Source organism: Larus michahellis, chromosome 8 (assembly GCF_964199755.1).
Source record: "Larus michahellis chromosome 8, bLarMic1.1, whole genome shotgun sequence".
In the NCBI taxonomy this organism is placed as follows: Eukaryota; Metazoa; Chordata; class Aves; order Charadriiformes; family Laridae; genus Larus; species Larus michahellis.
The window spans coordinates 177,587-458,539 of record NC_133903.1 but is presented as its reverse complement, the minus strand read 5'-3'; the positions used below and the strand labels follow the sequence as shown (position 1 = coordinate 458,539).

General features: G+C 42.3%; 11 protein-coding genes, 2 long non-coding RNA genes and 2 other non-coding genes across 40 annotated transcripts; 5 read left to right on the top strand and 10 right to left on the bottom strand.

The window, feature by feature from the left end:
• Window positions 1-5,424: 5,424 nt before the first annotated feature.
• LOC141747781 (otoancorin-like) lies at window positions 5,425-34,060 on the bottom strand. Of its 2 annotated transcripts, XM_074598527.1 has the most exons (19): window positions 32,663-34,060; window positions 32,061-32,276; window positions 31,347-31,514; window positions 30,891-31,031; window positions 30,224-30,279; window positions 29,748-29,865; window positions 28,834-28,907; window positions 27,728-27,863; window positions 26,285-26,475; window positions 24,106-24,199; window positions 22,833-22,962; window positions 19,119-19,306; window positions 13,914-14,069; window positions 12,362-12,504; window positions 11,835-11,971; window positions 10,789-10,886; window positions 8,693-8,885; window positions 7,077-7,166; window positions 5,425-6,503 (listed from the first exon to the last, which is right to left on the bottom strand). In XM_074598527.1, the coding sequence occupies exons 1-18, from the start codon at window positions 32,804-32,806 to the stop codon at window positions 7,099-7,101; spliced, it is 2,451 nt and encodes an 816-aa protein (XP_074454628.1). In that variant the 5' UTR covers window positions 32,807-34,060; the 3' UTR covers window positions 5,425-6,503; window positions 7,077-7,098. The 2 variants fall into 2 exon arrangements, 1 of the variants encoding a protein (XP_074454628.1); XR_012588805.1 differs by lacking the exon at window positions 8,693-8,885 and having other exon boundaries at window positions 6,463-6,503.
• Window positions 34,061-35,710: 1,650 nt separating this feature from the next.
• Window positions 35,711-42,937, bottom strand: LOC141747588 (otoancorin-like). The gene is made up of 7 exons (XM_074598073.1): window positions 42,860-42,937; window positions 41,267-41,398; window positions 39,633-39,868; window positions 39,299-39,418; window positions 37,513-37,529; window positions 36,454-36,560; window positions 35,711-35,902 (listed from the first exon to the last, which is right to left on the bottom strand). The coding sequence occupies exons 1-7, from the start codon at window positions 42,908-42,910 to the stop codon at window positions 35,711-35,713; spliced, it is 855 nt and encodes a 284-aa protein (XP_074454174.1). The 5' UTR covers window positions 42,911-42,937.
• A 6,390-nt stretch (window positions 42,938-49,327) lies between these two features.
• METTL9 (methyltransferase 9, His-X-His N1(pi)-histidine) lies at window positions 49,328-69,084 on the bottom strand. 2 transcript variants are annotated; one of them, XM_074597523.1, is made up of 5 exons: window positions 68,472-69,084; window positions 63,928-64,118; window positions 61,439-61,648; window positions 60,152-60,336; window positions 49,328-50,066 (listed from the first exon to the last, which is right to left on the bottom strand). In XM_074597523.1, exons 1-5 carry the CDS (start codon window positions 68,643-68,645, stop codon window positions 49,861-49,863), a joined length of 966 nt encoding a protein of 321 aa, XP_074453624.1. In that variant the 5' UTR covers window positions 68,646-69,084; the 3' UTR covers window positions 49,328-49,860. The 2 variants fall into 2 exon arrangements, with proteins under 2 accessions (XP_074453624.1, XP_074453623.1); XM_074597522.1 differs by having other exon boundaries at window positions 49,716-50,063; window positions 68,472-68,801.
• On the top strand, window positions 50,779-56,792 carry IGSF6 (immunoglobulin superfamily member 6). 3 transcript variants are annotated; one of them, XM_074597525.1, is made up of 6 exons: window positions 50,780-50,959; window positions 52,587-52,940; window positions 53,861-53,967; window positions 55,114-55,170; window positions 55,814-55,872; window positions 56,325-56,792. In XM_074597525.1, exons 1-6 carry the CDS (start codon window positions 50,893-50,895, stop codon window positions 56,392-56,394), a joined length of 714 nt encoding a protein of 237 aa, XP_074453626.1. In that variant the 5' UTR covers window positions 50,780-50,892; the 3' UTR covers window positions 56,395-56,792. The 3 variants fall into 3 exon arrangements, with proteins under 3 accessions (XP_074453625.1, XP_074453626.1, XP_074453627.1); XM_074597526.1 differs by having other exon boundaries at window positions 50,786-50,959; window positions 55,814-55,897; XM_074597524.1 differs by lacking the exon at window positions 56,325-56,792 and having other exon boundaries at window positions 50,779-50,959; window positions 55,814-56,128.
• LOC141747359 (uncharacterized) lies at window positions 68,831-71,686 on the top strand. Its single transcript, XR_012588684.1, has 4 exons — window positions 68,831-68,964; window positions 69,547-69,884; window positions 71,004-71,230; window positions 71,505-71,686. It is a non-coding gene; the product is annotated as an uncharacterized LOC141747359 (long non-coding RNA).
• Window positions 71,687-73,860: 2,174 nt separating this feature from the next.
• Window positions 73,861-91,563, bottom strand: LOC141747355 (transmembrane protein 180-like). Its single transcript, XM_074597521.1, has 7 exons — window positions 91,535-91,563; window positions 87,998-88,175; window positions 86,477-87,211; window positions 83,406-83,560; window positions 81,850-81,933; window positions 80,722-80,865; window positions 73,861-75,031 (listed from the first exon to the last, which is right to left on the bottom strand). The coding sequence occupies exons 2-7, from the start codon at window positions 88,148-88,150 to the stop codon at window positions 74,902-74,904; spliced, it is 1,401 nt and encodes a 466-aa protein (XP_074453622.1). The 5' UTR covers window positions 88,151-88,175; window positions 91,535-91,563; the 3' UTR covers window positions 73,861-74,901.
• A 205-nt stretch (window positions 91,564-91,768) lies between these two features.
• On the top strand, window positions 91,769-108,206 carry CDR2 (cerebellar degeneration related protein 2). Its single transcript, XM_074598172.1, has 5 exons — window positions 91,769-92,047; window positions 97,285-97,397; window positions 102,055-102,203; window positions 102,471-102,635; window positions 103,857-108,206. Exons 1-5 carry the CDS (start codon window positions 91,969-91,971, stop codon window positions 104,722-104,724), a joined length of 1,374 nt encoding a protein of 457 aa, XP_074454273.1. The 5' UTR covers window positions 91,769-91,968; the 3' UTR covers window positions 104,725-108,206.
• POLR3E (RNA polymerase III subunit E) lies at window positions 107,719-140,519 on the bottom strand. Of its 3 annotated transcripts, none has more exons than XM_074598169.1 (21): window positions 140,503-140,519; window positions 133,912-133,992; window positions 132,735-132,785; window positions 131,361-131,438; window positions 129,755-129,870; window positions 129,349-129,431; window positions 127,944-128,051; window positions 127,430-127,479; window positions 127,006-127,125; window positions 126,361-126,446; window positions 125,280-125,324; window positions 125,104-125,195; window positions 124,219-124,339; window positions 122,577-122,658; window positions 120,162-120,221; window positions 118,935-119,092; window positions 118,590-118,654; window positions 116,521-117,017; window positions 111,671-111,748; window positions 110,670-110,795; window positions 107,719-108,570 (listed from the first exon to the last, which is right to left on the bottom strand). In XM_074598169.1, exons 2-21 carry the CDS (start codon window positions 133,945-133,947, stop codon window positions 108,514-108,516), a joined length of 2,109 nt encoding a protein of 702 aa, XP_074454270.1. In that variant the 5' UTR covers window positions 133,948-133,992; window positions 140,503-140,519; the 3' UTR covers window positions 107,719-108,513. The 3 variants fall into 3 exon arrangements, with proteins under 3 accessions (XP_074454270.1, XP_074454271.1, XP_074454272.1); XM_074598170.1 differs by lacking the exon at window positions 140,503-140,519 and adding an exon at window positions 138,310-138,445; XM_074598171.1 differs by lacking the exons at window positions 120,162-120,221; window positions 140,503-140,519 and adding an exon at window positions 138,310-138,445.
• Window positions 138,514-138,595, bottom strand: TRNAL-AAG (transfer RNA leucine (anticodon AAG)). The gene has a single exon. It is a non-coding gene; the product is annotated as a tRNA-Leu (tRNA).
• Window positions 140,520-141,558: 1,039 nt separating the features above from the next.
• Window positions 141,559-172,586, bottom strand: EEF2K (eukaryotic elongation factor 2 kinase). Of its 15 annotated transcripts, none has more exons than XM_074598152.1 (20): window positions 169,552-169,614; window positions 166,103-166,264; window positions 165,044-165,368; window positions 163,184-163,234; window positions 161,307-161,407; window positions 159,712-159,772; window positions 158,832-158,869; window positions 157,893-158,064; window positions 155,911-156,060; window positions 154,253-154,385; window positions 153,426-153,553; window positions 152,646-152,847; window positions 152,293-152,360; window positions 150,990-151,067; window positions 150,127-150,189; window positions 148,709-148,843; window positions 147,310-147,498; window positions 146,719-146,843; window positions 145,126-145,304; window positions 141,559-144,468 (listed from the first exon to the last, which is right to left on the bottom strand). In XM_074598152.1, the coding sequence occupies exons 3-20, from the start codon at window positions 165,287-165,289 to the stop codon at window positions 144,359-144,361; spliced, it is 2,229 nt and encodes a 742-aa protein (XP_074454253.1). In that variant the 5' UTR covers window positions 165,290-165,368; window positions 166,103-166,264; window positions 169,552-169,614; the 3' UTR covers window positions 141,559-144,358. The 15 variants fall into 15 exon arrangements, with proteins under 15 accessions (XP_074454253.1, XP_074454256.1, XP_074454254.1 ...); XM_074598155.1 differs by lacking the exon at window positions 169,552-169,614 and adding an exon at window positions 167,191-168,540; XM_074598153.1 differs by lacking the exons at window positions 166,103-166,264; window positions 169,552-169,614 and adding an exon at window positions 171,817-172,586.
• A 116-nt stretch (window positions 172,587-172,702) lies between these two features.
• Window positions 172,703-172,784, top strand: TRNAL-UAG (transfer RNA leucine (anticodon UAG)). Its single transcript has one exon. It is a non-coding gene; the product is annotated as a tRNA-Leu (tRNA).
• A 1,525-nt stretch (window positions 172,785-174,309) lies between these two features.
• On the bottom strand, window positions 174,310-184,750 carry LOC141747616 (putative short-chain dehydrogenase/reductase family 42E member 2). The gene is made up of 11 exons (XM_074598168.1): window positions 183,682-184,750; window positions 183,075-183,170; window positions 182,050-182,107; window positions 181,284-181,402; window positions 180,286-180,361; window positions 179,101-179,183; window positions 177,712-177,849; window positions 176,670-176,735; window positions 175,917-175,980; window positions 175,141-175,214; window positions 174,310-174,581 (listed from the first exon to the last, which is right to left on the bottom strand). Exons 1-11 carry the CDS (start codon window positions 184,021-184,023, stop codon window positions 174,333-174,335), a joined length of 1,365 nt encoding a protein of 454 aa, XP_074454269.1. The 5' UTR covers window positions 184,024-184,750; the 3' UTR covers window positions 174,310-174,332.
• A 3,015-nt stretch (window positions 184,751-187,765) lies between these two features.
• On the bottom strand, window positions 187,766-204,626 carry LOC141747808 (putative short-chain dehydrogenase/reductase family 42E member 2). The gene is made up of 12 exons (XM_074598578.1): window positions 204,184-204,626; window positions 201,735-201,970; window positions 199,093-199,188; window positions 198,243-198,303; window positions 196,240-196,358; window positions 194,635-194,710; window positions 193,343-193,425; window positions 192,679-192,816; window positions 191,144-191,209; window positions 190,284-190,347; window positions 189,845-189,918; window positions 187,766-188,662 (listed from the first exon to the last, which is right to left on the bottom strand). The coding sequence occupies exons 2-12, from the start codon at window positions 201,963-201,965 to the stop codon at window positions 188,459-188,461; spliced, it is 1,212 nt and encodes a 403-aa protein (XP_074454679.1). The 5' UTR covers window positions 201,966-201,970; window positions 204,184-204,626; the 3' UTR covers window positions 187,766-188,458.
• Window positions 204,627-208,944: 4,318 nt separating this feature from the next.
• Window positions 208,945-249,528, bottom strand: VWA3A (von Willebrand factor A domain containing 3A). Of its 6 annotated transcripts, XM_074597916.1 has the most exons (34): window positions 249,396-249,528; window positions 243,565-243,683; window positions 242,815-242,939; window positions 242,662-242,736; window positions 241,328-241,382; window positions 240,502-240,600; window positions 239,338-239,444; window positions 238,924-239,049; window positions 237,509-237,617; window positions 236,283-236,348; window positions 235,689-235,814; window positions 234,401-234,539; window positions 234,212-234,315; window positions 233,889-233,969; window positions 228,833-228,927; window positions 228,106-228,225; window positions 227,156-227,230; window positions 226,313-226,457; window positions 225,101-225,299; window positions 224,581-224,651; window positions 223,428-223,586; window positions 221,878-221,968; window positions 220,657-220,767; window positions 219,930-220,027; window positions 219,626-219,778; window positions 218,835-218,943; window positions 217,945-218,089; window positions 217,315-217,459; window positions 216,145-216,296; window positions 214,960-215,086; window positions 214,327-214,424; window positions 213,352-213,378; window positions 212,710-212,773; window positions 208,945-211,477 (listed from the first exon to the last, which is right to left on the bottom strand). In XM_074597916.1, the coding sequence occupies exons 2-33, from the start codon at window positions 243,577-243,579 to the stop codon at window positions 212,722-212,724; spliced, it is 3,399 nt and encodes a 1,132-aa protein (XP_074454017.1). In that variant the 5' UTR covers window positions 243,580-243,683; window positions 249,396-249,528; the 3' UTR covers window positions 208,945-211,477; window positions 212,710-212,721. The 6 variants fall into 6 exon arrangements, with proteins under 6 accessions (XP_074454017.1, XP_074454018.1, XP_074454020.1 ...); XM_074597917.1 differs by lacking the exon at window positions 238,924-239,049; XM_074597919.1 differs by lacking the exons at window positions 238,924-239,049; window positions 242,815-242,939 and having other exon boundaries at window positions 242,662-242,754; window positions 249,396-249,509.
• Window positions 249,529-255,057: 5,529 nt separating this feature from the next.
• Window positions 255,058-258,918, top strand: LOC141747371 (uncharacterized). Its single transcript, XR_012588699.1, has 3 exons — window positions 255,058-255,236; window positions 255,345-257,128; window positions 257,215-258,918. It is a non-coding gene; the product is annotated as an uncharacterized LOC141747371 (long non-coding RNA).
• The last annotated feature ends 22,035 nt before the right edge of the window (window positions 258,919-280,953 follow it).

Below are 280,953 nucleotides of genomic sequence, written 5' to 3'. Positions count from 1 at the left end.
CACATCATAAGGTTACGTGTTGTTTGAAAATTTATTAAAAAGGTCCTAACTGCAAACCTTCATTTTCTTGTTTAAAATGTAACATAAATGTTGAAATTTTTAAAGGGCTTACCTAGTCCCTGAAAGAAAAGGCAACTGATTAGTACCTCCTATTGAGTTTATCTTTTTTTAGTAAGTACCCCCAGTGTGACAGATTTACTTATTTTCAGAGACTAGGAATCAAAGCCTGTCCTCTTAAGTCACTGGTTACAAGTACAGCAATACAACTCCTTGGCAAGCCCCGTAGTATCTCTTATCTTACTCTTATAACGCCCTAAGAGAAGAGGTTATATGTTACATTTGAAAAGTTTAATAGATTTGAGCGCCAACAGACTAATTATTCTAAACAGATATTGAATAACTTTAAGCATCAAATACTGTTTGATGTAGTCACCAGTAAGTTGCCTACTTGAGGACACGTGTTGGGAACCCCAGTCCGGTACCTGGAGAATTTGTACGGAGGGCGACGGCGTTTGACAGCACTCGCCAGGTCCGTGGTGTAGACTGCAACTGCGGGGGCAAAAGTGCAGCTTTGCAAGTACAACGTCTATGGTTGCGGTGCCGTGGCATTTCCATCACTGTGTATGAACGGAATAATAAGGTCTGAGAGTACAGTTTATATCTTAAAGCACTGTCTGAACTAGACGGATTAGCTGTTTGATTGAAATACGTGCATTTAATGTGTTAGAAGTAAACACTTCTAAAAGGATGAATACGGAAATAAAAGTAGCTAATAAAAACACTGACAGGCGCATAACTGGAATCTATTTTAATAGATACATTAAAGGCAGAGAGCTGACATCCCTCCTCTCTCAACCTCTTTCTCAGTTCATGCAGGATATATTCAACTTGTGATCCAAGTTGTTTTCTGACATCTGATTAAATATTGAAACACGTCAGGCTCCAGCTAAAGATGACCTAGGGCAGCTTTAGCTTCTGCATCAAACCAACACATGATTTTAACTATAGCAATGGCTATTCTTTGATAAATCAATGCAGTTCTTTTCTATACAGCAGTTATAAATTATTGGGAAAAGAGTACCAGCAAATATTATCCTGCATTTTCCACTATTTTCATAATTCTCCTCTATGAATTTACTCCTGGGCTCCCCTCTTTTCTCCTTGTCCCCCAAAGCGAAGATCGCAGATATTAAGTGAGATGCTGTTAAATATTTGTAAGGCTAATTAATACCAGCTGAAACGTTAGAAGATAAATGTTACGCTGTTGCCAGCAAAGCAGGAAGTCCATTGATCACAGTTCCTTCATTTAGTACTCCGATGTGTAGTCACTTGGGTTGTAAACTCTGAACGTGCCTTGTGTTCCTGCATCATGAGGGCAAGGAAATCCTCTCGTTAATCTGGCTCAGAAAAGCAGACTGATGCCGAACAGGAAAGGGCAGGAAGAGACAGATGGACAGTGGCTGCCCGCTACTCTCAGCAGAAAAAATGTAATACATTTCGAGACTACCTATTTCTGGGTACGATTAAAGAACCAGGCGTGAATTTTACCAAAGTATCCTATGGTGCAAAACTGCTACGAGGGCAGGTGGGGTGTATGAGCCAGTCGTGTCGTTTCTCTCTCTAGGGACTGAGTACGTAGAGATGGAAAGGTAGTCTCATAACGGACCAGACACTTTACTAAAATATGAAGTTCTGGCTACTTGGATGGCAGACAGATTTATTTTGTTCTCTGAAAAGTTTGTAATTTATCTGCACTTTTAAAAGCATGCTGTATGACAATGCACAAAATACCATTTCTGAGGAACAATTTCAGATGTTCTGAAATACTGATAAGAGAAATTTAACTTACATTGGAGTTTGTGTTTATTCTTCGCAGACCTGTCTTTTCTATCCAGTTTCCTTCCTGCCTTACTGGAAAGGGAAGGCAGATCCCTGACCTCAACGGCAGTGGAAGCAGTCCACAAGGCTGTCTCGCATCATATGACACAGGAGAAAATGTTTTGCTAGTCAGGACTACAAGGGAGTAAAATAAGGTTCCTAGCCCTCCTTAGGCCCATGTGTCTGCTGATCTTGCTTTAACAAAAAACCAAAACCCAAACAAAAAGAACCCCTATGCTTACAAAACCACTTTCACTGAGATAGATACCACAACGCATGAAGTCGTGAACCAGCCTAGAATATCAGCCTTTTTTGAGGGGAGGGGGACGGGGTGAAGAGGAAGAGATTATTTGAAATTTGACTTCTACTTCTCTCTAAGGAAGATAAGCCCGTCACAAGGGAAGAGGGTACCGCAGTTTAACGAGTTACTGCTCCTCGACTGATACGCTGTAATAGGCTTCGTGGACACTCATGCGGTATCTATAACCACAACACGGTAAGAGCCAGAATACCAGCAAGTGCCCTGCGGCTGTGGGATTACCTGGTCAAGTGACACATGCCGGGTGACTATTCTGTTGCGCATTTGTGAGTGCCAGTTGAGTTAGCTGGACCCCTCCCATAACCGCGGCGCCTTTGGCGGGCACACTTCGCAGGCGTCTCACATCTGCTTCAGTGTGGGCAGACAATGGGACTCTAACAAGGTCCCAGTCTAATATGACGGGTCGGCAATCTGTTTATGGGAAAATAAATCAGGTGGCGATGACGCTACGATGGGCACAGCCGTCAAGTGACAAGCTGAGTCTGCCATAATGCAGTACATAATTGCCTCTGGAGTATTTGAGCAGATTATACAGAGGCATAAAGGGCTTCTTAACTTTAAAATTAAAGAAGGATGCAATTTTTGTTTAAAGAGGTATCTTTAGAGCTTCACACTGATAGGAGTTGGTTAGCTCTGATGTGACAGATTGAGATCACCGGGAGTCAAACATTCCGTGTACTGTACAAAACCTGGCAGCAGCCATAATGCCAGCTTTACAGGGACGTATTTCAGACCCTGTGGAGGGGTAGTTGCTTTCATATCTTCAAGGATTTAAAGACAGCGGAAATGTGGCATTGCCTCAGTACCTGGTGGTCAGGATATTTCTCCATCGGTGATCCAGATCTAGTAGCCTCTTTCTCTTTTCTAAACACTATTCTGAATATAAAGGTGTCAGGCACTGAAATAATAGACCAACGAAGTATTTCTTCTCATCTGTTAACCCTTCAAGAATCCTCCGTCCAATCAAAGGAGTTAAATGAAACACCTGCTGGTAACACTGCTGGGCAGGAGCAGCTGTCCCCTGGGTCACAGCCTTGGAAGAGCCGGGCCTACGCCAGAGTCATGTCAGACTGTCAACAGTCGGGTGCACGTCCTGCAGTACGTACGGCAGTGCCTAGCAACCACCGGCGCAGTCACAGGCGGAGAGGAGAGCTGCAATTCTCACAATATGCAGATAAAAAAAATACCGTCATGACACATATTCAGTAGCGGATTCATGCATTAATCTGTTGGGGTTTTTTCACTCTCAAATATAAATGTTAGAACTAAAAGGATATAGAAAAAAATAAGCTTGGTTTAAACAAATGCTATATACATATATATGTATATATATGTGTATATATATGTTATATATATGTATATATGTGTGTGTATATATATGTGTATATATATACGTGTGTATATATGTGTGTGTGCGTATATATGTATATACATATGTATAGCCCATATACACACGTACAACAAACAGCAACATTTCCTTAAGGATCACAGTCTTTCTACAACACTTCTCTGTAGTATGTTCTTCCCTAAGACCCTGATGGTGTGCAGAGGGACCGTGAGACATTCTTCCCAAGAATGCGTTCCAGTGAAAGTGGCCACGTGCACTTTGTGTGTAACGTCGCTATGCGCAGGGGACAGATCCGTATGACGAGCAGCACCCTGTGGCAGGGACGCCGGCATTAAGGGTTTCTGCGGTTTGTTTCCCCGGAGTGAAAAGGAAAGCGTACATGTTTCAGTTTCCTCTTGGCGATGGCAGTGCGCCAGGTTGTGGATGGGTAGCAGATTACACACCCTGTGGACTCGCGCTCTCCGTCTCCTCCTCTCCTTTCCATCTATTCTTTCCACAGAAATCCAGTTCCAACAGTTTTGAGGGAGGTATCTCACGAACCACAGTTTTTGTAGAATGGTTTTTTCCATCAGTGACCTTTACAAGAGGTACATTGGCAAAAGTAAAATTGCTTTTCTACAATACTCGCCATCCAAGATGCTCAGACCATTTTATGAACCAAAGGGGATTTGTAATCTCACCGTGAAATAAGTATAACATCAAGTGGGTGCTCCACATTTACCCTCCCGACACTGCTCTTGTAAGAAATAGGTGTGTCTTTGACCAAATGTAAATGTGATGCCAAAGTTATTAACATAATTATTAATTTAATAAAATAAATAAATAATCGAGGAGTTCAGCTATTTAAAAGCACTTGTGCTTGAAAGAAATTACGGCACAGATGGCACAAAACAAAGAGCTCACTCCTGCTCCAATTAAAAGCTAAACTCTGACTCACATAATTGCAGACGGAATCACTCCCAGGTACATTGACAGAAGATCATTTTCAGCTCGTATAGATTTTTGAAGTGCTTGGTATAGCTAGGTCACGTATCTGACTTGAACAGCTGAACTGGAAATGCTGACTGTCTTCTCGACTACGAAAATACTCGCCTGCATCTCCACTGAAGCGCACACAGAATTCAAGTCAGGCAATTTCTAGAAATCAAACAACCTTTTAGTACTTTCACATCTAAATGAGGCAGAACTTTTTAATGGGGAAAAACCAGATAAATCTTTATAATGTATTTGATCTATTGAAGCGTTTTTTTGGTTTTAGTGGGCATTTGCATGTATTTGCTGGGATTGATAAAACAAATCCTTTTCTATTTAAATAAATGTCACAATCTACCGTTTACATGCAGAAAAGGAAGCCCAGCAGGAAAAGCTGGAATCTTATCGTTAGCACCGGAGAAGAAGGTGCAAGGCAGTTCGCAGCAATAGTATCTCTTAGCCCATAAAACGCGGAGCTGAAGGCTGTCGTGCTGTCTGTAAGGTCACCTCGCACTTGCCAGGGTTCGTTACAGCAAAGGCAGTTGCGAGAGCAGCAGATCGCTGAACGGGGAGCGGGAACCGGGGGGGTGAAAAGCGGCCGCGCTCGCACTGCCTGCTTTGCCAGTAACAAAGCCCTGAAAATCAGCCCGACTCCTGCCGCCGCAGGAGTTACGGAACGTGCGGGACTGGGCTGGGACCCTCACTCCCAGCAGCAGCGACGGCCGATGCTCACCTTCCCCAGCACAGGCCTCTGCCCTCCCTCCGGCTGCCCCTCGGCCGCACCTCTACCGCAGCTCTGTTCTGCTTTCAGCGCTGTGAAGCTAGATGTAATGTTTGCCATAAAGAAATACAAATAAAAGTTTGAGAGGCATTTATGTACCGCCCTCAATGAAAAAGCTAAACTTTTACGTCTATGCATTGCTTTTTTTAGTCTAGAAAAGATAGACTTGTGCAATGGCAAAATGGAAAACGGTACCATGCGTTCTCAGCATAAAATCATATTAATGACATCAAAATGTAAGTTCACATGCAGAGGATTTTTAATAAATCTGTTTTTTCCATTGTTTAAAATACTGAGGTGTGGCATGGAAAACAGTAGACACGTAAGCCGTGTGTTGATAAAACACATGAAAATATTTGTGGTTTACAATTATGAGAAATTAGTTATTACAAAGCTTGTGGAAAGTACTGTGCTGACAGTCCCAGTAGTACGTAGACCCAGAGAGCAGCTTCCCCTCACCACTCGCAGTCGAGTGCCTCGGCCCCGCCTGAAGTGAAGGGACCATCTCCTGGTGAACATAAGCAGGTTTCCATGGCACGTTTTGTCGCGTGAAATGCTAACAGTATTGCCAATCCCCTCCGTGTCAACAGTTCTGGGTTGATACATACAGCCATGGGGAACTACATTTTGTACAGGTGCTTACGCTGTAAGAACACGTCATCACTTCTTATCTGAGCAGGATTTAAACCAGCAGCCCGGAGATGAAGTTATTTTATTGCAAGAGCAGTAACTTTTAGTACGGTTTCTACTACGTCACGCAGAAGGATCGCCTCTGTCCGGAGGAACGTACACTCAGAAAACAAGAAGAAACCCCAACAGATGGATACCACAGGGAGAACAAATCGGCCAATGTAAAAAGCACTGGGTGTGTACAATGCATCAGCCTCCAAGTCACAGTCGCCTGCCACGTGTCCCTTGGGTCGTTCAGGCTCCTCCCTAGCACGTAAGTGTATCTTCCAGTGGTTTTCTTATGAGATAAATAAGCCATTTCCAGTTCTGAAGTTTGTCTGAAGTATTTGGAGGGATCCTGTGTAACTTGTTAATGGTAAAGGTAGGGAAAAGGGATACTTCACATCATGATGGCAGACGAAGGTGTTAAGAAATTAACCACTTTGCACTCAGGCATCTCGGAGCCTCTTGATTCTACTGCTCACGCTGAGCTGCGGCTCTTTATCTCTAGCGTCTCCTCTGTAAGCTACGGGACACTGAAAATCAGAAAGCGAAGAAAAATACTAAGTCTTTTGACATACGTTGATTTGCACTTAGTCTTAAACACTAAGAACACTTAAGCACTTAGTTTGCTTAATTGGAATTCATACCTTAAGCCCACCAATGCTCTCGTTAAATTTTAGCCTGTCAAAATGCTAAAATCCAGTTAAAGTTAATGGCAACATTCTTTTAACTGGAGATTATCAAAGCAGTTGTGGAATAAAATCTAATCAATAGACTGTAACAGGCAAAATACAGATTAATACTAACAACATGTTACAAATAACAATGCAGTAATGGATTGGTGTTACATGGAATTTTAAATATACTTTCGTTAAGGTTGGCTTTACGGTAAAGATAAGATAAAGTTGTTTCCCCTTGAGTAGATTCTAAGCTAGTCTAATAGAAGTACAAGACACCTTTGTAATACAGAAAAATTATTCAGCAATTATTCTCTCTGTATTCAAAGCAGGAAGGGGGTCCCGCAGTCCTTCCCCCTGTGGTGTTCGCTGTTACAGGTGAACTATGTTTCTGTTATAAAGCTACCTCTTATTGAAAATATAACTTACCTCAAGCCTAACAGTCGTGGGCTCAGAAAGGCAGGTGCAGCGTAAGTGCAGCACACAACCAGATGCTGAAGCCACTCAAACAAGGAGCACCTGAAAAGCAGAAATCATTAAGTCTTAGTGTCACAATACAGTTCAGGTCTAGTACAGTCTTATCTACACCAACCCAAAGAGGTGCAGCAACTCCCAGCATTTGACTCTTAATTACATTCAGCTGCAGAAAAGACGACACTGGTCAGAATGGTCCCTTCCAGGTTACACACACAGCTGCGAACAGAAGCATTTCGTAGGGGTGGTGCTCACTACAGAGAGGAATAATAAATGAGAAGCTCAAGAGCTCAGCTGATCTTTACCCAGGAAACTCCTCCCGTTGGCACATCTGCCGAGGGAACAGGTCCCCCGCGCCAGGCAGCCGGGCCGCGAGCACCGCTCAGCTGCTGCTGGGCAGCTCTGCTCTGATTACAGCACCGGCATCACAGCAATTTAGTCCTCCTTTCTCCTATTTTAGCACCTCGACATCCCTCTCTCTTCTTCAACAGCTTATGTCTCACTGGTGTCACTGGAAGCAACAATATTTGCTGTCCAACAGGGATAAGTTCTCAACGTTGGCTTGACTACATGCAAAATCTCACTCGTAGAACGGCCACTAACGCACCTGCCAGCATGACTTGCCCAGCATAGACTGCAATATGCAGAAGTAAGATGTTAAACCACTGACGCATAGGCACTAATAGGGTTTAATTCCAAACAGGGTGGGAACAGCAGGAAAAACAGTTCAAGGGGTTTCTACAGTCTGGATAAAGATGCTAACCCACTCCTTTCTCACTTGCAGCTCTGCAAACAAGGTTCTGCTGCAGGTAAAGGTTGTGATCTGAAGGTCCAGAGATGGAGAATCCTGCCTTAAATTTAGGCAATGAATATGGCAAAGAAGGAGAGGGAAAAGCTCACTGTTTCAGGCCACAGTTTACACAAGCTAGCGCTTAGCATGGTGTAATGCTACAGCAGCGTATAGCTGCTAATGCCATCTGACAATCTTCCTCTGTTACCTCTTGCTGTGGGTAAATCCAACAACACCCTTGCTGTTTGTCGTGGTCTGGCATGTGATTTGAGGCATGAGTTAAAAAGCTAGTTAGAAAACCAACTGCACCTCCCCCTTCAAAACCCAGGTCTGGTCCTGGTGGTGCTGCGGGTCTGCACTCGCCCAGGGGTGTGCGTGGGGCAGAGCTGCACTCACCGCCGGGGGACGGGGTCTGTCCCCGGGGGTGTGCGTGGGGCAGAGCTGCACTCACCGCCAGGGGACGGGGTCTGTCCCCGGGGGTGTGCGTGGGGCAGAGCTGCACTCACCGCTGGGGGACGGGGTCTGTCCCCGGGGGTGTGCGTGGGGCAGAGCTGCACTCACCGCTGGGGGACGGGGTCTGTCCCCGGGGGTGTGTGTGGGGCAGAGCTGCACTCACCGCTTGGGGCTGGGGTCTGTCCCCGGGGGTGTGCGTGGGGCAGAGCTGCACTCACCGCTGGGGGACGGGGTCTGTCCCCGGGGGTGTGCGTGGGGCAGAGCTGCACTCACCGCTGGGGGACGGGGTCTGTCCCCGGGGGTGTGCGTGGGGCAGAGCTGCACTCACCACCGGGGGCCGGGGTCTGCCCCACCTGGGGCATGCCGTCGTCCTTCTCTGTCTCCGGGGCGCTGCTCTGGGCTCCATCCAGCGCCAGCTGAAGGCTCTGGAGCTGCGGCCCATTCAGATGCTCACGCTGTGATCTGGTAACTGCAGCGGCGTTTTCAGGGCCCAGGTTTGCTATTTGCTCTGGGGACAGTGCCTGGGAGGAATAAAAGCCAGAAAAATTGGTTTCGGCTCTCAATTAAATAAGGCAGGTAAGGAATCAGAAGTCACACTATCTTGCGTTTGGAACGAGGGGAAGTAGCCTTCAACATTGTGTTGCTACACGAGAGTTCAATAGAGCGTAACAGAAATCCTCTGCATTCTTTTACTTCACTGACCACTCATCCATCCCTCTCCCGGCTCTTTGCTGCTGGGGTCTGACAGGAAGCTTGAGCAGCCTTCTGTGCCACCGCTGTGTTGGACGCTTCCTCAGTAAACTGCTGGAGTTTAATTCTCCAGCCACGTTTTTCTGATCTGTTCAAAGACTGATGACAGTGTGCATCCTCTTGTGTTTTCATTTATTTCCTCTTACATCTGCTCCCAAGCAACCTCACTTGAACCTATGTTTGACCTTTAATTAGAGTTAGCGGCAGAGCAAAGAGATGAAAAAAAACCCCATGCTTTAATCTCATTATTCAATTTTCTCTTTTAGATCAAAAATCTTCCAAGTTTGGTTACGTTAAAACTTGTGTTTAAAAATGAAACCTGGCAATCATAATCTTACAGTAATTATCTTACATCACATAGCAATTAACCAGTCTGTAGAGCCTGCACGTATTGGGCACGCTGGATTGCTTTGATTCTCGTGAACATTCTGCAGTCACAAGAACGCCAGCCCCCCTACACAACAAGCCTTCTTTGCTGCAACAATTCTCCGTCCAGATTCTACTTCACAACTAAATTCCCTGTAGGTCAGGCAGTGGAACAAACCCTTCCTGATTTTTCATTGTCTGCCAAACAGTGTTCTCTTTTAAACTGAGTAAACTCATGTAAATGCCTACAGGTCCAGAAATTTTTTAATCGAGTCTCTTCTTAACTCAACTAAAGTCCATAATACAATGTAATTTTTCATAAATAAAAATCTGAATAAGGTATACAGCTGCAAAATGAAGTTACACAGAACCTGGGTAACACCAAAACCTGCTCTGAATCTTTAAAATACAGAAAACTTTTTGAGAAGGTCCCCTGTTACTCGTTAAGCACATTTTGTAGTATCATTACTACTCTTACTAACAGAACGTATGCTATTTGAAAGAAATTCTACAAGATGCCATACATCTTCAGTTTTGCCTGTTTTTCAAAGAAATAGTTTCACTAAGGACGTTTCAAGCTTATATAAACTGTCAGCGGTACTGGGCAGAACAGTCGCGTTCAAGGAGTTTTTCTCTTTTATGGAAGCTGACACCGTTAACTATCCGTTTAGCTCATCCGTCCACAACTTCATTGCTTGCCGAGCATCCGAAAGCCACCAGCCTCGGCAGAACATTAATCTTGTCACCAAGTCACCTGAAGTCTGGGGCAATGATCTCAAGACCCATGTTCTAATTTCTGGTCCACGTTCAGAGAGGCTGTAAGTAGATGTAATTCCTTTGTGATCTGTATCTGCCTGTACAATCTGTTTTTCAGAGCCAGCTCAGGAGAATGTTGTCAGATTTTAGGATAATAAAAAAGCTCCTATATAGTCAGCAGAGAAATTTGTAGCTATGATAGCATCCTTGCAAATGTTAATAAACAGAGAAAAAAAACCCCTCAAATCTGAATACAGTGTCGGAAGAAAGAGGGAGTCCATCCCCTGATTTCTGACCCTAGATCTTTGCTTTTTCCTTGGGACGCATTCTGAAGCATAAATAAAGCTTGTCTAGCATATTTTACGGGCATCGAAATACAGATGGTACAGCTGAAAGTTAATGTTTCCAATCCTTGACTGCCTCTCACTTAACACACCGTAGAAAAATTCTTGTTGAAACCCAAACCCAAGCTATAAATCAGTGCTACGTTTTATTTATACTAGAGTAAAAATGATAGAAGTTTGGTTACTTCTTCAGTAATTGAGCTCTTACTTGGAAAATTTCAGGAGGTATACATCTTACTGCTATTGGCTGGAAATATGGCATCAAGTTTTTATCAAGAGCTTTCAGTTCATCCTCATTCAAACCACCTAAAAAAAGTGAAAAAAACCAATAGGAACAAAACTTCATTAATATTCTTTTTGTTAGATTTATTTTTAGGCTAATAAAATTAAGCATTTATACAAAATATCTAATAAATGGTTTACTCCAGGATGTTGTGGAGAAAGATACCGGTTCTTTTTTTGATTTGCTTCTTTCATTGTATTCCAACATTACAAATCATCTGACTTTAACCATTGGTATGGAATGTACTCTACTGGAGTCACTTTATCTCGGAAAAGAGAAAATTATAAAATCAGTGAAATCATAAGCGGTGTTTTCAGGGAATGCTTGTTCACAGCCTCTTCTGCGGCCAGACTAGGAAGCACGAGCGTGCAACGGGAGTTGTTCCTCACCCATTAGGGACTCACAGCCTGGAATCATCCCATTGCGTGGAAGCCCCAGGCATCGGGGATGCTAAAATTTATGAGCGCTCAACGTGCAGTTAATCAATCGAGGGGAAAATTCCCTGAACAAAGCCGTGTGACCTCTGTCCGAGGAAGCCTCGGTGGCTGTGGGAGTGCTCTGGAGAGGCACCGCTCCAGGCTGGCCGCCCTCGCGCTCCCTGGGCAGCCGCTCACGACGCTCCCTCAGCCGCCGGCTGCCCCGGCCCAGCAGCTCGCTCCTGTCGCGGCGGGGGCTGAAACACGGGGTGGTCGTGCCCTCCTTGATTTACCCTTCCCACCTTACAGGACCCGAATGACTGCAGGCTGCGCTCCCCGCGGTCGGCTTGAGCACGTTCAGAGATCCTTACAGAGAACACCACGACTTTTCCTTAGTGCTAACGAAAGTGCTGCGTGTCCATCCCTGCAGGTGACTCCTCTCTGTAAGACACGTCTTTTGCCAGTCTAGAAAAAGGCACTGCTATGCGAACCTGTCTTTAACGCTTAATAACAGTGCTTCAGAACCATCACCACCTGGAGTCTGAGTTTTGTTACCTGCTATAGTACCGATTTCCTGTAAAACAGAGCCGTTCCAGCCGGCAGCAGTTCCGAACACAGACTCTGCCATCTTCTTAAAATGCCGCAGAACAGGGCTGCTACAAAACAACAGGCCAACTCTTGCAACCGCAGCGCTGCGAAGGGCAACGAGGTTAACGTTACGTGCTGCAACTACCTGCAATACTAAATATGCCGGGAATACACCTAGTCTGCTGTAAACCCATTTTCAGTTTGAAATACATGTACACAAATTGCATACAAATGCTTAATGCTTTGAGCAAAAACCTGGGTTTCTCAGTGCAATGCTGAAATGGTGGGATATAAATGGCAGAGGAAACCCAAAATAGAATGTATTTTAAACAACTAGTGTACGTCTTTCGTAACAGTTATTGCCTTTCTAAAAGCATTTAAAATGTAAAATAATGTTCTTTAGGCTCTGGAAATCTTGAAGGAAAATAAATTGCACAATAAATTTTATCAATAGGGATACTAATGCATATTTCATTAAGTATTAAATGAAGTACCTGAATTCAGCAGTCCTCACGGACATGATTTCTGTGGAGTTCAAAGCACAAAGAATAGCTCCTAATCCAACCAAGTCAAAGCTTTTTAGCGTACTGATCGTCTGGCCAGAGTCTTCCAGAAAACCTTGCAAAATAGATCTTGCCTGCAAAAGCAGTAAGATATTATGCATGAACAGCGTGAATATAATTGAAGGTTTTGTTACTAGAAGCTCAAAATCTTATCAGAAGCCATGGACCATATATAATCCTGAGCCTCCCCAATGTAATTACTTGGAGTTTTGCTGTGGCCTTCAGGAGGAGCACTGTCACCACCTACATGTGACGCTCGGACAGGGCACTGCTGCACAAACACTTCCCAAGGGCAAGTGTTGAAAGCACTTTGTGCCCCTTCTGCCAGGTCAGGAGGAAACGCTTCACCAGAAGAAACGGGCGTGGGATCCCCTCGCAGAACTGCCCCAGTCAATTAATTGCTAGAAGAAAACATACGTTACTCAAGGGCATCAGTAAGAAATTTTTAGTTTTTCTAATACTCAGGTTATCTTGTCTTATTTAAGTGTCATACATAGGCGGTGACCTGTGCTTAGGATTAATTTCCGGATATAAATGGGATATTGGTGCCAAAACGCCTTTGCAAGCCTAAGTTGTTTAGGACAGTGCTCATCCTAAACTAAGCATTTTAAAACTGTGTCTAGCTTAAGCCTGTCACCAAGGCATCCTCCAAAGTCAGTGAAAGAAACAAGCATCTTCCAAGATTTCCTAATCTATCCACAATGCTGAGACTTAATGACTAGCTTAAACTAGCTGCCCAGCTTTTAGACCACTGAAGCTCAGCAGGATGAATCTCTTTTAACCATCTATTCTTACTGACAGCAGGGAACATCAAAAGCCAACTAGTATTGTACAAAACCCTCACGAGTGCTTCCTTCTGATGGTGCTCCTCAGAACAAGAATCTATTAAACAGATTTGTGACATCCCGCCAAGGCTGGCTGCCACCACGCCAGCACGTGTGCAGCTGAGGAGCCCTCACGGAATGGGCCACGGAGCCAGCAATATGCTGCCAGCTGCACGTACGCTTTTAGCTCTTATAATGAAAGTCCCATCGACATAACTAGACGTTAATCAAGGAAAGGAAGAGGAGCGGAGCATATTTGCTAACAACTTAGGCTTCTAGGGCAGTGGCTGCTGGTGCTGGGGGCACACGGCCTCTCCAGTGACTACTGGTCGTGAGGAAGGGCTAACGTCCCCTGGCAGCACGGTCTGTCCTGGGGCCGCCCTGAGAGGAGCTGCTGACCTTTCCGCTACTCGGTGGGCAAGCGCTAAAGAATACACTAGTCACCACCACAACTGACGGTAACTGATGTGCCCTTGGCCACCTCCCCGAGGAGCCAGCAGCCAGGCAGACGCCCGTGGCCACCAACCTGCCTGGGCTCTCAGCCCAGAGCAGCAGCACTGTGCGTTGCTGTAACCATTTCCTGGGCAGTCCGGGACCTCAGTCCCAAAGGGCCTGAATCCAGCGCCTTTCACCAGCAGTACCTTCAGTAACACACTTACCTGGGTAGGAGTCCATTCCCTCTGCTGACCCAGTGCAGAAATGGTGTCCACAGATCGCAAATCCAGCTCTTCGATTTCCTGCTCGGTGAGTGCCAGAGCGATGCGGCCCAGGGACACAATATGATAACTCTTCCAGCCTGGCAGCGATCCCCAAACCTTTGGAAGAAATTCATTAATGTCTGTGAGATCATTATGAATCTTCCTCTACGTAGACCGTTCTCAAACCCCCTGGTTTCAAAGTGGCAATGCCCGAAGCATGCCTCTGCGCACAAAAGGCAGGGCTTAGGTATTGTGAAAGATTTCGAGGTTCTACACTAATAATGGCCAGTTTATCTAAAAATGCTGCAATTTGCGCAGCTCGAGCTTGTTGATAAGTCAGAGCAGGGACTGCTAGAAGGGCTGCTGTAGGAGCGAGTACCACTAAAAGCAATAAAAATGTGAGTCTGTGCCGAGATCCACACTGTTCCAGCATGACCGCGAAAGCAGCCCCTGGACCAGCCAGGCTTCTGCGCCTCCCGCAGCCGCTCCATGGAGGGACTTCCAGTTGCTCTGGTGACCTGTCGTTCTGGCTCGGTCGTTGGCGAGGGAAGCAGAAATCAAAGTAGAGAATCGGGTAATACAGACAAATAGCCAATTCCTAAAGTTCTGATTTCTAGTTTGTGTGCATACAATATAAAAAAAAATAATAATTTGAATATGTTTGCAGAGATACAGTTAAATCTGTAAAGCTCTGTAAAAACAAAAAAATAAGCAGGGGCTTTTCTAAACCAGTACCAGTGTGTTTAAACTGACAAATCCACTGCTTTTAACTTTATCTGTGATATAAATACAGTCACTCAAAAGCTGTCACAGATCAGCCCTAAGAAAATTTTGATTTCAGGAAAAAGGAATTATGAAAGTACATCAAGAGCTGAATTTGCAGAGGCCAAAACTGTTAATTACATTCAGTTGTAAATGACAGAATACAGTAGTCAGTGGCCAGTATTTCTCAGAATGTGGCCAATTGTCGTTACAGAAAAAGAGACACTGGGTTTTGGCCGGAGGAAGTGACTTGAACGAGACAGGCACACATTTAAAAATGGAAAAAGAAAGAGCTCACTTTAAAGATCTCATGTGCTTCATCAACTTAGCTTTATGTCAGTCAATACATGACAGTTTTCTAGTACATGATTGTGCTCCTAACTCCACATGGGAAAATAAAACTAAAATCCCAGCCCTTGGCTAAGTTGATCTTTCATGCAGTCTGATTCATGGAAATATTTATTGCACCTTCAGCATAGCTACAACTTAGCTTTTGTTCAAAAAATTAGGAAGGTCAAAGCTAGTAAGGTCTTGTTGAAGGGATATCTCTGCTGTGGCCTCCTAAGTAGTGTTTGCACCTTCAGCTACACACGAAGCTGTACAACCTGCATAAAAGAAAGAAAGCCCCTTCTAGAGCCCCTACTACAAGAGGGATATGGACGTGCTGGAACGTGTCCAGAGAAGGGCCACGAGGATGATCAGAGGGCTGGAGCACCTCTCCTATGGGGACAGACTGAGAGAGCTGGGGTTGTCCAGTCTGGAGAAAAGAAGGCTCTGAGGAGACCTTACAGTGTTCTACCAGTATCTTAAGGGGGCCTCCAAGAAAGCTGGGGAGGGACTTTTTAGGATGTCGGGTAGTGGTAGGACTAGAGGGAATGGATTAAAACTAGAGATGGGACAATTCAGACTGGACGTTTGGAAGAAGTTCTTCACCATGAGGGTGGTAAGACACTGGCACAGGTTGCCCAGAGAGGTGGTGGGAGCCCCATCCCTGGAATTTTGTAAGGCCAGGCTCTGAGCTGGGGCCTTACGGGGCTCTGAGCAACCTGATCTGGCGGGAGGTGTTCCTGCCCAGGGCAGGGGGGTTGGAAGTAGATGAGCTTTAAGGTCCCTTCCAACCCTAACACGTCTATAATTCTAAAGGGGACAGGTCTGGAAGAAGCTACTCCTTACGCAGAGCTGGGGACGCTCTGCTGTTTGCACAGCAGGGCAGCCTCAGGAGCGACGAGGGACCTCGGGGCTAAGGATTTGGTGAAGAGATGCTTTGCTGGACCGGTACCTCCTGACTGAGTTTCCACCAGATCTTTTATGTTGCTTTTACGATGTCATAAAGAAATAGAAAACGGGTCTAAGCCTGGGAAATTTCAATCTTTTCCAAAGAAAATAAGTAGTAAAAAGCATTAACCCAATTTTAAAGCTCTTAATTCTCTAGCTTAAGAGATACATGAAACACATGCCGTTAAAAATGTCGTCTGTCTTTTTCCTGATCTAGGTCATAAACTACAGAATTTGAAGTACTTCATAAATAGTATTATCCAACAGTGTTGGATGAAACCTCAGCTGTAATGATATAAATAACACGACAGATGAAGCTGAAACACCCCTCTGTCCTCATTCACCTAGAGACCACAGATCCGTACAGCTGTCGCTATCGCAGAGCTTGGAGACCTTCCACTTACAAGTGAGCTCAGCTTCTTTCTTTCAGTAACACACAATCTGACAAACAGACTTTTTGAATTAGTTTGGGACCATGCAGTTCCTTTTATGGGAAATCAATTTATGAGAAATTAAAGCTGGCTTAATCAAACCTTTCATCAAAGATGCCCTTTAGTTAATAACATAACAGCATCTTACGCACATAATTTCAAAAAGCTTTGCCTGTGCTGATTTCTCGTGCTTCACGCCCAGTGTAACACCATGTTGCATTCTGCAGATTAACATATAGGAATCCTGCCTTTGTCTAGCAGCAACCCGTCTGACAAACACTCACACAGACAGAATATTCTTTCACTCAGTGCACTACAGACCTGTGGATCTGTGAGCTGAATGTAACTGGGATGTGAGTGCGTTGGCCTCGTTGGCAATTCCTCTGCAGCAGATACCCCCCTGTAGGCAGACCATTATGTTGCACTGCTGTAAAATATTGTAGTTCCCGCTACCTCAGATGAGCGCTGTTTTTATTTTCTTCTGGGATTATATTTTTTTCCCTTTTCCTACCCACGTGTCTCCGTGCTGAGCGAGGGACGCTGTCTCGGGAAGGATGTGTTTGCTGCACTGGGCTGTCGTCCTGCTGCAACAAGGCTGCAGAGACAGAGCTGCAGAGTCACCATCTGCTTTCGGAAATCTGGTTGGTCCCACTTTTCTTTGAGCAGCTCCAGCTCAGGAGTTTTGGAAGCTGAGCTTCACTGCTAAAAACCGCACTGATGGCCTTATCTCTTGCCCGTGGCAAGCTGTGGGACACACGCCGAGGTTAGAGGAACGGGGTGTCAGCGAGGGCCCACAGCTTGTGCTGGCTACACTGCAGCACACTCCAAGTCTTACAGAGATGAGCCAGGGGCTCCTGAGGTCACAGGAGCCAAGAGGGCAACACACTTGAGGTGAAGTACCTCAAAGGAATCGAGGGGTGTTCCTCTGAGAAGGTGACATGGCCGACAGCCCAGCTGAAGTGCCTCTACACCAATGCACACAGCATGAGCAACAAACAGGAGGAGCTGGAAGCCACCGTGCTGCTAGAAAGCTATGACCTGGTTTTACTGAAACCTGCCATTACTGAAAGCTGGTGGGAGGAATCCCACGGCTTGTGTGCGGCCGTTGATGGCTACAGGCCCTTCGGAAGGGACAGGCGAGGAAGGAGGGGCAGCGATTGCTCTCTACATCAAGAAATGGACAGAGCGTGAAGAGCTGTCTCTGAAGAACAGCCGCAAGCAGGCTGAAAGCCTGTGGGTAAGAATTAGACAGAGGTAACAGGGAACCTTGTGGCTGGTGTTGGCTACAGGCTGCCCGATCGAGGGGAGCCTATTGACGAAGCCTCCTTACTCCAGCTCCAGCGGCCATCGCGCCCGCAGGCTCTCGTCCTGCTGGGGGACTTCAGCCGACCCGACAGCTGCCGGAGAAGTAGCACGGCGAGCTGTCGGCAATCCAGGAGACTCCTGGAGTGCATCGGGGATAACTTCTTAAGCCAGGTAATAGACAGCCCGACCAGAGGGGTGCGATACTGGACCTGTTGGTCACCAACGCAAGCTAGCTGGTGACACCAAGGCTGGAGGCAGCCTGGGCTGCACTGATCATGCCCAGGTGGAATGTGCAGTCCTGAGGGATACGGCCCAGGGGAAGAGTAAAGTCAGGACCCCGAGTTTTATGAAAGTGAACTCACAGCTCCTCAAGAAGTTAGTCAATAGGAACCCCTGGGAAACTGCCCTCGGGACAAGGGTGCAGAACCGAGCTGGCAGATCTTTAAGGACACTTTCCATAGAGCGCGAGAGCTCTCAGTCCCCAGGTGTAAGAAATCAGCAAGGTCTGACTTCTCTCCCAGCCCACAGGTGGCCACGGCAGTGCTGCGGGGAGCCCAGACGCCTCGCTGATGGTCAGCCGCAGGCGCAGCACGCTGACCTGCAGCCAGCACAGGTCCTGCACTGCGCACACAGGAGAGGCTCCCGGCCTCCTGCGCCGCTGCTGCAGCGCCGACATCACCCGCGGGCTGAGCCCGGCAGGGCCCTCTCTGAGGAGCTCGGGAGGAGCTGCGTCCTGCCCTGAAAGAAAGAGGCGCCAGCGGTGACGAGAGCCGAGACCACATCCCTGTCCCGCTCCACGGAGCTACACCTTGGCAAAGATGGGCCTCTGCTTTCTGCCGTGTTTCCCTAACTTGCACTCACCAGTAACATCCGAGTAAAGACATGTGTGATTTTTTTTTTTTCCCCTCCCTAAAATTTCCCACTGATGGGCTTGTCCCTGCCTGTGACAAGAAGGTGGGAGAGTGAGCTTTATTCAGCTAGTAACAGTCTCTTTCAGTCAGTCTGGTTTTACACCACTGTAAACTATATTTAACATTGATGTAGACAATTTAACACTCTGAGCTTAATTCTCAGCAGGCCAAACAACAACCTATAGCACGCTGGCTGACTTCTCAGTTATGAAAGAAAAGTGAGAAGCAAGCAACTGAAAAGCAATTAAAAAGTAAAAGCACTTAAGTTTTTCAGCTGCCGATAGCTCAGAACGACTTGCCTGTTGACTCTAAAGCAAGGGCAATAGTCTTCTATCACCATCTCACATTATTTTTCCAATAAACAATAGATATTCTTGCAGCAGTGGTGACATTGACGTAGCACAGTTATTTTAGGACTGCATAGCTCAATAACAGCAAATCAAATTATGGATTTAATTTTCCTTCACAGCCAGGATAGTTACCTGCTTGGCTTTTTCCTTCAAGGCAATAAGCTGGGAGCTGTTAAAACCTGAGACGGTCCCAAGAAGTTCTACATTTTTGCCAAAGGTCCCTGCATCCATGCATTTCAGTTCCTGAACAGACCAAAAGACATTTGCTTCCACTAATTTAATAATTTCATCTGAAGAAGGTGCTCTGGTTCCCAGGCAATCTGGAAAAAAAAAAATTCAAACAGCAAGAGTTTTCTTCAAGGAGACTGAAAAAAAGAAATCAAAGCAATATAAAGATTCAAGATGGTGACAGACTATGAATTAACTGCAGCTGATGCGATATTGATAAATTAATTATTTAAAGAAATTATTTCATTGCAAGATATTTACATTGTTAACATCCTGGATATAAAAACTAGAATTCGCCTAACTTGCAAGAAATTTGTTATATTCTTTGTCCTCCAAAGGTAGCGCACGCTGGAAAATAGGAGCAGACATATATCTCAGAACATTTATAACATAGGATGCCACAATAAAACTACAATCTGGATGTGTGCAATAAGAGCATCCGATTTCTTGCAAGTTTCTTTCAAGTCTAATTCCCGAAAGGCATCAGAACCCAGGGCAAGGGCTTATTCTGAGGTAAAACCACCATCCTCTGGGAGCCCTGCCTGAGTAAGAATGAAATGCAGGTCTTTGGGATGACTCCATTTAGCTGTGTCATTGTTCACAAAAAACACTGCGGCTGCATCAACCGCTCCACATTCTGGCAGCACACACCTGAATCCCGCTCTACGGGGAAGTGACAGACATGAGAGGCCCTTTTACTCTGAAATACCCTGGCAAAGATGTATTTCTTGTAAGACTTGCCTGACATTTAAACAAGGTGAAGACAGAAGCAGGGAGTGTCGGCGAAGTGCGGTGCTTGCTCTTCACGTCAAGCACCTTGTTAAAATGTCAGGATCTGAGAGGGCTGTTCACTTACAACAGAACTGTTTGGACTGACAAACTCCATTTAAAAATCTTATTTACAGTCAGGTTCTAGCCCTACGCATGATCAAATGAGACAGTTTCCATTGTGTGTTTTAACAAATCCTGGTCTTTGTTGGCATAATCTAGCTCTAATATTGATGGAAAGCAGAAATTAGAGTCCTTAATGTGGTTGCTTACTGCTCTCTCTCCTGTCACTAATTTAGGAAAACCTTATTAAATAATTATGTAAACCAAATAATCCCTACATGTCTTCAGATACGGTCACTACTGTAAAAATGCAAGAATTTCACAGATGCTGTGCCTGAGCTAAGCTCCCCCAGAAAAATAAATTAAAGCGAGGATGCACAAAGTAGATTTGTACTTTGAAAGGCGTCAGAGGAGGGATTTATTTGCATCAAAGGAAGCTGCAGTAGTGGGTAGAATGCTGAAAAGACTGAATCTGTTGAGCAAACGAAAATGTTGTTCAGCTTCCACTGCACCAGCTGATGCTCCGCTCTCCCCCTCCCGCCCTCCGCCGAGGCTGCCTTGGGTCACCCCCCCTCTGCAAAAGGTCAGCTTTTATCCTGTAAATACAACCCTCCAGACACAATGCAGCTCCCTTCCCCAAGCCATGAAAACCTAGTATTTTGTGTTCTTGGAAAAAACATTAATTTTATTATTTGTAACACACCAAATGCATTGGCGTGTTACATTAAAGGGAAATGCTAATTAGACTCCTGGCTTTGCTTCCTGCATCTGATGCTACTTCACTCTTCCTTTTGCTATATAATCACATATAGTTTGATGAAGAACATATTTTATATATAGATATATATATATATATAACAACATCTCAGAGGTAAGCAACTTGAATTCTTTTTCTAGCACTGCCATGGCTTTCTGGTCGCATCTTGGACACACGAGTCCTGGGTTTTGCCTGGTGTGTTCCATCTCGCCTTAAGCACCACCTTTGTTTTTGTCTTGATGCAGGCATAGATGTAAGAACTCTGTCACTGGTAATTGTTATTTGTTATTGTTATTTGTTATTGTTAATTGTTGCTGTTATTAACATTAGCTCACAGCTGGACTGTGGCAAATGTAAAACAGCAGGTTGGTAGCATGAAGAGCACCAGTGTTATTCCAGAGCCATTTTCACAATACCCATTTGCCTAGCGATTTACAAATCATCCATAAACTTCATTCCTTATTGAAACCACCGTGCAAGTGGTGTGGAATTGATAAGATTATGTTTGGTAAGAGAAACTGAATACCACACTTGGACTGCAGAAGTATTTCTTAGACTAGCACAAATGATCCTTCAATTTTTCATCCCCCAGGCTCCCCCGAGCTGAGCTCGTGCACCCCAAGTGAAGAGTGAAAAGCCTCCATAGCCTTGGAGCCAAACTGCCCTTGCACAAAGATCATTAGCTTCACTGGCAGGTTGATAAGGGTCCTGCAACGCAGGTGAGACAGCTCTGCAACTGCGCTGGAGATGAGTTAGTCTGATTAGAGAAGTCTTTGGGATTCATGTTGTTGTGATCCAGAGGCCTAAAAAGGCACACGTAGACACAAGCGCCCTGAAATGCCTGGGGCTGAACCTTTAGTCCTGTGGCCCATGTCTAAAGAAATATGATTTACGATCTGATGGTTTACTTGTTCAAGGAAGAATGCATTTCACGCATACAGGTGGACTAGCGCCCTGCTATTCCACCAGCTCGATTCTGCTTTTTTAGAGTCTGATAATTGACTACTCTGATCAACGGAGGCCATGGGTTTCTTTCAGGCTATGCAAAAATACAAGTCTGTAGAACGCCCTCTGTCTCTCTCTGCGTGTGAGTTCAGCATTATCAGGAGCAAATCCATTCCCAGAGACACGCAGTCGGCGTGCAGAGCTGCTGCTCTGCGTGCCGTGGTGGCTCAGGGTGCCTGAGAGCTTGGACTGTGTTCTGTTAGGCTGAGAACCGACGGGAGGTTTTCAAAGACATGAAGGCAGACAGTAACAAACTCCTTGGAATTGTTGGGGTCTAAATTCCCATCAGTGCTTTGAAAAGCCTCTCCCCCCAGCAGGGCGGTTTTCCGTGGCACAGGATGGCATAGCTTAAAAATTCTGCCTGGGTGAATTTCAAGTAAGAGGAAGGATAGTTACTGTAATAATAGAATATAGTCAAAGTATGTACCTTATACAAAGAAAACGATCCATTTATCACCAGAGATTTTAACAGATTAGTTTGGCTGCTAATTAAAATACTGTTTCGATTACAACAAACTCTGTCCATTTGGACAGACAAAACACAGTGCCACCAGCGTCAGATTTAAGAACAGCCAACTCAACATCAGCTCACGTCTGGCAAAGGATTAACTACGTGCAGTCTTCTGGCACAACAGTAGCTTGTCCCTTCACGGCTTTTTAATTCAAGGCTTTTCACTTAGATTACAAAGGAAAGTAAAAATAAACAAAACCGTTTAATTCAAATCATTCATCTTTTTCCTCTGTGCACTCAGGAACATTCCAGGAGATGCTGAACGGTACCACCCTGTAACGACATCAAGTGTTTCAGCAATTGTCCAATGCATGCGACAACTGCAGGCAACAGGACGAAGACTCTCACTGGCCTTGCTAAAACACTGAACGTCTTTAAGATAGTCAGTGCTTTACTTTTTATTGCCCTGCTTCTCAGAACGCATTTGATGACAAGGTGAAAGAAAAAGTCTGTTTGAACTGCACCATCAGAGCCCCAAACGGCACTTTTCTGAGACACCAGGTGAAATACCGACCGGGTCCGGTGAGAGATGAGTCGATGCTGGATGTGCCATTGGAGACAGAGTCAAATACAGTTGAGAGAAGCTCTTCAGCTGAAGACAGCGGTCCAATCGTCTGTGCTATTTGTAAAATGATATCGGGGAACTTCAAAGGGAAAGAAAGAAGGAGAGAGAGAATAAACAAGGCTTCTTTCTCCATTTCAAAACAAATCAACTTGCAGAGGCAGCGTTGTGCAGACCTCAGCAAAGCAGGGGCTTGTAACGGCTCAGCCGCCTTCCTATTTGTGCAGGTGTTTCAGAAGAGGAGAGTAAATTGGCTGCTACTGAAAGGTCACAACAGCATAAGTTCGAAGGGGGAAAAATTAGAAACAAAGCAAATTCTGAGTGATTCTCCCTCTGGTTTCCCCTCTCGGCTTCTGGCAACACCTGAGCACTGACGGGAGTCCTGTCCAGACCCTCCTGCAGCAATGAGTTCCACCGGTTTAGTATGTGCAGTACAGAAAGTACTTCATTTTGTCTTAAATTTGCCAGCTAAGAATTGAGGATAGGGACCCAATTAAATTATGAGAAATAACTTTAACCTGGTCACCTTTTTTAGGCTTTTTTGACCTCTCTCTTCCACCCTGCTGGGCACCTTCCCTTCCATCGAAGAGTCCCGTTCTATTTGGTCAATTAAAAGCATTATCTCCTGAGGAAAAGTTGCTGACTGTGCTCACACATTTCTGCTAAAGAACGAATTCCCCGTTCCAGTACAGTTTACTTGTATACATAAAAATTAAAAGCTTATAAGAACTAAAGAGGGCAAAGAAACTCCGAAGCGCAATACTGAGGCTATCAGTTCTGTGTGCTACACTGGCCCTAGGGCAAAGGGCCGCGAGAGTAAATGCTAATTTGACCAGTATGATCCCATTATTAACAGGATAAGAAACATAACTTTTATGGTTGGAAGGCGGATGAATGGAGGAAACAACGCTGCAAGGTGTAAAGTACTAAAAATGTTTGAGTCTGCGTCACTATAAATGCACCATTTATTTTTCTACATGGCAATATACAATTATCATTGTACACGTGCAAATAATTGTTTATACTTCCATTACTTTCAATAAGAAATCTCAGAAATTTTGACGGAGTCAAGAACGTGTGAAATATTAACACATGGTTCTCTGCCAAGAGAATTATTTACCTAGTTTAGCATTCAGGTTACATAATTTAGACTGCATTATAACATTCACAAATACAAATTCCAATATTAACTTTTAGAAATTTAAAAATTCTAATAAAAACATACCTTTTCAGCAAGGACGTTTAATTCCCCTTTTGACAGCAGAGCTATGAGTGGTCCAATATCTGATGTTGTTTCAGCTGTCCAGTTGTTTGGGGAGCTGAAGAAATATTTTGGAAAATTATATTAATAAAGAATGTTTGCAATGAAAATTATACTAAAACTTCAGTATTTTTCTTATACTGTATCGCATAGGAAACACGGACACTTCTATGTCAATGTGATGATTCATGCTTATTAACATCAGATTGCATTTTCTCATCTCCCTGTCGTACATTGGGCATTAGTGGAATTCTCAGTATATTCAGCGAAGGCCTTCAAATACTGGGGTAATGGAGCGCTCTCTCCTGCAACGGTCACAGTATTCTTAGCATTACAGTGTTCAAGCACGGAGAAATAATTCCTTTTTTAAAAGAAAACTCACTTTTTCTACCAGGTTCATACTGCAATAGCAGTCTGCAAAATGGTATCAAAGGAGAAGCAGAAACCTCATAACCAAAACTGAAACCACCCTTTTCCCAAGAATCTCATCCTAAGGGCCAACGCGCCCAATACGTCAAGCAAGCAATACTTGCCAGTACTTGCTTATAAATGAAAAAAAACCCTCCTCTATTCCAACATTTAACTATTTTCAGGTGCACAGGGTCTGTTTTTCATTGGCGTTGGGCAACTGTAACTTTCCACAATGCCAGCAGGAGCTGAGGACGCTCGCGTTTCTGATGAGGAGATCCCTGCACACTGAGGAGAAATGGAGAGTTTCCCCCTCGCCCTGAAGAGCTGGAGTTCACTAAACACCCCCGGAACGTAACAGTGGCACCAGGCTGCTGCTAACGCTGCCTTTTAAAATGAAGGGACAGAAACATGGAGGACAGGATGGAACAGAAGATTTAAATCCGTTCCTTATTGGCTCCTTATTTTTACTGCCTGCTCTTTCGTTCCTCTGCAATGTCGAGAGTTATGGAAGGCAGATCTAACACCTCGGAGAGCCACATCTAATGACATTTCTGCAGGAGAGATCAGTTCTGCGGTAGGTACCGTATCTCCTGAAATAACATGCTAAATCATTTCTAGGAATTTCAGGTCTTAAAAATTGAGTTCAGGTTCAGTTCTGAGTGGTGCTGGGTTTTTCAAAATGTATGTGGCTTAGCACTATGCAGGTTTTGTTTGATATGAATCTGAAAAATATTAGCCAACCACATTGGTGGTTGACTTAAGAAAGCACTCGAATAAATAATTTTTAGCCTGAAAGAGCCTGAAGATGATGATAGTAACAAATCCCTTCGTGCGTGTTCTCACAGAAAACTTTATGTGGTTTGTTGCTCCGCTATGAGAATGTTTGATTAGACAAATATTTTCAAAATAAATAAAATAAAATATTACGTAGCACAGTGCGACATGATTCAGTAAAATGGATCTGTATTGAGATTAATGCAGGGATGGGATCTGGTGGAAAATACAGCTATTCCGTTACCAGAAAAATGATGACTGGGAGGAAGCTGAACGAGCAACCAAAACGATTAGGTGCAGTGACAGGCTTTGGGGCTGGAGGGATGCGTTAGAAACTACGCATTTAGTCTCGTTTTTCAAATGCAAGATACTCCTAAGGGACAGCGCAAGAGAACACCAGTATATTCTTGCCAGACAGAGGACAGCTTTGTTTTTTGCAGGACAGAGAGCAGCATGGCTCCATCAGCCCCCTGGCCCCAGTCACTCCTGACATCGCACTCGCCGCTGTGTTGTTCCTTCGGTTGGCCGAACCTTATATCCCTCCAGCTTCTCCCACTGCCAGGGAGCGTGCAGTCTGCTTGATTTCCCTCCTCGCGCCTGTACACCCAGTATCCCACTTCCATTTTCCCATTCTTTGCATTCCTGCGCCATCCTTTGCCTCTAACACCCATTCCCTTGCCACGCCAGGGAGGCTCCTTGCCGGCCGCTCCTCAAACACGACCCCTTCTCTGCTGTTCCCGTGGGACCGCGTGTCCCGGGGCTCGTACTGGGTTCCACAGCTACCGCGTTACACACAAGAACAGAAACCTCGCTCAAGGGCACAGAGACCCCAAGCTCGGATGGTGACAGGAGTCGCTCTGGGTTGTTTTCACTGCAGTTCTGTCTGTGCAAAGCGACCGGTTGGTATTTGCACGGCTTAACCCTCAGCACTCACACGGCGGTACATCTAATACCTCACCCATAGAACTCGAGGATCTTGTATTTAATTTCAGTCTTCTGCTGGTGGCTGAGCTGGCGGCAGAGTTTGAACTGAGGAAGGGCTGTTGCCATCGCCTTCAGGGACATTCTGCCATGCAGAAAGGCTGGAGGTAAGTGGCAGATTAGATTTCCAAGTAGGTCAACATCAAATTCATCAGCAATGGAGCCATTCTGAAACAAGAGCATTTACCTTGTTGGCAGAGCTGATCTTGGCTCTCACCTGTATCACTCAACGGCATCACAATGCATTTAAGCTCTGTGACCCTTTAACGAACAAAGACACAACAGTTTGCACCGGCAACTTAATCTACAATTTCTGCTGAGACTGCTTTATACTTTTTGCTTTCACCAATGCAGCTGGTGATACTTAATAAGCACTTGTCAGAGCTTTCAGTGTATTCTTTATTCCATACTGAAGCACACATAAAAAAATAATTAAAACTAAATCTCCTGCCCCCATCTCTACATCCAGGCGAGCACCCAAGACCTGCAGAGGTGCTGCCTTTCTGCCTGGCAGCAGAGCTCTCGCAAGGGAAAGGGCCACCAGCTCTTGCTGTCAGAAGGCTTCTCTCTGGGGGTTCCTCAAGCAGCTGCCAAAACACCGGAGATTATAGGGCTGGGTGGCATGTATAGGGACATGAATATTCACAGCTACATCAAAGAACTAGTTTCCCCTAAAAACTGGTGACTGCCGCAGCTCCCAGACAGCAGAAGTCACCAGACCCTCCTGGTCCCTCCACCTCTCCCGTGGGACGTGCTGGGCCACCCTCGGCTCGGAGCAGGGGGGAACAGGGTCAGCTCCGGGCTGTCCCGGACAGCAGCGGCATTTTGTGAGAACACCTCGCCACGTGCATGGAGTCAGCGAAAATCGTTAAGGAAGCTATAAAAAAGGTTTCCTTCGGCAGGGAAGAATAAAATCAAAACAGTACACAAAAAGCCCCCGTAAGAATACAGATACTTATGTAGATGGTGACTGACACAGCAGTGCAGCAATACGTGCACACAGAACCACAAGTTCGGATGCTCACATCAGGTCAGCTACAGCAGGTTGCTTGGGGCCTTGGCACCCAGAGCTTCTCCAAGCTGGGCGATAGCCTAAGCTGCTCTTGCCTGTGACAATGAAGAAATTATCATGCGGTGTTATTCGCTTTTGGGCTCTCAGAGCCCTCAGCTATGGTTTCACCACACACACACGGAGCAGGGGAGCCTGTGTCCCGGGTTGTCTACAGAGGAGACGGTGAGCGTGTGCATGTCGACCGGGGAGTACAAGTAGGCAGGATAACTTTGTGATGCACCACATGACAATAAAGGGGGAGAAAACTAATCAACCACTCTCACTGAGTTTGGAATTGTCAGTGTCCAATTACAGGTGACTTTTTCTGCAAGGCTCCCTCTGCTGCTGACCCCTCCTTGCCGTACCTACCAAGCACTCCTGCACTTTCTGCAGGACAGCGTTCTTTTTGCGAGGGCTTGGATTCAAAAGGTCCATCTCAGTCTTCCCCAGGCTTTCAATGAAAGGGATGCACAAAGGGCCCGAGACATACTCCAGGTACTCAGTCCTGCAGGGAGAATTCCAATGGTCTCAGAACGTAAACCTGACCTTGATACGCCCGTACCCACACCCATAAAATCTGTGATGGTGGAGAAATTTAAAGACAAGTCTGGACTTGAAAAATTATAAACTGTCCAGGCCAGAAAAGTTGCAATTAATCCACGTCTTTCTTTAACTTACATCATCTTCCAGTTCATCAGCACATGAACCTCACTCCAAAAAATGGCTAAGGGATATAAATAGCTGCAAGTGGACGAAAGTGCTCTGAGGTGCTTTAACGCCGTATGAAACGAGACTGTCTGCAGTTCAGAAACTTTTACCCTTTCTCCTTTTTATTAGGAATAATTCTCTGATGAATGAAGATGTGGTAGGTGAGTTAAGGACAACAGGCAGTTTTAGAGTAGGCTTCCTTTTTATCAAAGTCCAGGAAAGCCTGCCAAATTAAACAAAACATCCTCTTCTCCACCCAGAGTGGCAGGCAGCCTTTGCAAACAGAGCCATACCCAAAAGCCGCGCAAGCCCAGCCTTATTGGGGTGTGTAGCCAAAGCACCAGCAACTTCTGAGGGTCCTGAACAAGCAAGATGCAATTGTTGGCCAAATAACTTGGTGCTGCGGTTTGTAGAAAGCCTTGTATTTAAGTATTTCTGTTATTATTTTATTGTTTTTTAACTAGAGTAATGCTTTGTCAAATAGAATGCTTTTATTTTCGTACTTTTTTCCAATTAGAAATATTCCAGGAAAAGAATAGTGCCCATTCCCTTTTATCCCTTTAAGCATGTGGGAAGAAAGAAATAAAGAAAAAGGGGAATTAACAAGTACAATTCAGGACTACCATTTGGTTTAGATTCAAACTACCATTTGTTTGAATCATTAGTTTTCTTAAGACTGAAGAGATTATTTAAAAAGTGCTCTGAAGGCTACTCTGAATGTAGTGCTACGAATGCAGTAGCTTAAGATGTCATAAGATGTGACTTACGGAAGCACTGATAAGAGGAAGGGAGGAATAGATGCATTGGAAACTTTCCAAAACTTCCAAGCCAAACAATTAACCTAAAAGCAACAAAAAATTATGATCTTAAACATTTGGAAATTTTGAGGAAGAATTAAAATGTGGTTTGTTTATTACAGCTTATAAATTAGTATATATAAAACTGTATATTATTTTCAGAAAGCATTTTTCTTTGGCTTTTTTTCTTTTAAAGTAGTTCAGAGTTTTGTTTTTGTAGACATCAGAGACGAAGCATCCTGTATCTGAGTGCATGAGAGCATTTGTATGTTTCTGTCGTGGTTTAGCCTCAGATGGCAACAAAGAACCACGTGCCGCTCGCACGTGCCTTCCTAACACAGGAAGGATCGTAAGAAAAGGCAAGACTCTTGGGTTGGGACAAAAGCAGTTTAACAGAACAGCAAAGGGAACAGGCAAACAACAACAACAACACGGATAGGGGAATATACAAACGCGATTACGGGACCGCCGCTCCCCGCCGCTCGCCGACCGGCCGGACCCGGGACGCCCCAGCCCGCTTTTAAGCAGCAAGTGCCTGCCCCCTCCCCCGGCAGCTCAGGGTGGGCGTGGCTCACATGGCATGGAATACCAGGAAAAGTTAACCCTATCCCCACCGGAACCAGGACAGTTTCCAAAACAGATATATAGTTCCAAATAGATTACTCATGAAACATCAAGTTAAAAGGACTGTAGAAATTTCTTGCAATTTGCAAGTGACACGCGAAATTGGCAAAATGATAACACACATGAAGTACGTTTGCAGACAAGTTCATATACAGGGTTTTGAAATAAATGAAAAAAAGAATGGACCACATTCTAATTTACCTACAGTTTGGATGTTGGGTAGTGCGTTTATGTACACAAAGTCCTTTTTTTGGTTTTACCTGATATGGAGAAAGCAGATGAAGATTCTTTTCAAAGATTTTAAAACTGTTTAAAAAAAAGTCTGCGCCCATACTTTCAATGAGTTGACAAGTTACTCCTTTCACAAGGTGTCCTGTGCTGAAAGGAAAAGCAAAGTTCAATCTTTTGAATATTTAAGCAGGATCTAGTCCTTGCTCATCCTAAGATACAGTTTCTTGACCACCTTTTTTTCCCCCCTTTCTTGTAATCTAAAAGCCATTGAAAGTAAAAATGTAATCAAATTGACTGAGCCTTAAAATATCCAAACCTCTGCAATGCCTCGATCCTGATTTTGGATTTGGAGACTGTTTTTATTGAGGAAGGTGAATTATCCTGTGGTACCCAGGAATGAATACACACAAGATAATACAAAATAACCACATATGGTTTCCCTCCAAGTCGATCTCATCACAAAACTAGACTTTAACCCCATTTCAAAGGAGACTATCATCCATACCTTAGAAGGTCAACAGGAGAGTTTTTCTTAGACAGTAATTCATACAGATACAAAGCCTGAAATAAAACCCAACATATTTAAAGTTAAGCTTAGGTAATTCAGTTGTAAGACACAATAACTACCGCAAGGTTTTTAGGTTTTTCTATGTTTAACTCTCTTATGTCCTCTAAAGGCATTTCTACGGTCCAGTTTGGCCAACCTAAAGGATTGGCACCCAGTGCAGAATTTCTTATTCAGAAGACAAAACAAAACACCACTGAATGGTACTATGGGATGATGTTAAACATGTTCATGGCACACAACCACAGAATCATTTAGGTTTGAAGGGACTTCTGGAGATCCTCTGGTCCAACCTTTCATCTCTGCGGACCGAGCCAAAGGAGTAGTCGTTCCTGCAAACGTACAGGATACAGTACTGGAAGGAGAAAATTTATGTGGCAGAATATTGAAGACTTTTGAACTCATCATATTAACGCCTCCCTTTCCGTAGCGTTGTGTCAGGATGCTGCCTAGGCTCTAAGTGACCTCTGGTTGTTTATATCAAGATATATTTGGGGCAGGCAAACCTTCCTTTTACCAATATTGCTTAAACACATACATATTACACTTTTCCTATTTTCCGTCATACTAAATTGCAGTGAAATGGGAACTGCATAACAATTTTTACCTGGCTTCTTCTTAGTTCTTTTTCTTTCATCATTGGGGGATTATAACCAGTCTGTTTCCATAAATCAGAAAGAGATATGTCTTTAAAGAAAGCTCCTTGTATATATTTGACTGATGAAGAAAAATCTCCAAATGCAGCTATCTAAAAAGAGGATCAGATAAATACGTGGCATTTCAGAACTGATGCTTAGATTTACAGGATTTGCCCTTCTTTCTATTCTGTGTAATATTTCTCTTAAGAGGATAAAGGGAAAACATGTCGGTATTAAAAACGTCATGGAACCAAGCAAGAGAGAACCTTCAAAATATAGTTGGTGTTCAGAAGAAAACATTACAAACATTAACCACTGAGCTAAAACACATGTCCCAGTGACAACACTTCAAATCCTGCTCTGCATATCTGGTTATTGCACTCTCGTGCAGAGAGAACCCACTACACACTTGGGTTTATAATCACCTTCCTGAGGATCCCTTGTTGCTGTGCAGGTGATAAGTCAGATAGGTATTGGGAGGTTGTGCCTCGAATAACCCGAGAAAGCTCCTTTGGGTTCATGCTGTAGAATGTCTGGGTGCTAACACCAGTCACCAATGCGCCCATTTGACTAACGTTATAAAACGATAAAACCTGCAGAGATAACCACAAACAAACAGAAAGTTTTGTGCCTTGTGAACAGCAGATGCATTTAAAAGCAAAACTTCATACATAAATCAAAATGATTATTTTTGAATACTTCATACATTTCTTGCCTGGGGATGCACTCTCCTCAGATTCCTTTCAATTCAGACAAGATGGTCCAGGGAACAAATGTGGCAATTTTCCCTGAGGCTCCTTTTTTTGAAACTTCAGAGAGGACCACGATCCCTTCCATTAGAGTGTATTTGAATATATAGTCTGGGATCTCTGATCATGCAAATTCTGCCTAAGGCAGTGATACAGACAAAATAACATATACAACTGCCAAATGCAAACAGTCATTCTCTCTGTTACTAGAGAACTACTTTGGGAGGTACAGTCTTGGATGTTTTTATTTGATTTAAACAAAAATTTTCAGACCACTAACAATGCTAAAAAGAAGTCTTGTACTAAGTTTTCTAAAACGCACGGTCATTGTTGAGAAAAAGCCATTTCACTTTTACAAATAGAAAGTAAGAAAGCTGTTATCACAGGTACCTTTTCATAAGAGAGGTATTTACTGGACAGAATCATAGCTTGGCTTTTTGCCCACCCAGAGACTTGGTTTAACGTTGCGATTGCATTATGCACCGCTTCAGGTGATAAGGATTCCAGCTCACTTGAAGTTAGCCCAACCACGGCATCTGACAGAGATCCAAGGACATCGTTCAGCGTCTGGTTTTGCATGGCAATGTTCAGGAGTTGAGATTTGAGCTAAAGTAAACCAAAAAAAAGCAGATGGCAAATAAAAATCTGCCGAGAACCAATTTTCATTATCATCCAAAACTTTAACTGGAGGTTCTGGAATAGGCAGTGGCAACCACTTAGTGACCACACACTTCATAAAAACTCAAAAATAGAACCACAGCTGTCAAAGGAATATGGGATGGGGCAAAGCAGAACGAGAAAAGAATGAGCGCTGTAAAAAAAAAACAAACCAAAAATGGGCATTTATTCTTTGCATTACGTGATTGAGAACTATTTCTAGTGATTTCTTAGATCCCAGTGATTTTTCACTCTTTTCTTTCCAAGTTCAAGAAGAAAGTCTCTCCTCTGGTTTCAGGATTAAGGTAGGCAAGAAGAACGAGCGTTGTACCCACCTTCTGAACCTCAGCCTGGAAACCTCTCAACTGATTGCATTTAATCATTTGATGAAGTAAAGCCCGGGCCACAGCAGAATCCATCTGTTCCATGTCATCATAAAAGCAAACCAATAAACCTAGCCTATGTAGAAGAAAATACATTAGCCAACTTGTGACATACAAGGTGTCGTTCTCAGGAAACTGTCATTTAGTATGGTATACCCCACTTGTGCTCAAAAATTGAGTCATTTCTGTCTGTCACTAGTGCCTTAAACTGCGATCTTTAAAACCCCACACGGCCTGAAATTTGGGTACGAGACATATGCACTGTTCTCTGCATTCAGCTGAACTCTGCCCAGATCGCTTGTGCTGTCAAAAATTGAACTTTCCTGGTTCTATTTGTCTGTGCCTGGATTTTCCCGGCTAATGACGCCACACCCCTTGTCAGAATTTGCAGTATAACCTCTGCTTGGAAAAGGACGGAGGGCTAAATAAGTCTCTGGAAGTGGCTCGCTGAGTTCTTATCTGGATCGATTGGATGTTTTGAACTCTTAAGTCCTGCCTGGATTTCACATGCAGCATAACTCATTCCTGTGTCAGGGCGGCAGCTGGAGCGTTACACAGCCTCTTTGTTGCTTCGGGTTTAAACAACGCCTGCTCTATGCCACATCAGACCCAAGATGGGCCCATGGACGGAGACCCGTCCAGCTCAGCACCGGCCAGGAGAAGACGCGCTGAGGCTCCGTCTGGGTTGTGCCCGCGCCACAGTTTGCAAGGCTGTGAACCAGGTCATTTTCCTCCGCAGCACCCAGGATCTAACGTTAAGGTCGTCATTTCTATTAACCTCTGCAAAGCGCAACCACAGCCACGGTGGGTGGAGAAGAGCCCCACCACCACGGGCAAGCACCTTCTGACTTCAGCCTTGTGCTTGTTCACTGCCATCACCCGCGGCCCTGCAAAGCAGGTCTGAATTGTGCATGGCTCCCCCGGGCTTTAAACGTCGCAGCGATGGTGATGAACTCGTTTGCAGGAAGCCGGAATGAATCCCCTGTCTCCGTAAACGACTAGCCTTTGCTTTCATAATTTACACAGCACGAGAACGTACAAAGCCCAGCTTTCCTGCTATAGTCCCTGTTTTTAGCGATTCAGTGATGCGGGCATAGTCAGACTCTGGGCAATAACGCCCAGATGTGAACTAATCAACAGCAGACGATGCTGCCACACCATCACAAGCTCAGTAAAATTCTGCAGCACAGAAAGGCGTAGCTGTTAGTTCCTCTAGTCCCTCAGCAACAACCTGCTTAGCGATAGAACAAAACACTGCTTCAGCGGCCCCTCTGAATTCGTGGGACATCATCAAACCAACATACAAATCAAAGAAACATCTATAACTGCATTTTTATAACAAATAATTACCTTCTGATGCATTATTGCATAGCCACCAAGAGCTCTTCATCTCCTTTGGGATTAGCAGCAATGAATAATACTACTTCTTAAAAGTAAAAGTGCATTTAAATCATCGGTATGGTTAAAATGAGTAATATAAAATAAGTGTGTTGTAAAAATGGAATATATTAAGGATTATGGAGCATGACATTTCTCTCATCTGTGAGAATGTGGCACCTCTCGTGAGTGGTAAAATCACTTTTAAGATTCCTGACATTGAAATTTAGAGCGTGGGCATAATTCTTCTTTCGCTTACATCTCCGACAATCAGCAATACTTCATGGAAGTCGGTGAGTTACACTGCAGTAATGACAGGAGCTCTGAAGCCATAAAGCATATTCTCCATTAGTTTAAAACGCCAAGGTATCCCCCAAGGAGACTACAAATAACTTCAGACAGCAGTGTCTTGGGACTAAATATATCCATTTATACAACAGTGCAAAAGTAAATGTGGAGTACAGCACTTTCTCGCAGGTAGCTCTTGCTCACTGCGTATTTATGAGTAAGAGCAGTTTATTTTGTTCTTTTCATCGAATCCCAGAACAGTTTGGGTTGGAAGGGACCTTGAAGGCCACCCAGTGCCACCCCCTGCCCTGGGCAGGGACACCTCCCACCAGCCCAGGTTGCTCCAAGCCCCGTCCAACCTGGCCTTGAACCCCTCCAGGGATGGGGCAGCCACAGCTTCTCTGGGCACCCTGGGCCAGGGGCTCACCACCCTCACAGCAAACAGTTTCTTCCTCAGATCTCATTTGAATCTCCCCTCTGTCAGTGTAAAACCCTTCCCCCTCGTCCCATGGCTCCCCTCCCTGCTCCAGAGTCCCTCCCCAGCTTTCCCGGAGCCCCTTTAGGGACTGGCAGGGGCTGGAAGGTCTCCCCGGAGCCTTCTCTTCTCCAGGCTGAACCCCCCCAGCTCTCTCAGCCTGTCCCCACAGCAGAGGGGCTCCAGCCCTCCCAGCATCTCCGGGGCCTCCCCTGGCCCCACTCCAACAGCTCCGTGTCCTTCTGCTGTTGGAGGCCCTTCAGGTTCAGGTTTTTATTATTGTTAAAGCAAGTTCAGTGCTGATTTAACAGCCCTGGAAATGCAGTTTCCTGCTTACACGCGCACCAGCCACATGTGTTTAAACGTGGCTCACGTCTGCCCTGCAGGATGTAAAGAGGACACAGGAGGGGCTTCACACCCCTTCACTGTGTGACCTCTCTGGTGACAGCCATGCCAACTAAAAACCACTTGCAGTCCTGGCTGCCATGAGCTAAGATTTCCTCCTTAAATCCTATCTGTAACGTGATTTCCACAAAACACCCCCATCTTCTGTGATTCAAACAGCCAAGGCAACTCATGTCCCGCTGTCCCAACTTGCTCTATTGATGTAGTGTACGATGTGATGGAGCTTCCATTGGGTCCCCCAGATACCACCATAGTTCTCCTACAACTCCTCACTGTGGAGCACAAGACAAAGCATTAGCTAATTGGGCACACCTCCAAAAAGTCCTGAAGTAGAAATTCTTCACTGTTGCTAACCAGGGCTGGATTTCAGCCTAGATTTTCCTGCTGGAAGGAAAAAGCTATGCCATATCCACAATTTCACCAGCTGCTTATTGCCCCTCTCTTTTCCCCCTTACTTACTCATTCTCTCCATAAACAGCCATAAAAGAAAAAGAAAAGCAGCCTTGCCTGTAGACAGTTGAAGCATTTCTCATATCAAATCCTGATGAGTTTATTCTTTCCAGGAAAGCCTGTGCAAGCTCTGGTGTGATATCATACACGGTGTCCAACTGCTTTGTCGCATTGTCGTAGCTAATGAATAGTCTTATCTGACCAGTACAAACAAAATCATGCATCAGGATTACGAAATAGGTACATCCAATAAAATACGTTTGACACTCTAAAGTAATTGAATCAATTCATGCCATAGAGAAAGAAGGTAGATTTGGATAATACAGTATTTTTGAAGGCAAAACTGAATGAGCGTTTCCCTGTCAAACGCTCAAATAATTTGAGGGTCTTCTATCATTGGTCCCCATCTTTCAGTGAAAGTCAAAGAAGTCTGATACAGATAAATAATCACATATTAATGACAGGCACTTTCAAATTCCAAAAAGAGAAGAATATTTGGTTGACAATGGATTTGATTTCAATTTCTATTTAAGTAATTATAGAATCATAGGATGGTTCGGCTTAGAAGGGACCTTAAAGATCACCTAGTTCCAACTCCCCTGCCATTGGTAGGGACATCATATATATATATATTTATATATTAAAAAATGAAAACTTCTTTTTCATGTTTAAGTTTGCATTTGTGTTCATATTGTTTGTAGCTGACATCACTTGACAATGATACATTCAATCACATTTTGTTACTTACTTCATTGATACCAATTTTCAGAATGTCTTCTAATGGGAGATGGACCATGTATCTTCCCAAGATCCATAAATTTTCTGCACTGACCCAAGAAACTGATTCATTGAACTCTGTTTTGTACAAATAAACACTCACTAAAATGTTAAGAAAGTAATTATTTTTCAAATATATCGTACCCAGAAAATTGTTATTGGTAAATAATCAAAAAATACCTGCAAATCAGAAAAATCCTTAGCAGAGAGAATCAGGTTCCCTCCGTTAGCTAGATTTTAGCACCACATTTTTATGAGCCCATACATTCTTTAATGAAAATGAAATAGTGATTCAAATGTCTCAAATTTTCTCATATGAAAATGATGAATGTTTTATGTTGTTGAAACAGAAAATGGATCAAGTATGGGAAAGGAAAAATTAAACCAATAGTATTAAATATGGAGTAGCACTTTTTAAATTCAGCTTTCCTAATCAAATACATTATTTAAGAACACCTGGAAGGCACGATACTTTGTAACACTTTATATGTCTTATATATTATTATTGATGATACCACTAATTTCAGCAACATGCAATAGCAATAATGGAGAAAATGAAAAAACATTCATATACCTATATGGAAATAGGTTGACAAAAAAACTCCAAATACTGCATAATAGTATAAAAATGTCATTCATTCAGTAACATTCTCCCAAGCACTGAAAATGAAACCAAGATTCAAATATCCCTGAGAAAAAAGTATTTATGGACTAGGTGGGTACTTCGAGCCAAAAAGACAGTTTCTTTTCTCCAAAGTGTCATAATTTGGATGCCTCAATGTATGATGCCTCTGAACATATTCCTTAGCAATGTTGATACAACTCTGCTAAAATAAAATTATCAGTGCATTTTGCAGAGTTTTCATTATCTGAAAAAAAAGCCTATAAATACCAGAAGCTGAACCACCCCATTTAGTAAGTGATTTTTTTGAAAACACAGGTCTAAGCTCCTTAGCTGTGACAAGACGACGCTCCCAGCACACCTGTCTGTCAAGCCTGCGTTTTTTGCAGCGATATTACCTCCCATTACCAGGAATGTTAAGAGAGCTGAAAGATACGACAGAAGAGTTAAACAAAAACTATCCCGATTTAAGGATGTTGACGGTGGCAGAACAGACTTGCAGTTACCAGCCATGGTAGCCATGATCCAGAAAAGCTGTTTTGTATTTCTAATACAAAAGTTACAGTTTTTTGCTGTTTTTTGCAAGGCCTAACAGCAAGCATGCTTCATCTCTGAATTTCTCCACGTTTTTAATACGAAACATGCAAGAATTGGCTGAGTGGCAAAGAAGTTTCTTGAAAGGTCTTGTCTCTGTCTCTCGAGAGATAGAAGCCACACGTCACCTGCTGCCCACCCCGTGTCCCGGCTGCAGGGGCTGCCTGGCCCTGCGGGGAGGATGGAAGCCCCCCCGCGTTTCTGCAGGCACAACAGAGACACAGCAACCATCTCCCCGGCACCAAAACCAGCAGAAATGCCCCGTAAGCACCACAAATACGAGTCTTCTTTCAAGTTTCTTTTCTGCTGTGCTTCAGGGAGGAAGATGTGCCTGCACAAGGGCTGATCCCTTTCCCAGGTGGTCCCGGTGCTACCCACATATAAAGGAAAAGTGAATAAATCAGGTTGTTTCAGGCCTCTTCTGTTGTCCTGCACTCCGTGGTGTGCAGGTGTACCTGAGCGAGCTTTAGACTTGCCAGCCCTGGTGCTGGCAGCAGTCCCACCGTGCCAGCTCAGGGCTGGTGCGTTCACACCACCACAACTGGGTGCTGATTATTCCTCTCCCGATGCCTCCGGCGGTGTCCGACGTCTCGGCACCACTCCAGGCCTGAAGCAGCAGCCAGGAGGTGGGAGAGGCACTGCGACTGCCAGCCCCTCCTCAGCTGGGTGATCTTTTACAAACTGGGGGGTCACTAATGTTTCAGACACAACCCCAGGCGCCTGACACCGTGGGGTTTTCCCAGGACTGCTGCGTATCATCAGGCAGGTCCTGCATCCCACTGCCCCGGTAGCGCGCTGGCAGTAATACCACCTCTGCAGCGCCACGAACTGCTCCACCAATTAACGGGTTACTCTGATATTTTGAAACAGCACAAGTCTCGGGAGCCAGATTTAGCTCCAGTGAAGCAAGCGGGCATTTTGCCTTTGATTTCCAGGGAAATCAGGAAGAACAGACACATCTAGAAGTCTAAAGCACTCCCATGACAGCACTGCCGGCGTGTTCAGTGAAACCCAAGCACTGGCCCTGATGCCTCAGTGCCGCTGCCACTTCACAGCCCCTCGTGGAGCCTGTCCCGCACTGTCCCAGCTGTGGCACATCTGTTTAAGACACCTTAACAAGGCAAACAGATGTGGTAAAATGCATAAAATCAGAATTAATTAACTTTATCTTGTGCTGCTTCTGACTGAGTCAGTGCCATGTGCAGTAGAACCTTCACAACATCCTGCATTTCTTTCGTATTTTTAAACCATGCATTGGCTAATGTATTGTGAGACAGATCTACTTCTCTAGTCTGAACAGGAGCTCAGAAGTGAACACCTGTGCAGAGCGCCTGACCACTGGATCCTATTTAAGTCTTCGAAAAAGGGCTGGAGTACAGAGACTTTGTGTACAGCTCTGTGCAGAAGAGATGAAGAGCAAGCATCTTAGGAGAAATATTTGCTGCGAATAACAAATATGTGATGTTTGCTGTATTCTGGAGCAAAGGTATTTCAAGACAGTTACTCTTAAACAGACGTGTTAAATTTGGGAAACAATTCAATATAACGGTCATGCCTTTTGCTGACTGTTTTTCTCTTATGATAAGCAAGAAGAAAATACTTTGTGCATAACGTACCACTCATGTTATAGGATTTTTGTAGCATCTGCTTCATCCAGCCGTACAGAGCTCTCTGTGTATTTGCTGAGGTTTTGTCATAGAGGTCCTTGAATACTGTTGATCTAAGTGATACAAGGGCATGTTAGTTCACTAATGAGTTAACTATTTTCTTTTTAAATGACACACATGGACAAGTGTTTTTAGAAACAGCAACACATAAGCAGAAAGCTGCATCTGGAAAATAGATGGAGACCATATAGTAACCTCTTTTTAAAAGCATATATAGTCAGCAAATACTACATAGTATTAATTGTGTCTGGAAAATAAATGGCTTACAAGTTTCTGAAGGCATCCTCCTGCAGAACATTTGGGAGGCTCCCAATGACATCAGGTTGGAGATAGTTCACCACTGACACACGCAAAACCTGGCTTAGGATATCCACGCAGTCCAAAGCACTCAGAGCCAAAAAGCATTTATCCAGTGTTATAAGGAACAGGGTCCTGTTTACTCCTGGGCTTTGAAAAATTCTCTCTCTCGTCTTATCCCAGTCAAGAATAATATTTCCCATTTCCTGCAAGCAACAAAGGGTTAAAAGAATTTCTCTTTCAATACATTTATTTATTGAACAGCTCTTTCAAAATATAAATATTCAACATATTGTTCATTTTGAGGCCTGACAGAAAGCTTTCTACAAAAAATAAGATGCAAAATACTGTCTGTGGCATTATTTCAGATAATTCCTTTCTGACGTTGGCCAGAGACCAGCTTAAATGTTTTGATAAAATCAAAGCGCAAAACAGAAAAACAATCCAAATGGCTGAAGTTATAGTGTGTGCTCTCATGAAAGAATTAGCTACTTGGAAAATGAAAGGATATCGGGATTGAACAGGTATTATTTCATACATAATTCAGGATGCAGACATCTCTAGGACAGACCTTCCCCCATGCAGTATTTCTTGCAGCCGTTACCACAAACATCCCCTCCAGAAGACGGGGCAACATCAAAGAACCGAGCCCAGGGAACAACGTCACCCTGGCTGGGGATGGATTACGAGGGTCCTCCTCTCACAAGTCGCGTGTCCAGGACAGCCTCTTCGGAGCCTGGCGATGCGCTCACACATCACCAGGCCCAGGAGGACTGGGATGCCGTTTGAGAAGACAAAATCCGCAGTTACTGAAAGGGCTTGTGCTGTGCTGCACCGGCTCCTGCTGCACGCCCGCCCGTGAGCTCCGGCAGCAGGCGCCGCACAAGCACTGCGAGGGGTGGACACCGCGCTCGTTCTGGGTGGCTGCCCCACGTCAGGGGGACGCTCTCCCTTTCTCCCACATTCATCTCCCCGCTGTGATTCCCAGGCCGGAGGCCCTTCCTCCTGGCGGGGAAGATGCCAAGCTGCCAGACACTAGGCTCAGATCCCACCCCAACCGTGGACGTCGCCCCTGCGGCAGGGACCTCCCCGGTGCCCCTCGCTGACTTTCAGTGAGGCTTTTAAGATGGGTCACACAGGGAACGCACCAGAGGCAAGCAGATGTGTTATGCTGCCTCCCGTCCAAATTGCCTAACAAACAATCCGCTTGTACGCTCCATAACTAATTAACAAGCTAATTTCACCTTCTTTAGTCCTCTTGGCTCTCTTTCTAGCCACTGAAGAGAGGCAGATGCTCCCTGAGAACAACTGGTCCTACCTACGTCAGGCACTTGCGCAGGAAGGTAAATCGCTCCCTGGAGATGCGTTTCTCTCCACTCATTACGGAGAAAATCCAGACAATTGACTTGGACTTGGCACCAAACTCTTAGACAACAAGAATTAAATGAAGTAAGTCCAACCCACGGAGCGGGGCTCCTGGAATCTAATCCAAGCCAGCAAAGTAACTGGTTGAGGCGCACCGCAAGGCCCCCGGTCCAGCCCCTTCCTGTTTACCCAAACCATCGACGGCAGCTTTTATTTTTCACAAGTGCAAAGCGACTTACAAGACGGTCCTTTCTGCTGTTGAAAAGATACTTCATTGCAGTTTGGAACTGCTGCTGATCAAGCTGTTGAAATTCAGACAGTAGTTGCCTAGGCTGGTATAAAAGGTTCTTCAGGTAACTTTTTATGGACATCTGAAGTATAGAAAAATATGCGTGATATAGATAAAAATTGTACTATTGTAGTGGGGGTATTTTTTACTCCCTGAAAATCTCTGTTTAAGGAGAGATAAGTCCTTAGCTCCCATATTGCCTGTGTTGTCAATGACTAGAATAACTATGCTCAACACAAACTGTAAACCAAAATAATCTAAATGTAACACTGAAAGACAATAATTTTTGAATCCTGTTCTTGGCTTTATAAGCGAGTCCTCGCCAGTGAGCCATTTAACAAGGATGCCTCAGTTTCTGACTTCATGAAACAAGCGTAATAATGCTTTTCTGTTTCACACAGCAGAGCTGTGAAAATGAACCCTTTAATGAGCTCCAAAAAAATCAGATACTGTGTGCATATTATTATTACTTAAAAAAAGGAAGGAAATGTGCAATCAGATGGGAGGAAAAGCCTGTACCAGGTTGTAAGGCAAAAATATTGTCTCTCACATCAAACTGCATCACCAGCTAACAATCTCATGCCCGTTTTGAAAATCTAAGGGGAATTATAACGTCGGAACAGAACGCACTGCAAGGCTCATTAGCATCAGGCTGGAGTAAGATCCCTTCTAATTCCTGACAGAATTATTTCAGAATTGGTTTGGAATTTGAGTTGAAACGGTTCTTTGTTGCCTTTGCTTAGCGTGCATTGCCACCAAGGAATATGAAGATAGTTGGGTCCTTGTTGCCCAGGGGTCCAGGCCTGATCACAGCCCTAAACTGTTAACAAGCCTAATGGAACGGGACGCGGCAGCATCAGTCTCCTGTAGGGTTGGATGAGCTAGGGCAGCGAAATGGAGCTTGGGAGAAGGTCTGCGTGCCATGGAGCTGCACGGCCCTGGTCTCTTGGGATCGCCTGAGGCACAGAGATGGCACGTGTGACACCTCCCTTCCCCCGAGTGTGCGGGGCGGAGGGAGGGGGTCGAGCTGTGATGAGGGGCTACAGCTCCACTTAAACCAGCTGGTAACCTGTCACAGCGACCAGGGAGAAGGAACAACTTCTTCCTGTATCACCTCCACATCGACAATGTACAAAACCAGAGTTCAGCGGAGCCTTAAAAAGTGGATGTGTTCTGTAGGATGCTCTGGAGCCTCTCATTCCGTCACAAACTGCAAACTACAGCCACGGTCACAACCTGGGAGAAAGAGCATGTGTATACGCTCAATTCAGAAGCAATGGCTGAGCCTGAAAACTCCTAATTTCTGCTTTCCATCAGAGGAAAAGCAAAAAGATCTTCGTTCTTATTATTTCTGCCTTGCATACTCCTGCAATCTTAGGGGAAAAAACCAACCAAAAACCCTATTCCCATTTCCTATTTATCAGCTACGTTGTAGATCTGTTAGTTATCTCTATTATTGACAACCTGGTTTTGGTACAGAGATAGCTTCCTTTTTAAATTCTTTTTTAAACAAGAATTTTCATGCATTTTAAATGGCACAAACCTGCAGGCTGCTAAGAGTAAACATAACGTCCTGGGCATGAAAGTACGCCATGACTTTTGTAAGCGTATCTGTTGTCCAGACATTAGCACTGTAACAGAAAACAGGACCAACAATGCCAGTAAAATAATATAACATGTAAAATAGCAGATTACAAGACAAAACAAGAATGAGAAAAGCAAACACTGTTACTAACACCATAATGACAGGAGTATTCAGCTTTCTGGCCTAAGACAACTAACAGACGACCTATTTAACGCAATGAAAACTGTGGTTCAATGAGGAGCACAATGAATTACTTACCTTTTTTTTAACCTAACTCCACAACCACCCACAATAATCTCGATTTTCCAACATGCTGCTGTCAGTACCGTCTCCAGGCATGAGACGAGCTGTGCAGCGGCTGGCCCGGAGCTACAGGAGTGTGTCCTAGCACCCCATTATGCCTGTTCTGATCTGCTTGTAGGAAGAAAGCACAGTGACCAACGCCTGCCGCCCTTCCCTCCGCAGAGGCTTTAATTTCAACATATCTTCTTATACAGCCATTGATTTTCTCAAAACATAGGAGTAGGAGCGGAATTGCCTTTGAGGCTTATATTGCTCTTTCAAATTCAAACAAAATTAGCAAATAATTCAAAAGTTGCCAGGAGCTGGAGGAAGGGGGATGGAAGGGGGATGGAGCAAGACTGAAAGAGGAAGATGGACAGAAAGCTGGAACTGCACCTAATTTCCTTAAGACGCCATTCTGAAACATATGAACAAGTTAATTATGAAAACTTTTGAAAACTGTAGCACATATTTATTCTCAGCCTCGTTCTATGCATGTTTTTTGCTTTACTGTGAAAAACAGCTTTTTCCTTGTTAAGAGGAAATACTCCTCACAGGAGATCTAAATCAAAGCAATCATATGTGCCAATTTCATTCTATCCATAATGTTCCAGTTTCTGTGGAAATGAAACAGATCATATCTGAAGTGCAAGATAATACCGAAAATCAAGATGGTAAGAGTAATACATTACCTCTGAAAATGAAGAATATCAAGGAGGGCTACATATGAAAAATGGAACATAAAAAGTTATGGTGAGATATTGAGTTTTAATTCCTTTTAGAAGCATAAGTGGGAACAATTTTCTACATTACCATTCAGATATTTCCCAGTTATTACTTCCTCCTAAGGAAAAAATTACAAATATATGTAATAAATTATTATTTTTAGATTATAATATAAAATGTTAGTAGAGAGATCAAATAAAAATACTAACCACAGCTTTCTGTAATAACGGTGGCAAATCTGTAAAAGATCATCCCGTTACTAAAAGTGGATTTAATGTTTTACCATTCAACTGTGTTATACAAAAATATATGTATTGTATGCACTGAAATTATATGTACACATAGAATTTATTTATAAGCATTTAATGCAGTTTTGATTTAATGTATTTACAGAAAAACAGTGAAAATAAAAGGCTATTAAATAATAAGCAATCTTGGTTAAATTCTTTGCTGGCATAGCTCCATGAAGGCACGAGAGCAGAGAATACGGTCCTACTTACTAAACACTACTGCATCTATTTCACTACACATAGCTTTTTCCATCCACTCAAAACAGGAGTTCTGGTCTTACCTTCGGAGTTCTGACTGCGTGTAATCTCAGCACAAGTCACTGATATCAATAAGAAACATATCTTCAAAAGTCTGGACATTTCTTCTAGCGTTTATTAGAATCAGAAGATATTTGGATTGAAAAGGAAAATAAAAAGAACAGAGTCACAAGGCAATAGTCACCCAAAACTTTCATAGCTATAAACCAGAGAGTACACATATGGCATACAGATAGAGATCAGAATGATCTAAAAGTTCTTGCTCCCAATTTTTTTAATTTGGATGTTTTTCCAGGATAGATCTATCTTTTATGCAGCTACAACTCCACTGAGTGTGCCTGTGCAGCCAGATTTATTTACCTTTTACCAAGCAGCTGTTCTAATTTGTTCCTAGTAGCCCTGTTTGTTTACTAAGCCACTTTCCACCTAAATATTACTTAAATGCAGTTTGTTAAAGCAAAAAATCAAATCCTTTTAGACAGAGACAAAATAGAAAAGAAACAGAGGGTGTGAAAAAGCCAACAGTAAAGAAGCTCCGAACAAACCCTGATCTGTGTCCACCTCGCGAGGATGCCGGCGGGGTGACCACCGGCGGGTCCCTGCAAGCGGAGGGCGGCTGGTGCCAGCGTGGGGGCCGCGGGCAGGGGGTGAGGGAGTGTCCCCCCCACCGTCACTGCAAAGGGCGAGGACGCCCCTCTGAAGCGGAGGGAAAGCGACACATTTGGGAAGCGGAGTTCAAGGCCGTGCTGCTTCACTTGGACGGATCAAAGCTGTCATCTGTGCGCTCAGGAAAAGCATACCGTCAATTTTTCTCCACCAGCTAGGAAACAGATTCTATGGAAATATGTGTTTCAGTAGCTCTTGCTGTCCCTGCTGCCCTGTGCCATGTGACGTAAAGATCACCGAAGGATAAATTATCTGGACGGCACTAAAGGGATACCTGGAGCTTTTCACCAGGGTTTCACTGTCTCTCCTCAGAAAAGACTGACAATCTCACTGTTGTCCTGCATGACATGAATTTGTTGCTTTCCGTCTAGTTCCCAAAGGACAAGGACAGACATTGCAACGGTGCGACGGGGAAGCAGCGACCGAGCAGGTCCCGCTCACGGGGGTGTTTCTGCAGCCGCGTCCCCCGCGGGAGCTGCTCACCCCGCGCTGCACCGCACCGACCGCAGAGGGGATTTCCTGCCCCCGCACCCAGCCTGGCCCTGCCCGGCCCCCAGCGCCACCCCACCCCAGGTGAAACAGTTAATTAATCTGGGACACTAGAGGATGCCCTGCTCTACACATTGCAGCTTCGTACACTGGGATTAGCCCCCGATTTTAGCAAATGACACAGAGGGCCCCACTGGCCAACTTCACGCTGACCCTGAGATGACTTTGTTAGGTTTTCTCTCCCTTTCCTTCATTGCAAGGGTTCGTCTGCAGCTGCACTTATTTTCTGCACACCTTTTTCTTACCGAGTTTGAATTAATTCTTTTTTTTTTTTTTTTTTTTTAAAAGTTCTCTGCCACGGCTTGAGTTACAGATATGAACATTTGATAAATACGAACGCTTTTTTCAGACTGTTTAATCTCATGTATCAGCAAGGTACTCTTTTATGAAAACATCTTTCAACAGCCTCTTGCAATACTTCAGTCTGTCCCAATACTTAACTCCAGTCTTGTAACAGGAGCGACTCAAACTGATGGATGATGAAAAATTTAAACATCAGACTTTAAGAAGCTATCCCCTCTGTCCTGTTCTTGCACACGCTGAAACCCCTCTCAGCTATTCTTTTGGTAGTGCCACAGGACACGTCTCTCATTCAGAGGTATCCTGTTTCCTAGACAATGAACCTTCTTGTGTTTGTTTCTGCCTTTGCCCTATTAATTTTGCAGCAAGGTTTGATTACTCTGCATAGTTTAAATCATGCTACCAATGTCAATCCCAATTTGTTTATTACAACTCTCTCACTTTGATCAGGGAGTGTATTTTAATTAAAGCATACTAAATTAATATATAAGGAAATTAAATACTAAGGAAAGTGCTTTTTTATCCTAACTCCAGTGGACAATTAGCAGGTGCAGAAAAAGTCTGCTGTGAAATAGCCCTGCTTGACAAAACAATCTGCGGGATGAAATAGTTCCTTTTGTCAGTGAAACCAGTCTGTTTGCAGAAGTTCACTGCAGCTTTTAGACAGCCCCAAATCATCCTGTGGGGATCTCTTGCAGATCCCATCCAGCATTTCCCCAGAGATCGTTCCGTGCACCACGGCAGCATCTGCTGTGATCACATCTCTGGGATGTCACCCTCGCAGGACCCCCCAGTTACGAGGACCTCGCAGGTTTCATAGAATCACAGAATCTTCCCCTCTTACTTCCTAAACAGACGCTCTTCCTCATAAAGAAATCCTAGACATTTTAGCACTCGCTCCAATGCAGCTGCTGCTTTATCTGAAGCCTGATAGCCAGAAAGATCACCTCATAATCCGAAGTCTTGCTGGTAACTCCCCGCTCGCCCGGCAACTCTGCAGAAAAGCCCCGTGTGCAGCGAGGGACCCGGCGGGGTCCAGGCTGGAACGGGGGGAGCAAGGGGAGGGCAGGGGAGAGGAGAGGAGAGAGACGGCGGGTCTGGGGAGAGCCGGGACCCCACGGCATATTACCTGCCTCCGCAGCAAGCGGGGACCGGGACCGGCCAGAGCACCCCGGGGTGGTGGTGGTGGTGGTGGGGCGGCTCTGCGGGGGCTCAGAGGGCGAGGGGCTCCACAGAAGGCAGAAGAGGATGCTTCTCCCCCCGCGATGCAGAGCGCTCAGAGAGTGGGTGGGGGGACACCCAGGGCCAGGCTGGTGCCGCCCCGCACCCCCCAATCCCCCCCCCGGCTCCTCCGAGCAGAAGTCAGACTGTACCTGCGATCACACAGAAAAAGGGGTCTGCGGTTCCTCGGAGACAAAGCTGTTCCAGCTCTGTGATGAGCTTCCAACTAAATCACGCCCTTGCTCAGCACCTCCTTCCTGCGGTGCAACACATCCCGCGCAGAACACCTCGGCAGAACAGAGCGTGGTTACTCTGCGGGGAAGAACACCGCACACAGGGACAACACCCAGGAGCCACCTGCGCACCGTCGCCCAAGCAGGACAGGGACAGCAGAGGGACGAGGCAGGTCCCCCAAGCTCGGCAGTAATGAACTTGGACAGGGGACTTGCAATAAACACTTGTCCCCTTGGATGACACCTTACGGCATTTCAGGCAATTTAATCCGGTACAGGGCTCAGGAGTTCCGTTGCACGGGCTGTGTGAGCAGGCGTTAACTGTGCACAAATGCACCCTCAAGGTCTGGCAAGAGAGAGCAGTCCCTTCCCTCCCCAACACAGCGACCACCCTGCGTCCTCCCTTCGCGAGGAACTCTGACTGTACAAGTATGGGTGTAGGTACAGCCCCTCGGCACTACCCCATACGTTCAACGGGACCAAGCAGGGTTTTGACCCAGTTGAATTTAAGCTTACTCTGTTCATAGCCTTTCCCTGTTATTGCTCGTGTTTTATTAAGTTTTAATTCCCCATCTCAAGTGTAAGAATACTTGCTCAAATACAGAGAACAAACCACAAAACCATAAGAAAAAAAGCCCACTATTATTTACGTTGCACCCTCTGTCCATTACAAACCCAAGTCCTAAGTGACAGGACTAAAAGATGAGACGTGAAATGCATGGTCTCTTGTGTGATTTTTAACCTGTGGGATTAAAACGTTTAAGTACCTTTGAAGAAGTCTGTCTTAATACATATTTGCTACAGGAAGCTAAATTCATTACACATTAAGGAACATATTTTCTCACTACTAGATGAATACAAATGAAAGTAACAAAACAAAAATTAATGGATTCACTCCCAAGCTTACATTTTTCCAACATACTAATCTGATTGTACTCTGTGCCAAAATTCAACAGCACATGCTGAAACAAGAATAATACTGAGCCTGAATTACTGTTGAAAAAACCCACCAGTCAAACCCCTCGCCCCATACCACACAATACTTACGTTTCACAAGATGACTGAGAATAAAGCGTGATTAAATTAGCAAGAAAATCACTAACCATCAGGCAAAGGAAGTCCAAGGTAAACCTACAAAGGCATGCTGAAACATTCTACCTGGCAGAAGATCACCCATTGTTAAACAACAAAAAACACAACACAACTTTTTTAGACTTCAAAAGCAAAAGATAAGTCAGCTCTTACTTCACTTACCAGCTGATACACAAGCTGAGGTTTCTCTGCTCCCACAACACTTGTATCCCAACGTATGACACACGCCTGCCAGCACATGCTGCTTGTCGCTTTAAAGGAAGGTTATATTCCAACTGCCAGAAATTATCCATTTTAAGCAGAGGTTTTAGAACAAGACATGTTAAAATAAACAGCATTTACTTAGTATTCATAGAGAAAAGAAAACGTCCCAAGCTAGCAAAATCTTCAAAATCAGGTCCCGATAGCCTGATCCTCAGAGGCAGTTTGACTTGCAGAATTTGCAAGAAACTGCCTGCGTGTTTTTTAAGCTGAAAACTTTTGTGAACAACTTGCTTAGAAAGTTTGTTATTAAACCCCTCAGTTTAAAGTGCAGTTTTGGCAAGTTCTGCCATAACCCCTGTTACTGGAAAATGGCATATGCAAAAGCAATGAGGATTTATAAGCTTTGAGAGGAACATGAAAGAAATCCAACCAAAAGTGATACGTTTTTTGTGGACTGTTATCCCTTTAAGCAATACCTAAATGCTGTTCAAATAAATACGAGGTTGTGCTGCTACTGAGAGCTTGATTCTCAACACAAAGGAGCAGTTGCTGCAGACAAGCGTGGCTATGGTTACAAAAATGAACACAAAAATTAATGCAAAAAGTCATCTCAAAAAAAGTTTATTAGCATGATTAAAAACATGTGAAGAATGACAGTAAAAGAGAAGGTAACTTAGCATGGAAGAATATCCATTTCAACAGTTTATATTCAGCAAGGCTTGAACTGAATGGATAACTTTATTGCCAGATTTCACTTGATTTCTTTAACAACAGTTCATATTGTGTCAGTTTCATCATTATTAGGACTGTTGCTTCTGTTTGGATCTGAACCCTGTTGCAGGTAAGTATAAAAAAATATCTCCCCATTACTGCTGGATTGCAGAATGTGTGGTTGGTTTAAGAGCTGGTAAAAAAGAAATTCTCAACTGAAGAGTCTGTTTAGAAAACCACCTTCCCCCCCCCCCCCCCAATCGCACTACAAAGAAATACATTAGTATTTTGGCCTTTAAATTTCTTACATGGTATTTATTTAGCATGGCAGTCCCCGAATTCCCTCCCTTTAAGTAACCATAAATCAAACCCCCTCTTTCAGAGGCTGCTTTTTGGGTTAGATTCTGGAGATTTGCTTCATACACGCTTACACTGGCTTGAGGACGAAGACAGCATCATCTAGTACATAGTAGTCATTATACATATCACCTTCACATAGGTATGGCAGTCTGGTGAAAGCCTCTATGGCAAAACCAGCTTTACTGAAAACTTCTGGCAGGCTATTCACCTGTTCTTCCCAAGTGTGCCCTTTGATTTCCAAAACTTCTGAGGGCTTTTCCCACTTGCCACCTACTGAGAAAACAAAAGAGTTTTGTTTAAATTACAATGAAAACTTTGTTTTGTGTTGTATTTTCTTACAGAAAGCACACTACACAGATTATATTCCTCTCCACTCCAAATAGGAGCTTGACAACCCATTTGTAGAGCTGTTGGAAGATCAGTTCAAGGTTTTGCCTGTTGTTCAGAAGCCGCTCTCTTCCGCTATGTTTTTAACTAGCAGTCCCAAGACTGGCTGAAAAGTAACTTCCATTATCAAGGCTGGTGTTCAGCAGACGTGGACAGACAGGCAATTTAATGCAGATCTTTTCCAGCATTATAAAATTCTTTCTTTATGCTGTCTGGCCAAAGATGTCTTCAGGTAATTACAGCAAACAGAGCCAGCAAGTTCAAAAGTATGCTCTGCTGTGAAGCTTCCATTAGCAGACCACCACATTATAACGGTTGGCTACAGAACATTTGGGTCCTCTCCAGTGGCCACCTACTAGCTGATACAGTAAAGACTGCTTAGGGTCATAAAAAATTAAGAAGCTGAACACTTGCAGCATGCTGGAAACCTGTTGTCATTTGTTATATCCCATAAAAATAACCTGAAGGGTTATAGGCACAGCTCTCAGAAGTTCAACATTTAAAACTCTGCTCATTTTTTCAGTAATGTGATCGAGAAATAACAGCTGTTTTCTGGTTTGCTCTGTACCTTTAACCAGTTTGCTAAATGCAATAGTAAACACCCTTCTAAACAGGAAGTTCTAAATCTTGTGATTCAGAGGGTTCTGCAACTCCAAAGATTTCCTAAGTTCCTCTTCCTTCAAGCAGAACAATTTCCAGAGAGATACAAGAAATGGCACCTTTCAACAAATTAAAAAATGTGCTGATGCTGGCATTTGACTGGATTCTGTACGGTGCTGGTAAGACTTTTTTTAAGCTTCTTGTATTTTCCCATGTAATAGCAGCTAAACAAGATTGAAAATGTTGTGGTTATGATTTGTAACGTAGCTACGAAATAAGGGCAGTAAGAAGTTTCACTGAGAATCAAGCTACCTTCTGCTATCTGCATAGAACTTCCAAATTAGGCGACTGTTAGCAAATGCTTTTTCTTCCAAAAGTCAGAAATCACAGCTTACTGGAGCATTTCAGGGTCAAACTCTACTGCACTTCCCTGCAAAGAATGCTCCCGCAGCAGCAGTGTGGTTTCAGTGCAGCTGTGCTTGTTTGGGAGGAGGCTTTGGGAAGTTCAGCGGACAGTTTCTACACAAACTGAAGCCATGGAGTTCTGCTCTGCAAGGCCACCCTGAGCCCTGCAGCAGGGTGGAAAAGATAAGGGGATCCCCTGCAGAAGCACCAGCTACTGCCTTTCACCACGCAGGGTGTAAGGGCAGTGACAGCTTGTGTTACTATAATCCTCAGACTGCTGTAGCTGCTGTGGAACGGCTCTGATGTTGATCTGACACAGAAGTAGAGTTTCATTTTATTCCTGTAGAAGTCAGACACTGAATCTGCTTGGATCTGGTCCATAAAACACTCAGTGAGAAAAATGATGAAGGGACAATGCTGGTTGTCCACCATGGACAGGCTTATAAATTGTGTATCAGCAGCAGATTAAGAGACTTCAGTGCATTTTTCTTCTAATTTGTTATTTTCTAGGAAGCAGAAAAGGATGCTGTTAAGCTACTACCTTTGTTTTCACTGCAATGATCTCAATTCCATTGTTTAAATAACTAAGCAATTTATTTGAATAAAGTTAAATATACTAAAACAGTATTTAAATTACGGATTTCAGTAAGGATTTAAAAAAAAATAATCTCCCAGACCAGTCATATTAGACCTTACATTTCAGTTCCTTAATTAGAATTCTCTTCTCTGATTAACCTTCCTGTTTTCTCTACACACATTTTTAAATGTCAGAACTAACAAGCAGTATTATTATCCTTAGAAACCCAGAGCCGATATATGTGATGAAGTGGAAGAACATCTAGGAACTACTACGAATTCTAATCAATGTTATGAAATGGCTAAGTTATAAATGTCTCCGTTTACAACATCTCCACCGCCTGCCATCAGGCTGTCTCACCTGACTTGCAGGTCAGGAACAGCGGAGGAGAGAGAAGCCCTTGCACAGCTACTCCACTGAGCATCTGGAGTTATGTCCCACAGCATCCCCACCCCCAAGTCCCCCAAATACTCAGGACTAACCTGAGGCAGGAAACTACACAAAGCATTCTTTTGGTCTCCACGGCCAAAGGAGACATTCTTGTTATTTCAGATGTACGAATCGGCTCTGTACTTTTTCAGAAAAACAGAAAGTTAAGCACATTACCATACAGGCAAAACTCTTAAACGAAGACATGGACAAGCTGTAGGAAGTATTGAAAGTTTGCTGGGAAGAACCTTAAAAACGCCAAATTTGAAACACAGTCGGTTTTCCTCCTTTCCTCCTACCTTTTCTCCAATGAACCAGAAGGAGTTTGTTTTCTCTTTAGATTGTGCCTTGCTTTTTAACTGTCCCGCACGCTACCAACTGTTTATTCTCAACAGGTGCTGCAGATAGCTGCCAAGTCACTGTAACGCAACCCAGATTTCAGGAAGCTGACTACTCCACACGCACCGCGTTCCTACCATGTGCTTTCTCTGCTTCTGGATGCTCCTCGTCCCCACCTCAAGTTCTATGGTTTCGTTTTCTAACTAACAAACACGAAGATTTGTGTACTCCTGGATGCACAGATGATCAGAAGTACAAAGTACATTTATTACCAGGAAATAACATTTCACTTCAGATCAACGATCTGACTGTAGATGACAATGCTGTTTATATCTGTGGGATAGCATTTTCAGATTCAAGTTCACCCCGTTCTAAACAAGCAGGAGATGGAACAGTGCTAACGAAAACAGGTCAGTTGATTATTCCTTCTTAATGAAGCGTCTTAAAAGAAATAAATTATCTTTCCTAAATACTCTCTTCATTTACAGTTTCAAGAACGGCACTTAAGATGAAAATACCAACAAAACCGTTAGGAGGAATATGACTATATTAAAATATTAATAGTAAAACCATGGAGGGATTCTACAAATAAGCATGTTAATCTTGTTTGCTAATTAGAATGTTCTGGCAAATGACTCTAGAATTCTACAAAAGAAAGAAGTTTTGTACTCTGCGTTATCTAACAACACTCCACATCCTCTTACATAAAGACTTTAATGTCTGTCTATCAGAAAGGAAGTATCAACAGAAAAATGAGAAGTGGAGAAACTGACATTTAGTGGAAATACGCGCAACAGAGTACAGGGTCCCAGAACTGGGGATTCACTGGGCCAGCCTGAGCAACGAGTTTTAGTTCTGAACTTTTCTTTGTATCATTTCCCTCCTAGTTAAGAAAGTGATGAGAGTTCATTAACTGCACTTCAGTTTTACATGCCTAAAATAGAAAAAAACCCCAACCAACCAACCAGCTGGATTATTACTTTCCCTGTATTCCTTCCTTCCTCTATCTAATTGCATTTCTGAACAAAAGCCTGTAAGCTTTATTCAGATATTCCTTCACAAGAGCAGAAAACTGGATTCTATTCTCCATCTGCCCCTCAAGGAAGGGTTCATAATCAAAAATAACAAGTCTCCATTGCCCTTGCGAACATTCACAGCAACAAAAAAGTGATGTCACTAGCGAATTCAGACTGAAAATGAACCAGAAAAATATCGATGGGTATAAGGCTTTTTTAATTCCTCAGAGGAAGGGGGGTGAAATGCAGAATCCTAAGAAAATTATGTGAATCAGAAGTACTGTCCTTTATTCTAACACTCGCTTTTAATAAAGGAGCAGAGAAGCAGCACAGCAATGGAAAACTCATCTTCATGATCATCGCCTCATCCTTACTGTTTCTATACAGCACTACTGTATTCACACTCTTTGTAGTCTACAAGGTAGGCTCAAAGTAATTTTTCTGATTTTGTTCATTTTGTAAATCTAAGCAATTTTAACGCCTCCAGAAGGAGAGCAATAAGACATTCCTGGATTCCATAACTTTTATGATTAAGTTTTAAAGAGATAATTGGTTGAAGTTCATATGCTGCACACATCTGCAAACTCATGTTTAAAGTACCTGTACTCTCAAAAGCAAGCACATTTTCTTTTTTCATTTACATGTCTAAAAGAAAAGGTATTCCAAAGTTAACATTATCCTGGGAGTATTAATCAGCAACTTGGAGATTATCTATCAAGGCACACTCAAAAAGCAGAACTAGAAGTTACCATTGTAAGCCATCAACTCTCTGGATTAGTTTCCAGTAACATTAAAATAATTTAAATAAAAATAAATAAATAAATGTCAAAGTATTTGTGAGCTGCAGTGAAGTTGCTGCAGACTGACTTCTTTCTGTAATGAAATTCTATTCATACATCATACATACACAGAAGACAGACCTTGGTAAAATTTAAAAATATCATAGACTTGGAAGAAGTTTTGTGCTTACAGGAAACAAGCACATCAGAATGCACCTGGTTAAAAATTACGTAACTATTGGATTTTTTTTTTTTTTTAAATCTAGAACAAAATTTGTGCTTAGTTAAAAACAAACACCCAAAGCTGCAACTGGAATCTTTACATAATAACGAGACTTTGACATGAGAGTGAGGAGTTCACAATGTTCTTTGCTGTAGTGATCGCCGTCTAAGCATAAAGACAGGACAGTCTTTTTGGTTTTTGTTTTTCTTTAAACTAGGTGAAGTAGTATAGTGGGAAAAATGAATCAAGCCTTCCTCAAGGGGAAAACCGGGTATCTGTGATGCCACTGGTTTATTTTTGAGAATTGGGTAGTACTTCAGGCAGGTCCCGCTGTACTCAACGCAAAAATACGTGCAATATCTACTACTAGAAACTGAAAAAAAGGCCTTCGATGCTTGACAACTTCTCTGATTTTTTCAGTGGTGTAAGTTGATCTAATGAGACTTTTACCTACACTCTGTTTGACGCTGTAAAAGGGCAATGCTTTTCACTATTCTGTTACCTTAGCAGTTGGCTTCTCATCTTATGTTTTAATCGGTTTTTATTTTATTATCCCTCCCTCCAGTTAAAACCAAAGCTGCTAAAGAAAAGCGGGAAGGAAGACCAAAGAACAGAGAACTGTGTATGTTATCACTTTGCTTGCTTTGTCTGTGATTCAGAGCTTTGTTTTTTTCTGTCTTAAGTATATTGGGCATCAGTTTTGTGATTAATTGATGATTCAGCTAAAAAGACATTCAGAGCTGTTAAGGCTTTACTTGAGATTTGTACAAAAGAAGTTAATGATTTTGCATTTAACTAACTTTAACTAATTTGTTAATTAAGTTATTTTTACCTAATTGCATACAGGATAAAGTCAATCTATGTAAAGGCTACCTCTAACACACAGCTTCCTTTAGGTTTTAGGTAAATTTTGTTTGAACTTCTGAAAATAACAGGTTTTGTTATTAATTCTTTGTTCGTTTAAATGGTACATTCAGGTAAGCTCTCATGTATTTAAAACAACTCTAATAAGAACCTCTGTCACCATGTATCCTTGAATAAAAATCAGAAGTGATACATTTAAATATCCATTTAAGAAGGTATATATGTTAAGAGATGTAATATTAATGTAATTTAAAACTCTTCTGCCTGCCAAACCATATGCTATTTGGAACATTCCCACAGACATATACAAGGAAAAAAATCAGAACGATAAAAGGTAGAAAAAGATGTTTCCACCAACTTCAAATTTAGCACTGACCTAAAATATTTTAAATAATTTGCAGAAAATCAGTAGTGGACGAAAAGTTTTTCAAGCAATTGCCCAAGAACTTCAAAAGCAGAGGTACGCTGAACATTGCCGACAGCCTGTAAGTATCTATAAGCCAATACTGAAATTCACGTGGGGAAAACTGACTATTTTAAGAGTATACCATTTATATTTCCTCTGGAAATAGATGTTTCTTTTTTCATAGAATGGGCTGGGTTGGAAGGGACCTTTAAAGATCATCTAGTCCACCCCCTGCCCTGGGCAGGGACACCTCCCACCAGCCCAGGTTGCTCCAAGCCCCGTCCAACCTGGCCTTGAACCCCTCCAGGGACGAGGCAGCCACAGCTTCTCTGGGCAAGGGAAGGGGCTGGGCCAGGGGCTCGCTGCCCTCACAGCAGAGAATTTCTTCATGATATCCAATCTAAATCTTCCTCTTTCCCTTTAAAACTGAGTTTGCCTCAAAAATGAAGTTCTGCCTTTATTTAAAAAAAAAGTTCCCATCAGTAACTTCTCTATTTTTCTGCTAGGATGATTTGGAAGATGACACTGTTTATCAGAACCGATGAGCATGTGCAGCAGTTCAGATTTGTTCTATAGTTCTGATGGAAGCAAAGACACAGATGAAGAAGTTAAGCTTCTTCACAGACTTCCTTTGCTCTAAAAAGAGAGGAGAGAACCTTCCAGGGGCAGCATTCTTCAAGAGTATTTTCTAAACAGATCATCAAAACAAAGCGCATTGTACCTTACATCTGTGTTATATATTACTTTCATTTTCCGTTGTGCAAGAATAAGAACTGTGGGAAAAGACTTAATCTTTCAAAAGATAACTGCTAATGCTTCATAAAAGTTTCCTTTTTCAGTTTAGATTTAATCCTATGTCCTTTTTTTTCCTTTTTACATAAATTTACATGTATTCCTTTTACATGAATTGAGCATTTGTGAAAGATGTGTGATAATTGACATCAACGGAAAATAAACTTGTTTCATAGGTGAAATTCTGTTTTTAGTCATGTTAATGCGAGAGTTATTGATTAACAGATACACAGATCGACAATTCCTCAGTCTTAACCACAGCTTTAACAGAGCAAACCCTACGTATTCTGAAGACAAGCAAGCACAAAACCCAGACACTATAAATACACACGTACTGCAGCGGTAAAGCTCATCTGGAACGGGAGCTGCTTCTTAGCCTTTTTAGGAAAGGAAAGTAGTGGTCCTAGTGAGAAAGTTGCTCCTGCAATATTAAAATTCACTTGCTAAACACGACAACCCCCATCTTTCAGTCCTACTATCCAAAGTCAGGATTGCCTGGAGCACCAAGTTTTTGCCTTTACGTGCCTGTTCAACAGAGATACAAGCATGAACACAGAAGTTCATGCTTTTAAAAAAAAGGTGTTGTGTTTTTTTTTTTTTTTTTTAGCTGTTACTACCTAGCCAAACTACAAAAGCAGCACTTTTACAAGAGAGCTGTTAGTGTCAGGCATTCTCCCTACTGAAGGACAGCTGCATCTTTTATCATCATTTAAATAAAACAAAGCTTTGTTTAACAAATGAAATGGCACTTCTGATTTCAGTTAGATGAGAACTGACAACCAAGACAAGGCAAGGGTCTCTCTAGCACAGTACGGTGTTTCCAGCTCAATTTAGTACCAAGTATTTCAGGAAGATAGAAAACACACCTGTGTCTTCTTACCCCTGTCGATCAATCACAAGGACATCAACATGTTAGACAAGAAAATTGCACAATCCCAGGCTGCTGGTGTTTACTACTTCTTAAGTACGGTGTCTCTGACATTTTTAGGGAAACTTAAAGCAGTCTAGTCATATATTATCTAATAATGCCTTTATACAAATATGACGTCGATATTAGGAAATACAAAGGATTTTTATATGACCCTATGGGATACCTATTAAAAATATAAAGTTATAATTATACATGGTCTTATGTGACTGACTAGTCTAATACCTTATGATTCATCTGCCTTACTTGCCACATTTAGACATGTGCAGTAAGTGCATTATTTGTTGTTCTGTTTCTGTTTAAAAACAAAACTCTGAAAAGTCCCAGAAAGAATTTATGATTTAGCTACTTTCAACTCTAGGTGTCACTGTAATTCCAGACACAGTAAGCACAGAAATATAGTTTACCTCCTCCTCCACCTTGCTTTGTTCTCTTAAAGCAAGTTTCCATAATTAATCTCCCATTACATGTAATAACCCAAATACCTCCTTTTGATTCAAATAATTTATCCATTTCTAGAAACTGATCTATACACTGATCAAACACCTCACCTGCCTCATCTATTCTCGTTTGCTTCTCCCTCTAAAATTCAAAACTTTCTCCAGGTGGGTCCAAACTGTATTCAATTAGCTGCTACAAGAAGTTACTTAAGCCATGAAACGTCCTGCTCTTTGAATGTTCCAAGTATATTTTTTTTGTTCAATATAAAGCATATGTACATATTTAACACTTTTTAAAATGTATCTCTTGTAGAACAGCTGAATGAAAATAAAGAAATTCTACAATCATTTGTAGATCATGAAGACAGTCTGGCAGTTCATTGTCTATTTCTTTAGACTACACTTAAATGGATCTTAAACGGAAAAGATTCGGTGGAATGACAGTAACTTTTCTGTGTGCTAACCTGCACTGTCTAAAGAAGTTTATATGGGCCCATATTCACGATAGTGGTAAACTGACAAACTGAGTATGTTTTTAAGTTTCAGAACATATTAAGGAAACAAAACTGCCTTAAGCAAAGGGACTAATCTGCTACAAGTCACCACCACAAACAAAAGTATGACTTTGGTTTATAAGGCATCTTACAATGGATTTCAACTTTCAGCAAATAGGAATGACCGCGTTCAACAATCGCAGAACAGGTTTCCAGTCCCTTGGGATTTATAAATTTAACACTCTATTCTCCCTCCAGTATACTGTAGGAGATTAATGATGGAGAACATAAGCAGACTTGAAGTAGTTTCTTCCTTAATTTATCTACCTCCTGTTGAGCCAGGAAGTTGCATGTGGTCTGTCACGTGGATACCCAACAAAACGCGCAAAAGTAGACGCTGCATGCAATGGCGATTGCAAAACACAATGGCACACAGTTTTGAAGACACACAAACAAAAAAGCCACCCAAATGATTTCTCGATTTCTGCTTCTAAAACGCCAGCGAAAGACTAGAAAGACACTGCCATTATTCTGAATTTTAAAGAATTTTTAAAAGAGGAAGCCAGACTCTTCTACATTATAGGAACCAAATACACTTGAAATACTGTAGAGATGCCTAAGTCAAACCCCCATCTCATTTAAAACACGCTACTTTTCAGAATAGTTACAAAATTATATGCTCAAATACTGTATTTTAAGCAATTCTTCATCTGATGGCATTATTTTTTATACTTAAAACTTTTTTCCCCCCCTCCTCCTGCCAAAATACCACTGGCCTATAAAAAGAGGAAAACAGATTCAGTTTGATGCATTTGTGATTGCCAGAATGTTAAGGTTATCAGTTCTGTATTTTCTCGGCATACGTGCCTTTCTACAGACAAGTCTTAATACTCAAGGAGAGCCAGCGTCCAAACGATGACTGATGAACACCATCCTTCTGGAATTCAAACCACCTTTACGGTGCCTCAACCTGAATCCACAATCACAGGCGTGCAAAAAAAAAAGTTTCTAGTCTTTTTTGAAGTTTAGTCATAAGGACAGATTCATTTTAAAATCTCTCATGTACTTCTTTAAAAATGTAACTAGGGGAAATAATGGAGTTTTGGCACTGAATTTTACTTTTTTATTCCAGGTACTTATACAATATAAATAGTGGCTGATACTTTGCGTTAGTAGGGTTCTGTATTTTACTTTGAGAGCTCATGTTAGAAAGTGAATGTTATCTCCCTGTGAATTTTTAGTTGCAGTTCATTTGGAACACTTTAAACACTTTGACTTGAACTGCTCTATTCAGCATTACAGACAGTTCTGATGGCTTTGCTCAATGGTCTAGAGACAACTGGGGTTACTTATAGGACAGCAGCAGAGGGCCCTGATCAGAGATCAGTTTTCCCGTGTTGCTCCAACACAGCTCAGATGTGGCAACCTGCAGAACAGGATATGTGACCTCAATATTTGAGCTTTTTGTTGGTGCAAACAACGTATGTCAGAGAATTAAGAAAACAGCTTACATCATGTGGCCTATTTACCCACAATTACTTCTGAACATGTACCATACGAGTTATTTGTAAAAATAAAACACAAACATGCCAATTATTTAGTAAACATTTAATTTGGGATACCATAGCCTACAAATGTTTTCTTTACCTGCCTAAATAGCTACTAATCCACGTACTTACCATTTTCCACATACGGGTGAAATGGCAGAACTAATGCTAGAATGACTCTGCCTCTAGTTGGCTCCAGTACACTTCTAATATCTTTTAATACAGTCAGTGGTTGATCACAGCGATCCAGCAAATTCAAACAGCTGATAACATCATACTGAAATCCTATATTTTGCCATTCATTTATACCAAGCACCCTACAAAGGGAAAGAGAAAGAGATACAGTCTGTTAAACAAACACAAGCTGAGTTCAGAGAGAACCACTGAAGAAAAAAATTCCCTATGGATGTGTCGATAGTGCAGGTAAGATCAGCCACCTAGGCAACGAGAAGAGACAGACATGATGATCCTTCTGGTCTTTTCCAAAAGAAAACTAAATCAACAATGGGCATGGCTATATATCCAGCCACACAAACCTTTATATTGCCTTATGATCATCAGGCAACAAACGAGACAAAAACCAAAACCCCAGGTATTAAAAAAACGTGTCGTCCTAGAATAAAACGGAACACACTTCTCCAGGAACAACAAAGCTGAAATATGATTAACGGCTTGCTGCCTTTTATCCATTCCGATTTACCAGTGTGCAAACCCAGAGCGCAAAGCAGCTGTTATGTTTCCACTCAAAGACAGGTGAAGAAAAGAAATCCACAGTTCCTTCATTCTTTGTGTTGAAGTCTAGGGATATAGTGCCCGAAATACTAACCATTACTCAAGAAGACTGGATCTGCTGCCTACAAGAACGTCCAGGAGCTGTGACAAGTGCATGAACAAAGTTTTGAAAGTGCTGAGGTTTTTGTTACTAAATATTATTCAATTTTAACAGCAGGAGCTAAGTGTAGCAAGAATAAAAGAATCTTCACACAGTCATCTATACTGTGGGATTAAACAGAGATTATTGAAGCATTGCTATTACGAGGATTCAGTTTGCTTTCTCCGCACTACCTGTGTCTTCCTCTTGCAATTTTGAACCGTTCAGATAGACTATTCATTTGAATTTCACCTTCCTGACTCCCTTGATTAAAGCAATTTATGCAAACTATGGAGGGAGAGACTCCAAAATGGTTGTTGCCTATTTTGTCTTAACCGATAACAGGGAACATCCACAGAACAAAAGAACTGGTAACAGGGAACATCAGATGTGTTTGTTTTCCTACTTTTGCACAGGTCAACCTTTTCCAGAACAATCAAACAATACAGGAATTGACTGAAAAGACTGAACATTCATTAAATATTACAAATAGATTACTCTGCTGTAATGACTGACAGAAAGGATGTAGGAATTATTCAGTACAATACCTGTATTTCTTCTTCTGAAGCTGCCATATCATAGTTTCAGACAATTCAGTGGCATAGATTTCTTCGAAGTGAGGACTCATGACTTTAGTGACTTCTCCATCCCCAGCCCCTAAATCGAGAAGTCTGTGGGATTTCCATTCTGGATTTATTTTAAGCAGTCTTTGAAATTGTTCTGGGGAAAACACAAACATTGAGCCCCTTCCCAGCAGCCTGAAACGTAAAAATGAAAAATGGCCAATTTTGTACAAACTTTAACAGGAAGGACAATAAAGTAATTTAGAATGTGCTTTGGCAGCAACCAGTCACACATAATAGCAGACAAGGTCACTTGCTCAGATAAATTTTAAATCCAGTTCAACTTGCCTTGCACTTGTCAGAGATCAAACACAAAGCCACATGCAGTTACAGTGGGTAAGACTTCAGGAGGAATTTGATTAGGTAAGGAAGAGCTCATGGGGTGCAGCTCAAGAAAACGATCGCATAAAAAAAAAAAAAAAAAGGAGGGGGGAGAGAAAGAGAGGAAAAGATAAAGGCTGAACCTTTTTTGTCATATTTGCATATCTGAATCTCTGCCACCTACCTTAAAAAAAACAGATGAAATAGCAGAGGAAATAAAATAGCTGCAGACACGGGAGTACGCACAATGAATGAGGAATAGAATGTGGAATTAGGAGAGAAGCCAGGGAACAAATTTAAAGAAAGGATGGGGGTAACACTGCTGGAGTGGCAACAGAGATTTTTTTAATTGTATGTTACAATGGCTTTTGCTGCTATCTGCAGATCTTGCATTCAACATGAGGAGCTGTGGAACAGAAAATAGGCAACTCATTATGGAATTGGGTAGAGGTGATAGCTGGATTCCTTATGGACCAAGTCAATGACATACCCACCCATAACTGTTTGAAGACTACACAGTGACGGATTTCAGCTGTCGTAGCCGAATTCAGAAGATGAAAGAGTTAGGAGAACAAGCAGAGGAAAAAGAACTGGTCAGAAATAGACTGAAGGTAGATAAATACTATTCTTTAAACTAACATTGGGTGGCAGGTTAAAAACAATGAACAGAAATCTTTTACACTCAAGGGGGGAAAAAAGGTAAACAAAGATAAAAAGAATGAAAGAATAAAAAAAATACGAAAGAGAGGTGGCCTAGGAAAGATTGACTGTACTAAAAAAACAAAGAAATAAACAAAAAGGATAGAGTATACAAAAAAACTAAAGCAGGCTATTAAACATATAAAAATAAACAGAATACAGCCAATTTAAGTAGAGCCCCCTTGCAGCACACTTGTGTCAGTCCACACCGTATAATTGGCTCATAGCTATTATTCCTAACAGCACTGTGAGGTGTTATTCAAAGCACTGGAGGGCCTTTGAAAAAAAAAAATGGAAGAGAAAGGAATAAGAGGAGACCAAAGGAGCCTTTATATAAAGCTACCAGTAACTAAAATCACCACAGGGAAGCTCATAAAGTCATCTGGTTAGAAAATAAGGAAAAAGATTATTTTTCTAGCCTTAGTAGACAGCTACTATCCTCATAGCTGACTCTACAGAAGTATGTAGTAGGTGCAGAGGAGGGGAAGGTGAAGAAATCAGGTAAATGTAACAAAATGCATTCTTCATAAGGTGGAAACTGATAACCTGTTAAACACATGTCTGAATGGGGTGACGTGAGCAAAAGGAGTATTTTTGAAAAAATACTAGAGCACCAACAAAAAGCTAAAATCTCCTGCAATCACAGAGGAGACTGATGCAATAAGGCTAGGAGAATATTGCTTTATAAACTACTCTTTTCCTGCCTTCCTGATGTTTTATCAGTCAAACATGCTACATCAGAAGTCACCTGTTCAAGTACAGCTTACGCACAAGTTGAGGGGAAATTAAGTTTTACAGAATAAGAGAAAGGACAGAATTCTGTTCCACATTCGTGTTACCAGACACAACACTCGGACAACTTCTGCGCTATTTAGAAATCTGCCTGGGTTTGCAGTGGGTATGTACACACTCTCTACTAGAAAGTTTCAGATGGAACACAGAACCGACTGGATACAGCCACCTTCAACAAGGACAGCCACAAGAGTGATATGGCAGTAGGTAAAGGGCAAGGGGGTGCAGAAAAGCAAGCAAAGGGAAGAAGGAGACATTGTCTGACACAGAGAACACTCTCTTATTCAGAAGGAAATTAATGGTTATAAAATACAATAATACAAGTAATAAAAATACAATAAACAAGTAATGGTTATAAAATACAATTAGAGTCCTCCAACTGACTCTTATTAATTGCAATTACCTCCTCTGTCCCCCCCATACTGGAAAGCGTGTTCTTCAATTGAGAGGGCTGGGCATGAAGAGCACAGTAGGGAATTTCAGATCTGTTAGACTAGCAAAGGAAAGACTACAAATTTAAGAAGAGCTGACAGATCAAGGGGTAGGGCTGAACACTAAATCTAAACTGCGCTTAGTTTACTTAAGATTGACTTTTCACTTACCCATTGATAGAAGTTCTAGACATAAAGAGGCTAAAAATCGAGGACACAAAGGAGTGATAGAGCTGGATAAACAGCCAGCCTGATTTCTCAATGCTGTTGTTTAAGAAGATCTGTGTTCCTTGGTCAAGGTAACTCTGGACAAAAATAGGCTGAAGGGATTCAGACAACTGTTCTGTGTTGCAGACATACCACTAGAGAAAGAGATAAAGGATCATTACAAAGTTCAACAATATAAAAGCAGCAGTAGTTTAAAAAAAAAATGAATACATGGAAGGCTATTAACAATTTCTGTAAATATAAAAATTTAATTTTCCTACAGACTTTTCAACAAGCTTAAGGATTAATTTAACTTAAGATTTGAACTGTAATCAAGTGAGGACCGATTACTTGCCAAGAAATAATGCTTTTAATTTTTGTCTTAATCATTACCCTGTACTTCGAAGAATTTTACAAAGGAACTTTCCTAGAAAGCACAGGTCCTCTGCGGAACAGCATCACGCTGATAAAATAGTAGGAGGTGGGATAACATCGTTTTCTATCTTCCAACCCATTCTCAACTTTTCCCTAGGCATCCTCTGAAAAGAAATGGGCAAGTGCTTTTGCAGTATTTTTCCAGGAAAGGAGATAAAGAATACGATCAATACTTTAGACAGCAGCTTGCCTGTCTTACAGCATTGCTGGGCTACGTTTCTTCAGGTCCGCAAGTCTTTTGAAACAATTATGACTACAAAGCTGCCTCCCAGCATCTCTACTAAACAAAAGGAGGAGGTTTCCACATCTAGGAAGTCATCAGTATCAGCCGAAAGGCAGTTCTATACTTTTATATTGGTAAAATGCAAAGCCCAAGCTAAAATGGGCCAATGATTCCTTTTGCCCTGTGTTACCTGGTAACAACCACTCCTATACAAACTAAACTGATATGCAAGCTATTGTTCAGTTAATTGTGAAAAAAAGGATGCTACTTTTTTGTATCAAATCTAGTTGGAAAAGTAATAAACCATACAATATCCTAATATTTTACTATCCTACTGTAAGGCATATCTAAACTCCTTCTTTAACACCTGCTTTACATTATTTTAAATGCAAAGGATTTGTACAAAACAAGGCAAACCTACAGAAATTCTGAAATTTTAGGACACCTGTGGCCACTTTCTGCACCTCCAGCAAATGCCTCTAATGCTGCCGCATTCTGGAATGTCAGCACTGATAATAAAATTCAAAAGGCTGCTCACGGCTAGGCTGCAACGCCAAGCTAAAAATGCCCTCTACTCAATATGCAGAAGCTACCAAAAAAAGTTTTAAACGTAATTTTAATTAAGAACATCACTATTATTTTTCACTCTCCTATGCTTATGCAGAGTTATTGTCAGCCCTTATCATAGAACCTCTAATGCCATTGTGTCTGTTTTCTAATATCAAGCATTACTACCTACAGCTAACACCCTCTTATCTCCCCCTTATATCTTGCAATAATGTTCCTTAATCTGGCTGCATGTGTTTATTGTGCAGATAGTCGTAAGTATCTTAAAGAAAAATGGGGAGTTTTAACAGAATCTTGTAAAAATGCATGTAGAAGGACAGCAAACCGTCAGCTGGGATAACTCGCCAACAATTTAACACCCAAGATTGTGTCTGTAGCCATACTATGCAAAATGTACGCCCATATCCTGATCCCTTCACATTTGTTGTACCTTGCTGGGACAGGAACAGTCACTTAACGCATGTTTACGCAGCGTTCAGTACAACGGGACTTCCAGTCACTACTGTAATACAAATAATAATGGGACAGGGTTCTTATTCCAGTGTCCTGCTGCTTCACAATAATAGTGCCAGCAAGCAGAGGGGAGCAGACAGCTGCATGAAGATCTTTATGCCAGATTCATAAGGCTCCATCAAACACTGACCCAAAGCAGTGAGGGATGACAAGACCCTTCAGACGAGGAGGGAACATATGCCTCCTTAGGTTTACTTTGAAAACCGCTTGCATAATGGGTACATTTCTGGCAGAATCAGGCTCCCAACTACTTTCAAACACACCTGTAGGTAGCACGAGTGAGTGATCATTTCCTCTGAAAACCAGATTTTGAGCAAGCCTGTACCACATGATGGAGCCTGGCACAGGGATCCCCAAGACTGCTGATTTACCATGTAGGTCTTTTCTCACCGCAGTGCGGTGCTAGTTAAATGAATCAGCATAGTCCACGGATTCACAAAAGGAATCCTTAGCAATTCGTGAAAAACCTCTTCAAGTAGCAGCCTGTGTTCTTTGTCCATCCATCTTCAGAAGCCAATTTCAAGAGCCTGGCAGAACCGAACAGTCCCAAGGAGACGAGCAGCAGGTGGGGATACGTGTCAGGTTCATCCATGAGGCTGCTGCCTAGCTACACTGGACAGGTTTGGAGTCGCTCAGATCTGCCTTTCTCAACATGTTGCCATTTTCAATCCATAAGAAAACATATCCACCTATCAAAGCTTTGGGTAACACACGCTCTGTTCCATAAGCAGTGTGACTATATGTATGCTGTACCTGAGCTCATACACCTTGGCTATGCACCAAACTGGCACCTGTAGTTCTAGGTTCTGACCGTGGAAACCAACGGTCCTACAGTTATTGTCTTTAAGACTTCTACAGATATATATTGACGTAACCATTGGAAGAACGAGGATGGTGGCAACTGTGAGAAGAGAAACGTGTTTCCAGAAATTAGGCGTTGTTCTCAGACCTCTAATTTCTTCTTCATGGTTAATCTTGTCCATAAGGTTATTGGCAACTACCTATGTAACACTAGTGAATAATAGAAATGACAGCAAAGAAGAAAAAAAAAAAAAAAAAAGGCAACACATGATAAACCCAATCCAAATTTCAAATAACAAAAGTGGTGAAAGACAGCTTAATTCTGGAACTACTTCCTCAGAACAGAACCTGCTGTTGTTTTCCTCCATGTACAATATATGACAAGTCCTTTTCAGGCCACTAGTTTCATGACAGAAAGTGTATCAATCTTTTATAGCACAATAGTAGAAAAAATACAGCACAAAAATCTGCAAAGGTACGTTAACACCTCTTTTTATGATAAAATATATTATTATTGACAACTTTTGCCTAATACTAGTGAAAGGAAGAAAACGTTCTTTTAGCTAACTACATAAAACTAATGAAGTCAGTAAAACTGCAGAGAGTGAAAGCACCTGGGGCCTCCACATGCAATCCTTACTTATGAGTAAGCCCACAAACTCAGTAACCATAAATCTTACTAAACTTCCTAAGTAACCAATACTTTAGGTGTAAAACCTACATCTAATAAATTAGAAATTGAGATTATCCACTGCAGACCATCTACCTGTGAATGACACAATCATCTCCATAACACATCTCCTTGGCTGACCTGTCTTTCTAGTACAGTTCTTAACACTGCAAAAGACTTTCAGATTTTCTTTGTTTGCCAGAGGGAAGTTTTTTCTTTACGTAAATCGGAATTCTGCTTTTCTTTGTCATCCTGCTTATGCACTGCATGACCCGAACAGCAGACCATATTCATTAAACCCCAGTAATGCATTCACTCAGTAGCAAAATTCTGGTTGTCAGTGCCCACCGGAGCACACCAGTAACGGATCAGCTTGAAGAATTATGATGCATAATTATGTTCTTCCTTTGTACAGCAGTCCTGAAGTATTTACGCTATGTCTTCTTCATCAGCTCAGCACTGTATATTTTACTTAGAATAAGTCAGTATTTTCCTTCAGCACTGACAGTTTTTATGGGCCCTTCTGAACTGTCAGATTTTTAGTAGCATTTTGGTAATATGTAGTGCAGATCTGAACACACTCCAAATGTAATCATATCGCACAACCACTGTATAGCGCGGGTATAGTCCCTAACTTCTCCACAAAGTACTGATCCACGTGCCTTTACTGCCCGAATACAGCACGAACCTTTTACTGCAGTCGTATCGCATCGCAAACTCGTTACTAGTTTGCTGTTCCAAGGCCTCTGTGAGCTTCGCAGTTTCCCAGTTGCTCACTTGTTTTATTTTCCTCTAGATACATCGGTATTAATTAAAACACCTCTGCGACTGCAAACCCACCGCGTTCCACGCCACCCGCAAACTTCATTCAAGCGGTGTTTGCTCACGGGCTCAGAGGAAGGTTCGCGTCCCTCGGGAGCAGCCCCGACCCCGACCCGCCGTTACCGGCCCGGGGCCCGCGCGCCGCCGCCCCGTCCCGCCGGGCTCCCTCCGACCGACCGAGCCCGCCCCGACCGCCCCCTGCCCCCGCCTCCCAGCGGGCTCCGGGCACGTCAACTTTCTCCCCGGGAGGACCGAGCCGTTCGCTCTCTTTGTCTGGCGCTGCCGGCCTGGTGCCCCCCGTCAGCCTGCACCAGGGTGTCCCCGCCCGCGGCAGCCGGTACCTCGGGGCGCCCCGGCGGAGCTCCCCGACTACCCGGGCCGGGGGCGGGGGGGGTGCCGCCGTGCCTGCCGGCGGCGGACGGGGACCGGGGAGGGAGGCGGGGGGGGCGGGAGGGGCGGCTGCCTCCGGGGCTGTACCTGGTGGTTCTCCGCGGCGCCCGGGACGGGCTGGCTGCGGCTGCCCATCATGTTCACGTAGACGGAACGGGATAAAGGGCTCCTCAGGTACCTGGCAGGGCCAGACCACATCCTCCTCCTCAGCGCCCACAGGAGCAGGGTGTAGCAGCCCAGCCAGCACAGCCACAGTCTCATCGGGGGAAGGGGCGCCGAGTCACCCCCTCCTGCTGCCGCCGCCTCCCCTCTCCATGGCAGCGCCGGCAGCACGCGACTCGCCCGGCCCGGCTGCCGCGGGGCCCGCGCTCCGGCTGAGGGCGGAACGAGCGGCGCGGCGGCGGGTCCCGGCCGGACGGATGCGCTGCCGCACGCCGGCGCCTGCCGCGCGCCCGCCCCTCCCAGTCACAGGGCGGGCGGGGCCGCGGGCACCGCTGTCAGACCGGCGGGGCGGCGGCTCCTCGCCCGCGCTCCCCCCTCCCGCGCCGGGCACCGGCAGCGGCGACGGGAGGACGGACAGGTGGGCGTGGGCGGCGGCGGCGGCGGGCGGGCCGGCCTTCCCCCCCTCCCCTCCGAGGGTTCGCGCGGCGGCGTGCCGCGCGCACGTGCTTGGCGCCGCCCTGTCACCCGGCCTGCGCGTGCGCAGAGCGCGCGGGGCGGGGGCGGGGCAGGGCCGCCGCCGCGCGCTTCCCCGCCCGCTCGGGCCCGCCCCCGGTGACCGGCGCCCGGGGGACCCTTGGCGGCTCCCGCAGCGGGCGCGGGGAGGCGGCCCCGGCGCTTCCTGCCCGGCTCCCGTTATCCTCCCGCTTCTCCCGCCCGCGGGAGTTCGGGGTCCATGGGCACAGGGGGATCAGATTCCTAAAAACCCAAACCCGCAGCGTTTAGAGATAAATTGGGCCAGCACAGCCTTTGCTCTTCAAAAAGGTCTTCTGTCTGCAGAGGAAAGACCTCCGCTGTCTGAAATGCAAAATCTGGCCGCACGTCCTCAGGCGTGGCAGTTTTTCTTGTAAATGACAATTTTGCAGTGGCCCAGAGTAAACCTTACTGCTCTCGTGGAATTTCTGCCACACGTTGTTTTACAAAGCCCCCTTTTTTTATAAAGCCTGGCAGCCCGACCCTGAGGGGAGGACCCGAGGCCCTCCTTGCTCCCGGGACGCAGCTGCAGAGGGAGGAGAAGCGATGGCGGAGGCAGGAAAGGGACGAGCCCGTCGCTGGAGTCCTGCTGCCCATCTCTGCCGGGACGCGGTGGCGAGCAGCAGCAGGAACGCGTCCCTGTGGCGCCCGGTCCCCTGCGGGACATCGCGCTCTGGGATGGGCCAAGGTGCATAAACCCCTCCTGGCTGTTCGGCGGGAGCTCCTGTGCCGGAGCAGAGCCGCGGTCACCGTGGGTCAGGCACCGCTGTTCTCCCACTTGGGCGCCAGCAGACATCGGTTATTGAGGTAACGGCATAGGAAGTGAGCAATACAGTATACAATTGAAACTGAAAGAAAATCTAGACAAAGCCCAGCCCATTAATCAAATTCCAGGTGAGTGCGGCACCAGGGCTATCATCTCTAATATCAGAAAAACGTTCCTTAACAACCACGAGCAACGGGCATCTTTTCCTTCGACCAGACTGGAAAGGCTGGAGCCGGGCCCCCTAATTCTGACGCTGGAATTCTGACCCACCATGGGATCCTGGCTTCCACCTGGAAAATGCTCTGATCGAGCACTAACCACATCCAGCCTTGATTATCCTGGGAAATCAGCAAAACCCGAGCAATGACAGAATATTGCCAGAGAATTTTGTCATTTTCACTGATGTTTAACCTCAGTTAGACATTTTTGACATGAGAGCTTTAGACAGTTTTCCACATGATTTTTTTTTCCTCCAATAGCTAGATGGGCTAAGATGCCTGTTTTGGTCTATTTCTTTTAATTTGGTTTGGGATTAGAACTCTCCTTCCTATGTATGTTCTTGTTTGTAAAGACAGATTAGCTTATTTTTTCCCTCCAGGACTAAAACAACTTTACAATGAAAATCCAAAATGACAAAAGCTAAATTTGCTGCTTTTTGAACAGACATCTGCTCACAACGTGTAAACCAATAAATAAAATTGGTTCAGGTTAGTTACGTGTTGTTCATAGGGAAACTTAATTTTATCACATGTAAAATACAGATAATGAATTGCATACCAAATAAATTAAGAAATACACTAGCTTTTGTCTTTGCATTTTTAGTATACAACCTGGGTACGTTTTAGTGAGATTTTTGAAAGTTCCTGCCCAGTGTTACATTTATCATTAATATTCTGCTGCAGTAGTTGTATACTAAGCATATTTTTCTCTTGACAGGCTATAAAGAACACACTGTTCATGCAATCTTAGGTAATAATGTTGATGTATTGTCATTTGCATATAGTCTGGTGGAATTGTAACCAATTGCTGTACAATCTCAGAAGAATATTTGTTGTGTAAATGTACGCATACGTCATTCAAAGCAATTAATGTGCTGGGAGAGGATTTCCAGAGAAAAAGGAGTCACTTTTTTTTTTTCTACTTTCTCCTCAACTATTTAGATAGTGTTTCTTCTGGACAATGTCTATAATCGATTGAGTACCTGGAGTCCAAAAGGTCCGAAACAGACCCAGAGGGCTGAAGACCGCCTGCGTTTGCTTTGAGGAGATCTCGAGGACACGGCGACAGGGCTGGCTGCACAGCCTCACGTATTCCAAGATACACATCTGCACTTTTCCTGATCAAGTACAGCAATGAAACAACTTTCCTTTCTGTTATTTAAACAATGGTAAGAAAGCGATTACCAGAAAGAGGTCTTTAAGACGAGCAAGCACAGGTATCTATGTAAAATCCTCTCTCCTGAGGGCAACCCGGGAAGCCCAGCTGTGGGTCTGTACAGCTTTCTAGGGCAATCCCCCCACTCTTGGTTCTATGTTCCTTTACAAAACCCGCCACAATTCTTTTGACGGCGTGCACCACTGAGATTTTTCCTGAGCTCAGAAGTATTTGTGGAGATGTGGCTTATCTTGGCTGCTCCTTCACCTTCCTGTCTTTCCTGGCAGCTGTACAGCCACACTAAAATGGGAACGTCCCACCAGCCCTGCCAGCACGGTCTGTTCAGGAATGGCTGCGCGGTTCCGCAGTCAGCGCAGCGGGAGACTGGGAAGGTCATTTTGCACGAGATGAAAACAGAGGCAGGCCTGTAAGCACCACAAAACATAAATCTAATTTTTTCCTACTTAAATATGCTTTGTTGTCATTTATTCATTGTTTTCATTCTATCACTAACCATATATTACATTACTACTATATTAGACTGACATTCTTTAGTATCTATTAGATAACGTCCTTTTAAATCTAGTGGATGCTTTTACCTATTGATTTTCAATAAATAAAATACATTCAGTGTATTAAGGTCCAAATTCTCAGAATTTATAGAGAAACTCTAAGAATGGGATTCGAGCATCAAATTTCTCATTGAAGTTATCACAGCATTTCATATTTTATATTATACACACTTAAATCCTCTTTATCAGTTATGAGACTATTTTAGACACTCTTAAATTATCAAGATTAAATTGTGGCATTTTTGCAGCAGCAGGACTTCAAGCTCAGACACTACTAGCTAATAAGGAGAGAAAGCGGACAAACCAGCTGTTGCAAGACACTGAACTTTTGCCTTTGATCATCCTTTACTTGATTCACGGCCAAAAGCAATCATGTAGGTTTAGCAGAGGAAAATAAAGTTTAGTGGGTGATAGAGAAATGGAGAATAAGCGATGTCAATCCTAGCGTGCTGCCAACCTCCTATTCTTGTGTAAGACTACCACCTGAATTTAAACCAGTTTTCCGAGTCCTCTTTTGGATTGACTATTGGGGGGAAGAAAGAGGCTTTTTTCCTGCCCTTATAGCAAGAGAAATAGGACAGACAAATGGGAGGATAATAAATAATAAATTTTCAAAATTATTACTATTTTATTTTATGTATTAAATAATTTGTATTGTATTTCTCAGATTTGTTTTCTAAACTACTTTATTCCACACTGTTAATCTATCATATCTTAAGGCTGTCTCGCTTAGAAATCTATGACTATTTACTTTTCCTATCTTAATTGTAAAGGGGCAGCAATTTACAGAGGCAATTTGAACTATGCCTTCAGTCATATCACCCTTTACTCCTTTCTTATTTCAGCAAATAAAATGGTATATTTACCAAACATTTTCCAGAAAAAAAACAACTTATAATTTCAAATAATTCTTGGTATAATTTTGGCTTTTAAAACCACTTACTAGTTTTCCTGCTGTATAGCACAGTACTCTCCCAGTTATACACCATGCTCTAATAATTTAGTATTAGAACTAAGTAACAAACACAGAAACCCTATTTGTGGACCAGTAACATTTTTACCTATCGGAACATATATTCTATGAGGATAAGATGAACATATGAAATCTAGGATATACAGAAACAGAAAACTAAAACTATTTTAAGTTCTTTATTACCACTTTAAAGGAATTGTCAGGGAGAAGACAGTTTCATATCAAGAATCAAAGATTACATTAACTTAAATTCCTTCAGATTTTTGTCCTTTGGCTTTTGCTCCTTCTGCCTTTCAGACAGAAAATTCACACATACAATGCAGTAAATCTTTTAAAACTCAGAATCTAAACACACAGCCCATATCTGCTCCGGTATTTGTGTAAATATTCTTTGGATACGTAAATACAAGTGACACTAGTATGCGTACATAATGCCATTAGCACGTACAATGCAAATGAATAATGGTATCTCTGACAGGACAGAGATAAAGAAGAGATAACGCAACTTTAAACTTCATCACACTTCTGGCTTCTTCCATTTTAACATAAATCTTCATAGTCCTATCAAAGGGTTCATTTGGATTTCTAAATATTTAACAGTGCTGTCCCACTTTCTCACTCATCGCTTTGAAAGCACTTTGCCCTTCAAAGACGACAAGGAGACAACGTTGTTTCTACTCTGCAAATGTAAAAACTGAGGCACAAAAGAGTATTTTTTCTTTCAACACGGGTATTTCAAACCTCAAACCTCTTCGTTATTCTGCTATTGTCCACCAAAATGCAGGGCAACTTCTTACACTCCATTCTGTTCCAAGTTACTTATCACGATAAAAGTAGAGCCTTAGAAATGAGCGGACTCAGCATCTTCTTGTACTTTGAAGTGACTGGCACTCCATAAGAAAGGTGCTTCTAAAATTATGTTTTCCCAGGCAGAACAAAGAATAAAAATGAAGTGATTATATTATACTTAAGCTATCTATCATTACACAGTTACACGCTGGATATATTGGAGGAAAAAGAATATTAAACTGGAGTACTGTAAACATGCTAATGTATCTTACCATTACGACATGTGAAATAATAGGATTCAGCGTTTCTGAAATTTTGTCAAAAAAGCTTTATTTTATAAAAATCACAGGATCCATTTAAAAGCTTAACTGGAAAGATTTTGGTATGAATTAATCAGAAATTAACTAACTTGATCAATCAGAAATTCAACTGTCAGCACATCAAACGAGTTTGCCAATGGAACGCTACTAAGCGGGTAGAGTTTGATTCAATACGTGTGTGCTTAGATTTGCCCAACTAACTGAACTCTGCTATGTCCGCACACCAACGGTTTTCTCTCCACAATGACATTCTAGTCATCGTCTTGCATCCTTGTAAGTACTATGTGGTACCTTCAAAATAATTTTCCCATTTTAAGACAGAAAACTGCATCTAGCTACCACCAACTAGAGCCATTCAGAAAGCCAGCGAGGACCTATGGAGCTTTTCCCATACCCAGCAACATTTGATTGAACAGCATTTTAATCTTTTTCTCCGTTAGCCTTACACAGACTTTTACAGGGTAGTTAATTACTCTCGTCTCTTCCTGTGGTAGCTGTCAGATTTGTCTTGATATTGGTCAGATCGACATCATCTAAATTTTTCTCATCATCCCCCTGACATCCATGAGGGATGTCCACCAGGCTCTTCCAGATAAACTTCAGAGATCTGGCATTTTATCAGCATGGCAAAATTAATCCAGCACCTTTCAGTAAGCTTAAGAAAATACAGTTTCCCTGAATTCCAGGTGCTGGGTTGGGATTCCTTTACCTGATCTACCATATCCATCCTTCACAGGAGTTAACAGTGACCAGTATATACCAGAAATGAGTTAATGTAATAATTAAGGCTAAAGCCCATTAAAGGCAAACAACCGAACTCGAAGAAAACTCTGCGTGGGCTCAGCATTGAGGCTGAACGTGATCTGCGTCACAGTCTCTATAGACTGAAGAATATGACTTTGTTGAAATGGCTCAAACTGCGTTTGGTTTAACAGTCCATTTAATGCAATTTTGCTTTTTCACATTTAAAACATACTAACTCTCTTGTGGTGCAGTTCAGCAGAAGATGTACTGACCAACGGTTACACGTTTAGCGCACGGCTGCCATATGACTATTCTGGATTGAAAAGGGCGTCCACGTCAGGATCTGTACGACTGCGACGCAAAGCGGAACCAGACAGATCAAATAGAACATGGCATCGTGAAGACCTAAAAACAAACTGGTGAAGAAGATGAAAACACAGCTTTCATGATGAAGAAGATTAACTTCCATGGTCAATTCACAACAGATTATTAAAAATTAAATGTTAAAATGCATTCACATTATATACACATATACAGCATGTACACATTCCTGCGTACAATCAATTCTAAATAAAAGAAGTACAAACATCTCAGATATCAAATGTACTTCAATTGTGTTTTCAAATTCTACATACAAATACATAGTTTATGTTGTTTGCTCCTTTCATAATAGCTGGGAGGAAATTAGATAATTAGCACGCAAAGAGTTAATTTTAATATACTCTAGGCAACCCAAGAAATCCTGTTTGCTACTTTAGTACACATCTGTATTATGTAATACAGCAATCAATTCAAGCAATATAATCCAATTATAACAGAGCACTTGGAAGGGTTTAGTACGACTGAAAAATCTGGAAGAGAAAGAAAAGCAGAAAATGGACGCAAACACTTTAATACAAAATTATTTTAAGTTAAAATCTGTGCTCCTAGCTATCCCTGTAGTGTTACACTTGCTGAGTGCTAGATGGAAGTCATGATTAATGCTTGAAATTCAGGTATGGCGTAAAGGGCTGTTTGAAATATCGTGTGTTATTTAATTTTGTTTTAAAATACATGATGATAAGATAATATAAACCACAAAAAGAACACGTGAAATTAACACTCATTCCCATTTATTCCCATGGATGCACGGTATTTCCTCATCTAAACCTTCTCTGAGGAATACAAGTATCAGCAAATACAAATCACAAAAGAAAATACAGGGGTTAAATGAGTTCCCCTCTATGAGCAGTGTGCTTTCTGACAGCTCAAAGCATACATTTAGGCATTCATCTATTACCTAGAATCTGTATCTACTGGTATTCTGTTAATGACTGGATTCTGATTACTTAAATATCAGGAAAGTCAGGTCAAGCTGAGAAACAGCCCCTAAATGAACTTTCTCTCCACGAGACAGTTTATGTTATTTTCCAGGGTTTTTTTCCCTTAGCATTCAGGGATGAGATGGGAGACTCACAAAACAGCTATGGACAGGATCCAAAAAACCTGAAATCTGTGGAAAAAACCCTCTCATTAACTTGAGCAGGCTTTTGAATAAAACCTAAGAGTGTCTCCGAATCATAAAAGAACTAATTCATGTCTCACTGCATTTAAGAGGAAAAAATGCATAGCCCAGATTTGTTCCTTAGTGCATACACACACTCATACAACAATCACAATTTATCTCAAGTCATCTACATGCTGATGCTAAATAGGAAAACAAAACCCCACAGGCTTACAAGTGAATTACTTAATCACTTGGGCAACTGCATGTAAGACTGGAAGCGTTCACTAGCGGGCCGCTGGTGCACAGCCAATGTTTATTGGCAGTGACAGTCACTTCCATTTGGACGTTTGCTGGCCTGTATTCAATCGCATTTTCGGCCCACCTAGAAGTAACCAAGGGCCCTCATCATGCCCACGGCCGCCTGTGTGAGCGGCGCCAGCAGGGAGGCAACAGACAAGTCATTGACCTATCTGAAGATGAAAACGGGACTAACGCACAGTTAACAGGATGCTGGGGCTTGTACTTTGCCTGTGCTGCACACTAACGAGGATTGCAGTTTTCAGTACTAAAATTATTCTGTATTTATACGCGGACTTCAGGCAGGACAAAAAAAAGAAAGAACACCTCCCAGATCGCTCACGCTGGTGCAATCCTGATTTGGTTTCATTGGAACAATATTGGTTTAAGAAAATAATATTACCTATTGTAATGTAAAACCCTAAGTTACTGCAGGATTTACAAAAAATATTTATAGTACACAGAACAAGGTATGGGAAAATATTTCATTAAAGGACTGAGATAAATCAAGAGCAGAGCTCAGATTTCATCATAATAACAGCTGAGCTAGTAACGTCAGAAATTTCCATTTCTACATTTCTTGCACACACAGGAATAAAACATGCAATCTTTCACTAAACAGCCTTAACGTCACTCCGAATAGAACGTGATGTAGTCCAGTAATTCACTACGAAAGCATCAACAGTTTAATGTACCTCCAATTAATAATGAAGAGCTGCTGCAGAATAACTTTGTTCTGAAGAACAAATTTGAGAAGCGCACTTTTAAGAGAAGTCAGCTGTAGTTGCAGTGGCTCTCCAGAAGAGGGTGTTTTTAAACCAAGTATCTTTTCCACAGGAAAAAAAGAAACCAAACCACACCACCAAACTAAAAAACACAAACCAAACCAAACAACCCCAAACAAAACAAAACAAAACAAAAAGCCCCAAGCCATAAGGGACAGGTAATGCTTTGCGATAATGACAGAACAAAAGGAAAAAAACCGCACCAAACCAGGACCCCACTCCATTCTGCAAGCTATTGCTCGAAGTTTAAGGATATTAAAAAATACTTCTTAAGCTAGCTTCCACTACAAAATGCTTCACTGATGTGTAGTGACCACATTTCCTAAGAATGTGGTATAACCTGCATATTAATGTATGCAGAATCATGTGTAACGTGCACAAGGTACAGGCCAATCTCGTGTGTGAAAACGGTTACACCAAAAAGTGAGAGGACTTCTGGAAGAGATACACCATTCATAGCAGAAGTCACACTTCAGAGTTATGATACCAGAGCAAAACCAAGAGATACTGGGTTGCTCCTAAGGAAGAAGGCATCATGGTGACTACGAAGGTATTACCACTGAAGCAGAAGTAAACACTCGTAAGTGAGAGGTTAGTGCTGTTAATGGTCAATGCAACAGCTTCGGGGCTGAGGAAGAGAAAGACAGGATCCAAAGGTCTTTGGAATGTCTGGTCCAATACGGTACTGGGATCACTGTTCAGTGCTAAGCATTTTCTCCTCTCTGATGAACCTTAACCACCCACCTGGAGGTGTTATGATACCTCACAGATGAAAGAAAAAGGGGACTGAATTTTCCTTTCTTCTAGACTTTTATGCTCCCTGTAAAACCTCTTCACTCTCTTACCAGCTTGGCTGGCCTGCAGAATACAATTGTAACAGAAGCCACCAAGTCGATGATGAACTATTGTCTCAAAAGGTCTGCCCCATTATCCAGATCATTAATGACGACATTAAAGAGCACTGGATCCAGTATAGACCCCAAGGGTACACTACTAGTTATTGGCCTCCAGGTAGACTTCATGCCACCGCTCACCACCCTCTGAGCCTGGCCATTCAGCCAGTTTTCAACCCATCTCACTGTCTGCTCAACAAGCCTCGTCAAAGGCTCGTCTATGAGGATCTTATGGGAGGAGACAGTGTCAAAGACCTTACTGAAGTCCAGGCAGACAATATCCACTGCTTTTCCCTTGTCTACCAGGCTAATCGCTTCATTGCAGAAGCTTATCAAGTTGGTCAAGCGTGACTTCCCCTCGGTGAAGCTATCCTGACTACTACTGACGATTTTATTAATGTGCCTGGAAATGGTTTCCAGGTTTAGCTGCTCCATCATTGTTGCTATGGCTTAACTTTCAGTTCAAGAAAAAATAAATAATTTAGAATTCAGCAAATAGTTTATGGTTTTGGACTGCATCTTCTCTCTTCTCCCAGTCACCAACATTGCTGGAAACTCTTCAGGCATATTTATTCAGGGCCCAAACATTTTGTTAATGCAGAATAAGGGTCCTCTGTGCTATCTTCACAATTCCCTGCGACTACACTTAATAAACTAAATGCTTTCCAGAACACTTAATACATACTGCCAGCTTTGGAGGAGGAGGGACACAGCTGAGATTGTACTGGCATGGGTCATAACACTTCGTTATATATAATTCACATGTATGAAATTATTTTTTTTTAAACAGTTTGAGCATATTTTAAGTGATCTTCTGTATTCAGTTTCTGTTTGTCCCTAAACGATTGTGTCCAGAGGCAGATGTATTTTAGTTCTCTGCCAATGGCTGAAGACTGAGATCAGTTGATAGGGTTTTAATAAGTAATTTTAGCTCAGTCCATGGTCTGAGTACATTGCCATGGGCAAACTGACTCCCTAGAAACAATCTTGACTAGCCTGTCTTTGTGGACTGTGTGTCCATTTGCAAAGTGAAGGACATGCACATTCACACGTACATATACGTATACAGAAAACACATGCAGGCTGATTCGTATTTAAGAAATTATTTTTGAAGGGATGGGGAAGAGAAATATAGAGTGTATTTCAGGTGCTCTTTGATTAACTGGTCTCAGCTTTGTTCCTTTATGCTGTTCCTTGCCCTAGTGGAATAAATCAAATTTCAGCTTGACTCAAGTGAAAATACAGGTTTTAGAGATTGAGCATTCAAAGTATTGCCACTCTATATACAAGAAATTTATTATTGCTATAGTTCAGAGGCTGCTTACTGGGGATAAAAAAGATTTACCGCTACTGTGATTTAAAATCCATCCACAAAGGGATCATTTCTCTGATTGAAAGGGATCAGAACTGCAGTTTTCAGGTTTCAAATCTGAATTTCTCTGAGTCATCAAGATGAATATATTCAGCCCTCTCATATCCACATCCAGTTCAACCTACTGCTCTTCTGCAAAAATCACTCATCTTATTTGACATTATAATGAGGTTCATGACCTCTTCACATCACCTCACTGGCTGGCTATCTACAGAATGCATTAAAATAAAATTAACTGTTCTCACACATAGCCTCAAACTTAAGCCTTCTCTGTTTGTGTCAGGATGCTTTCCCGAAGACCACCTGTTGTCTTTTTATGTCATGCTTTTCCTCATACATTTTTTTAGGAAGTTCCTCAAATGGGAAATGTTCTCCTAGCCTTAGGTGACACACAACCAGGCATTTCTCCTTCAAGAGCTTTCTCCACAAAAGTTCACGTACGCTTGTCTTCTATGTATTTTTTAAGGTTTCTACTCAAAATTTAGAAGAGCTATGTAGTACTCAGGATATCCATGTTGTTCTCTCACGCAAATCCTAATCAGGACTGATTTTGCCTTTTAGTCCTGACTGCAGTTATTCCTTACGTTGCCACTTCCTATTGTTGGTCATAAACAAACAGCCTATGACCCTTTCAGCGTACCGACTCCCTGTTAATTTGTTTTTACAAAAGCCCATGCATTTCCAATTGCTAACTAGCAACCACAGCTTTATGCTGTGTATTACGGTCCCCAGGGACTGCAACGAGATCATTAGCATCAGAATGGTTAAGTAGTATCAAAGCCAAAATTATACTCCTACTTGAGGCAAATTCCCTCCCCCCGGTGATTATACTGCTTTCTCTCAAACAAAACTCTATCTTTAATGCAACCCTATTAGGATTATGTATCTAAGGAAGTAGGTTTATGAGATAAGGTTTACAGAAGCCAGGACAACATATCTTAGTAAGAGGTATTAGGTGATCTCAAACGTTTTTGGGTTTGTTTTTTTTTTGCAATAGAACAGGAGACGGTCAACTACTGAAATGTATCCTTTGTTTTTAAAAATTAGGTCGATATCCTCACATGTATTGTTTAATCACCAACTTATTCTTTAAAAAAAAAAAAGAAAACATTTCTATTTCTATGCAGACAAAAAACAACTGGAAAATATTTTTAAAGCACTCATATTTTTGAAGTGCAGTTGATGCAAACTAATTGCAGATTAATTTGGTTTTTAGATGACAGGATTATTTCATGTGAATTTCTATGACTTAAAGTATCCCTTTTGAACTCACCTGGGACCAGGTTGAGCATCTTCATTATTCAGGTTCTCATATCCAAATTGATTTAGTATTGTAACCACAAGCATTGGAGCCAAAGATTGGGCAGGCTTGGTAAATAAAGCATTGGTACCAAAAACCATAGAAGAAAGTGGTGATCTAAAATATTGAGGGGAAAAAACAAACGGATGCACAACACAAACTTATTAGTATATTAATTGCAATAGTAATTTTAAAAATCATGTTAATATGCAAATACTAATTAGCATGATACTTAGCTTTATGGTTCACACATTAGCGCAAACAGATGAGCTATCCTAATGAAATTTAACTTTCTTTTTTTAACTGAAAGGTAATAAACCTCTGGGGTGTATAAACAGCTTGGCCCCACTTCTGAAATGACTTCCACTCAAGTTCAATTTTGCACACATTAAGTAATTACTGAAGTTAAGTTAGACTGAACAGTGCATGGAGAATTAAATAAAACGTAAGACTTTACATGCATGAGGCCAGAAAAGGAGGCTTTTATTTTTCTTCATGAAAGCAACAGCTCCCACCTTTGAGGGGCAAGTCCTTTAATTCAGTGACCAGGATTGAATCTGCCCTTATATAAACATTGATGGAACCAACAGGAAGTTATCTGCACTTTGATAAAATCCAAAAGATCCATGAATTGTAATATGCTACGTCAAAGCTCTTTTTATCAATTTTTATTTCAGAGAGATAAAAGCAACCAGTTAGACTTTGGAATTTGCACTCTTAAGTAGCATGGGCAAAGCCTTCTAAACGCTTTTTCCATGTTAGAAAGGCCTTATTCAGAAAATTCGCTAAGCGACAATAGATGCATATGGTTACAAAATAATTCAACTAAAGCTAACAAAAATAAAGGCACAAAAACCTTGGCTTATACTATAGTATAATTAAAACTAGAAATGACTTGATAATCTGTTTAAATTTCTCTGCTGAAGTAACCACAGGAAACTTTATTCAAGTTCTTATCTTATGCTAAATTGCTCTTACAAAAAGTACTTCTGTGTCAAGGATCCAAGATCACTTACTGTCTTTACTTGGACATAATCTAACTTACGAAAAAGTAGCACAGCAAATAGCGTATTTAAAGAAAAACAGTTAAGACTGACATACCTCCGCTTGTGCTTTATTAAATCTGCATCAACAATATCTGCCAGAGGCAAATTGAACAAACTAAATGAAGCTTGTACAATTACCCTAAAGAAAGACAAAATATTGAAGATGTTCATAGTTCTTATATACACTTCCATAATGAAATCATAACTGACGTTCTAACACATACACCCCAACACTGACATTTCCGCAAACACACAAAGCTGAGACCTTCTCTAAAATATGCTGATTTATCTGTTTAAACAGCAGTTCTGAAAGCATTATTAGATCTGTTCTTAATTGAGAATTAGAAATCAATATGCAAACCTAAAAGATGGGGATTTTTGCTTTTTTTCCTGGACACTGGTGCAAAAGGTCATACATTCTTGCTTGAGATTATCAGTAAATGTCATTTAAAATGACATGGAGAAAAGAAACACCTTAGAAGAAAGAGAAACTGAAAATTTCCTCTTGAAATCTGAAAAGGACATGAGCATTACTGGAAAGAACGCATGGAAGACACACTTCAAAGTGGGTGAATTAGAGTAGTAAAAAGATTTTATAGGCATTCCTTTATATGTATTTACATTATATATATATGCATTTAAACACACACACACAAAGCCGACTTTTAACAAACTGCTAACTGAAACTATACACTCGGATATTAGGATTTCTATGTCTTATTAAATTTTGGGTATGATTAGCTTTTACTTACAAGAGGCTTTGAACAACTAGCACTTTAAACATACAGTCTTTAGGTACCTTAGAATTTTTTCCTGGGGAAATCAAAATATATCTTCATCATTTAAAGTATGCAGGTAATGAAATTCAATTTATTGTTCACACAATTCAGTATTATAGTAGTCCATGGCAGAAATACTGAAAATAAGAATGAAAACGGGGGAAAAAAAGAAAATGAAGAAAAGGAGGGTAGGAAAGAACATGCAGAAAGAAAAAAACGAAACAGAAAATGAAGAAATAAAACCAAATTGCTGTTACAATATTCTGAAATAAACAGCTCTTTATTTTTAAAAAAGGTTTTCCATGTATTGTAATACACTTCTGTGGAACTACTACTTTTGGCATCATAGTTACCCAGTGCCAGTGAAAAAGCGACTCAGTACTTGTTACCTGGCAGGCCCATGAGATATTGGTGTTTGTTTTGCAGTGCAACACGCAAGTGTTCATGACACACAAAACAAGGCCTGAGCTTTCCTCGCAAACAGCCTCTGAAGATTTTCTCCACTGAGATCTTCTGTGCCTGCGTGGATGAGAAAAGGTTCTGCTTCTCTGGAAGCTCATGTTAAAGCAGACACGTGGCTGGAGGCATGTGGCTACAAACCTTAAATACTGTTCATTTTTAAGGCTTTTTTGTTTTGGTTTTAAGCAGAAATTAAAAGCTGAAGTAGAATAAAATGAAGTGTAACTTGAGTTTCAGCTTCCCTGACAAGTGAAACAGAACAAAAAGAAAACCAAAAAAGCAGCAGCAAAATCTTCATGCTATTAAAAGCAAGTGTCCACTCTATCAGAATTACTTAAGCCGTATCCACGAATAGGGAAGTGTATTCACTTACATGTTTGTTGTGAGATAAAATGCCAACAGATAATAGTGTTCTGGCCCTAGAAGAAACATGACAGCAGCAGCTACTCCTTCGAAGTAAAAGGAAAACAGGATGATTCTGTAATAACCAAACTTCTTCAACGAAGCATGACTGAGAAGAACAAGGCACTGGAAAGGTAATATATACACACATGTATGATATAGTACAATATCTCAGCATTAGGAGAGCTATAAAGCACAAACCAGACACAAATTATTACTACCCATTAAAGCCAAAAAAACCAACGAAACAACAAACCAAAGACACAACCCTGTATAAAAAGTTCAATCCAAATAAAAAAAAAAATAGGAATAGAACAAAAAGAACTATCTACTGGCTCATTCTATGCTACCCTACCAGGCAAGAATGGCCTCCTTTTACTCAAAGCTGAGAACAACTTTATCCTGAGAAAAAATACCGTTTCCCACATTTCCTATCATTTAATGCTCATGATCTTTATGTTTGATATCCCCTAAAGAATTACGTTTGCAGTATGCTAACTGTAAAACAACCATCTAGCCATTTTAACTGCTGACCAAAAATATCTTCAATTTTTTTTTCATTGATATTACTATTTTCACTAACATTTACAGAAAATAAGCATGACTTTGAAGCTGATAAAGCAAGCTCGCTAAGACAGCTGATCTAAGCAAGACAGAGAGATTACTCCCAAGTCGGGAAAGGCAGGTGGCAGTGAACAACGCGTATGGCTGCACTTTAATTCCGCCAGTCTTAGCAAGCAGTAGTCCACGCAAGAGGCTATTGACAGGCAAACTCACAACAATGGTATTAAGTGGTGGTTACAGTGTGAACGAAAAGTAAGCTCTTCTGTCTTGTTCCTCACTTTCCACTTTAAATAGGAAATTTTGTAATGCATTGTGTTCTTTTTATTATATGAGCCTATGTGACCATCTACATGTATGTGGTCCTCATCACTGCCACAAAAAATACCCACAAACTCTACACAGATACATATTTTCTCCTTCTGTGTTACAAAGATGAGCAGTGTAATATTTGGATGAAGAACAGGAAAGAATTCTCCTTGTGCATTTGTTCCCATATTTAAATACTTTAACATAACGAATAAAACCAGGATGGTACAGTCAGACGAAGATTACTGTGGCAAAGGTCACTTTAAAGAAGCTGAAGTTTCCTACTTAAACCAATGATCAGGGAGGTAAAACAAACCTGGAAAGTTGTTATAAGAAAAAAATCTGATTGTAAGAAACTTAGAGATACTCCTCCTGCGGGCTGGTTTCAGGCATTTGCAGAAATGGTAAGGTATTGCGTAACGCACATTATTCTAAACACCATGACCTTCTCTCCCTATAATTGAGAAATAACCCCGTCTCAGGAAGTACTTATGATTTAGAAAATTCCTTATTACCTGCATGTTTCCAAGACTGCATATTTCTAAGAAAAATGCTAACTTAATGATGCAAATTTAAATTTGTTTGCCTGTGCTTCAGCAACAAGGTCTCCCTTGTAGGCAGGTTTTACTCTTCACACCCACTACTAAAAGGAACCTAAGAGAGGAGCCGAATTCCAGTTTAGTCCAAGCCACTGAAGCACAGTTCACAAGAAGGGGCTTTATTTCACATGGGTTGGGTGCTTTTCCAGTAAGCGAAGTTCAGGACATTGCCATCAGCAAATTCTCTTATTATATCTTGAGCTCAAAAGGACAAAATCTGAGAAAAATAAGGTCACAGCAAACTCTCTGCATTCGGTGACCTTCTAGACAAAGAGTATCTGGGGAGCAGAGAGAGATGCATTTTCTGAAAGATTGTTCGTTTCACGCTGTCACGCTGATTTTATCAACAGTAGTGATTGCTATACATTGAGTATAAAATTATTTAAGCTTTCCTAACTTCTGCAGTTTCTGATTTATTCCCAAAGTTCATCAGCTAACTGTTTTGAGTTACAGAAAAAAAACCTTATTAAACCTGTGGTAACGATAAAATTTGAAATTATAGATATTTAGGAGTTATGGAACAGAGAAGGTATTTTTAGGATTTGTATGTTATATATACAAAAGCCAAAACGGTAACTAAAATTGAGCTGTGAATTTGAGTTGCACTTTGATGTATCTTCTTTTAGATTCTACTCACTGAAAACACTACAACTTAATGAACATAACAGCCTGATTTTCAGAAATTCTGAACATCATCAGCACCTATGATGAAAATCAGGATACTCGGGTTTTGATCAATCTAACAAGTAAACACAGTAAAAATTCTAAAAGATCCAGTGAAAGAATTAGAAAGGAATGAACAGGATAATTTTTTTATTCGCTGCAGACAAGTACGTTTACATTCTGTGGGGCATATTTTTGCTGCTTTTCTTGTTCTCATACATTACTTGTTTGGATTCTCTTTCCCTTTTCTTTTCCAGTTCATTACTCATGCCCCCATGCCTGACTGGGGCCTCAAAAGCATCTCTCTCCCTAGGAAATGCAGCTGACCAAGACAGCAAACAACAGAACAGGCACGGATTATTCTCCAAAAGCAGCTAGTTAGAGTTTGGTTTGATTCCCATGACTGAGATACCACGTATTTCAATCATGCTTTAAATACCTAATCATTTTTCCGGTGTTTTGTGCAGTTTATCTGAGAAACTTCCTGAAGAAGAGATTATTTTCTCATTGTGTATTACAAATCAAAAAAAGAGAGAAAAGAATTCAGAATTTTACAGATTTTGTTTTTAGAAACTTTTTATCTTGACCATGTTTCTCATACCTTTATACGTAGGTATTATAAACCCTGCAGGATATAAAACATTCACTCACATATCACACTCCTGTAAGCAGATACTCTGCTAGCCTCCCTGCTTGTCCTTTCTCCCTACCCTACTCTTCGGTTGGTCAGCTTGATCTAGAGGTACTTTCTGCTTTTAGACCACCGGTGAGCTACATTTGTTTCTCAGCATGGCCAATGGTTTATGCTGGATGCAGCATTTTTTCAACAAACAGCGTAAATGGGTACCTTAAAGTAATGAAAACTAGTAAACCACCATGTTTTCATATTTTGAAATGTGTAACTGCCTACCTGAGGACAAATAAAGCTTGCTCCATACATGACACTTCTTATTGAGGAAGAAAGGACATCCTTAGGAATAAGATTATCCGCAAAGATCATCATAAAATTGTTGCAGAAAGCTAAGTGGAAGACTTGGAAGAAGTTCATCGTTACGAAAAATAAAAAGTTTTTCTGTGTCATAATCTGCTTGGTCAGTGAAATCACAGAAGACCAGGAGAGAGCTCCATCGCTGCTTTCCAGATTAGAACTCTCTGTGCAAACTTCTCTCTGCTCATATTGGCTAGTACTGTATTTGCCCGTGTAACACATACAAGCTGTTGCTAATGCTGCGACCAAAACAGCGAAAGCCTGAAAATAGGCAAAATTTTCCATATTATCTGATATGAGACCGCAAAAGAGAATGCTCGTTGATCCGATTAATGTTGCTACTTGGTTATATTTAATCAGCTGAAGCCTGCTTTCATGTCTTGTTGAAATTTCTGCAAAGAGCGCACACTGCGCGAGAAGCACAAATGTAAGCAAACCATCAAAAGCACATAACGCAACAATGAGGTGCAGACCACTTAGCCAGTCACCTTCATCATAATGTTTCCAAGGAAACCAAGGAAGCAAAAAGGCTAACGCATATAAAGGAGCTCCATATAAAATTGAAAACTGGCGTCGTGAGCAGCACGCAAATTTGGAGTTATCTTGAATATACCCAAAAAGAGGATCATTAATGGCATTCCATATCATAAATACAACCTGCGACAAACAAGAAACACAACAGAATTTATCATTAACGTGAGTTTCCTGCGGTGGTTATACAGACACAGAAGCAACACATACCATATTTACTTAAAATAAATCTCTATTCAAAGAATAAAGAAAGATGAAAGCTTCTCGGGTCAAAACAGACTCCAGACCAAATTCTTAAAGGTATTTAGAGGTTTGCAGTAATTTTGAAAAACAAGATGAATAAGTAGGCAGGTGCCCAACTACACATGAAATAAACACCCATCTCTAAGACTTCACTCCTTCAAATCTATCTGGGCTTTCATCTTGCAGAGCCCAGGTACTTCTCTCACAGCAAATAATTCAAAACGTGAGCCGGCCCTTTACTTTCAGGAGACCATTTATGACAAGAGTTGCTCATGTGGATAACAACTTGCAGATTAAAGGCAGTATTTAAGTACTTTAGCAGTCCATAGGAAAGCACTAATGTCAAATTTACCTATGGAGCTGAGGTGTGAGATTAGTTTAGAACATTACTTCAGTCTATCACAGGCAAAAATCTTTCCAGCAACTAGAAGTCTGGAGATTTTTAGTCTGAAGACCGTAAACAATGTGCTTTATGTGTACCGTCAATTGCTTATGGATTAACTAAATGTAAAATGAATTTACCGTATAACTATTTGCAATGCATCTAAAATTAATTCGTAAGTAAAAAAAAAAAAGACTCTGTTGTGATAGCACAGACACATTGTAATAGCACGATGTGCTATTATCATAGCACAACATGGTGATCAAAAATATTCGATTGTACAATACCTGTGCTTGATGAAATGCTACTTCTGAAATTTTGTATCGGTTTAGGAAAAGCTTGACGTAGTAGAAATTAAAGATACTGTTCATCATTCCAGCACCTAACGTAGTCATGGAATATGCCAGCGCATTAGGATGAATTCCCAAAACAAACTTCATCTTCCACGAGAAAACTCTCTTCTTCCTGGAGTTACAAAAAATTACAACAGTTGGTAGAACAATTTTCCAAATTAAAATGACATGGGAGTTTTGCTTGTTTCAGAGGTGTTGAAATGGATTCTTAGATGAAAATTTCCCCCTTCTTACCTCCTTTTTTTTTTTAATTAAAAACATTTTACTGAGTTATAAGACACTGAGCACAAAACTAAATAGATGCAAAATATTAAGAAGTCAGTGACATTTCTAAATATAGTCAGTGCTTAAAAATCAATGGAACAGGTAGACAAAAATTTAAAAGAATCCCTTCTGAACTAGTGCACAGACTCAATATGAAAATCTGCTATTGCAAACACTAATCTTGGAGTAGAGTTCAAAGTAATTACATACATTTTACATCTTTCCTGCTAGCTACATAGTTTTAAAATTATGGGCTGCGTAGGAATGAAGTGACTCAATTCATGTCCCTGCGTATGCCATCGCTGTGAATGTCAAATGCAGCATGCACTTACATGAATATTTACTTCGAAACAAATACCAAGTTTTGTCCTTGTATTTTTAGATGTTAATTGTTAACAAGCCATGGAAGCAATACTTTCACCTAATAAACTAACGAGATATGAACAGAAACCATAAAACAGTCAAAACACCTTTTAATAGTTTAAACATTTTCATAGAATAAAGGCTCCATGTAAATAAACTCTAGCAAGTAACACATGTACAGCATTTAAGTACATCCAAGTAACAGAGATTCAGCCCAAGAATATAGAGTCCTTTAATATATCAAACAGATCTTCAGCCAACATTTTTTTAAGATGCTGACTTTTTCCATCTATCTAGCAATTAACTTAAGCATGTTTGGTATAAACTATCCCATTAAAATAGCTAGCTCCAGGGAAACTCTACCTTTTAAAGCACATTAACTACTACCTTTATGGTCCTTGACTAGATTTGATTCTATAAGCTGATACAAGAATACTTCTCCCAGGTATCTGTGATTCTGTATCTGTTTTTAACTGAGCCTTTATTCATCTTTATATCTATTTGAAGGAAGCTGTCAGCCATTAATTTGGAGATACTTCAGGTTCAAGTTTCAGTCTTACTACGCACACTGACTCCAGAGCTTTGCAACCTGCTTTTTGTCAATAGTCCACCCTCTGCTCCTCTGCATATTAACAATTTTATCCTAAACGCGATTTTCAAATATCCATCAAAATACTTAGTTTGAATATTTGCTAGTTAAGCTTGATACGCACATCTGTGAGCAGCTCTCTGAACTCCTCATAAAAAAAAGACCATGCAAGACAGGAAATAAAACCCAAGGCTGTTTCCAGCCTTCCTGTGGTTTCGAGGGCGGCTGGACAGGCTGCAGCGAGGGAGGATGGAAACGTTCTCGCCACCGGGCGAGGGCCAGGGAAAAGCCCCAGATCAGGCAAGGGCTGGAGAAGTGTCTATTCTGGCTAAGGCAGAGGATGGACAGCAGGTTTTCCAACCTCCAACACAGAAAATGAACTCTGGAAGAGCAAATAAAATGTGGATGCATTTTCGTATATATATTTAAGATGCTCAAATATGAAACAATATGCAAAGAGTAGGTAACTTCTCTTTACGGGGAAGAAAAAAAAAAAAAAATCAGGCTGACAAACAACTTGAACCAAGTTGGTTTTTTTTCTAAAGCAAATTTATCTGTAAGAATATGACTGAATTTTTAGATGCTTGAGAATGATTGTGATGTGTATTTTCCAGTTTATTTTTCACAGAACTACAGATGTAGAGACATTTCTATTTTCAGGTGATGAAATTGTGATTTATGGTAACAAGTTTGGTTTCACAAACTTTTTCTGAGAAACCTATAATGAAGAATAAGGTCAACAGAAAAGATGCCCATTTTAAATGTTTATTTTTAACAATAGGTTTGATGTTGCTGTGTAGTAGTCATTACAGTAAGTATGCTATTGACAAGTGTCACATATTTTTTTAAAGAAGTGCATGTTCAAGCTTTCACAAATATACTTAATGAAGTGACTTATGTAGTAGGTATCAGGGCTTTTGGAGAGCTAGACATTTCATCTCAATTTCGTCCTTAAGCCCCCTGCGCACGTCTTTGGAGGGAGAACTGGGAGACTCTCCTTTCCCTCAAATTCCACGAGCACCAAGAATAAACGTGCCTCACACTAACATTACCAGCAAACACAGTCATTTCTGAAATTGTATTTGACTCAACTCCTTCCTACACACAAATAAAATAAAAAAAGGACCCCTCAGCTTCAGAAATTTGAAAGTAAGAATTTGAAATTTCTTTAACAAAACCCCTTTAACAATGCGCAAACAGGCCTCTAACGAAATGACTAATTATAATACACAGGATCTGACACAACTCTTTACACTAACTGGTGCATCTGGTCCTGTACCTTGTTTACGAAATAGGTTCAATTACAAGTTGAGGTACCACACTTCCTTTCCCAGAAGATGTGCTCTTTAATTGTACTACAATGAAATCACGCATGAGCATCCCCTCTCTTCTGAACAGTCAGCTTTTGTGTCGAATAGGTTAAAGCACAGGTGTTTGTGACTCACAGAAGGCAAATCGGTTTCAGAAATTCCTAGTGGTTACAACTGCGTTAACTCAGATGAGCCAAAAGAGCAGCCTGTTTAAAGCATCGCGGTGACACTACGTGCGCTTCTCCCGGAGCCGCAGGACAACCGCCAAAGGCACCCGCGGAGCGCGCCCACAGCCGGTACCGCGCCGTGACCGAGGCAGGGCGGCGTCACTCGGCCCCGAACAACTGCTTCGACACAAGTGTCTTCCTCATGTTTCTCCCCTGATTTAACCCACATTAAGACCAAGACGAGAAAAGCGCTGCCCGAGCCCCGTGGGGCGGCGGCATCGCCTCAGCCCGCCCGGCCGCTGGAAGCCAGGAGGCGCTGGGAACCTGCAGGACGGGAAGTTCGTCGGCGGCTCGTCTGCCAAAACCGGGCAAAACGAGCTACTTTTTCCTCAGCAGCTCCCCAGATAAGGGACACGGCTCCCTCCTTGCGAGGAAAAGGGGCGAGGGCGGGCGGTGACCGCCGGGCCGTGCCGGGGATGGAGACGGCCGCGCTCACGGGCGACAGCGCCTGCTGCGGCGGGACGCGCCCTCCCCGCCGGCGCCGAGACTCCCCGAGAGACGGCGGGAACACAGCCCGCACTTGTGCGCCAGTCGGTGCGGAGCCCCCCTCCCGGGCTCTTTCCTCAGCGCTCCCCGGGGCCCAGCTGCGCTGCCCCACCCCGGGCTGCGCCAGCTCTGCTCCACCGCAGACCCACCGGAATACCCCCCGCAACCGCCCCCGCCATTCACCCTCCGCGAGCCCCGCAACCGCCGCCCCTTTCCGCAGGCACCGACCCACCTCCTCTGACTAGAGGCTGCGCAGCCGGCTGCCGGGGCGGGTGCAATTAGCCCAGGCCAACCTTCTCTTCGCTTTCATTGGCGGCTTGACATGAATTCGCTTTGTGATTGGAGTAGGCTTCTTTCGATCTGCCTGGCGGACGGCTTCCCATTGGCTCTCCGCAGGAGAGGCGAGGGCGTTGTGTTTGAATCGCGGGGAGGCGGTGGGCGGGCGGCCGCAGTCTGCCACGTTGCCGCCGGCAGCTCGGCGCAGCCCGGCCAGAAGGGGGAGAGGTTCGGCAAACTCCGGAAACGCTCGGCAATGGCCGGAGGCGGCTTTTAAGGCGAGGAGCGGCTGCTGGCTGCCCTGCCCCGCCGCCGCCCGCCGCGAGGGGTCCGCTCCGCGGGCGCGCTGCCGCCTCGTCCTGCTGCCGCGCCGCGAGGGGCAGGGGCGCGATGCTGGCCGACAGCCTGGTGGAAGAGTTCGAGATCCGCGAGGATGAGCCCTGGTACGACCAGCAGGACCTGCAGCAAGGTGAGCCGGGGCGGCGGGGGGCGTGTGAGGGCAGGGGCGGCGGGGAGGGCGTGTGAGGGGAGGGGGCGGCGGGCGGGCGCGCGCAGGGCACCCCCACAACGGCGGCGCGGAGCCCGGAGGGACGCCGGCGCTCGGGCGGGGCGGCGGGAAGGGTCCGGAGCCGATGGCGGGGATCGTGGGGCGGCGGCGGGAGCGGGGATGGTGCCGCCCGCGGCCGTGACAGGCGGGAGCCCGGTCTCCCCTCAGGGCCGCGCTTCCCGCTGCCCTGGGCGCAGAGGGGCCGCCGCTGCCGATGAAGACTCAGCCGCCTTTGTCTGAGGGAAGGGGCTGCCGCGGGCGAGGCGAGCCGTACCCGCGTCCCTCGGAGAGGGGGCCGGGAGGCGGCTCCCCGAGAAGTCGCCCCTTGAGAAGGCGTAAAGCGGCGACCGAGGGTCGGCGGGCGGGCTGTGCGGAGCCCCTTGAGCCTCTCTCTAAGGGCTTAAGGCGACGGAGTTGTAAATGCGGCTCTGGTCGATTAGTTGCAGGTCCACTATTAAAAACTTTCAAAGTTTTCATCTTAAAAATATACGCATAACTCCACTGTGCATCATAATTATACGTATCTAGCTCCTGTATGTCATTCTGTCAATAGGTCTTAAACACTGCGTGCAAGAGGTAAAAGTTATTTGACAGATAAGGAAGGAGTCACAGGAATACACCAAGTATAATTGGACTAAGAGTCTTCTACAGACATGATACAGAAAGAATGTGCAGTTTCCTTAAGAGCTTAGTGTCGTTTGCGACTGGTATTTACTTAGTCCTGCTTTTTGTTATTAATCCCGAGTTTGTCTTAAAAGGCCAGCTCAAAGCGGTGAGGTGGCTTCCTGCAAACCTGCTCCAGCCTTAGGCTTTTACATTGAAGTACACTAATTCTTGCGATTGGTAGGTGCTACTGCACTATAAACTGTATAAACAAAGGTACTCTTGAAAGCTCTAGCTAAGCTGTTTTCATCCTGAGATCAGGCATCTGACAGCAGAAACTTTTTTTGAGACAGGAATAGGTCTCTCTAATTGTATGTTTTGACTATAAAATAGCTAACTGTTTGAAACCTGTATTTAGGTACTTTTTCCTGAAAACAGATGTTTTCATGGCTCTAGGATATAAACTAATCAATTTAAATAAGATCCTGAAACTGTAGTTTGCTGTCAAAGAGAAGAGTTGAAAATTTGAAGATGTGATTTAGCAATGTTTTTACTATGTCAGTGTTTGTGGGGTAGAAGACCTACAAATAGACTTCACAATGTATAACAACTGACTTTTTGTCTTATTGATGTTTCTTTAATTTCATTTTTTAATTAAAATTAGTGAAATAATCATCATTTGTCTCTCTGCTCTGAGCTTTTAAGAAACAGTATTCCGCTCTAGAGGTTTGTGCATTTTGAAGGTTGGTTAACGCTCTCTCAACATTTGAACAATCTTTTTCTGGGGATTATCTCTTTACAAGCCTAAATAGAAGTGATGATAGCCTTGCCAAAACGGAAAGGAGGAAAATAAACTGATGGGCAAGTTGAAATGCAAAGAAGAAATTCTACACAGGAATGGTTTTTTTACAATGTTCCTGTAACGCTTTACTCCTGGGGTCTGAAAGACACTCTTCCTTCTCCTAAGACTAAGCAATACCAACATATGTAAACAGAGGAGTAAGATTGCTTATCAAGGTCTCTCAAAACTTTTCACAACCCAAACAATCAGTGCACATTTAGAAACTGAGGAGTAGGTTTATGAGAAAACCTACGTTGTAAAACGTTATGAAGCACCCTGAAACAAGCCTGTAGTCCTTGTCTGCCAGTCTTTGAAACTTGAAATTAGGTTTGGGTTTTGGAAAAACATTGGTAGTCTTCATATACACCAAAAGCTTTTGCCTTGACAATGAAGGTGGGCTTTTCTGGCATGCTGTGCATGAGAACAGTATGATCATGGAATCCTTTTTAAGGATGGGAACAGCTATCCTTCCTTCTGCAACATAGATGTTTTGCTGCAGTATGATAGCCTTTGAAAAAGAATTATTTTAGAGGACTGCTCTTTTTACCTCTCGCTGTTACTCACTCTAACAGAACAGAGGGTAATCTGAACATAGAATAGGAAATATGAAGCTGAGTAAAAAAAAATAAATTAAAAACCCAAAAGGTTTAATTTTACAGTTAATGAAACTTCAACCAGGCTTACTTACATAGCTTGAACTACTAGTGCCTTTTGCTGTTGACAAAAGCCCAGGCTTATTTTTAGATTGAAAAGTCTCTGAATCATTGGTAGGTGGGTTATGAAAAAGTAGAAGAGAAGGATTTTGGTACTGTTTTTATCTTTCTCGATTATAGTAACACTGTCAGAAGAGATTGTGAAGTGCTGGTGAGAGCTGTTTAACATCACACAAGACCTATCACTGAAGTCTTGTTCTGTTTTAGAGGTTTCTGGTGGAGCTGTTAAACACCACTACAACTGATCAGATTTACTAAAATGAAGATCTTAAGATCTGCACGTATGCAGTTTGTATTATTAAAAACCTCTCTGCTGACATCTTCATAGTGAAAGGAAAAATGCATCTCTGTGGCAGAACTTAGCTGTTACTTTCCATAAATTTACAACAGGAAATGCAGTGTGCTTCTAGTATTGTACAGTAACTCTCTAAGAGAAATGTAAATGTTTTCCTTCTGTATCTGGAGAATATATATATCTTGCACATCTCACTCGTAAAATTTGCTCTATAAAAGGCTTATATGTACTTAACAATGTAGTAAAATGGGCGCAAAGCAAATTCTTAATTTTAGAAGAGGTGAAATTGTTTCACTTCTTGCTTTCTCTAGGAGTTAGGGTTTTAATGCATGTTCCTGAGCTCTTCCACTTGTCATCTACCCCTCAGAAACAAATTGCCTTGATTACAAAATAGCACGCTTCTCCCATAGTAACTCATTTGTGCGTCTGCCATTCTAATGAACAGAATGAGTGTGTAAGTATAACAACATGAATTCTATTAATCACATTGTATTCCAAGTACTGTGTGGTATGTGCTGCTTGATTTAGTAGATGAGAGGGCATTTAAGAATGAAACTATTAACTCCTAAACGTACTTAAACATCAAAACAAACTTTCACTTTGGGAAGAGAAATGGCAGCAAGTAATTCCATTACGCATTACGTCTTTAACATAATCCTAAATCCTCTCTAAAGCTCTTATTCTATTAAAATAAAAGAATGGACTATTTAGTCTTTGCCTTGAATGATGCCAGTAGTGTTGACTAGCTTTAAAGATTGTAGCTCCTAGTAAAGATTGCATTGTGTAAGAACTTGTGAATCAAGACTGCATTTCATATAGGATGATAGATTTCACTGGATTTGAAGAGTCCAGTATTCTGTCATGTGATAGAGCTTGGTGTTTGACTGGGAGTTATTCTGTCCATGTGTAAAAAACGTACAATCTCTGTTTAAAAATGGGAAAAAACTTGAGCAGGACACCTTAAGGTTTCCTTATCCAAATACTTTAAACCCCAGCTCTAGAACGGGCAGTGTCCCTTCACAAGTGGCACTACAAATAAAAAGCTAAGATAAGCTAGAAAAAAGCGAGGACAAACTCCCAAGTATAGATCAGTATGCTGTGTAGCCCCTAGTCATACATCTTTTGAAACTGTGAAGAACTCCCATGCAGTGTGATTTGTTTTAAATAATTTTTGTGGCATTTATTCTAAGAATCTGATCTTAAGGTAGGAAACAATGCACTGTAGCTGTAAAGAATGTGTAGAGAAACCACAGCTGTTGTTTTGCCAGAATTGGACATCTACAACTTAATAGACAAATGCTCCTTCTCACTTGTCCTTGTAAGTCTGTATTTGGTCTTTGGCTTATGTATGTAGATGGAATAATAATTTTGGACGGGCTGCCAAACTGAAGGTTAGTACAAAACAATCTTGGAACAGTGTTCTAACTATTACAATGCCTAGCAAATAAGATAATTGGGAAAGGGCAGGAAAGAGGTAAGATAACATGTTAAAACAAGGGCATCTTAATCAAATGAAAACAATATGTGTTTTCTTGTTTAGCTACAGCTATCAATGATGCAATACATGTCTCTTGTATATTAAGTCATCTTGAAGTGAATCTAAGTTTTGCTTGACTTCTCTTTGTCTCTTTCCCATAGTGATGCTAGTGCTATGTGAAAGCTAACAAGATTGTATTACATGCACACAGGAGATGACGTGGTCGTGGTCCACGTGATGGGAGGGAGGTGGAAAATTAGAGATTTTTAGAAATGTGTTGGATTCTTAACATGTAATACCCTGCACAGAGTAATTGCAATTTTAGCAATAACACCAAGATTTATTTCGTCACATTATGTTAGCTTTTAAATTACTTGTGTCTTTAAACATAATAAGATAGACTGTCTAGCACGACGGATGCTGTTGAACAGATAGCAAGCTTCCCTCTAAAAAGGAACTGAGTGTTCAGATGACTTATTTCTTCATTTGAAACAACTACAGTCACTGCACCCTGGAGGTGATAGAAGATGACTGAAGTGAAATTGAGATTAAGTGCCTGAGAACAAATGACATTTAAAATGATGCTTTGGAGCACATAAAACCATTCTTGTCTCTTAGGTTTATGAGCTTGAAAAGCAGAATACTTACATCTCTTTATCAGTTTTATGTCTTTTGATATTATTGTTTCACCATAAAAAGCATCTGAAGTTTTCGTTTAGCACTTTGGTCCTGTATGACCCGAGCTCCTTGGTGAAGGGGTAATGGGGAAGAACAGCAAAGCAAATAAGAGTGCAGCCAGCTTTGTCCTGGGTCTAGCCTGATGAACGTTTACAGGGTCTTTTATGCTTATTCTTCTGAGTGCTGTAAACATGGCGAAGTGTAGCTAATGGACACCTTGGGTAGAGATGCTGGTGCGGTACTAGGCAGATGGTGGGAAGCGAAGAGAAGATGGCTGGATGCGTCTGATGGACCAAAGGAGGAACTATGGAAGCTTCATGAAACAAGAGTATCTTCTAGGTTTCAGGACTGACTTAGACTTGCATTACAGATGGTATGTGAATGTTCTACTTACGTGTAACAACCTAACTTTCTTTTTGAGTACTGGAAATAACTTAAAGCAGTTACAACATCCATAAAAAACCCCACCTCAAGTATTTGATTAAAATGCTTTAAAATTAGATTATATTATTGGCTCTATAACTTACATGCAAACATGATTTCTTTGTTTAGATCTTCACCTTGCTGCTGAGCTTGGGAAGACACTACTGGACCGTAACACTGAACTAGAAGAATCTTTACAGCAAATGTATGCAACAAATCAAGAGCAACTGCAGGAGATAGAGGTAAATATTTAAAGGATCCAAGCATTAAAGCACCTAGATCTGCAGCATAATAGCACATAAATGGAGATCTGAATTTCTTGACATCTGATGGACACTTTAAAGAAAAATACTGAACAGCCTTTAACCACTTCTGCTACTTTGAGAATTTGAGAACCTGTACAGGCTTCATCGTAGTTAGAACTGTTTGTCTGATTGCCAGAAGCTTTGTGCCCTTAAACTTCATGTTGGATTTGGCTTGTTTAATAAAAAATTACTGGTATTTTTCTTTTTGTACAGAGAAGTTACTTCAGTTATTTTATTGCTAAACTTTGCTGATCTTGCCATTAAATTATATGATGAAAAATAAATTAATAAATTATTATATGAAACTGTTAGCGGTTACAGCACCGAAATTTAAGTGCTGGTAAGTGCAGGAGAGAGACTTAAGTAAAATCTGAGGATATATATTTCCACTAAACTGAGCTGTGGTAAGTGGAACTAAAGTCTATCTCAATTAAAAAAAAAAAAACAAAAAACAAACAACAAAAACACACAAAACACCCACAACACAAACACAGCAAAAACAAACACTTAGAAAGTATCTAAATACTGGATAATAAGTGGATATATTGTTTTGTATTTTCCAGGAAAAAAATAAATCATAACCATCCTTTCAAAACCAGTCATCTTTGTGTTACCTGGTGGAGAAACCTGGCCATTTTTGGCAAATTTATTCACTTATTTTTTTAATATTGCCTGTGTTCTTGCAGTTCTTGACTACTTGTCAGCATAATGAATTTTTTTCAGCTGTTAGACAGCAATGCATGGTCTCTAATAATTAAATGATTAAATATTCAATACTTTGCTGACTGACAACATACTGGAAAGGTAGGCAGCATTTCAGTTTGGTTCTGAATCACAGGGAACAGGCTGTGGCTGGTATACACTAGACTCTTACAAAATCCGAGTTCCTTTGTGCAAGCAGTACTTGCACAGTTATGGACGGTGTGTGAATTTTGTGCAGCTGCAACTTAAGACTTAAAACACTTATTCTAGTGGTAACAGGTAACTTAAAGAATCCTAAGCTTAATACTTACAGATATATATGTGTCTTTAAAGTAGTAATGTTAATACAAATGCAGCATTTCTGTTAGGTTATGCACAATTTCTGTGTGGTTTTTTTAAAATTAATAAGATACTTCTGTTTTATACCTCATACTTTGGCTCTTTTCCTCTATTATGTGCTAAACGTCATCTTTGTTATCCTACTCATTCTGTGATACAACGGTTGGAATAGCTGATATTTAGATTAGTGCCATAGCATTACAAAAAATGTATTCACTTACGCAGAGACCTAAAAATAACTTATTACCATGAATGGTTTTTATAAAAAGATTAATTCTTAAGATCTAGAGAGGACAAACACTTCAAGGTGCAATACAAATACTGTTCTACTTCAGGCTCAACACCTGTATGAACAACCACGTTTAAGGAAGCATTTAACACAGTTACAGCACACCTTTTGAAATAACACAGCATAACTTTGCAATAGATAACTAACCCAGCTCACTGAGTGTAGCTATGTAATAAGCAGCTGTATTTTCATGCTATCTTGAAATATGGAAAATATATTATTGCTAAGTGGCATTCATTTATAGAAATAGTCTAGTGCCATTAAGGATGTAATATCCTGTTGGTTTAAGCCAGTTTATTTCCTTAAGCTTTTTTGGAGGGTTAGTGTTTATTGACTACGTAAGAGAGCTTCAGCCTAGGAAGTGGTCAGAAGTGTCCTCCCAGCAGTGTTCTGTGATTGGTGTGTTGCAGGGTCAAGTCCTTGTATGTTCAGACAACTGCAGACAGTGACAGAGTAATTTATTCTCTCAATAATCTGCCAATTGAAAAACCAAATCAAGACTTGAGCAATAGTACTTTTTGAAGGCTTTATCTGATACCTCTTTCTTCTCTTTTCTCCTCTCCCCCAACATGGCTGGGAGTGTATATTGGGTTATCCTGTTAGCTTCCTCCGAGAGGAGGGGGAGAGAGATGGAAGAACAGTTTCTGTGATGCTCCTGATATAAGTAGTGCCTGCACCTTTATTTGCCCAACTTACTCTTTTGAGTCAAAGCACCTGTGGGCTGTATTCATATCTGCCGTAATAACATGCTGTCTTCTCAGTTCTACCACCTGTCGTTTCCCTGTGCAATTTAGAAGTGTGATAGCAACTCAAAACATTTATTTCTCCAGAAAAGTCTCTCTTGCATCTGGATTTCTGGTACAAAAGGGAAAATCAAATGAACCCCTTCAGATACCCAGAGAGAACCTCAAGGTAGAGGAACTGAATATATTAGGTTACTGGCAGAAGAGACTGTTAAAGGAATTCACTGAAACAAATGCAAATGAAGTTAGCATATGCGAGGTGCACTACTTAGCTGGCAAAAGCAGTTCAGTCAGTTGTTTTCATATCTATATTTCTGTCTTTTGTGGCAAGGCAGGATACCCCACTGCACAGGATACGTGTGCAAGTGACATATCCAGTCTCTATGCTTTTTTTCCTAATTTTCAAGTGCTTGTCTCTGTAACCTAAAGGTGATCTTTCAGCTGTTCCTGTAGCTACTCTGCTGTGTTTTTGACTAGCTTTTTCAGTGCAGTACATCAGTGTAAATCTTTGGGGTTTTTTTCCCTATTAATTTACATCTTATGGGTAGCAAATTCTAGAACTGCATAAGAAGTCATTCTGAACCTTGTACTACCTCGTCGTCACTAAAAAGGAAGGGTCAAAGGCTTTGGGATGCTTAAGATTACATCTAATATATTAAACGCTAATATACTAAGCGTTTTACAGCCTTGGATCATTACATCTGACCTCTGTGCTGACACGTGTGCCACTAACTAGTCATTGTAGATGTAATAAATGCTGGATTGAAAGGGCAACTTCATTTCTGTCTGAATCTCTTCTCAGCACTTGGACTTCAGAAATACTGACTCTCCTTTTGTCCTGTGGTAGAACGCAAGAAGCATCAACTGCTGTTTCACATTAGGTGCTCAGTTGCAGGGGAGGTAGATTAAATGTGAACTTCTAAAGTATTTGTTACCACATCTATACTTTGTTTTGGTGCCCTAGTTATGGCAGGACAATTTAACACCAGCACTGAAGGATACTGGAGATGCAAGGTGGAGAAAATGGTGCTTTAGCTCCTCCATTCATCCAAAACTTCTGCAAAAGCCCATTGCAGTAAACAGTAACTTGCAATTCTGGCACCAAAGCCTTGGCTTCTGTGTTTAGCCATGCTCGTATTGCTGAACAAAGTCTGAAGACCTCCAGCTCCTTCTGAGAATAACCAGTAGGGAAAGTTAATCTGAAATGGGTCACATTGAGATTCTGCTGCTAATCCACATACTATTTTTGTGTAAATCCTCTGTCATGTGCACACAGGCTACAAAAGGATCTAGCCAACTGCTATCAAGTTGATCTTCTAGAAGTCTGTATGCAGCAGTTACTAGTCCTCGAATTAACTTATTATCTGTTCTTAAATTGCCTAAAATGTAAACCCACCAATCTTTTAATGAGGTAAAAGGTTAAGTAGAATATTAGAAGTTTTGAGTATGTAACAGGCCTATGTTGAGAGAAGGAATTCTGCCTAGAAGTCTGCTGGATGTTCCTACTTGAAGTTTACATTTCAGTAGGTAGCATGTAATAATACAGAATATATTTCTTAAATTCTATGTAAGAACAAAGTATTTTGGATTTAGAGGGTTAGTTTTCTCGTTCAGGTCTGTTTGATGCAAATTCTCATGTAGATTTTCAAAACTGGATCAGTCCTATCCTGGGTTGGACAATATGAGACACTTGTATTAAGAGCCTTAGGTGATTGTTAACTGCTCTTAGATCGAGAATTCCAAGCTTTCTGATGTTATTCAAGAAACTTAGCAGTCTATATTGTAAATTGTAAAACCAGAGAGGATGAAAATGAGAACACATCATGTGGAGTTTTATTTTTTTAGAAAGGCAGGAGACCTTTGTTTGGGATTACAGTAACTGGAATAATTCCCCGTGAGTAATTAAAGATTAAATTCAATAATTTGATGATGCTTCCTGACACATAGTAGCCCACATACTGTCTTAAGTCTGACCGCAACCTAAATTCTGTTCTGCTGAACCTGATGCTGCTTCAGGCTGGCAAAACTTAGGTCATCTGAAAAGAAATTTAATTATGGATAGCGCTACCCAATATTTCAGTTTTAATGCTAAGAAACCTGTCGGGTCAATGCTGTTAGAAAGTTTCTGTTGGAGCCCACTGCAGCTTTTGGAAGGACTCAGTGGACAGTTGAGGGCTATGTTGAAGTCTGGATTCAAGGCTCTATCGGTGATGGCTGCAGCACAGAAAAACCCAATCCAGAAGGCTTGAGTACTGGCAAAAGCCCGCCTGCAGCAAGGATAGGTAAACAGCTTGCACAACGAAACCCAGCTCCTCTGGATAGAAGGCTGCGAGATCCACCACGACAAAGGCAAGCTGAGTTACTGATAGCACCTTTTCAACTGAACACTTTCTAAGGCAACCACCGGAATCTACATTTCTGAAACTTAGTAGTCTTTTTCTATGAATGTAAATAAAAATGCAGAATAATAGTCCTGTCTTTGTGTCAAGTTTAAACTAGTAACAGCAATACTATCTTGCAGTACCTCACAAAGCAAGTGGAGCTCTTGCGTCAGATGAACGATCAGCATGCAAAAGTCTATGAACAGCTGGATGTGACAGCAAGAGAACTTGAAGACACTAATCAAAAACTTGTTGTGGAGAGCAGGGCTTCACAACAAAAGATATTAAGGTAACAAACTTTTACTGGATCCCCCCTTGCCTGCCCCAGTCGATATATGAAAAAGTGCAGTCCAAGTGTATTTGTGTAGTTAGCGGGTGGCTGTCTCTGTCTAGTGGTGTTCTACAATACTGTTAAATTGAAAGGATAGTTTTATTTAAGGGTCTTTGGGGCCAAAGAGCAGCCTGCAGAGAAGAAACTACAATGTGAGGGGATGGGAAATTCCCATGTCCTCGACTAAATGCTTGCATGTTTTAATGGTACTCCTTCACCTTTTAGCTTGACGGAGACTATTGAAAATCTGCAAACACACATAGATGACCTGCAGCGACAAGTAGAAGAATTGAAAAAGTCTGGACGAGGCCGGATGAGCCACGAGAGATCTGACCAGCCAAGATCAATGCACAGTTTCTCATGTTTGAAGGAGCTGTATGACCTTCGCCAGTAAGACTTCTTACCTTGCGTAGCAAAGAGAACACTGAAATTATTTTAAGCAAAGCTTTAAAAACTAAGACACAAGTGCAAATGTCAAGTTAGCAGAAAAACATCTAATGTTCACAACTAGGAAAACATCTGCATAGTCCTGCACCATGTGGTGTTGCCACTGCTTCTGGCGTACTTCTAGACCTCACTGCTCTTTGTGTGAGAGAAGCTGCAGGTTCCACTTTCTGTCTTGAAAGGTTCTCTCCCAAAGTCTCCAACCATATCAAATTGTAGCCTAGAAAGTTTACAGCAATTTGCACCCCACTTTTTTTTCATTCAAATAAAAGCACACACAAGATAATCTGAAAAACAAGTATCCCAAATGCAAAATACTTTCTGTAACTTACCCTCTTCATGGATGCCTGTAGATATTTTCGTTTCAAGGCCGGCAGAATTCCTGCAGTAGCTTTCCCAAACTTAAGCTGGTTAAAATGATGCTTAAGCAGGTAAAATGGTATCTGGAGCTCTGGGCTGCTTTTTTAATGCAGAGCTGTTCTACCCAGCTGAACTGCATTAGTATGCCCATCAGGACAATCACCTGGGGTAAAAGCTCAAACTAGCTTCTGTCCTAGAAGGTAATTTTGTAAGTGAAGCACCTGCACAGACAGGCAGAACAGGCTTTTGTGTCTGGGCTTCAGCAGTACATGGAAGTAGGACTGTAGAATAAATCCTTACATGCAAAAAGAAGTTATGTCTTGACAATTTAAAAGTTAAGTGGATTCCTTCAAACTGCCAAAGGCTTGTGGAAGTATCATCCTGCAGAACTGCCTTGTCAACTGTGAAACTTGTTTCCACAATCGGTAGTGGTAAAAGTTACAAGAGTGGAGTGCTGCGCAAAAAAATCTGAGTGTCACAAATACCGCATGATGCATGGAGGCAATGGTTATTTAAACTTAAATTGTAGGTCTGGTTATTCAATAAGCTTGTCTGTAACTTGAAACTGTTAATGAGCTGCCATTCTGCTTAAGCTGAGAGGCTTGATTCGATGGCATGTAAGTATTAACAAAGTCTGTTCTGATTATTAAATGGACTAATAGGTTAGTAAAATGACCGCTATGCATACTGTGAGGTGTGTCAGCACACAGTTTAAATCTTTCATTAGTTACCCAGGACAGGACGACTTTAGAAGGTGTGGTCAGCTGTACTTCCTACATTTGATAATACTTATTTTTCTTTCTGCAGGTATTTTGTTTATGATCATGTGTTTGCAGAAAAGATTACTTCAATGGATAGTCAATTAAGTCCTCTAGAAGAAGAAAATGAGAACTTAAAAAAGGCAGTTACAGTTCTGCAAGCCCAACTTAACCTAGAAAAAGAGAAAAGGGTAACAATGGAGGAGGAATATAGTCTTATGGTAAAAGAAAACTGTGAGCTTGAACAGAGGCTTGTTGATACAGACTTGTATCGGGCTCGTGCAGAGGAGCTGGAAGTGGAAGTGGCTGAAATGCGACAAATACTTCAGTCTGAAAACACATTCCATAATGCAGAGAAATTGGTGCCAGAATCCTTTTTCGTTTCATTCAAGGAATCTTTAGAAAGGGAGCTTGGTCAGAGCCCGGCAGATGATGGACTTCTGACTGTGTCGGAGCTTGAGAAGAAGGCACTGAAACGGAGCAGCAGTGAAACTTTCCTAAGCAGCGCTGCAGGGGGAGACATTCTAAGGGGCCATGAAGAAACGTGCATTAGGAGAGCTGAAGCGGTGAAGCAGCGAGGAATCTCTGTACTTAACGAAGTTGATGCTCAGTATAATGCTCTGAAAGTGAAGTATGAGGAACTTTTGAAGAAGTGTCAAATGGATGAAGATTCTTTGAAACACAAGGCTGTACAAACGCTGAAGCAGTATTCCAAAGACCTAAATGTGGGCAATACCCAGTACGATCTTTCAGCTAGCAATCAAGAATTCACAAACATGGAGCTAAGTGACTCTTCCACAAATGCTCTTCCTGAATATAAAGCACTCTTCAAGGAAATTTTCAGCTGTATCAGAAAAACAAAGGAAGAAATAGATGAACACAGAGCTAAGTACAAGTCCCTCTCCTCTCAGCCATAACACTGGACACGCTGATGACCTGTTTTCTGTTGACGGCTAATCTGTTAGTCCAGAAGGGGAAAAACTTGATAGAAATGTCAGAAGACCCCCTTATACCGATGTGTTTCTTGAGCACTCAAAATGAATGTTCTGAATTGGCTTGTAGACCTGTAGTGAACAATCTAGTTAGTTAACAGCTAGTCTCCCTGTACCTACGTAGCAGTAGATTTAATGTTATTTAGCACTGTTATAAAAACTAGTGGTTGTAAAGCAAACAAACATCATAGCTTAATACTACACTATTACTTTGTACTACACTTAATCTCTGGCCAGAGCAGTAGATGACGCTAGTTTCCTTAGTCCACTTCAAAAATAACGGAGCTAAGAGTTCTCACAGGGAGCCAGACTAAGGCTTTCCTTTGGTTCGCAGTGATGATCTAGCCCTGTGATTGCATCTGTGTAGAAAATTAACAAAACCAAAGCCCCTGACCAGCATCATGGGCAGCCTCTCCTTGATTCTTGATAACGAAGTTAGGGGTCTATCTGACCTTGCTTTGGCAGGGAGGTGGAGAGCTGGCACAGCAGCCTGCACTGTGCTTGGTTTAAGCCAATACGACATTTTCACATGCGCTAAGCTCTCCCACAGATTAGTAGAAACGTCTTCCTACTAAGAAGGGATTTGATGTAAAGTTCGCCTGGCTTTTTAGGTATGGTTTCTTATGTAGGGCACTTTGTCTTAAGGCAAGATACTGTGAATTGATTTCCTATGTTGTTTGGGGCCTACTGTTCTTTGGTGGAATGTCTGCAAAGTACATTTTTATGTGTATTTGGTAAGATAGAAACTTGCAATTTAGCTATTTAACTTTAGTAGTAGTGTTGACATAGTGGCATAGCTTTTAATCTTACATACCACAGACTCCCAAGTGCTTGAAGGAGACGGGCCAGGTAAAACCTTATGATACTGTTTTGTCTCTTGCTTCCAGTGTCAGCTTCTGTGGATCTGCTCCGTGCTGCCTGGGGGGTGGGAGGATGGACACGGCGCTACCGGAACAGAGCCTACTGAAACAGGGGACCACGCGCTTGTTCTTCCTCTCCTTCTCCACTCACTAATAATTCCTATGTATTCGAGTTCTGAAAAACAATACGGAGAAGTGTGTTCTGTAAAACTGCTTCAAAGTGTGAAGAAAACAAAGGCAAGGAGATTAAGGGGAGGGAAGGCACAATGAAAGGTGACGTCCTTCTCCTTATAAAGGGTCTCACAGTTAATTTGGTCAGCTGTTCTTGGGAACCGACTTACTGCCTGTCTGAATTGCTGCGATGTACCAAACAGTCGACACAGAATGTTGACAGTTTCTCAGCTTTCGTTCAGCTGCTGCTGTTGCAGCTCTGTAAGCCTTACACTGTACCCCGTTAGCTGGTGTACAGCTGTCCTTCAGTTGCAGTATTAAGACTTTGTATTGTGGGAGTTCCTCTAAAACATGTATCGCATTCTGGAAAATTATTTAAAAATGGTAATCTGAATCTTGTGAGTATTTTTCTAGGCAAATAAATAATCCAGTCAAGCTACATGTCTGACTAGTAATTGTGCCCATCTGCACCAACCAGGAAACAGTAAACTTGGTGCGGATGGCACCTGCATTATCTAGTCTTGCCATCTTTCCTACATAGCTCAGATGGAGTTCACATTAAATTTGTATTTTAAAAAGATTACGCTATGTGGAAAGGGATAGGCCTGTCTGGGATAGAAATCCAGCAGGAACTAAGTAGCTTCTCCTCATAGTTGTGTTTGTCGTTGCTGTTCAAAAAGGAGGGGAGGGAGGAAAGAAAGGAGAAAAGCTGCTGTTCTGCCATCAGGTTACCTGTGCTGTCACAGTCTCCCTCACTTAGATCCTTATCACCTGGGGGTCTGCCCCAGTTCAGATACCGGAAGGCAGTAACCTTAAACAAGAAAGGCATGACACTGTTAGCCACAATTTATTTACTACTAGTATTCCTCACCGCTTTAGGGGAAGGGGGAATCCACACCTGCTGGACCAGAAGACAGGTAAAAGCAATTCAGAATTTTTGGTTAAATAGGTGATATTCAGTGGTGTATTACTGTTGGCTAGTTTAGAGCACTTTGTATATACGCAGGTTTTATGCTTTAAAAATATCAAAAATGTTCTCTGATTTCCACAGAACTACTTGATTCTTCTGTAATGTAACTTCCCCTTGGCTACCTGTGCCGTCGCTAAGCTCTGGGTGTACTGTACTTTAACACTTGGCTGTACGTACTGTGCAATAAAACCCTCCAAGGCTGGGTCCTGCCTTCGTAACTTCTCTCAGACTGTGGCTCTCCCGCTTTATAGGTGCAGCCAGAGGCAAGGCTGTGGCGTGGGGCTGCAGGAGGGCTGTCGGCCATGGGCACACACAGCAGACCACGACAAAGGCTGCAACACCTGCCTGAAATCAAAACACCTCCCAATTAATTGATGTGGTTACTGAACTACACTAGACTGTTTATTATGGTAGAGTTTTAGCAGTTTAAAAATAGATTATTTTCCACAGAAATGTGAAATGCCATAAGCATGCTAACAGTATTCTTAGCCAGTCTTATCTGGATTAAGTACCTTAATCTGCTTACTTTAGACCACAACCCAACTCAGCCTTTTCTGAGTGTAAGTAGATGAAACAGAATCTCCTTGTGCTTCTCATGTGATGGAAATGATAGCAAAGACCACGACCAGTAAAGTAACCGTGTTGTAGAATGCTTACAGGAGGATATTCCTGTAAGATAACTCATTGCAGTTTGGCTTCGATGAAAAACCTGTAACCAAAAGATCAGTTACTGCACCTTGTGCAACAGGCCCTTAGCGTGACAGCCACCTCTCGGTACCCCTAAAGACCATGACGTAAAGCGGTTCAACCCCTACTAAAACATTCCTGACCTTTCCTTCCTCTGTAAGCCTTCAGGCTATAAAAGGAACAGGTGCAGCTTCCATTTCTTCTTGGACAAATACAAGGCGGGGGTAGAACTGACCTTCAAGATAAAATTTTATTTAAAAAAAATTACACAAAATAGAGGTTTTACATTGTTGCCGTGTGATAACTACAGCTAGATGCCTTCCAGAGGGTGTGCTCGGTTACTTACCTTCCTGTCTTTGCATACAGTAATGCAAAAACTCCCTCAAACAAAACCCACACCGATAAAAGAAATGCAGTAGTTGTTCCACATCTGTTTCAAATGTAGGTGCTTTTCCAAATAACTCATTTCACAGACAACAGGTGAGAACAATCGCTACGTAGCACAGAGTTCAAAGACAGTGATTTTGTACCCCTCTCCCTGGCCTGACGTTTCCATGAATATGACAGTCTTCTCTATAAAGAGGGCTGCAAGGGCTATTACAATGCTCGGACTAAAGTATGAGCATCTAGGTATTTAACAAAAACGGGGATGTTTGTAAACAATTTTAATTTATTGGCATTACTTACAAAATAAAGTATTAGACCATGATTTTCCATCATGTCTGTGTCAGTATATGGTTTTATTTTTTAATAACGAAACAGAACGAGAATTGAAATACATTAGAAATCCCAGATTAATCAAGCTGCAGACAGGGTCCCACGTTGTCTTCCTAGTTGCTCTTGCACCCAGGCGGCCATGCAAAGACGTGTGTGAGTGCGCTGGGATGTCAATGACTGCAATGCCCACGTGCCCCAAAGTAGGTCAGATCCTGCCCCACGCTCCCGAGGCCACGGCATTACTCTGTGCCGCCCGCTGCAGGTTTTCTCTTTCGTCCTGGAGGTCACTTGAAACCGCTACCACCGCCGTCAAGACTGCACCGTTCCCTTAAGATACCACATTCCGCCGTAGCTCACGCAGCAGTCCTGGGGAGAAAGGGAAAGTCTGTCAGGTTTTGGGAGCCACTGTCTGGCTTTGGGACGGTAAGTCTGATCAGTAACAGACGTGCCCTCTCCAGTGCATGAGAGAGAGCACGAATCCAGAGCAGCAGTTTATTCCCACCCTGAAGATCGTAGAGCTTAAGTGAAGATGGCAAACACAGGAGGGTGAAGGCTGAAAGGCCACAAGGCGGACAAACAATGTGATGGCAGCAAGAAGCTAGGGTTTTTCGGGGAAGTGGGGATGGCACAGAAACCAGCTTGGGAAAGGTTGTGGGGAGGGGTGAGGACAAGGGGGACTGAGGGATAAATGCAGGCTGACGCTCAGGTGGGGACTGAAGGGAGCACCAGGATGGGCTGGACCGTGAAGGCCATCGCAAGAAAACATTCTATGACAGCGAACTGCCAAACCTCAGAACCATGCTTCGGCATTCTGGGCACGTTGCTAAGCTTACAGCGGGTCAGCACCACAGCAAAGGAGTTCAGTAAGCGGGTTTTCTTGTGTCTCATTTTCTTATTTCTATTAGACGAGCACCAGGTCTCTCGAGTTCTAAGCTGATGGCTTCTCTTTTCTTTTACTCCCACCCTCCCATTTAGGTAATTCAACACAGGCTTAAGTACTGCTATAGAACTGATGCTGTGGAGCTTAAAGGGAAAAACATCTTTTTTCCTGAAGTCTTTGGACTCATACATCACAAAAACAAATAAGAAATTAAGTGTGGAGGCTAGAAAGAGAGTTTGCAGACTTGATCTGCAGATGCAAAAATACAAACCCTGTCAGTCTGTTCCTCTGTGCATAAAAAAGGAGCACACGCAGATGGGGAAATACGAGTCAACAAATCCAATTTCATTCAAAGAGGAATCCAATCTCTGGTGGCTTAAAGAAGCCAGAGAATCTTCCTATTTCATTAAATCCTACTTCTAAATTTTATTTCAGAAACAAAAGTAATGTATTCAATACAAATGTATTCAAGGCTACAAAGCCTGACACAACACAAGGCTAGTGGCACGATGACTTACATAAAAACGGTACCCACTTTTTTAGGGGAAGGTATTTTTCCTAGAAATAGGTTATCTGTTACATAGGAACAGCGTCATGAAAAACTAATGCCAGTACATGATCTAGATGTTCCAGGAGAGCCGATACTCAAGCTCATCTAGTCGCTTGACAACTCTCCAGCACAGGCAATCCCCAGGACATACTGTCTAGCAGGCAGAAATGTTTGAGCTTAGTTTAATGCCAAGATGACCAGGTTTTTTCAAGCACGACCAATTTACACACTATCACATCAACAGATCTGTAATTTTTCAAATATGCTATTATTACGTTTCCAGATCCCAATGTAATAAAGTACTTCAGCACTTGTCTTACTGAAGTGGGTGACAGTGAGCAAAGGCCCAGCAACAGTGATTAAAGTATTACATTAGTTGGCAGCCTTCCACTTAGCCATCCTGCATGACTTTTAAAGCTTGTCAATCATGGGCTGCGTGGTCAGCACTTTATACCTTAAACTTCTTTAGCAAGTACGTGGTGCGCCTTCAAAGACAGATGAAAGGATTCCAATAAACTTTCACAATAAAATGTGTTAACTACTACTTTGCCTGCTTGCTTTGGCTATGGTTTTGCTCCATACTCTGCTGCACGTCCTCCTAGAGAATGAAACGCATTTCCTTCTGAGTATGTGGCACTCGCGCTCTTCAGCATTAATCAACAGCAGTCAGCTGGTAAACTCAGAACACTGTGCAGAACCCTCCCACCTCCTTAATGTTTAACTCTGCATTATTTAAAAATAACTCTGAAGTATCACATTTACTACACTCTATTCTCCGCTGGTCCAAGATAACAAATAAAGGTTTGCTGCAATAATATAAAATAACGCGTGAGTAAAAATCACTAGTCCTTGAAGGCAATGAAGGTAGAATGAGACAAGTGTATTTTTAAGAAAACAAGCTGAAAACCAGGCTTTGTCCACATTCCAACATCAATTGTTTTGTCAATTCAAGGTAAAATACGATCCTTTGCTCAAACCAAGCATTAAAAATTCATGTATTAATTGGATCAAACCCACAACGGAATAGAAACTTACCTTTAACACTCTGTCCACCTCCTGCTTGTTTAGATCTTCTCCACATTCTTGACTCAACTGATTCTGGATGACGTTCCTGCGCACTCGATAATTTTTTGAAAAGATTTCAAGCAACACTTGGCGATGCTTTAAAAGAAAATGTATCATAAATACAAAGAGAACAATTATTCCTATCTTTCTATATATCCAAAATGCACATGCCTCAGTCTGTACAAAACATTCACTGAACTGCATCAGAGGATTCTTGCTTCGTAATGCCAAAACCATCCCATGCACATCTGCGCTCTAGCCGTGCCCTTGCCTCTGAGGGCTCTACAGGGATCGCTTCATGCCCCATGGCCAGGCCTGCGCCCGTCCTGTGACCTGGGGCACTCCAAAGGTGCAAGAGCATGGTGAGGAAGGGGCTGCAACAAATTCCTCTCAAGTGCTTCCAGGAGGCTGGATACTGCTTGACTCTTTCCTATAAAAATTTATTTAGAGCACGGACACGGGAGTTATGCTGCCCATCCATGTTTTGTTAGACGCCTTCCCTTTCACTTAATTTGCTCTGATAGCAATTAAAACTCAGGAGATGCTCACATATGCTGTAATCATTTCCTATTCTAAGTATAAACAGACGCACCAGGTAACAACATAATTTCCTCTCTGGTTAATGTTGCATTACCATCAGAAGACCAAAAAAATTGGGCTGGATCCTGGTGTAAGGCCTGCATCGCAGAGTCCTTTCTCCTCACAGGTTCGAAATTATTTGTATTCCGCTGAGCTAGTTACTGACAAGTATCTCCAACACATTACGTCGTTTCTGCCCACGCTGCCTTGTCTTGACACAGCAATGACGACCCTGCGAGCTAAGAGCTTCCTCTCAGCTGGAAATAGGCTAATATTGAAAACCAGACACTTCAATACCAAAAGCTGAAAAACACCTGCTGTACCAGTCCCAGAAACACAATGCCAAGTGCTCAGTAAGCACACATATGGGAATGTCACATTTTTATCTTTACCTGATCATAAGTATCACCAGCTTCCCAAAGCGCATAGACCTTTAGCTCATCTGGTGAAGCAGCAGTCTGTGGAGGAAACTGAGAACGAGAGGCTGTTAAAAATAACCACCTATTTAATGAGTTCTGCTTAATGATCCTATGATACAGCATCCCTGGACACCTATTACTGCCATGTAATGGGAACTGCTGGAACAACATCAGCTCCTCTCCCATTCCGCACCTGAAGGGGTGACTGTGCTCTGGCAGCCCTGGCGCCTGAGGCAGGGCCTGTCCTGCAGCCACAGGGCAGACACCTGTCCTGGTGGCTGAGCCTGCAGCACAGATCCCAAATTAACACGGGGCTAACGATGGCCTAGGGAATGGGATGAGCACCCCGATGTGTGCCTTGATACGCCCAAGCCATGTTTGACTGATGCTTCTGGTCACGGTGGGGTAACCAGGGGCCCTGGCGCCATGTCTGGCACAATGTCAACCACCTCAGAGCTTTAAAGGGGAACTGCTGGGCACACTGGAATCCTGTGGATTTTGCATGGTGACCATTTCCCACAGGTGCAGGGTCAACGACCATACACCAGAACAATCCCAAGGCTTGGACCTTAGCCAGTATCTCATGCAAGATGTCCTGGAAGTGTCTGCTTCCAGGCCATCCAAAGCAGTATTCAACTGAGGGCACCAAGTGCGTTGTAGGGTCTTTCTGGAGGTTTTTACATTTACAGTGGCAGGTTTTAGAGATTCAGACTCTATCCTGTATTTACCTGCTTCACTAATTCCAAGTCAGCATTACTGACAAGCACTGTGCTTCTGCTGTATTCGTCATCTCTGTTTTGGGGCATACTACAGGACTCCAGAAGACTGAATGCTGATGGAACAGTGAACCAGACGCTTGCTCATTTCAGGCTCCAAAAATGAAATGGTTTTGTTTGTTGTTGGTTTGTTTTGTTTTGGTTTTTTTAATCATGTGCCAAGCTAGAGAAATACATTTGATTTTTCTGAGGCAGAGGCCTCACACACCCCTGTACACAGGAAGGAACACAACTGCCTCCACTCCATGCCTCGAATCATCCATTTGCCTCAAAATTTCCCCTTAAAGCAGTGACTAATGAGCAATGCTGGAATATGACTTCACTCCTGACATGTCTCTTCCTGTCTGTCACTAACAATTTATTCCTTGCTAACCGCCCAGACAACCTAAATCAATCATCTGTGAAAAGCTAACAAGCCAGTCCTGATTGTTCCAGCATCCCTCGATCCTGGCGGTTGGTAAAAACCAAACCTTTCTTGCCAGACTCTATCACACCACGCCAAAAGACTTGTGCATTGCAGAGTGAAAGATGGGCTTTTCCTTTCACGCTCTGCCTCTGAACTTATTGCAAAGGGCAAGAGTTTTCTCCAGTGGGAGCTGCCTGGTGGGATTAGGAACTTTGGCTCTCACGTTGGTCCAAATGTCTGGAATATAACAAGGCTTTACACCTGGGTTAGAGCCAGGATTCAGGTTTATCAGGCTCGCAACACCCGACATAGTTCTCGTCTTGTAAGAACACTCGCTTTTGAGGAATAATCTCTCTTGTATGCTTTCAACACAGATAAAATCAAGTACTTCAGTTTCCCTCCAGAAGAAGAAGCTGCAGCACGACAGACAAAGCGCAGGGCACCGGGAGCACCTGGCCACAAGCTGCCTCGCTCAGAGAAAGTCTGTCAACAGAGAGAGAGCACAAACTCCTCCCGCCTCAGCCACACCTCTGAAAACCAGCTGTGTTTCTGGGAGGAAACTGCTTCCAGACCAACGCAATACTAACTTGGGGAGAAAACCCCACAGAATCCCCTCCTCCCAAACTGCTGCAAACCCTGCTGCCCACAGCCCCTGCTGTCGCACGGCCTGTCCCCAGGAGCAGGAAATGCCACCAGCGACTCTTCAGAGATGTGTGCAAGCTTTACTGTCTTGCCATCTGCTGTCCCTTTGACATTTTATCTTAATCTCTCCAGCCTCACCTTGAAACAGCTCTCCGCTGCCTTAAAACCCTTCTTTAAAATATTTGCCCTGTGCCCCCTCCTGCTCCGAGCCCCAGCGCTAGTGCAGGGCTCTCAGGAGATGCACCGCTGCCCCTGGTCCCCAGGGCTGCCCCAGTGAAAGGGAAGCTCTCTGTGAGGAGCCCCTGGATTTGGGATGCGTCTCTCTGAGCACGCTCTGAACACACCTGCTGCCAGGCAGCCTCCATTACAGTTAAATCAGACGGAAAGGGGCCAAGTCTGCCAGAAAAAGACTTACCAGCTGGAATAATCCTAGAGGTAAACCACTGAGCTTACCTCTCCAGGAGCCTGGCATCGGCACTAGCCCAAAGCGTTCACCCTAAGTGCGGGGCCGCATTCCTCTCCTGTTACTGTAGCCAGGCAGGACGTCGGCAACACTTACGTTATTTCCTGATGCCCCAAAAATATCCTCAAGATCTGGGCAGAAGCTTGCTGCTCCACAGACCACGGGAAGGGAGCCAGCAGGAGCCCCCCCCCCCCGTGCACACCCACAGTCTGCAGGAACGGGTGCAGACGCGCAGGAGGCAGATTCCTGCGCAGGCTCAGCCCGCGCCACCCTGGGGATAGGGACAAGGATGGGGTCTGCTGGGGGATGGCGGCAGCAGCCCCCTGCACTTGGGTGCTTCTGCCTAGGATTCGCTGCTTCTTTACGTATGCTTTTCCCTCCCACTCAAGGAGGCTACACGGTGCAGGCAAGCACAGCACCCTGCAGGCCTCCCCACGGCCCCATTGGCAGCTGGAGCGGTGTCTCTTCTGGCTCCCCACAAATACTATTTATCTCATACCCTAGTGCAGTTGGTCAGCTTTATAACAAATCCTGCATTCCCCTGATAAAGTTTCAATTGCCATTTTCAGCACCATCTTTTCTATAATAGGGCAGCATGTAAGCTATGAGTGTCTTCACGCCCCACAGAACATAATAACATAATTTTAATTACCTCAGATCATTGATTTTTATCACCAAAGCACTTTCAGTTACAGAAAACTAATGAGCAACTGTGAAACCCCACGCTAAACAACCCTCCAGGTTTTCCCTGAGCTCAGGTGCCCTGGTAGTGTTGTGACGAAACTGTCCAGGGGAACAATCAAGAAACACCAAAGCATACGAGCCCATGCACAGAGCAAAACCAGCCTCGGGACCCTTTGGCGTCTGCACAGAGCATCAGGAGAGGCTTGGGGGAAACGATGTACACTGCTAGTAACAGTACAGGCTTATACAGGCTTCTGTACAAGATCTCAAGTTCTGCAGTAAATTCTGGGTCAGCAGAACTAAAACTTAGAGCAGACCTCCAGCAGGAGACGTTCCAGTGACCACTTGTACACCTCTGCACGTCTCCTGTGACAGGGTTTTCCAGACAGAAGGAAGTTCCCAACCACCTATCTTCAGGAGGATTTTATTTTGGTTGTTTTTTGAAAAAAGAAACTATCTCACTTTCACTCCTCACAGCCTTTAAGCAAAGAGTGGATGGAATAATTTCCCAAATCCCCAAATTTCCAGAGCAAACAAGTCCCAGTCCCAAGTAACAGAGCAGCAATGCCCTCAGCTATTTACCATCAGCATGGCAAATGCACGCATTACACCGCGTACAAAGGAGCGCCTCGCCAGCACCGAGGCAGTTCCAGGCAAACATTACCCCAGGACTTGGAAGCTGTCAAGAGAGAACGCAGAAAGTACCGAAATTGGTGGTCTCCCTAGTGGCATTTCAAGGCTGTTACTTGGTTCCCAGGTGCCACAACAAGTACTTTGCACACGACTGAACGTGTTATTTCTGCGCCCCTCCCAGAAGCAACCTTTATTCCTTAGCTGGGTTTCAACCCCCATGCTCCAGGCTCCCTCTTGTCAGCCTGCCTGCTTCCTCCTCTTTCTGCCTTGCCTGCTCTTCCGAGCAGTTCACACGTTTTCTTTCCCTCTCTCCCCAACGGCAGCTGACTCCCAAACTCTTTCTAGTTGCGACCCAATCAGCACTGCCAGATGTCTTGTAAAATTAATTCCCTCTTAGGCTCTTTCCCATGATGCCAAATTCCTTTTCCTTTCCTAAGCAATCTACTGTCACACAAACCTGTCTCTGTCTCATGCAATCACACGTCATTTCCATAAAGACAAAGAAACAAAGACACCTCTCCACAAGTCTAGGTGGAAAGGACTGACCGAAGAAACCTGCTGCAGGTATGGTTTGTTGCTTCCCAGAGGGCTCTGCTGGGTGTGCCCTGCTGCTCCCAGGCGGTCACCGCCACCTCTCCTCCCCCACCTGTGTCCCGGTCCCTGAGAGAAGGAGCTTGTGCAACTCTGGAAGAGCTGATGGGAATCTGCGACTGCATTAGATCACATGGTGAGCCCCTGGCCCAGGTTGCCCAGAGAAGCTGTGGCTGCCCCATCCCTGGAGGGGTTCAAGGCCGGGTTGGACGGGGCTTGGAGCAGCCTGGGCTGGTGGGAGGTGTCCCTGCCCAGGGCAGGGGGTTGAAACTAGATGATCTTGAAGGTCCCTTCCAACCCAAACCATTCTATGATTCTATGTTAACAGAAGCGAGTTGGGACAATGAGTCACTGCGATCCAACAGCGTGGACGCAGAAACAGAGCCCCAAAGACAACCAAGCTATGCAGCATACCACGCAGCAAAGAAAGCAGAGTGCAGGGCCTGCCTGAAGCAGGATGCCAGACAAACCTCCAGCAGCTTCAACATATCCAATACTGGACAGTTACTCGGAGAACATCTGTTCTTCCAGACCACCAGCACAAGACACACACATTTCACAGCTCAGGTGTTCAACTGCTCCCCGAGTCTCTCCTCCCCAAAGTACACCAAGGGAAAAACATACTTACAGGCACCAAAATCTGTTTGCAGCCAGTGTCCAACACCATGTCCTGTAACATTTTGTCCGAAATGCCACTGAACAACGTATGTCCCGGAGGCAGACTGGCTAAGTGAAGGTTAAATAACCGTTTAAGCTCACTCAGGGTGAGTACAAATTGTTTCTTAAATGTTGACGACACAAAAGCCTTCAGTTCTTGGGCTACCCGGTCAATGCAGCCTCCGGGCAAGTGGCCATTTAAAGAGTCCGTGGAGTCCTCCTCTGCATGGAGGCCATTGACAATGCCGTTGTTCATGCCCTTATAAGCCGAGGTATCCATCGGCTCCTCATCACTCACAGGCTCCTCTTTAATGCGGATATTGGAAACATCCATCTTGGCTGAGGTGTCATTTGATTTCATCTCTGCCTTTTGCTTCTGGAAATCCTTCTCCAGCTGCCCATAGTTCTGCTTGACTTTTGCTTTAGCCATGTTGACCCTTTGCTCCCCAGAAACCAGCAATGGACGAGCTAGTAAGAAACAAAAGACACCATAAATCCCACCATAACCAGGGCTCTAGTGTTGCAGAATGTTTCTTGAAGAGCTCACAGTGAAATAAAACCAGGAAACATCATCTTCTTGTGAAATCTAAGGCATAAACCCAGTTTGTTGATTAGATTTTACTTTAGTTTTGGGTTTTTTTGGTGGCTTTTTTTTGGGGTGTGGTGGTGGTGTTTGCTTTTTTTAAAGATAAAGATGTTGACAACTGTAAACCAGATGTTTGGGGAAGGGTGTTCCAGTCATGGAACGTGAAGCAAAGACAAAGTGTACATGTTCAATCACTAGGACGTTTTCCGCAAATCAGGAAACCAGGATACAGGCTCCTCGAACATCTCTACTTGTGACCCAATGCTTCTCTGCCCAACAACTTTTTTTTTTTTTTTTTTTTTTTGAGTTTCTGTTGGCTGGTGGGGCCTGTCGCAGCAACTGCCAGAGCCAGCATAAGGATGTCCTATAGGTACACTGAGGAGAGCGAAGGGGTTAACAGTGAACCTGAGCACCCTTTTAGTGTGAGGTGCACAGTATGAAAGTCTGAGACCATCTCCTAAGTATTATTACCCAGTGATGGGGAGAAAGGGACAGGAGGGAGTCCCTTCCCATACAATCCTGTGCCTCTTCCCCCATGTCCTCTCCACATCCAGCTATCCAAAGGTGAAAGGAAGTGGTGTCTTGGAAGCAGAGGAAGCCAGTCTCAATGCCAAATGAAGGAGTGCTGTGTTTAAGGTAAAAGCATGCACAGGACACATGCTGTTACCTCCTCTGCTGTTAGGCTCGCTAATCCTCTCCAAACAACCCAACACCTAATCCTTCCAAGCAGATCAGACACAGGGTATTGAAATGGATTCGTATGCTCGTTTGTGTCAGTTCCACTTGTACTCCATTGGCTCCAGTGTCCGGCAATGAGCCAAATGCTTCGTTAAAACTCTCCGGATTCTCAAGTTTTCACAATCTTTTAGGATTATGGAGCAGCTACTTTAATATTCTCACTGGCATCCACGGTGGAGAAGGATATCAAAACGACGACTTCACACCTCCTTACAGCACCCTACCAAACGCATTCCTCATTAATTGCTCAGCCCTCAACCACACCACAGAAAGCCCAGTGCAAATCAGGGGAAATGAAAAAATCACCTCATGCACGTTAGCTTGCAAACTGAGAGGTGAGAATTAATTGTGCACTGGCCCTGTCCTCTCTTCAGGAGCTGCTTGCACCCTTACGCCATACAAACTGCCTTAAATAAAGAAGTGGATAACAGAACCAGCTGGTTTTACACTATCAAATGACAAGACCCCAGTGCCAAGGAATCCTCCCTGCTCTGCTACAAGGATGCTACAGTAAGCTTGTGTCACCCCAACATCAGCGGTGCCAGTAAAGACCAAGATCTGTCTCAAATAATCCAGAGGAAATAGCAAGAAAGGAAAAATATCAAACAAAGCAAGACGAGTCCCCACCATGTTCAAAACCAGAAAGGAACTCCAAAACATCACCCTGGAATATGGAAGGATGCATGTGCTTCAAGATGTTCCGCTTGGATCATTACCTGATTGTGCCTCTTGTTTCTTTGGTGTCAAGTGCTCCTTTAAGAGATTATAGACCTTTTCTAATCTGAAAAACAAAGATAAAATATACCAGGACAGTTTCAGTTGTTATGCCTGCATGCAGCCACGCCAGCTTTAGCCATTAGTTAGAATACTCAATTTCTCCAGGAAGCCAAGGAACAGGAATGATTTGAATGATACCCCCCACCACACCACTGCCTGGTGAATGTGAGGGGGGAAACCTTCAAGGCTACACAGATCAAATTAACTATCAGTGTCTACATAAACTTTGTACTAGATAGCCCTCTGTTTTTATCTTATTCCCCAAAATAAAATAAGTCATTTACTTGGCCTGAATGCCCATCCACAGCATATGTTGCCTCTGAACTATATCTGGATGCTTCTTAACAAAGTCTTCATCATAAGGCAGCATGAACTCCCAGCCTTTGTTTATTCTTGCCACAGACATGTGCTCTAGGAAGTCTTTCACATCTTCTGGGCAAAGCTAAAAGAAAAAGCAAAAATAATATGGAAGTCAATTTACATAGGACATATGCAACCATGCAGCAATGGGCATTGCTCCACAAGACAGGAAGAGATGGGCTGATTTGAGAGATAGATAGATAGATAGGTAGATAGATAGACAGACAGACAGACAGACAGATAGATAGATAGATGGGGCACCTCCATGAATACACACACGGCTAAGTCAGAGATACTCAACCTTCTCTGCACCAACACTTTCACACGATGTTAAAAGCACAGGACTTCAGAGAGCAGTGGTGATTAATCACCTGAGAGTCAAATAGCTCATGGCATGTTTTGTGACGAAAAGGGAATTTCCATACTGAGATGAAAAGACTCTACTGGGCAAAGAAGCATATTCTACAATGTTAATCTTATTTTAGTGCTGCAGGTCAGACAAGCTGCACCTACACACACACACACAGCTTTTAAGCAGCGCTGGATCTTACATTCCAAAAATATATGGTCTGTGCATAAATTGACTCATGTTTTATCATTTTACTGCATTTTAAGGAAACAATTTTCCGTCCTCTTTACTTAATGTTTCTCATTCATTTGCCTGTTTTAACAGAACATTCAGGTGCCTGAGTTGCTTTAAAGCTTTTATTCAATATTGACAACTAGCAAATGCCAACAGAAGAGTTGCTCTTTTGTAACACACCCAAAGCAGAGTAGCTAGCTAGTGTGGACTGCACAAGCACGCATCTGCTTTGGTGCACAATCCGTCAGCTTAATTCAAACTGTGTCCGGCTTTCCACTGAAACAGATGAGAGAACAAGATACATTCCAGTGGCTCAGCTACAAGGCCAGTCATATCCTGTGGAGTTGTGGTAACTGGGGAGCTGCTCGAAACGTTGCCAAAAAGAGGATGTATCTATACCTGTCACAAAGTGAAGGCACACCTGGTGAGCAACACTGAAAGTCAGCAGTAATGCACACGCTGTGAACCTGAGAAAAAGCTTGCAGCAGCATCCACTCACTACTGACCTACAGACAATGCCCAACACTTATCACCAACTTCTGGTTTAGGAAGAAAAAACATCACTCACTTTTGTAACTGCTGCCACTTCCTTTCTCACAACCCAGCGGTCCTGTGTGAACTTCCACATCTAGGAAGGCAATAAAGGAGAAAAACCTAGTAACTGTATTTAGCAGTTGCTTTACTGAGGTTGTAATAATGACCCTGTTCAATGGTGTTACCAGAAAAATGGAAACCCCATGCCATTCAAGAACGTGGACGTAGGTGATTCTTGGTCAGATAGTGGAAAACACTTTCTGGCCTCTTCTGTCCTCAAATGGCCATGATCACAGTATCAAAAGCTTTGAGAGTCCACGGTTTGCCTTGGTGAACCTGTGACTACAAAAGCTATGAAGAATCTCTTAAACTCAAACTCCATTTAGCTTCCAAAAACCCAAAGATCCACTGTAGCAGTGCTGGGACTCCAGAAGTCACACCTGAGGCTCAGCTTCCCACATACAAAATCATCAACCTAAAGAAACTCTTCATCCACTTCAGTTAACGTAGGGGCCTGTAGAGGCTGATGACTGCTTCCGTTCCACACACAGCCCCCTAGAAAGTGCCCATTCCCTTCTTCAATGCACATCACAGTCACAGTTATGCCAAGATGACCTGTCACTCACATACTCGCCCCCGGTTCATGTAAAAGCTAGGTGCTCTGCAAAGCACCTCCTAAGGTCTAACATCCTGAGAGGCAGCTGCTGAGAGTAGGCTAACAGGATACACGAGGACCTGGGCAGAACACTCTCTGAACATGACCTTCGATTCCTTCCTGTCTCCATTTAAGTAGACTACAACTTCTTTTAGTCTGCGTGTATTAATAATGTCACGAAGAATTCAAAATCTCATTACTGCCAATTTCTTCCTGCCCTACAATGTCATCTATGCACCCTTCTCTGATTCAGCTTCTCTCTGCCCACAAACACACAAAACCACCACGCTCACTTTAGGGCACAGGGCATTTCAGTTCTAAGGCACAAGAAGCTGCTGTCCAAAGGAATTGTATCTATCAGCTCTCCGCGCACACAACTCTGAGGCAGCCATTTCTCATCATGCCCTTTACCCTCAACTACAGCCAATAGTACTCATGTCCTCTGAATTTATTATGTGAGAATCTGGGGAAAAAACAGCAGCTTTCAGCAAAGACACAAATTACTTTTCCTCCTCCCCAAAGTACAGCATGGAACAGGCGGACACCATACGACACTACTGGCCATAAATATTTTTTAACCTTTTTAATCGCTTTACACAAATAAATATAGGGAAATAAAGTTCACTTTCTAAGTGAGAACACGTTTTCTCCACAGATGGAGATGCTCTCTATTTTCTAACATTTTAACTTTTTACCTGCGGCAGAGCTAATGAGCAAATTGCTTGCCTTTACGATCAACCCAGATCCACTTCTCGATCGAGGTATATTCAAATGAAAATAATTTATCTTTACATCTTAATCGCTAAAACACTACCACTTACTTAACTGAGCATAATAATTTCTGGTCCCTAGAACTTTACACACGACGTGTCACCTAATCTGCTGTGTCATAAAGACTTAAGTCACACCTGAATCCAGGTCTCCATATGGCAGTGTCTCGGACAGACATCAAAACACAATAAAAAAGTCAGTTTCAATCACCATCAGTTTTATCTTACACTAGTACTGCAATATCCTTAAAGTCTCTTGCACAGCATGCTTCCATGTAGAGCTAAATCTCATAATCAAACTTTGCAAACAAGGGGAACAGACAGGTCTAACTGAAAAAAAATGAAAGCAATGCACTCGTCAGCTTCTCTTTGATGGGGTAAAAGCCTTAAACTGAATATGAACTTAGGAACCGCTTAGGAACTTAATTCTTTCCATGGTTAGCAAAAATAAACACAATGCAGAGGTTGTTCCTTTTTGCTGTGGTTATGTGTGTGTTTACAAGACCTGTATTCATTTCAACTTCCATGTGCAGCTACTGCTCACAAAAGGTGCCTGGGAACAAAGTCCTTTCACTGATTAGCAGCTCTGGGGAATAAAGTCCTTTTTAAAGGCCAACAGTGCATGCTCACAGAACACAAGGCTTACCCACACTGCCCTCATGAGATCTCACGGTCCCGAGCCCACAGAAATATATCTGGAGAAATAAGCACTTCATTATCCAGTCCTGGCTTTTCTGTATGCCCCGCATTGTGGGGGCTATGTGATAGGGGTTCTGCAGCATGTATTATAAAGGGATGAATACTGTTAATGACAGACAATCTGAACCTGCCCGTCAGCCACAATGTCAATTTACACCAACACTCCCATGACAGACTTGTAATAACACCTTTGGGATTAAAGTACAAATAATTTCTTTGGAGGAAACACCTTATCGCAGTAGAGCGGAGTTTTGCAATGTGTTGGCCTCTCAGGCAAACTTCACCTGTGTTTTCCTTTAAAAACAACAAATACTTCTATACTTACAACAAAGTCTCTCCCTCTACAGAGCACTTCTGCAGGGACTCCACTGTGCGGACTAGAAGTATCTTTTGGGTAAAGGACATCACTGTTAATTAAAAAGGAAGACTGATTAGTTACTAGGTACTCCAGAAAAACGACATTGGTGAAGATTAACATAACAAACACATCCTCCCTGTTTTGCAGTTAAATTATACCTTTATCCAAAGCATAGTTTTCATTAAAGGAATTAATATTGATGTAATTACATCACTGCAATTACACTAGTGCAAAAAAGCTTACACCAGCAAAGCACAGCCTTGTGGCTAGCAGGTGTGTGCAACACAGGTACAAGCTCTGCTTTGTTCTTGCAAAGCCTATTCTCCCCCTTGGATCAGTGTAAACAAGACCAGAACGATCCTAAGAAATGCTTAGGCTAACGTGGTATGCAGCCTCCAAAATGCTGATGTACAGGCATAAGGGGTTTTTATTTCCTTCCCAAACAAGGGCTTAAGACTCAAACACTACACAATACCATGCTCAAACCAAACAGCCCTGAGACCAACACTACCCTGCGTCCTTGTCTGCTTGCAAGACTAACTGGATGACATTTGTTAGCACGCTCTCCAAAGCCTCCAGGCAACCCAGGTTTGTGATCTTGATCCTACCCAGGCCAAAGAAATGGGTCCCCTCTCTATTTAAAGCTCAGATGTGTCCATGTGCTGCTCTGTGCCCAACCACTCCAAACACACCACATCTACTAGAGATACACACATCCTCCTTGGACTAGTAGCAAAGAATCAGCTATAACATAAAAACAATCTGAATGCTAATATGCTGTCTTTTAACTTGCTTCCAGCTTCCTTCTGGAACGGCTGGAGGGACAGCATGGGTTGCTGTAAAATCCGTTCACATTGTTAACAAAGGCATGTATCACAATAGCTGAAACACATCCTGCTTACAAACTTGGACTGGTAGCTGGTACCACTCATCTTAACACAGAGAGCTATTCTAGAGACTATAATTCTCTGCATGCAGTGCTCCACCCAGGTAAAAAAAACCCCATACTGCAGTTTAGACTTCAATTCCCAGTGGGATGCTTTATCCTAATAAACAGAAGGATGATACAGAATCCATTTCATGTGGTACACTCAGTACCCCACGCTTGATTTATTAAGTGAGTAACGCCTTCTAGAGGGTAGCTTTCAGCTGACAAGAACAGCATCCGCTGAACAGCAGGTGACAAGGTGACTGCACAAAGATCTTTCTTTGACTGAATTTAGCTAAGAAATACATTGGTTTCATTTTCTGTGCTTATATTTGACACTGATCTCTGGAAGAATTCGCGACAGTCCTCTCACAAAAGAACATGAGTGAAGGCAACATCGAAAACCTGACATAACTCAAATGCAAATACAGATCACACGACTGCTCAGCCATAATTTTAGCTGGGGTAGGTACTAAGGTACTATCCTTTAACATCAACCCTTTGAATTTTGAGTATCTGACTGTACTAAAAAGCACCAAACATTAAAGCAAGATTTTACAGTACTGTGAGTTAAGCACGTGGCTACTTTGGGACACAAGGAACACGAGCATATAAAATCCATTGTTCTGATCCTCTTCTTAAAGCAGGAAACCATGTTCCAGTAACAAAGACGAGCCATACCTCTTCACCACCCAGTTTCCCTGGACCAGCATTGCCACCTGCTGTATACAGCGGAGAACTGCCGTAGAGTCAGTCCCAGAGCCCAGCAAACTCATCAGGTTTGCAAATGGCATGACCTTCACTGAAAGGCAAAATACACACCAGATTAAAGGTGTCTTCAATGCATATGATAAAGACATAGATTTATAAATCTGGGATACTACGGTTTATGTTGAAGCTCATGCTCAAAGCTGTATCTTAGAAAAAAACCCAAACCTAAGTTCTACTAAGTCCCTTCCTGCACTACAGTCATCATCTGTTTTAAAAATATCTGCTAGTGTTGTACCAAACTTGATTAGCTTAACTGGTCCCAAATTAACGCATTAATAAAATAAAATAAAATAATCTACGCAATTTTGGAAACAAAGACACCTGACAAGACAGGAAGCTCCTGAGGCAGTTACCATGATTTGATCTCATCAGATAGTAACTCTGAAGAGACAAAATAAAACTCCCAGATTACACTCATGAAGTGCGTATTACTGAAAGCTTCCCAGAAAGTGCAGCTTTTTGCATTAGCCTTCAACTTATGATTCACGCTCAGACCCCACATTCTAGGGGATACCTTCGTAAATAGATGTATCCAGAAAGCTGTCATCAGATTAGAAATTATTCTAAGAGCAGGTTGACTGCAAACATACAGATCAGCAGCAAGATCTGATGTTACTGTTCTGCTCTGCACAGTAGGTCTTCTTAAGGAAAGGCCTGGAATTTGGATTCTTCACAGAATCAGAGCACCAGACTGACTGGTGGGGTGACAGAACTGGTACTACTAGGAGAGGTACCTTATCTGAGGCAATTAGAAGTCACAAAGTAAAGTGCAAATGTGTTACAAAAGCTACAAACCATTCTTCATCAGGATCTTAATCTGATCAGCAAGGGGTAAAGTCCTCAGCTGGGCCATAGAAAGCACATTGCTTGGAGCCATTGGTTTGTCACTGCAGATAAACAAGCAGATTTGCAGCCCATGAAAAAGAGCATCCAGCCAATTTGGACTTCGAACATTCTGTACAAACACTTACTTCTCTTCCTCTATGCTTGGAGGCATCAGCATCATTAAATATTCACTAGAAGAAAAGAAAACACATCCTTAAAATGCTTGTCTTGGGACTTCCCAAGTTTAAGCACAGTTATTTCTTGCTTAGAGCAATCCTACTTGTGTGAATCTACAAAGCAAACATTAGCCTGAAAAGATAGCATTCCCCTTTCCTCTGCCATCTTCCTCTGTAAAATTCAGTACTAGTAAAAGCTATTGACATTCCTCTGCCCAAAGAGAAGGTATGAAATAAACGGGAGTCAGAATACCAACTTTTCTGTACAGAAGGGGTGTCCGAACAGAGGAACTGCAAGAGTAAATACATAAAGCACAGGTGCTCTGACAAAGCAGTAAGAGGGGTCGTGTGAAGTCCCGTAGACAGAGAGAATCACACCTGCAACAAGCAAAAAATCTTTCCCACCCATGTAATTACCAGTCTCTGTGAGGAAAGAATCAGACACAAAAGACTTCTCAGAACACCTAGCTCTGTTCCACTGAGATGTTAAGAAAAAGACACCCACACCATTGAACAGAGTCTGCCACTTTCCTACTGCTCGGGCCACGGCTGTACGAGATCACAGCGAAACATTAGCATTGACTCTATCATGGGAAGATTCCTGTATAGCTGCAGTCACCAAGAAACAAAACCAAACAAGTTTCAAGTAGTTTTAGGTGTCTCTCACAAATCACAAAAGGAAGTTTTGTAAGATTTGCTAACAATGGAAGTTATTGTCTTCAGAGCTTTAATTTATTTTAACCAGAAGCTGGTTTTGGTTTATTTTTCCTTTACAGTATTCACAGTCCCAAAAACGCAGGGTTGCGATAACGTACAAGAGGCTACAATCCCAAGTGAAAACAACTAGTTTTAATCTCAGAGCACAGGGAAACAAAGAAAGCAACCTGAATAAGTTGAAGGCTAGTTTGTTACTCTATTTTTTAAACAATTAAATTTTTATCATGGATAGAACTATCAAAGATCAGACTTTTAAAGAATATACCTGCTTATTACTCTGAAAACAATCCCAACAAATTACTGCAATTTCTGTAGGAAATCATCAAACCATTACCTGGGAGATTTAATTAATTCCGTGTTTTCAGCAAAGCCATGACCTTGACTAAATAAATACTGGCGCTCGTGTTCAGAACGGCTATCCTGGAGATATGGAGAAAAACAAGAATCACTACCACATACTGAAAACATACAAAATGCCAGAAAGCCGGATTCCTCATTCCAAACTGTGACCATCCTGTCATTACTGCACCATTCAGGTGTTCCACATCACTAATTGACGTTCTGCTTTCGCTTTCTCAGGCGATGCTCATGTGACATGGGAAGATTTCTGTTGCTATGACTTCAAAATCTCCTGACAGACATGCTTGTGGGTCAGACAAACAGGATTTCTGTCACTCAACTGACCCGGTTCCCCAAGTCTTTCACAAAGTCCAGTTCATAATCCAAGACTTGAGTGATTCTCGTACTCAGACTTCCTTTTATGTTTGTCAACTCTGTTTTAAACCTTTTCCAGTGTGGAGATCCCAACGCATTATCCAGTGGAGGAGGCACAGGGCGCTGCAGGATGTCTACAGACCTACTTTTCTTCATTATCTTTTGATGATTCCCTGATCCCCATGGTCCCAGATTTAAAAGCAGTTCTAGACTTGGCTAAGCCTCCAGGCCCAGGTGGCCTCCTCAGCAGCCAGCGCAAACCTACCTTAAAGCCATAATAATGTAGGTGAACCCAATGCTCTTCTGCTTGTCTCTTCTGCAGGAACTCATAGGACTGAACACGTCGTTGACGAGCTTGTTCGGTTTCAGGGCGAGAGAACCGTACCTAGAAGATTTAGACATCATTATCATTAAATACAGCCCTAAAACCCTTGGAACAAAACACCTGCATTATTTATTTGACACATACGTACCAGAAGCTAGGGACCCTAGCTCAAACGAATCACTCTCTGCTGTCAATGCCATCTTTATGCTTGTGCAACAAGGACAAGTCCATCTTATATCCCCCCTCCCAAGCCCAGGGTCACCAGGACTAACCGAGGTTTCCTGTCCTTCTATTTGGGTGTGAATTCTCATGCTTTCTTGTGAATTGTTGCCTAAACTACCATAAAAAGAAAATTTGGACGTACGGTAATTTGCTTAACATCATCTTCAGCTTCATCCTGGGATGAATCACCACCTGCCAAAAAATACAACAGAATAAACACACCACTGCAGTAAAAGAGCTAAAGCCAATCTGTAACTGTTTGGGGGCCCATGCAGAAAGAGATACTAGGAACTACGTAACTATGGGTTCGATCCCAGCTTGTCAAACTATGCAATGTATGACAGCACCACACTGCTCCTATGATAGGAGACACTGCTCCCATGAGCTCTTTTCAGTGGCAGTGGTGACACACTCCCTACTGCTGCCCTTTGACACTACCCATCACCTCCCATCCCTCTGCCAATCCCCCACACTGTGCCCACAAAAGCATTTATGCAGCTACACTGAAAATAAGATCAGTAAAACAATCTGAGAAATGGCCTTATAATCAGTATGTTGTTGTAACAAACACCTTCAGAATATAATGACTCTTATCAGTAAAATTACAGAGCTGTATCTCAGCTCCCAAAAGAAAACAGAACTCATGGAGCATTTACCTTCATTAGCAGCTTCTCTTTCTCGGTGTTTTGCATCAGCCTTGTCCAAGTAGGTGAAGCTTGGCCTCAGCTGAAGAATTCCATGTAGTGGAGTCAGATGAAGTTCACCTGAAAGAGAGAATTAACATTGTTTTAAATAGCTTTTTCCCACTGCATAAGGACAGCACTTTTCATTATCTCCCTATCTCTGTAAAGGCACAGCTTCAGCTGAACATAAATATTTAATACAGTAAAATGTAAAAAGGGATTGAAGTGAAAAATTCATCCAGTGCTCAGATTTCAAAGGAATATGAAAGACTGTATTGGGTCTGGCTGAGATGGAGTTAACTTTCTGCAGAGCAGCCCTCCTAGTGCTGTGCTTTGTATTGGTAGCTGGAAAGGTGCTGATAACACACCAGTGTTTTGGCTACTGCTGAGCAGCGCTGCACCAAGGCTGTCTCCCCAGCGTTCCCCCCTCACCAGTAGGCTGCAGGTGGGCATGATCTTGGGAGAGGACACAGCCAGGACAGCGACACCAACTGACCAAAGGGATATTCCATACCATATGATCTGCTCAGCAATAAAACCTAAGAGAAGTGGGGGGGGCACATCCGTTATTACAACCGTTTGTCTTCCAGGGCAACTCCTATGCTTACTGAAGCCCTACTTCCCAGGAAGCGGTTGGACATCACTCGCTGACGGGAAGTAGAGAATAAATCTTTTGTTTTCCTTTGCTTCCACATGCGGCCTTTGCTTTTGTTTTATTAAACTGCCTTTATCTTGACCCATGAGTTTTTATCCATCTTATTTTTTTCCCCCTTGGTCCTGCTGAGGAGGGGAGTGATAGAGCAGCTTGGTGGACATCCGGTATCCAACCAAGGTCAACCCACCACAAAGACCAAGACCTATTTCTGCTACTTTCCTTTTTGTGTTTAAACCAAATCTTGTAGAGAGACACATGCTGGCTCAGACCTGACCGATAGTTCAGGAGACTTCCTAGTAAAATAGCCATCACTGAACACAATCTACATATTTCCATCTCAAATGATCATCAGACCAAAACTCTGTGATGGCATTAGGAGACAAGAGAGGGGCAAAAAGTGTTGAATAGGAAAATGAGACAGACGCAATTAGATGGAGATAGTAATTTAAATAACAACGATAAATCTATGCTACAAATATGCATTATTTCAGGTCACAGTGCACTGTTAAGATCCTGGAGGCATCTACAAACCCACAGTGTTCTTATATAATATTTACGGTTTTGCGAGACCTTCTCAAGGACTCTAGGGACATTGATAAGCAAAACTTTTCCTTTCTTTAAAGACCCGTCAGTCAATTAAAACCTAGGCTGAATAAACAGGTCTTATTTTAACCCTGAAATCAGCATGTTTCACTGATGTGAGGGTAAGCAAAAGAAACTTACCTTTTTTATAAACAGCAGCTGCGTAGCGGGAAACATTACTTGCAGCTTGCGAAGAGCAGAAAGTTTGCTTGTCCATCAGCTTCCTGCAGACAGATGAATGCTGTGAGATTGTATTCTACAGGCAATGTGGCATACAGATGTTAAAGGTCTGAAATCACTAATTCTCAAAATGGAATATCAACAACTGCAGCAAATATATATACTCATCTTTCTGTTTGCAATTCACAATTCATGAACTACACCAAAAAACACAGATTACTTCCGAGAATACTTGCTATGTAACAGTGTCCAAAGCACGCCCCGAGACTGTACAGCCACTTGTTCTCACCTTTCCCTGAAGCCCCGGTGGACATACATATATCTATGCTCACCACAAAAAGGAAATGAAGGCGAAGAGGACACCTACGAGGAATAGGTACTTGTTTCATCTGTACACGTGCCATCTACATTGAGCGCAATCTGTTCTCCCTTGCTGCGACAGTAGTTAGGATTCAAAGTATCAATGGCCATTTCAAGTTCAACCTAAATAATAGGAAAGGAAAGACAGGTAAGTACCATGGCAGAACGCCAAAAATATCGATTAAAATTCAATCCCACACTTGCTAACATTTCCATAGGTTTACAGCAAATTTAAAATACATAAGAAGCATCATTCAAACCCACAGGGCAAATCTGCATAAAGTTGAGCAAACATATGGGTTTTTTTAGGATGGGGACATTTTAACAATAAGCTAGAGATACATAAACTCCCATGTAAATGAATGGGAGCAGAGAAATGAGAGCTCTTTAGGCCGCCTGGATATACACCTTCACTTTGATGAGCACCTTCCCATATCACAGTCTAGTTTATTTGTCAGTACAGATCAAGTACACAAGCAATATCCCTGAAGCTTCCCCATCACTGAGGATCCATTCAGAATCTCTCAAATTTAAGGTATGTGTTCTTCTAGTTTGGGTACCAAGCAGCATAAAGTAACTATGTCCTCTTCAGAGGCAAAGGCCTAGATCCTGCTAAGTTTGAGACCGCAGGACTTACCACTGACTTCACGGTTATTCCTGATTTACACCAGCTGAAGCACAGAAACAAGGTCTAAGCCTTTAGTTACAAGAACTTTCCCCCACTCAAACCTTAAACTTCAGACTGATGTTCAAAAATAAACGCTTGCCTGCACCCTGCTTCTCTTTATATACTAAAACAATACAGCATGTATTCTTCCTCAGGATGTGCCAAAGCCCTTATAAATTCATATATCACAGCTATTGCCTCATTTTTTCTTCCCCTTTACATTCCTCATAAACTGAACTGTTACAAGTCCCTGGATGAGACGGCAGATTTACAAGTCTGCACAGGGCTTACAATGCAAATATTTACTAATTTTAGTAGACTTCCTGAACACAACGTGCATCCTAACTCCGAAGTTCACACAAGCGCTCTCCTTAACCATTTCCCACAACAAAATCCCAATATCACAGACATCTATTTCTCTGTTTGTTAAATAAGGCATTTTAAAATCATAGCCACAGTTTTGTCATACATTTGCAAGTAAGTGCAATCATTTTGGCTTCGTCTATGCTTTCACTACCTATACAACCCCACTGATTTCAAAAGGACTGCTGATGATTCACAGCCAGGCAAGACAGAGACCAAGATGCTAACACTGAAAGACAGAGCATGCCTCCAAAGCTCAACCCCTTTCTGAATATTGTGAAGACCTTTTAGATCACGTACAGACTGAATTAGCATTGGTAACTACGTTTCCCTGAGTGACTCTATTTTAAAGAGTGGCTTTTCCATCATGACTAATTCCTCTCTTTTTTTTATAAACTGCTCTTATTCTAAACCCTACTTCACAGACACAATGGAAGACTCCCCCAATACATCCAAGCACAGAGATCTGGTCCTGCAAGTAGCTGCATAGTTATAACAGCTTAATAGCACAATGTGCTTTTCTTAAGTACATTCTGCACAACATAAAACAACTTTTACAGACTGGACTCAAATGATGACCAACCTTTTGCTGCTTTGGTTTTATCTTCGCTGATAAATGTGTGACATCATCGTACGTCATGGAAGCTGGACGAATAGGATACTGGAAAACAAATCCATTTCATAAAACCCTCTTCCTTTAAAGATCAAAGAACTTCACAGAAACTAACTCAATCTCTCCTGTCTTCTCACACGTAGATCCACTTGTCAGATGGATACAAGACATCAAGAAGAGAAATTACTTGACTGATTTGTGAGTCATGAGGGGATTTGGGAGTATGACCTAGAAAGCCTGTTGCTTTCCCTCCAGTCCTCTGCTTTCATCACTACACAACCCCCTTCCTGCCCCTCACACACCTCAATAAACTGTAACACAGGAAAATGGTACCACACATTAGCCCACCTGAAAAAGGAAGTGTTAGAAGCAATTAAAAACCCATCCCTCAGCATTACCTCTCTGGAGAGTTATTTTCCAAAAGTAAAATATTTGTGGGTTTACACAAGTAGTGTCAGCTTACAGGACGTGTGCCACATGTCAGGACACCAAACCCAGGTTTACACACGGGTCTCTCTTCTGAACCATTTGGGAATGATGAGAGGACAATGTGGTATCCAAATGAAATCTTCCAGCCGTAGCAGCATCCTGCTCAGAGCTGCCATTTCTCCAGAACACCCACAGGCCCCATCCTTAACCAATGCTCACTCCTGACATGGAGCAACTCTGGGTATCCTAGAGGGAAGGCTGAATGGTCTGGTCCAGCGTGTCTGGCCGTCTCCAGTCATGCCCTGCTGGCACATACTATCAGTGGATATCACAGGTTTATAATAAACATTTCATCCAACAACCTCAAAAGACTCCCATTTTGCAGATGGCAAAAGTGAATCACAAGGATAAAATAAGGGAAATTCAGCAGCAGAATGCAAAACAGACCTCTACCTTCCTAACATATTTCCACCTTCAATCACTAGTTAGTTTTATCTCCAAAACGTAAGTGGGCTCTTCTGATGAACTGCACTAATTTATGAATACTGATGACGTTTTAAATAGGACCAGTCCTAAAGAAATGTAAAGTAAAGATGGCAAAATTCAGTGGTGACAGAAGATGGCTAAGAGACTGCAGATTTATCCAAACCACGATAAAGAGACATCATCTACTAAAGCAGTCCCTCAGGGTGGTTAAAGGGATTGATTTAATGACGAGTCTGTGCCATAAATGACCACTCCCCTCTTGGCAATGATTTAATACTAAATATTTCAACTGAGACCCAAACAGCCTTGCCTATATCCAAGATCTTGGCAGTCTGAACCAGTAAGGAGAGTTACTACTCTGAATTTATTTTAAACAAACTATCACTACAAAAAAGTTCATGGAAATACCTGAAAAGTTAATGGAAATACCTGAAACAGATACAGCTTCTCCAGTAGACTTCTGGCCAGGAACACATCAATCTAAAAAGCAAAACAAACAACTTTCATCAGATGCCAGCTGTAACTGAGGGAGCCTCAGATAAAAGTACAACCCCCAGAGCTCAAATACTGACAATTTTAGCTTTCCATTACAAACTCCAACATAAAACACATTTGTGACTCTCTTGTCAAAGGTCTCCTCTGTTGATTTGGATGTGAAATTTTGCAGTTGGCCTTTTTAAAAAAACATACAAAACCCCCACACTGCAATGAGGCAGCAGACAGTGGCTCTAGCTGTTTTTTCCTCTCTAAGGAAACTTGGCAAACAAATCTGAAACTTTCCGAGGGGCTGAAGTGAATCGGTTATCACAATTATAGAAAGAGGAGGGAGTCTTCTCTTTAGCAGTATGACTGAAAGGCAACTTCATTACTAGTATTTTGTCATAAAATCTTTCTAAATTAGACAAGAGACATCACATCCCAAATCTGATTGAATGTTAGCATTTTGCCACCAGCACTGAAAATCCACAGATGTTTCATGAATATCACATGTGAAAGCTGCCATTTTAGACACCTTTAGATATAGTCCTGACAATTCCCACTCCTTTTCTCATGGCTTTTCTCCTTCTTATGAACTTGCCCTTCCTTGTACTTCTGGTGTGTAAATTCAGGCATAAAGTGAACAGGACACTGTGGTTACCCTTTGGGACACTGGAGTCTTTTAGACGAGTCCAGAATCAGAACATAACTGCATGTTTTAGCAGAAGGCATGAAACATTTTAGCTTCATATCTAACAGGTATTAACTCATCAAAGTCATTCCGATTTTTTACAGCTCTCAGAGACATGCAATAGAATCAGTGGAAACACAAAGTGTTAGAAGCAAGTTCCCCACCTATGTTCCTCTTCTGACATGGAAAGATTACAAAGGGTGAAAAACCTGAGATGAATCCACCAACATGGACACCACTATTTTGGCAAAATAGATACTATGAGCCATGTACTTGGCCCGCACAACATACTTCCTTGCACAGAGCAAGCCGCTGGTTGTAAGACAACTACTGCTGTTGACGACATGTTGTTTCAGCAATGTTAAGAACACTGGGAACTATAATAATAACGATAAGGAAACCTCCTGTACAATCACTGCTGCCACAATGCACTTTTACCTCTTGTATAATTGGATCATCTTCTTCATTTGCCATGCTAGGATACAAAAAGCTTTTTCTTGGCTTATTCCTTGGCACAACCTGAAAGAAAACAGAAATGTCATATGAGTCATTACATCTGTGTGATGTACCACATGTAGCCTAGAGTATTTGTTCAAGTTAACTTGGTTCCTTTCAGTGGTAATCTGTTTAGTCTGTTTTTTGAAGGAATGTATGTATTTGCACAATCAGGTCCCTAATACTCCACAATCTTGACCAACTGCCACCAAATTTAAGAGACAAGCAAAAGTCTCTACAGAGGGAAAGACGGGCCTTTTATACTTGCATAAAGTGTATCTTTTATATACTGCGTACCTATAACACGCAGGCAGTGGCTGGTTTTCCAGACAGTACATCTACAGCACACTGCTGGTCAGTCCACATGTGAGCTCTGAAACCGCCACTGCAGTTGCCACTGTCACAAGGACCGTGCCATAGGGTTCACTATCTTCCTTTCTCAGAAAAATTCCTTGAAAGCAGATAATGGAGAAAGCTCCCAGCTAAAGAGCTGGGAGAAGAAAAAAGCCTGCTTGGGACCAGACACATGAACGTGCCGACCTTGACTTCATCTGCCTGACCTACCTGCTTGCCTTGTCTCCTGACCTACCATTCTTCAGACCGTACTGCTAAATGAGAGCTTCAAAATACACTCCTTGGCCTCTCTTGGAGTCCTCTGAAATCACCAGAACAACAGATTTTACTTCATAACTACACTAACTCCAAAGAAAATAAGACTCTCATATTAGCTGGGTGCTCTAGAACAAAGATTCATCATGTTCCATCCAGTGTCATTCTTGGTTCAGACCTTTGAATAAAAAAATGATTCCTCGGCTAAAGCAACAATAGTTTTTCCCTGCTGAAATCAAACAAAAGGATTTACAAATTATTTGGGATGCCATTGCAGCAATGTTAATTAGTCCAGATCATTTAAGACACCATTAATCAGCCAGTAATGGTCAAGACAGGCATAAAAAAATAAGACCACTCACAAACTGACCAAGGAAAGTTTTAACAACAAAGATGATCACGCAAAGAAATAAGACCTATGTTTGGGAACTCTCCCGCACTGTCTTCTACTCCTCGACACCAGCTCACTTCTTTGCTGGACCTCCTACGGAGGAAGAGAAAGAGAGAGAGGCAGCGTCCAGGATCGGGTGTCAACAGAGAGGTTGTGAGAGAAGGAAGACAGCATCCATGCTCCATCCAAGACGGTGGCATTTTTTTTCAAATACACAAGCCACCACACAATTTAAGCAGCTCAGTGTATTTCAACAGATGTGCAGGCTTCTCAAAACATCACGTTAATATATACGCAGTTATCTAAGAAACCTTTCAGAGAGGCTGGATAGGCATTCTGGATGTGAGTGTTATTAACATCACTACAGGGGCAAATTTCCATTCCGGAAACCACCTCTGGTTTATTTACACTGCTTCTGCCATTCCACCTAGAAATATGATTGCATATTTTTCACTCACAGGTTCTCCCCTACCAAAAAAGCACCCCTCACAGTACTGAACAGGAATTTTCCATTCCTTTATGCACCAGCATATTCCTGGCTCTTCCCACCATACATCTGTATTTGAAAATTTACCATTAAATAATACTCAGATTCACATTTAAAATAGTTTTGTAGAAACGGAAAACCTTCAAAGCAATAGTATCTCAACTGCAGGCTGGGGCTGTTACTGCAACCGTATGTGATATGTGACTGGTATCAGAGTGTTTTCTGCGATCAGGGACTTAGTTCCTCCCAGAAACACATGCACGAATATGTTGTTTTAGAGAAATGAGATCTGTCAGTTCCAATTTTGCTTTCCCCATTCATGTCCCCTGGGTGGCCCAATACAGCAGGCTCACGTAGAGCCAGCCTGACAGCTCTTCACAAAATGGAACAACTGCAGCTTCCATTCAGAACAGACCGGAGGGTGCCCAAGATATGCAACAACATGCAGTAACACCCAGAAGGTGGGAGACTTAGGCCCAAACCCTCCTTACTAACCCCCCTGAGTGAACTGGGAACCACCCTCCCCTTCTTGACAGCCTGAGTGCCAAGTATGTGATGTGCTAGCTTGTTCTCTCTCCTGAGAAAGTTACTCCACTTTCCAGAAGAGAAGTTACGATTCCCTGGGCTAAGGAGAGAAAGAGAAACTTAGCCTAAAGGACCTGGTCTCTGGTCCCTCATCTAACGCTGCTCTTTGTGAATCCACCTCTCAGTACTCAAGGAAAATGTTGTATTACAGAGATTACATTTTTTCTTATTCATTTAAGGATCAAGAATGACTACAGTTCCTTTTATTGGAATATCAGGATGACAGGTCTATAAATAGGAAGCAGTGTGTCCCAGCACAATTTATAATACTCGTGCAACTTGAAGGAATCTTTTGAATCAGAATGAAGTTTTCACTGAAGGCACACAGACGCAATTCTATATCTACTATATATATATATATATATAAGGGGGTGTTCATTTTTATATTTGTCATATATATAAGACACCACAAGAGTTACGGAACAGAATTAAATACCAAGAGATGGCAAACATGGTCACCAGTTTCAAATTTCCTTTTGGCAGAATTTTTTCTTTTAAAAGGGACTTTCCTTTAAGGTGCAAATCAAAATATAATGCAAGTTATCAGTATGAATCACTGAACTTTGGAACAGCTTGCAGGAGGGCAAGAAATATAAATCTTCGCATTTCTTATTCTCCTGCAATGCAACCAACGCTAGGACCAATGAAACCGCTCATTAGCTGCCCATAACATCATCAATTTAGAATCAACGAAGAAAAATATTGTGGTTAAAGAACTGCAAAAATCAGTGACAAAGCAACTGAATCCTACCTCTAAGTCTGAGCCAGAAGGGCATTTGGGTACTGTCTAGTTTTTATTTTCAAAAATTTTAATATAACTGTAAGAAGGAAGATGGCAAAGCTGCACATCATCTGACACACACGCATTTTTAGCCAGGCCTGCAAGAAAGGCTCCAGCATTTCATTGATACCTAAATTTGTCTGTAATAATGGACCCCCAAAGTGCCAACACCAAAACCTGAAATATTCTTCATATATAATTATGCAGTGCAGGAAAGACCAGGAACTCCTGCCGCATCAGTGCCTTAAAGTATAGATAATGAACCATCGAAGTGGGAAAAGTGCCATCTCCAGAATCACTACCATAATTTCCACTGGCACCTGGACATTCTTCTGTAGGGGGTCTCCGAGCCCAGCCCTAGCAGTGATCCTCTAGCTCAGGGCGGCCCAAGGCATACAGTAAAACGGAAGGTGCAAAGCACCTTCCGAATATTTACGATAACTGCAATTTTGATGCAATTTTTTGCTTAATTTTCTCCTTGCTTTGCTTGTCTGCAAGCAGCTTTGCATAGTCATCTTCTGACAGTGAAGCCAAAAAGGGCCCCTATGCACCACGACCTCTCTTTGGAGGTGATGTCACTGAAGCACATCTTTGGGACTTAAGAGATCGTGCATTATGCATGAACCTTTCTTTAACACCTCAACATTTACGCAGCAGAGTGCCAGGCCTGCTCTGCCAGGTGCAGGGGTGAAGCTGCTGGCTGCCGTACGACCGCTCCCGCGGGGCCGCCCCGCACCGCGGCAGGTGGTGGTGCCGAGCCCCATCTTCCACGCAGGCACCGCTCCACCTCGCCGGGCCCTGCGCGCCCCAATGCTGGCAACGGCTTCGTCATTGCTGGCAATTTGCGAGCCTGCTTTCCCCTGACACAGCAGCCTGGCAGCAAGGCGGAGCGCGGGGAAGGGGGACCCGAGTAGGGAGGCCACAGCCCACGGCCCGAACCTGCACGTAAGGCGGGGACGAAGCAAGCCCACCCCGGAGCAAGAGGGACCGGGCGTCTCGTCCCCCGGCGGGGCAGGGCTGTGACACAGTTCTCGCAGAGCCGATGCTCAGGCGCAGGCAGCCACCGGCATTTTTTGGCGTGAGCAGCGCCTTTCCAGGGCGGGAGGCGCACAGCTGCCAGCCCTGGGGGCAAGGGCCCCGGGCCGGCCGGTGCCGCCGCTTTACAGCCCTGGGAGGACCGGCCGGCACCCCCGGCCCGACGGTGAGGGGAGCCGAGGGGTCGCGGCCTGTCACCGGGCTTCCGTCCACTCCCTTCGTGGGCCCCGACCCGCGCCGGTTCCTGTCAGGGCCCCTCACGGACGGCCGCGGCCCCGCGCCCTCGGGACTCGCCGCGGTGTCAGGTCCTCACAGAACCTCGTCTCCACCGCTCTCACCGAACAGGCAAAGCCCACCTCAGCCCAGGCCGCGCTCCTCCCCCTCCACCGCCCGCAGGGTCCCCGCCGCCCGCGCGGCCCCGGGAGGGGCAAAAGCGACGCCGCAACCGCCTACCTGGCGGAGGGCCGGCACGGGCAGCGGTGCCGCCGGCTCCCCGGTGGCGGTGCGCGGCACGGCGGGCGGCGCTCAGGCAGCGGCCATGTTGGCGTCACTGCGTCCGGCACGTGGGGACGCGACCCTCCTCCTACCCACAATGCTCTCCCGACGGCTGGCCGCCCGGCCGCCATGGGGCGCTGCAGCAGCGGAAAAAAAGTCTGCTGGCAGCGGTGGGATTCGAACCCACGCCCCCGAAGAGACTGGAGCCTTAATCCAGCGCCTTAGACCGCTCGGCCACGCTACCGCCATGCTATAGTTGTTTTCGCCGCCGCATTTACTCCAGATCGGGGTTCCCCTACGCTTTCCCACCCTTCATCTTCATGCCCCATCCCAGCAATCGCTCTCACTACGCACCCTTCCACCCGAAAAATAAAATACCGCGGGTTTTCCCACCCCCGTCTGCCAGCAGGCGCAATGGAGTCCGGCGCACTGCCACGTGTACCCGGACGCGGACATCATCTGCACACCCCTGAACCTCTGAAAAAATAAACCCAAACCCGATGCATTTTAACTTTGTGCTCCAAAGCTACAACTCACTGAAGCTGGAAAGTGAAAAGCCAACAGACTTTATGGTTGGGGGGTTGTTTTCCCGCTTGCAGCACAGGCACCCACGTGGCAGCCTGTAGTAGCAGCAGTAGCCAGTACAACTCTTGTGAAAAGGGGTAGTAGCACAACTTAGCTGCCTGGTGTCCCGTGAGGGTGCCCTTAGGAGCCTCTGTCTATATTTTGCCTGAAAAGCTGGTAAATTTTCTTGAGGAATTAGCGTCATTCTCGCCACAAAGACTAAATGCAGCTCGATGAGCTGCTGTAGTTGTAGCAGTTCATTTAAACGGGATAGATAAATAGTTCATTTAAACCTGCTGGACCCCCCAACAGCCTCCGCTCGCCCACCTCCTGCTGCCGGTGCCTGCAGCCCCCGCAGGGCCAGCTCTGCCCAGGAGCTGCTGGGCATCGGCTGCCAAGAGGCTGCAGCTTTGCACAGTCTTGCTAAAAATTTAATTCACTACCTACAAGTACTGAGGAATAACAGCACACGCGTGTAAGCGTGAATGGGAGCCTCCATCGCTGCTGCAGTATCACACCCTCAGTTCAGCACCTTTTCAGAAGGATGTGGGCTTTTTTTTGATAACAGAGGGAGCTGATGCTCCTTTGATGACCCTGGCTCCGCAGAAAAGCAGGAGTTTCAGGGAGGAGAGAGGGCAGTCAGACCTCCATTGGTTTCACACAGCAAGTCACCCCATACCTGGTCAGGCAGAAAAGTTTAGGGAGCGAGTCTGATTTAGCCGTCTCCAAGCACTTGTCCGCGCAGCAGTAGACAGGGGCTACCGTCCATAGCCCACACAGTGTGTGTGTGTGTGTAAGATGTGGTGTGCAAGAGGCTGCGTGGAGCACATTGTGCAAGTGTTTTTCTCATTGCCAGGGCTGCTTGGTGCCACAGGTCCTGTTGCCCAGGCAGCAAGAGGTACCAACACCTGCCCAGACAAGTGCTTTTCTGCCCTGCCATGGGCGAGCTCAGCCTCTGACCCTGAAATGTTTGTGTGCCTGGCCACAGAGACACTTCTGAACACTGGAGAAAGCCTGTGTACCCAAGATTATTTGCATCAGCCATGCGTGACACTTAGAGGGGATAAGAGCACAAGTCACCGCTCGGGGCTGGCAGTTGGATCAGGAGGTTTCTCATTTTACCAGTGTGAGGTAAAATGATGATTATGGGACTTTTTCCAAATTAAAAGAATGAACTTACAGAACTCAAAATATAGCACAAGCTACTAGCCTCATTATATTGCTTTCCTGAGCACAGGAGTTAACCAGAGAAGAGCAAGGGCCCAAGACTTGTATCGATTATGTCCACCCTAGGGACCAGGCCTGATGGTCACAAACTTATGAGCTGTCCCCATGAAGTGTCCAGGTCCCCAGCAGTGGGAGGCATGTGAGAGATGCCCTGAACTTAAACCTGAGAACAGCCTGACCCACCACCAGCAGCACTGCCCCTCAATCTGCTGGCCACTGCCAGGGCCAACAGGCACAAGCTGGAACATAGGAAATTCCATCTCAGTATGAGGAAAAACTTCTTTAAGGGCGACAGAGCCCTGGCACAGGCTGCCCAGAGAGGTGGTGGAGTCTCTGTCTCTGGAGATATTCAAAACCCACCTGGACGCGTTCCTGTCCCGCCCTGCTCCAGGCGACCTTGCTCTGGCAGGGGGTTGGACAAGATGATCTCCAGAGGTCCTTTCCAACCCCTACCATTCTGCAATTCTGTGAATCCAGCCTGAGGTTCAAGCAAAATCCTCCCTTTTAACATTCAGAGGAGAAGTCCTGATCTGGCTCCACCTAAACTACACGTGTGTCTGTCAGCAGCCACTCTACTCTCAGAAGTGAAAATATACCTGTGGGGAAGACAGTGAGATTCAAATCAGTCCCACAGGCCAGTAATTAAGAAACAGGCAATATTCTTATTTACACTCTATAGACTGTAAGTGTTGGCTGTCTCCAATGCTTTTTGATGGATGCTATCCTCACTTCCTTTGTTACACTTGCCAAACGCTCCAGCTCTTCGTGACACCAGCTATACCTAAAGACAAGACTTGCAATGCCAAATTTCACCTTTTTAATCTTAGTGACACTACAGTGGAGTGAAGAGGCTCTGCTGGGGCTTTTTTGTTGAGAGATTCTGCCATTACAAAGTGCCTTTGCTAAAGAACAATCTCATATTGTTTAAACTATACAGGTATAATAAATTATACCTGCCTAAATAAAGCAACAAAAAAGCACCAGTAAGAGCTCCATTTTTAACAGTTAAAAAGGGCTGCTATCAGACAGTTTATTCTTGAACAGAAAGGGAAATAAATCTTACTGAAGATGACAACGTATCATTAGTTATTGTAGCCATTACAAAAAAACTCTCCCACATCGAATCATAGAAGCCAAGTATTTTCATTCTTTTCTCAGGACTAAGCAAAGACTGAAGGCATAGGGATGCTTCTGTAGCAGTCCTGCAAATAAGCACTTCAGTCCTTACATCTTACTCTGTATTAGTTACAGACACAGCAACTGTAATTGAGTGCAGATAAAATAGCACATCAACCATTTAGTTTTCTTGAGGAAAAGACAGAGTTTCTTGGTACACATCTAGTTACTTCCTCCCAGTTAGTTACTTTTGACTATTGAAAGGGAAACAAATCAGGGATGGAATAATAAATTTTCACATTTCTTAAAAATACAGATTTTCATTTATTCATTGTAAATTGATTAAAAATACAGCATATCGCAATATCATTCCAGAAGTCTGTCAAATATATAGCTTTTCTCTACAAAAGAATGTTATAGAATAAGTTGTACATACTTCTGTAAACCATTTCCATTTTCAAATTACTGACAGTCCTATTTATTGAATAGCTAAATAATATGATACCACCTTCGGAGAGAAGGTAGTTACATCACTGAAAAAGCAGTATTTGCAAACAAAGTATTAATCATAATTTTTTCACTGCGCTGCGTGCGCACTTACATACCTGATCTACAGAGAACTGTCAGCAACTTTAGCAACTACTGAATCTAGCAAATCAAACTACACCAAAAGGTGTCAATAATTATACTCTACGTTCCTTACACATTTTGGATGGGCACATTCAATCTCTCCTCCTCCCTACGTGGTTGTTGGTGGTATTACACATGCTTCCTTCTCACGAAGATCTCTAAGGCTTGGCATCAACACCTTACGAGGAAAACAGATCCTTTTGTCTGATTTTGTTGTACTGCCTACAAAGCATAGGTTCTGCACAAAACACTCTGACTAGTCAGCCGTCTTCAGAGGTGAATGGCACATTACTCTTTCATTGAGAGCCGCTATTTCAATGCTATGAACTGAAAGAGAAAAAAAGCCACATCCAAAAGAGGCTTTAGGCACCTAAAGCAGAAATTTGGATAGGCACGTAAGACATCCATCTGACTTGCAATCCTACAAACTCTGGTTTTATTTCAGAATATTAGGTCCAAAAAATCTGGTTATTTTAGTACCTAGCTTAATCTCTACCTAAGCCCAACTGAGATCTAGAAATTAGACATTCCTCCATTAATGGGTGAAGAGCTTCACCTTCACTCTCAAAACAAGAAATAAAATAAAAATAGGCCATGAGCACTACTTTCCCACACCCGCTGCATTATACAGCAAGATGTGGACACGTGTTGCAAGGCTACTCACAGCTACAACTGCCTGGTGGCTACAGCACCCACCCAGAAGTACAACATCCAAGGATAACTTTTCCTTCTCTCCTAAAAAGGATGCAAATCTTCCCATCTCACTTCCTTAACCACTAGGGTATCAGCTCTTTCAGGCAGCAGCAGTTACTAACATCATGCTTGGATACTCTTTAAACAGTGATTCAAGATCCACTTGCCAGAAAGAGAGTAGATGGGGAGCACAACTTTGGAGCTCAGTGACGGGAACTCACACAGGAAAGGAAGAACTGGTTTCTGTTCCTTGAACAGTTTCTACATTTTACAATAAATTAATATTACTTGGCTATGCATGCAAGAAGTCCCAAAAAAATCAACTTCATCATCTAGCAGCCTGCTTAGTTTTAAGTGTGCTCTTAAAAGCTTGGCTAAAATGAGGCTGGTGAGCATTATAGGTCAATTCAGCACCTCACAGGGGGTGCCCCTTATTCATATCAATTTACACCCTCAGAAGACTGTAAGGCCAAGGCAGCAAAAAGTTTCCATCTTAATCTCCTGCAAAACAGTCAACCACAACCAAGAAATAAGAACAGCTTCAGTACTAGCCTTATAGATGGCACAGCAGCTTTGGAATAAAATACTGGATTTGGAAGAAACTTATGTCTATGCAATGATAATTCAACCACCACCATGTATTTGTCCTCCCATTGCAGGTTAGAATTATGCAAACAGGACACAGAAATTCAAGTGCTTGAGGATAATATTGTTTTCTCCTTTTACTCGGCAGTTTTCTTTAACTGATTTTTAAACCATTCACAGATAAGATGCTATTTTAAAAGATTTTTGAACTAGATAAATTATTTGTCTTCATGTAGAAATAGATGAATCAACATCCTCTAACCTTTTCTAACGTCGTTCTGGAAATGGTGGAAAATGTATTCTCATTTTAAGTGAGATGATCTAGCTTCACTGAGAATTGAGATGTCACTGTAAAGATAACTTTGTATTACGTATACATTACAGATCTTGCTACTGTACATCATTGGACAAATACAATGTAGGATCAGTACAATTTAATACAACTCAGTTATTATATGGTGCAGGGTGTAAGCCCTGGATGAGAGGGGTAGCTGGATGCCTCACCTCATCAGGAACATCAGTGATTTTCTGATGGTAAAATATGCAGTGTTGGTAATGAATACAACATATTTCATCCTGAATATCCTCACTGACAATTTGAAGCATCTTCCCCATCCCTACCCCCTCCAACTGTAAGGATTCTATGTGGAATTCTTTTGATAAGAATAACAGAAGTGCCCAATGACACCAGCATAATAGAATGGGACTACTTATTAAAATGAGTAGCTGCATGCTTAAATTGAAATTTACATTCACATGCAAATTCGGTGAGATACACCAAAAATGACGAAGAAATGCTGAGAATTTAGGAAAATGTTTTTCTGTATGTGGGGAGGAGAAGAAAAATGTAAACACGCTGATCATTTGCTGTGTAAAAAACAGGACATGTGAAACCTAAACAGACATCAGCTTAATTTTTCATCAAAAAACCTAGGCCCCTCAGGTCTAACAGTTAAAAAAAAAAATACAGAAGGTCAAGTGTGTCTGTATTACATCTTTAAAACACTAGCAGAAGTACACTATGGCACCCAATATATCACTTACATTTGGATTTCCCCCCCTCAAAAAACCCCCCGAAAACTAAAATACAAAAAAAGAAACTGGTAACACCTCATAAAAATATATCTTTTTAGCTGCAAATGCAGCAAGTCTATAAAAAAAATTTATATACAAGAACTGCTTAATTGCGGTGTCACTCTTCCATCATCGCCCAAGCCTCTTCTGCTTTTTGGTAGTACTGATTTGCCAGTCTGCCTTTCATGGCTTCCATTGCTGCTTCTGCTGCTTCTGTGTACAGCTCACCTAGGGGAGGAAATAGTATCAGTTATGTTGACAGGGTAAAGAAAAAACCTTCTCTTTACCCTGAAGCAATTAAAGGACAGAAAGAGAAACTGAGGTCAAACTACAGGGGCGGATGTATGGGTGTATTTTAATACTGTCAGCAGAGTTACATCAGCTGGGAAACTGGCTTTTGCTCTTCAAGTTGAACATTATATGACTGGCTGCTGAAGGCTCTTCAGTGTATTTGCAAGGAGTGGAAATATGACCGGCCTGTAGGAGTCCCCTGGACACCTGTGACACTGAGACACCTGCCATGTAGATTACACAACTAAGACAATGTTGTGTCGGGCCTGGGAGTCATGGTGTAACCCAATACAAGCCACAATCTGCAGTTCAGTGGCCACACGGGGAGCGAAGGTTGCTTTCGAGTGACTCAGTGTGTCACAGGATTCGGGCTGGCACTGACCACTACCCCTGTCACTGGGAAGGCCTCTTATTCGACTGTTTGTAGCCTTCTATCACCCAGCATCATTACAGCTTCACCTACAAATCTGAGGGTACTGACCCTCTGTTTGTTTTATAACAGCTGAAGCAGGAAACGTATTTCTGAAGTACATGCTGGAGGAAAAGGGAAGGAAAAGCAGGATTACTGATTACAGAAACAAAACGAGGCCTCACCTGATCTCTGTGGATCCTTATTCAGGTGGAACCCTCCTGTCATTAACATCTCTGCTTCCCTGGCCAGGAGCAGATACCGGGGCTCATCCTGAGTGCCATCATATTCACCCCCCTCATCATAATCGGTCATGTTCAGTGCCGCGTTGTACCAGTACAGTGCCTCTTTCCAATCCTGTACTCTGAAGTTAAAAACAATTTTTGAGGATGGTTACCTTCAGAAACAAGTGTACTTGCATTGGAGATTCAGAATTCAATTTTGTGCTAGCTTCTCAGAGCCTTGATGCTCTCCAAGAATGCAAATGTTCTCATGGAAGCTCACTAACTCTGCACTGCAGCATCAGGTCACTACATCAAATGAGGTTGGGACCACTTTATGCAGTAATTACAGAGGAGAAAGTATCAGGCTGAAATGTCTGATCGAACTCCAGAGTCTGAGCTTTCATTACTAGTCGTACAGTTTTGGTCTGGAATTTATATTTGTGAACATAACTGATTTAGAAACATTCTGAAGTTGCAGAAAGTCTTGTTTCATAAATACTTTAAAACCAGCAATTTTCATATTGAGAATGCTCAGTGCATTTCTGTGAGAAGTTTAGTGTTACCATTGCCAAGAGTTTCACTGTTGTGCAAAACAGGTAACAAAGACATGCTACAATACAAAAGCAGAAACGTCACTATCACCACCTGTTATATTTGATATTTAAGGAAATTAGTATTTGTCCACTTTTTAAAACTCATCTAAAATGCTAAAAAAAAATAAATATATATCTAACCAATATACTGCGTAGCCTTTTAGCAAATCACAATTTCTTAGTCACAATGCTGCTCCTATCCCTCCTATCAAAATAGGAGTGCTGGCCAAATTAAGAAAGACTTACTGAGGTAAAAGCATTTTTAAACTTCTTAAAACCATCCTTAATTAAAAGTAACATCCTCAGCATTAAGACTGTGGTCCTGTGAGATTTCCACTCCTACTGTTATTATGAGAAGCAATAAAGGCTACAACTGTGACAAATACTTCATGCATCTGACTGCATCTCATCTATAGTCACTTTACAACTTCACCTAATTCTCCTATTCTACACCATCTTTCATAGCTTAATTAGAAAACACACCCCACTTTTTAAAAAAACTATGCTTTAAAAAAATCACTAAGAAGGAGACATGGCAGTTGTAAATACTTTTCACTTAATCTTAGGGTACTACCTCTCCAAAAGATCTCTTGTGTTCATTTGTTGTCAACGATCCCAGGATTTTCAACTATGCAACTCCCAGTGATGTCAAGGGGAGTTTTATCATCAACTTCAGAGCAAAAATACTTGGCCCTTATAGGGCAACCTCAGCTAAATTCAAACATGCAGGTGGATCCAACACACATGCAGGTGTCCAACAGCAGAAAATTTCTGATATCATGGCTTACACCTTGCTTTTATTCACACCCGTGTAAGTCTGAAGAAATTCCAAAACACTACTTCATAGCATTACTGACATAACAGCTCTTTACGTGAATGAAAAGACACGCATCAAGTGCTTCCTCCCCCGCTTCCTCCCGTGGAGTACCACCAAGTTAAGTTACTCGGTCATGCACAGTACCTGTCTGAACCAAGATTTACACCTGTATCATAGGCTCTTGCTACCAGAATCATGGAAGGCCGGTCTCCAGCTTCTGCTGCTCTCAGCAAGTAATCAAATCCTTTGTTTCTGTTCTCCTTTGTGTCCTAGTAAAACAAACAAAACCTCTAAAATGCATGTTTCTAAGTAAAACCATCCCTTCCTTCCTCTAACACTAAATGCAGTTTCTCCAAGTCAGTAATGGCTGCAAGTGTTTAGCATGTCTGAGAAACAGGCCCAGCCACAAAAAACACCTGAGCAGCTGAATAGTAAAGATCACTCAAAAAAACTCCCAAAGACATGCAGTAATTTGCTGGCAAAACCAGGAACAGGCAGCATTTTTTGCTGCTTTGTCCAAGCCCGTAATTACGAAGTTACCCATTTTCTCTGAAGAGGCTACAAAACACCTATGATTATTGTTTTCTCTCCATTTCCCGCTATTCTTATGTTATTTTTACAATCATAGAATCACCTAGGTTGGAAGGGACCTTTCAGATCATCTAGTCCAAGCATCAACCTACAATGGACCACAATTCTGCATTTTGGCATTTTTTCTTTGATATTTTTGTTTACCTCCAGAGTGACCTCAGAAAGAATGTGATGTGGCAGCTGAGAGCACATGAGTCCTAACCCAACGATGGCTTCCAGCTCCCCACAGTCTGCAGCATGCTCCAGGTGAAACAGGGCTGACTCCCGATCCCATTCCTTGTCTTTTTCACAGAAACGCCCAGCTTCGTGATAACGAACCATGGCCAAATGAACCTAGAACACAATTGCACAGCAAAGAGACACAAGTATTAAATCTAGATCTGATTCTTCAAAATCCCTGTGCCCAGTTTGGCCCAAACCATGACATTTACTTAGGCACAAAAATACCTCTCTGAGGTGACTACTTAATTAAAGCTAATTGTGTGCCTCTCTGCGACTAAGCAGAGGACTAGCCTGATAACACACGGACTCGGAGCCTGACTAGTGTCTGAACAGATTAAACAGGCAAAAAGCAAAAATTATAGGCAGGGCAGCTGCCTCTCCAGTTCTGTAAGCTTGGACACATACAGCTTTACAAATTTGACTAGTAGAGACAAGAGACCTAATGCAACAAGACAGCAGCTGCCACAACATCTTCCCACATCGGTGTGCCTCAAGCAGTATCCCAGCAGGTTGCCACACCAGAGGACCAGGTCTTAGGGTCATGTCCCATCAGATCCACTGGGGCCTTGGAGGCCTTTAGGAGGGAGTTGTAGTTTAAAGCACCCAGCTGGCAACTGCCTAACATGCCAGACAGCAAGGCAAATGGCAGTGACCACGGGCCACAGACTTATGTACCGCAAGTGCCCTCACAGGGAAGGAACTAACCTGAGGCACAGAAAACCAAGAAGGTTATCCAGGGTAAAATCCTCATACCATTGAAGCCTTTATTGTCAGTGGCGGCAGGACTTAATTCCAAACATGTTGTGGGATTCTGAGATTATTTTTTCCTCCCCTGCCCAAGGGAAAGGCAGGTTTCTTCTCAAACCAAAGGGTCTGAGAATGTCTGAAGCTCTCAGGATATTCAGGAAGATCTACATCGTGTGTTTTGAGTGTGGGCTTAACTCCATACATAAACCCAGACCTAATTTACATTTGCATTGTCTGGGATAGTCTGGAGTAAGATGACCATTTTTCAGGAGCCCAACCTTGCCTATTTGCAAGGTATGTGGGTCAGGCACACCATATCTGTCCCACTGTATCTTCTTTCCTTCATCTGGAAGGAAAGATGAACCAACAACAAGGTCCTCCCCAAAGAAGCCCAGACATTGCAATTCATGGGTTCCTGAGCTTAGATGTCCTTTATAAAATACTATTAGGTGACAGAAAGCTATGTATTTTCACCTGCACGAATAACTCATGCAGGGAAACACCTCTATGTAAGTAATAAATACAAGATGTTTCTTTCCAGTTGGAAAGAACAGGATTACTGGACCCATCCTACCTTCCCAAGGACTGATTTCCCAATTTTCTTTTCAAGTTCTAGTGCATTGAGCCTCTGAATTTCCTGGGCAACACAAGACGGTCTGTGGATGTGGACTCTGGAAGAGTTGTAGAGATTCCACTTCTCCACACTGATCTGAAATACGGAATATACTATTATTTCTATCCAAAATTAAAATTTACGAACTATTCAATATGGATTACCATCCAGCAATCAAAGCCTCCATTAATATTATTACTGATTAGTAAATACTGTAATTTAAAACACGGCTTTTCGAAGTCATGTTAGTAGCTGAATAATTGGTTGTTATTCTTTGTCAAAGAAACAGAGTAAAGCCCTTTTTCTAATCCCAACATCAAGTATCTTCCATAAGTGACAGCAGCGAAGCAAAGCATTATCTTTAAGTTCTGAATCAGAAAAAAGGTACCTATAAAAACAAGCACCTGAATAGTCACACTGCAAGCACTGTGGTTATCCATGCACAAAAAAAATTAAATCCATGCTTTTCTGGTCAGAATTCAGTTCGAAACATTTTAAATGTTGCTTGCATTCTAAAACTCTAGAAAAATGAAAATTTAACAATGCAGAAGATGATAGGCAGATATATGTATTGGTGTTTCTCAGGACGTCCAACACGAAAAAGAACAAACAACTTTTCAACATCATGGGTGAATGGGAAATAGTAGCCAAACACAATCCTGTCAGAATGAAAGCCATTGGAGGTACACAGGGGAAGCCCAACAGGGAAGGCTACCGGCACAGAATTTCAGTCTGTTAAAGCTGTTTCAGCTTCCTGAAACAGCAACATATAATCATTACAAGCAAATTCTGAAAAGTGTATCTAATTAAATCATTCACTCTTGTCAAGCTCTGTTCTTTCTTTCCTTGCAGAATAGAGTTATTTGTTTAAGCCACAGAAACTAATTATCACAGAAGCTACCTTTTGTAAAAACACACAAGGAGGTCTGGTCTTCCCTATCTCGGTTATATACACAGTGGAGAGAGCTCCTGTCATGTATTTCAAATGGTGCATGTTTTAAAAAAATCATCCAACCACGTATAGGACACAATTCCAAAAATACAAGTGCAGAAAGGAAATATCATCTAGTTAGGCATAAAAAAAAAAAGTCCACAGAACTATAATTAAAGTGAGAAAGCTATGCATAGTCACTAATTTATGTTAGGGGTCAGTTACAGAGGTGACAATTTGTTTATAACATTACTTCTTTAACTGGAAAATAAAAACAAAACAAAAAAGGAAACAACATAGAGTGGTAAGTTAATAAACATATTCTGTAGCTGAAAAGGAAGGAAAATGACATCTGATTTAGTGATGTGAAGTTAGATGGCAGATGAGCGGAACAAAGGCCAAGCAGAGAGGCAAATTCATTGTCTATGAACATTTCTGCCTTATTTACCCTTGCAGAGCTTCCCAAACTGTCTTCATCAGATTCATGTCTTCGGTTGTTGTTTGAATGGCCCTATGTTAACGTAAAGATTTGCATAATTTAATTTGCAGCAACTGATGTGTGCCAGTTACCCCTCTAGACTCTTCTTATCCAGCAAAATTAATAGTGACAGTGACCAAAATAGTTTCCACTGGATTCTTTTCTCTCAGTGATACTGCATTATAAAAAGAAACATACTGAAATGGTAAAGAATATGACACATCCATTCTTTAATCCTGTAAACTGGATATCCCATGACAAACACCTTGTTGCTTCGAAGGTGACAAAAGGAGTGGTATCTTTGGAAGCAGTATTCTCTTTTCTATCTTCTAATTAAGTATCTAGTTAAGAACGTCAGGTCAAAAAGCATTCATTTAAAAGTATGTATTTTAAAGGAGTGACCAACTAACCCACAGGAATTCTAAAGTTTGATATTATTAACTGACAACAACATTAAGTTCTGTGATACCTTAAGCCATATAAAGTCATAGAAAGTAGAGAGGGTAAAAGAGTCTGAAAGTGGACCACGTTCATGGGTTCCACATGACAAGAAGTTGGCTACCTTTCTCAAATGTGATACAGACCACTTACGAAAAAACCCACAACAATATGCAATCAAATGTAACGTTTGAAATTAAGCTCCGTGTTATAGTCCTTTTCCTGTAAAAGTGTCATTAACATTCCCAAGACGAGTAAGTAATTTTGCAAAATGTGGGAACTTCTTTCCAGCTGTTTCCTCTGTTTACGAAGTCTAGATCAAGAGGGATAAAAAATAAGATTCCTCTACAGAAACACTTCAAGTATGAACAGGCCCAACTCTGCTAAATTCTTACCCTCTCTCTATGATCTAGATCTTCTTGCTCACTTCTCTTTTCACTGGGATATCCACTGTCTCCACCATTTTCAAAATCCTATAGAAGAAAAGAACAAAACATCACAACATTAGCGCTATCCTTTATAAGGATCTCAGCTTGATATTTCCCACAGAGAAAACCTGCTGGTTCAATAAGATATGTTGGATGGATATATTGGATAAAAATTAATGTATACTGTCTTGGTTTCAGCTGGGAAAGAGGTAATTTTCTTTCTAGTGATTGCTATGAAAGAAATGTCAATAATGCATAATGTTTTAGTTATTGCTAAGCGATGTTTATATTTTTCAAGGACTCTCTTCAGCTTCCCATCGACTCTGAGAAGAAGCATAGACAGAAAGATGGAATGCCCAATGGAATATTCTGTACCACAGACATCATGCTTATTATATAAATGGGGGTCGGCCGGGAGGAGTCTGCGATCACTACTCAGGAAGCTACCAATTCACCGGGCAGTGAGAATCACTTCTGTCATTATTATTATTTTCCTTTTCTATTATTGTTTCTATTCAACCTACCAGTTTCCTTTCCCTTCCCCTCCTTTTCTCCCTGCCTTTTTGGGGGAAGGGGGGAGAACTGCATGAGCAGATAGTGTCCTAGCTGCCAGCTGGGGTTAAACCATGACATATGTTGTGTTACCTCTGACAGACAGAGCAGGACTTACTGACCCAGAAGGTACTGTCCAAGTTTGTGTTCTCTCTTAGATATGTTAAAAAAAAAAAAATAAAAAAAATCAAGGACTCCCATACTTTATCAAACGAAGAGTCCACCAGTTTTCAGTCTTCAGTGGTAGCCAGTTAAAAGATAAAACAGTAACTGACAGCCCCTAGCAGTAAGGCCACGGTGTTGGAAAATTCCCATTGCAAACTTATTGCACTCTCTTCAGGTGATGTTTTCTAACATCCCACAGTACCAGTATTTGCAAAGACCTAATCAGTGGGGATTCTTTTTAGCTTTCATACCACAGCAGTGCCAAAGACACAACATGCAGGCAGGGGAACAGACACACAATTTCATTATCTGTTAAAATACATGAGATGCAGATACATTTCTGGAGTGAAAAAAAAAGAATATTTTAAAATAAAATGTTCTTCCTTTCTTCCTTCATTAGAAACAGAAAATGCATGCAGGTAACACGACCTACAGCAATGAAAGCAGGCAGAGCACTTTTACTGAACAAAGCCTTCAGGCAGTCCTTTAAAGACAGATTTGTTAAGGAACTGTGATCTCATGTTCTGTTGGAAAGACACTCATAGACACTCACCCTTTGGTTATCAAGCTGATCATAGTCCTTGTGAACCAAGTTATCCACTTCATTGAACACAGGCCAATCTAGGAAGAAAAATATTTGCGTCTTATTGTCCCCTCAAGGATAACATGCTTGAGGGGAAAGCTCTAGACACCATCATGTTACTGCAGTTTTTTCCACAGAAGCATTTGTGCATTAATTATCTACGTAGAAGTAGTTTTAGTTTTATTTCTGCTCAAAGAGGAATGCTAGAGACGAGTATTATGGACTAAATACCACACGCTGCTGTGTTTAAAACCAACAATATAAAATAAGTCACTGCCAGACATTCAGGAACGCCAAGGAAGTTACTTATGAGGCTCACTCACTGAGCATGTCCATCTTTTGGCTGTGAGGGGTTGCTAAGGAAGGAGAGCAGGGTAGAGAGTCAAACGCCACATCACTCATGCTTTCATCTCCAGAGTTTTCAGACAGGCGGAAGAGCAGAGGAGGCCGACTACCAGAGACTGTTCTCACCCGGCTGCTGCCACATTTTTCCTCTGTGCCACGGAGAATCGTCTGAGCGGATTCCTTGGCAAATTAACGAGAAAGTCCCATGAGTAATGCTTCTCTGTATTGTAATTATTACCACCGCCCCTACAAAGGGAGGGGTATAAATACACACACATATACATAACTACTTGTTTTAAAGAGTTCTATAACCCAACAAAATATCAAGTCCTGGCATTGTTACAGAGACAGTTCTGTTTAAGACTGAATTTCATCCAAAGCATTTCATCAAGTCTCAAGTCCCACTAATATCAGCTGAAACTGACATCAGTTAAAGATGGGCAGTTTTATTCTTTTTGTCTCTCCAAATTAGGTTTGCAAGATATGAAACTTACTAATGATTTCAGCATTCAAAGATATACTTGGTCCTAAATATACATGTGTTATAAGGTTCCCTATGCGTTAAAGCTACAGTATTAATTCAGGGACAAGTGTGGATAAGTCAGCTTTAAAATGCTGTCTTTTAAACTGCAACATCAGTGATTAAGGTGGTTATATTTGCCATTTAAATAGCATAATTGAGTTTAATTTACAGGGCTTTTAAAATTAGAATAAACCAGCTATACTGCTTAGTTACACTTTTTTCATCAAGCACTTACAAGCAATTTTTTATTACAATCCAAGGCATCTTTCTCTTTGGATGAAAGATCAAATGGTGCAAGCCCCATGCTTTTGCAAATCTTGTTGCAGGAATGAGAATGAAAGAATAAGGCCATACCTCGAACACCTACAGCATTAAAAAATAGTGAAGAAAGGGGTCACTCAAAGTTTTTATGACAGTTTACTTACTAAAAGCTAGAAGTCCCAAAGCATTTTCTGAAAAGTCAAAAGAGAAAAAAAAAGAGAATGTGCTTTGTAGCACACACAGCTCAACCCGCTTCCATTTTACTTTAACACCTGTAAGGGCTTTTCACTCTCTCTACATGAGAGAGTGAAAGGAAGACTGCAAAAATCTTCAAAAGTTATGTATGTATGGGATATAATAATAAATAAATTTGGCTGCATCATTGAGAAACACACCTAAATTTCATACTGCCTACAAAACTTGCTGTGTCCTATGAACAACTTCACGTATGGACACTTGGAGCTTTAAAAATATGCAACGCTTATCTCTCCACATTCAACTGTATCCATTCCTGCAATGTGGCAAGGAAATTAAAGGCCATCACTATTGCTCTCACATTGTAGGAAGAGACTTAGCTTCATTACTTGTTTGGTTTAAGAGCAGGCCAGGAGACAAGAGCCAAGATCAGCTCTCATTTTAAACCCGCCCATGCACGACAGCTGCCCTGTTCAGGAACCCCATCTGTTTGCAAGACCCTCAGATATGTGCCTGCTCACTCAGCCATATAGCGGCTACGCAGCAGACAGCTGGCAAGAGAAAATAAGAATCCATTAGCATGTGAAACAGGATCATTGATTTTACCTAAATTGCCATCTCCAAAATCTGTACCATTCTCTGTATGGATCTGAGGGTCCGTGTAAAGATCTCCAACTCCCTGGATATCAACAATAATGAGTTGGTGTCCTGAGCGCTCAAAGGTGAAGTGACTAAAGGCCTGGAAAGAACCATAGAAGATGTTTGAGACAACGCTCCCTTCATCTACTGAAAACAGCAACACGTATTCACCTCCTATAAATGGGCAAAGTCTGATAAACCCATCGGTGAAATACAACCAGTATAAACATCATGGTGAAAGCAACAAGAGACTTCTAGTCTGTAGTAGCTTTTAGCATGTAGTAGATTGCTTCTCCAACCTGCCCCCACTCAGAGATGGGCTAAAAGAGGTAGGATGAAGGCCAGCAATGGGAACGTGCACGGGAGAGGAGACTACTTTGTTCCTCCCTCCTGTACCGGAGATTCTGTTTTCCAATACAGTCTTCACCTTAAGAAGTGGGGTGAGCAGCCTAACAGAGGGAACAACAGTGGGCTCTGAAGCCAGTGCAGAATCACTTCTGCATAAACATCCTGTCTGTGCCGGTGGATCTCCAAGCTCTGCAGCCCTGGGACACTGCTTCCTTCTGCCAACAGACAAAGCTCTGCCACATTTTGGAAGAGGAAAAAAAAAAAAAGGCAAGCACCCCCACAAATTCTCCTTCCCCCGCTGGGGGACCCTCCACCTCTGGGCAGTCCCTCTGAATGGCTGACCTGGCTCTACATTCACATATCAGATACTGAAATGCAGCATTTCAAGAATCAGGTATAAAACCCCCTTCTCTTTGGCATAAAGCTGAGACATTAGGAATCTTCTGGGAAGGCCTCCAAAAAAGCGCTGCCAGGCCCGAGGGAGGTGACGGGTGGTGATAGACAAGCATTTTAACTGCAGCAAATCTCATGGAACATTTTGTTCCCAACCTGTGAAAGCATAGCACTGATCCAGCGTACAAAAGACATCCCAGAACATAAACCCTCTGCTTACATTAAGCATCATGACAAACACCTTAAAAATACCACAAAAAAATGAAAAGAGCAAAACCCTCAAGCTCCAGTAAAACCCCTTTGCTATGCTGATGACTTTGCATTTTTCATCAGTATTTTAAAGTTCTTTTACGAGATCCAAGAATCATTTGAAATCTTTACTTGTATTTCTATACGCAATCTCAGATTCACCTAGAGGTTGTAGCTGAAAAAACCCCCAGATTCTTGTATGCAAATGGACTAGATGTGTAGTTACACGAATTGGGTATCTGCCACCTCTTTTTGTACATTACGTGAAGAACCAGAAGATTATTTAGGACATAGTACACAAGAGGTCTCTCTCCCCACCTTCATTTGAAGAGAATTTGAAATATGTTGATGCCTGCAATTATAATTGAGTGTCAAAGGGCTTAAGGTTTCCAAAAAGTATTAACCACGTTCAACTCAACTAAAATCAACAGACACTGAAATGGAATAAAGCAGCCCCCAATGCTTGAAAGAGCAGGCCCCAAATAAGGGGTAGACATACTGCAAAAAGAGAAATTAATTCGGCATTGTACTGGAGAGCCTGCAGTTTCCTTTCTTGGCAGTAATGCAAGACCTCTGGACAGAGCCAAGAAATTCCCTGCAGTAGACTCTATGGAAAGCATTAAACAAAGCCTCACTTGCGGAGTAAGACGAATATTGTCGTCTCGCACAAATCCGGAATTTGAGTTGTATTTGATGTATTTGCCCTCAATGTAATGTTCCAGATGAAAGAGAGGCTTTCCAGGTCTGTTCTTCATTTCAATTATACAGGTCTGTACTATATCCACCTGGGGAGGGAAAGAAGATAAACAATGACCAACAGATTACTGTCTTCAGATCAAAGTGTGTGTGAATCCTCCAGCTGTGAAAACTTTCCCAATGAAAGAAGCTGAAAAATTGCACAGATCTCTCTGTTTGACAAGAGGGCGGGGGAAGAGTCATGTGCTGCTTAGGTTATTGGAAGAATTCCATAAATTAAAAGCAGCCACTTCAAAACAGCTCACCTCCGCAAGAAATTCCTCTAAAAAATTCTTAGTAAATGTTGGCTTTCTATTTTATTTTTGTTGGTATCTTAAGAGTACACTGCAAAGAGTCTATACTCATAGAGCAAAACATACAGTAACTCCTGCACAACTTGTAGAAACGCCTCTTCAGAAAAGGACTGAAGATTTCTACCATTCAGGTACTTCTGTATTCCACCTCACTTCCTCCCGCTGTCCCAGACACATTCCTAAAGGAGAAACCATCAACAACTCTCACTTTACCTACATCTCTTCCCCTACATGTCATTTAAAACTTCTAGATTTTTAGATTCCTCTCTGTGTGCTTCACTCTATAACTCACTTTGCTGGTGTGAGATAGGTAGTTATTAACCCTCATATAGAAGGCAATGCACATAGTCCACATACCACATACTCAAACGCACTCACTCATTTTGGCTATTAAATTGCTAAGGCGCCCACCCTGAGCCATACTTCTTGACCCAAGCGTCTTGTCACGTGTCATGCACAGCCTGCAGTACTGGAGGACAAGAACCAAGATACCTCAGTGCATGTACAGCACCCCTCCTACAAGCTGCCTCTTCCACTCTTTTGAAGTCATAGTTACACTCAGGCATTCAGTACTAGCTGTGGATTAAAGGGACCTGACAGCTTCACTGATACGTACTACGGACGTACTCAACAAAGAGGAGCTACCACCTGGGAGTGAATGACAGATGCAGTCCCTCATCCCTGCACTTTAGTTGCTTGTCTTTTAAGAAGCGGATTGCTGCTGGAAGTGGTTTTGTTCAGGACACAATGGCTAGCTTTGACCAGCAGCTATCCAACTTATGAACACAGAAAAGTGCAAAGCTATGTTTAGCACGGACCCCAGAACCAGAGATACAGTCAGCAAAGCAGTGGAACCACCTCTTCCCGAATCCTACGTGTTTACGCACATCTCTAGCACAGAAGATAGGAACTTCTCTTGATACCCTGAGCCTTGTCTGATATTCCACACACCCAGGAGTTTCACGCATCTTAACACTTTGCACTGAACACAATGTGCTAGTATTGTCACTGAGATACCTAAAGGAAACAAAGCCACAGTATCTTAATCCTTTGGAAAATTCTTCACCACTTCTCAGAAATCTGTAGTTTAATTGCTTCGTAAAGTTATTAAGGTTTTCAGCTCTTCTTAAAAATCAATGTTTGTTAGGTGTTTACATAGGTTTACAAGATTGAAGAATCTACCTTCCTGGAGCACTAACAGTTAAGTGCTTGCTGAGACTGCTACTGGCAATAAATTCTGTGACATCTCTGGTTATCTCAAAAGCAGCTGGGCAAATATCAAAAAGAGCAATACAAACACCATTTTATTTTGGTCTTCAGTCAACAGCTGAGAACAGTCAGACATTCACAAACACACAGCCTCTAAACTCTGGAAATATAAAGCAATTTCTGCATTTACTTCATTAAAAATCAGCTACCATTTAATGGAAAACAGTAGTGCAGAAGAATCTATCTAAGCAATTAAATTTAATGGAGTGTGAACAAGTAATTCCCTGTAAATTAATTTGAAAAGTAATCCAATAGGAAAGCAAGACTGCATTTTTGCTTAGCAAGATCTTTGAACGTACCTGTTTTGGTGGCTTGTGCCGGTTGTACTCTTCTCCCCAGAGTTTTGCTTCCATCTGAAGTCGGACATCCTCAAAATACACATCCCTGCCCACACTCTCTATGTACTGCTTGGCAACGTAGTTATAGGCACCTTTCCAGTTCTGCGTGTGTAAGAAGTTGGACAGCTTCTTCCTGAAAGACAAATCAATCATTGGTAAGAGGAAACCCAAGAATTTTAATTCGATCTTTCCCATTTCTTTGCCTGCATGGACAGAGCCAGGCGCTGAGGTCAGCATTACCCTCAGTCATTTACCAGATATTCTAGCTGAAAAGTGAAGCACAGGTAGGGGGCAAGGGAAAAAGCAACATCCTGTATGAATGGCTGGGACATGCCAAAGCCTCCTCTTCTCATTTTCTTTCCCTCCCTGCTCCCCTGAGACCCAGAGTATAAAGAGTCAGTGCCACCTCAATGCCCTGTTCTAATGTCAACAATTATTTTCTGCAGAAATGAACAGGGACTGGCCTTTCAAACACAAACTGAGAGGAGAAACCCTCTCCTGTGGTAAGAGCAAACTGCTGCCTTGTCAACACACAGGGGTTACTACTCAGTAGTATGCTCCCATGCGCCCAGAAGCAAAACTGCACCTGACAGTTCTCATGATGTAGCTTTTAACTTTTGTTGACATGCAATACTGTAATCCACACATCTCTCAGAAGTGTGTGTGTGAGGTAGAAAGACTTTGCAGAAGTTGCCACTCAACTCAAATGGGGGGGACACACAACACGGACCAAACCCAAACCCCCACTTATCAAGAATTCCAAAACAGACAGAGCCTTCTTTCCTAGAGCAGCTTCCTCTCCTCCCACAACCCCCCAGACAACAGCTTAATTCAACAAAGATGATGGCAAAAAGGTATAAAATCCCTCTACAAACAAAGATAAAGCCAGCAGATACTTACGTTCTGAAACACTCACGCATTGCTCCACGGCCAAAAGGCTAGGGGAGAGAAAAAAAAAAAACAAATCCACAGCATCGCTATTTCCACAAAGTTAATTTCTAACCAATAAGAGACGCAACCCTGTCTTCCCCCTTTATATCCTGCAGAAAGCAGTTCTCAAACAGGCTCTATACAATATCTGTCTACTCAAAGAAAAGTGAAAACCCACTAGCAGTGTAAGTAGTAATCTGGGGAAAAGACATTGGGAATAAGTCCCTCCTTAATATCCCACGGAGCAGACGCGATATGTCTTTTAAAGAAGCTATCTAAATTCTCTCTGTAGTTTGGAGTCAGCTCTGTTGCGACTGCCCAGAGAAGCTGGCTTTGCAGACCTCATGCTCTCTGCATTTAGGCTTCCATAGAGGATGTGCCAAACAGAGCATCACCTACCCAGATGCCAGATACTACATCAGCAACACGGAGCAAAGCAACTCCGACGCACCACCCACCCCATGATTTAATTGGGAAGCAACAGTAGCTTCCACCCTCACATACCAAAAATTCAGTATAACCTAAGAGCAGAAATTATTTGGAAGGACACAAAACAGGACTATTGCCAGGCAGGGAGATGAGGCCAGCAGGAAACGGGAGGGAGATCACTGGGAAAGGAACAAATGCCTCGTGTTGCTGATGGGGAAGGGCTGACTCCATGTTCTACTCTACTTTGGGGAGAAAAGGCTGTTGGGACACCAAAACGTAATGGACAAGCTGAGGAAAAAAGAATGACATTGAGACTTCAAAACTTCTATACAAGGGTTTTCCATCTTGCTGACACTATTCAGTAACAGAAGGAAATGACAAATCTGGCTGCTAATAAACATGAAGGACAGCGTGATCTTACTTGTGAAGCCATCTTGATGAGGACTTCATCTTCAACCCAGTCCCCCGTAACTGCATTGTACCTGCAAAATCAGGAGATGTGCATCTTAGAAAAATGCAGAAGGAACCCAAATCCTCCCATCCCCAGCACCTGTCCTTCCTTATCTCTCTATCTGACTGCTAAGAAGTGCTGCCACCACTCCAACACAAAAACTTGTAGTCTTCCCACCATACTCTTGCCCTCCTTACTTCGGGTGGGAAAGAAGAAATATGTATAGCTCTTTGAAGAGACACTGAATCATATCGACAATGAACAGATTCCACTACAGAAGCTAAACTTTTGCAACACTCCAAATTAGGCGTTATCTGTTTTGACATTAAACCTCCTTTATGATGCCTAGGCAGTACGCTAGGGGCATAAGGAGCTTTACCAAACCCTACACACTGGACAGGTTGTCTCCCCAACCCTGAGTTTGTATAAACTTGGTTCTGGCTGTCGACGCTGCACCAGCTGTGGCTCTGAAAAGCAGCGGCGCCAACAACTGCCCAACACTGGGAGGAGCAAGTCTCTGCACAACCCTGTGATAACACAGAGCATGACTGTGGTTTCTCCCCACCCCCTTAACTCCCAATACACCAAAAGCCAAATTGAGAACCACAGCGGTTGAGTCACCAACACATGACTGTTTCCAGACTGATTCCCCCGACCTCCACTGAGTACTTCATGCATGCAGACACCCCATATACCCCCTTATCACCCCAGTTTGCAGCAGACAAAAAAGGTGGAAATAGGTATATCAGGGACACCTCTTTTTAACAGGGTATTCGAGTAGCCCTAAACCAATATTATCACTTATTTGTCTTTTAAAATATGCATACTATTTCAGAACTGTGTGCCTGACCAGGGACAGATGCAGTCTACGGGAAAGAGCACTGCGTGACAGTGTTATGTGATTGGAAGGGAGGCCTCCCAAACACTGATCCTACGTGATAATTAACTGGCCTCTAACTCCTACCCCTTCCGCCCAGAAACCCGTGTCAGTAGGGTAAACGTCTTGGCAAAGCTGTGCAAGCACTGAGAATAGTTTAAGGGCCAAACTCAGTTTCAGCACGTACACCATGCTGAGCTATTCTGGGCTTTATAAGGATTTAAATTCCAGCCACATGCAGCAATACCACATAGACAGGCAACAGTGAAACTGCTATTTTGGGAAAGGCAGAGTGTTATGTTGCCTTTTTTTCCTAAACTATTCAAACTAAGTATGCTGCCTCTTTATTGGGATTCATTTCCTTATTAGATTAAGTTTACAGCACTGATAAATCAACTAGAAAATACTTTTTAGCCTTGTTTCCTGTCTAGATGGTGAAACTCACAGATACTATGTACATGGGAGAGAGAAAGAGTGTGACACTGATTTGCCAAAAGGTTTATTTTTTTGATGACAAACAGTATTTATGTATTCCTGGGAAATTCAGTTAAGTCACTCTCACTTTGGGCATTATTTAAAGTTCTTCAGCCATGTAATTACACATATTCTGCCCAACAAAAATACAGCCCTTACATAAACCAGCACATTCTGTTTAACATCAGTATCAAAAGCAGAAAGACCCACAGACCTGTAACGAGTGGCTTGTTCCGTCTCAACATCCTCAAGATGAAATTCTGCCCACGGATCAGGCATGTGCTTAGCTTTCTGAATAGCATGTTTCCAGGTTTCCTGAAGAAGTTACAAACTGGCAGGTTATTTATAATCAGCAGCAACTCACAACAATGGTATTTTCTAGAGCACATCAAGATCCCAATGCTATGAAGACGTGCAACTACACAAGCCCCCAAAACACTATTCAGAGCAGGGACCAAGTGGTACAGAAGAACACGCTGACATTTTATAGCTTCAAGTATAACGAAACATAATTCAAAAATATAAAGATTCATATTTTAGTTCAATTTGCACCGTCGTAAAATTAACTGAGAACAGAATCTGGTCTAGTATATATCAAGTAAAATTTGCAAAATCTGTTGTAATTTGCAAGTATCTTGAACATATGCTGCAAATAGTGATAAGTCACACTTCAATGATATTAATTCACTTTTACTGTTTTGATTTTTAACTTTTTGTAACTAACAACACATGCTGACAGCGTAAACATAAAAAAGTCCATTAACGATAGAGCAATATGGACAAAGAAAAAAAATTTCTCTAAACCCCAAGGCCCCCAAATTATGCTCAGCATAAGAAAGAAGAAATCAGAATGTTGTAAAAGTCAATTATTATAACAATTCCAGACAAGTAGCTATTTCAATCTCCACCAAGTCAAGAGTAAAAAAAATCAAAGGATTTTTCTGGAGTAAAAACAGTCTTTCTCTACCAGGCAATTTGTATGCTTTTCTCATAACATTTTGATCCCCCTCTTTTTATGTTGTACTGTTCCAAGAGAACTGGAAATATGATCTTGTGATGTGCCAAAGACCTTCTGCAAGGTAAGCAGGAGAAAAGGCCACTCTGCACTCGTGCCAGTAAAGAACTACTCAGCTCTGAGATTTTGTTACTGCCTCTCCGACTGAATTTCAAGTATGCAGAAACAATAACTTTTAAAATATTGGTGTGGCTTTTTTTTCCTTTGGAAATACAGTATAAATTGATGTCAGCAACAACATAAAGAAGATTTTGAAGCAGCTGCGCATTTAATTTGTTCATGTGTTTTTTTTATTTCAGCTGTAAATATGCACACCTTGCAAACAATTTTAACATCCCCCTGACAATAAAGCCACACAATACTACAGTAAATAAAACAAGTTTAAAAGACAGTCTGAGAAAGATTTCCTACATGTTTCATAACAAAATGAAGTTGTCTCAGATCACGCAATGATACACATTTCATATGGAGCTGGGAACTTCCATATTTGAATACATATGAAAAAAATAGTGAGACAGAAACAAGTCCAGGCTTAGTCAATTATCTATGTATAATGATTCTTGAGTAGGGTCCCTCTCCAAAAGGGTGGATCTGTGTCCATGCTAGGTAATGATTTAAATAAATTCATTACTTTTGCTTGATCTTGTGAGGTGCTTTGTACAAAAGCTGTATTCTAATCTTCAAACAAGCGGAAGTTGGACTTCATGAAATGGTACTAACAGTGCAATTTTTCTCCTGCTGTAGGCATGTGGCTGCCATACAGACTAAGAGGTGTTCTGCATCCATTCTGTTCTTGCCACAGTAGGAAATACTGTGAAGAAACAGCTACAGATATGCACTTTAAGTGCTTTAAGAGAAGTGATATTTCAGGGTAGAGAACAAAATATGCGCATTATTTCATTTAACAGGTATCTTTTTTTAGTTTTGACTTGATGACTTTTATGGGCTGAGGCAAGCAGTTCTCCCAACCAACCAAATAACAAACAAAAAAAGGCCATAAAAAGGAAAAAAACCACCAAACAAAAAATCTTAATGCATCTATTAGATACTGTGTTCACATTTTCTTTTTAACCTACCCGACTATGGTCAACCACAGAGCCGTGCTTAGAACGATGCTGTGTGTCATTCTAAAGGATGCACGAGAAACATAAGAGTAGGAAAATACATGTGATAAGACAAATGACTGACAAAGAGTCTCTGTTCTCTTTGCTAATTAAAAAAAAATTTTAAAATTTCCACTTAAAAGCCACTCTTCAATTTATATTTCTAATTTAAGTTCATTCTTAGAACTTCCATGAACAAGCCTAATGAGGTAAGTTAGCAAGTTTTTTTTATTGGAAAATATGCATTAAAAGGGTCTTGCCTATTAACTAGTTAATTAAACATTGCTGAGTTCTGTTTAAAGGCAGCGAGTTAATAGTAGTTCTTCTATGTCTCTACATTTCATTATTAACAGCCACATTGCCAACTTTAGGCTGTGACAGGTAGACTCTGATCAGACCAGGCTGCAGTGGTTTAAGATGTTGTCAGTCCTGGCTGTCTGCTTCACTCTGTGTTGGACGTCACAATTTCTGCAGCTTAAGCAGCAGATGGAGACTTGCTCGCTCCACATCTCAACCCACTGCAGTTTATCTGTGAGAGGAGCTAAAAATCCAAGTTAGGCCTTCTGAAGCCCAAAGCACGGGCACATATATTCTACAGAAGCAACATGATAGCTTAGGAAGGAGGAAATAATTGCAATTTCTTAAGTCCTTATCAGTTTTATCTCAGGCCATGTGACTCATAACTCGCACTGCAAACCCAGAGGCAAGTGTTTAATACATGCTAAAATGTACACACAAATTTAGACTAAGCTTCCTATCACATCTTAACTTGCTTAGCATAGCATCCACTAAAGTGTGTCCCCTTGTCTATACTAAAATTTTACTTTTCACCTTCCTTAGGAATATGACCTTTTAATGTAAAAACGGGGGGGAAAAAATCTTACTGCAGACAAGACAGTTTCACTTTTAATGTGTTACTTAATACGTTAGCTGACTGAAATAAACCCTCTGGTATCTTTTCAGGAAAAGGCATGCATTAGGCATAACCAAGATTTTGAAGTATCTTTTAAATAAATATGTTAATGTTTATAACAAGAAATGCATTAATAAAACACATTAAATCCCAGTCTAGACAAAAATCTAAAAGACATGCCAGATTAGCACAAATGGTGCATATTTGGAATATCTAGTCTATAGAGTGAATGTCACTTGCTTTCTTGAGGCTCCACTGCCTGTGGGTTGGTCTCCCTTTGCCTGTCCTGATATGTGCAAGGGGAGCCACATGGGACAGGACACACTGCCAAGGAAGCACCAGAGGCCCCTCTGACCTCTCTGCAATGCTGTGATTGCTGTTCATTCTAAAAAGGTCAGATACTGCTCCAGTATACCATCAGGAACTACTGCCAGCGTGACACTTCATACCCAAGCACAAGAGTCAACATGTTCAAAGCTCCCTGAGAAGGAACTATAACTGGAAAACCTATCACTACAATTTTATCATTTACAATTTAATTTGTCCAAATAAAAATATTATCGATTATTAACTCCCCTTGGCAAAATTCCAATTCAGATTACAAGAAGTATGATCTTTTAAATCTCCCAATCAACGTATGCCTTTTTTAATGGTTGGATCATAATGGCAGTGAATTGTTCACCTCAATTCTGCTGCATTTGTAGATTAAGATCTCCCACTGAATTAAAAGGGACAGTAAGCAATTCAATGGCAGTGTCAAGACTATTGGCTTAATGAAATTAACTGCAGGTCTGGAAAAAACAGATGTTTGTTTTTTTTTTTTTGAAAAGCATTAGTTACAGGAGACGAAGCAGTCAGAGAATCTCTCATGCCAACTAAGTAAAACCAAAACCTCACTGAAGGCTGGAGCCAATACTTACCTTAAAGCTAAAGGAGTTTCTAGGAGAAGAGCTTGAACCGTACTGTTCAGTTTTTGCTAAGTTGCTATAATAATTGTCAACTTTGATACTGGCAGACTTGTTAGAAACTGGATCATCAGTTATTGGACAGATAAAATAATTGTCTTCATCATCACTATCAGCATTGAGATAATTTCCAGAGTTTGCTGTTGTTGATCTAGCATTATCAATCCCTTCCATACGAAAAATAAGGTCCTCGTCTGCCATGGTTGTGGGAGGTCAGTTTAACTCCTGCAATGATTAAAAAAGCCACTATTCCAACGCACGTGCAAATGGAGGGAAGAAGCTAGGTGGGAGAGAAAAAAAAAAGAAAAATAATGAGTTATTAAAAGAGCAAATGTTGTGTGAAACTGATGTCAGCACACTGGCAGAAAAAAATAAATTTATTTGCATTTGGCTCTATGAAAATGATCCCCAAGTACCTACATGTGGTTTTGAACACCTCAGTGCTAGATCCGGCTCTCTAGAAGGCACTCAGTTTTTAAATTGCTACAGGACTGAGAAAAGAAGATAACCAAGTATAGAATAATACTATAAGATCTGAGGGATTGCAAACACCACCTGCTGCCTATGGCTGACATCTGTTAATGCTCCTGTCTCCTCTGAATATTTTTATTCTTCTTTATCTGAAATGCTGAGTTTCACAACACTGGTCTTAGAAACTCAAGGAAGTTTTAGTTCAAACACCACAGTCAGGTTTTAAAATATTTTCAGGACAAGTCTTCTCAAGGATATTGCGTACAAATTAATAGCCAAAGGATTTAGGGAGTATTAGGACAACATAGAAAATTGTCCCACCACTGCCAAGATTTAAATTGGCTTTTGGCTCACATACAGACAACAGTCCACAGTGCAAAGCATGCTGCTGGAAGTGCAACGCAGGTTGCCCAGGCTACCCGGGACATCCTTAGGACAAAGTACAAAAGGGGCCAAGAAAGAAGGCCTGCCATTCCACTGCTGCTGCCCAAACGCACTCACTAGTAGATTAGGGAGACAAGAGGAGGTATGTATAAGGGGTACCTCAGCCGTCCTATTTCTTATATTGCGAAGAGATTTCAATTTAGACCAGTCTCGTGTGACTCTTCCAACTCCAACAATCCTCTTCCAACTCCAAAGACAGCAGATATGGCATTCTGCTCAACAGCATCAAGCCTCCAAGCTGTGTTCGCTTTAAGCATAGAGCTTAAAGGAAAAAAATATTCTCCCTGGTTAATAGTTCTTTTGCAAAGAAGTTAGAAAGCTTGATTTTGTCACTGATTATTTCAACTTTTAAGTAGCTTCCTGGATCCTAAGAGAATAGAATAGGTAGGGTTTGGCTTCTCCTGGGTTCTAGCTCCAAAGTAAACTATGCATATTGAAAGTAAAGACAACAGTGCAAGACAGACAGGTCATGGCCTACAACTATTTCTAAGTCCAGAAGGTGACATTCTAGGCCAGTATTCCATTGAGGCACTCTGACACACTTAACAATGTTAGAGTAAACAATACAGGGAGTTCCATATGGGTATCAAAGCTGCAATTCTGCATAGACTCCCATCTTACCACAGCTTTTCCAAATTAGTGACACCACTTTCAGGGAGGCAGAGCACAGACACTGTAGTGCCCAGCAGGTCAAACAGACGTGTGTTATAAAAAAAAAGATAGGTGAATCATGGAACTTTTTTCCCCTGGAGATCTTACAACAGGAACATGCCCAGCAGCCTCCACCCAAGAAACAGTTTGCGATGATTCAGCAGAACTCGAACAGAAATAAACCTCTACAGGCCTAATCTACAGAAGGCGACTATTGTGTCTTTCATACATTACCAGCCATACACATGCAAACAGCTTCCATTCTTACACACTTCACAGTCCAGAGCCATGGTGGCAGGGACTTTCAAAGAGAAGAGTTTGCCATTTTCTAGACCTATGAAGTCTCCCTCTTCCACCCCACAACACAGCTTCAGCAAAGACGCCTCTGAAACACAGGGGGGCAGGTGGCCATGACACCCCTGGAGGAGAGTAACATTGCACCTTCTGTGCAGGGGCTCATTTCAGTCCATCACCCGTAACACGTGCTGCCAAGCAGAAGGCTAGGGACATATGGCTGAGTAGGAAACTGGTGTTACCTGCCGGCACCCCGGCCTCCAGTTCAGCATGGTGCCTTTGCTTCACAGCGCTTCTCTAGAGCTCAGGCTCCCTTTCCACATTGCTAGGCTACTTCCTGGATACTCTTGCACTTAAAGCACTTTTTTTCCTCTGAAGTCTTGTCCTTTTCCTGCTGAGCTCACTCACACAGCGAAGTACACATCTATGGAGGCTTCTAGGTATTGAGGAAAGTTGATGAAGGGCCAAAGTGGAGCAGGTCCATGATTCATCTAACACTAGCTGCTTCAAAGAGCAAAGAAACCTTCGCGGAACAGTAATCTGTCCCTATTCACGTGTTTTTCTAATTAGTGATAGTTCACATTATCTGAAACTCTGTTCTTTAGGTTTTAGAGTCATTTCCTGAGGTCTCCAACACCTGTTTGCCAAATTTAATGACTTTCTGTAATGACTTTAATACCCAATCACATCAAAAGCTCAGACCACGCTAAAGAGAACACAGACTGAAGTGAAACGACCTTTCGGCCACACACTTTTGTTAACTGTTTCTTCTATTGAGAGTACAACAACATACAACCGATTCCCCTATGACCATATCCTGCTTGGAGTTTTCCAGGTCACTCCACTGTTTCCTGTTGCATTTTTATTCAATGTTGAGGTCAATCAGCAAATCTGATCACAACCAAGCTGACAGCAAAGAACAGCATTGAAACCTGCCTTAATTCACCCCAGGGAGCTGAGCGATAGGAATGCTCTACTCTAGTCAGCAAAAGAAGGGACAACTGGAGCATCTCCAGCTACTTCTTAGTCGCTGTTTCAGCTCAGACACAGCCCTCTGCCCCACTTCAGTGCAGGACAGGGGAACGGGAACCGCCCTGGAACAGAGAAGTCCCACCTTCTCTTGTAGGGAAGCATTAAAGCAAGAACGACCTCCCTCTCCCTGGTATTATACTAAATCCCTTTTGGTTTAATACATCAGCTAAAGCAATCTAGCAGGATACCTGTAACAGTAACAAGTAGTTTTTTCCTTTAAGAGACAAATCACTTTTTTCAGATTAACGTTCTTTTAAAATACAGATTTGAAATTTAACTTACACAACTATACAGGCTGTGCACCTTACAACATATTGTTGTCATCTTTATGAACTACAGACACAAAGCTAAATAACACTGTGCAGAACAACCCCACCGCTACGTTAACGTCCTGTAGCACGTTACAGAACTACTGCGCTTTCCAAACACCCAACTGACCCTTGTGAAGAAAACGTCTATTCTCATCTGTACCATGCACCAGCAAGAAAACAGGTTTAGTGAGTCAAGGTAACAGGTCTGATAAAAAACAAGACTAAAAAAAAACAAGAACAGAAGTGTCTCAACTCACTGGCTACCTTTGACAAACCAGGTCTTACCAAGCATAAATCTTCTAATGAAAAGCCTTTACTTCAGGTCCCCTCCAGTGCGTCACTACTGCAAACACTGTGGCACAAATCACACCCAGTTTGTCTGCAAGCACAGCTGGGATAATGCATTGCATTAGCCAGAGAGAGTTAGAGAGCAATGATGCAAAATTCGCGAAGCAAACAGGAGAGTCCGTCTGCACCAGCTCAGAGAACGAAGGGTTTGAGACTCAAAACCCTGTGCAAGGAAACACACTGCAGCTCCAAACACACAAATGGCTTCTAGAGTTGCAAGCAGTAAAGCACAGGAACAACCCTTCTGAGCCAAGTCCACACTTCTGCCAGACACACGAACGAACACTACAATAGCGGTAGCCAAAATACACCGGTATTAAAGGGCAAAAGAGGAACTTTCAAGGTAACTTTAAAATGTCCCTCCATTGCCATCAAGAGCTCTGTTATTTCAACTGGCGCTTTAAATACTCGGAGCAATTAACTATCACCGACTTTTTGTAAGCGTTTACTCAGTACTCCACGTTGTTAATCAACCCCATGCTTTATGCATATTGAAGCGTTTGAAAAATTATCCTAACACCAGCAGCCCTCAAGGCCGCCAAAGGCCGCCGTGCGCTCAGGCAGCCCCGCGCCCGCCCCCTGGGCTGGTCCACAGATAGAAACGGGACGCCGGGACTTCCACACCGGGCGTGCCCTAAAACTAACTGCACTGCCCTGGAAACACATATGGATTAAACTGTTATCTCCAGGCGTACGTGCAGGAGTGCGGCCCAACTCAAAAACATCACGTTATCGGTTACAGCTCACCGCAGAAGCTCACGCCTTGGCCGCCAGCCTTTTACATACCCTAAGTTGCTCACCATTTTCTGCAATTAAAGCCACCCATGCCGCCCCCCGCTCTTCACCCCGCGACAGCTTTCGCGGGTCCGACCCCCCAGACAGTGCCAGCCCCCGCACCGCAAAAGCGCCTACCGGGTCGGTGCCGCCGCCCGGCCCGGGGCAGGCGCGCGCGCAGCCGCCCTGCTGAGAGGAGGCGGGCAGCAGTCCCGCCCCTCGCCTCGCGCGCGGCCGCCGCCTTCCCGCCCAGCGCGCGGAGGGGCGGTGCCTGGCGCTCGCTTCAGCAGCCGGTCCTCAGCCCGCTGGAAGCCGAGCGGACGGAGGAGCGTCGCAGACGCTTTATTCCTGTGAGAAAAACGTTGAAAATTTGAGGAGAAAACCCCCGATTAGCACTGTTAGGTGTTAGAGACGGGGGAATCCCGGGCGAGAGGGAACAGGAGGCGTGCACAGAGTCTGCCCCTTTCACTGCCGTTGCATTTTGTATTCATGTAAATAATCCTCATTAGTGCTTTTTACTGTAAGCAGGGGTTACAAAACCAAGACGGAAGATGCGAGTACGTCCTTTGCAACAGACAGATGGTCTCTTGTGGCATGACAGACAGAACACGCGATCCCTGTGCTCTCCAAAGAGGGGAGGCCACACTGACAAATGCTGCTGCAATGCTAGTGCTGAGGTAATTTTCAGGAAGAAGATTACTAATACTTAATTAAAAACACACAGAGCAGGTGCTCTGACTCTCTGTCAGGAACACCCGCCTACAACCACCATTACTTACATATTAAACAGTAGCTTTCGCTTGGGGACTGGAGGGAGCAGTACTCTCTCAGGAACGCTGCCTACAATTTGAGGGTACCTGTATTTTGGCAGCGATTTCCAACACTATGCTGAGGGTGCAGCCCTCATTTGAGAGTGTAAAGTGGAGACTTGACTGAGCCGCTGTTTCACACTGCTTCCTACAGGCACATTTCTAGGTAGCCTCAAATTCCTGCAGGGTTTAAGCTCACATTAAAAACATTTACAATGTCTGAGGATTGTGCAGAAAACATCTGAGGTCCTATTCATCTGCCAGCTGCCAGTCACTGTTGTAAGTATTAACAGCTATCGAAAACGGAGTGCTTTTGCCCCATCAGCACCAGAACGTGGCCTCCCTGTTCCTCGGCCTGCAGGCAGCCCATCCCAGCGCCCCGGGGAGAGCTGCCCCTGGCAGGGCTGCCCTCGGGCCTGGGAAGAGGGCAGACTTGTCAAATTAAGTCTGAAGGCCTGGTGGAAGCCAGATGCTCGGTTCCCACTGCATGAAAGTCTGTTGATAATGCTTAAAAAAATCACCATCTGCTATCGTAAGCTACTGATAGCGGTGGAATACCATTACCCTTGTGATACCCGAGCACAACTGAGCAAGTCACAACAGTAACTGGCTTTAAACTCACGTAAATACGCAGCATCATTTTGGACAGAAAGGGACCCACTGGCATATGGCAGTATTATGCTATATATCCTCATGGAGAGTATCCTGCTAGTTAGGGTACACAGTCTCAAGCTACGCATTTCTCATGCTTTTACATAAGCCAGCTCTGCTACCCTCATGCAAGGGTGTACTTATTTTCAGTTTTAAGTCTGGTGTTTCTCTTCTCTGTAATATTTTCTGAACAATCAGTGATGATAAAAAAGGATTGGATTAAATACTAAAGCAAGATGTATACTGAAATTACATATTAGATATTAGCCCCAAATTTCTGCATCTTCTAGTCTTAGTTTTATATTTAGATGTTGTCTATTATATCCTTAACACTCAAGGAGTTTGATTCACATTTTTTGTTTGACAATATTTAAAATTAAATATAAAATGGCAACCTAGTGACCCGCAAGTCTAGTATATTACTCTTTAATTTAGTATGCTCAGCAATGCATATATATTTTTGCCAAGAGCACTGAATCTTGCAAAGTCCCAGTATGCTCATGTTAAATGAGGTTCTCTTTAGAAAATGCTGTTCTAGAGAACTGTGGGTTTTGAAAAAGGGAAGCACAGCCCAGGCAATACTGACTTTCAGAGCAATTTTGATCTGCACTAATTTGAAAATACAGATGAAAAATTGCCTGTAAATTAATTCTCTGGCAATTTGTGCCTACATACTCTTATGACAGTCCCTTTTACAAGGTAAGTCCAGTTGGTCATAAACCTCACTTCAGCCATATGGTATATACATATAATATACATGCATTAAAACTTCCTAGAGCACCAGCGCATGGCTTGCTACAGGAAGAAGAGCAAGGGTAGACATACCTTCTCTGTATTATTTGCACAGTAATTAGTCCTGATGTTTTCATCTCTGTCCACAAAGTAATTATACAAATTCCTCCTGCAGACCTCTCAGAGTAAGAGAATTCATCTTTTCACTCACCAGTGACAGCTTGAATCTGGCTCTGGTTGCCAAACCCAACTCCCTTATTGAGGTGGACAGGCGAAGCACGCGTTTACACCATGCCCAAGCTCCGCAGCATCAGGTAAGGGAGGCACCAAGGCGGCAGGACAGCAAGCTGTATACGGCCCAGGCCACCGGCTGCCCTTTGTACCAGCCCCCGCAGCTCCACATTGAGCAGCACCGAGATAAAGGCAGCCAGCGGCCTCCCGTTTTGGGTGGGAACAGCGCAGCTGAGGACACAGTGCGGTGCCAAGTCGGCAACGGGGTGGGAAGGCCGCTGTCCCGGCAGCCCTGGGGCCGGGAGGCGGCTGTCTCCCCGCGGGGAGCTGTGGGAGCAGGGATGGGGGGTCCTGCCTGTGGGGTGGGGGCAGGCCGGGAGGTGTGGGCAGACCCGCTCTTGCGGCTGCCAAGGCCCCAGCGAAGGGCTACCCGCCGCGGCGCGGCCACAGCAGGGACATCCCCGGGGTGGCGCATTCGCACACTCCTGAGGACAAGCTGGCGCTCTGCCGCTGCTGCTGCCGGCCAACAGGCCCCCGGGCAGCGCCTTGCTGAGATGCCGGCCCGTGCCTGCCAGCGGCAAAGTACCCCGATGTCTGGGCCGCGGTTGAGGACGGGGCTGGCGAGGCCCCCGGGAGCCCGCGGGGCCTGGTGCGGGGTATGAGCCCCGGCGGTGCCACCGGCAGCCCCGGCCGTGGAGGCCGCCGCCGGCGGGCGGGGCAGCCGCGTGCGCTGTAGCAGCTGCCTTTCCCGTTGGGGCGGGCGCTGTGGCGGCGCTGGGACGAGTGGGCACCGTGAGGGGGTGGGTGGGGAGAGCCTCGGCGCCGCCCCCCTGAAAGAGGTCTGGCGGGCGGCGCAGTACGCAGGCGGTAGCGTGGCCGAGTGGTCTAAGGCGCTGGATTTAGGCTCCAGTCATTTCGATGGCGTGGGTTCGAATCCCACCGCTGCCAAGCTGTTTTGTCCCCGCGGCGGCGGCTCCTTTTCGCCGCCCAACCAATGCGGCCACCGTGGCAGCGAACGAGGGTGGCCCCGAGGCGGCGGCTGGCCAGGCCGGGCACGGCGCCCCGCGGCCGCTTGGGGAGGGGCGAGGGGATCGCTAGTCACGGTCCCTAAAATTGAATTATAGAAAGTTGTGGTACGTACCGATGACCCCCTTGCCTGTTTTTTGGCTTAAAATCAGAAATACTGATTTTGGCAGTTCTGCGTTCGGGTTACTGCACCCTCAACCAGCAGGCCCTGCACCTACCCTTTCCTGCCTGTGCTGGACTGAGGCAGCTGGAGTGAGGTCTGAGCACTCTCACCTTCTCCTGAATTCTCAAATCCACCTGTGATAACCACCCCCCCGACCTTGATTCCTCTAGGTCTCCTGTCTCATTCCTAGTCCTGTGCACTTTCCCAAGCTCACTCTTGCTGATTGCATCCTACTCTTTATTGTTCCCTCCTCATGTTGCAAGCTGGAAAAGGTGCAGCAAGGAGGGATATTTCTGTGATAAATCACGAGCAGGAGTGGTGGATGGGAGGGCATGTGGCTTTCCAGACCCTGTCCTTTTCAGGCCCATTTTATCTGAACAGTAATTATAAAAGCACATTGTTCACTAGCTACTGCAGGGGTTTGCTCAGTACAACTGCTATACTTCAGAAATTAGGTGCAAAACCATAGTTGTACCTAAAGTTCAGCTGATAAGCAACTAAAATTTGTTAGTTGTTGTCCTCAGTAACTACAGGAGGTAAAGGAAGCAGTACAAAGATTAGTGCAACCCATAGTGGCTGATTCCTCTACTGTGACCTAAATGTACTTAAATAATATAACTTAGTAAATAACTTCCAATTTAACTAAAATACACAGTTTTGACTGGTGAAAAACCATACCTGCATGTATCTTCTAGGCCTGCAAGGTTGCTGTAACAGATGGCTCTGCACCCCAGGGGTAGGATGGGAAGCAGCTCCAGAGCAGTCTGCACAGGACTGACTTCAGCGAGGTCTCAAGTACACGTTTATTTTCCCTCATATGGAGTGATACAGGTAATTCACAAAAGAAATTCGCAGTGTGAACTCCCTCTGTATGGGTGGTCTGTGTTATTTACAGTAATCTGTTCTGTCCATCCATTTTCTTGTTCCTCTGTACCCCAAGGCAGTGAGCCATGCAAGCAGCTGTGGTCAATCTTTCTCCTTATTTTAGCCATTTTTCTTCGCTGGTGAAACACTCCAGGCTGGCTGTAGCTCTTTCTGCAGGTTCTCGTTTACTTCCACAATCAATTTGGAAAGTTGTTTTTTTGGTGTGAAACAAACAGATGCAATAATTTTGATTACAGTGTTTCAGTGATTTGGCTGTAATCATTTACTGTATTTTAATTTCACTAATACAGCTACTGATATGTTACAATTTTGGTTTTAAGTCTAAAAATAACTGCCAGTTTATTGCATGGGGGCCAGTAACTATTGACATTAGAATGATCCGGGTAGCAGTGCTGTGACTGAGTACATGCAGTTTATGCAAATCAGTGTTGTGTTTCTTTAAAAAAATGCAAAACTGAAAGGCCATCAAGGCTTAAAGAAAGAAAGATTAAACTTAAACTAACAGTTAAAGTAAGAATAACTTTGAGGAAGATGTGATGATTCTGGGCTTCTGGTCTTGTTTTAATGTAATGGTCCACGGAATCAGCAAATGCAAACTTCTCTGGGCTGTATCCTAGCTGACTCCGAGCCTTGTCTATTCGAAATGTATGAGTTATAGAAATGTTCTGTACCTAAGACCAAAGAGTCAACATACAAAGATAGGAATACATAGGAAACGTATCTGTAAATGGTAGCAAAGACACAGTTAAAGGAAATGTAAAATAATAAGAAAAACCCACAACATTATATTAATGTCCTACTGACATGTCACACTATCTTTAAAACTGTCCACTCAAAAGGATAATCTTGAAAGCCCAAAGAGGCAGTAAAAGCTGCAAAGCAGAATCTTCTAGTCTTGAAAACATCAAAAAAAAAAAATGTTCCGCACTCTTGTTTACGTACTTAAGAAGGCAGATAAAAGCCCTCTCTTAGGTGCCTAAATATCTTCAGAAATTAGGGCCCAACTGACCATCAAAAGCCATACACGATCCTGGGCCTTGGAAGGAAGGACCCGAAGCAGCCTCTCCCAGATTGCAAGCATAAACTCATATTTTTAAAGATTATGGTAACGAGCATAAAGTAGTACTGGGTGGATTTTACCTTTTACTAAATCTTAAATTGTACCTCAGTCTTAACATGTGTGTATGCATCCTGTGAGAATTAAGGAGAGTTTACAAATGAAGACTTTACCTCATTTCTGGTCAGCAGTGGAGACAGCTCAACAAATGGTTTCAGCATCAGATGAAGGTATTCCATTATCATAGCTGCACAACAAAAGATTTTTACTTGAGGTAAGAATAGTAAATTGCTATACTGTTATGATTTTGGCATATCTTGCACTGCATGTGATAGCGAAGGATAATTGCATTCCTGAGAGCTTACAGCACCATTACGAACATCGATAGGGCTACTTGCTCACAAGGGGGTGCATTTAATCTTAATAGTTCAGTCACCCTGAATTAAGGTGCTCGTGTGAAAAGGGGTTGGAGGGTTGGTGACAGGTCTAGTGAAAAGGTCATGAGACTTCATAAAAAAATGTGGTAACAACAAAATACTCAGAGTTAGATTCTCTCTTAGCTGTGTGTGGGGGTTGATTGTGGAGAGAGCACGGGATACAGGAGAACAAGAAATTCACCCATGCAGCAAAGCAGATACTCTTCAGTGTATTTAATGAAGTCATAGATTTTTACACTTAACACTTACACTATTAACTCCACAAAGTTATACATCTAAGTCCTACATAAAACCTATTTTTGTGGGACTTAAATAACAGATCATTTTGGTTTCAACACACTGCATTGAGCTGAACTTCACCCATAACTGCTGCACACTAGATGAACGCACAGCGTATTATTTTTATAACTGAAAATTGTAGGCAAATTTAAAAAAAACCCGAAACATTATATTGCATTTAGGAATGAGGGTAGTGTGGATAGGAAAGAGAAATGTTGATAAAATATTTTTACCTGATGCATAAACTAAGGAGGTAGGAATACGTATCCATGGTTTACTGTAACCTAATCTTTCAAACTGAAAGAAATTTTAAAAGCAGTGAAAAAAACAGAAACCTCAAACAAGTTTTAAAGTTTCAATACCGAAGATATTTGTGGAAGTATTTGCTGATGAAAGAGAAAAAAACATCATTGCCGTTACTATTTGAGTTTTAATTTTTCAGGGGATTCCAGTTAAATGTCACATGCAGACACTATGTAATTTTCAAGTGAGAGTCTCAAAAAAAAAAAAAAAAAAAAAAAAGAGAAAAGTTTATAATAATTGATCAAAATGTCACAGTGGGCTGATACCTAATTTAACATTGTGACATATTTATGAGTTTGAGCCCACTGTTAACAATAAAACGATCTTTTGAAAAGTATGTATATTGCAGATTAATAATTAGGATTTATATTTTTTGTCCACCCAAAATAGCAACCATTAACAAATGTATGCCCAAGAAATGAAGATAATAGCAACTCAAAAGAGGATAATGGTTTCGATGGTTCTTTGATCTCAGCGAAGACAGTTGCTTTAATGCATTATTTTAGGTAGGCTTTGTTACAGCACTAATCACACAGACCTTCAATCAGGAATTAAATCTACATTCAGAACGGAACTCTTACACCCTAAGCAAACATACCAAATGTAATATGCGCACAAAAGTTGGAGTTGTTTACAGACAAAGAAATGAATGTATTTGGAGATAAAGTAGATATTGTACATACAAGTGGAGTTAACCATTCAAAAAGGTTGAATTTTTCACCATCATTAATGAAATACACCTGGCCACTCTGTTAAAGAGGTAGAGAAGAGACAAATTAGTAAAAATAACACTGCATATATATATATTGACTTCTTTATCTCACTCCTTATGAATAGCTTAAAAATAATACAGCAATATAAAATAAGCATGGATGTACATACAAGCCAACAAACTATCTACATGTGTTACTGAAATTGTTGGACAAGTGGTTTATGTGATTAACATGCCGTGGTATAATTTATTACAGATGTGCCTATACAGAATGGCTATGTTGACTATACAGAGGTTACCAAATGCACTGAAAGTGGTGCCGTATCTAACTTGTGCTGTTGACACATAGTCAGCAAATGGTGGGACATGTTCTGCTCTCAGTCTAGTTAAGACTCACTGAAATCCATAAGACTCCATCTGTGTAAGCTAGGCCTAAGTTACCTCTTTCCCTTTTGCTTTTAGGGTTTTAAAAAAAGTAGTTTAATCTACTTTGAAAATCTTTGTAATACGCTTTAAGGGTAGTGCAAGTAAGATCAAATAAAAAACTGTGTTTACAAGGAGGAAAACAATTGCAACTATTTTTTAAATCAACGAATCCAAATAAAATGTGCTTTTATTTGCATGTGGTGTGGGAAGAACTGATGATCACATTTCAGAACATTAAGTCTGGATCTATATACAGGGGAACAGGGGATAAATCTGCCTGAACATCCGACATAGCAAACGTTCTTCGCTCATCTTCCAGAAATGGCAAATATTGTATTACAAAAATGCAAAGATGGACATATTCTTACAGAACTGAATATTCCAACTCTTAACACACTGCACAGCCAATGCTGCCAGGTCCCATGCTGTTCATACCACATTTGTCAATTAAAACCAGAGGCAGCAACATAAGCTAAACGACCATAACCCATACATTAATTACTGCTACTGCAGTAGTTACTATAGTACCGGACACAGTGGCAGGATCCACTGTCAGATGAAAACCAGTGCTTTTATTGTTTACTTACAGCTATGTAGTTCTTTTCAGGGGTGAGAGCCTCAGCAGCTAGAATTTGAGCTTGTACCAGATTCTCTGCATGCACCCAGTTCATTTTAGCAGAAGGATCCCCAAACTTGAAGCTAAGCAGCCCTCTCTCAATATTCTTCTGTAGACATAAACAAACATGAAACCAAAGCAAAATGGGTTTTAAAATGAGGCACAGTGCACTTCCTTGTCCAACTAAATGTAGGCTTGTCATTAGTTAAAAAAATTACATGGATCCATTAAAAAGAATCAAGAGAAGTGCAGAGAGCTCTAAAAATATTGCTCCTGAGGAAGGACTGAAGAACGTATTGAACACAATACATCCTGAATTTACAAAAAATACAAGTCTCTTCTAAGGATAAGTAAAATACTGTACGGAAAGGCAAGATACAGTTCTGAATGGATCAAAAGTATTCACAAAAGTGGATCACATTTAACTTCAGCACATTTAGCTTTGTCTGGGAAAAAATGGAATGTAGTGGTAGGTGTCACATTTTTCATTTAACAGGTACCTTTTAGAAACTGCAAAATTTGACGGTTGCATCATGCCTTAAAATGGGCATAATAAATAAGCTTTAAGTCTTAAATGGAAATTTTAAAAGACGATATTTTTTTGGGGCTAAAAAAAACATCTCAGGTTTAAACTAAAGTGACATTGCCATTCTTAAAAGTTATTTTATTTAGAAGATGATAAAGTATATTTTACTTCAATATAATTCCCTACCTCAGCCACAAAACAAAAATATTTATTATGTGGTAAGCTTGAATCTATTCTTTCCTCAAAGCTGTGCAAAACTTTATATTGTACTGATAAAATATATTGTATATTGTATATATTTATATTGTACGGATAAAATAACTGACTCATATAATTCTACATGGATCATATTCTAAACACTGTACTAGTCCTACAATTTAAAAGACAGCAAGTGAAAAAGAGTAAAACATAAGCACCTTAGCTGTTTGCCCTTTAGTAACCCACTGTACCAGAAGGTGCTTCTGACTCCTTAGCTTGTTTCACTGGATAGTGAAAGCTGTTAATAGTTGAGACTGGAAATATGATATTTTGCCATGTCTCTTTTCATTAATATTTAAAACCATTTGGTGTAAGTTGCATGCAAACAGACATTTGAAATATCTGAATCTTATAGTAAGCATTACATAATAAAGCTGGACTTACAAGTGTTTGTATTTAAAAAAAAAAGTTTTTTAAATGTACTGTACATTCTTTACAGATATAATATACTGCCTGTTAACAAAAGTTATAATATCCTCAACAGGCAATAAGAAGGTCAGTCGATTTATAACACAAATAAGTGATGCTGTCATATATCATAGACAATCCTGCTGATTAACAAATTAAAATACATACTGCTAGCCTTGGCAAGTGTCTTTGCTCTTCTGGTCCATAGATTCCCGGTGGGCGGAGAACACACGTATAGAGTATTCCACCTCCTAGAAGAATTGATAAGACCATTCTTAAATGACTTTCACGTGACTACATTATATCTTTATTTGTATGAAACAAAGACTCTGGTAGCAGAACTTACTCTGAAATAAATTAGCTTAACCATCTTACAAAATAATACATACCAAAAGGTGTTGCATTAGTAGTTGGATATTAAGTTGGCAGAATCAGAACATGCAAAATAGCAAGGTAAGATTCAGAGAAGTCCTGCCAGCGTAGTTGTATTCCTAGCAATTACTAGGAAAAACATGCAAAATCCTCAATCCTGCTATGGCACAGAATCAAAATGGGGTGTTTGGAAGGCTGACTGGTTCTAATTTCATTGACAAATGCAAAACTGTGTATTGCTCCTAAAATAAAGAGCACCTTTGATGTGAAGAGCTGCTGAGAAAAGAGGAAATAAGGAAGAAACCCTTTATTTTTTAAACAAAATAATTCTGTTGGGATGGAATACCCGTGAATTACTTTATATCTCTTTATAGCCCTCTGCAAGTATCAAGTGAAGAGTCTTTTCTTTAACTTGTCTACAGCTAAATTTAGCTCGGTATCACCTGGTCACATAGAATCACGTTGCACTTTACATTAATTTGTTTTACACTGGCAGTTATAGTATCTCACAGGTGAGCTTAAGTATTCAAGTGTATAACTGGCTTCCTCAACATGGAAAACTTTGGGAAACACTAATAAATAATTCCAGGCTGTAGTATCAGGTGGCTTCTTCAGATTTTAACTTATAACTGGGGGGAGAGGGGGGGTAACAATTTAAATCACCATTCATGTTTTACTTATGTTGCATAATACAGTGACATGAAGCACTTTGTTTTGTTTAATTTATAGCTGTCTTCATCTTTTCAATTAACATACCAAACTCATTGCTACCATGCTGAAACCTTTTACAAACACTATGGGAACTACAAACAATTAAAAGTGATTTTTAAGTTAAAATATTTTCCTTTGTGAGAGGGCGTAGATAACTTGATTTCATAATTGCTGGACAATCTTTTCCGCTAAGGATTGATACAGGATATTAGCGAGAACAAGAAGATGAGGAGTAAATTCCACTATGAATTCATGCTAAGACAAAAATACCTGCTAGTGGAGTTCCATTAGCTGCTAGTACCATTTGTTCTGCAATTGATTTTGTTCTGGAATAATGATCAACATGCTACAGAGAAAAAGCAAATATGTTTTTATCTATTCTTGAAATGACAAGGCAGAGGGGCATCCCTTCTCCACTAGTTCTTGCTTAGCAGATGGAAATAAATACCTCAAAATACAAAAGCCATGGGGTATTAGTTTAGGATAAGACACATACATATTGCTAAGGTAAGTGAGCATTCTTGTTTATGCAAATCCAGGTAACTAATTTCAGCACATTTGAGAAGCAATAAATATATGTATGCTTTGAATGCTGCCAAGAATGTAACTGATCACTACTTCGTAATCTGGATTTCTTTTTCAGGTAACGGAAAAGTCAAAAGCCAAGTTTTGAAGACATTACGATTGGTCCGAACTATCCTGTTCACTGTCTCAGAGAAAATATTTGATATATTATTCAAAATATTATTTAATATTTTCTCTATCTGTCTTTACTTCTTGAAAGACTGTGAAGTACTTAATTGACAGAGGAGGGACACAAAAACCAACTGTGTATGCAAACCAAGCAGAAGTACTTTCTCCTTTTTGAGTGCAATAAAACCATCTAAAAATAGGCAGCTTTACCATATCAGCTTTATATTGAATATATGCCATCTTCAATAAGGGAGAAGCAGAAAATCATATAAATAATAAATGGCTAAAGAGGCACCAAGCTGTATAACACAATCCCTATGTGCAGGTGGAATTTCATTAATTTTAATGGGACACTGTATGAGTTATTTTCCAAAATCAAGACCTTGATAGGAAACAAACAAACAAAAAAATACTGCAAAGCACATTAAACTGATATGTCAAGGTTGTGAATAGAATTTCTTTCTTTGCACTGGATTCTGGCATCAGGCAAAACATTGTCATGAAAACTCCAGGCTTTTTCATGAACAAGAAAGTAAACAAAGAGGAAACGTAAAAATATAATACAACCAGAGTACCTTTTCTATAGGAAAATATGGCACCGTTTCCTCATCACCATCTTCAATAGGAAGCCCTCCAAACACCACATTTACTGTACTGGTGTATATCAATCTAGTGATGTTCCTTTGTTTGCAGGCTGCAGCAGTATATAAAGTAAGTTAGTTTAGCGGAAACTGAAACAATATGGAAAAAAAGTTCATATGAGCTATTTCTGAGAAACTGTCTAATCTTAAAAAAGCAAATCTTTCCATTTTACGATTGGATGATTTAAAATGTAAAGCATATTTAAAAGGAACTCAGCAGTGCAGAACCAACTGCTTTATAACCTGGCACATTCTCCTTTGGATGCTGTAAGCTAACACAGTGCCTTTGGGAGGGCTGCTGCCAGCCTGCCGAGACAGGCCACAGCTCCAGGTGGCTACAAGTCCATCTGCTTCAAGGGCCGCCCCTACCTCTGCGCGAGCTATTGGATAGCAATGAGGTTTACTGCTACAGAATACACATGGAAACAGCTAACTCCTTACATCAATACGGATTCTGACATCAGGTCAAAGGTGATTACGAAAAGCTGAAGTAGCTGAACTACAGCGCTGGCTCTCATATGACACCCCCTAACAGAATCAGGCATAAAAAACCCCAGTGACAAGTTTCCTCATCTTCTGACAAAAATGTAAAGTATTTGGTAAAAAGTAGTGTGTTCCATAAAACCCAAATGGCTTTTTCTAAGTGGCATAATCTTTTGATGTGCTATACTAACACCCGATGGCAAGGTTAGATACATACCATCAATGATGAATCTTGTTCCGTTAATGTTTACAGTTTCAATCTCTTCCTTGTGCAACTAGGAAAATAAAGAAAAAAAAATAAATTGTGCATTTTTAAATAATAATACATTTTTAATTCAATAGGGGCATGTTATAAATGTGTAATGGGTTTAGTGCTTTGATTATAAAAAAGAGCATTTAGACCGCCATTTCAGACTTCAAGAAGTCAAATCATGATTTTTAAACTACACCTGTATTTTTCTTCTATTTACAGACTAGCCTGCTTGAAGCAAAGAGAATCACGGTGCTTCTGAACACACGTTTCCAGTGATTATACATCTTGCAGCAATATGTTAAATATCCGTGTTTCAGTAGCACTTCAATGACCAATTCCAAGTAGGCATTGCTCAATTGCAAAGACCTTGAATGAGCTACTCTATCCAGATAATTACTAAAGTTCCTTTTATTAAATAAGGTAAGAAGGGGTCTGTGTGTGTTTGTAATTCTAATCATAAAAATTGTGGCTCAGAGTCCTACATCAGGGACATCCTTGCAGCTTCTTACAGCTTTTTACAATAAGACTTGAAATACAGCCATTGTTATAATTTAGTTATATAAAATAATTTATAATCTAGTTCAGGTTTTATTCCTCCCAGTGACATTACACCTTGGAGTTCCATGTGAAAGATTTAGGGAAGGATCAGGATTTTGGAGGGAACCACCCTCCCTCGTCTTTCCTTTTGTCCTCCCACTATTTCAGAACTCTTCAATGCCATTTCCAACTCAAAAGCCTGCCCAGGATGCTGGCGGAGCCTCTAATGGGAAGGAAATAATTTCACAACTAGGAAAACAGTACTATAAGCAGACTGCTTGCAGCTAGCACACCAGTTTGCACAGAGCAATTTACCAAAACAGCATGGAGGTGGATTCAGGCTCTCAGGATGATTCGAAGAGATAAAATCTAACCTGCAGTGTTACAGTATCAAGTCTCTCATACTCAGTGTGGGCAGTCACAGAGGAAAAAGCAAAACTATTTGGACTCACTTGCTCTCTTCCTGACATTCCATATGAAGCTACGTGAAACACACAGTCAGCCCCTTCACAGGCTGCAAATATGGCATCATAATCCCTGACATCTGCCTGTAATACATAAGAAAAGATATTTGGACTTGAAATCAAAGCTGCAGGTTAGCATTTGTCATATAGTGGGTTAGCACAGATGGAATCCATGTACATAAATGTACTTACTGTACATCCTGGGACTGAAAACTAGACCCATTTCAGTACTTGTTGATAATCATACTTTTCTTTGATAGAACTCGAAGGACTTTAAAAACATTTGTTAAGCCTCATAATAACCCTATGTTAATTCTACAGGTGATTAAACTAAGGCACAGATGAGGGCAGCGACCTGAGGCGTACTTCAGAGTCAGAACGTGAAGCACATTACAGGTTTCATTGTTTTCTTTATTTCAGATATACTAAAATCAGTTGACCAAAAATTATGTGGGATGTCCACACAGTTAAAACAGCTCTTGAAATTTGCAATAATTTGCAATTAGGTATTTGGATTCTGTGAAAACTACTAAGACATTATGGAAAAGGCAAATGAACTAACTTCAACTGTTGTGAAAAATATAATTTATCATACCTGGATACACACTATTCCATCGGGAATTTCCCAGATAGGCTTGTGTATGTCATACAGAACAACAGAAGCTCCTGCCTTGGCAAGAGCACATCCCAGCTTGTAGCCAAAATAGCCTCCGCCTCCTGTCACCACTGCTCTCATACTTTTTTCATGCAGTGCTCCAGCATTGCCGGTCACTTTGGAGTTAGAGATTTGGCGCCAAGGTGTTGCTGTCCCACTCAGGCTAAATTTTCTGTCAGTGAAATACTGTCTTCTATTACCAGACACATGTAACAATCTCTCTTCCATGTTGAAAATTGCTCCATAGCGCTCCTGGATGCAGATGATTCCAGTGAGTTTCATGTTAACAAGCTCTCTTCACAGCAGCAGAGTTTTACTTTAATGCAACCTGTTTCAGAGAGATAAAGACAAAAGCAAAACACTAGCTACAAAATTTCGAGATTTCAAAGATTTCCTTTAAAAGGCCCATTTAAATTTTCGGGTTAAGATAGTTTAAGAGTTTGTTTAATCATAAGTTTTGCATTTTACAAGCATTTAAAATGTTTGTATACTATATTAAAGACAGCATCCTGAAAACAAATAATAAAGGTTGCACATTAAATACTTATTTCCAAATGGTATCCAGAATCATACAAGAAAAACTAAAAAAAAAAAAAAAATCTCCCTAAGGCAGAGTACATGATTTCAAATGTTTTCCACAAATGAGCCAAAATTAGAGTAATGGTACAGACCATAATTTTTTATTAGCAGAAGAGAAATTGCCACCTGTGTGAAACGCATCCCCTGGTATTAGTTCAATTCATTCTGGCCTGCGTCACAAGCTCAAAGGTGGCCTTTAGGGGTCAGGTGTGACACAGGGCCATACCTGAATTTGAAATCTTGAACTGTCAGGGAAATTCTAAAGATGAACAAATTGCATTTAAGTTTCTGTGCTTAAAAAGCAAGCAAGCAGGGACAAGTAGAACAGCAGCAGAACAAAACGTCCCCTAGAGCAAAAGAAATCCTTAATGCTTCTGCCACTTGTCGCTGGTTTATCACAAAGACGGATGGATATCTGAGAAAAGCTGTACTTTCAACTCCTTTCTAACTAGCAGCAGCTGAACGTCAATCAAGAATATGCTGTGCTTTCATCATTGGCGGTGATGGAGTTGAGATATATGAGGATTTCAGAGGGAAAGAGGAATGTCTGATACTTACTTTTTATCTTGAGAAGGTGTATCGGAGAACAAGGCTATCAAATCCCTCACTTGGAGGGGAATTAGAATAGAATAATTGCTATGTGACAGAAAGGGTCAATGAGTACATTGAGAAAAAAGTAATAGTGAATCATTTCTTTCTTAAATGTGGAGGTTCTTTCTCATCTATGCAACGGTCAAGGGTTCATCCCTGTCAGACAAGGCATTTTAGAGGCTGTGGCTACCGATTTCCTTAGTTACCCACGTCGCTGCGCCGCTATAAAAGATTAAAAGCCACCCGAGCTCCCGCAGGTATTCTCGGCATCTCACTTGCAAATTTGCCGGGGACAGGACGCGGCCAGGGCAGGCGGGGCCGCCCGCCCAGGGATCCCGCGCTCGGCCCGGCGGCTCCGCGCCCCCCGCCGCCCCCGGGGCCGCTCGGCGGGGCCGCCCGGGCCGGGGCGCGGGCAGCGGCTCCGGGAGATGCCGCCGCACGGCGGGAGACTTGTCCCGACCGGGCGCTCCCCGCCGCCGCCGCCGCCGCCGCCGCCGCCGCCGCCGCCCCCGCACCGCCGCCGCGGAGGCGGCCCTTCCTGCCGGCATGGGCCGCTCCAGGCTCCTTGAGGTCCCGCAGCACCCCCGGGGGCCCACTCGTCCCGCAGCATCTCTGGCATCCCACTGCACACAGGCTCCCGCAGCCCCCCCGGGTCCTGCTCGTTCCACAGCCCCCCTGGGGGTCCCGCAGCACCCGCGGGCTCCCACTCATCGTGCAGCATCTTTGGAATCCCGCAGTCTTCCTGGGATGTTGCACATCCCACAGCATGCCTCGGATTCTGCTCATCCCACAGCATCCCTGGGATCCGAGAGCATCCCACAGCATCCTGTAGTGGCTCTTACCTCCATGTGTCTTCATACCGCCACGACCTCTGCATCCTGTCGTGGCTGGGGCTCCGTCCACACTGAGGTACCTGTTGAACAGGTTGTTCAGGAAAAACACACCCTCTCCTGATTACCGTTTGGATAGTCGGTGGTGGGACATGGCTTAGAGAGATGCAGAGCACCAGAAACACCTGCAAAACAGCAGGAATCCCCAAAGAGGAAACATAATGATAAAAAAATAGACACTAAAATCCCTGCTCTCCTCAGCTGGCAGTCGGTCTCTGTTCAGCTCTGTGGTCACTCGTGCCTGGGAGGATGTGAAAAAGGTCAGGAGCTGCAGAATTTCAGAGTTACCCTTTCCACACAAAAATTAACCTTTGAACATATTTACCTCTTCCGTTATAGGTGTGCAATGTCTGAATGTTCATATGAAATTTTAATAATTTAAAGACACACTTGCAATTATGTTAGAGCAAAAGTAACTCAAACGATAGCCAGCTTAAACTAAGACTCAGTAAAGACTGACAGAAATGAGACAGCTGGCTACTCCAAACTGGTACTAAACGTTGTCTTAAAACTTCAAACACTGGATTTGTAATAATGATAAATCAATTGAATGAAGAAGTTAGTATTAATCAGTACCGTTGTAACAGTATTGTAAAAAGCATCTTACCTGAAATAACAAATCAGAGGTATGCCATTACAGGACTGGAATGGTGGGACTCCACGGGGACTTGCAACCACAAAGCCAGCAAATTCCTCGGTCAGTCCTTACTGAGGAGCATCCCAAAAAAGGCCACAGCCTGCACTTCTCACTGCCTGCTGTTGCTTCTGAAAAGTGTTGGTGTAATCCAGGATGCGGTCCTGAGCTATTAGTCTAATAAAAGCAATATATGAAAGATTCATAAATAACTAATTTAAAAGCAAATTAAATGTTTGCATAGAGTTAAAATGCGCACGCTGGGAAGTAACTTTACACTTGTGGTTCTCTATTCTGCATTTCTAGGGAAACAAGGCTTACGCAGTACCTCCCGCAGTGCTCGCTTGTCTGTCAGTCAGCTGCACCTCTGTATTGCTAAACTGTGAAGTAACTGGTTGTAATCAAACTCGGAAGAGGTCTCACATATACTGAGGTTCTTTACGTTTCCTGACAACAGGTAGTCAGGAATAGGAGAGAGGGCTGAGCAGTGCTAAGGGAAGACGTACAGCATGAGCTCAGTTTGTATGGACAAGGACAATCTCCAAAGGCAAATCTGTAAGAGACCAGGCCTTATTGCTTTCACTGCAGGTAGAACTATTTGTTTAAAGAAAAAAAAATAATCAGAGTGAAACAATTCTTTGCTCACATAAGCTGCCGTGGTAATTGTGGTTTCTCACACATTTTCCTGTCACCGTATCCTTCACGTATAAAGTTTTATTCTTGTAGGATTGCCGTAAGCTGTGCTGTGCATCCTGTAAATTTAAAGATACAATGAGCGAGTCTCCATAAACATACTGGTCTTAAAAAGTCCTGTAAAATACTAACACAAAGGCAAAATACAAATATACAAATACAGAGTGGAGACGAGATAATCAGATGGCAGAGCTTTTCTGTCACTCTCTTCCACGACCCACCCTAGCAAGTCCAACTCTCCAGATCTACGTGGGGTGCAGGAGAGGGAGCAGCTGCTTCCTGGCAGAAGCAAAGTTGGTCCCTGAGGAAATCCTTGCAACAGGTAACCTTATGAAAATTCATCTGGGCTACGCATGGTATGTGCACATGTAGCACGTGTGGCTCAGGCAGCATGATCCACGCAGGAAGCAACTAACATACGTCTTAAGACATGGGAAAAGAGAGAGGTCTTAGCACTCGGCTTGCCGGCTCACCCCGAAATGGCAATTTGCTGAAGGAGCAGCGTGCCAGCCCTGGTACCAGATTACTGACAGGGTAACTTGACTTCCCTTACAAGGCAAGGTAGCAGCAACAACACATAAGGTCTTATGTGCCCTTCCTCCCCCTTCCCACAGGCTCCTTAAAACCAGTACTGGGTTTAGGTATTATTTATTATTGCATTGAAAGGATATTATTTGATTTACAAACACAAATGATGTTATTTATTACATTACAATGCATTTTTACAAAGCTTTTGAACAATAAAACTATTTTACATAAATATGACTTCCAGTCCTCTCACCACCCGTTATTTATACATATTTACTTTTCATATTTTGCTTTACTATTTCCCAGGTCTTCATAATTCCTCATACTAACATACAGTAGCTGTAGCAGCGGCTTCATCAGAGGAATTCAGTCAGCCCTTTCTTCATGGGAGCTACTGCACTTGTTATAGCACTGCAGTCCTACAATGGCTCCTCTTCTTCCCATTTCTTACCCTCCTGAATTATCATTTTTAGAAAATCATTCTCAGCATGAAGCAATCCATTAATGATGATCCATTCTATTCTAGTGCAAACTATTCTTGCACCCATTAGCGGTGAACTCCTTTGATTTTGTGACACCGCATTGTCCTTTCCGAAGATTTCCTGATGCGTCCTGCATTTTCACTTTTGTGAGGTTTTTTGGGTTGGTTTTTTTTGTTTTGTTTTTTAATGAGCTTAGAGAGATGTCATCATAACAATAAGAATAATAAAGTCCAGAGCGACTGAGGAATGTACTGTGACCAGATTATTAATACTCAGAAACAAAATTAGGTTTTCTGGAACAGGTGGGTCGTTATTCGATTTTAGAAGAAAGAAAGAATGATCAAACTTAACAAAATGCCAAAAGCAAACACCATTTTAAGAAACGTGTGATCTTCTCGGCAAGTAGGTCTTGTTTTCAGATAATGATCCACAGAATCAGCAAATGAGAATTTCTTTGGTTTGTAACCAAGTTGATTTCGTGCCTTGTCTATTCGGAAAGTGTGAGTTACAGTAACGTTCCACACCTAAAATCCAAAGGACAGTTATGAAAATGACTTTAATATCTGATTTTCTAGAACTTGCATGAAAATATGTCAACAATGATATTACAATGGAATTAAAAACATGAATAAAGCTAGACACGCAAAAATATATAAATTTTGGAGTCAGATGCTGTCCAGAGCCAAAGCTTGGTGGACTGGGTGCAGGAGGAGTTTATGACACTGATTCCTCCCTTGTGAACGTGAGATAATGAACGAAGGAAATCCCATGCAAGAGATCAGCACACTTCCCTCAAACTGGCTCTTCCCAACAGAGGAACGTGCAATGGGACTGGATGAATGTACTGGAGGAGAGAGGTGTGGTGTCTCAACTTTGCAGAAAGGCATACCTAAGGAGTGGAAAACATGCACTTTTGGGGAGTTATATCCTCCAGCTCTGAATGCATGGTACCTGTGGAAATGCTTACATTGCACAGTCTCACTGATTTCTGATTCCTGCTTCAGATGTAGAACTAACGTAGAAGCAAGTGTAAAAACAGATGAATTGTGGAATAACTGAAAAGCTACAGCAGAAGTTAATGAGGTCCATTCAGTGTCCTATTATGTTACATGCTGCAATACAGTAAGAGACTAGATGACAGATTAGTTACAGCATTTTGGCTTATATTATAAATCATAATACTGTACAAAACCATAAGTTAGATCAAAATGAATTTGTCCAGAAGGTGGGATTTTTTTGCAGAAAACTGACTTTTCATTCCAATTTAGAATTATTTTTAGTGGACTTTCTAATTACTGGCTAGCCTGGTATTTTGATAGCTGCTACCGCTTTGCCCCAAGACTCTTGCTCTGTGCTCGTGGACCACCCTCTTGTAACAAGCAGTTCCACAGCATAGGACAGCTCGCTGGAAATGACCATGCAGTGCCTCTTCTCCTCTGTGCCAGCTCCATGTCAGTTGTTCTGTCTTGCACCTGAAGGATGTTTCTCTGGATCATCTAATCTTCAAGTAAGGTTTAACTTCTGATGATTTTATAAGGGATGGAAAAATCAGGCTACAAAATGAGGGTGTAAGCCCTGAGTGGACTACGCCCCTATGGAGAGAGCTCTACTGAAGACACTCCTGTATGCCTCCAAACGGTGTATCACATAATTCATGAGCATTTTGGTCATAAATGTGTAAACACTCCCTCTTTTTATATATTTACCTCATTCCTTGTCAAGAAAGGTGTAAAGCTAAAAAACGGCTTTAGTATGAGGTGCAGATATTCCATCACAGTGGCTGTGAAACAGAAAGTTACTTAATCAGACAGCTGGATAACGATAAACTGAGATAATACTGACATTGCACATCCTGTGATTCCCACTGACATCCGAGGATGCAATTAAGGTGGTAGAAGACAGTGTTTAATTTAGAAAGTACATGATAGACTCAGTTTATGAATAGTCGTTAAAGTTTATCTGGCATAATTAATGCCAAATGGCATAAATGATTATTATATTAATTAGAGTAACGTTCAGTTATATAACACCTATAATTCGTGTCCCTGAATTTTATAAAATCATTACGTACCTTTATAGGAATAAGAAAACAAATTTAAAAAAATAAATAGCGTAATAATTAAGTATGTATTATATAATTTTTACCTGCTATGTGAACCAGGAGAACAGGAATATGTATCCAGGGTTTCCTGTAGCCTAATTTTTCAAACTAGAAGGAGTATAAAAGGAAATAGCAACAGAATTTGTATCAAATTGAGGGTGTCAATGAAGCATGAAAATAGAAAAATGAATATTGATAAAACAGGTAACTAAACTTTTTTCCAGTTAATCCTCCTACCAATACCGGCAGTAAGAAATGCAACTGAAACCCGCTACTCGTTCTTCAGTGTCCACCTCCCACCCTTCAAATGCAATTGGATGGTAAAGGAGAAACAATGCAATTTCCAAGGAGCAAGTCACCAAGACTGGAACGCTCAACGACATTCAGACACAGGCCCATCATTCTACTGCAGTCATTTTCCTGAAAGTCTTTTCTGTGTTGGCATGGCAGGGTCAAAAAATTTAGCATGTTCTAAAATCCCAGCCTGATGTTTATGACAATACAATGTTGCCTCTTTTTAGCTTTAAGATATGGTTCTAAAAGACCTTCCCTTTTGTGCTGCAGTTGATGGCAGAACTAAGAATTTAAAAGCTATGCCAGATGCTAACAGTAGAACTTCTCGTGCGCTGTGAGCTTGCTTTACAGAAATGCTACTGCTCTGTAGCAGGTTCTGTACCTCTCATCTAGATTCTCTCAAAACAATAAAGGCAGTTATGCCTATCCCAAACCTCCCTTAAAGCCGGTGGATCTTTGGGAAACGCAGGGACAACAGGACTGACTTTAATGTTAAATAATTCAGTAATGAATGTGCACTGAATTTAATTTAGTTAGTACGGTCTTTTAGTTAATGATATGACCAGGGCCCGTACAGCGCATTAGAGCTAAACGCGTGTGCAATCCATACCAAAGGGACAATCCATTCAGAAAATATGACATTTTCACCATCATGTATGTAATACGCCTGACCACTCTGTTACAAAGAAGCAGAGAAAAACAATTAGAAAAACACTATATGTAGGATGGTGTGGTTGCATTAAATTTTATGTTTCGCATCTCGGTGGACCACTCGGTGGATAAGGAATTGGCTGGATGGCCACACTCAATGAGTTGTGGTCAACAGCTCGATGTCTAAGTGGTGACCAGTGATGAGTGGCCTTCCTCAGAGGTCAGTACTGGGACCGGCACTATTTAACACCTTTGCCGGCGACATGGACAGTGGGATCAAGGGCACCCTCAGCAAATTTGCCGGCCACACCCAGCTGTGTGGAGCAGCCAACATGCTGGAGAGACAGGATGCCATCCAGAGGGACTTGGAGAGGCTGGAGAGGTGGGCCCGTGCGAACCTCATGAAGTTCAGTAAGGCAAGTGCAAGGTCCTGCACCTGGGTCATGGCAATCCCAAGCACAAATCCAGGCTGGGCGGAGAACAGAAGGAGAGCAGCCCTGAGGAGAAGGACTTGGGGGTGCTGGTGCATGAGAAGCTCAACATTCACCGGCAACATGCGCTGGCAGCCCAGGAACCCCCCCACAGCCCAGGCTGCATCCCCAGCAGCGTGGGCAGCAGGGCGAGGGGGGGATTCTGCCCCTCTGCTCCGCTCTGTGAGACCCCCCTGCAGTGCTGCCTCCAGCGCTGGGGCCTCAGCACAGGAGAGACACGGAGCTGTTGGAGCGGGGCCAGAGGAGGCCCCGGAGCTGCTGGGAGGGCTGGAGCCCCTCTGCTGTGGGGACAGGCTGAGAGAGCTGGGGGGGTTCAGCCTGGAGAAGAGAAGGCTCCGGGGAGACCTTCCAGCCCCTTCCAGTTCCTGAAGGGGCTCCAGGAAAGCTGGGGAGGGACTCTGGAGCAGGGAGGGGAGCCATGGGACAAGGGGGAACGGGTTTACACTGCAAGAGGGGAGATTTAGGTGAGATATTAAGAAGAAATTCTTTGCTGTGGGGGTGGTGAGCCCCTGGCCCAGGTTGCCCAGAGAAGCTGTGGCTGCCCTGTCCCTGGAGGGGTTCAAGGCCAGGTTGGACGGGGCTTGGAGCAACCTGGGCTGGTGGGAGGCGTCCCTGCCCAGGGCAGGGGGTGGAACGAGATGGTCTTTAAGGTCCCTTCCAACCCAGCCCATTCCGTGATTCTATGATCTAGAATCAGAACCTATTTTCAAAAGAGTAACAGAATACATAGATATGTATAACGGTGAATACATTAACCTGGTTAAAATTACTGTTTCCTCAAATCAAACAGGAAATTATGTATTTTCAAAACAGAAAAAATCATCATTGAAGTATTAGCAGAATGTATTTGCATTTGCACTGTCCATGTGCTTGTGGAGCTACATACCATTTCTGAGAATTTAGCACATGGCCTTTTGGAGAAATTCTGATCTCAAAACATCAAAAATTAAACCTATTTGAAAGCTAAAGCTACTGGGACACAATGTTTATAGTGTTTACTTACAGCTACATAACCCTTCTCAGAGGTGAGAGCCTCAGCAGCTAGTAAGTGAGCTTGTACCAGATTTCCTATGTGAACCCAGTTCATCTGAACTTTGTGATTCCCAAATTTGAAGTTAAATAGTCTCCGCTGGATATTTACCTGTAGAAATAGAAAAGATGAAATAACTACATTATTCCTTTATTACCCAGTATCATGTATTCATTTTGACTCAGCCTGAATACTTACAATTTGCTCTATTTGCGTACAATTACAGCACAAGAAACGTGTCACAAGACAAAAGCCAACTAGTTGGTGGTTTTATAAATCAAGGACTGTTGCACCGATACACAGTGTTAAAACATGATGACGTTATAGTGCTTGGCTGAAATTAAAGTGCGTATTTGAAAGGCAGTATTTCCATTAAACAATCAGGGATGCGAACATAGTTCTACCACGGCATTTCAGCCTTGCAGCTTTTTCTTTTCACTTAAAAGCACGGCTTGATCCTTGCCGTTTCTGCAATGCTCATATCACGCTGTTATCTTGCATCATATGACCTGTCACCAAGCTTTCCCAACAGTCTTCCCGGAGGAATTGTTAAGAACTGTAATCATGATACTTCTACTTGTGTTATGCCCTTACAACTACTTGTAGTGTCCTCCAGAGCTGACTACATAACACATACGGCTACTCGTGGCAGGTGGCGCTGCTCTTCTGGTCCATAGATGCCTGGCGGACGAAGCACACAAGTATGGAGCTTGTCACCTCCTTGGAGAGAGAACAAAGTGTGATTTTCAGATAGCTTTGATATGGCTGGCATATATTACCCGAGTTTCACGTTGTGAAAGTAAAGGATCAGTCTGACCATTCTACGCGATTCAGCTTCCTACTAACTTGTTTTCGTTTCTGCATAAAATTTGATTCAATAGCAGTGGAACACCCTGTCTTAGCAGCCTGAAAAACTGAATCCCTCTGACCATAGAAGAGCTTGAATAGGGCCAGGACAAATAAAATTTTCCTACAGGTATGCCACCTACTGGATTGACTTTTGCTATTTATTATAGATATAACTTTATAAAGTACGTATTTGTCCATCGAGGTAGACACATGCAATACCAGAAGAAGATCATTCAATTTGCTGTATTTAGACACCTTGCTTGCTTGCAGCTCAATGGCATCACAAAGGAATAGAAGAGGTCTCTTAAACAGAGGCTTTCAAATGAGTTAGCCAATTTTAAATCAAAATTAATACTTTAAGCTCTATGTGTGAATCAGTAAGCAGATTCCCCTGACTCCTGAGAATAGGCACAACTACACCTTCTATGTTAGCAAGTGTAACAGGTGGTAGGCATTTGCTCAGTAATTAACCAAGGATGCTAAAATTGAATCCCCGCCTGATTTGTTTGCCAGCTTTTCAGTTCAGAGAAATCACTAGAAATAGCAAAATATGTACGTAAAAGCAAAGATAAATATCTGCCTTGCTGTGTACAGACAGCTTTTTAGCCACAGCTATTCATGCATGTGTGACTTTGTAAGTCAACACGACTGTGATATTGCCAATCTGTTTAAGAAACTGCAATTATTCTAGCCAGACACCTGCAAGACTTTGAGGATTACGAGAATGACCTATTGGACAGTGCTTAGAGATTGGTATTATCAGAGAATCTTGAGGTGAATGGGGAATAAAAGCACAAATACTGTATCTATTGTAGAATTGGTAAACTTTTAAGATGATTTGAAGAAGTAAGGTTAAATGTTCTGAATTCTCCCATCTATTGTTTGCATATAATCTCATATCTGTCTGGCTGTACACATAAAAAAATTAATAATCCACAAAGGGAGGAGTGGAAACAAACAAAATAAATCCTTATTTACATTAATTTAAAGTATACTATTTATTGATAAAGGAGTAATCAGAGAATGGAATAACCATTAGCACTACTAATGATAGGAAAAACCCAAATGTTTTTTATGTACCTTTGAGTAAAGTTCCATTAGCAGCAAGAACCATTTGGTCTGCAATTGCCTTTGTTCTAGAATAATGATTAAATTGCTATAAAGAAAGGCAGAATATGATCAACATTTTAATCACATTATTGCATCTGTAAAGGCAAACCTCCTGTTTATATCTGATAACCGGTTAATCTAGCCAGCTTGTAGACATCAAATGAGTAAAACCAAACTAGAAATAACATCAAGACATAGCAAAAATATACTTTGTTTATGACAAAGAAACTTATCAGACTTACATTTTAGTTGCACAAGTTTAGCTTCAGAGCGAATTTAAGTCCACTAGTATTTACTTAACTCACTTTCTGTGCTGGATGTACTGAAATAATTAATATCAAGCCAAATGTTCTGGTGGGTCATAAAATAATAATTTTATTTTGAAAAAACATCCATTTTGAATTGGAAAAAAATTTTTAAAACAGTAAGTTAAATATGAAATTAAAAATTCCGACTTTCCTAAAAATGTTTCCATTTCTTATTGGAGATATGTGGGAAGTTATAAATAATTATCTCCCAACTGTATCTTTTACTATTAACTTTAAAAATTGCACCCACCTGTATTTAAACAATAGGATTCTGGACGCAGTTAGTACATGCTCGTTTAGCGATCAGTTACCCACATGAGGCTATTTATGTATCTGTCGAATTTTATATTGCCGTACTTTATATTGAAATATATACCTAAAAATCCCACCGTGGAAGTTTTTTCGACTCTCAGGTGGCTTAATCCACCTGCTCCACCTCCCCCCATGCCCCACCTACCTCTGCTGCTCGCTATTACGTGATCACCATTAGAGAAAACATACGATTAGGGGCTCAGACGCATGCCACTAATGGCAAATTCCAGAAATGCTTTCTCAGAAGTCTGGGGCGCCGCACAGGCTGCGCACAAGCTGACGCATCCAACTCGGTGTCCCAGCAGGCACCAACAGAGTCGCAGTCAGCCCCAGTTAGGAATGCTGGACTTGGGATGCGCATTCTAAAATGACTGCTTTTAACTGCGGGCAGCGTGCTGGGCGCCAGAAAGAACAAAGGGGAAGAGTGGCCAGAATGCACCGAGCTTCAGATTTTGGCTAGAAAATATTTGCTAAATGGTCACGGTAAAGAAGGAAATGCTATTTCAGAGCAGCCCTGAGGTGACTGTAACTACCACCTGGCCTGCAGCAAGAAAGCAAGTCTTAGGAACTTCAAAGACGCAAAAAGACATGTGATAAAGATGTAGAATTTGGTATTTAACAATACTCTTCAATGCAAAGGCTCACAGGGGCCATAATATTCAGTATTTACATCGTGGATCGTCCCCTGAAAGCCCTTCCTCTTAACATATTCTTGTTGAAGGTCACATTCCGCTTTTGTTAGTAATCTTTAAATATGTTATCATCTCACATCTGTCTAGTTATAGCAGATTAAAGCCACTATAATTTGAATATTTCTTCACTGATCGTGGGTCAATTTTTATTAATGAAAAATAATTTCATGGAATTTGATGTGATCTATAGTAGAACAGAACAGCCTTCAATAATCTATCCTTTAGAGCACAGTAAATGCCATGGTATCACATGAACAAAGTACCTTTTCCAGTGGAAAATACGGCACAGTTTCTTCGTCTCCTTCTTCAATAGGATTCCCTCCAAACACCACATTCACTGTACTGGTATATATCAGTCTAGGGATATTTCTTTGTTTGCAGGCTACAATGGTATACAACATAAATTATTTTAAGACAAAAATAAAGAGTGAGAAACTACACACGAACCGGCAGCTTCTCTTTTTGAAAACAAACATTACGCCTATATAAAAAGGTACTATTTTACCTTTAACTTATTTAATACAATATTATCTTTCATTCAGCTGGAATTTTTCATCCCAGGTGCCTGCTATGTAAATATTACACATCGTGGTCACCAAACATTTTATGATTAGGTACCTGCCACTACCAAATCACCACTGGACTGCAGTCTTCAGCTGGGTAGAGGAATTATCTTGGCGGGGGGGAAAAAATTCCTCCTTTACTTCAGAAGCATTTCTTAATACATGTTCATTTTACAAATTGAATAAAAAGAAGATGAGTAAGAACAATTGTTTGGATCAAATAGCACTGAAAACTCCCCGCTTCTTTCCGCGGGGGTAGTGCTGTGGAGAGCAGCCTGTCCATGGAGCGTTATTTTTGCCCTTATTTTGGCAGTGCGCACAAGCAGTACTGCTTCTGGCACCCCAGTTTCACGGATGCCTGTGCAGGTAAGTCAAGTCACCTAAGAAAATGTTCTAGCTCTCTCTGGTGTGACAAAACTGTATTTGTCTCAGTCAGTTCATAAGTGACAAATGATGTGTTAGCAAGAAATGCATGCCGTTAGTGTATAATCAGTAGTACCTTAAATACAAACGAAATTAGTATTATTTACAAAACAAAATCTTAATTACGGGTTTCAGTCAGGTGTTAAGACGTTATGTCTAAATTCTGCTGCATATTTATCATGGCAAACTTGAATAACTTAACTTCCCTTTTGATTTAACAATGCTGCTAAAATTTAAGTGAATTAATATTCAAAGTCAGGAATTTTTAGAATCTACAGTGCAGTCAGTCCAGTTGGCTCATTGGCTCATTTTGAAAATAATGAATGTAATTACCATGTTGTAAGTATTTGGAAAAAAAAACCAATAAAAATATCTATTAATAAAATGTAGATTAACAGGTTCACGCCCCTCCCAAGACTCTTGCTTTGTTGGGAGCCTGCTGAAATTTGACATGATGTATTTATGTGGGTTCAGAGATTGGGCTAAGAAGAAGGGAATATGTGGCAACCTCTTCCCTCCAACTCATTTAGAGTTTTACTTGCCTACCATGTCACTCTATAATTATTCATGCTTTTTGCAGTAATAATCTACAGTAATCCACAGGCAGCCTGAAAATGGGCCTAAATTAAAACTGCTTTTGACATTTTGCTTTTTGATTTTTTTTTTGCTGCTTGTTTTTTTTGGCGAAAAGCAAAGAGAAATTAGCTTTGGTATTTCCAATAGACTTTGAAATGTTCTTTCTAGAATTGAATACACAGAGAGAAATCTACTAACATTTTCCAGAGACACTAGTCAAAAATCAGTATATAAGAAAAAGAGATCCCATTTAGATAGATGATCTATCTGAAAGGATAGAGGATTTTCTATATTAAGGTGATAAAATAATAGCTAAATATACTTACCACATTTATGGCTCCTGTTACCAAATGTTTACAACACAACGAACAGTACAATATCTCTCATGTTATTTCTACAAGGAAAGAGGATAACACTTCTCCATTACACAGAATAAAGAGAAAAAATAACCAGTACATGGAGGAGGGTTTAAGTTGGTCTGCCAAGGAACAAAATCCAGGTCGAAAACCTACGCCCAATTCTCAAACCAGTGGCAAATCTCCTACCGGTTTTAATGGGACCTGCACACCTAGCTTTACATCCTACTCTGAAAGGAGGGAGAGAAGAGCCTCATTTTACTGCCAAATCAACACAGAAAACATCCAATTAGTTTTTTTAATTCATGGTTTGGATCAGATGCAAAGAAGGAACATCAAGGTACATACCATCAATTATTATTTTTGTGCCTCCGACATTGATGGATTCAATCTGGTCTTTCTTTTGAAGCTAGAAATAAGAGTTTGTGCAATATCTAATTAATCGAATGTCACATTCACGATACAATTCTTACAATCGCCAGATCTAGAACAGCTGTGGCCTTTTTGTGATGTAGGTATTAGTTCTCTGTCCTTCTGACATACAGTGATTCCTAGCGGTTCTCATTTTTATTGTCTTGTTCAGTGTATAAATAAATAAAGTTGAAAAATGAAAGATAAAATGCGTCTGGAAGGAAATTATAATGCTTAATTTTTCTGTCGCACCCCAGATAATCCACGATACAGAAACAGGCTTTACAAGCAGGGGTTATGCTCCCTGAAAGGTTTCACAAATTCTTGTTCCAGTGGCAATCTGTCCTGTTCTTAGAAATAAATTAGTTGTTTCATGACTTTTTTTATAACACCCTCCGTGAATATCACTGTTATTTAGCATAACTATATCGAGTTGCTAGTCTGTATCCTCATGACTGTGCGTTCACAAGAAGAAAATGCATCAACGTTAATTCTAGAGCAATATTGTCACACTTCTTCAGATTGGAGAAGAAGGATATGCCTTCTTATCCAAGCTCTTAAATCTATGATCTCATTTTTCTAGAGTATTTTGTGTAGTACATTAGTTTCATGCTTTGACATTTATTATTTTAGGAATACCTGCCTCGTTGCCTGCATGGATGACCTGACCTTTATAACTAACTTCTGCCTGACATAAATACCATATAATTACATTCTTTGCTACATGCAGACAAATTTTCGCTTTCACAAGAATAAAGAAAGAAAATGTTAGGAAAATTGTACTTGCTTGTTCTAATCCTGACATTCCACACGCAGCCACATGAAAAACACAGTCAACTCCTTCACATGCTTTGAACACTGCATCATAATCCCTCACGTCACCCTGTAAAATGAGAAAAGAATGGATTTTTGACTAATAGAGCTCATTAAATTCTCTACAGAATTAGTATTAACTATGGCTATTAATGAAAATCTAAAGTGATTCTGATCTATTTTTCACAATACTTAACTAGCATTAAATAAAACATAAACATGGAGAAAAATCCACGACTAAGATTTTTGTTAGTATTTTGTTGCAAAACAAATATGACTCTTGTTAGCTTCAATTATAATACATATTTTCACACTTAGTCCTTCAGCCTGCAGACTGGCAAAACTTGTTTGACTTGAATGGGAGCAGCACATGCTCGAGGGCTGGAGAATCACAGCAGGAAGGGCTCAGCTGTTTGCCATGGAATAGCCAAATAAGAGAACCCCTTTTCTGTTAGCACCCTGAGATCCGACTTGTGCAATCTGGACAAATGTCTCTTTGCCCACCTAAGGTTTATTGAATGATAAATTTAATTACCGTTTTGTACGAGATTAAAACAAAAGAGTACACACGATATGCATTTAGTACTGTATTAGTATACATTTGTGTATTACAATCACATTATATGAAGTGCTATATAGTACTGCATACTGTACCATATTAAATACACAGACACTACATCTAGTATCAAATGCTACGCTGTGCTTCGAATATTGTGTTGCGTTTTTGTATACCGGGCAATACTATATGAAAATACTCCACTTTCATACAGATGTCAAGAAAAATAAACCACCTTTCTTTTCATAATTATGATATTTCAAAATATTTGAGATTATTCCATTTCCTGTAATGAAATTGATAGAATGATCACAAAAGAAATGGCTGGATGCAATATTAAGATGTCATCTAATCAGTCTTTAACTCTCAACTTTTTTCTTCTGAGGTTGCCAAAGTATTTCACAAATATGTCTGACTTACTCTTCTTACCTTCAATCAAATGCTAAAATAGCTATCCAGTATAAACAACATTAGCAATCTCCAAACCACCGATCAAGGCTCAGATCTCTGAAGTGACTTATTACTTTATTTACTAGGACTCCCTAGTTCCATTTTCTAGGAAATTCACCTATACTTTGTAATGTTTATTCTTTTAAAATTGGATTATAAAAAAAAATTGTTCTCAGAAGATAGTTTGTCAGATCTCGAGTCTTCTTTAAAAGACACAAATTGTCACCAGTCAACCAACTTAAATCAAACTATGTGGATTTACATCATTATCAAATCAAGCCTATGGTTTTTGACTGGTTTCTCAATAATACTTTATCTCTCTCCCATATTCTGTAAAAGCTGTTTGTGAAATCGAACAAAAGACCAACCATCCTGAGTCAGACTAAAGGTCTGCTTAGCTCGGTATTCTGCCCGCTCGCAGCCACGCAGAGCAGTATCACGCATCGCCCTTTGCCTCCCTTACTGTCTGTCCCACACGGCGATGCAGTTAGAAGGAGAAAATCTGTCATCACCTCAATAGCCCCTGGGACAAGGATCCTGTGATCACGTTCAGCTTTGCCATCAACTTTCTAGTGTTACTGGTGGTGTCGGATGAGATCAGCTGAATGGTACCCAACGTCTAGCTGGACCTTGTGCAAGAGGACAGGAGCACATACAAACTGCTAGTGCCCCACTGCGTAGCCAGAACCCAAAGCTGAGTGGATGAAGCAGCTGTGAGGAGTTGGTGGTCCCCACATCAGGGGGGATGTTGTCCTCCACAGATGGCTGAGCCATTAAATATTTGAGGTCTCTCTTATTCCACCTCTTTTGCAGACATAATAATTTTCTCGAATTGTTAAGAATCGAAAGGAATCAGTGCTCATAAATGGGTGCCCTGGGAAGAACAGGAACAGGGAAATCATATGTGACACTTCCCTCCAGAATACTTCTACAGTTTCCAAGTATATTCTTTCAGAGATTTCTTGAGCCTAATTTAGCTAGCTTACTTAGTAATCTCCAGCGGAAGTAAGTTTTTGTCAAGAGTTCATACGTGCCTTTTACCCACTGCATGAAAAAATAACTTTTTATTTGTATTGAGCTGATGACTCATTTCACCTGATGGCCCTTCCTACCTGTACTGGAAAGGACAGTCAGTCCTTAACTGTCTCCATACCGCTCACACTTCGTAGAGCTCTCCTGCTCCCAAGTAATTTCCTTTCCAGACTGGAAAGCCTGCGTTTCCTCAATCATTCACGGCACGGCAGTCATTCTACATTTGTGATCACTTTTATTGCCCTTTCTCTCGCCTTTTTACTCAAAGTAATTTCCCTGAGCAGTAAACTTTGTCACTTCGTTGTTCACTCCTTCACCTAGGTGAGCTATGAATGTGTTGAATGGCACCTCCCAACACAGGACTCTTCATAACTTCACGGGTAACACTGAGAGAACTGACCACTTGGACTCCTGTTTGCTACCTCTTAATCAGTTACTCATGTGTTTCAGGACCTTTTACAATGACTTCTTACTGTCCTTAAAGGCTTTTCAGTAAACACTTATCAAAACTCCTTAAGAAGTCTTGGTAATGTGCATAACTTTCTTTCACTGCTGTTAAACATGTAATTTCAACCTACCTTGAAAAAGTCTGCTCCATTTGGAATTTCCCATTGAGGCTTCCGCACATCAAACAGAACAACAGCAATTCCTGACCTGACAAGAGCACATCCCAGATTGTATCCCAGATAGCCTCCACCTCCTGTCACCATTGTCTTTCTGCTTCCGTTAACCAGTGGTCCAGCGCATGCATTTGGTTTGCTCTCACACGGTTGGCTGCTGTGGAGCTCTTCTGTAGATCCTTCTTGCATCACGGCTGCAAGATAGAAGATCTCTTGAAAATTCCTGCATAATACTCCGAGATCCGGGTAATTTCAGTAAATTTCATGTTACAATGCTCCTTTCGTGACTATACTATTTTTATGTATATATTTTTATTATCTTAACATGTTTAAAAATGTATAAATTCATCATTTTGGTGATGGGGTTTCTACGCGCAATGAGGAATAAGTCTGAATACTTCTATATTCCAAGATTTTGTCTTTTCCTCATACCGACGAGTTTCATATTATATAGAAATGATGAGAAATTACAGGATTTTAGAGATGTTATGATTACCTAACCTTAACAGGTATGATTACATTTTTGAATGCTTGGTATATCAAACATTTTATCCCTGAAAACTCACTAACTTCTGATATATTAATGCCAAATAGATGTTAGCCTACTAGTCAGGAAAAAAAAAAAAAAGATAAGGAATATAAGAAAGGATTGATTCTGCTTTTAAAAACTTTATTTCACATTTGGGTCACCGTTCTTCAGTAATGATAAAAATTTGCTACCATTTGAAATTTTTCTGTTTACACACTAAATACATTTAGATTTATGCCCAGTACTTACTAACTTTTGTCCATATTGTCCTCATAAGGGCAGTCATATACAGCTAACCTGGCAAGGAACAGAAAGGATAAGCCACCTGCCCTGTGGGTTCATCTGCTTGGGAAAACCAATTAGAATATCATTCTGTGATAAGCAGTTCTACAGGAGATACTCATCTGTACTCCTTGCTCTGTATTAAAAATGAGTTTATTCTACAATAATCACTTTTCTTTAGAAATTCACTCATATTCTGCAGTTAAAATGACCAGTATTCCAGATCACAATATACTCCAAGAAATTAGTCCAGTTAATTTTCCCACATAGACGGCCCCTATTGTCCTCACTCCCTGCATGGCATTTGCATGTTAGGATCTAGGCTCTTATGGCCCCAAACAGAAATCCAGAATAAACACATCTGAATCGAGTCACTGTAAAGTGGGAGCCAAACCGGGTGCCTGCCAGTCTAATACAGGAAAATAGACCCAGTTCCTACAGATTATTAATGTTTTCTCATAGTTGGAGTGGGTGCTAACAGCAACATCCCCATGCACGGGAGTGCATCATCTTCCACCGGCTGGGCACAGGCAGCTAAGCGTCATTTGCTCTCAGTCATCTACAGCAGGGTTGAGCAGAGATTATGCAGAAACTGGGTATGACTGGTGACTGGCAGCTGCATCGCTTCCAGGGTGAAAGAAATACTAGAAAAGCAGCAGAAAATGCAACCCACAGTACACAAAGTTACGGACTACTTTTGCTATTGCCTTGTTAATTTTTTATAATTTTTTTGTGATATTTTTATTATTTTATGTGCTGTTTTTTAGATTTTAGACACAGGGAAGTAAGTACCAGATTCTCCATGCCGTTACACTGTTTTAACACCAGTGTCAGCTCACTAAATTCAATTAACTGAGTGGCATAACACAGTGGAAAATACAAGCTCCTTATGTTGAAAAATACCCTGACATTTCAAAAATGAAAAATAATTCATATTTCCAAAATAAAATTTAAATTAGAACTAATATAATAAAACTAAAACAAGTATGCCTCTCCTGTTCAATCAAGCAGATTTAAATTCCCATCTCTAGATTCTCCTGCACAGTAGTTTTAAGCCATGTAAAATTCTTTTGCCTTGACTTTTGTGAAAAAGCACCTTTTTATACACTGTAAAGAGAACTAAGGTCAAGCTTGTCACGTATGACATAAAAAGACATTTGAAAAATGACATATATTTGAATACTTGTCATTAATATCTCCTTATATTCTAAGTAAGCTGGAGGTTGTATCGAAAAGTTTGAAGATTTCATTAGAAATCTCTTTCTTAAAAAGCACTATTAGCATTAATATATTAATTTCGTTCATGGAATTAGAAAATTATTATAAAATTTTGAATGTAAACAATTTCCTGTAAGAAAAGACTTATTTCCAGTATCAGTAACTTCCTTGTTTCTCTAAATTTGTAGGAACTATTCTGATTTATTTATGTATTCTGCATGATGAGCATAGTCACATCTTACGCAGCGCATGTGGTGTGAGTTGCTCTTAGCTCCCCTGCTGTCATTCAAAATATTAGAAATGCAGAAATTACTTCCCATAGAAAGTTAGAGTCAAACATTTAAGTTTTTTTAAAATAGCTAAAGAAGTAGTAAGTACCCTTGGTAGAATCCTGGATGTCAGCGTTCTCCCAGTCCTTCCTGTCCAAGTAATATGGCGAGACTTCTCTTTGCTGGCCAATTACTAACACAAGGGCATCCGGTACTCTCAGACAAACAGATGTTCACGTGTGCCCAGGCCCTTTTGCTGTTCCTGCCCCTTTGTAGCTGGTGGCTGGGCTAGGAGCCAAAAAAGGGCAGGGCTTAATTTGTACATAATTTACGTTCCTTTTCAGGAAAAAAATGAAATCTTTTCTCCACAACAGACCCTTCTAAATAGGATGGTATCTCTTACTGTTACCTGCTAAAAGTATTGATAAGACACTAGACAACACAAATATACTATTGGTACCATCATTCTGTAGATAAATGGTGCCAGATTACTAAGGCATCTCACACTGTTTTTGAGAAGTACAGAGAAAAGGGGTCTTTACTAAAGAAAAACAGGAAAGAAATTCTGAACACTAATGTTTGAAAGTGAACCCCTCTCAGTTGCGTGAAACTTTGGTAGGATCCATCTCATCCAGCAGCAGAGTGAATGGGAACACTTTCTCCTTCTACCTACAGTTTTCAATCTAAATTTGTATAAAGAGAAGGAACAAAAATCTTGTTTGGCAGTGGTACTTAGCAGTTTCATCCTGACTTTTCTATCTTCACCCCCAATCAATTCATGTATTTGCGAAGAGGCTCAGCCGAGTTGTTCTCCAGCTTCCAAGATGGATGAAGTACAACCATCAAACTATCTGGTACACAACAGAACAGGAGAAGGCGATTTACTATTAAATAATGCGTTCAAAATGAATAATTAATTAAATGATTAATAATTATAGAAGTTCTCCGATCCTAAGACTTTAAAGCACTTTAAAAACACATATCCTTTTGCAAACTAAACAACGAGAAATCAAAGCCAACATTTTTAAATGGGTGTGTCTAAAATTAGGCCTCAGAGCAGTAGTTAAGATGCTGAAGAAACACTCCCAAATCTAAATATAAATGACTACAATTTTAAATGTTGGCATGTTAGAAATATCTCAAGTTCATAGGCGGCTTTGCAATTTGAATGTAATTTAATGTTCATGTGCTGACAAGAACTCAAACTAACACCTAGGCAAATATATTTTAGCATAACATATACGTATGTAAGTCCCTGTGGTCTGCATTAGAACTAGAATCTTTGAACCTGTCAAGCTAATCGGCACTTCTCAGATTTCCAGATGAGTGGCAAACCCAGCTCAGAGTGAAACCCCCAAGAATACCACATTCTCTGTTTTGGGCTGCCCACGGCACTGATAGCTTTTACCATTTAATTCAAGAAAGAAACTGGCTATTCTATCCCTGGTCTACTACAGAACTCCTCCACAAGTCAAAGCAGCTGGTCAGCTTATTCATAGCATATCAACCCCACGTTGGCCAGTGAAAACCAACAAAGTATTTAAACGTGGCTTTGGGTTCCAACTTAGCCAGAAGGGGACACCTCAGAAGGGTGGTCAGAACAGGTATTTTGTACCTCTCTTGTTACGCTTATTCTCGTATCTTTAATGAAGAAGAGGGGTGGCCATGTTTTATTCACTGCATCCCGCTGAGTCTTTTTGAAAGAAAAAGAAGCTAAAGTTACCGTAAGCAAAGCTCCTGCATTAAGAGTTAAGCTTGCTTTTTTCTTGAATCACAACTCTACACCACCCTTTTCTACTTTTTCTCCTGTAACCACTCACAGTTCATGTAGGCACACAGAAATAAACAAAACTTCCAGTACTTCTAGGAGATGACTGCATAAAAACACAACAGCAAGGTGTCGGAGAGTTTGCCTCTTTATTTACATGGAGAAGGTCCACATTTCTGAAACGTTATGTTGGCTTATCAAAATGTTACTCACATTCAGACTGTAAAGCAATGTTGAAATGTAATCGCACTGTTTCATAGAGGAATCTAGTAAGCTTACACAAGCTGATGTCACATCACATACTGATAGATCCACTGATAAATCTGAATTGAGTGAGTAGAACTCAGGGCATAAGGCAGACAAGACACTATATGTCTCCAGTATACAAAGGGATACTCTTGTCCTCATCTAGCTCTGTGGGCGCCAGAGCTGGGTACTGGACCACAGAGAGGTATTAGGTCATGGCCCAGGAAACAGATATGGCTTTGCCCCTTTCATTCAGCAGGTCCCATTAACTTCATAGGTCTGCATTTTCAGGCCACAGAACAGGAGCAATGTTCCAGCTGGGAGGTAATAGGAAGCCAAATGAGGGTTTTTAATTGTGTGGAAGACACTATGCAGAAAGGAGCCTTTAACAGAGACGTGACCAAAGCATGAAGAGCTAGACAGCTGTCTCAGTTAAAATGACAGCCGGATGTTTGGCATGAGTCATAGGCAGGATGGGGTGTTCTGCAGTGCCCAAGGGCAGAAGAATAGCAGAAAAGCTTAAGACACAAAGCTCTCTCTTAAAGCTATCTCAAGGATAGGGTTTTGCTGAAATAAAAATATCCTCTCTTCATTTGACGTATTAAAAATTCTATATCTAAGCCCCAAATGAGTAGAGTTGTCCGAGCTCGTCATGTGTTTGAACACCTCCTTGTGCACTTGTTCACCTCCAGATGCCCAGTCACATGTACTGACACAATCACATGAACTCAGAGTGGCGAGACACGTTTAGACAGCGCACCAAATCACCAATCCTCTCTGCAGCCCCAAAGAAGTCTGGACAGGTCTGTCGTAGGGTGTAAGTACCTTTTGACCAAGGGTACTTAGCTCTTTGTAACTACAAAACCAATCATCCTCATAACAAGGACTGAGTCTAAAACAACAGAGAGCTGAGAGAAGTGAAGTGACAATGGTGAGGTATTCACGTTTTGAGTGAGAGACGGCAGAAAGTGTTAAAAAGCATTTCAATCAGGTCTCGCATTGTTATGGAAAAGAGGAAAACAATGGAACTCTCCTCTAAACATCATACCTTTCTGTGCTTAGAATTTTTTGCTTCAAAAAGAGAAATCATGGGATCTGAATTTGGGAAAGGAAACTTAGGAATATTTCTTTTTCATGTAATCAAATGCTAAACATATCGAACATTTCAAAGGAATGAAGTCGTCCTTAAAAAGTTTCCCAACACAATATTAATGCAACAACAGATGTAATTTAATACCCAAAGTATGCATCATTCAAATGCAATATTAAATACTTTATGATACTATAACGTTCTTCACATTCCTTGCAAAGTTAGAAAAGTAAGATACAGAGCCAAAGCAACTTACCCATGTCCCGCTGTAAGTCCATGCCAGAAGGGAAAAGAAGATGCAGATCCTTGTTCCTGTTATTAGACAAAAGGCATATTTTTGATGCCTAATACAGCAAAAGAATAACTGTATGCTACGACTAAGTTAAGATCATTTGGGTAGTAAGGTCCCGCTGATTTTTGTTAGGCAAAGATAGTAAGCATTCATCACTATGCATTTCAATAGCTTATCTTTTGTAAAGACATTTTTTCTGTATAGCAATGCAACTATACATTTCTGTATAATAATAACAGAAGAAAGTTACAAATATACATTTAGTAAAGATTATACTATGCTTTTTCTGTTTTTCTTATGTCCTGTCACGTTAATGGCTTTTTCTTACTAATGCTATCGGATACCGTGTTTCTAAAACCAACGATATCTAATACATTAAACGTGTTTCTCCCGCTAAAAAAAGTCTGAAGCTTCAAGGTTTGCTACTATACTCTTCAGACAGCTAGCTGCAAAGTTTAAGAGACCAGATTCTTCTTAAATCCCACAGTTCTTCATTAACATACATAAATATACTCACTCTATTCCTTGCTTTTTCTTGTGACTTTGTTTATGTGCCTTACGATTCATTATGTGCGTTACGTATTTCACCATTTCCTCATGGAAGGAATAAAGCACACAAATACTTCAAAGCACAGCCTCGGAATGTGTCATATAAAATGCTTTTCAAGTTATGTTTTCTCATTTACTTTGTATTCATGGTTGCTTTGCCTGCTACACTGATTTACAGGTCAAATGAAATGATAACAGTGAGACTGCACTGCCAAATCAGGGTGTAATTCCAGGAAGAAACAAACCAACTTGTAATAGCAACAATGAACATGCCCTTTATCAGCTCTTAGGTCTTGTTAGAAAGGGAGACAGTTCATGCAATATCTGAAGGCAAAGAATAAAAATGCGTCATAAATAAAAATAAGCATTAGCTTGTACTGAATAAAGGCATGTTTCTATATAAGGAGCAAAGATGACAACTTGGCTTCTTACATATAGGATTCACAGAGAAAACAAAAAAACCCCACAGGGGCTATATATACGTAGGTTTTAAAAAGATTATTGAAGACCAATCCTAATCGGTTTCGTTTTAATTCAAAGGTTTTCTAATGGTTATTGCACTGGAAGAGAGAAGTACAGATTATCACTACTACTACATGGTTTGTTTTCATACCCAAAACAATTTTGTGTATGAGGAGGAGGTACGAGGGCATGCGAGGTGGCTTAGGGTGGATGGAAGAGGAGGATCTGTTTTGCACGGTGCCAGTCAGATACCATTCGACTGTGAATTATGGCAGTACATGAGCTGTTCCGCATAGAAGTTACCCACTCTTGCTGCAAAACCAGCACTCTTCTGATAGGTGGCAGAACACGTACTTTGAGGTAGCAACTGGTTTAGCCACTTGTCTTTAATTCATTGCATGCAAATCAACATATTCAGTGAGTCACAGCAATGACATGGCTTACAAACAAGCTGGAAGAAAAATATGCATCTTTGTCAATTATAAAACTCCTCTTTTATTATGTCTTGAATACAGTAAATTGCATTCCAGGAACAATAAACCAGGAAAGCAAATGACATATACCTGACAGTTCAACATTGAAACGTCATTAACAGAGCACTTGATTGATCAGGTCACCACAGCTGAACCATCTCCTTAAAATGTTTTCCTGACTAAGTAGCCCTCGGATTGATGGGAGCAGGTAGGACGGGCGTTTCCAGGTAGGTAACAGGCAGGAGACAGAAACTAAAGGAAGGAGCTGCTCCGAGCAGAGCAGCCTGCAAGACAACAAGGCTTCGGGAGCACCGAGAGAGGCTGCACAGCCTGAACACACTTACAAAAGTAGTGAAGTTGGATGGGATGCAATGGCTAAATACTGTAACACATGACTATTTTATAGCTTCTGGGGTTACACAAATTCTAACGTCAACATTTGTTCCTTACTTTTCAGTTGCATTTTTCTTGAACAGGAGACTTAGAAACCCTTAGCTCCACCACCACCAGCAAAGAGAAGACTCCTGAATTCCTAACGCCTACTTTAAGCCTGGGAGCACGCTCAAGAGAACCAGTGAAACTTGCTATGCTCTGCCCAGGGAAACAAGTGACCAGTCTAAACCAAACCAAACTACTGAGTGATGAGATGAGTATTAGTGTAGGTTGCTGTAAATTTAGGGTTACATAGATCCATGGACAATCAGTCTATAGAGACACAGCGTAAACGGAATAGTTTTGAATGAGCAAAATCTCTGAATGCCAAATACTATACAGGGAAAAACCAAGGCTGTAAATGGGAGGTGTAACAGATTGCAATCTAACACACTGAAATACTCTGATGCTTACCCACATTTGCAAAAATCTGACTTGCGCATTACTATCTTATTTCACAAAAAGTCTCTAATATAATTTAATGTACCTGCACAAATATATTTCCTTTTAAGGTTCTTTTAAAGGACTTTTATAAGAATATCAGAATCTATGCTACAGTATTGTGACTTTTTTATCCTCCAAGCAATAAATAAGAATCTCTTTCCGGCAATACATAAACCTCATCCTTTCCACCTGGATTTAATGTTCTAACATTTCTATTAGTACAAATCCACTCATCTTATGAGTGATCATCATCTAATATTTATATATCCCAAATAAAAATGTAACTAATCCTATTCATTTACAATTAACATTTTCATATCAAAGCATCTCAGCAGTTACACATATACCAACACACATACTAATAAAATCGCAGAAAGTGAGGCATAGCACAAAACACCATTTTAACTGCAGTATTCCACAGCAGGCTGGTAGAATGCAGGAGACAGCTGCTGCAGAGCATACAACACCAAAGAGACTTTTATGATAGAAATAATTTTTATTTTTTTATGGAGACAAAACAGATGGAAGGACAGAAAAGATACTATCTCCCATATCAGTGTATCCAGTCATTCCCATCAGCTGGCACTCAGGAGATAAAAATGGCTCCTGAATAAACTCAGGTCAAGTGTCTGAATTTTGAAGTCTGAATCCATTTTCATTAAATATTACATACATTAATCACCTGAGATTAATTCCTAACCTTCTGAAAGACAACCGTAAACACCTACAAAATACTCATGAGCTGTCATTACAGAGTTCCTCATTAAAAAAAAGAAGTGTGTTTAATAAATCAACTGGAAAAATATATGCCTCATTAAGCTAACTGCAATAAACTGGATTTTCTTATATGGTACTGGCAAACATATTTTTAATCTCTCTAGGACAGGAAACACATAAGAACTTAATGGAATTCCTTAGAAGACTGGCAGTGTCTGGTCACGCAGAACATAACCAGGCTTTATCAGCAATAGGATATTACTTGTTTACATGTCTGATGATTTCTGAATCATCAAGTCTATATCCTTCGCTACTGCCAACATAGAAAGCAAAGAGGCAAAATAATTATTAGCAAATTCTTTTGGCAAACACATTCATTCCAAGCTTTGTTTTCTGCACTAAGGTTATTTCTTGGCCGCCTATGCAAAACCGGCATACAGAATTCTCTTTGTAGTAACACAGCCATCTGTCCCATCTGCTAGGGATAATAAGCACCAGCAAAGAAGTCTCAGACCACTGCCAAAAAAAGACATCTCGGACCTACCACCAACCGATTGAAGCAATTATTAGTATGATGCAGTAGAATAGAAAAGAAGCAAAAATTGTGATCCTGTATAACTCCTAATTACACTAGAAATACATTACACTTAAAATTTGTATTAGCTATATTAAGAAATATCCTCTACTTATATTTAAACTTCAGAGAGTTCAGGGCTTGATTTACTTTGAGTCCTGCAAAGTCTGCAAATGGAATAAGTCAGCAGCACTTATCATTTGTAACTCCTCTTGCCAGAAGTTCAGCGACAACAAAGAATACATGTTCCCTCTTTCCGCTTGAAGCTAGAAGCTTTAAGCACACTCTGAAAAGAAGCAGGCTAGTTGTACCACTCCAAACCTCTTCAGCATCTTTTCTTCATCTATAATTTGATCCTACAAGTCAAGCACATGAATAGTTTTTTAAACACAATTGAAAAAATATAAACTGCATAGGCTCACCATCACCCTTGACAAAATGGTAATGGAAAACCAATATAAATTAACTTGATTAACTTTCAATTTTCCTTACTTACATGTTTAACCATGCTACAATGCTACATACTTTCTGAAGTAAATTAACACGAATGTCTTCTTACACACTTTACAAGCAAGACTGCTTATCTTGGAAGGCTGAAAGACAGAGATGGTTGTAGAACGCTAGCCTCTGCCTGTACATGCCTGTAACAACTTTCTTGCTACTACAGGACGGTTACGTACCTGTTTCCCCTCCAAGCATTTCTCTTTAGTGATCAGCCCTTATATGCTGAATTCTGCACACACTTGACCAGGCTCCAGGTTCCATTCTCAATGAAGTAAGCATTCTTAACCAGCAGGTCTGACTGGCTTTTTTTTTTTTCTTTCCCTTCTCTTTGAATTAATGTTTGTAAACCAAACTACAGCTATAGAAACAAGGGTTTAAAAAACAGTCTCGATATGCATCCGCCTTACCCAATTCCTTGATGAATATCTCGGCAGGCCTAAATTCTCCAGGACAACCCTCTGTAGTTGTCTGCATGTCCACTTTTTCACCTCAAACAGCTGTGATAAATGCTTCTGTCTTGTTTAAACCTGAGAAAGTACTTCTACCCAGCAATTTCTCTTTTCCTGTAATTTGTACTTTGCCAATTTAAAAGCAGCAGGCTGGCTCTGTGAGGGGTTTCGTTTGTTTAGTTGCCTCTCCCACAACCTTGTCACAATAGCCCAGTGTTTGCTGAGGCTGTCTTTACTATTAGTGGTGTCTTTTTTCAGTCAGCCGTGTTCGTTTAACAGATAAATCATTCAGCCCATGTAGCGATTGTTATTACAGCCTTTACATCTGATCCTAACCCTCTAATGTGCTTAGCTCTTTGCTCTTAGAAAGAGCTAAAACATTAATAACTACAAATACACATCTGCCTTGCTCCTTTCACCCAAAACATAGTTCTCTCTGAACTGTTCTTTGTGTATATTAGATTATACTGTGGACTAGCTCAGCTAAGAACTAAAATCATTACAAATGTTTTCAACTTTGGAAAAAGTCACTGCTGGAAATGAATACATTTTACATTAGGCTTATGGAATATTATGCTTCTACTGAAATATATGAACTCTATATAAACTTTGATCTATTTGTGGTGACTATTTACCTGAGCACTTTTTTAAAAGCCAGAATCGTCCTTTTGGTTTATATTCCATTTTTTAAGTAATAACCTGTTTGGAAGAGAAACAAAACCCAAAGAATTACAGCAGCTTTTCACAGAGACATATAGTAACTTTGTACTATATGTACTTTGTACCAAAGTATCTTTGTTTAGCTATGTTCTTGTGTGACACAAAGTCTTTTCATTGAGGAGGTATAATGCATTTTAAAGCTCTTTGCAAGTACTTTTGCCTGCTATAACTATTGAAATGGTACTTTCTGGTTCTGGATTGGCAGTTATGACGTGTAATGATGAAGAAACACAAGGATCAATACAATTTAACCGTCCTTCACTCCAGTTCTAGGCAGGTATCAAAGCTAGCTCTGGATGACAGCAGAAGCAGCAAGGAATGGTGTGCCACTTAAGCCAATTCAGTCTGCTGAGATACAGATCAGGGCTGAGCTGCTTTCCGGAACTGACTTAACTCGTTTGGAGTCTGCTGGGATACCTCCGTCTGTCCCAATGTATCTGGGATACATTGTACTGTTATCTGTTATATGACTGTTAATACAAAAGGGCAAAAGAAACTTCATGTTGAGGGAGGATGCTGAAGAGAAGATAAGGAAGAGAAAAGCAAGGGAGACAAACCTGAAGACTTGGCAGAACATTCTTGTTCTGTGGAGAGAAAAGGAAGGTGAAAATTACAGTAAAGAAGGAAAGAGGGGAACACACAGGACAAATTCTGGTGGGCCCAAGACTTAATAGGGAAAGGAAAAAGATTAAGAGTCAAATTACTTAGGAAAGCAGAAAAAGATTGAGATTGAGAGGAGATGATTTTGTCAGATCCTTCAATAAAATCAGGAAATGTAAGAGTGAAGAGGAAGGCTTAGGCTACTAGCCTTCCCAGAAAAAGGCTAGTAGAAACTTTACAAGTCTTTAGAGGCAAAAAGAAAGGGAGATTGATGGTAACATGGAAAGTAAATGGGTTGAAATGGGACTGTTTGAGAACAAAAGAAAGAGCTCACATTATTCCATGCAGAAAACATAATTCTAGCAGATAGAGAAGGGATCATGATGCAGTTAGAGAAGTCAGGATGAGGCAGAATAGAAGCAGCCCGTACAGATTTTGGAAAATACAATTTGCATTTCTGAGTAAGAAGTCATACTAAAGGAAGAGGTACTAAAAAGAACATTGTGTCACATTAACAAGAGTCAATTTTTCTCTTCTAATAATATATATGAAGCGGAATACATTGGTTTGGCAGATGACAGAACTCAGCAAGGAGAGGAACAACTTACTGTAACTTCTCTTTGTCATAAGAAATGGAGGGACAATAACTGAGAGAAAACAACAGCCCTGAAGTTTAACACGTTGTTAGAATCTGCTCAGATCCTTTGCTGTGATGGTAGCTAATTGTGTAAGACCTTAAAACTAAATCCCTCTGAAGCAGACAGCTTCCTTGCATGTCATTTTCCAAGCCCCCCAAAAAACATTAAAATTGACAGTACAAGGAAAGAAACAGCAATTCTTTTTTAAACAGCAGACACTGGAAGTCAGATATTCTTGTCTTCCTTTCATGAAATAAAAAAGCAATTATTGAAAGATTCTTGATAAATACTCACCTCAAAGACTTTGACTGCTTTAAGAAACTTCTAGCTTTTGCTGCTTCTTGAGTAAGTTTCTTTAAATCATCTCCTTCAAAGTAAGGGAAAACTGGATCCTGAAAACAGAATTAAAATATTCTACTTGAACTTGCACCTATTTATTATTTTTAATTTCTACCAACTTAATCAACTGAGCCTAAACTCTAAGTCTCCCTACGACTATCTACTTGCAAAGGTGGTCTTGGTCTTACAAGGGTAGAACAGAGCAACTGTGGAGTGAATATGGTGCGGTTCACTAACACATTTTTCTACTGTGGCAATCCCCAAGGTCTCCTGCTGGAGCACTATGTGCTAAACACTGTATAAGGATTTTACAATTACATGAATGAAATACAAGATGGTAAAGATAAGAAAGTACAGTAAAAGCTAAAGTTAGCTTAAAACCCACAGTGTGCAGACACAAGATTTTTTTTTTTTTTTTTGCTTCTCTTTCAAAAACTATATTGCATTGTATACTTCTTTCATGGGTTTGGTCATGTAACCAAGGCAGCTTGCAGAGTGGCAAAGCCAGGTATTAAGATTTTTGACTACTGGTGAAGAACTAAGCTGAAATGAAACAAAACCAAACCAAAACCAATCCATTTAACATACATCTTCATCATCAAGCCCCTCTGTCAGCATTCTGTGTGCTGCTAATTGTTCATCTGCATCTCCAAAACTGCGGTGGTAGCGCCCTCCTGTTTGGGAAGCAAGCTTCTTCAGAAATTCATTAGCTCTTCTGTTAACAACAAAGTAGTAAGTTATTTATGAAAATTATTTCTCTGAAAGCAACAGCAATAGAAAAAGAATTTGAGATTTTTTCAAAAAAATATGACATCAAAACAAATAGTTTGGAGGACACGATTATAAATGTCTCTATCATTTCTAATTGTCAATTGGTAATGAGAATATACACTGCTTAGCTGTCATAACCTTCAAAGAGACGCTAGTTTTGGACAAGAGGTTCAGTGCAGCATAGAACCAAAAAAAGAAACTAAACCAAGAAATCCAGAAGCCAGGCTGTCAGGTAAAGGGCAGTAATATTTTACACAGGGGAAGAAAAACAAGAGCTGGGAGACTCCATAAAGGGAAAGAACATTTTGTGCATGCCCTGTATTTTATTCTCTTGCCTAAGCCTCTAGTCCTTGTCATTTTCCACGAATTCAAGTCTTGAAGACTTGGGATGACTACTGCATTTTGAAGTGGCACAGTAGACATGCACCTATTCTAGAAAGCTTGAAGAGCTGGTGGCCTGTTTGGCTATCTGCTCCCTGCGTCCCACAGCTACAGCCATGAATGAGAATCTAGAGGAGCGCATACTTTTTGATATTGTCCCACGGTCCCCAATTGTGGACCATGCAAAGATCGCTGAAAGGGAACATCCAGAGATGTATCTCTAACCCACATCCCATCACCATGGCTGGCATCAGCGCTTTCCTAGTGCTCCTGACTCCAGTCCCGGTCAGCGTATTAACTTTTTATGCCTCTACAGGGATGTACGTGTGATAGGCTAGTGATAGAACTACAGGAATGACCTCAGTGCTGCAGACTAGTGATGCAGATCACTTCTCTGTGTGAAGGCAACTCTCTCAAGGACATTAGCTGTGGGAAATGTAGACCATGTGACAATTACCTGTGTCAGAAAAGCCTTCCCAGTTCCCACGTGCATGAATGTCTAGCTCAATCCTGGTGTTCAGTGAACTGAGCACATGGCCCGTTTTGATAACACAGCCTTCTGACAATAAATAAACTAGTAATTTTAAAGATTTTTTGTTGTTCTTCAAAAGTATCATATACCTGTCTGTACAGCTAAAAGAAATGGTGTGGATTTTAATATCTTGTTTCTTTCTCAATCTCTCAATTTCTTTCAAAATCAGTCTGCCACTGGTGTCTGGTTTTCCATCAGTCAATACATACAGTGCCTCTATACCTTGGAAACTGAGAGCCTTCTGAAAAGCAGAAAATAAGCTTAAATAATTAGCACATGTATATGAAAGGTTATACCTAAGAATGAAAACACTATTCCAATGATTTAAGATAGTTTAATATTTACCACATCATTAATCAAGTTATTATTCTTTTCACTAAGTATGAAAGAGATCAAGAATATAAATTTGAAAAATAAACAAGTAGATAATCTGTAGCATAAGACAATATATATACATAAGCAGGGCATCACCCAAAACTGACTCACTGAAATAAGCAAATTAACTAGTTTTGGAGAACTGCTGACAGAAGATTTTTACATCACGTTTTGTGGGAGTTAAAGATGTCTAATGTCTGAAAATGAGGACTTGGCCTTTTCATATTATAAAAACTTGTTATGGTAATTGACTCAGTGGACATTTTTGTAATACAGACATGCCTTACATTTCTACTGGACTTGATTCATGATGAATTCCATAAAATTTATAAGGAGATTCTGCAAGGGTGTATGGAAGAAGAATAATTTATTTAAGGCAACATTTCTTTTTTGATTCAGGTTTTAAATCTTGTGAAATTGCAAGTTCTTTCAGTCTCTGTTTTACATTATTATTACTACTTAATTTCTAAACTGAGAAGTTTTATAGGAGAAAAGTTTCTTCACCTGTAACTGAAGTTCACGAATTGTACTCAATGCCCATCTGATTCCAACAAACACTGCTTTTTTAAAACTCCTGTTTGTCTCAGAGCAAACATATCACAGCCACAGTTGCACATAAGCATCATTTTGAGCAACTGGCTCATTGATGCTATTGATATTTCAGTTTTTTTTTTTAAACTCAGTATAAGCAATGAATTCTAGTATCTACAAGCACTGGGGACAGAAACAATGGCTTGATTCCAGATCTGTTCAGTGTTTTGCATATAAAAATGTTGTATGCTTTGACGAAAATAATTTTCCTGAAATATTATCAGTCAGATGGAAGTGTTTTATCACCACAAGACACGATGTAGTCTCCAAAATGCGGTACACAATTTACTAACCTTTAAAGCCATAAGGATGCATGTATTACCATGAGCATGGAATTTGGACACCCACTGCACAGCATCATGACAGGTTTCATCAGTTGCCTCTACAAGACACTCCTTCCAACTCTCTGTATCTTCTGCAAATCTCAGCAGGTTAAACCTGAGGAGAAAGATGGCCCACAACATTTAACCCTAACCAACACTATTGGTCACTTCGGATAAGCCAGTTTTGAAATAAATAAATAAAAAAACCCAAAAAAACCCAAAACACAAACACAAACCCAATAGGAAAAAAACAACGAAAAAAACCAACCAAGAGCCTAGAGTACTGGATTAAGGTCTTCAGCTTTGGAAGAGTCAAAAAGCATATCTCACTGCATGAACAGAAAATCTGTGGGAATGCTGAGCCCAAAAGGATAAACAGCATCAGCCTATGGCAAATGAGGCTCAAATCTTACAGAGCTCAGAATTAAAAGTTGGTTAAAAAGAAGAACAGAAAAAGCAGTTCATGTCGTGTATTATGCACTAACACACAATAATTACTTGTATTGGGTTTCAGTGCTGTATTATTTGTAATGATGAAGTAATCTTATTACATAATAAGAAGTAGTGCAGATTTCAGTCTTTATCAGCAGTTCGTCATACCTGACTTCATTTTTTCTCAGCTGTTCCCAGATAAGTGAGGTAAGTTCTTTCACGATATGTGGCAAATATGGGTCCATGGAACCAGATGTATCAATCACAACACAGACATTTGCTTCTAAAATGGTACCAAACAATCTTCGGCTTCCTGGACCAGAACATTACAACTGATTAAGTGTCATTACATAGGCTAATTTTATTGAACATTATTTTACTGAGCATACTGTAAAATTTTCACTCTTTATGGGTAATTCTGGGCACATTTCTACATAATAAATTCTAATCTGTGTGGCAACTAGGTAGTTCAAAGGTTAACAATAGAAAAGTCTTCTGCCATTTCAAATCTAACACTATCAAGCATTAATTACTGGCCAATTGTAGCAACTTGGATTAAACAAGTTGCTAAATTGTAGCTCTTACTTTACAATCCAGCAAAAAATTAAACTATTGTCCAAAAAATATCTTTATGAGCAACAGAGGGATCAAAACACTTTACACCAGCAGTGATGCCGAATTTCTAAATAGGGCATATTCTTGGCAAAAGAAACCGAAAAGCTAATTTTTCTTGTATATGTTATTGTATATATTCTGTTGATAGAAAGCTTCTGGCACCAGGAACCTTGTATTCATGAACACAGCATACAAAAGCGAAAAACTTACATCACAGCTCTCATTGTTTCACAGCAAGCTAGATGTTTATCAGCTACACAGATGCTGAATTCTCTTGCATTCTCGTATTCATAAAAATACATTTTAAAATTTCAATGAAATGCAAAACAGATGACCCTTATTCATATTTGAGGTACAGATTTATTCTATTAGAAATAGCAGACAAAAAATAGTAGACGTATGTTTAAGTTGTTCTTTATAGTAAAACAGAGGCACATCAATACCTGACAGAAGCCACTGTATTCTTGCGATGTACCGCTGCAACAATTTTTCCAGCTGTTCAGTGTAGATTTCAAGTTCTTTAGGTTGAAACTGCAGATGTTTCACAACTCCCTGGAAAAATTCAGTTTGTACAAGAGCAACTTACTTCAGGAGATCTGAGCTCAGCTGCTATGTATGCAATATCTGCATTACAAATCAAGGAGATTAAGTTTTTTGTCTTCCTCTATGAAATAGTGTAAGAAAATTTCTGCGACTCTGTTGCTACTAAATAACTGGTTTACCCAAATTAGGAAAGCCTACTTCTCATCTCAGACAGTTGTGCTGGGTAACAAAATTACATAATTTGACTGGACAGGTGCATCTGTTGCATTATTTCTGACAGTTATATAGATATAATAGAGCAATAATATCCTGGATTTAACTTTCTGTGCTTCTCTGCAGTCATTACACAAACCCTAACAATCAAAATCAAGCATTTTCCCGGTTTCAATTCATACGTGACTTTTAAAAGCTTTACTTAAAATTTTAAAATTGTTTTTCACACTGTATGAGCAGAGGAGATGCTATACATGCTAAAGATTCCATGCAGTTTACACTTCAAACATACTAAATATTTTTTGTGGTGAATACAATACCTCTAGCTGTCAAACAGAAGGGTGACTTAGAAAGAAGAACTGGGAAGAGTAAAGGGAACATCACACTAGCAAGCCACAAACACTGACCAACATGCATTGTCTTACACAAATACAAAGCCTTTCAATGATGTAGGTATATGACAACTGCAAAAGCTTACATTGATTTCTACACTAGGGAAGATTGTACAGTATTTTGCTGATACTTTCTTGTGCAGAGACTTCACAGTTTTCTTTTGGTGAGTACAGCCTGGACCAAACATCAGTCTGGGCAATTCCAGTTTAAGCTTTTTAATACTGTACTTGGTCAGCCACTTGTAAGACAAACAAATGGAGCAATTGATTGTTAGTAAATATTAGAACAGTTTAAGTAATAATACATTGTGCAGAATCACAATTAGCATGTTCACATAAATTTGCATGGATAATTCTGAAATGGGAATTTATTAGTGAGGAGCAAAATACCTCCTTGCTTGAACAAATTTCCTCTTTTTTTGGCAATGTAACAGAGGGAACAGACTTTCTTATGCACATTATCCTTGGATACTTTCGGTATACTGTACCTAGTTAAGAAAATGAACAAAGTACTATTGAGAGCCCTAGGTTTAAATCATAGCCCTTTTAAATCACATATGACTGTTGATTTAAAAAAAAAAAAAAAAGAAAAAAGAACAACCCCTCTCGAACCCTGCAGACTAGCATTTCATACACAATTCCACAGTTGAAAAAAATTCAAAGTTTCTATGTATCAAAGTACTTAAAAAAGTTACTTATTTTTAAAAACTGTCACCTTCAAAAAATTCCAAACCAAATCTTCTGTAATCATCTAAATGATGATGACAGCATTTTTCCTTAGAGCATCTTTGACTAGAAGATGCCAAATGACTACAAAAAGAAAAAAAAAAAAAAAACAAAACCCAAAAAAACCCCAACAAAACACCTCTCCAAAGAAAACAAAACAAAACAAAAAGAAGAGCCAAAACAGAGCAAACTGGGTTTTTGCTCCCAAACTCATCCTCAAAAAAAACCAAACACCAAACCAAAAAACCGCACCACTATTTGATAAGTGAAACTCACTTCCACTCACTATTTAAAGCACACTGATTATCAGGGACTTAACAGCCTAACAGTTTTATCATGAAAAATGCTGATAATAAAAAGGCTTCACCCACCATAACCTGGTAACACATACCCACATTTCTTCCTTTATCAGTATAAAATACTGACACAGAAAACTCTGGCTGCTTCCTGGGTTTATGCTTTCTTTTATTCTCAGTCTGAGGCCATTCTTTTATTGTTTGTGCTACAAATAAAATTAAAAAAAAAATTGCTGACTTACTTCAGCTAGATATAACTCCTATATGCAACTCCGTTCTTCAGTTCATGATTTCCTCTTACCATAATTATAAATACTCGATTTTCTTCGGTACTGGATAAGAAAAATCTGTATTGTAGAACTACGTATGCTACGTTCATAGAAATGGAATCAAAACCTTTACAAATTTATAAATTACCATCAGGAAGAACATCACAGGGCACAATTTGAAAAGATTAGGGGTTTAGAATAAACATAATATTTGTTGGAAAAGCCAATTAACACTGTACAAAGCACCTCATTTGCAAATATGAATCCAGATTTGTAAACACTGCTACATATAAACAATCTGATTTCAATAAATCAGTAGAAGTCAAGACTCAAATTGAATGCAACAAAAATATTTGCAGATGTTAGCAAAGATGCAAAGAAAAAACATGGGAAAATTACAAAAATGGAGGAGAAAGGAATTGGACTTTAAGGGACCAACAGTGACTGGAACCAATTTAAGAGCTGCTTCACGTACCAGGAGCAGCTGCAAGAGTCAGCAATTCAGATAACCTGACATTTGTGTTGTAATTTTCCTTCATTACTAGACCATAAATAAATCAAGTGGAACAGCATATTAATTACAATGGCATCTAACAATATTAGAAAAAAAATATATATTGAACTAACAATATAATAAATCTCAGAACAGTTGAGCTTTTGTAAAAGAAAAATGGAGTATTAATTGAAAACCAAGAGAAGTGAGGTTCTAATTACGGCTTCAGGCATGGGAAAAAGCAGGGCTCTTCCTTCCACCACACACATTTGACATTTCCTGATATAGGACGGGTATTCAATCGTATGACCTGGAAATAGTTATACAGCTGTGCAACATTCCTTCTTCTCACAACCTAGAAGAAAGCTAGATATATCACAGCTAAAACTCATACCGAAGTAATTGCCAAACAACGGCAATGTTTCCCATCAGGCTGATTAAAGATTAAAATTGCAAGTGTTTCTAAAGACTTAAATTAAACCTCTAATCTAATATTGTCTTTTAGGCAAAACCCAAAAGAAACTGAAGACAAAAAGCCCCTAATCCATACAGACCTGGTGGAATTTCTGCTTTAGCACTAGTAGGACGCCATGCCAGTACTCTTTTGGAAGCATTTCTCTCTGCACCGTGGTTGTCCTTAATACACTATAAACACATATAATAATAATTAAAAAAAAAAAGGCATTTCAGTTGGATCATAATTGCATTATTCAAAACTGAACTATCCTTTCTTATTCTCTAATTCCTGTTTTATTCTGGCTCTCCTGAGAAGTCAGCAGTTTGCCATGACGACTTGTTAATTTGTTATTTCTTACTAGGTTAAGTAACTAATTGCTCTGTTTTAATTAAGTTGCCATTTTCATCTGCTGCCATAAAACCGAAGACTAACATCTACAGACAGACAAGTTCGGACCATTTTTGCCACTTGAAGGAGCAGTCTAGTATGGTAATAGCACTGTTTTATATAATATAACATATAGTATTTTCCTCAGAAGTTTATTGAATATTGGAAACCTAGTGCTGACAACAGTATTTTTTCCTTTAGTTTAGCAAAATTTTTTCCTTTTTGCTAAACATGAACACTTGTTTAACCCTATTGTAGGGTCAGACTTTTGCTGTGGCACAGAGCGTTCAAGTAACCGACATCTAATTTAACATACGGGTCTACTATAAATATCACCAAACATCTACAGACAAAGCGGTACCAGTTTTCTACAACTTTAATCCCTGTAAAACTATGCTATGTATTCATATCTCTGAGTGATTACTTTTTTCCTGCATTTATGAAGAGGTGCTGAGAATATACTGGTGTTCATAAAACAGCACGGAAGACCAGTTTGAGCACGCCTACAAAGGTCTTTGCAACATGAAGACACCTACACTTAAGAGTGCCATTCCCATTTCAAAGATAAGACCTGAAAATTCCAGGTCAAAAGTTAAGTACATCCTCTGCAACAGGAAGTTCTCGATCTAGTCATTTGTACACCAAAGCGGTAAGCACTGGCACTGGCCACTTATGTATATTAGAGATTTGCACACCCACTCAAAACAGGTGCATACACAGCCAAAATTAACAAGGAAAACATTAGCAAAATCCCAAAGGACTCCATAGTGTAACATGGAAATAAGCACAGCAGGCAGGAAATAAATCCTGAATCCTACTTCTCGTTTTATGCTGGCTCTCTGTGCGGCCAAAGACATGCTGCAGCTGTCTCATTGGTACTTTCTAGAACGCTTTGGAAAACAGACGTAACTCAGTAAAGCACATTTCTCTGCTTTTGCTTCCATTAAACATTTTTGCCTTTGCTTTCATTAAACACTAAATTTTTAAGGTCTGAGGAGGAATTATTTAGACAATTTTAGACACTACGATGTGGTTCTACTATAATTAATTACTTAGCACAAATTAGTTAAGATGTACTTTTATCTTTATGTAGCATTTTGAATGCAAACTAAAATGTAAATTCAGAGTACTATCACAGTGCTGTTTTACTTTCCTCAAATTTTCAGCCTGAGCAGTTCTCTCACAGTGAGCAGAATCTGATAGCTGGGTAGAATCTCTAATTAAAACACACAGCATCTTAAAAACGGGACCATTTCAAACCATTCTAGCCAGACTAAGAGCTGTGGGTTTAGGGGACAGCAACTTCTGTGGCTTTCTTTTCTCTTTCTTCAGAAGCACATTTGAGTCTCCTTCTGGTATAAATGGACCAACAGACTGATTTACTGAACGTTGCTTCAAGGATTCCACTAGGAATGCACACTGAAACAGAATATCGGATTGTTTAGTAATTCATATATGTGAAATTTAAGTAAATGACATTTCAAAGAGTCATTCTGTATTTATTACTTAAATAATAAATAAAATTCATACCAAATTAATCTGGTAATGCTTTAACACCTCTAACCAAACAGAAACCCCTTTGTGCTGTGCTTGCTCAAACACATAGGAGGGAAACGCTCCCTGCTCCGAGCAAACATTCTAAAAGAAAAGCCAACAGTACGCGTACCAAGACCAGAACAAACTGGAAGATGATGAACCAGGTATACGCAACTATTAAAGGATAAAAAAAATATTTTAAGATCCCATTGAATATCCACCAACTCTTCATTTTAAAGTTACTTTTGTGACAGACTCGCATGCAACAAGGCACTCAGACCTCTGGACATGTGTCTCACTGCATGTATCTTTCTAGTCACACTTTGGCAAGAAGCAACAATGCACTGCCAGGCTGGCAATATTGTTAGATATCTTTGGAAAAAGTCATGTGCGTGTAAGATGGAGAGATATGGTCCAGTTCTACACCCTTAGTACACTTGAAAAAACAATTGTTTTAGAATTGAACAAATGTATTGTGCTAATGACAACACCTCACTCCACTGTGACTTACGGGAACATAATATTATGTATTTGTTTATTTGTTATATATTACTTTTCAATACATTTATTTTTATATATATAATTATAACAAACAATTAATTCTACTTGAGAAGAATTCATCATGGGATTGGCAACAAAAAGGAGAATGACTTCAGTTGTAAACTCCTTACATTTCCCAAGGAATCATGGCCACTCCAACACCAATCACCACAGTGCTACTGTACAAGTGCTTTCTAGTCCACATTTACTCTAGAGCATTCCTGCCCATCTTACAAAGATTTGCATTTTGTCTAATCTTCTGCATTGTCAGCTAGAAAAACATAGAATTTTTTTTCTGAAGGAAAACATAATTTAAAAAGATACATATAATTCATACCTTTTGGGAGTAGTTGTTTGCTTTTTCCATTTCAGACACAATAACAGTGATATCATCACTTTCAAAAATACCTGATAATCAATATATGCTAATCAGTGTGGGGTTTTTTTTAAGTGTAGAAAATATATCTTTTTTAAAGTGCAAAACAATTTGTAGAGCATACCAAATATCAATGAAAAGAATCAAAAAGCCTTTGTTTTCTGTATGCCAGGTAGACTGGATGTACCACATTAATAACTATATTTTAAATGTGCAACTTTAAAATATCTAGCAGAAAAACAGCGAATTCAAATAGAAAAAAAAGATAAAACTCAAATTCCTGCATTAAGGCTGCATTATAATATTCTGCAATACAACAGAAAGCCTTAATCAAACTAGGACCTCTGTTTTTATCTCAGCGCTAGTATAGCATTATCACATCCTAAAAAGTAAACTACTTGATTTGAGGGCAAAAAAAGCATTAATAAATATTATTTCATCAATGAAAAAGAAGTACGTGCTGACTTTCCTTTTCACATACCTGCTTCTCCAAACCAATGAAATCTCCCATTGGCTGCCTGTACTATTTCTTTAAAAGCAACGGCAGTTTCAGTTGGGTTAGCACAGCGGGCTGGAATAATCCTACTGGAGTCAACATCCTCCATTACACTGAACAGACAGACATGAAGCTGCAAATCAAAACCTCTGCAAACCTCAGAAACATATGCACTGATTGTGTGCTGCAAGACAGAGAAGAAAACAGAAAAAAAAAAAAAAAGAAAAAAAATCAGTAGCGACCCTCTACTTCAGATGAGCTTCCATCTACTCCATTTGTTGCTGAACTGATGTACAAACACTCCCAACCTGAGCATTGCACTACAGGAACACATCCTGAGTAGCTGAATGCCTCCTCAAGTCATGCATACATACAAAAACTGTCACTCTTACTAGTGACAACGGCAACAGCATTGCTGCAGCCAAGAAGTGAGATGGAGCAGCTATGGGAATCAAAGACACAAGGTCATGGACTTCAAGGTAGCCATGCACTGAAGCAAAGAAGTAAGAATGGAACTATTCATTTGCCTTTTTGTACGTATCCTGTGATTTCTTGTTATCCACATGGGTTTTTAATGATTTCTTAGGTTTGCCCAGAATTTCCAGAAGTTGGGTAACAAAAGCAAAAGACACCCTACTGTGCACGCATGGTTATTCCAGTTGGGTTACCATATGTTCAGAAACTCTAGGCTGTGCACACAGCTTATCAGCTGTAGAGCACGTGCACTACGAACATACATGCAAGCAATGGATTTCTGTCATTAAAAATAGGAGCTGTCTCTACATAGCGTACTATGGAGTTCCACCATAAAATTATTTGTGCCTTTGTTCCCATGAGTTATAAGGAAATGGTATCATACAAAAAAATCAGAGTTGGTTTGTTTAAACTCAGAAACTTGCAGTGAAATGATGGTCTGATCTGGAGTTGGAAAGGAATCCTAAAAACATCTCTTGAATTTTCTACAATTCACATATTAATAATAATTGCTACTTCCAACACACGAATAGTGATTGCAGAAATGGAAGTTTGAGATCCTGATAGTTGTGCTGGTTTAGATATGTAAAGAAGTATTCTGCCAACAAGCTATGGTGACTAGCCAAAAGAAAAAACACAAGAGGAAAACACGAGAGGAAAACACAAGTCGGATTAATTCTGCATAGGAACTTACAAAAGAGTTGCAAAACCTGCGATACTTACTGTTTCCTGATCAGGTATTCCAGTAGTCAGCAGGTAAAGTCCTTGTGATTTGTGTTTATCTTTGTCTTTGAAGTCTACTTCCACAGCTCTCCTGAGAGCACTCATGAAGTTTCTACTCCCTTTGCACTGCAAGCCCAACACCCACCTAAAAGAAGTTTACAGTTCAAAGAATGAAGAAACAAAAGCTTTTGTTTCTGCTTAAAGCAATAAAGAGAACTAAGAATCTTAAATAACACTGCACTGGAGTCTAAAGTTTTTTGACAGACGGCAAAACCAGCTTATATAATAACCCGAATTATTTGTTCTAGTTTCTGTACTGCCATCATGGCAAACTACTTTTTACGATAAGATTCAGAGCATAGAGATGAAAGAATTCTCCCTTAATTTTATGTAGAAAAATTATAATATAATAGAACTTAAAGGAATAAAAATGAAGCAACAGAGATATAATGAAACCACTGAGGGTGTGACACCACAAACAGAAACCTGGCATATGTTCTCAGTGTATCTGGGGAAAAAACACAGTTTAACTTTCACAACCCAGCTGAATTTGAAGCAGTTTCCAATTCTTCACATAACCTGTGCATTTCTTATACAGAGACTTCTATATCTGTGCACATATATATTCTGTATACATATGAAATAGATAATGTTGTTTTCACAGCAAACCATCACAAACAATCAGTGCACAACAATTCATGGCAAACTACTTTTGTAATATGATAAATTTATCAATTTTGTAAATTGGTCACAACGCTGTTTAAATCTGTTTCTCTGGTTTATCTGTTTCATGGTACCTACGATCACCTAATTCAGATGTATGGGAAAGTTATTTGATCCTACCTCCAAGCATTTTCTAAGTTTTCTGGCTGGGAAGGAACCAATTCCAGCTGCCAAGGCACAACATCACTCCCAAATCTTTCATGGAAAAGTAACAGAAATTAATTTTTAGACTATGCTTTACAACAAAAAAGAGAGAGTAAATTCACTGAAAAAAAAAATTAAAATGTGATTTTGGGTATTAGAGATGTAAAATTGCCTGATGCTAACTATTTTCTATTTCAAACATTTAATTATTCACATTTACCCATCACTCAGGGGCTGTCAGATTTTCAAAATGTCAAAAAACATTTTTATTTCCTGAACAAAATACTAAGTGAGCTGGTAAAAGCTTGGGAGAAGGATCGTGACAAAAAAACACCAACCCTCAGATGCTGCCTGTACCTCTCTTGTGAGGGAACGGCCCTGCTCTCCCTCCAGGTCTGGAAATCCATGAGCTGCTGTCTCTTGCTTTTACCTGCCATTCAGAAATCTGCCCAGCTGCCCCTCAGCAGCTGTGTCATATATGAATTTCCGGCTACTAGCATCAAGTACAAAATTTTAGGACTATTATATATTAAAAGAAGTATTGGAGTTACTGTAAAATTTAAAGGGTGTTCTCAGTTATGGTACCTGAGACACCTCCAGAATCCTCTTCCAGTAAAAGCTTCTGACACGTGAACTGATACTGTTATGAACAATATAGCAGGAAGAAAATTTCTTGCAGGTATGATGCAATCAGTTTCAGGGAGCCTCACCCAAAACAGTCATTTTTCATTACTAATCTGGTCTCTGTGCATCTGATCCATACACCTATCCAAAAATGATAAACCAGTGCTACTCTTGCAATTACTTCATCATAAAACTTAAATACAATTAAAAAATTCTAAAATATGCCCAGTAGTAACTACAATGAACTTCTTTCATTGCAATGTTTTACAATCATTTTAAAAGAATCTTAAATAGTTGCTTACGCTATAATATTGAAGTAATCTTTATTTGACATTTGTTCCTCAAGTAAAAGTCGCAAAGAATGCTGGATATGGATGATGTATGTGGAGTTTGTCACTGATATATCAAGTAGTATAACAACCCTATATAAGAAATATGTTATTTGTAAAAAAAAATATCTTATTTAATTACATATTCTTATCTTCATTGTACTCTCACTAGGGAAAATATCTTCTAGATATGTATGAAAACATATAAACACTGAACCTATATTAAAGAAAATCTGCAAAACATAAAGCGAGGTTTTAAAAAAATAGTAACAATAATGAAAAAGTCTATCTTGAAGCTATGCAATAATCAAGGTACTGGCATGTGTAGTGCCATAATGGCTGCTGAACCCTAAACAGGTCCTCTTCCATCTCTGTACTTCAATACCCAAAACGCATCTGAAACGTTTGACTTACTTGCTAGATACCTCAAATTTAAGAGTCTCATTCTGTCTCATGAAATTGCAGTTCTGTGTTGATTGATGATCACTGGATTCAGTAAATTCACTGGATCATTAAAGAGCTGAATATCAATACCTGTTTTCAAAAATGGATTGCTTACCCTGGTCATATCTGCAACTAGTGTCTCTTCATCTGACTATTTTCTGCCCTGTATTCTTTGGTGCTGACTTACATGCAAAAGCAAAGGCTGGCAAATTAGAACTGTCACAAAGACATAAAAAGGGCTATCAAAGTACAATACCTTGTTTCACAAACACTTCCCCATATTCTTCTGCTAGCAACAGATAGCCAGTCAATTCGTTTCTCATAGATTCTTACCATTTTAGCAAGGAGCTTCTATGGATAAAATATAGAAAATTTAAGTTAAAAAAAAAAGTTCAGGTAAGTCTCTTATTGGCAAATGCTAACCAGAAGTAACATGTCAGCATACTAATGAAAAAATTAATGATTTTCATTCATTTTGACAGCAGCACTTAATTTTTAGTAAAGACAAGAGCATACAGTCCATGAGAAAAACATATAATAATAAAAAAGCAACAAGGAGTCTAAAGGTCTGAACTCTCCTTTTCACATTTCCCCTTACTAGCATGTCCCAAAATAGTGGTCAAGCACATGAAAAAAAGAAAAAAAATTTTCAAAATACAGTTTTTGCAAGCTTACCATTTCAATAGCAATTTTAGACTGTTCCTAAGAAAGCACATAATTTAAAATAAACACAATATTTTCAAACACATATCACCAGTGATCAAGGAGCCAGAAGCTGCCTTCATGTGTGCCAGTTAAACTTTACACTCTCCTTTGTGGTCTGACTATAGAGTTCTAAAGATTTTTCATCCCTCCTCCATTTTACAGAAATATTTGCCCTGCCTGCAAACATTCTCATAGCCCTTTTTCAGGGCTGCTAGTGGAGTGGTACAGAAGAGAGAAAAGAAAAAGAATGAACAGACCACTGTATAACACACCCTGGCTGCAAGTATCCTCAAGTAGCTTCTATTTCATTAAACTTGTCCCACTTTCTGATGATCTGCATTCTGACCAAGGAGGTAAATGTCAAGAATCACTACTGCCTGTTAAACTTCCAGCAACCTTCATTATGTTACTTGTATATATATGTATCGCCACTTCTTCCACACTTAAAAGAATGAATGAAGTCTGCAAAGATCCTCAATATCGCATAGAGTGTAAATGTTTTCCTTGTGTGCCAGTAGTTTTCAGGTTATCTGTTTAATAATATCACCGTGGCAAATATCCAAAAATCCTAACATCTCCGACCTAACAGTGTTCTTAATTCATCTGCAAGCTTGAGGAGAAACTCTGTTAGCAGCCTTGCTATCCTCTTGAAGAAAGCTGGGCAACTATCAGGCTGAAGGCAAACGCAAAGCGGGACACTCAGTTTGTGCAGCCAGTTCAAACACTCAAGGTGAACATAGGGGATGGCAGAGAGCAGTATGCAACATAGCTCGAGGGAGACAGGATGGAAGAGAAGACGACACAGAGAGTGTTGTCTTAGGCACCAATCTTTTCTTCAAACTGAACTGCCATCTTGTTGTGCTTGACACAATTCCTGTTCTGCTTAACACAAATGAACACATCTTGGAATAAAAAGCTGCTTTTACTTGAGGCAATGCAAGCAATACTTAACATAAATCTATTACCTCTAAGGGATTTTACTGTTCTTAATGAATTCGCCAGTAACACTATCTACAACATAGTTTCTAAGCTCTCTTTTAAAGCTTCTCTTAAGACAGATGTCAAAGCCAATGCCACCTGCATAGTTTAAAAATCATTTACTTGCTAAAAAGTTACTGTCCTGGTTTAAGAGACACGGGACCAAGTTCTCTTCTAATGCTTGGGAAAACTGCATTTCTAGAAGACTCTAGCGTCTGAATTTGTGAAAATATTTACTTTATAGCCAGGGAGGCTATGTGGGATTCAAGGTCTCTGTGTTTTCGAGCCTTCTCAGGTGCAGAGATGAGGAGGAGCGAGACCTGGGCATTTGAACCAAGCTGGCCAACATTATTTCATACCACGAATGTCACATTCAATACAGATCAGAGAGTTTGCTGGGTAGTTTTCTCTATCCCTTGATGGTGGTGGTCCAGAGAACTCCTTGCTCCGGTGCCGGAGCCCTGAGCCCTTCCCTTCCTCCTGAAGCCGCAGCGCTTGCAGTGTCCCACATTGGCCGTCCCTGCTGTGAGTGCACGACTTCCTGCTGATAGAACAGGCTGAGTATAATCCTTGTCTATTTTATATTGGTGTTGGGATCAATAGTTCTGGTTCTTTAGTATTACTGTTAATTATTTAATCTTATCGTCTTAAATCTATTTATATTTCAACCCTCGTGTTTCCTTGTTTTCCCTGATTCCCCTTCCTGGGTGGGGAGGGGTCACTGGGTGATAAAATAATTATCTAAATGACAATAAATTGTTACGGGTTTCTCAAACCATAACAGTTACCCAATGAAAAATTCACTTACATTACCAGAGACAGCCACTGAGATATTACCTTGTTCTGCCACTTGATTACAATTTAAAGTGCAGCACGCATGCCACACAAAAGAAACTTACCTGCCTACTTTCCATCTGCTGTATTTATCATCTACATCTCCCTCGCTGTCTCAAGGGAGGGCCAGAGTACGTAGCTGGGTGATTTTTATACTTTTAGTCTTATTAAATCATTTTCACCAACCCCTTCAATCTTCCAAGGCAAACTCCACACTGCTTGCTACAGAAAGTACTGGGATTCCTAACAGCCTGAAAGACTATTGAGAAACAGCCTTTATACACACAGTTACAGACTGGAAGACACGGAGTAGTAATTTTATATGTATTACACAGATTTCTCAATCTAAATGGGGCAGTTGGCATCATTGGACAAAACCACCTTTTTCCTGAACTCTAGCCTGCTTTCTGAGCCTACATAACAGGGTGTGCTCAACCTTCTTGAGCCCCTTCATAAAAATAGTTTCCCACTAATTTCTTGATAACTAAGAGCAAAAAAGGCCTAAAAGCTTCCATTTTGTGATTGATACTTTTTGCCCCAGGATGAGAGCAGTTCTTTTCTTGCCCCTAGTGTAGAATGTGGAGCCCTAGATCTGAAAGCTCTGGGTGCCTCTGCTCGTCATACCATGTTGCACAATGATACAATCCTCTTGCTTTTGCCAGGACTCAAATCCCTCCACAGTATTTCACCTTGCACATAAAGCTGCAAAACCAAAGCTGCAGCATGCACTGTGCACACATGCCCAGCTATGCCTGAAGAGTGTAGTTTCCTCATACCATCCTAACTTCAGAAGAGAGAAAAATAAACCCAAAACAAACCTTCATGCAAGCCATAGATGAAGGGGATAAACCAGAATAATTTAAGAGAATGTGGTTTATCATGCTATGCTGGCACAATTTTCAGAAGTCACTTGAAGTGTAAAGAACAGGTGAGCATTTCCTAAAACATGAAATGCAAATATCCAGCTTCTACTGACACTTCAAAGCAAAAGTATGACAATCTTTTATAAAGTAAGCAGAAATAATTTCTGCTTTCTTACTCTTAAAAAAAGGTTGGTTATGCTGAAAACATCGAAATCATTGCCCTTGACATTTACAGTAGTAGCAAAAATACATTCTGTCTTGCAAGAGTGTTGCAACACCCCACATGGCAAGAGTGTTGTAGGAACACTATCAAGGCTAAAATGCTATTCTTGGTAAAAGAGTAACTTTAGAGTGAATTACTTCTAATGTGACCATCTGCAGAATATTATCATTTGGCAAGCATGCAGAACTTACTGGATTAGGATCTCATCATTTTACAATGGAGACTACTAGCTACTTCCCATGTGGAAAGGGTGAAAAATCACAGGAGATTGTTTTTCTTCCTCATCTGTATTCCCTCTAGAGCACTTAGAAGTTATTTATCGCAGAAAAGACAAACAAGGTAAGAACGTCTGGTATGCTGGTCAAATAAGGCACAAAAATAGAAACAGTACAAGACAATTGTTACAGACAAAATGGTGCCAATAAGATAAAACCAACACGGAGACAGATGTGTATCAGACAGACTGTAGCTTCCTAACTTCAATACTAGTAATGGATCTAGACAATTAAAAGGTTAATGTGCTGTCTCTGAAAAGTACAGATCAGATGCTGAATTCAGAATATAAACTATATCTCCAAATCCTACTGGACTGTTCATATGGACTGTACGACATTACTGGTCTTAAGGTATTATATCAGGATTTCAAACAGAAGTCAAGTGGGTGCTGGATGCTGTAGGATCCACCCCAAACTACACAGGAGAAAGAAACTCACATGCATATACACATTATCCAAACCTAGAATACAGTCTAATGCAAGGTCCTGATCAAGGCAACCTAATTTTATTTCTGTGACTTTCTTCAAACTGCAGACTTTCATATGCTTCTGCCATCTTCCCCACACGCAGAAATCAACATCACTGATCTGGAATTGTCTTTTTTCATCGTTCTCCTTAATCCACCTTTCTCCCTAATTCACCATTCTCCCCATCTCCATCTATCCATTCATGGAGTTGAGAGAAGCTCACCTACAAAGAAACTTATGTCACACTATATTTTTTTACTCTCTTATTCAACCAGTCTTGTCAATTATTTGATAATTTAAGATCAAACTTTTATTTCAAAATAATCCCTTGCCTTGACTCTCCTACACATCTGAGGGACTACGTCGCGATGACAGAAAGAGGCTCTGGTTTGCTGATACGTTATGTGCCTTTGCACATACTTTCATATCACACAACATCTTTCAAGTCATGCAACAATCATCAAAGCTTGCTCCTACACTGCTTCCTAGAACGTTCCTGCTATGCCTTGAGACTTTCCTGGTCTAGGCAGTAACAATTTAGACATTCTTCTTCATAAAACCTGTCTGACTTTCAAAGAGAGAAAATAAAATGCAAATTATTTTTTTTGATGGCTAAACCAACATGAAATGGAACAGTTCTGTTAAAGCAAACAGGAGTATTGTGTTGTGTCCTTTCAATGTACATGCGGATGGATTCACACATACGTGTGTAAAATAATGTAAATACCTTGTTACACATAGATTGCAAAATACACACTGCTGTATTTATGAGCAGCACTGATGACTCTTTCTCCTACTTAGGCTCCTTCCTCACTACCAGAAGAATTTGGGTCCCAAGTCTGACCAGATCACTGCAGACTTACAGGGACAGCTGTCTGCACAGTACTCATATAACTGGACAATTAATGTGGAATAATTAGGCGGTAATCTAGCCCTGACAAGGCGACATCACTATAGACAACCCACCTGATAGTTGTATAATACTGGCAGGTCAACATGGATATTTTTCACAGTTCCGTCATACCATTCAAACTGCGTCATTGCTTTCTAGAAGGATAAATAATACAGGTATGTGTTTACAGAAGCCTATATAAGCTACATTGACATGGAATTCCTTCATGAATCATTCTTAAGAATGGCATAAGTATCTGATTTGAATCTACGACTCAAATTTCATTTAAAGCCTTTAGAATTTCCCTAACTTATAAAGTACTGATTTTAATTAGAAAGATGTAGCAATAGAAAGGAAAAAAGAAAACCAAGAAAAAGAAAGGGTCCCCATCACTTACCTCATGTAGAGTTGATGATACTGTTTTTTTAAGAATAGGTACAAATTCTTCCACAGGAGAGAAGGCATTGGGAGCCAAAACTTGATAAAGGTTTAACTTTTTAGCTATAACAAGAAACAAAGAAACTAAATAAAACACATACTCTGTCTTTAATTCACGTTTCACACCTGTTAGCTTTAGCTATACTACCTTTCAATCCATTTGTCTTTAACCAGTCTGTTGAGGTTTTGGCCAGGACGCATGGTGATTGAATAACTAATGGTCCTTTGTGCTTTGGAGGCTTTGGTAAGAAACTGGAAGGTGCTGTATCTGCAAATTCTGTGGAAACCTAAAACAGATTTTAAGAAAATCTCTTCCAAGTTTTAGCATATTTTTTTTCACCCTAAATCCAAAGTCTGGGACGTCTCAGGTCAGATGACCAGATATGCAAGGATACCCAATGGAAGCTTTTTGTCCCTCTTTCAGATCACATTTGTCGCTTCACACAACTGCCTACGGTAGTTGTGACGGAGAACAGACTACTTTTTTTAACAAAAAAAAAAACCTCACAGATTGTAAAACAGTGCTGCCAAATTTTTGGCATTAAATTTTAGCAACCATAGGTGAATTCAGCCACCTTCTAAAATTCCAGGCCCCTAGAAAGGTCCCTTCCAACCTAGGCAGTTCTATGATTCTATGGAAGTACAGAGATGAGAATAAGGCAAAAGAGAGATGCATATTTCCACTTAAGACTATCAGCACAAGGTGAAAGACAGACATGAGTATATAATCTCTCTACCAGATCAAAGCAGAACTAGAAACTATCCAAACACTCCATAGAAAAAAAGAAAAATCACAGGAGACTTTTTCTTCCTCATCCATATTTCCTCAAGAGCACTTAGAAGTTACTTCATTGCAGAAAAGACAAACAAAGTAAGAACGTCTGGTATGTTGGTCAAATAAGGCACAAAAATAAAAACAGTACAAGACAATTGTTACAGACAAAATGGTGCCAATAAGCTAGGACCAACACAGAGACAGATGTGTAACAGACAGACTGTAGCTTCGTACCTTCAACACTGGGAATGGATCTGGACAAACCCTTACGATTTTGCAGCTGATTTAAGTGCCCACCTCAATCAGGTAGGAGTAAGTATCTTTTTACTTAAAGGACTGTTGGAACTTCATTTAAATGATCATGCATACAGTTAGGCTAGCAATTGTCTTAGATTCCCATTATGATCATGGTACAATGTTTTTTTCATCACATTTTGGTTGCTTTATAAAACTTCCTGCATTTTGCAGAACGTCTAGCAAAATGTCTCCTTCACCGGTTTTGGCCTTAATTCGCTTTTACAATGGATGGCCAATACATAATATTCAAAGTTCACTTATCAAAACACCTGATTACTCATATAGTTTTTTTTTCATATTGTGAAGACTAAAAACTTCTACCCCTGATACTTCAAAGTACATCTGAAAATAAAAAGATTCATACATCTGCTATTCTACTAATAAGTGAGCCGCCAATTCTTCTTTGAAAAATCTGTTTGATGCTCTTGAGTAGGTCTTTAGCCTTTTGGGCTTCCTGAAGCAGCAGATGAACATCACTGCTATCAAAATTCTGTGCATATGAAAACAAAGAGGGAAAAATAAGTTAACTACTATTCAAACATCAACCAAATACAGCTTTCTTACTTTGATGTGCATACATTATACAAGACTGGCATAGCAGAATTGAGTGTAAATATATCTAATGCTCTGCATATAAGTTATTCATCATTTTATAAACAAGATATTATTTTATCATTTTGAATCGGTCTACAATAAGCCACTGCTTTCATCCTATTCATCAGCTTTAAGTCAGTGAACAATATTGGCAAAATTTATTGCACTTTTAGGAAAGCATTTTAAGTCGCAGAAAGAATTAACCACAGGTTTATTGACCACATTCTCAGCACTTCTAAGACAGAGACTTTCAGCACCAGGTCTTTCTATAAACTTGTACTCAGATGATAATAAGCTTACCTTCTAAAAGTGAGGAATCATCAAAAAGAGAGAAAAATGTGTTACCTCCCTAGCTGTTACCTACCTCTCCTTTTGAAGAGTAGCAATGATAACAGCCTCTTAGAGCTTCTGCAAGGTTCTTTAGAACTGCCTACATATATAAATAGGAAGAGAAATAGTTACTTTGATTTGGTGGTCTCTTTTGATAACATGGGTTGTTGGTATTCAGTTCTCAATTAGAGAAAGAATCTTTGAGGTGCACGTAGTGATAAGGCCAAAGTAATTGTTTCCATTGTTTTTTTAACAGTCTTATTTTAATATGGCTGAAAAACTAACTCAGTAAAGAAATTTACAAAGTAGGTAATAAGGGTCAAGTTCATTCACCTTGTCTTAAAATGCCAGTCACTTTCTCTTCCTTTGAAGGCAGGCTTGTGCTAATCAGATCAAAGGCATATAACTGAAGTCTACAAGTATAAATATCAGGCTCTCCTTTCCCTACCCACAATTACTTCTTAAATCCTCTGCTGCTTTTTTCACCTCTCCCATTTCCTTCTCTCCTACCACCTACCACTGCAATCCCTTTCCCCATAACTGTAATACCCTTACTCCATCCAATCTTCTCTTCAAACCAGGATTTCAACCATGCCTTCCCTGCCGCTTAAGTCACTACATGCCTTAGGGATAAGCTTAAACACGCAATCAATAAGCAAAACAAATTTCTATGCAGAAGCTAATCAAAAGTAACTGATTATCCTTCTGTCCTCCTCTTCCTCCATTCACCGCTAACATCCAAACCATTGCTTATGATCAACACTGTAATTTGAGCAACGCTGCTAGGTCTTGCACTGCTGCTATTCCATACAAAAATATTCCTATCCCAGAGACTGCCATACTCACGTGATCTCTCTCGCACGTCCCTGCCTTTTCTATGATCCCTCTCCCTTGTCCTTAGTGTGGTATTCCCTACCTGAAGTCCCCTATTTTTCTGCTTTCACCTGCAAAAGAGCTCCTAGCCCCAAAGTCTTCTCTGTAAACACACAGGATGATTATCTGGAAATAATTGCTTCCCTTTGGCTGCCCAGCCCATCAGTACCACTTAGCTGCCACTTCTAGCTTCAGTATGAACCAAGCTGAATGCTCCAAACAAATTTTTTCATGTGTGCAAATCTGCTTTAAAGAAAATACGTTACATCAAGAAATCTTTAATGAGTAGGTTAGCTTTCCCGCAAGTATACGAGAGAAGACATTGCAGCTGAATAGGAAACAAATGACAGGACACTTAACGAAGTAAGTATTAACACAATTACTTACAAGTGAAGCAGGATTGCTGCAATCATATGTAACAGCGTGAGTCTGCAGTTTTCTTCCCAGCATACGCTGCTGAGCGTAGTCAGACAATGTTTCCAAAGTCTGATCAGGGCTGATACAAATAAATAAATGAGGGGGAAAAAAAAAAAGAAGATATTAACAATGATAGTAATCAAGTGGGTAAAAAAGACCATACTGAAGAAGACAGGGAAGAAAACTAAGTGGGAACTAAATAACAAATCATGGGAACGTAATCCAGTCATTTAGCATAACTGGACCTCCTCTACTTCTTTCAACCATTACCGCGGTACTACTACCGGGGTTTGGTTCTGTCCTGAAAACCTGATCGATAATAAAAGCACTAAGATTCTATTCCAGTTCATAACAGCTTATGGATGAAATGTTCTAAATTATTCCTTGCTAGCCCTGAAAGCTAAAAGTCAGGATTTGTAGTTTTGGCCTGTGACAAACTGCGCTGGAAAAGTTTTCAACTCAGATCTTCAACTGTATGTAGGGATGTCCATTGTCTTCCAATGGCACAAAAGTAAAACTTTGCTTTGTGTTTAGAAGTTAGTGACCCACACAGCTTTCATTCCCTGAGTTTTGATGGTTCTTTGTGGCTAGTAAAAACCTTTTCTTCCAGCTAAACTTCTGCTAGGGACAGAAATTAAGGAAGTTTTCACTTGCACATACTATAAACTTCTGCTTTCTGTTCAAAGCAGACCTAAGCAAAACTTGGAACCTTTTAAGCGAACACTGTGTGTTCAGTAAATTAGCTGAAATGTAATCTCAATCACCCTACATATCAAGCTCACCAAGCTCACACCATTGCTTTTCTGCACATTTAAAATAAATACAATGAATAAATTGGAAATACGGTAACACTACCAGAATCCTTAGTGTAGTCGTTTTCTTACAATTCCGACTCCAGTACTGCAAATTTTCAAACAATGACAATAGAACTGCAGAATTTAAGTCCATAATTTACATAATCTCACCCTGGTTTCATTTATTTAATCAGACATTTTAAGATGACAAAGAGAATGCTATGTTTAAATGCTTAATGCTATTTTACAGCAAAATCTAGCTCATCATGTAATCTTCCTAGAGGTGGGAACCCTTTCAGTGACATCCTTAATGATGCTGAAGGATTTTTATTGATGTAAAATTAGAGCTAGCAGACTCTTAATGGATTACTGTGATAACCGATCTGCAAAGGAAAAACATAGCTTTGTATCAGAAAAGAGAAGATGTATAAACGGTAAAAAAAGGAAGAAATAAAGGAATTCAATGGTATGAATTAAAAATCAAAAAAACTGGATGTTAAATTTTGTATTTATTTTTGTATCAAGTTCAGATTCTTATACCAATTCTGTAATCAAGTTAAATCTGGTTGTTAGGATATATAACTAATTTACCAGCTTCCTACAATAAGAACCAGAGAATTCAGTTCTTTCATCGTAAGGACATCTTTTAAGGCTTTCAGCAAATTGCAGCCTTGACCAGGCTCCAGCTGTTGTATCCACTGTCTCGCTTCATGTAGCCTGCGGGGAGGGGGGGGGGAAGGAATATGTACACTTATCATGCAGGTACTAAATACGATAGATCATGAAAATTGCTACAAATCACAGGAGTTGATAAGATATTTTATGCATGAACAGCCAGTTTGAAATCACTGACAGCACTTAAAACTAATTGCTTTTTTTCCCCGCTCACAAATCACTGTGGGCACAAGACCAAAACCGCTATTTATTATCAGCAAGAGATTGCTCTAATTAAATTGAGACCTTGTTTGAAACACCTTTATTTTTCAGAGAAATTAACTTACTTACACACGAACATTGATGTTTTTTGGACTCTCCCACAGAGGTGAAATTTCTGTACTGAATGAGAGGCAGTACAATTGCTTCTTATAACATAGCTGTTCGTCTATTAAGCACTAATAAATAAAAAATTGTTAATGCATTACTATCCATGCCGTTTAGTACAGTTATTATGTAAAAGAGTAAAAATAGTAATTTCCTAAAAATAGCTGACGGCAATTTTTTCAGCTACCACAGAAAACCTTCCAAGAAAAAGTCATACAGATTCACATATTTGGTAAGGAGTACAGAGACAAAACCTGCAAACCTACGGTAATCCAGCCAATTTGTTAATGGGGCAGGAGGCAGGGAATGTTTATTGTACTGGTACCAGTTTTTCTCTTCAGTTGACAAGCACATGAAACAACATCGTGATCTAGAATGGGCATATTCACCCACCAAGCAATTACTAAAAAAAGTTTAATACATATTCACAGATAGGGCTAAACAACAGTTCAGGTATTAAGGTTAAGCTAACCAGACTATGTGGAAATCGAGTTTTCTTGAAGGAGTTTTATTTAAAACACAAAAATGAAAAATGCAGATAATATAAATTCAGGTTAAATAATCCCTGAATGCAGGGAATGAAACTGTACAGTTTCCATGTTAGATAGTAAAACAGCTACCTCATATCTTTCTTCCTTACTACAAAAGTTTTATAAAAATGAAGAGCACAATAACGGACAAGTTTCTTTTGGGACTTCAGGAAGTGATTAAGTCACCAAGGTTCTGACCAAAGCTGTGAAGTGTGCCTTGTTGTGACAAAACATAAAGGCATAAAGAAACTATATTTACTATAAATAGCTCCACGTAGAACTTGGTTTGAGCTCTTACAGCTGTTGCTGTTCGGCAAGTTTATTCCATAGAGAATGCTACTACAAGAATAGAGAAACTTCCAAATATTAATAAGGAAAGTATTATTATTATGGGACATACTGGAGTTTGGATCTAGACATTAATAAAGACTACACTTTCAAAGACCTTTAAAACATACTTTTCTACAACAGAAATCGTCTATTGTACTGTATATTATGAATTTAAGCAGATTTTTTTCTACTTAGTTCCTGGCTTGTAGTTCTACAAAAGCTTGATTAGTATGTTATAACTGCCAAAGTCTGCTTTATTATGACTTACCAAAAGGTCCTTCTGAAAATCCAGTAGTCTAGGTCCGTAACTCATATGAGACACATCAACCATAAGTCCAACTTTGGTTCCCTTTATAAGGCCAAACACCTTAAAAGACAAAAGTCATTGGAAATACTAAGCTTATCTAAAGTTCGATAATTTTATTGTTTATTCTGTACAATATCATTTAAAATCAAATATTAGGTTTTTCATTTTAAGCTTTTAAGCACAAAGTGCTAGTGACAAAGCCGGGGGGGGGGGGGGGGGGGGGGAGAAAAAAAAAAAAAAAAAGAGAGAGGCCTGCTGTCTCACAGTTTATCCTTACCAGTGAATCATAGTCCCTCCTTCCCAAGACAACCTATTAATTATTTGAGAGGATAAAAAATAACTTTGTCTACAGCATGCCCTTCAGGTTAAATGAGGCAACTTTGCGGAAGCTAGATTTTGGAATGATGCTTCTTTCTCTATCCCCTTTCCCCTTCCTGAGCATTAGCACTGCTAGGCACAATAAGTTATTAACCAGCTATGCAACAGAGGGCATAATGGACTACAAGACAGCTCCACTCCAGTCAGAGGTTAAGCTCAGCATTGTCCTGATGATTAAGACTGATAAGAGAAAGAAAAGGACTAGATCTAGAAAGCAGAGAACTGCATACCAATAAAAGATCAAGAAAAACAATCCATTGTCAAGATAAGTATCACTGCACATGTAACTCACAGTAAATAATGAAAATACATAAGCTTTCCAGAAGCCACTTTTCACTAGTATTCAAAAGTTAATTTATTCTTTAATGCCATATACACTTCTAAAAACATACTGCAAAGTTAAAGTTACCTTTCTGCTGTTCTGCAACAGCCACTGAACTCGCTGATGGTAAAGTTCAATCACTCTGACAAAAGGCAAAGCTCGGGTTTAGCCAAGGCATTCTCTTGCATTGCGTATCACTGTAACAATCAACCTTTTGTCTTCATCACCTCCTTTTTCTCACAGATGCAAAATCTGTGAGAAAAAGTATTTAAAAACACTGTTTTCAGTGTTCTTATACAAGTGGTCGTTGCAGGGTTAACCATTTAAATACTTCTCCTAAAGCTGTTTGACTGATTAGATACGTAGCTGTCTGAAAATCTGGATCACTGAAATGTTTTCTATCAGTTGCTGGCTTCATCATATGTATGTGTGAACAACAGAAACTCAGGCAAAACCGAGTTTAGTTCGTCACGTGGGTTATTGTCAGGAGATGTATTTAATACAAATTGCACTACTGCTTAAGACACTCATGAAATATAACCTTGTGATTGAAAGGCAGCACACTCACTGAAGTGCCGGACTAACTGCAGCACAACTTTCAACAATTTCATTTCAAAATACGTATAACCTAAGGTAAAACAAAGCGTTTGCTGTCCTCTGAAATTGTTTTGCTTCAACCAACTTATTTTTAATACCATGTGCATAGATTTTATAATTTGGCAGGCAGAAAGTTTAAATCAACACTTTAAAGGGGGAAAAAACTTCTTGCTTTTTCAAAACACAAAAGCTACTTTTTTAAACCATATTTGCAGATAGTTTACTTAGATGGTGCAGTGCCCAAGTACGGAAGGTGAAGCTTCTGAAGATTCTGGATCTTCATGACTGACACAGTGAGGTACGCTGAAGTAGTGGCACTTCTAGGAACAGTCTAACAAATATTGTGAAGACCAGCAAAACCATTACGATTACAGCTTATTGAGCTTATTCATTAAATGTTTTCCTAAATTTAAGTTTCCTTGATTTATACAGCTAAAATTCACTTAGAAAACTTTTAACTTTCACATATCGTGACAAGACCCATGACTTGAAACTAATCCAAGTTACAGTAAACCTAACCCACAAATATGCAGTATTACCTGTGAAAATCCAACCATTCACTAGCTGCCTTTCTAAAAAGAGCTAACTGCTTCAGTTCAAAACCTGTTTCACGGGTATCTTCATTAAAAAATTTAAAAAACCCTCAGCTGTAGTGACATATAATTATTACCTACCCTAAATTTCAGCAAAAAAGGATTCAATGCTGAGATACTCTGAAGTTCCCAGAGATAACAAATTAAGATTTATGGCAGTACCTGTAATCACAGGGGGTGGGGATATACAATCAGTTACAGATCAGAATCATAAACAAGATGGATACTTACTCAGAAAGTCTGGACTCAAAATTGGTAACAGTCTCTTCTGTAAACTCTATCTCTTCAACACCGTTTCTTGAATTCCTGGAACACTATGCATAACTAGCATCAGAGGTGCACACAAATTAGGACTCACTAAAGAAAGGGCAGTGTCGCACTTACAAAATAATATTGCCTTCATTTATCAGATGCCTTAATGTCAATTGTAAGGATTCTACACTGTAGTTTCTTAGCCATTCTTCTGTGGTTTGCACTTTTTTAGACTGTATTTTCTTCATTTGTACTCTCTATAAATCAAATAAGAAAAAATTAAATGCAGTATGAGAAATGAAATGTGCTGTTCAAATGTGACAAAAAGTCCTAAGGATGGCAGCTGGTAGGCAGTGCATATCCAAGAACAACATAATGTTAAGTACTGGCATACTCTTTTTGATGTGGGATGCAAAGGAAAAGAAAGTTTCAGAATACCCTCAGATTGTGACCTAAAGGAAGGGGAAAGAGAGTGCAGTTTGGAGGAGACAGGAAGGAAGACAGGAAATAGGAGGGTTTAGTAAAAGAAATAAAAGAGATTTACCAGCAATTTACCGGAGAGGCAGAAAAATTAACCACCTCCAAAGTCAACCTCACAGAGTTTGAAGGGGTATACATTGTCTTCCACTTTTCTAAGGAAAAATGCAGTATTAACAGTTGATCCGCCTTTATTGTTTTGCCTGATTTGTTCACAGACTGATTCATGTCTACAGAGAAACTACATGTAGTTTCATGACTTTAGTGAAATTGTCTGTGCATATATGCAAATATACGTAAGGACACATATCAGTTGCCTATCAGCTTATTTATTCCCCACTCTGTATTTATAGTGGGTATCTGTTACTTTTCTAGTTGCTTCATTTAGCAGGAAAAATCGCCTACCAGCAGATCTTGCATCTTGTTGATATGTGTTACGAGCAATCCATTAGCTGGTCCCAGATCAGATATAGTACGATCTTGCCATGGTGGATGCACCCTGTAGACTGGATTTTGTGGTCACCCTACAAGACAATGAATTTTATGGGATGACTTCATTACCCATAATATTTCCGTATTGTCATAAGTCTTTACAAGTTTTTTCTGTGGGAACCATTTTATATTTTGACATTTGTTCACAGATTCCACCTGCTGTATGATAAATGTTTTGAAGTGACATAGTACATAGCTTATACGAGCTACAGTTATTTACTCTATATCCACATAAGAAGTCCCAACAAGATTTACTAGCAGTAACCTTACCCAGCTTTTTCAAAAAACTGATCATTGTCCAACAACTGTGCCATTTTCCTGATGTGCGTATCCATTATATCAATACATTTAGCCTTGTTAAAAAAAAGCAAAAAGACAAAGTATTCGACTAAAAAGCTTACATCCTCAGGAATATACACTATTAAGAAAAGGTATTGTCAGCAATTATATGGTAATCACATTGCATGTGAGACAACAGCAAATTAAAAAATAACTGCAAAGAGAAGTTACAATTAGGCATCTATAGCAAAAACATTTAGGAACTATTCTGCAAGTTATTTGTTACGGGATTTTACGCAGTTAACGATATCTATGCAGAGCTGCTAGGACAGTAGCTACACAGCTCAACCAGAAAATAAGATTAACCAAAGCAAAACCCGTACGTCCGAGTGTGAGCCGCGGCGGGAGCAGGGGGCGGGCAGCGGGAGACAGCCGGGCTGTGGAGCCGCGTAGGTGAGCTGCCCCTCGGGTTTAGGCAATAAACCAGAGCAAAACCGATCATAAAATCCTGCTTTTCACTTCGCTTTCGCTTCAGTCCGTCCCCAGAGCCCCGCGCCCTTCCGCTGAGCAGCGGGTGTCCGAGCAGCGGGTGCCCGAGCAGCGGGTGCCCGAGCAGCCCTCCCGCCGCGCCGCCCCGTCCCGTCCCCAGGGACGCTCCTCACCTCGCCAGGAAGGGCCCTTCAGCCCCCCCGACCCCGCGCCGTCCCGTCCCCCGGGACTCTCCTCACCTTACCGGGAAAGGCCCCTCAGCTACCCTGAGCCCGCACCACCCCGTCCGCCGGGACTCCCCTCACCCGCGGAAAGGCTCCCCCGTTCCCCTCCTCCCCAGCCTGGGCACGTCCCGAAAGCCCGGGCTGCCACCGCGCCAGTGACAGGGATCCCCCAAGCCCCCTCAGCATCGTCAGGCCAAGGCATCTCCCGGCACTCACCCGGCGCTTGCCCAGCGCCGGCCCGGCGGCGGCACTGCTGCGTTACGGCGTTGCCGGTGGAGACGGGCCGGCCGCGCGGGGGAGGAGCCGGCGCCGCTTCCCGCCGTCAGAGGGCGCGAGGCGCGGGCGCGAGGCGCGGGCGCGAGGCGCGGGCGCGAGGCGCGGGCGCGAGGCGCGCGTCGGGGCCAGCAGCTTTGGTGGACAATTTATTTTTATAAACTTGCTCAACAACAAAAATACAGGTGAAGAAAATTATGCTCATTTTATGTAGTTTGTATTAACATTCGTTCGGAAATCATTAATTGAAAAATGTTCTAACCAATTAGGAAACAATCCCGAGTAAAGGCTGGGGCAGGAGACACAGACGATCAGGCCTCAACGCGACGCCCAGGCAGGACAGCCAGCTTGCAGACACCGTTTCCAGCATTATTTTCTCCTTCACCAATGTTTTAAAGGACAGCGTTCATTTTTGTGTGAATGTGCTGGGGCAAACGGCAATCCGCAGTTGTGTGCTGAGGTGGTCAAACAACGGCTCTGAAACCCCAGTATGACAGGAGGGCCTGGGCCTGGCAGCTTCCCCTCAGCCGGAGGAGGGTGCTCAGGTGGTGGTGCACACTACCCACATCTTTGGGAAACTGGTATCATTTGCCAGCAAGATTAACAACAGAACATGATGTTAAATGGTTAGACGGGTGCATTCAGGAAAGCACACCTTTCCCAGGTCTGAGACAAACAGCTTCCAGGAAATTATTTCAGCTGAGCTCAACGAGAAAATTTATACAGACAAATTAACTTGTTTTCCTTCTGAAGGTATTTGAAGTTTCCAGTCTTGCATTTTGTTAGCCAAATAAATGGCAAAGTGTGCACAAATTACAGTATGATGGGACATCAAACCTGTAGGTGAGCTTTGAAGCAAAAGATATTTTAAAAATATGTTATGGTAGTACTCAGAAACCTTACTGAGATACTGACCTCTGTCCTAAAAGCAATCAAGGTCAGAGACATGGACAAAACGGGACAAATCAGCACTGCTTCTGCGTGTTTTCTAGGGTTTCCCACAAAGCATCAGCAGCCTTGTAACTAATGACGGTGAGTACTGATGCGGTTTTGGTGAGAGGTTGCTTCCAATAATGTCCTTTATCTGTAACCTACAGTGTGTCATTTTGACTTCAGTTGGAAAGAGATTTTTCCAAAATGGAACTGGTTCTCATTCAAAGCAGTTCCATTTTACGAACTTCCATCAACAAGCCTTTGCATTCTCTTTTAAAAAAGGAAAAGAAAAAAAAATTCCTTCCAAAGGCCCAAGCACAGCATGTCTTCCAACAGTTGCTGGCATGGCCGGTCTTTGGGTTCTTGGTTGTTAACAGTCGAGACATCATAAAAACATGTTCCTCTGCAGGTTCAGCACAGCTAAAAGCATTTGCCAATCTGCCGGTCTTTTTTGTTAGCCTGCAGGATTGCAGTACTGGGGATTTGATTCCCCCCATCCCCCCAGAAAAGTAAAACTATTTGGGGCATCTTTTATCTTCTTGATTTTTCTGTACTAAATGAAACCTTAGAAGTTAAAATTGTATTTAATTTGCAAACTGGCTTGGCTTGCATGGTTTAAACTGCAACTGCCAGTATACCTGTAGCATACAATTTAGGAGGTGTCCTTAAGCTGTTAGGTATTTGTTCTAAAGCTTTAAAAAGAGAGGCAACTGAATGTAACAGTTTTTTTTTCCCCGTGATATTTAGACAGCGTCCTCTGAAGTACTTTATTTCTGTCTGGCTTTCAGTGGCGCATTTCCCTGGCAGCCCAGTAGCATCTCTCTCGGGCAATGCAGCTGGCCAGATATCCCTCCTCCTTGGGTGGCACGCAAAAAAACCCGTAGTCCGATTATAACTATGTATTTTGGAGAGAGATAGTGTAATGGTATCAATTCACAGCTGTGTGAACTATACGAGTGCCAGAGGAAAGTCAAATACTTTTATAGTATAAGTATTTTTAATGAGTGTATGTAAACACAGGCACACCTTTTCAGCATGAAGTGAATGACTGAACTGTGTTCTTTATTGTTCCTTTTGCTCTTCATGGTTTGACCCATCCCTCTCGGTTGCATTGACCCAGCGAGTGAGGTGAGCAGTGTGAGGGCTGTAGCTGCGGCGGTGGGTCTGCCAGCATCAACTCTGGTTACAGCCCAGCCCAGTCCTGCCACCACGCACGCAGGGTGATGGATCTCCTGCGACTGCGCTGGGAGGAAGGGGCCAGGCATTTCCTGATGCCGGCCAAAGGGTTTGCTGTTAACACTAAGAACATGTTGAAAATGGCATCGATTAGTTTCATACTGACTTTAAGAGTTGAGATGGCTCTGGCTTTTGAAGGCTGTGCTGTATTTCAGGCTGTTTCCCTAGAATCCTCCTGTAGGTTAGATACTGTCCCGTCCTTGAGCCTGACCAAATTCCCCTACTCTCTTCTGTGCTATTTTTTTAGCATGCTGAACTATAATTGGGGATTTTTGTTTTCCAGGTGCCTCGTTGGACGTGTCTGGTGCTGCTCGAGAGATGCCCCAGCCCAGGTTTGCAGCCGGTGGCGGAGCCCCCTGAGGGGAAGGGGCGAGCCCTGGGTCTGGTCGTTTTGTTCAGTTTTTGGGGTGAATAAAAAAAGGGGTGTGTGTGTCTGGGGGGGTGATGATATCAACTGGAGCACTGCAGTATCAGTGGGGGCATGATGATGTGGCGGAGGAGCAGGTGAGTGGGGGATATGGGGGTTATATGGAGTTCCCCCCAAAAGAGGGTGGTCACGGCCCCAAAATGTCTGAAAATTTGGGGTGTGTGTGTGGTGGTTAAAAATTGTTAAAACCTGTAACTCTGGTTGTGAGGCAATGAAACGGAGAACAAGCTCTCATTTTTATATCTATTGAAAAATAATATTTCTGTATATAAAAGGAGTTAAAAATAAAAACCTATATCTCTTAGGATTCTATGATTCTATATGATATAAAGGAATTTAGATGATGAAAAGATTTTTAAAAGATATATTTATAAAGAGATATTCAAGTGTCAAAATATATGTCTAAACAGCTAGTCTAATCAGATATTCTATAGAATAAGTGTTAATACGTAAGTCTAGATCTCTTAACAAAGATTCTATGTAAGTGTAAACAGATAATATGTATTCTCTAAGTGTGTCTATATATGTGTAAATAGATACAGCAGTGTAAATGTCTATGCTATATGAGGTTTCTAAAATGCAAAGAAAGCCTGTTTATAGAAACGATTTAGAAACTCGCCCTCCCCTCTAGTCTCCCTCGAAGACGTAAAAGCACTTTCCAAAGCCACCCCTTCCCCCTTCTCCATTTCCCCCTTTTCCCATCCCGATTTGGGGCCGATTCCCCCAAAGTGGGGACTTTCCCCTGTGGGGCTGCGCACCCTGAGCGGGAGCTGCCGCCATGCCACAAGAATACCCCAAACCCAACAATTCTGGGTCTGTGCTGGGGGACACACACCCCCCCCCCGATTTTGGGAGGGAAATATCCCAATTTGGGGCTCCCAGGAAAGCTAAATCCACCTGGATTTGTGCATCCGGAAAGTAGAAAAAAACCCCCATTTTCATGCAGGAAAGCAAAGATCATCAATTCTTATCTTGTGGATAAGATGCCACTCCTGCCTCCCTCCCTGGTCCCTGGCAGACTCGCTGCTGTCACCCGCCCCAGCCCTGGTGTCCCGCGCTGAGTGATGCGGCATCCCTTGGGCTTGTTCTGGGTGGAAAACCCCTGTTCCACAGGTTTTTGGTGCAGAGGTGCTGGCTGTCACTGCCTGGGCTGCAAGTGCGGACAGGGCCGAGAGCTGGGAGCCCCGCAGCCTGGTAAGTGGTTATGGTCCCTGGCTGGACTAAAGTGGGCTGAGAGCGGTCAGTGCTCATCACCCTAATGAGCGCCAAGAGCGGGATAATTAGTGGGGTGCTGCTGCCCAGTGGCAGGCCGGTCCTGCAGGTGGGGAGTGGCGTGTGTGCTGTGGGCCTGCCTTCTGCCTGTCTCGTCCACGCCCCTCGCCCTAAATTACCACGCCCCTGGCCACGCCCACCACACCACCCGCACACACCCCCGTGGCCACACCCCCGATTATTTCAGACCACGCCTCCTGACAATATCGGCCATGCCCCTGGACAGTGTCGCCCGTGCCCTCGCCCTCCTTGACCACGCCCTGTCTCGGCCCAGCCTCCTGCTCGTGTCGGCCACGCCCCCGGCCCTCCCTGGCCTCGCCTCCCGCCTCATCTCAGCCACGCCCCCTCCCTCCGTGACCACGCCTCCTCCCGCATAGACCACGCCCCCGGCCGCTATAACAACGCCCATCGCCACGCCCCCTTCCCCCATGACCACGTCCCCGAAGGTCTTGGTCACGCCCCCGACCCTCCCTGGCCCCGCCCCACCGCACGGTCGCTGCTGGCGCACCCCTCGTGGCCCAAGCGCGGTACTGCAGCGCCGGCCCCGCACGGCGGCGGGGGAAGGCCGAAAATAAAAACCAATTTCAGGCTCCCGGGAAAGCCAAATCCACCTCGATTTGTGCAGACGGAAACCAGTTTGGGGAAAATAGGGTCCTCCTCGGCCGCGCCTCTCGTCCCGAGCTGCAGTACCGGCTTATTCTCGGCAGCAGCGACCAGCGTGACGCGCCCTGTTTTGCGCATGCGCGGCCCCCCGCCTGCCGTACGACAGTACTACGCATGCGCGCCCTCCTGCTCGCCGTACGGCTGTATTGCGCATGCGTTTTCCCCTCTCTGCCGTACAGCTGTACTGCGCCATTGCAACCGCTCCCTGGCGGATGGGCGGGACGGTGGGCCAATCAGAGTGCAGGCGCCGCTCTCCCATTGGTCGGATGTCCTCGCCGCTCTCCCATTGGTCGTTCCCCTCGCAGGGGGTGGTGCGCGATGAGGATTGACGGCGGCGACAGGCCAATGGAGCGGCGCTGCTTCAAATGTGGGGGGGGGGAGGAGGCGGGCAGCGGGGTGGTGGCCAATTGGCGCGCGTCCTGGGCGGGGCGCTCTGGAAGCGGAGGGGCTGGGGAAAAATGGCGGTCGGCTCGAACGCGGAGCGGAGCTGTTCGGGCGGAAAGCGGGACCCGGCGGGCGGGCGCTCGGTTCGGCCGGGCCGGCCCGCGGAGCCGCCGCGAGCACATCATGAGGCAGCTGGGCCGCGTGAAGGTGGGCGGGGGGCGGCGGGGAAGATGGCGGGGGACTTGAGGGGGCCCCGAGGCGTGACTGGGGGGGCTGGAGGGATCCTGAAGGGGACTGGGGGGGCTGAGGGTGGAACTTGAGGGAGGCTCGGGGAAGCGGGGGGGCTGTGGTGGCCCCTAGGGGTGGTGGAGGGAGCTGAGGGGGGGGGGATGGGGGCCCTGAGGAGGATCTGGGGGGCCGAGGGGGCCCAAGGGGGTGGCCTTGAGAGGGGCTGGGGGAACGGGGGTGCTGAAGGGGCCTGGATGGTAGTGGTGGGGGTGCCCTGAGAGCGTGATGGGGGCAAACGGGGGGGTCTGAGGGGATGGTACTGAAGGGGCTGGGTACGGGACATGGGGGGCTGAAGGGAGCCCTGGGGGCAGTGATGTGGGGGAGGGGGGCGGGGGCGCTGGGGGAGCCCTGAGTTTGGCGAGGGGGGCTGTGGCCTGAAGTGGGCCATGAGTTGGAGGGGGTCTGTGAGGGGGAGATGGGGACGGGCTAAGGGGTGATGGAGGGATGCAGGGGGTGGGATGGGAGGGTCAAGGCATTCCCCGGTGCTTGGGGATGCCCGTGTCCCTCCCCCAACCGTGCCCCCTCCCACAGGACAAAGAGCCCTACAGCGAGCTGTACCCGAGGGCCTGCGAAGGGCTCAGCGACTCCTCTAAGGTCATTGTCTGCAGCTTCAAGGGAGTGTCCCCTGTCACTGCCATGTTTTGCCCCCAGTGCAGGCTGCCTCCTCCACACCAACTGTTCCCTGGGGGCATGTGCTGTCGCTGTCCACGTCATAGGTATGGGGACACTGGAACCCCCCCGGAGCTCTCAGAGACAGCCTGGGACCCCCACATTTCCTTGGCCCCCCCCCAGAGCTCTCTGATACCCCTTGGGATCCCCCAAACTCCCCAGGATCCCCCTGAGACCCCCTAGAATCTCCTGAGATGCCCTGCACCACCGAGAGCAGTGCAGGACACCCTGCGACCCTTCATGTTCTCCCAGGGCCCCTCTGGGACTATCCAGGACCCTCTAGGACCTCTTAAGTTCCCCCCAGGGCTCCCTGGATCCTTCTGGGACCCCCCACATTCCCCCCAGAACCCCTCTAGGACCCTCCAGGACACCACAGATCCCCCTGGAGTCCCCCAGGAAAACCCCAGAGCCCTCTGGGACCCCCTGGAGCAAATCCCCAGTACCCACCATGTCCTCCTGGGACCACCCTCTTACCCCCTGAGAGCCCCCTAGAGGCCTCCAGGCCCCCGGGGACCCTCCCCCACACCTTTCAGGACCTCCCTGAGCCCCCCGCACCCCTCCAGAACCTTTTTGGGATATCCCCCCAGTACCCCACACATCTCTGTGGGACCCCCCACACTCTCTGAGAGCACCCCAGGATCTTCTGGGACCCCTCATGTTACCCCCAGGGCTCCCTGGAGACTTTTGGGAGCCCTCCAAGCCCTCCTGGAGCCCTATGGGTCGCTCTGACACCTGCTCTAGGATCCCCTAGAGCCCCCCAGCACCCTCTGCGACCCACTGGAGCCCGCCCCTGGTGTCCCCCACATCCCCCTGGGGCCCTTCTGGGACCTCTCCCCAACCCCATGAGAGCCCCTCAGAGTCCTCCAGGACCCCCTAGGACCCTTTGTCTTCCCCCAGGACGCTCATGGGACCCCCCACATTCCCCCAGGACTCCCTATAGCCCCCTGGGACCCTCCCACACCCTCTCCAGCACCCCACAGATCCCCGCCAGGACACCCGAGAGACCTCTGGGACTCCTGGAGCACCTCCCACTACCCCCCACATCCCGTTGGGACCCCCCACACCTCCTGAGAGCGCCACCAGTGCCTTCCAGGATCTCCTGCAGCCCCCTGGGACCCTCCTACACTGCCCCCGCCCCCGGAGCCCTCCAGGACCCCATGGTCCTGGATAATAATACATATTTATGGAAAATATGGACAATAAATACATATTTATGTATGTAAAATAAGTTCAAAATAAAAACCTCTGTGCCTAAGGATTCTATGATTCCATGCTTCTGTGTTATCTAAAAGATCCTAGAATATAAAAATATTTTAAAAAATGTATTTATAAAAAGATATTAGTGTCAAAATAGATGTGTAAGCAGACAGTCTAAATAGATATTCTGTATCATAAATGTTAATGTATAAGTCTAAGCAGCTTTGCTACATAAGTGCAAACAGGTAATATAAATTCCCTAAATAGATAATGTGTAAATAATTGAGAGGGTGCTGCCGCCCGGCGGCTGAAGGCTGGTCCTGCAGGTGTGCGCTCCTCCATGTGCTCTGGCCCCGCCTCCGGCCCGCCTTGCCCCCCGCCCCCGGCGGCGCTGTGCGTTGGTTCCGCAGCTCGTGCGCATGCGCGGCTTCGCGGGGGCCGTTCCGGCGACGGTCTCGAGAGCGCGGCGGCCGGAGGGCGAACCAGGATCGCCGGGATTCCGTCGAGCTCCGCGCCACCTGGAGCGCGATCGGTGCCGCCCGCCCGGCCTCGAAAGCGGCCGTCGGCGCTCCAGTATCGGCTCCTACGCATTACCGCGCCCCCGACAGTGCCCGGCAGTTTTCCGGTTGTCCATTTCCATAGCCCCTCAGTCCGCCGACGCGCCTCTCTATGGCACTTTGGTCCTCCGGGGCGCCGCGCAGTCAGCCGACGCGCCTCTCTATGGCACTTTGGTCCTCCGGGGCGCCGCGCAGTCAGCCGACGCGCCTCTCTATGGCACTTTGGTCCTCCCGGGCGCCGCGCAGTCAGCCGACGCGCCTCTCTATGGCACTTTGGTCCTCCGGGGCGCCGCGCAGTCAGCCGACGCGCCTCTCTATGGCACTTTGGTCCTCCGGGGCGCCGCGCAGTCAGCCGACGCGCCTCTCTATGGCACTTTGGTCCTCCCGGGCGCCGCGCAGTCAGCCGACGCGCCTCTCTATGGCACTTTGGTCCTCCGGGGCGCCGCGCAGTCAGCCGACGCGCCTCTCTATGGCACTTTGGTCCTCCGGGGCGCCGCGCAGTCAGCCGACGCGCCTCTCTATGGCACTTTGGTCCTCCCGGGCGCCGCGCAGTCAGCCGACGCGCCTCTCTATGGCACTTTGGTCCTCCCGGGCGCCGCGCAGTCAGCCGACGCGCCTCTCTATGGCACTTTGGTCCTCCCGGGCGCCGCGCAGTCAGCCGACGCGCCTCTCTATGGCACTTTGGTCCTCCCGGGCGCCGCGCAGTCAGCCGACGCGCCTCTCTATGGCACTTTGGTCCTCCGGGGCGCCGCGCAGTCAGCCGACGCGCCTCTCTATGGCACTTTGGTCCTCCCGGGCGCCGCGCAGTCAGCCGACGCGCCTCTCTATGGCACTTTGGTCCTCCGGGGCGCCGCGCAGTCAGCCGACGCGCCTCTCTATGGCACTTTGGTCCTCCCGGGCGCCGCGCAGTCAGCCGACGCGCCTCTCTATGGCACTTTGGTCCTCCGGGGCGCCGCGCAGTCAGCCGACGCGCCTCTCTATGGCACTTTGGTCCTCCCGGGCGCCGCGCAGTCAGCCGACGCGCCTCTCTATGGCACTTTGGTCCTCCGGGGCGCCGCGCAGTCAGCCGACGCGCCTCTCTATGGCACTTTGGTCCTCCGGGGCGCCGCGCAGTCAGCCGACGCGCCTCTCTATGGCACTTTGGTCCTCCAGGATCTCCCTCAGTCCTCCGAAGCCCGTCTCAATGGCACTTTAGTTCTCCAGGATCCAGGCAGTGCTCATCAGTCTTCTGAAATCACCTGTTTCCAGCACTCTTCCAAAACCATAAAACACGGTTAATAATTAACCACAAAAATATCTGAAGATTGCAAAAATAAAGCAACATCTGCAGAACTCTCTTCTCTACAGCAACAAGTAGATGGCACTCAAACAAAAGTGGTAAGAGAATCACCACAGGTGAGTGCCCAATGGAAGTAAAAATGGCTGCTGCTTTGCCTGCTGGGAACTTAAGGCAGAAGGAAGGAGCTGCGGCTTCTGTGGCCACCTTTATGTCTTCTGGGTGTTTGGCCCCGTCCCTTTCCCAGGGGACTGTGGGAAGGGCAGTGGGCGGGGCCCAAGGGTAGTGGGCGGGGCCCGGGATATATGAGCCACAGGCTCGGCTCAGGAGCTTGCTTGGCTGCTGGGCTCCTCTGGGGTCAGTGCTCTGCTGGTCCTTCACTTGGTTGCAGCTTTGGGGCAGGCTCAGCTGTTTGGGCAGGTGTGTTTTGGCATTTAGGGAGGCAGAGATAAGAAGGCTGAGCTAAGACCTTCAGGACCAGTACACATCCTGCCACCTGTGTAGTAGAAAACTGACTTGTATGCTGCTTTTTTGTTTCCCTTTTTTTCAGGTCAGTAACTTTGTGATGAGTGTTTAGGGGATGCCCAGATGGTTTAATAGTGTGCTTCTCTTTATTCTAGGAGTCCTGCATTTTCCTAGAATTCCTGACTTTATTGAAAATGGACCTGTGGTTTTTTCCACCAGTTTTGTCATATGCTGTGTGAGTTGCTGATACTGTTTCTCTTAATTGGGTTGATGATGAGATTATATTGTAGGGTTTAGGGTGAGCATTTTGTATGCATCTGCATATTGCACTTTAGCACTTCTCAAGAAAGCAGCAGGGATGTAAGGCATAGCGTCATTCAGGGTATGACATGGCTCATCACCTTTCCCCATTGCCCAAAGAGTGCCATGGTGTCCCTAGAGTTTTTGCAGCTTGCAGCTGGCCCCTTGTAGATTGTGTCAGGGCATTACTTATTTTGTGGGTCTATAGCAGAGCCCAGAGTCTGTGGGAAGACAGAATATAGGAGGTGCCTGCTGAACACAGGGCATGGCTCAGAAGAGCAGCTCCTGAGGAGTGGCTGACACAGGGGTTTCAGGGTCACAAATATAGAATGGGAGCTGTCAAGAAGAAGTGGGGGTCCTTCCCTGACAGTTGAGGAGAAGAGGTTTCTAAAAGTTTTGGTGCTGGGGCTTGGCTAAGAAATGGAGGCAGGTTCAGCAGTCTTTATCATATGGGTTTTGCATTTGGATTTGGGTGTCAAGAGGGTCTGGTCTGTTCTAGTCCCTTCCATTTGAGGTGAGCTGGATAGTATTGAGGAGGAGCATGGGACTGGTGATTTCACAGAAATGCAATGGTAATTTTGTGTTTGTTGGTATCTTAGGTGTCATAAGTAATTGCTGCTGCAGCCTCTGACTCTAGAATCGGCGTGAAACAGGTGAGCAGATTGCCATGGCACCTCTGAGGATGAGGGTGCTGTAGAAGAGCTTGGCCTCTACTATCAGGGTGGTCACTGCTGGAGCCATGGTTTCTTTTTGTTTTACAGTTGAAGAGGAACCTGGTGACTGCAGGAACACATCAGTTAGCTGTTTGTTGTGGGTTCTTTGTCAAGGATGAATTCCGACCCCTGGCTGTCTGAAAGCTAAGTAGAGGCACAGGCGCTGGAGGGGGGCCAAGGTTGACAGTTTCAGGGAGGAGTTTTCAAGTCAGGGTAGAGCAGAAGGCTATCCAGGAGGAGTGTCCTCTGAGTAGGTAAAGGGAGTGGGTTACTCTTCAGCACAAAGCTAGTGTGTGCTGGGCAGGGCAGTTCTGGCCTGTGTCTGTTGTTGCGTAGTTTGTGTGCTCTGTCTTCTGTGTCTTAGACTTTCCTTAGGTTTTGATATCCTCGTTTCTCTTTGCACTCAAGGGGCACAGCATGTGCCTTGGGCAGCCCCTGTAGAGTCTCGAATGCCTGTGCTAATTGGCAGAGCGCCCAATGGGCACTTCTTGCATAACAATTTTAAAGTGCAGATCGGACTTGCCTCTTGGAAGTTTCTAGATGGTCCTCTTTTGCAGCATCGTTCGTGGCTGCATGAGCAGCTCTGTTCTCTGAGCTACAGCAGCTCTAGCCATCTGCTTTTATGAACTGGGATTTCTTCCCTGCATCCTTACATTCTCAGGTCTTGAAGCCAGGCTTCCTGCACATATGTCATCTCCATTTTGACAGGAACTTCTTGGAATGGGCTGTTACATTTGACTCTTTTATGATTTTTATGACTTTGCCACAGAGCCTCCTCACGTCCGTGCTGTGGCCATTGGTCTTCTTGCCCAACAGCATCTCTTGTCTGAAAGTCATTCTTCTTGTGGAGAGTTTTCTCTCATCTTGGAGTCACGTTGTTGTCTATAGTGCTGTGTGGTGTTGGGCTGCACGTGGGTGTGTTTGGTGTGGAGCTGCCCTGCCTGGGGGTGTAGAGTCAGGGGTAGGTGGAACAGCAATAAGAGTCTATGGGTAATATGTTGATCTGCCAAGACTGTTTAGCCAAAGGTTGTACAGTCATCTGGGATCAAGCAGCCATTGGCAGGGACAGTCACTTCCATAGTGTGTTATGGGGATGATTGGAGCCTCCTGCTTCACTACTGTTTGGCAGTAGTGAAGCAGATTGAAGGTGTTAAGGCTTGTATGTGTGGGGATTAATGTTGGGTCCAATTTTTTTTTAATGGCAGGTTGTAGTTGGAGCCTAGATGATATTCCTAAATGGAAACAAGACCCCTGGAATTGTTCAGCTACTGATCAGCATCCGGGTGACTTGTTTACTAATTTTTTCAGATGCAGAGGGACAAGATGTGCACCAAAGAGTCATGCAGAAGGCAAGCGGGACCCTGTAAGAAGGTGGGTCAGTTCACGGTGCTGGAGGGAAGATGTGACTGGTGGCTATATCATTATATTATGGCTTGGTGGTGGGGTGTGGGTTGTTTTTTTTTTTCATTTTGAAGGTATGAAGTGATGAGTAAAGCAGGATATTGGCACCGGATGTGACTCTCGGGCAAGGTGGTCAATGAATAGTGGGCTGAAGCAGCAATTCTTCTCAGATGTTATATTGTGGGTGAAGTTTTTAGTGTCCTTTGTGTCTGTTTTACAGGTAGTTTGTAAGCCTCAAAGCAGCAGCCCAAAACCATGGAGGGCAGGTGGGCGAGAGGCCAGGGTAAAGGAGTAGGAGACAGGAATGGCTGTAGGCAGGCTGTGGTGTCAGGCAGTATGTCAGCATATGTCTTTTGGTTGGCTTTTTTTTTTCAGGTGCAGGATGCAGGCTCAGAGGGACTAAGCCGCATGCTGATGAGTGTACTGAGAAGGTGAGGCGGTTGTGGGCCACATTGGTGTCTTAATAGTGAAGTATTATACGGCAACCTGGTTAATTATTTATCTTCTGGTTTTGCAGGTGCCCTGTGAGCCATCTTTGGAAGTGGGTGAGCATTAGAGGTGAGCCAAGGCAGCAGTGAGGAGGAGCTTGTGTCTGGTGATTTCTCACATGTGCAACAGTAATTTTGTTTCTTGGTATCTCAAGCAATGATGGCCACAGCATTTGACTCTGGAAGGAGCAGGTGAGTGGAATCCCATTGTGGTTTTGAGGAAGGGGAAATTGTGGAAGAGGTTGGCGGTGGCCTCTCTGAAACTTCTTGCTGTCACTGTTTGGTTTTCTTTAATTGTAGATGATGATGATGATGAACCTGGTGACTACAGGAATGTCCCAGATAGTCGATGTGCTGTTTTTTTTTTTTTTCCTGTCGACATCAGATTTAAGACCTCCAGCCCTCTGAAAGCTAAGTTGAGTGGCCAGGGCTGGGGAGGGGCTGGAAAGGGAGAAGTTTGTGATTTGCAGGGAGGCCTCTTAAAGTTAGAGAAGGGCAGAGGGCTGTCCTGGAGCCATCCCCTTTGAGCAGGTAAAGGGAGCGGGTTAGTCTTCAGCACAATGCTAGCATGAGCCGGGCAGGGTGGTTCCAGCCTGCATCTGTTGTTGTTTGTGTGGTCTGTCTTCTGTGTCCTAAACCTTCCTTGGGTCTCCATGCTCTCTTTACACTTGAGGAGCACAGCCTGTACTTCAGACACCATCCCAAGAGTCTTGAATGCCAGAACTCATTGGCACTGCCCCAGTCAGGCCCCACTTTTCTTGCATTATAAGCTTAAACAGTGGATCGGCCTTGCATCTCGGAAGTTTCTGGGTGGTCCTCAACTGCAGCATTGTTCCTGGCTGCATGAGCACCTCTGTTCTCTAGCCATCCATTTTCAGTGACTGGGACTTCTTCCCTGCATCCTTAAGTTCTTAGGTCTTGAAGCCAGGCTTCCTGCATGTACATCTCAGTTTGAGTCACTTCTTGTCCTGGACCATTACATTGTACTCATTTCTTGGGGTTTCCCTAGAGCCTTCTCGTGTCACCATTGTGGTCTTGCAGGTCTTCTTGCCCAACAGTCGCTTATGTTGGTGTCATCCTTCTTGCTGAGAGTTTTCCCTCATTTGTGAGGTGCATTGTTTGTAGTGTTCTGTGTAATGTCGGTCTGTGCTTGTGTGTGTTTGGCTCGGAGCTGCTCTGCCCGGTCACGTAAACTCTGGGGTAGGTGGAACATCAATAGGAGTCTATGGTTAGTTTGATCTACCTAGACTGTTGAGGCAAAGGTGGTACAGTCAACTCCCATCAAGTAGCCATCAGCAGGTTGTGTGGGCAGCTCTTTAATTAATGGGGTTGTTTTGGGATGAGCAGAGCTATGTGGGAGGGGCTGTTCAGCAGTAGTGAAGCAAACTGCATCTCGAAGATGTTAAGGCTGCTTTGTGTGGGGTGTAGTGTTTGTATGTTGTGTGTGTTTTTTTTTTTAATGTCAGGCTGTAATTGTACTCCAGATGGTATTTCTAAGGCAAAACGAGACCTTTTTGAGGGTGTGCGCATGTCATATGGGGTTCCTCCTAAAAGAGGCAGTTCACAGCCCAAAAAATGCCTGAAAATTCATGTGGGGAATGTGTGTTTAAAAAAACAATAAAACCTGTATATATGGGTATGAGGCATTGAAATAAAGAACAATTTCTCATTTTTATACATATTGAAAAATATGAGTGTATGTATATAAAAAGGAGTTCAAAATAAAAACCTGTATCTACTATATTATATAAAGGATGTTATTGTATTAAAAGATCTGTCCCATAGCCAATTTTTGCCTTCATGGTTCTCTCTGTCTCGCTCCCTGTTGCTTCCTCCTGTCTGATCCGTAGCCCATAGCTGTTTTCTTTCCCCTGTGGCTCCCCTTCCCTGTTTTTTCACTGCCCCCCCCTTCTCTGCCCTGTAGTAGATTGCTGTTGCATTGGGTTTAAGTGACAAGGTTTTGTTGGCTGAGTTGTGGGGGGCAGGGGTGGGTTCTGTGAGAAGACGCCAGAAGCTCCCCCCATGTTGGGCACAGCCAGCTCAGAGAGGGACCTGCTGCTGGTCAAAGCTGAGCCCATCAGCAACACTGGCCAGGAGTGGAGCAGAGAGTCCCTGCAACACGTGGCGGCCCCGCTGTTGGAGCGGAAAAAGAGTGCGAGGAGGAAGGAGCAGCAGAGACAATCCTGACTCCCTGTCACCCTGCGTTGTCCGGGGTTACGATGTAGAGAAGTCGTGAGTGAAGATGATACCAGAAAAAGAGAGGGGTGGTGGGAAGGTGTTTTTTTTTAAATTTGTTCTTATTTCTTATTTGATTGACAATAAGTGAATTTCCCCAAGTTGAGTCTGTTGGTTTTGTGACTATGAGCGATCTCTTGGTCCTTGTCTCAACCTACAAGCTTTTTCATTTTAACTTCTCCCCTTGTCTCGTTGAGGAAGGGCAATGATAGAGAGGCTGGGTGGGTACCCAGGGGCCAGCCAAGGTCAATCCACCACAGATTACTTCTATTAAGCTTTGTGTCCTTGTCTTTTAATACTTGACTATGTTTCTTTTACCCAATCTCTTTTGAAACTTTATTTCTCTCTTTCCATCCCTTTCTTTTAAATTCTTGCCTAGGTTTGTTGAACCCAGTTTGCTTCTAAAATTTTCTTGCTACTTTTCCCTCTCTCTGTCTCCCCAAATTAATTTTAATTTCTTTCCCATGTTCTTGTACCCTGTTGCTTTTCATAATTCTCTTCCTCTATCTCTTTCTATGCACTTCTGCATACCTATCTCTTAAGTCTTTGGTAGGATTCTCATATCCTATGCCTTTCAAAATTTTGTGTCTATATCTCCTCCTAGCCATCTCCCTGCCTATAATTCCCAATTCTCCCCTCTATTTTCAGCACACTGTAACTTTTTTCATTTTTTTTCTGCATCCGCCTGTCATTTTTTTGCTTATGTTTCTTGTACCCTGTCGCTTCTCAAAATTTTCTTTCAATGTGTACTTCTGCTAGGGTCCCTGTTTCTATTTTGTATTTCTTGATCATATTTCTTTTCCCCTGCTCCTGTGTGTTGTCTCTTCTTATCCTGCTGGTTACTTCCACCTCTCTCCCCTGGTCCCTGTCTGTCTCATTTATTTCTCTATCTCTCGTGGTTTTTTTGCTTTTTTCTTCCCTTTTGTCCCTCTGTCCTGCCGCCTTTGGGCATTGAGCCTTGTAGCCAACTCACTGCCGGGATTTCTTGGGCACATTAAGGAATAAACACTTCCTGCCTCCTCTGCGCCCCTGGAGGCACTTGCTGCCCCCAGGGTGCAGAGCTCATTGCTGGGGACAGGCTCAGGGGAGGGGGTGATGTGCTGTGGGGCTTTGGCAATGGCCTCTCTTCCCAGTGGGCTCCAGCTGGGGCTGAGGCAGCCCAGGTGAGACCCATGAGGGGAGGATGGGCTGGGCTGGGCCAGGCTCAGGTTCAGCCAGTGAGGCTGAGGTCGCAGCTGGCTCTGCTGTGCCAAGGGGCCTGCCTGGCCACAGCTGCCTGCTGGAGCTGGCTGAAGAGTGACACAAAGGGGGTTCCACAGGCATGTGCCTCCAGCAAGGCACAGACGGTTCCCACAGCAAGGAAGGATCCCTCCCAGCCATCCCCCACGGAGCGCACCACCAGCACAGAGCGCCAGGAGCTCGCTGCCTGTCGTCTGCATGTGTGAGCCACCGTGCCTCTGGGATGCCTCATGGGAGAAGAGCATCGAGGCACCCACCACCCACTCCTAGGCAGGCAAGGGTCAGGCTGCCAGCACCACCGAGGAGCAAGGGGCAGAGAGAGAAGCCTCTGGGCCATAAAGTCTCCCACCTGCGCCAGGAGCTGTGGTGAGTCACATGCCCTCTCATGTGTGTCCAGGCCCTTCCCTGCCATGCTTCTTGTGATCTCTGCCCGTGTCCTTGCCTGTCCTAGACTCTGGCTCCCCAAAAGTTTTTGCTCTTCTGCCAATGCCACCCTGTACTCCGTCCCCTTCTCCATTTCCTTTCTGTGCCTCTGCCTTCCCAGCTCCCTATCTGCTATTATTTCATTCTTCCCACACTGCCTTCTTCACTATTGCTTGTGAAAATTGCATTTGTAGGTCTCCCTCTACCCAGTGACCCATCTCTATTTCCAGTGACTCCCTCTGCTCCACCCCCCCATCCCTCTTCCACTGTCCTCTGTCTGTGGCTGTTGGTCCAACTCTATCTCCTGCTATTTAACTTTCTAACTACCTGTATGGCCAGTGCCCCGTTGCTTTCCAAATTTTCTTTCTGTGTCTCCACTTACCCAGGTCCCTGTCTGTGTTTTTTAATTCTTTTTGCCTGTCCTCTACTTTGTTACTTTTAAAATTTTGTTTCATTGTCTTTATTTATTCAGGTTGCTGACCCTATTTTTTTTCTCCCTCTTTTCTTGATCTGTTTGGTTTTTAAATTTTCTTACTATGTCAACTTTTATCCAGTTTGCCATCCTCACCTTTTAATTTTTCCTGTCTTTCTCTTACCACCTCACTTTAAAAATTCTGTCTACTTTTATGAACCTGCCAATACCGATTTTTCTTTGTTCTGCATTGGTTTTGTACTTCATTGCCTGTAAACATTTTTATTTAGTTTGCTGTCCCTATGTTTTTATCTTTTTTTCCTTTCTTTCCATAACCATTCTTGGTTTTAAAAGGTTCTTTCTGTCCACTTTTATCTCATTCACGGTGTATATTTTTAATTTTTTTTCATTAATGCAGAGCCTTTTTAGAATTTTCTTTCTACATCTCCATTACACTTTGCATTCCATATTTCCTAGTTATTTCCTTTTGTTTCCCCAATCCCCATCACTTCTTAAATTCCTTACTTTTATCCTGTTTATCTTTATTGCTTATCTTTTCTTTTAATTATTTCTTGTCTTTTCTTACTGCCATCGCATTTAAAAATTTCCTTCTACATCTGTTTTTGTTCACCATCCCTATTTTGTAATATTTCTCTTTATTTACCCTACCAGCTAGCACTTTTTAACTGTTCTTACTATGCCTACTTTTGTTCCCTTTGCTGTCATTTTAAAATTACTTATTGTCTTTCCTTAGTGCTGTTGCTTTTTAATTTTTCCTTCTACATCTCCGATTTAGTTTGCCATTGTTATTTTGTAATTTGTTTCCTTGCTTCTTTCATCATGGATGCTCTTAAGATTTTCTGTCTACATTTATCTCCTTTGCCGTCTTCAGTTTTAATTACTTCTTGTCTTTCCTTAGCACATTCTGGTTTTTGATTTTCTTTCTACACGTTTTGAGTTCACTGTTTCTATTTTTTAATTTTTTTCCTCATTTTCTTAATCCCTGTTACTTACAAAATTATGTCTGAGCTCTTTCCCTCAGAAACCCGTCCTCAGGTTTGTTTGTGCCTCAGAGCCCTCCTATCATCCTCTGCACCACCTAGGATGCTTCCATTTGGTCCCCGGCCTCCTGAGGACATCTGTACTCCGTTGCAATCCCCCCCGGACTTCCTCCTCATGTCCCTGTACCTTCTTTGGTCTCTCTGGCCCATTCAGGGCCCCTCTCATGGTGTCACAACCGCTATAGATGCCTTCAGGGTTGCCCTCAGTACATCTTCATCTTTGTCGTGGACCTCGCACACCCCTCTCCTTCCCTCAGAAGGCTTCCCGACTCCATATCTGTGAGCCGGTGTCCGACACTGAAGTTTTGCTTAGCATAAGCACCTAGACTGGCGAAGCCTTACCTGCAAGATGTAACCTAGCAACATAGCAAACTTTGGCTGAACTCCTTCTTAGTCCTAGAAGGATGGATAGTAGTTTTGTTTTACTTTGATACATTGTAACTTAACTAACACAATGAAATTGTATAAGTAACATCAAGGAAGATTATATGCTTAACATTATGAACTACGGTGACCGTTATGATCAAAGGAAAGGGAACTCTAATTCTTGGAAATGAAAAAAGGGACCATTCTATCCCAAGTCAGCAGAAGGAGGATAAAATACAGGTGCAGATGTGACAAAGAGGTCACAAAACCAGGTCAGAAGGTAAAAGCATTTGCACCAAAACTCCAGTCATCAAAGAGGACACGTAATGGCTGAACAATTTTATCAGAGATGAGACACACGCTTGTCATGTGAACAGGGGCACAAACTGCTTATGTCATAGATTTTGAGGCTTTACAAAGCACAGGAAAAGTATTGAGGGGGTCCCTCTTCCGAGGTATCCAGCTCAAGCTGTATTAAACCGACTCTGTGACAGAACCCAGGTCCGAATTGTCCTTTACAGTTGGAGGCTAAGACTGGATCCAGCCGCACCCAGACTCCTCTCCGAGAAGGAGTTTAGAAAGCAAGGGAGTCCAGTCTGAACGTCACTGCTCGTCAGGAGGGTCTTCCCAGGCTCTTCTTCAACACCCAGCCCCATTCTTCTGTCTTCTTCTCGCCCTGCCTCTATTAGTTCCCTGGCCTCCAAGGCAACATTTACTCAGTTCAGATTCCCCCTGGATTTAATCATGCTTCCTATCATTTTTCTGTCTCTCTGGCTCCATCGGGACTCTTCTTCTCCTGGTCACGATGGCCCCCAGGAGTTTCCTGGCCCTCCACATCCATCTCGTAGCATTTTAGGTGGGTCCATCTTTGAGTCGTAGAGCTGTCATTTGTTCCTCTATGCTACCTAGGATTCCTATGTTCAGTCCCCGGCCACATGGGAACATCCATACTCCCCTCAGATGATCATCCGAGTTCCTCCTTGTCCTCCCCAGCCTTCTTTTGTCTACCCCCCCTGCTCGACGCCTCTCCACCCTCACGAAGCTTCCCAAGACCTTCCTCAAACTCCACAGCCTCTCCTAGCATTTTACCTCCCTATGTCTCTTGTTCCATCAGAGCCTCTCGTCTTTCTTTGCTACATGGCGCCCCGTCATGTTTCTCTCTGCCATCGAGGGCATCTCCGTTCAGTTCCTCTCTCATTCATTCATGTAGTTTGCCCAGACCCCCTCCCAAGACTCCTAAGCCCTCGCTGCGTCTCTGAGCCTTCTTTTCCTACCCTGCCCCCTCATAATGCCCCTGCTTTCTAAAGCTGTGTCCTCCGAGTCCTTTCTCATACCCCACAGCACTGCCAGCACTTCAACTCCCTTTTGATTTTGGGGTTTTTTTTTTTGCGCTCTTCAAAGTGCCCTTAACTTCCTCTTTGCTGTTTAGGATGCCTTCATTCTGTCCCCAGCCCCCTAACATCATCTGTACTTTGTCAAAATCCCCTTCAGAGTTCTGCCTTGTTATCTCTGAGGCTTATTGGTACTCTCCCACTCCCATCGCCGAGCTCTCATGAGATATCCCCTATGCCCCAGAGCCCTATTTTAGTCCCAGAGGGCACTTTGAACCCCTCTTTTTCCCTCAGAACCTTTCCAGAGTCTGCAACCATTAACCCCATCAGTCTTTTGGTTCTCTCATCTTTTTGGTGCACTTGCAGTCCATTCCGAGGGCAACCATATTTTGCTCGATTCCCTTTTGAGCTCATCATATCCCAAGACATCTTTGGTTTCTCTGGCCCCTTCGGGACCTCTCTAATCTCTCTGACAAGGCCTCTCATTCTGCCAGAGCCTTTTCCAAAATCATCTCTGTGCTCTAGAGCAGTCTGTTTGGTTTCTGCATTATATTATGTTTCTATTTTGTATCTGGTACCCTAACAATGTCTGTCATAGGCTCAGATCTTTTCTTAGCCTTTATCTACTTTTATCAATATGTCTGCCATGATTATTTTTGTTGCCTTTTACAACTTATGTTTGTTCTAGCTACTTAGATGTTAATTAATGTACTTTATGCAGTTTCAGGTACATTACTTATATTTCCATGCTTTTTTGTTGCTTTCTGTCTTTTGTGACTGAAGTAGCACTATTGAGTAAATAAGTCAAAAAGAGATCATCAATATGACTCAAAATTGCTTCTAATTTAGAGTAAATAACTTATTTTGTAAAGCAAGATATTGTTGAGAATGTTTTCTCATAGAATCTGATTCTGTTTTGTCATTCAGTCCCATCCAGAATACAGTTCTGGCAGAAGCTCAGTAACGCACATGGTCTTACTAGAAACAAAGAATAAGCCCATAGTAGTATGTTGGGATTTTTTTTTAAATGATACTCTAGTACATAAATTGTGGTGGTTTTTTTTCTATCTATGTTCCACAAAAAAAACAATCTAATTGCCTACCTGGTCATGTTGTTGATGTAATAGATAAAGTTGTAGTAAAACAGCAGGTATCTCTTCTTCTAGTAAAGGTCACTCTCTTCCTTTGCCACCTCACACATTGTAAAGTTAAGGCAAATAACAAAACATGCTGCTCCTCTGGGCACTTTTATGCTTCTGTGGGGTTGGCCCCGCCCTTTACCCAGAGGATTGTGGGAAGGGCAGTGGGCGGGGCCCGGAGTATATGAGCCACAGCGTTGGGTCAGGAGCTCATTGTGTTGCTGGGCTTTTCCAGGGTGAGGGATCTGTGGTTTGTTAAGTAAAGTGCAGCATTGGAGCTTTTTCAGCTGTTTGGGTAGCTCTCTTTTAATATTAAGACTAGTATAGGTAAGAAATTAGAGGTAAGACTTTTCAACTAATGTAAGGCTTAATGCCATATATAGTAGAAAATGGACTTGTATGTTACTTTTCTTGTGTGGTTTTTTTTTTTCAGAACAGTAGTTTTGCAATGGGTGTTTAGTGTGGCTAGGTGGTTTAATAGTAGTCTCTTTTTTTTTTTGTTATTCCAGGTGCTGTGCGTCTTACTGTAATTCCTCACTTTGTTGAAGATAGAATTCTGTTTTTTTTCTAGTTTTGTACAACCCTCTTTTAGTAATTGTTTTTATTAGCCTTAATTGGTCCAGTTATGAGATTATTGAGTGGGAGTTAAGATGAATGTCTTGTATGTGTATATACATTGTATTTTAGCACTTTGAGGAAGCGGTAGGGATGTAAGGCATGTTGCCTTTCAGGGTATGGGACAGCTCATTGTCTTCCCCAGTGGTATGCAGAGTATCATAGTGGCCCTAGAGCTGTTATGGCTTGTGGCAGGCCCCTGGTAGATCATATCAGGGCTTCACTGATTTCATGGATCTGTAGCAGAGCCTGGAGTCTGTAGTAATACACAAGATAGGAGGTGACTGCTGAACACAGGGCAGGGCTTGGAAGAGCAGCTCCCAAGGAATGACTGATGCAGGGGCTTAAGCCAGCCAACAGAGGGCAGGAGCTGTCAGGAAGAAGTGGGGTTCTTTCTTTGATGGCTCAGGAGAAGAGAAGGGGTTTCTAAAGTTTTGGCGCTGGGGGATGGCTGGGAAAGGGAGGCAGGTTCACGATTCTGTCTTAGACAAGTTTTGCAGTTGGGTTTAGGTGTTGATGACATCTGGTCTGTTCTAGCCTCTCACATTTGAGGTGAGCCCGATAGTAGCGAGGATGAGCACAGAACTGGCAATTTCACATAAGCGTATTGGTAATGTTGTGTTTCTTGGTATCTTAGGTGCCATAAATAATTGTCACTGCAGCTTTGGCCTCCAGAATCAGTGTGGAGCAGGCGAGCGAAAGGCCATGGTGTTTGGGAGGATGCGGGTATTGTGGAAGAGGTTGGCATCTCCTCTCAAGATGATTATTGCTGATGCTGTGGTTGCTTTGGGGATTCATGTTTTTTTTTTCCTTTTGCAGAGGAAGAGGAGGAAGCTGATGACTGCAGGAAGATATCAGATGGCTGTTTTTTGTGGATTGCGTCAAGGATGGTTTCTGACCCCTGGCCATCCACAAGCTAAGTTGAGACACTGGTGCCCGAGAGGGGCCAAGGGGATGAGGTTGACAGTTGCTGAAAGGGGTCTTTGAAGTTAGCGTAGGGGCGAGGGCTGTCCTGGGGCACAGTCCCCTTTGGGCAGGTAAAGGATGTGGCTTACTGTTCAGCATGATGCTAGCACATCCTGGGCAGGGCAGTTCCAGCCTGTGTCAGTTGTCATGTTGTTCGTGTGGTCCGTGTTCTGCGTCTTAGACCTTTCTTGGGTCACGAGGTCATCTTTTAAGCTCCAGGAGCACAGCGTGGCGCCTCAGGCACCCTCCCTAGGGTCTCGAATGCTTGCACCCCTGCGCATAGCACCATTCGGCTGCTGGTCGTCTTGCGTTAGAAGCTTAAAGCATGCTTCGGTCTTGCGTCTTGGAAGCTTCAGGACAGCCCACTTCTGCGACTGGGTCTTCTTCCCTACGTCATTACATTCTTAGGTCTTGAAGCCAGTCTTCCTGCGCATACATCTTAGCAGTCTTGACAGTCCCTCCTTATCACAGATGATGACGTTGTAAACTTTGTTTCAGGGGCTTCCATAGAGCCTCTTCACATCACCACTGTGGTCTCCAGGTCTTCTTGCCTGATGGTGACTTCCATCCAGGTGTCATCCTTCTTGCTGGGAGTTTTCTCTCATTCTTGAGGCGTGTTGTTTTTAGCATTCTGTGTAGTCTTGGTCTCTGATTGTGTGTGTCTGTGTCTGGCTCGGAACCCCCCTGCCCAGGTGTGCAGATCTCAAGGCAGGCAGAATAGTGACAAGAGTCTATAGTTAATACGTGGATCTGTTGAGACTGAGGCAAAGGTTGCGTAGTCATCTGGAATTGATTAGCTCTCAGTAGGTTGGGTGCATGGGTGTTTCATTAGTGGGTGTTGGCATAAGCAGAGCCAAGTCAGAGAGGCTGTTTATGGATAGTGAAGGAGATAATATCTCAAAGATGTTCAGGCTGCTTTGTGTGGGGTGTAATGTTTGTGGGCTTTTTTTTTTTTGATGGCAGGCTGCTGTTGGCCCTAGTTGAACAGTGTTTCTAAGTAGAAACAAGACCTTTGGAATTAAGCTACTGCTCCGCATTAGGGTAATGTTTGATATTGTTTATTTGTTTTTTTAGAAGCAGAAGGATGAGATAGGCAGAGTGACTCAGGGGAACCGAGAGGAGCGCCGTACGGAGGTGGCTTGGCATGAGGTATTAAAGGGAAGATCTGACCGGTGGCTCCATGAATACAATTGGGCACTACTTTTTTTCATGTGAAGGTGAGGTTGCGTAGCCATGTGCTACTGTGCTGGACTGAGGTACAACAGAAGCAGTTTTCCTTTCAGTAATTCTACTTTTCAGGTAAGTCTCTTCCAACTAACTGAACAGGCTGAAGATAATGACGTCTTTTTCAGGTAGTATCCGCTTCCAGATTGCTAAGGGCATATATTTACACTTAATGCCAAGGGATGCTATGCGGAGAGGCTCTTGCTTATACTTATTGCTGTAACAGTGCAGCTCTGCTAACTTTTATGTATGCCCTGTTGATGGGTTGGAAGCAGAAAAGCATAGAGGGGTTGCACCCACGGTGAAGAGTAGATGGGACCGGTGACCCGAATCTGACTGATGGGGTATTGCATCCCATCATCATCACGCTCAGTATAAAAGCAGATGGATCAAAGGGGTTGGTACCTTTCCTTCAATGGCAGGCGTCTGAGGACTCTGCTGTCTGTTTGACATCCTTCAATCCCGATCTGTGCATTCATGCAACCAGATCCAGAATCCGGTTCCAATCCATTGGCAAGTCCGTTCTTGGACTTTGCCTGTGCCTGCCGGTGAAGCGATGGGCATCCTGGGAGCTTGATACTGGGTTGTGTATATATTTTACCTATTTTATTTTTTCCTGTTGTCTCTCCTCGGTATTACTTTTCTCTTTACATTTCATTATGAAAGAGTTCAGTTTCTTTTCCAGCTCCTAAGTCTCCCTCACATTCTTTCTTTCCTTCCTCAGGAGAGAAGTTAAAAGAGAGCATCTGTCACTTGGTTTAATGCCCAGCCTGAGCTGCAACAGCAATGACAGATAGGGCACCGGAAGAGACTTGGCCGAGGAGAGCGGTGACCTAGAGCATTGGTTCATTCTCAGCTGCTGTATTACAGGTGGTGCACAAGCCTCTGCTTGCACTCTGTCTGTCGGTCCTATTCAGAACGTGGTTCTGGCAGAAGTCGGGTAATGTAGGAATGTATCTGAGAGAAAATGGCCATGTGAGCCAGCCTCCCTACTGTGAGAGATTAGATTAAGGGCAAAACAGGTGGTAGAAGATGGAATTAGTACATGGGGAAAAACGGGAACTGAGAAGGTAGAAAACATGTTGTGCTAATGACTAAGCAGTTTACTATGTGAATTCCTGTAACCAATCTGATGTGTGAATGAACTGCATGGACAGCGCGTGGACAGTGTAACTAGCTAATCAGAAATAAGCGAGTCGCGTGTATGGCTACAACACAGGGTATAAAAGATGATGATCTGTGCTTAATAATCGGCTTCTGTTGATTCACATTGGATCGTCTGGAGTCCAGTTATTTCTCCTCAGATGATGACCCCGACGTGATACCGATCGGCGCTTGGCTTGAGCAACGGAACACGAGGGGCGGAAGACCCAGAAGGAGATCCACTGGCTGGAGGACGGCTCAGCTGGACTGAGAACAGGCAGATTGGGTGGCAATCTGGAATAGAGGAAACAAACGACGTGGCCACGGGCACCCAGAGAGAGGTGAGCAGCCAGGGCAGGAGATGGGGCAACAAGTAGCAAAAGAAGAAGGGGCTATATTAAGACTTCTCCTGCATATCCTCTCTAAGAGATGGGTGAAATACAATGAGCGTGTGCTCCGAAGGTTGTTGATCTGGTGCAGAGAGAACGGATTCGCACCAGAGCCCCAAACAGCTTTTAAACCAGAAATATGGGAGGCTGTTGGGAAAAAACTGTGGGAAGTGATAAGTAAAGGAGACAAAGAGGCATCACCTTTAGCAATGACATGGTGGTTGGTGTTATCGACCTTACAAGATATGAAGGCGGAGCAAGCCACGGCAGCTGGGGCTTTTGCAGCATTACAGCCCACGGGAGGGGGACTGAACAGGCCAGGTCCGAAGGTCTGGGACGATACCCTGCTGATCCTCTCTGCTCCACCTGACGCCGATGGAGGAGGCAGAATGTCAGCAGAGAAGGACAGAGCCGGAGCTGTTTGCTCCTGCCATTGCCCGCCTCGCCCCCTCCCCTTCCCAGTCATCTCACTGAGATAGAAGTGCTGTTTTTGTATGTCTGCTGTGTAAGTGTGTGTGGGTGCCAGCTTATACCTGCTGATCAGCATGTGTGCTACTGCTTGCTTTTTGTTGTGTGCAGTGTTGTTAGGTGACTCCACTTGGGCAGGTGTTCTGCCCAGTGTGGTACTGTTGTCGTATGCAACTAGGGCTGACGCTCCGTCAAGTGAAGAAGTTTGTATGTACACAATGTTTAGATGTAAGGCAAGCGCACCCCAGGTAGATCCATCAGTTCTACAGCCCATCCTGGTGTAAGTCCTGTAATATTGGGGGAGTTGTCACCAGCCGACACGTTTATGGTCTCGGGCACAACTTGCCCGTGCAGGGCGTATCACTGGTGGTTTGTTGTTTGTCTATAAGATCATGGTTGATTGGGAAAAGGAGTTGAGCCAAAATCTATAGGATGCTCTGTAGGAAAATGAGAAACTTAAGGAAAAATGAGAAACTGAGCTCTTGTTGCAAAGGCAGACTTTTATGTCAGTCGTAAGTGATGGGGGGGGGGGGGGGAAGAAAGGAGGGGGGAGGAAACCAAACAGGAACAATTAGATGGGAAATGTGCCACGTTAGCACAAAAGTATGCCATACATATGAGAAAGCATCAGAAAAAGAGAAATAGGACACCTGATTCAAAGCAGTACCATAGAGAGATGTTTTTGTTTTTTTCCTATATGTGTATGTGTTATTGCATGCCTTAGTAGATTGCTCTGTGTTATACCCTGCGAGACTAAAATGAACCCAAGCAGAAGCGGTCTCTTGAGCAAGGGGGTGGACTACGGGAAAGCAACGGAAGATCGGCAAAGAGGATTGTAAATACACTCAAGGGACTCGCACCTGTGTGCAGGAAAACACATATATCACACCAATTGTTATTCAGTCTTGGGTGCTGGCAAGAAAAACATTTGGATGACATAAGCCTGTAATGGACTCTCAGACACCTTATCTAGCTGCTTGAGAATCTTGGCCTGTTGTGGAAGAAGATCAAAGCACAGTACCAGCAAGAACAGGGAGTCCGCACGCGCTCTTGCTAACAAGGACTCTTTTGCTGCCGAGGATTCTTGATAACAAGGACTCTCTTGCTGCCAAGGATAAGTTTAACAATGCTACTAGTTCAGCTATTTCTGAGTTATTGCTAGATGTAGATAGTATTTGATATGTGACGCTGCAAAACAGAACTGCTACTGATTTTTTGCTTTCAGCTCACAGACATGGTTGTCAAGATTTTAAAGGACTGTATTGTATGAATTTAAGTGACCACTCCAAGTCCATCCATGCCCAGTTGCAGGAACTGCACCGACCAAACCAGCAACTTGTGGAGGCCACTGGGTGAAATCTCTTTGCTGGATCGACTTGGGGGTGGGGTTGGTTGAAGCAAATTATGCCATTGCCTGTGTGGAAGGAATTTGTCTGTTATGTTTAGTATGCTGTTTGCCATGTTTAATAAGCATTATACGATCAGTTGTAGGTGCCGCTTTGCATCATACCCTTGTACGAGTTGTAGAATATGTTGCTCTAAAAACCATGTGTGTATCCATGAGAACCTGACCTTCACAGAAGAAGACAACAAGAAGGGATTACAACAATGTAGTCACGTATCAGACAGCTGCTGTTGGCAAAGCTGGATCATGAGTTTAGTGAGACTCGCTGCATATGCTGGCCACGCGTGCAGTGACTCTAGCCTGTACTTTTCTACTCGATCCAGTGCAGGAGGGTCTGGTGGGACTTGCTGCGTGCACTGGCCATGCATGCAGCAACTCTAGTCTGTACTTCTCCACTCAATCCAGTGCAGGATATAAGGGGGCTGTCTCGGGTCAGAGAGGGGGAGAGAGACATGAGCTGAGCGAGGGCAAGAGAGACATGAGCACACTTTGAAGATACAGGGGATGCCCTGAAGCACTGTGTCTGCCCCCGCCCCCCCCCCCCCCCCAAGTTCTATGTTCATCAACCCCAACAGCTCCGAAGGCATTACAGCATGTTGCAAGATAAGATATAGTCTACTACTGCTGCAAGACGCACTGAACACCTTACTACAAGAATTTCAACTTTACACCCTGATAGGACAGTGGGATGATTCACTCGCAAAGAGCCTGACTGCATTAGAGTGGGTATTTTTGCCACATACCTTTTCAAAAACAGTAACTATGATGATTGATATGACACCTCAAGAGTGATTGTATAAAGCAACTCATGTTTTAAATTTTCTAAACATGTCTTCTTTGTCATCCACAGCAGTAGAGCGACATTTTGTAAGAACCGTTCAATGGCCTGAACAACTGAAGGTGTATTATAAGCACCTTAAATCGGGGTGCATGCTAACCACAGATAATACTGCAACAAATAGAAGTTGTAAGCAAGAAAATTCTGTAATGATTTGTACTTCTCATCCGTATGTTTGCTTCGGCTCAAAATACAAGTATACAAGAATGTAATCAATCTTATTGTGTAAATTTAACACGAGTAAGGTATAAAACAGCAGCAATATGGATAGGGAATGGGCAAAATGCATTAAAACCACGTCTTTCTCTGTATTGTGATTGGGAGTACAACTCTCAAAGACTTTGTGTTACATCTCTCCCCTGGAATACGTTGCTGCATGGCTGAGAAATGATTAAACACCATTTCCAAGGTGCTTTTGACATGTTGTTGCAACAAAATATTCGTCCTTTACATGATCAGCTAAAAGCTCAAATACTAAAGATTCAAGACTTAATGAACTGCAATGTATTTGAAATATTACAAAAGGATTTCTTGTGGGTAAATCCAAAGAAATTGGATTTCTGGGCTAAATTTAGGAATCTGGGTATTTATTGCCTTAGCAGGGTTCTTTTTGATTCTGTTTTTGATTGTGTTTAGTATATAACCCACTAAGAGCGTCACAACGAGTAGAAGAACAAGTCATGGTGACCTTGTTAATAAATGGTCTGGTGTTTAACAAAAAGGGGGAGATGTGGCAGATCTACGAGCAGAGGCCTGCGTACGGCCAAAGACACAGTGAGCAGAGCACACAGTAAACACAGAGCCAAGAGAACAGTTCATACCTTCACTCCATCCTGTGATGACCATATAACATTTTCGAATCTCGGACAAAGAATAGGGCTAAGTGTTCTTCCTTCGCTAGGAACAGCAATGGCATTAAATATGTTGAATAAGATAGGGTGTTGGGCAAGTAAACAGATAAACCTTACAACTGAAATCATATCTAGCTTGTTTACTGATGTTGATAGCATTCGGCATGCTACGTTGCAAAATCGAGCGGCTATTGATTTTTTGCTGTTAGCTCAGGGTCATGGATGTGAAGATTTGGAAGGTATGTGTTGTATGAATCTTTCCGACCACTCATCATCCATTCATAAGCAGTTATGGGATATGAAGGATAACATGTCCAAATTAAAAGTGGTCAAAAATGGTTTCGATGATTGGTTAAGCTCATGGGGTTTAACGGGATGGTTATCAGACTTACTAAAGCAAGGGCTCATGCTATTGTTGGTTATATTATTATTGATTATGGTAGCCTTGTGTGTTCTCCGCAAAGTGACTGACATGATAGAAAATGCCATGCATAAGGTCTGGTCGGCTCAAGAAGAAAAAGGGGGTATTGTAGGAATGTATCTGAGAGAAAATGGCCATGTGAGCCAGCCTCCCTACTATGAGAGATTAGATTAAGGGCAAAACAGGTGGTAGAAGATGGAATTAGTACATGGGGAAAAACGGGAACTGAGAAGGTAGAAAACATGTTGTGCTAATGACTAAGCAATTTACTATGCGAATTCTTGTAACCAATCTGATGTGTGAATGAACTGCATGGACAGCGCGTGGACAGTGTAACTAGCTAATCAGAAATAAGCGAGTCGCGTGTATGGCTACAACACAGGGTATAAAAGATGATGATCTGTGCTTAATAATCGGCTTCTGTTGATTCACATTGGATCGTCTGGAGTCCAGTTATTTCTCCTCAGGGCATGGCTAGGAAAGGGAGGTGGGTTCACGATTTCTTCTCGGACAGGTTTTGCAGATGGGTTTGGGTGTCGTCGGAGCCTGGTGTGCTCTAGGCTCTTGCATTTGAGGCGAGCCAGATAGTATCGAGCTGGGGCACGGGACTGGTGGTTTGGCAGAAGCGTAGTGCTAATGTTGTGTTTCTTGGTATCTGTTTGTCATGATGCTAGTGTGTCCCTGGCAGGGCAGTTCCAGCCTGTGCATGTTGTTGTGTTGTTCATGTGGTACGTGTTCTGTGTCTTAGACCTTTTTTGGGTCTGAAGGTCACCTTTAAGGTCCAGGAGCACGACATGGCGTGCCGGGCGTCATCCTTAGGGTCTCGAACGCTGGGACCTGTGGGTGTAGCACCATTTGACTGCTGGTCTTCTTGCATTAGAAGCTTAAAGCGTGTATCGGTCTTGCGTCTTGGAAGTTTCCGGGTGGCCCACTTCCACGACTGGGATTTCTTCCCTGCGTCGTTACGTTCTTAGGTCTTGAAGCCAGGCTTCCTTCGTATACATCTTATCAGTCTTGACATTCCCTCCTTATCACAGATGATGACGTTGTAAACTTTGTTTCAGGGGCTTCCATAGAACCTCTTCACATCACCACCGTGGTCTCCAGGTCTTCTTGCCTGACGGTGACTTCCATCCGGGTGTCATCCTTCTTGCTGAGAGTTTTCTCTCGTGTTTGAGGCACTTTGTTTTTAGCGTTCTTTGTAGTGTCTGTCTGTAACTGTGAGTGTTTGGCTCGGGGCCGCCCTGCCTGGGTGCGTAGCATCTAGGGTGGGTGGAATTGTGTGGAGAGTCTATATGTAGTATATGAATCCCTGTAGATCGGGGCAAAGGTGTGAGAGTCATCTCAGGGTAGCCATCAGGAGGCTGTGTGGATAGCTCTTGCATTTTTGTTGTTTGGGAAGAGCAGAGGCATGTTGGAAAGGCAATACAGCAGTAGTGAAGAAGAGTTCATGTCAAAGAGGGTATGGCTGCTTATCGTGCGGACTTTTTTTGTCATTTTCTTTGTGTAAGGTTGTATTTGGACCTTAGATGGTATTTGTAAAAAGGTGCAAGACTGTTATTATGACCTTATTGCTCTCTGCCTCGGGGTGATTTCGCTGATGTTCTTGCAGATGCAGCGGGACAAGCTTGGCAGGGCAGCGTAGGAGAGGGGAGCAATGTAAGAAGGTGAGTCAGCACGTGGTATTAGAGAGACGATGTGGCTTTGAGTAGTATGTGTATTGGTTCTTTTCAATTTGAAGTTTTGAAGCAATGCATGACATGGGATGTGGGGATGGGGATGAGTCAGTCCAGGTCAGCTGCGGTGGGTGGGCTGAAGTATCACATCTTCCTCGGAGGGAGCAACTTTCAAGTTTTAAGCAACCCATGCTGGTTGGGTTTTACAGGCGGTTTGCAATCCTTCAGGTTGCACGCCTCGGGAGGATGGGCAGGCAAGGTGAGGGAGCAGGAGGTGGTAATAGGTTTGCACATGTTAGGGTTTTGGGTGGTATCTCTCCCATAAGCTCAACAGTAATATTGTGTGTCTAGGTGTCTTAGGTTCCAGAACCAGACAGTGCCACAAAGTCTGAATCCCGAATCTCTGTGGAGCAGGTGAGTAGAAGGGTACGGCGCATCTGATGTGGGGGATATTGCAGTACAAGTTAGTGTTGACAGACGCAATGGTGCCTGATGGCACCATTTTGTGGAAATTGGGGTTCCCTTGTTTGTTTTTGCAGGTGATGAAGAGGAAACCCAGCAACTCCGCGATGAATCGATTTGATACATGGTAACTTTTTTTTCTTGTTGAGCAGGGCTCCAGAGTCCCGGCTCTCAGAAAGCGAAGTTGAGGTACCGGTGGCGGAGCTTCCTCAGGGAGGGGAGGGGATAGGGTTGGAAATAGCAGCGAGGCATTTAAAAGTTAGCGTGGCACTCCAGGCTGTCCAGGAGCGGTCCCCTTCAGGCATGTAAGCGGAGCGGTAATTGTCCTGAACGTATGTGAAACTATCTTGCATTACACTGCCTTGTGTGTGTTTAGCCTGGAATCGTATTGCTCTGTAGTGTTCTCGTCCGCAGTCTCAGATGGTCTAGCATGGTAACGCCTGTATTCCGTTACGTCTTGCACTGTATTGCTAGGTCATTTTCTTGACAGCCATCTGAGACTGTCATGTTGTACTGTTCGCCATGTTGTTACTTTGATGTATTGTTCTGCATCTGACTGTATTGGATTGCCCGGCTCTGTATTGTTTTTGCGTTGTGTTGCTCTGTAACTGTCTTGACTGCTATCTGAGAATGTCTCGCATTGTATGCTTATGTATCTTTTGTTTTGTGTTGTCTTGTGTATTCAAAATAGTATTGCATTGCCCGACACCGTATCGGTTTCGCATCGTAGCGCCCCGTAATTGTCTTGAGTGCCACATCGGACTGCATTGCATCATATAGTTCTGTATTTTGTTTGGCATTGCATCAGTCTGTATTTTAAGTTGTATCACTTTGGCTGCCCGTATCTCGGTTTTGCGTCGTATCCCTTAGTCATTGTCTTGATTGCCATCTGAGATGATCAGGCATGGTAACCTTCCATATTTTGTTTTGAATCGCATGGTTGCGCATTTGAACCTCTGTTGTGTCACCTGGCTGTGTTTTGGTTTTGCAGCATATGGCTTTGTCATTGTCTTGACAGCCGTCTGATATATTCTGTTATCGTACCGCACGGTATTGTGGATTTTTTTTATTCTCTTGTTCTTCCTTTGACCGCGTATTGCATTGTTCTGCCCTGTATCATGGTACGTCTTGAATCGTTTCAGTCTGTCGCTGTTTTGACTGTCACGTGAGACACTCTGGCATTGTATCCTTAAGTATTTGGTTTTGTATTTGAAGGCTGTGTATTTGAAATTGTATTGCATTGTTTGGCACTATTTCAGTTTTCCATCGCATCACTCTGTATTTTCCTTAACCGCCATCTGAAACCATCTCGCACGGTATTGTTCCGTATGTTGTTTCTTTAACAGATTGTTTTGTATGTGACCATATATTGTGTTGTTGGGCAGGGCGTCGTTTTCGCATTATATCGCTCTGTAATTTCCCCGATGGCCGTCTGGGATGGTTTTGCAGGGTACCGCCCCGTATCGCGTTTCATCTTGCGTTGCATTGCCCCGTAATCGTCTCGACTGCCGTCTCAGGCCATCTGCCATTGTAATCGCTGTATTGCAGGTTTTTTGATTCATCGTTCTTAAGTTACCCTATGTATTTTATCGTATTGCCCTGTATTGTGTTACGTCTTGCATGGTATTGCTCTGTATATGTCTTGACTGCCATCTGAGACCGTGGAGTTGTACAGTTCGATATGTTGTTTCTGGAACGGATTGTTTTGTACCTGACCATATATTGCATTGCCAGGCAGCGTGCTGTTTTTGCATTACGTTGCTCAGTAATTTCCTCGACTGCCATTTGAGACTGTCTTGCATCGTAAGCATAAGAATTCGGTTCCATATTATATTGTTGTGTATTTGAAATAGTATTGGTCCGCCTGGCTCAGTATCGGTTTTGCATCGTGTTGCCCTATCATGCTCTTGACTGCTATGCGATCTGTTCTGGCATTGTACCACACTGTATTGTGGGTTTTTTAAGTGGTTGTTTTTTGACTGTGTACTGCCTTGTACCGCCCTGTATTGTGTTACGTCTGGCATTCTATTGCCCCATTTTAGCCTTGACTGCCTTCTGATCTATTCTGGTATTACACTTTAATGTATTCTGGGTTTTTTAATCAGTTGTTCTTCGTATGGCTGCGTATTGTCTTGTTACTGCCTCGTATTGTGTTGTGTCTTGCATTGTATTGCTCTGTCACTGTCTTGACAGTCATGTTACACGTTCTGTCCTAGGACTGCACTGTATTGTGAATTCTTTAATGGGTTGTTGTTTCTTTGACTGTGTATCGTCTGGTAGTGCCCCGTATTGAGTTACGTCTTGCCTTCTATTGTTCTGTCATTGTGTTGACTGACCTCTGATATATTCTACCATTGTATGGCACTGTACCGTCAATTCTTCGATTGGCTGTTCTTTATTTGATTGTATGTTGCCTTGTACTGCCCTGTGTAATGTTAGGTCTTGCATTGTATCGCCCTGTCGTTGTCTTGCAAGTTATTTTAGTCTCCAGCACTGTATTGTGAAATTTTTAATGGGTTGTTTGTTATTTGACCACTGTTGCGATGTGACCCCCCCTTTTCCCCCTTTTTCGCCCAGGCTGCTGCCCGAGCAATAACAACCAGCGGGAGTTGCTATGAGTGGCACTTGAACTTTGTGGGATGGCTGGCAACAGAGTCAAAACACTCTAAGTTGGTTAGTTTGCTATATAACGAGTGGACAGACCAAGAGCCCTTTGAGCTCTCTTGCAATGCAGCAGCCTGTTCGCCAGCATCTCCCCTGGAGCGGGGACACTCACTTAAGGTTCTGCTCTTCGAGGCTGAGAGATGCCATGCCGTAACAGAGTATCGGTAAGTGACTAATAGCATGCCAAACTTTACAATTTAGCTCAGCGATATAATGGATTGATGGCGCAGCTAAAATCCTTTAGAGGTAAACTGTTGCCCAAGTTCAGGGCAAGGATCGGATCCAGCCGCACCTAGACTCCTCTCCGAGGAGTTTAGAAAGCAAGGGGGTCCTTTCCAAGCCTTGTGACTCAATGGGAGGGTCTCCTTAACAGATAGTGTGACCGTGGCCCCTAGGCAGTAAATAATCCGGGGTACATGGCCATGGAATCTGGTGAAGCGCTGTCACGTGCACTGCTACCTTTGTTGAATCACTGTGTGTGTGTTTCTAAATGTTTCTCTACTTTTCTCTTAGGAGTGAAGTTAATTGCTCTGATTGTCACAACCGCGTATTGCCTTGTCCGGCCCTGTATGGTGTTAAGTCTTGCATTGTTATTGCCCTTTCGTCTTGACGGTCACTTCAGAGATTCTGTCCTAGGACTGGACTGTATTGTGATGTCTTTTATGGGTTCTTATGTGGCTGTGTATTGCCTTGTACTGCCCTGTATGGTGTTATGTCTTGCACAGTATCACTCTGTTGTTGTCTTGACTGTCATCTGATCTATTCTGCCATTGTACGCCACCATGTTGTCACTTCCTTCATCAGCTGTTTTTTATTTGACAGTATATTGCACTGTACTGCCATGTACGCTGTTACGTCTCGCATTGTATTGTCCTGTCACTGTCGTGTTTGTGATTTCAGACTTTGTGTTTAAAAATTTCACAGTCCACTGTAGTCCTACAATTGGCTGTTGTTGATTTAACTGTGTATTTGTTAAACAATTCCCAATCCCGTGCAGTCCTATAACTATTTGCTGTTTATTTGAGCGGGTAGTGGGTTGTACTGACACGCATAGTGATATGTCTTGTGTTGTATTACCCTTTCATTGTTTGGATTGTCATTTCAGCCATTGTGTTAAAAAATTCTCAATACCGTGCAGTTCTAGAATCGTTTTCTTGTTATTTCACCATGTATTGGGTTGTAGTGCCCGGTATACTGTTAGGTCTTGCATTGTATTGCCCTGGAACCATCTTGATTGATATCTGATATATTCTCGCATTGTAGTACACTGTCTCGTCAGTTTTGTAATGGGTTGTTCTCTGTTTGACTGCATATTGCATTCTACTGCCCCCTATAATGTTATGTCTTGGATTCTATTGCTCAGTCAATTTATCGACTGCCATCTGCGACTGGGATTGCAGCACACTCGTCTGTGGGTTTTCGATCGGCGGTTCGTTATTTTGACTACCTATTGCCTCGTCCTGCCCCGTGTTGTGTTTTGTCTTGCATTGTATTGCCCTGTAATCGCCCTGACTACCATTCCGGTATGTACCGCTCGGTCTTCCGGTTTTTTTTAAATGTTTGTTCTTTATTTGTCTGCGTATTGCATTGTAGTGCCCTGTGTGGTGTTCTATCTTGCATTGTATTGCCCTGTCGTTCTCTTCACTGTCATTGTAGATGCTCTCGGACAGTAGCCATCTGTATCATGGGGGTTTTACTGGGTGCTCCTTCTTTGACCATGTATTGCCGTGCTACTGCCTTTGTGTTGGGTCTCGAATTGTATTGCCGCGTCATTGTTTTGACTGCCATCTGATGCATCTTAGCATTCTACTGTCCTCTATTGTCTTACGTTGTGCGTTGTATTGCTCTGTCGTTATCTTGCCTGCTGTCTCACATCTGTTGGCGTTGTAACACACAGTATTGTGGGTCCCTTCGTCGGTTGTATATTGGACTGACTATTGCACTGTACTGCACTGTCTAACGTTACGTCTCAGATTCTGTTGTCCTGTAACTGTCTCGACCGCCACCTGATGCTCCGTGGGATAGTGCTGCCCTGTATGTTGGGGTTTTGCCAGGTTGTTCTTTCTTTCATTCTGTTTTGCATTGGACTGCCCCGTGTTGTGTTGCGTTTGGCATTGTATTGCCATATAATAGTCCTGAGTGCCACGTGATATATTCTGGCATGGTACCGCACTGTGTTGTGGGTTTTTTTTAAGGGGTGGTTGATGTGAGTGTGTCTTGCCTTGTAGTGCCCTGTATCGTGTTTTGTCTTGCGTTGTATTGCCCTGTCATTGTCTAGAAGGTCATTTTATACGTTCTGTCACAGGACTGCACTGTATTGTGACTTCTTTAATAGGTTGTTTCTTTGACTGTGCAGTGTCTTGTAGTGCCCCATATCGTGTTATGCCTTGCGTTGTATTGCTCTGTTGTTGTCTCGCCTGACATCTGATAGATAGTCTGC

Coding starts and splice junctions, on each gene's coding strand:
- LOC141747808 (XM_074598578.1), bottom strand. CDS start 201,965: ATGCAAGAAGGATCTACAGAAGAGCTCCACAGCAGCCAACCGTGTGAG. Junction 194,711..196,239: donor CGTATTTTCCACTGGAAAAG/GTACTTTGTTCA, acceptor CTTTCTTTATAG/CAATTTAATCATTATTCTAG. Junction 193,426..194,634: donor TAATGGAACTTTACTCAAAG/GTACATAAAAAA, acceptor TCTCTCTCCAAG/GAGGTGACAAGCTCCATACT.
- CDR2 (XM_074598172.1), top strand. CDS start 91,969: ATGCTGGCCGACAGCCTGGTGGAAGAGTTCGAGATCCGCGAGGATGAG. Junction 92,048..97,284: donor CCAGCAGGACCTGCAGCAAG/GTGAGCCGGGGC, acceptor TTCTTTGTTTAG/ATCTTCACCTTGCTGCTGAG. Junction 102,204..102,470: donor TCACAACAAAAGATATTAAG/GTAACAAACTTT, acceptor TTCACCTTTTAG/CTTGACGGAGACTATTGAAA.
- LOC141747355 (XM_074597521.1), bottom strand. CDS start 88,150: ATGAAGTTTGTTTTGGGAATTCATCCTAATGCGCTGGCATATTCCATG. Junction 87,212..87,997: donor TAGCATTTCATCAAGCACAG/GTATTGTACAAT, acceptor TGTTTGTCGCAG/GTTGTATTTATGATATGGAA. Junction 80,866..81,849: donor TTAATAAAGCACAAGCGGAG/GTATGTCAGTCT, acceptor TCAATATTTTAG/ATCACCACTTTCTTCTATGG.
- IGSF6 (XM_074597524.1), top strand. CDS start 50,893: ATGGCACCTTTCAACAAATTAAAAAATGTGCTGATGCTGGCATTTGAC. Junction 50,960..52,586: donor CTGGATTCTGTACGGTGCTG/GTAAGACTTTTT, acceptor TATTCTCAACAG/GTGCTGCAGATAGCTGCCAA. Junction 53,968..55,113: donor CACTCTTTGTAGTCTACAAG/GTAGGCTCAAAG, acceptor CCCTCCCTCCAG/TTAAAACCAAAGCTGCTAAA.
- VWA3A (XM_074597916.1), bottom strand. Junction 242,737..242,814: donor AATGAAGGCAATATTATTTT/GTAAGTGCGACA, acceptor ATAGTGTTCCAG/GAATTCAAGAAACGGTGTTG. Junction 228,928..233,888: donor CAGTATTATACAACTATCAG/GTGGGTTGTCTA, acceptor TTTTATCCATAG/AAGCTCCTTGCTAAAATGGT.
- EEF2K (XM_074598153.1), bottom strand. CDS start 165,289: ATGGCAGACGAGGACCTTATTTTTCGTATGGAAGGGATTGATAATGCT. Junction 145,305..146,718: donor GTAAATCTTGGTTCAGACAG/GTACTGTGCATG, acceptor TTTTAACTTCAG/AGTACAGGATTGGAAAGAGG. Junction 144,469..145,125: donor TAAGGATCCACAGAGATCAG/GTGAGGCCTCGT, acceptor TTCCTCCCCTAG/GTGAGCTGTACACAGAAGCA.
- LOC141747588 (XM_074598073.1), bottom strand. CDS start 42,910: ATGGCGTACTTTCATGCCCAGGACGTTATGTTTACTCTTAGCAGCCTG. Junction 39,869..41,266: donor ACAGCAGAAAGGACCGTCTT/GTAAGTCGCTTT, acceptor TGTTGCTTGCAG/GAAATGGGAAATATTATTCT. Junction 39,419..39,632: donor GAGGATGCCTTCAGAAACTT/GTAAGCCATTTA, acceptor TGTATCACTTAG/ATCAACAGTATTCAAGGACC.
- METTL9 (XM_074597523.1), bottom strand. CDS start 68,645: ATGAGACTGTGGCTGTGCTGGCTGGGCTGCTACACCCTGCTCCTGTGG. Junction 64,119..68,471: donor GCGCCGCGGAGAACCACCAG/GTACAGCCCCGG, acceptor CTCTTTCTCTAG/TGGTATGTCTGCAACACAGA. Junction 61,649..63,927: donor TCTAGAACTTCTATCAATGG/GTAAGTGAAAAG, acceptor TTTACGTTTCAG/GCTGCTGGGAAGGGGCTCAA.
- POLR3E (XM_074598169.1), bottom strand. CDS start 133,947: ATGGCAAATGAAGAAGATGATCCAATTATACAAGAG. Junction 128,052..129,348: donor AGCTGCTGTTTATAAAAAAG/GTAAGTTTCTTT, acceptor TCTCTCTTTCAG/GTGAACTTCATCTGACTCCA. Junction 122,659..124,218: donor GGAAACTGGGTGGTGAAGAG/GTATGGCTCGTC, acceptor TTTAATTAACAG/TGATGTCCTTTACCCAAAAG.
- LOC141747781 (XM_074598527.1), bottom strand. CDS start 32,806: ATGTATTTTCTTCTACATAGGCTAGGTTTATTGGTTTGCTTTTATGAT. Junction 28,908..29,747: donor ATCTGCTTTCTCCATATCAG/GTAAAACCAAAA, acceptor TGTTGCTTTTAG/GTTAATTGTTTGGCTTGGAA. Junction 12,505..13,913: donor GGGAATGGACTCCTACCCAG/GTAAGTGTGTTA, acceptor CTGCTTTTGCAG/GCAAGATCTATTTTGCAAGG.
- LOC141747616 (XM_074598168.1), bottom strand. CDS start 184,023: ATGAAACTCACTGGAATCATCTGCATCCAGGAGCGCTATGGAGCAATT. Junction 180,362..181,283: donor CATATTTTCCTATAGAAAAG/GTACTCTGGTTG, acceptor TTTTCTCTGTAG/CATGTTGATCATTATTCCAG. Junction 176,736..177,711: donor CTGAAAAGAACTACATAGCT/GTAAGTAAACAA, acceptor CCTCTTTAACAG/AGTGGCCAGGTGTATTTCAT.